A 288,358-nucleotide genomic window follows, 5' to 3' on the forward strand; every position below is an offset into this window, starting at 1 on the left:
GCCAGCGTATGCCTACAGCTTCCCTAGGGAGGATGTTGCATTAACCATGTGCATCAGCCTTCTCAGGAGGGCTTTATGCTGGGAATATATAGATTGTATTGGACAGGGGTGTCAAACTCATTCTGTGGAAGGGGTTAAATTCTGCTCATCTATGAACTGTGGGTTGAAATGTACTTTCAAGGCTACATACTCCTCTCAACCCAGATCTCCAATGGGAAATTTGCACAGACTTGTGTAATAATTTAACTTGTAAGGGTCTGATTTTGTGATGCTGAGGACCATGACTCCAGCCAAAGTCCTCAGAACCTGCAGGTGCTCAGCTTCTACAAATCCATTTAGGCCCTATGCTGTTATTTGCTATTGTCTCACCCACTGTCAATCTGTAGGAAAGCCCTCTCCCCTTTAGGTCCATCACTGCCCTTTGCTTTTCTTCCTTTATTATCCTGCTTTCTCTGTTTCTTCCTCCTTCCTATCTTTGTGATTTTCCTGCTTTTCTCCCTTCTATATTTCCATACCTGTAGCAACTCTGTTCTTCACTCCCATTCCCTTCCTCATCTCACCTGCTAACATGATCAACGGTGAAATAAAGTTGCCTTTTAAAGCATCTTCATTAGGCTTTAGAATTACAACCAGAAGGGCAGGTCTCTCAGAGCTATTGTTTTGAGCTGTTTGTTTGCAGGCTCTGGGGGACATCAGTGCATCAGTTCACATTTCGCCACAACCATGAGGTTTGGAAATGTAGTTTGGCTTTTAAATTAAAGCTTAGATTCTTCTATTGTGCAATGAGGGTTCAGGTTAGGGCAGGGCCAGCCACAATGTAGCCAGTGGGTGATGACTGTAATTGAGAATACAGACCTGATTCTTCCTGATTACAATGACTTCATCTGCTCTAGAGATGGGCATGACAGCAATGAGCTCGCTATTGTCAGCTGGAAATGTCCCAGTTTCCAAGCAGTGTATTTTTGTTCCCTTCAACACCGTTGTGAAATGTAGCCTTGCCTTTTACAGCATCAGTGGGTGCAGTTATAAATATTTCAGTCAAGTGCATACAATGCAGCAGACCTTTTTAATGTAATGAATGTAATTGCTGAAGCCATGATAAAAGCAGTTAGGTAATTAAGAGTATTTGTACAACTGTCATATGATTTTACTTGCTGCTTTAGAAATGCAAGGGACATCGTCTTACCACAGGGCCAATCATTTCCTTCTTGAATGCAGAAGCAAGCAAGAGGTTAGCCATTTACTCCTTTGGGTGGGGTTCCATGCCAGCCCAACTAATCCTGAGGGTGGTCAGACCTGGGAAGACTGGCTACTGACAAAAGTGGGAAGCGCCCACAAATTAACATTCCACCTGCTGACCAGGGTGATGACTTGTTTGGATCCTGTCCCAAACTTCCATTTCTGCAGAGCAATGGAGCAGCCTTGCAGGGGGACCAACCTGGGGAATAAATCTCTTCCCTTTTGGGTCAGGGTTTTAGTGAAGAGGCTTCAGAGGCCCTGCCCTCCAGCTGTGTTAATAAGTGGTGTGTCATCCTATAGACATCAATTGTAGTTCTTGCTCTGTAATTTAATTCCTGTCACCACACCCACAGATGCAGCAATTGCACGAGCATGTACAGACCTGGCTGTGAAAGGCATGATCCGTTCCTGACCTGGCTCACTGAATTGTCCCTGTGCCAGGGAGCTGCTTAGAGGGTTTGTTCCTCATGTGTCTCTCTATAATAATACAGTGCATCTCAGCCCACATAAAATGTACTATCTCATGTGTATGAGTTTAACATTTCCTTTCCATGAGCATGTCCATAGATTAAAAGATTTGGAGCCCAGAATCATCTAGTCTCCCCTGCTGCATGACATAGGTCACAGAACGTAACTCACTAATTTCCAGTAACTTCTATGTGAGCTACAGCAGATCTTTCAGAAGATATCCAGTCTTCATTTAAAGACTCCAAGTGATGGAGAATTCAGCACATCTCTAGGTAAGTCGTTTCAATGGTTAATTACCCTCACTGTTAAAAAATTGCTTCTTATTCCTAGTCTGAATTTGTCTAGCTTCAATTTCCAACCATTGGATTTCATTGTGTCTTTTTCTGATAACTAGATTAAAAATCTCTTCCCCATGTAAGTACTTGTAGAACATGATCTAGTCTCCTCTTAACGTACTCTTGGGTAAACTAAACTCACTTTTACATGTTTTCCAAAGCTCTAATCATCCTTCGTAAGTCAGTCATATTTTCCAGACCTCAAGTCATTCTTGTAACTCTTTTCTGAACCCTTTTCAATGTTTCAACATCGCTTTTGATGTGTGGACACCAAAACTGGACTCAGCATTCCAGTAATAGGCTTACTGATTGTACCTCGGGGAACACCCAGCACCCCCATGTTCATCCTTGTAAAATGATTGTGTGGTATCCAGTGCAAAGTTTGTCATGTTGGGTGTCTTCGGAAGGCTCATTATGCACTGAGCATTGTGGTTACAGTAATGTTATAGTAAGGTTATAGGTTATAATTTCATGTATGTAGTTATGAGGCTGAAAATGTATCCTCATGGCTTAAAATAAGCCCAGGTAAAAACACTCCAAGAGCTGAGAGGCAGTTCACACCTCATCAGGGCATGTATGGGACAAACCCAGCCCAAAGGAACAAAGGACGTTGGCCTAGACAGCAACAAAAGAATCCGTTGGACTCTCAAAGGAGTCACCCCCATTCCTTTGACCCCCAGTTGGGAGAGACATATGCCATGCTCTTCCTCTCTCTTCCACCTCCATCTACAGACATCACCATCAAGCAACTGAAGCACTGATCAAAGGGGAGAGCCTGGCTGAAGAGCAACCAGCCAGCCTGTGGTGAGAAGCATCTAAGTTTGTAAGGGCATTGAAAGTGTTAAGATCAGCTTAGAATGCATTTTGCTTTTATTTCATTTGACCAAATCTGACTTGTTATGCTTTTACTTATAAGCACTTAAAATCTAGTTAATAAATCTGTTTTTTTATTTTACCTGAAGCAGTGCATTTTGTTTGAAGTGTGTCAGAGACTCCCCTTGGGAGAACAAGCCTGGTACATATCTATTTCTTTGTTAAACTGACAAACTCATATAAGCTTGCAGCATCCAGCGGGCATAACGGGACACTGCAAGATGGAAGTTCCTAGGATTGTGTCTGGGACTGGAGATATTGGCTAGTGTCATTCTCTTGCAAGTAGCTAGGAGCAGCTTACATGCCAGAGGCTGTGTGTGAACAGCACAGGAGTGGGAGTTCTCATAGCAGAGCAGGGTAAGGCTGACTCCCAGAGTCAAGGATTGGAGTGACCTAGCAGATCACTGGTCCAGACAACACCAGAGGGGAATGTCACACTGTTGGTGTAGACAGAGGTAATACTACTTCAGTCTTCTGACTTGATATATCCCTGCTTAACTTTTGTAGTTGCTGTTTAACATCCTCCCATGTTACTGCTGGAATAGAAAATATTTCCTTTTCTCTGTAAGAAATGAATACATAGAATCATAGAATCATAGAATATCAGGGTTGGAAGGGACCCCAGAAGGTCATCTAGTCCAACCCCCTGCTCAAAGCAGGACCAAGTCCCAGTTAAATCATCCCAGCCAGGGCTTTGTCAAGCCTGACCTTAAAAACCTCTAAGGAAGGAGATTCTACCACCTCCCTAGGTAACGCATTCCAGTGTTTCACCACCCTCTTAGTGAAAAAGTTTTTCCTAATATCCAATCTAAACCTCCCCCATTGCAACTTGAGACCATTACTCCTCGTTCTGTCATCTGCTACCATTGAGAACAGTCTAGAGCCATCCTCTTTGAAACCCCCTTTCAGGTAGTTGAAAGCAGCTATCAAATCCCCCCTCATTCTTCTCTTCTGCAGACTAAACAATCCCAGCTCCCTCAGCCTCTCCTCATAAGTCATGTGCTCTAGACCCCTAATCATTTTCGTTGCCCTTCGTTGTACTCTTTCCAATTTATCCACATCCTTCCTGTAGTGTGGATCATCCTGTAGTGTGTAGCATCATCCAGCTTCTTTCTAAATAGAGAACAGAAATATGTAGTGAATACTTCTGTCATTTCTAAATCACGACTGGCAATTTTACTATCCTTATCTAAAATCAGACCCATACCATTGTTAGTTCACTTATTCCTGGCATATTTAAATAATTCTTTCTTATTGTCCTTATGCCTACTAGCTATAGATTTTTTTATTAATGTATTTGGTTTCCCTTATCAGTTGTCTGTATTTCCTGTCAATGTCCCCATTTTTCCATTTCTTATATATTGTTTTTAATTGCTACTTCCACTTCCCCTCTTAACCAGGATGGCTTTTTAAAATAAAGATACCTTCTTATGTGATTGTGAGGTTGCAGGGGTAGGTGAAATCTAATAAAGCATTTTGAACAATTCCCAATTAGCATCCACTTTTTATGTCTACATTTTTCAGTTCACTCAGTTTTGTTCATGACTTCTTTTCAGCATGAGAAAACGGACCCTTTTAAAGTACCAAATATTTGTGTTACTGCTCAGGCTGATAAACTGTTTGCACATAACAAATGAAATCAGGTTATGATCACTTGCACCTGGATAATTATCATATTTTAGGTCAGTGGTCAATTCATCCTTGTCCATCAGAAGGAAGTTTATTATAGAATTACCCTGAGTTCGTTGCAATTTTTCTGTTAGCAAGTTATCATCTCTACCTTTTAGAAATTCCACCTGTGGCAGCATGACACCTCCAGCATACGTCCCCAGATTGAAATGCTCAGGGTAATGCAATTTCTCTTTTTACCCATTATAGCTAGATGTGTAAGGAGCTGCTCATCCTGGTCTTTTGTCTGATTTGGTGGTCTATAGCTGTGTCCCAGCACTACCTCATCTTGGGATTTATCAGTTACCACATTAATCCGTAAGCATTCCAGGTCTTGTCCTTCTGAACTATCAGTAATTCTAAGGCAGGTAATGGTACCCTAGATGTACAGTGCTACCCTCTCCCTTTCTGCACACTCTGTCTTTCCTAAATAGGGCATATTCTATGATTTTAACATTCCAGTCATGTGAATTATCCTGGAAGGTTTTCAGTAATACCAGTTTTATCAAATTTATTTTCATAAATGCATTTCTAATTCCTTTTGTTTATTTCCCAGACTTCTAGAATTGGTATAAAGGCAATTGAAGAATTTCTTCTCCTTATACGTTGCCTTGATTCTTTATACTCAAGCTACCTTTCATCTGAGTTTTATGATTGAGCATATGTATGCATTTGCCCCCTTAGCAATCTTTCCTTTAGATGCTAGTTTAAAAGTTTAAAGCCCTCCTGACTTCTCTAGCAAGTTTGTCACTCAGAAGATTGGTTCTTCTACTACTGAGATGGACGGGGTTGAATTCATACACCCTCCTTTCCCTACATAAGATGGCCCAGTGTTCACTGATGCCAATACACTCTACATCACTCTCTGGTTTACCTCCAGTATCTTCTCTATTTTCTCTGACTCATAGAACAGGAGAGATCTTTGAGAAGATCACCTGTACTTTCCTCTCCTTCAGCTCCTTTCAAAGATCCCTGAAGCCTTGGATGAGCTGTGTAATCTCTTCAGAGGCAGTGTCATTTGTGCCAATATTTATTGCTAGCAACGGACCACCCCCTGCAGTCTTTGGAATTCCATCCAGTCTTTCAGTGATGTGTGTTTTCTTCACTCCTGGAGGACAGCACAGTGTTGCTATCCTTTTGTCCACTGCAGAATGATTTTGTCCATTCTTCTTAATATCAAATTCCTGATGAAGATTCTCTGGCTAGTCTGTTGCCTCCTTTTAGACATGGTTGACATTTTTCAGGTTTGGGCTGATCATCCATCCCCAGGTATGTCTTGTGGAGATCACTGTTCCTTCCTTCCAGTTGAATCTCCCAAGACTTCCTCTGCAGGTACTGCACTGAGTCCCTGAAAGCAACTAGGTACTTCTGTATGCATTGAATTTTTCCTGGTCCCCCTTCCTCTGGTCATCACAGACCATCCCACCTCCTCTGCTTTTGGCATGTAGAATGTCTTCTGCTTCTCTTTCTTTGCTCTGTCACAGACTGCCAGTCCTTGTCTGATTTCTGTTCTCTTTTGTTCCCTTGAAATCAATTCCTTCTCTGGCTGGATCTGAGGTGGTGCTACCCAAATCTGGCTGTCCAAATACTCTTCAGTCTCTCTGATGCTATGCAGGATCAATAGCGGCCCTTCAAGATCTAAAACCTTTTCTCCAATGCAGCCATCAATTTGCACTTCATTCATGGGAAGTCTATATCTTTGGGCAAGAAATAGATCATGACACAACCCTTGTGGGTTGCAATAACTGGTCTATCACTGCCCATCACAGCTGGGTAAGTAGATCTGTATCTAGGGACTAGCTCCTTCACTTCCTCAGAAACTCCTGTTGTCATCTTCTGTTTGTGTGAGTAGAACTCTGTTGCCTCAATATTTAGAGAAATTAAATACAAAAGGAGCATGAAACCAATTCATTTTCAAATTCAAGTGAATATTTGTGGACTATTTCATAGACCCAGCTCGAATATATTATTCTTATATTCATGATCATGTTATAATTAGATTATATCTGAACTGAACCTGCAGCTCTGCACCTGCAGCCCCAAGCTTTGAGAAAGCTCATTTCCACATCTTTGACTAGGCTTATCTCCAGTGTATTTCACTGTGTGAATTAATAAATGTGACTGAGAAAAACTGTTACCAAAACCCTGGTAGGCCTGGACTGTCCCTGCTGGCAGGAAGGAAAGTTCCAGGAATTCTACATGGATCCGTCTGAGACAGTTTAATTAGTTGGTGGTTAAGTCGGCTAGATCCTGAATACATCTGGTACTAATCAAAGCTTCCTGCAGAGGGACACTGTCTGTGTCTTTCCATTTTAGATTAGTTGAAGTTAGAGAAATGATTATTTGGCTTATTGTGGATGTAAGTCAGCGGTGAGGAACCTTTGTGGAGCAAGCTGAATTGCCCAGTGTAAATTCTAGGGTCAGATTCTTCCCATGGCTGTATATGGGTAGCTATCATTGAATTTGTTGGGAACGCGTGAAGAGAAGTATTAGCCCAGGAATTTTCTATGTAAGAGTCCCTCGCTCTAATCTCTTTACATTCATAATAGTCCTGAGAATCCAAGAAGTTCTAGCTTTGAAAACAAACACATGGCATTCTCTCTCATTATCTATGTACATGGAGTTGACTTTGCTCTCAGTAAGTCAGGAGTGACTCCATTGAGGTCAGAGGAGTTCCAACCCTGCAAAACTGATGTGAGTGAGGGCAAGATCTGGCCTCACATCTCTGCAGTTCAGATCTGTCCCTATGACTAATACAGGCTCATTTTTATCAGCTAGCATCATTTTTCATCTATTGATACTGATCTATTTTTTGGGTGGAACGTAAGAAAAGATTTAAATGAAAATGAAGTTTGTCCAGTCAGGGAAAAGGAGAAGCCTGGAAGCAAGCAATGAATAGGCTGTTATCCAGATAGCTGATCTTTTAGAAGATTATATCATTACTGATTAGAAATTATCTAAGGCACTGACTCAGGTCCCTTTCTGGTTCTACTGAAATGCTTAGTAAAAGGCATCAAAAACAAGCTCAGGGCTGGTCTTGCCTCACACATGTAACTAGCACACAAGGCAATAGGAGTTTTATGCACCTCAAGAGCCTGATCCAAATTCCAATAAAGTAAATGGAAGTTTTTCCATTGACTCAATGGCCTTTGGAGCAGGTCCAGAGATGGCACATTTGAGCCATGATTATACTATGCTCAACAGAGGCCATTCACAAGACTTGTTCTCTCTCTCTCCCCTTCCCCCCACCCCCATGTTAATCCAATGTTTTCTTTTTATCTTGTTACTTACCAAATATTTGTGCTACACGCACAAGGAGAAAGAGAGATATGAGCATTCACCAGAGGTGAAAGAAAGCAGGTACGCCCGGTATGGTGTACTGGCAAGAGCTGGTACACAGCTGACTGTACCAGCAGGGGACAGCTTTCCCAGGCCAGCGATTTAAAGGGCCCAGGGCTCCACTGCAGTAGCAGTGGCCGGAGCCCCAGGCCATTTAAATTGCTGTCCACGCCCCAGGGCTCCCAGCCACTACCGCAGCTACCACCATGGGGCTCCTGTGGTGATTTAAAGGGTCCGAGGCTCCCAGCCACCACTACCGCAGCTGGAGCCCAAGGCCCTTTAAATCTCACTTTAAAGGCCCCGTCTCTTTCGGCTGAGGCCCAGCCCCCCTGCTCAGGATTCCGGTGTACCAGTAAGTCCTTTAAGTTACTTTCACCCCTGGCATTCGCTATTGGAACAAGAGGATTTGGGAGACTGTGGTCATAAAAAATCTCACCTGTGCTGAAAGCAAGAGATCACAGAGTTTCCATTCACTGGGCTAAATCCTGCTGTCAGATTTTACTCTGCTTTTACGCACTTCTTCCTTAGCCACACTGCCTTCTCTTCAGTGGCAGTTTGCCTGCGTAAGTGCTGCAGGATTTGACTCCCAAGGTTCTTATAAAAACACAAAGACAAAAATACTTTTTGTGGAAAATGCAGTTAACGTGAACTCACCCCTGGATGCGTTTACTGAGTTGCTGAAACAGTGTGTGAAAGGATTCAACTGCCTTTAAGCCTTCTGATAATCACAGATCTTGAATCTCTCTTACTAGTGCTCATGTTGAATGATACAATTGGATAAAACATTCTGTGACACAATATTTCCATAGAATATAAAGCCATGGGAAATGTTCTGCATATGCTATTTGTTATATATTGTTTCTTAATCTCACAAATGTGCATGCATGCACATATAAAATCTCCTTCTATTTTTATGCAGGGCCTAATTCTGATCTCACTTACACAGATGTAAAGGAGGAGTAGCTGCACTGAAATCAAAGAAGTTACCCTAAAGTAAAGCTGTTCTGAGATCAAAATCCATCCCCCAATCTTTTGCCAATATAATCCAGCATTGACTTTATTGGAGATCCAAACGGGATCTGTGTGGAGTAGCTTGCAGGATTGGTGCTTCAAGGCTCCAGTTCTGATCTCTGACCAATTTTATACCAGTGTGATTGCCTTGAGATCAGTAGGCTTGCTCTAGCTTCACTCCAGCACATGTGAGATCAGAATCAAACCCTATAAGAAAGACATGTTCTCCGCTCCAAAAGGCTTTTGGTGTAGACAAGACAAAGATGTGGGTCAACTGGAAGGCAGAGTGAAGAGAATAAGGAAAGAATAAAGGGTTCCTGGCAGAAGAATGCTTTAAAGAGAATCTGAAGGAAACAGAGGGACGGACCTTGGGGCAGTGGGAGGCTGTTCCCATCACAACAATCAGCACGGCAAAAAGGCAAACAACGCTCCCTGATAAAGCAAGTAATATAAGATCCCCGCTCCTCCCCCAGGGAAATAAAATAAGTTAATAAAAATTGTTCCTAGCTCAGATGACTCATTTCACTATGTCACAAAGCCTCCCTAGCATCATGGCCAGAGCTGCACAATCTTGTGTGGGGCAGGGAGGGGAGAAGATGCTAGCGGGAAACTGAAGCTTGTTTTCCACAGTGGTTCCCAGGCACTTCCATGCATTATGCTGCAGACTATACAAAATCAGGCAAGTAGCTAAGGGCTTAAAGAGGAAGGCAAAGTGCTGTAGGAAGCTGAAGCTAAAGCCAGAGCACTTCTTTTTAAAACCCTTTGGGCCAGATCCTCCGCTGATGTGAATCAGTGTTGTTCCATTTGCTTCTATGAAGTTACACCCGTTTCCACCAGCTGTTGACCTGGCTATTTATTTTTCCCTGGAATAGCATGACCTTAGGTGGGTTAAGTTCAGTTCCTAGTGGACAAGTGTCCACTCCACACAAACCACCACTTGGTGGGTAATCTCAGGAGAGGAGAAGAGTAGTAATAACTCTTCAGTCCTGGTAGAAAGGACTCTACCTCTGGGTCAAGGCACATAGCTGATGTAGCATAAAGGACAAGTACTGCCTTTTCTCTGAATGCACAATTATTCTATTCTATTCTGTTCTATATAGGTTCTTATACCATGCTCTGTAGTAACTGAGTGCCTCCCAGACAGGCATCAAGCATCGTGACTAACAACTCTCACGTGTGGGGTCTGTTCTCTCATCCTCTCCCCAGGGGGAGAATTGTGTGTGCAGTAGAGTGTTTTGTTTTCATAGGTTTTTTTGGTTTTCTGATTAATATACATATTGCTATGTGTTCATGTTAGAGAGGGCAAGGCGAAGAAGTGCTCCTTGCACTTGGAGTGGAAGGTGGTGAGGTTTGTGATGGCTCACAGTTCCTGAGGGAGTTCGCTCCACAGTCTCGGACCAGCCCCTAAGAAAGCTCAACCTCCTGCATGGATTAACTTTACTCTTATTATTGGGAGTTCCATTGTGCCAGAGGAACAGAGTTGTTGACTACGGTCTTCACCCTGGCGCTTTAGTCAATCTTTTAGATACACTGGGCCCCAGCCATTGAGTACCTTGAAGATAAAGACAGAATCAAGTTCAAGTTCTCAATCTTCTATGGGGAGCCAGTGTAGCGAGCAGAGGACAGGTTTGACGTACTCATGGTAGGTGGTCTGTGTTGCTGAGGAGAAGTACTGTAGTTCTGAACTAATCAGAATTTCCTAAGATACTGAAAACTTCATGCCCAGGTGTTTTGCATTGCTATAGTCCTGCTGCAAGGTGACAAAGGCATGAATAACTGAGGTCAGCTCATCATGTGCAGTGATGTTACAGAGTCTCCTAGCCAAACGGGGACAATAGAAGGCATTACTAGTGGATGCTACTATGTTAGAGCTTAGCATCTGCGTGGAATCCAGCAGTGCCCCTAAACTCAGACTGACTTGATTAATTTTCAGTGTATGCTTTCAACCAGAGGAGACTGAATTGCAGCTGTGAACTTTTCAAAATGCTTTCCCCTGCCCACCAGTGTAACATCTGTCTTGCCCAGGTTCAGCTCAACCCACTGTTCTTCACGCATGGGCTGATCTACTCCAAGCACTGGGCCATCTTGGTATGACCTTATGTGGTGAAGAATAAGTAGACCTGTATGTCCTCCGCATATTGCTGGCACTTGAGTCTATGTCATCTGACCAGTTCATCTCGGGCAGGAGTGGGCAAACTTTTTGGCCTGAGGGCCACATCTGGGAATAGAAATTGTACAGCGGGCCATGAATGCTCACAAAATTGGGGTTGGGGTGCAGGAAGGCGTGAAGACTCTGGGGTGGGACTGGGGATGAGGAGTTTGGGGCGTAGGAGGGTGCTCTGGCTGGGAGCAAGGGGTTTGGAGGGTGGGAAGGGGATCAGGACAGGGGCAGGTGTGTGGGAAGGGGTGCAGATTCCTGTTGGGGGTGTGGGCTCTGGGATGGGGCTGGGGATGAGAGGTTTTGGGGTGCAGGAGAATGCTCGGGGCTGGGATCGAGGGGTTTGGAGGGTGGGAGGGGGATCAGGGCTGGGGCAGGGGGAGAGGCTCAGGGGGGGCAGGCTCTGACTGGCGCTTACCTCAAGTGGCTCCCGGAAGCAGTGGCATGTCCCTTCTCTGACTCCTATGCTGAGGCACAGCCAGGCAGTTCTACCCGCTGCCCCGTCTGCAGGCACCACCCCTGCAGCTTCCATTGGAGCACTGGAGGGGGCCATTGGAGGGCATAGGAGCCGGAGTGGGGCCATGCCGCAGCTTCCGGGAGCCGCTTGGTGCAGCCCCAGACCCTGCACCCTGGCTGGAGCGCTGGAGCAGGGCAAGCCCGATACCCTGCTCCCCAGCAAGAGCTCACTTGCCAGCTTAAAACGGCTGACGGGGCAGATCTGGCTCGCAGGCTGTAGTTTGCCCACCCCTGATCTAAGGGCTGTGTGTAAATGTTGAATAGGAGTAGATAGAATTGATCCTTGTGGGACTCCACAAGTGAGGGGTTTAGTGGTGGTCTCCAGGTCAAAATTCTCCAGGGCTTTCATTAGAGCTAAAAAAAAAAAACATAACAAATAAAGAAATATCACTATTAGGGTGACCAGATAGCAAGTGTAAAAAATCAGGATGGGGTTGGGGGGTAATAGGTGCCTATATAAGAAAAAGCCCCCAAAATCGGGACTGTCCCTATAATATTGGGACGCCTGTTCACCCTAATCACTACTCAGCCATGGCTTTCAGCAGATAAAACCTTTCTTCTCAGGGCAACAGGACAGCCTGATTTTCTGGTCACACTGTTGGATGATTGTACTGCAAATCTCTGGACTGGTGGGAGAGCACTGCTGGAATTATGGGAAGATACCACTCACAAAACCCATTTCTTTTTTGATCCCTTCTCAGTTTGATCTCCACACCAATGATGTCCCCTAATCAATTTGTGTTTGAATTGCTAGACTATTGTTTCATCTCTGTAATAAATTGGGTACATGAAACATATTCTGCTTTGTTGCACTGATGTAAATCCAGAGTAACTCCAATAGGGTTACACTGGTGTAAATCTAGAGTAAATGAGAGCATAATTTGGCCCTATGTCTTTGTCAAACATCATGTACCTTTACACAGCTCCTAATAACATATCATATCTGCAACTAGTCTGATAGGTTGCTTATTCCACATCTGACCTGTATGGCTGCAGCTGGTTCATGGAGAGAATAGAAGTCCTCATGAAAAAGAGAAGGACTTATCAAACAAATATAACACAAGCCCCCATGCATGTTTATATGGCGTCCTTCAAACAAAGCATTGTATAATCCTGCTCCCACTTCGCCCATGGGAGTTTTTTAGCCAGTTTCAGTGGGAGCTGGAGCGAGCCCTTAAATAAGAAGCAGGTTTCAGAGTAGCAGCCATGTTAGTCTGTATGCGCAGAAAGAACAGGAGTCTCTAAGGTGCCACAAGTACTAACAAATTTATTAGAGCATAAGCTTTCATGGGCTACAGCGGTATCTTAATGACTCGATCCAACTCCCATTTTAGTCACTGGAAAGACTCCCATTCATTTTAATGGTAGCTGGATCAGGTCATTAATTGCCTGTAGGGTCCTTTATGAGGTTACAGAGGATTAACCAATGGCTTGCAAGTTTATTAGTACATTCCAAAGAGGTGAAATGGAAAGAAACAGCTTAACACCACATGTTTTTTCTAAACAAAACTAAATGGACTTCCAATAGAGGTCACGATTTCTTTCAGCTCCAGCAGCAATTACAAATTCTTCTTCGCGATGTGTTGCTCATATTGACTCCAATTCGGTGTGCACACGCCACATGCACAGCTATCGGAAAGTTTTTCCCCTAGCAGCACCGGTCGGGTCAGCTGTGGAGTTCCCTGGAATGGTGCCTTCATGGTGCTCTGTATATGACCCTGCCAACCCAGGCACATCCTCAGTCCCTTCTTACCGCCGGTGACTGTCATTGAAACTGTAGCATCTTGCTCAGCAAGTTCTACCACATTTCCCTAGCTTCGTTTGTTTGCGTTCTCTGTACTTACGAGTTAGTTTTTAGTTGTTAGTTAGCAGTTGGGCTGCGGGGTTTACCCTCCATCCCGACCACTTTTTCTTGGGAGGGCTTTCATGCCCAAGTCCCAAGGGTTCAAATCCTGTAGCAAGCCCATGCCAACAGTCGACCCCCACGACGCTTGTCTGAAGTGTCTGGGGGAGGCTCATCAAGCCGATCGGTGCAGGAATTGTAAGGGGTTACGCCCCAGAACCAAAAAGGAGCAAGAATTTTGCCTCAAGCAGCTCCTTATGGAGGCAGCACTTAGACCTCAGCCTCTGCCGACACGACAAGACCCAGCCCCGAGTTCATCATGCATAGTGCCCCAGCGACAGTGGTGGAAGTGGCACTGCGGAAGGAGTCTGGCAGAGACCCACAGTACTGACGCTCCCCGGTGCTGAAAACAGCGGGATCAACCTGGCACCGCTCCCACTCTCTGGCACAGAAGCAGCACCAGAAGCAAGGGAGAAGTAGCTCTCTGTCCCAGAGGTCTACCCCTCTGGAGCCAGCCAATGGGGGGCGTTTTCAAGAGGAGCACCGTGTGCCCAAGTCTGCGGAGACAGCACCGTCGACTTCGTCCCCGCAAAGGGGACAGTCGAGTCTGGTGTCATTGGACTCCCCAGACCAGGTAATCGAGGAAGTGGAACTGCCATCCACCCCAGACACGTTTGAGGCCGCAAGGGACCTCATCACCATGACAGCGCTGAGGGCACCCACCCTTCACGCCAAGCCTCCGTTACTACATTGTGTGGCACCATCTCAAGGCAAACTGGCGATGCTCTGTCCCTCGGCACCGCTGATAGAATTGCGGCACCGCTCGGCGTCCCGGCACCACTTGGAGTTCCGGCACCACTCGCAATCACGGCATGCTCACAGGGTCATCAATCCCCGTCACACAGCAGGTCCCACTCCCAGCACCAGTCCCGGCGCCTCTCAGCCACCCCATGCAGCTCCAGATGGCAGTACCACTCCAAGTCATGGCACCACTCTCCAGCCTCATGGCACCGCTCTCCGGCATTACAACAGCTCCACTCAGTACCACCCTGGCCATCGCGGTCCTGATCAAGACCAGGTAGGAGTTTGGAGCCATAGTGGAGGAGGGCAAAGTGGTGGCACGGACCTCTTTACAGGCCTCACTGGATGCTGCGAATGTGGCAGCGCGCACCTTGTCCTCCGGTATCGCCATGAGGCGTAGCTCATGGCTGCAGACATCAGGCCTTCCACCTGAGGTTCAACAGATGATCAGGACCCGCCTTTTGATGGAGCAGGCCTGTTCGCGGAGCAGACTGACTCTCGGCTACATAGCCTAAAAGACTCAAGGGCTACTATGAAATCCTTGGGTATGCGCACCCCAGCAACCCAACGCAAACATTTCAAGCCCCAACAACAGCAGCAGCGCTCCTATCCTCAGCCAAGGCAGGACTTCTACAGGAGAAGGGGCAGGAACACCAGAAGGAAGCCTTCCAAACTCCACTTCTAGACAGGACCAAGGCCCAACTAAACCATCGTCAGGTTCCAAGCAGGCCTTTTGATGGGGGGAACCCAAGGATGGTGTACCAGCCTCGATTCTGGATCCTTCCCCGTCTTTTTTTAATCATCTGTCCCACTTCTACCGTGCTTGGTCCCAAATAATTTCAGACCGCTGGGTCTTCTGTACAGTGGAAGTGGGATATTCTCTCTGGTTCTGCTCCTACCCTCCCCATCCCTCTTCAGGGACCCCTCTCACAAGCAACTCCTTATCCAGGAGGTGCAGGCGCTCCTCACCATGGGAGCGGTGGAGGAGGTTCCTAAGGAGTTAAGGGGCAAGAGATTCTATTCCCAATACTTCCTAATCCCCAAGGCCAAGGGGGATCTCGGACCCATCCCGGACCTGCGTGGGCTCAACAAATTCATGGTAAAGTTGACATTCTGCATGGTCTCCCCAGGCACTATTATCCCCTCCCTGGATCCGAGAGACTAGTACACTGCCCTCAACATGAAGAAGGCGTACTTCCATATAGCTATTTGTCCTGTACACCAGTGCTTTCTATGCTTTGTGGTCACCCACAAGCATTACCAATTCACTGTTCTACCATTCGGTCTCTCAACAGCCCTCCAAGTATTCACCAAGTGCATGTCGGTAGTGGGTGCTTTCCTCCATCAACAGCAGGTGCAAGTATACCCCTATCTCGACAACTGGCTGCTCAGAGGCCGCACCAGGGGGCAGGTGCAGTCCCAAAGCAGGTACAGTCCCAAAGCCATTTGGTCAGGTGCACATTCGAGTGACTGGGTCTCCTCCTCAACTTGGGGAAGTCGACCTTGGAATAGAATTCACTGGGGCAGTGTTAGACTCGGTTCAGGCACGAGCTCTTTTGCCAGAGACCCAATTCCGAGCCATCATGGACATAATTCAAAGCTTCCAGCAATTCCCAACCACAACAGAAAGGGGATACGTGAGTCTCCTTGGCCACATGGCTGCTTGCACGTACTTGACCCAGCTTGCCAGGCTGCAGCTCAGACCTTTGCAGGCATGGCTCGCCTCGGCCTACGGCCTGGGGCACAACAGATTGAATTCAGTAGTCACGGTGCCAGGGCAGGTCCTCACTTCCCTCCACTGGTGGCTCACGTGGTGTGCAAAGGCATCCCCTTCCACAACCCTCAACCTTCCTTGTCCCTGGTTATGGATGCATCGGCTCTGGGACGGGGTGCGCATCTAGGGGACCTCCAGATACGGGGCCTGTGGTTGCAAGATGAGATATCCTTACATATCAACATCAAGGAGCTGAGAGCGGTGTACCTAGCCTGCCAGGCCTTCCAGGCCCGACTACAAGCCCAGTGCATAGCAGTTCTAATGGACAACGTCACCGCCATGTTTTACATGAACTAGCAGGGAGGAGCCCATTCCTCTCCCCTAAGTGGGAGTTCTGCACAGCCCACTCCATTCACCTGGAAGCATCCTTTCTACCAGGAGTTCAGAACATGCTGGCAGACCACCTCAGCAGGTCCTTTCGCACACACAAGTGCTCCATCCAGCCGGAGGTCATACATCTCATTTTCCAAAGGTGGGGGTTTCCCCAGGTTGACCTATTTGTCACCTGATGCAACAGGAAGTTCCCAGTGTTCTGCTCCTTCCAGGGTCACAGCCCCGGCTCACTCACGGACGCACTCCTGCTACCCTGGAGAGGTCGCCTGCTCTACGCCTTTCCCCCTTCTCTCTTGTGAAGAAGGTCCTGCTCAAGGTCCACAGGGAGTGGGCAAAGGTCATTCTGATAATTCCAGTGTGGCCTCGACAGCACTGGTACACCACACTACTGGAGCTGTCGGTGGATGGACCGGTCACGTTACCTCTCCTCCCCGACTTACTCACTCAGGACCATGGTCGCCTCCATCACCCCGACCTGCGGTCCCTCCACTTCACGGCATGGAAGCTTCATGGCTGAACCCCATGGAACGTCTGTGCTCAGAACAAGTAAAGGAAGTCCTCCTCAGCAGCAGGAAGCCCTCCACTAGAGCCACATATCTGGCAAAGTGGAAGAGATTCTTGTGCTGGTATGACCAGCATCATACACACACCCCTTCAGGCACCTGTATCCTCATTTTGGAGTACCTCCTACACCTGAAACTGCAAGGCCTGGCGGCATCCTCCATAAGGGTTAATCTTGTTGCTATCTCGGCCTTCCACCCAGGAGCATCTGGTAGATCCGTCTTTGCCAACCCTATGGTTTGGTCACTTCCTCAAAGGTCTGGACTGCCTACATCCCCAGATCCAGCAGCCTGTCCCTGTGTGGGACCTTAACCTGGTCCTCTCCAGGCTCATGGAGCCCCATTTGAACCATTGGCAACTTGCTCCCTCCTGTATCTGTCTTGGAAGGTAGATTTCCTGGTCGCCACTACGTCTGCAGGGAGGGTGTCTGAGCTAAAGGCCCTGACCTCTGATCTACCTTGCATGGTTTTCCACAAGGATAAGGTGCAACTCAGGCTACACCCAGCCTTTCTCCCCAAGGTGGTGTCACACTTCCACACTAGCCAGGACATTTTCCTGCCTGTCTTTTACCCTAAGCCTCATGCCAGTAACCGGGAGCAGAGGCTGTACTCCCTCGATGTTCGGTGAGCACTAGCTTTCTACATTGAGCACTCTAAGCCATTTAGAAAATTGAATCAGTTGTTCATAGCAGTGGGCTCATCTCATCCCAGTCTCATCTCAAAGAATATCCTCCTGGATCACGTCATGCAACCACACATGCTATGAGCTGGCCAAAGTACCGGCCCCGTCTCTTATGGCACACTCCACGAGGGCCCAGGTCTTGTCAGCAGCGTTCCTGGCCCAAGTCCTGATCCAAGAAATCTGCAGGGCAGCAACTTGGTCCTCGGTGCATACCTTCACCTCGTACTATGCCATCGTCTAGCATGCCAGAAATGACACAGCTTTCTGCAGAGCAGTGCTACAATCAGCGTTTCCTTAACTCCGACCCCTCCACCTAGGTAAGGCTTGGGAGTCACCTAATTGGAATCGATATGAGCAATCACTCAAAGAAGAAAAATCGGTTACTCACCTCTAATAACTTGTTCTTCAAGATGTGTTGCTCATATTCATTCCAAACCTGCCCTCCTTCCCATCAGAGTAACCAGCAAGAAGGAACTGAGGGGGCACCAGGTCGGCAGGGTCATATATTGAGTGCCATGAAGGCACCGTTCCAGGGGGCTCCACAGCCAACCCCAACAAGTGCTGCTAGGGGAAAAACTTTCCAACGAACATGCATGCGGCGCTCGCACACCTAATTGGAATGGACATGAGCAACTCATCTTGAAGAAGAACAGTTACAAGAGGTGAGTAACTTTTTTATTGAGATAGTCCCCCCAAAACAAACTTTACTTGCATATTGCTGTTCAATACCATTTTGTTTGTCCATTTGTAGTTTGCATGGCAAAATAACACCAACTTTAATGGGCGTATGACCCACCCCTTTAATAAATGATCTTTTTGTGACCACTGGTAATTGGGAGGCAGCTTGAGGCATGGGACAAGGCTCTTCTAGGTTCTCATCCAACTTCTGCTGCTGCTGTGTTGCATGACCTTCATCAAAGCACTTAAACGTTCTGTCCAAATTTCCAGGGAATAAAAATGCTTGATTCATGTTACTGTATGAGTGTGGTGGGACTGAATTAGTTAATGTTCCTATTATGCTTCGGAAATGCAAAATGTAATGCATTGTTAATATATATTGATTTTGAGTCAAATTCTCTGCCGATGTAAATTGTGCTGGAATCTTTGGAATTGCAACAGTTTGCCCTAGAAGAGAATATGGTTCTTTCCTTGGTTGAGGTTATGGAAAGCTAAAATGCCTTTATTGCCATGTGTACAGGGAAGAGCTGTGAATGAGTTAGATTCTCCCAGACATGTGGCACTGAAAGCTTGGCAAGACCCCACATCATCATGTCTTTTTATTTTCATGCTGTATGTGTCTTATTTCATTCATATTTTTCCTCTTTTGCAGTCTCCCTCTGCTTTTTCCTCTTTGGAGTGTACTAGTTACTATAGGAACAGTGATGTCATTGCTATGAGTGGGGCTTTTTAATGTCCAATTCTTATAATGGTTTGCAATCTATATTAGCATAGCTTGAATCATTGCACCATGGTCTGTGAAAACAAAGGAGTTTCTATGATTATCATGACCATATTATGTAGTGTGTTGTTGTGACGCTTCCCGTGTTTATATATTTATGCAATTTAATTTAACACAAACGAAAGTTAATCAGGGCTGAAGTGCAGTTCTCTCATTACACCCTAGAAGATTCCAGTAGAGCAAATATTTGTTTGTCATGCATTTGCCAACAATATTCAGGTTGTTAAAATGTTAGCCACTGCCTATGCAGCAACTCTTCCTTTTCACACAAATGTGTTCATTTCAGAGTGAATTTGATGATTTTTTGAAGGCCGCAGGCTCCAAACTCGTCGTTGTTGACTTTTCAGCACAATGGTGCGGACCTTGCAAAGCGATCAGTCCTGTCATTCATGTAAGTACAGTATTGCCATCCCAGGCCACTCCAGAATGGGGTGCTGGAGTTGACATTGCAGGGGGAAAAAGCCCACAGCTCAGAGTCTGATCTTTGTTACAATAATGTAAATCCAGAACAATTCTATTGAGGTCAATGGAGTTACACAAGATTTACACCTGTGTAGCAGAAACTCTAGTTCATAGAGTGTTCCTTTTACTTTTCTTTGCAGAAATGGCCAGGTGTTGAATTAGAAAGGAAGGCATTAGCCACTCCATTGCATCCTGGATATGTGATCTGCATCCATGGGAGGGGACACCTATATTATCCTTTGGACATAAAACACATGCTCCGAGTCAAGTAATTTTTATAAGGAGAAAAGGCACAACAACCTTGATTTCTGGAAGTAAAAAGATTGGCGCTCCTTCAAACTATGTCCTGTCAAACTTGGGCCATGGGGCTAGACCTGCTGCTATCCTCGCCATTTTCCCGGGTCCTCTCCATTTCTGAATTTGAACTAGAGTTACCTGTCTCCCACCTGACTTCATGGGGAGTTCTCTTCCTGTGAGCACTTAGGGACAGATTGTGCCTAGTTCTGCATAAGTGACACATGGGGAAAGAGTGCAGAATGAACCTGATTTCCCTTGTGCCCCTGCAGGGGGACAAAAGTCTCCAGCCTTGTGTTCCCACAGTGCAAGCAAGGACTAGGGAACTGAGTGCCTACAGCAGTGCTAGAAATCCCATAAGGGATCATGGGACAAAAGTAGACATGGGACAGCATTACCTGTCTCCCACCTGCTGTCCTGACCAGTGGAGCTGGGATGGCATGAGAAGGTAAAAGAGTGTAGCAGCAGCTACCACTGCTATGTGCCCCCTCCCTGAGGAGGGGTGCTACACCTCCTGCAGACACAAGCCTTCAGGAGCTGTGCACCTTTGCTCATGCCCTTCTGCACATTGTAGCTTATAGCCCTTAATATGAGAGAGGCGCAGACCTGGGAGGCAGGAAGTTGTGGGCCTGATGCAGGGTGGAATTGTATGGGCCATGCTATGCAGGAGGTCAGACTAGATCATCATGGTGACTTCTGGCCTTAAACTCTATGAACTCCTGAGTTCTACTTCCAGCTGAGACATGGACCCCCTCTCTGGCAAACAGGGAGCGATAGCTCAGTGGTTTGAGCATTAGCTTGCTAAACCCAGGGTTGTGAGTTCAATCCCTGAGGGGGCCATTTGGGGCAAAAATTGGGGATTGGTCCTGCTTTGAGCAGGGGGTTGGACTAGATGATCTCCTGAGGTCCCTTCCAACCCTGATATTCTATGATTCTATACTTGCCTCTCTCTCTGGGGTGCTGGGAGGATTAATTAACCAGACCTTACCAAGAACTCAGACAATGAAGTCCTAGATAGTAATATTATTCTAGTGACATTTACATTTCAGTGCTATACAATTGTTTTGATCCTATGCCCAGATTCTGCAAAAGGATCCGCAGAGGCAGACCCCTGTGCTTGTGCAGAGTCCCACTGACATCAACAGACTGGTTCAGGCGTCCTCTCACACAAATTTGATTGCAAGAACTTGGCCCTCACTTGTATCAATCTCTTGGTTTTAGCTGTGCAGTACTCTTATCACTTAGAGCAACTGGAAAGTGCATTAAGGACTCCAGGAACCCAAGGGCTCATAATAACCTACAGTGAAAATGTCTAATACTGGAAATCAGCAACACAGTTAGATGGAGAATGTTTCAATCTAATAGAGACAACAGGCTTTTAGCAAAACTCTTAAACTGACACCCTGCATGGAAACATCTTAATGAATCAAAATCAGGCCCCATTGGTGATTTTGCTGAAAGATGTGCTAATGTTTAAAAAACCAATGATATAAACAATTATGGGACTGAGAAGCATAAACTTTTCCAAAAGACAACCCTTCACTCTTTTGCACCTTGCCAGCCTGTGAGATGAAAATGAACAGAGGAATGCTCACTCTCAGGTCAACAGTTCAAATTTCAGCCAAGGGATCAGTCACTGATCTTTATTCCCATCTGCTGGTGCCCTGTGTGAAAGAGCTGAGAGTCTCAGTCCAGTTCTCAGTGAGAAGGCGTGCACCTTGCAAAACCCTCCCAGATGAGCATGCAGCTGTGTTGGGGCTCAGTGGACAGACAAAGGAGCCTCCAACCATGCTGCATTGCTGCTGTGTGTCAGGAGTATCACAACTGGGAAGCACAAAAACATCACTGTGCCAGTGCATGAAAAGGGGTCTTGAGCATCAACTTTTCCTTGCCAGCCTTCACAAAGATCATCACTGCATGTGCACCGTTATCTCTCAGAAGACAGGCGACGGACTGATTCAGCACAAAGACGGAACTACATAGGGAATGGACGATGGGTATGTCTACACAGCAGTTGGGAGGTGAGAGTCCAAGCTTATGTAGACATACACATTCCCTCTCTACTCAAGCTCACATACTGGCGGTGGCTAGCGGAAGGGGCTAGCTGCCCCAAGTCTGAGCCTTGCGGAGACCCTCTGCAAGTACTCAGGCAGCTAGCCCAAGCTGCTGCTTATGCCACCATGGCCACACTGCTGTGTTTAGGGGCTAGCTCAATGAAAGCTAATGTATGCATGTCTGTAGGAGTTGGGAATCTCACCACTCTGCAGCTGTGTGGACATGCCCGAAGACTGATGGCATGGGATTAGGGAAAATCTTACTGAACAAACTTGGGACAGTGAGATCTATCAAACTGTTGAATAGTCTCCAGCAAGGGCAATTATAAAAGCCCCATCACTTTGGTCTTTTAATACTAGTCTCAACAAAACACTGGGAAATGTACTAGAGTGAACAACTCTTCCTTTACTTTGTTTTCTCCAATGATAGCCTCTAAATGATCACCATAGTGTGCTGCAGGCCATTACTGCAGGATTCTGCAATACCTCCCTGTAAAGGAGTCCTGCATTGCCAGGGAAATGGACAGGATGATCTAATAAGGCTTTTCCCTCCTCTCTGATTCTGTGCTCTGCCCTCCAACCCTAGAAGTGGTCACTCAGGGCCATTGGTGAGTCAGAGTATACAAGCTTTCACTGCCCGTGCTGTACTTGTTCTGTAGATCAAAGGGGGTGATGAGAGTCTTTCCACTACTATCCCACTGTGCACTAGTTACTGCATAGGTGGCCAGTCTGGTCTATTTCCTGTATTCCACTGCACAGAGGTCAGGAACAAAACATCTTTTTCAGGTTAAGCATCCATGCCAGGACTGCTGCCAAGAGACTTGCTGTTGGGGACTGTGACGGGGTTAGGACTCACCACCACTGGCGCCTCCCGCTAGTTGCTCCAGGAATTAGCTCTGTCCAGTCATGGAGCATCTTTTTCACATGGTGCCTTGCCCTTCATCTGCTCTGCTGCTTCAGGGACCCTCATTGTTCCCCACTCAGCAGCATCCTCTTCAGGATGCTGCCCTCCAGTAGTGCCCACTGCTCCAGTCTCACCCCCTTCCAGGGATTTAGTGTTATCAGCAGTCCACAATCTACACTGTTGTAGTGGCCAGCTGCAGCCTCTAAGTCTAGCCCCTTATTGCAGGGACCCACCACAGCTTGGATCAGGCCACGCTCCTCTTCAGCCAGGTGTAGCACACAAGGAAGGGGGGTACCCAGGCCCACCCGCTACTCTAGGTCCCAACCCAGGGACACTCTAGCAGCAGCCTCTCTGCCCTCCTCTCCCCTTGCCCTGCTATTGTCCCTGGGCCACCTCCCCTTTGGCCCTATGCCCCTGCCTCACCTAGGCAGGCAGTCTGGGGTTTTTCTTGGTCAGAGCTCCCCAGCACTGCTCTGTCCAAGGTACTACCTTTCAGCCCAGGAGCAGTCCTCCTGTCTTGACCACCAGGGAGAGACTCCCTGCTCCCTTCCTGGGCAGCCTTTATATATGGCTGAGTCTGGCTCTGATTGGCTGTCTCTTACTCAGCCTCTGATTGGCTCCCTAGCAGGCCTTCTCTGATTGGCAACCCACCTGCACCACCTCCCTGGCCTGCTGAAGCCCCATCTAGGATAGGAGTGGGGCAGCCACCCCACTACAGGGACTATCAGCAATTGTCTAGTATAGCCAAGACTGAGGTCTGCCCAGGGAAGGCCAGGATATTTGTTTTGGATTCCACTTTTTCAGTATGCACAAGCCTGAGGACAAGATTTTACTCTTCAGTGAATACTGAAGAAAATGGATTCACCCGCGCGGCTAGCACAGGGATGTAAACAATGTTCTTTGGGGATTTCAATGGGGAATTCTTTGGAGAATGCTTTATCTCATGTCATCCCCTTGGAATTAAAATGCTGATGGATTCTGGTTTGTCAATGGGTCTATTCTGATCCTTATTCTCACTACGAATTGTCACATTGGCTTTACGGGGCCTGCTTGTGATGGGAAGGGCTACTCAGCGTGACTTGGTGTATCAGAGTCTGGCCCAAAATGAGTTGCAAACAGGTGGGAGCAGATTCACCCATGTGTTCTGGCTGCTTTGCACCAGTGCTTTTCAGTGATGCAAAGAAGTATAAATCTGGTTTACGCAGCTCACTGGCCCTTTATTAATTAGGATCCCTGACACCTGATCTCCCCTTCCCATGCAGGGTCAGGGATTTCCAGCTTCCCTAGAGCTGACTAGGGTAGCTGCAGAAGGTATTTTGAAACATTGGGGATTTTCTTGCTATCTTTCACCTTCACACAGCAATGATGTTGCTCCTGATTTTCCATAAAAGGGAAAGCAAAAGAGACATCTGCACAGCATTACAAACAACTGAGCGAGCAAGTGATATAGGCTTATGTTAAAATCAGTGTCAGGACTTGTTCCGATGACTCAGTGTCTTTCAAGTGAAAAACATAAGGACACTGCCTTGAAAGCTGCTCTCTGTGACCTGTCAGGCAGGATCACTGCCCGTGGAAGGAGGGTTGAAGAAGGATGAATCTGGTGGTGCCCACTAGGAAGACAGCGGGCTAATGTCACATGATGGAGAATTAAGCACACCCCCCCCCCCCACAACTGTTGTTCTAATTGGCTCCCTGTGGATAGGTGCTGTCTTGCAGCCATGCTCATTTGTTGCTCAGCAACTGTTTTAATCAGGCAGAGTCTAATGAGAGGCTTGACCCACAAGCTATTAGCATAGAATGAGTAGCTAATAACATGAGAGAATCCCTGAAGGGACTCTGTTTCCCTGGAACCTTCTAGTATTTCCTGGGAAATGGAGGGCCTGATGCAGCATTGCCTTACTCCAGCTTTTTGCAGGTCTCGCACTGTTGTTGGCAATAGAGCAAAGCTAGAGCCTACCACTCCTGTCAGAGGTCTAAAAAGACAGAAGAGGAGGGCGAGCCCATTGATTAGATGGTGCTCAGGAGATGTAAAGCACCATATGAATGCTAAGAGGCAAACACTGTTCTTCATCCCACTGTGCCTGGACTTCATGCCTCTGTTCTGGTTCCTCTGCACAGGGGAGAGGCAGGATCCCAGAAGTCTATGTAGTGGATTGCTCTACAGAGGATCCCTGTGTTCCCAGTGCAGCGGTTGGGTTTAGGGTGATAGGGGCTGAGCCAGGGAAGGGATGCAGATGTGACCAAAGGCTGTGTGACTTCATGGCCATACTGGACACTCCGACAGATGGAAGTGGGGGAGTGGGGCACAGCGGAAGTGACTGCAACCCTAACAACACACTAGTGGCTGAGGAGTGGCTCCAGAGCCTGGAGAAAAGTCCACGGTACATGGTGCTGGCTGTGTGCTGCTGGGCCAGGACTTGCCCCAATCCTGTCTCTGTTAATCTGCAGGACAGTGTACATCTCGTGTACAGATGGGCTCTTACTGGGGGTGTTTGGATCTGGACCTTTGTATAAAATTAGTGGCCAAATGTGACATTTAGATCTGGGAGCAAATCCCCAAAAGCCGGGGGTTTGGTTCTGGCTCCCCTTGAATCTCTTCCAGTATTTTCCCAGAATTTCTGGGTAAACGGTGGGCTGCTGACTTGAATCTAGTGCTCGTGAGAGAAGCCAGCCCTGGACCCCTGAACTTCCCTACCCCATAACAAGTACAGCACCAGCACCAGCACCAGCAGCTAAGGAAGCTTCCCAACGCTGCCCTGCCAATTTGCTTCAGCAATGGCCTGGAGGCATCACATCTGGAGGGATCTAGCGGTGCAAGCAGAGTTCAGTTCCCAGCCCAAAGCAGAAAATAAAACCAATTAGGGGCACCCAGTGAGTAATCTCAGCAGAATGCTCATTCCATCAGAACACACCATATCTGGAGAGAATCCCACAGCCCTTCTCTGGCTATTACTAGATCTGTGGTTTAATATGAAACTCCGGCTATTTTTAATAGTGTAGCTTTTGTATTGGAGATGTAACGCTGACATATTGTTTTCCTTATTAATGTTACTTCCACAAACAAGTGTATTTATTCCATTTAATCCTAAAGGACCTGGCTGTTCGGTATGACAATGTGATGTTCTGTAGTGTGGATATCGATCGGGCAGAGGTAAGCTATTGAAACCAGGTTAGTTGAAATCATGCTATTGAAATCATGTTCATGTATAATAATAATTTATAAATACCTGGCTTTTATGATCAGTAGCTCTCAAAACACTTCACTGTCTTTAATGTTAGACCTTGGTCTGTGCATTTAATAAGTAGCCCCTACGTGAGTAGTACTCACCTAAGAAGTCAGTGTCACTGACTGCAAGAGATTGCAAGATCTTACCTTCCATGTCCCTTTTTTAAAGAAAATCAGATAATATCAAAATTTCCATTTCCACAGAGGACGTTAGTAGCTAGTGATTTAATATAGATTAGAAATGGGCCAAAACAGTGTGAAATGGCTGCCTACTCCCCAAATGTTGATCATTCCTATAAAATGGAACCAGATTCAAATCACCTTTGGTTTTGATCGTTGCCAAATCAAAAACCTGATTGATCATGTTTTGAAAAGCCAACACCAAACTCAGCTTTGTCAAACGTAGCAGTACAAATAGTTCCTGGTTTTGGAAGGACATACCAGGCATTGACTTCAATGCAATTACTTCTTGTTTACACGGGTGTCATTTAGATCAGATTCAGGGCCAAATCCCTGATACAGATACTGTGAGTCACCCATACGGATATAGATAGTAAAGAGATAACAAGCTGCCTGCTTTTTGAATTTTCACCAATTTTTGTCCTGGGATTTTTAATTCTCAGTTGTGCTTAAATTTAGAGCAACCCCCTGTCATTTGCTCTGGATCGTGAAGTGTCATATCCTCAGCAGCTGTTGTTCAACATAGTTCCGCTGAACTTAATGGCACTATGCCAGTTTACACCAGCTGCAAATCTGGCGCTGTACAGCCAATAGGGTGACCATATAGCAAGTGTGAAAAATCAGGACGGGGTGTGAGTGAGAGGGGGAATTGGTGCCTATATAAGACAAAGCCTCAAATATCGGGACTGTACCTATAAAATCGGGACCTCTGGTCACCCTAACTGCCAAAGCAAACAAAGTCCATATCATTTTACTAAAAATAGCGCAGGCTCTCCAGCTAATAGCAGAGATACCAAGTAGCCATAAAGGATTAGCTGGACATTCCATTGCCTCTTTTTAAGGAGCTGACATTTTATTTACCATGCTGCAGCAATTTCTACCTGTGTCTACAGCTGTGCAATATGGACATTTTCACGTCAGCATATCAAAGAGCTAGAAAAATCTCAACAGCACCTTCAAGCTATTGTGCAATATATCAAGTGGGAAGGTAAAACTTTGAATAATGAAGTTCTTATAGAGGTTGTACAAGCAGCAGAGGAGTGGAAAAGCTCTCGCTGACTCAATTCGGCGCGAATGATGAGCACTGATGACACCTTGCCGAATGCTTTGTAAGGCATTCTCATGAGTAATAATGCTGTGTACTCTGTGTTATGATTTTATCTTGCCATATAATAGCTCGATGGTACTGTGCAAACAGCTTTTCTGGTTTTTATCTTACAGGTAAATTTCCTGTATTTCTCTTGACTCATTCTTTATAATTATTATAGCTATTTGCCTGAAAGCTGGCCCTTGGATCTTAATGAATGGTTCTAGCACTAGGATGGCAGGTGATTTTACAGACCTTTTTTTTCTCACTTTTCTAGGACGTGGCTAATTCTTGTAAAATTATCGCCATGCCGACATTCCAGATGTACAAGAAAACGGAAAAGGTATTGTATAGCTAGCGACATAAAATGGTAATTGTGGGTCTGTTTTATTCGTATGGCAGCAAAGGCTAATAACTTGCTGTATCCCTTCCTAAAGACAACTAGGCCTGGTTCAGAAGGCTTTCTCTGAAACTCCTGCTCACATCGCTGTGATGAGGTAGGAATGTTCTTAATGTTTTCTCTGAATACTGTGTGGGTGCCTCGGTTTCCCCTATGCATTTCTTAAGTATCTAGGTGGTGGGATAAGGGTGTGTGATTGTTGCAGAGCCCTAGAGGGCAGGTATGATGCAGTCTGCACAGAGAATGGCCGACACCCTGTCTCCTGGCAACTGATGGCTTGGGGCCCTCCTCTGCAAGGTGCCAACTGAAGGTGTTGGAGAACAAAGAGATCAGGTGGCCTCCTGGCCTGGGAAAGTTACAAAAGGCCAGAGGAGGGGCTGGAGAGAGTGCCAGTTGGGAGCTGGCTGGGGAAACGGAGGCAGGCCCAGAATCTGGGTCTGGGCTCCCTGGCCCCCAAGATAGACCTGACTGAGGGGTCCTGTTTTCTGACTTACAAGCTCTGTTTTAGACTGTGTTCCTGTTTTCTAATAAACCTTCTATTTTACTGGCTGGCTGAGAGTCACGGTGAATTGCAGGAAGTGGGGGGTGCAAGGCCCTGACTCCGCCACACTCCATGACAATTGCACTGAGTAAAAAGGCTTCTATTTTTTAAATATTTCAGGCTTTTGTGTGAAACAAGTGCCTAAGAAAATAAGACCTTTTGCAAAAGAAAAAACTCAGCTCTGGGATTTGAGCCACAAAATTTAAGTCTTGATCTGAATTTTCCCAAAAATCTGGGGATGTTGAGTTCCAGAGTTTTGATACAACCCATTAAGAGTTTGGATCTAGAACCAGACATCTGCAGATTTCAGAACCAGGTGGGGTTTTTATTCTGGGTCCATCTCTAGATCAGACCAGTGGGTCATTGTCACAGGATGACTGGTCCCTGTGAATGAAGTAGGTCTGTTCCCCTGTGCCAGAATAGATGCTCCCAATTTGGCCACTTAAAAGAACAGGGCAGCAGCTGGGAGAGTCTATAAAGGATCAAGGAGAGACCCAATAGGAGGGAGTCAGAGCAGTCGGATTCAGTCAGGGGTAGGCAAAAGCTGACAGACACTGGGAGCACTGGAGGAGGTCCCAGAAGGAAGCCAGAGGTACTTCCTGCAGGAAGGCTGAATGCAAAGAGAGCATCCCTAGGCCAGGGCTGGAGAGCTCAGAAGGCAGGGGAGCAGCAGAGGAGCTTATCTTCTGAGATCTCCAGGGCTGGAGAACTGGACCCAGAGGAACCAGAAGAGGGCCAGGGGGAAGTGAGGCTGCACCTCAAACAAGATTGCTCCCCAGCAGAGAGACTGTAGGGGGTTCTTGTTGGGAAGAGCGGGATTTAAATCCACTGTGGTGGCTGTCCTGGGACAAGGACAGGAGAGGATGGACAGAGACTCCAGGTGTGGATCAGAGGTGCCAGTTTGTGCTGTGTGGGGCATCGAGAGAGGAAATGCCTTAAGTTTTAATGACTACTTGCACTGGGCTGAGAAATAGACCTGAGATGGGAACTTGCTTGGGACCATTTGCATAATGGGACTGGTATATTATAAAGCAATCAGGGTATTATTGTATCACTTTGAGCCTAAAGTGAAGTGACTGGGGACTCTGAAAGGCTAACCTGAGACAGAGCACACATCATGTCAGCGTCTGCCATGGGAGGGCACTCCAAGTGGGACTGCCCTAGGACAGTCATCAAGTACTGTGGTCTGCCACTGCAGTCCTGGCCTTCAACATCCCCGTTTTGCTGGTCATGGGTCTCTCTCCAATTCAGAAGGCACTGTGAAGAATTGTGTTGAATTGTGTGGTGGTCTTATAGCCTCGAAAAATGTGCACAGGTCGAGGAGCTATAAGGAGAGCACAAAACTATGCAGATTTTGAGTCAGGCACTGAAGCCAGGTCAGTAGCAATGAGAGCTGTAGCGTGGGTTAAATCACTGCGCTACGCAGCCAAGTGGAAAGTTCACAAGCTGGCTTTCAATCCTGTTTGCTTAGGGCAGCCAAAACACTAGTGTTGGCATTGATAAAAGAAGATATGCTAGAGGTATTGAAAATAATGAAGAGTAGAGTGAAGGCTAATAGAGTGCTTCTCTTGCTCCAGTCATAAAATACAGGGTCAAGGGATCAATCAATGAAATAAAGTGCCAAACCTACCCTTTCCAATTGCACTCCAAATTTTGTGTGGACGGATGTTCAGTTACATGTGCACACTGCATTTTTGCACACAGGGTTGATCCAAAGGCCACTGAAGTCACTCGAAAGACTCCCATTGACTTCAGTGGGCTTTGGCTCATGAGACAGATGAGCAGTAGCTAGATATGCAACTATCCATTTTGTGAGACCAGTTGCAATTTGTACATGCAAATCTGAGGTGCAAGGATGAACATGGAAAAACTTGGTTGCAAAAAACTATGGGCATAATTTTGAGGCAGGTTTAGACAATTGGGCTAAAAAGGCAACACATCTGAAGTGTATAAAAGGGAATTATTTTTTCATCCTTTTAACCTGTCGAACACACTGCTGCCACAGGATATTATTGACGCAAATAGCATAGTGATATTCTCATGTGAATAAGCGACAATGATATCCTGACAATGCACAGCATAAACTGCTTACCAGAGAAATTGTATCTGTATCCGTGGTAAATTACTGCACAATTCGCTAGGTGAAATATGTGTGTGTGTGGGGAAGGGGGTGTTTACTTTCTTCTGAAACATTCAGTTCTATGATGACCATAAGAAACAGGATGCCCAACAAGATGGACCATTTTGTCCTTTCATCCTTCTGCATCATGCTCTGTCCTTGTATGGCAATTCTGACTGATCTGCTCCAAATGTCATAGTGCTATTCCGAGATGCTAGTGGTTGGATGTGGTGATTTGGGTGTGATCACAGGCGCGAGGACAGTCTGTAGGTGACTTGCAGGGAATGCACGGTACAGTTTGGGGATTCCAGTACACTTAGAGCTAAGTTTCTCACAGAAGATTACCCCAACGAGCTCTACCTCAGGGTCCCACTAAATACCAGGTGATATAACATATACATTATTTGCCTTGGGGGCTACAATGTACTATACTGTAGTACAAGTAATGCACAAAATAGTTCACATCCATTCACCCTTGTGTTCAACCAAGGTTTGGTCTATTTCTAATATCCCCATCACAATGGTTTGTCCTATTAGTAGTCTATGTAACATCCTTTTGTGTTGTGGACCCCTCTGTTAGAAGACTGAATGCTATTAAAAAAGAACCAAAATGATTTGCTTTACAGATGGCATTAAATACAGTCCACTTTTTAATCCACAGATCCCCTCCTACTCCCTTATTTCCCTTTCCCTTTAACTTTCTAAAAAGGGACATGGAACTAGTAAGTTGACTTGCTTAGTCAGCAAAACCTTATGTGATGGACTGTCACAGCTAGGTTGAAAATGGTTCTGAGAGCTCATATAAGTGTTCTTGTGAAAGGTAAAGCATCAGACTCATTGAATACTTATAAAATAACTTGGTTTATTTACAGATGACTGAAAAAATATAGATTATATAAACAGAGAGGTTCACTGATCAATGGACAGGCCTCCTTGAAGTGAAGACAAGGTAGTTTTGCTTTTAGGGACCTGATTCAGCAAAACATTTAAGGATATGCTTATTTTCCCTCAAAGTCAATGGGACTTAAGCAAGTGTTTAAAGTTAAGCACATGTTTAAATGCTTTGCTGAATCAGGGCGTAAAAGAAGGAGTCCCAAATATCTGTCTCTGTGTTAGAACAATCCTTGAATATGAATCTCCCCATGTGTAAGATTATGCAGGTGTGTAAGTGTTTGCAGAATCAGAGCTTTAGTGTGCAATTCTTATGAAATTTTATTCTTTACCCCAAACATTTTTTTTAAAAAGGAAGTTTCTAAATTGCAACTTACTGCTTTATCAAATCAGAAGTTTGTGCAAAAATAAACCTTTTTTTGTTGTTGTTTTGTTTTGTCAGTTTATTTGTAATTAGATTTGGGAAATTACTGGTACTGACACTGGGAAGTTGGAAGCAAAGATTGAAGAGCTAATGTAGTTCCTGCAGAAAGCAAAAACAGAAGTTCCAGTAAAATCCACCTTCTGTAGTCTCGCATGTGTCTATTTTCTTTCAACACAGTTATTCAGAAATGATGCATCAAAATGTATGAAGATTCTCATCTGTACAGGAAGGAGAATCTTGTGGTTAAGGCACAGGAATGGGACTCAGGAGATCTGGGTTCATTCTTGGCTCTGCCTATGGTTGCTTAGGGTTGCCCGGTGTCCTGCTGACCGGGCCGTTAAAAGTCCGGTTGCCGCTGTGGTGGCAGGCTCCCTACCCAACTCCACGCGGCTCCCAGAAGTGGCCAACATGTCCCTCCGGCTCCTAGGTGTAAGGGTGGTGAGGGAGCTCCGCATGCTACCCCGAGTGCTGACTCCACAGCTCCCATTGACCAGGAACCTGCGGCCAATGGGAACTGTGGGACAGCGCCTGCGGGCAGGAGCAGCACGTGACACGGAGCCCCCTGGCCACATCTCCACCTAGCAGCCAGAGGGACATGCTGGCCACTTCCAGGAGCCACCAGAAGTAAGCGCCACCTGGAGCCTGCACCCTTCACCCCCTCCCACACCCCAACCCCCTGCCCCAGCGCTAAGCCCCTTCCTGCACCCAAACTCCCTCCTGGAGCCCACACCCCACATCCACTCCTGCACCCCAACCTCATCCCTGAGCTTCCTCCAGAAGCCTGCACCCCCTCCCATGCCCCAACCTCCTGCCCCAGCCCTGAGCCCCCTCCTGCACTCAAAACCTCTTGGCCCCAGCCCTGAGCTCCCTCCTGCACCCCAAACCCTTCACCCCTGGCCCCACCCCAGAGCCCACACCCCCAGCTGGAGCCCTCACCACCACCCCCTGCACCCCAACCCTAGCCCTGAGCTCCCTCTCACACCCAAATTCCCACCCAGAGCCTGCATCCTGAACCCCCTCCCACATCCCAACCCCCTGCCCCAGCCCTGAGCCCCCTTGGCCCAGCGAAGAGCTCCCACCTGAACCCTAACCCTCAGCCCGGAGGCCCCTCCCGCATCCTGAACCCTTCATTTCTGGCCCCACCCTGGAGCCCACACGCCCAGCCCAGAGCCCATACCCCCTCCCACACCACAACCCTTACCCCAGCCCGGAGTCCCCTCCCACACTCCGAACCAGAGCCCTCACCGTCTCCTGCCCCAGCCCAGTGAAAATGAGTGAGCAACAAAGGGAGGGGGAGAGCGAGCGTTGCAGCATGGAGTGAGTGGGGGGCAGGGCCTTGGAGAAGGGGCAAGTCAGGGGTGGGGCCTCGGGGCAGGGGGTGAGGCAAGGGTGTTTGGTTTTCTGCAATCAGAAAGTTGGCAACCTTAGCTCTGCCACAGACTTTCTGCGTGAAATCCTGGCTCCCATTGACTTCAGTGGGGTGAGAATCCACCCTTTATGTAACCTGGGGCAGGTCACTTAGAGCCAGATTTTCTAAAGAGCTGGAGGGGCTAATTCGCAAGTGCTCCAAATTGGAGCCAGTTTTGCCAGTTTTGCAAAAAAGCACATTGGCTGCTGGCTACTTATTGACAATCTGGCGTAAATGGTGCCTAAATGGAAGCTGAGTTCTTTTGAAAACCTGGCCTTCAATTCAATCAGTTGGAAGAGGATGTCCCAGGAAGGAAACTGCAGCTCCCACTGTGATACCTAAGCAACACCTACTGTGCTGAACTCTTTGGAAAAGCAGCCATTTATTCCGGTGCCGAAATGGGAGTTTAAAAACCTGGCCTCAGCTCTGGGTATTGAGCACTTCTGTAAAAATCTGGCCCTTAATCCCCCAGTTTCTTCATCTGTACAAGGGGGTTAATAACACTTCAGTGCCTCTCGGGGGTACTGTGAGGGTCCCAGATTTTACAGTGAGAAGCACAAGATAGAAGCCTATAGGTAAAGTTTATGAATTAGCATGTTTTCTAGATAAGCAGCATTAGCAAGTCCCAAACAGACCTCCCCTCCCTGTGCTGCTATAAGACTGCTCGTGTAGCCGCTCTATGTCAATGGGAGAGAGCTCTCCCAGTGACATAGGTAAAACGAGCGGCAGTAGCTGTGTCAGTGGGAGACGGGGAGAGGCTGTTGAAAAGTGGTGTGAAACATAGTCAGAAGCCCATGGAAAGATGGGATAGAGAAAATTGCATCATGGGACGGGGAGCCCACCCCCCCGAGGCACTCCAATCCCTTCTCCTGAATACCCCATGTGGTGTATTCAGATGGTGGTGAGTTGCACAGTGGGATAGCTACCTACAGTGCACTGCTCTCTCTGTCGATGCAAGAGCACCAACTGTGGACAAGAAGCTATGTGTGGACGTGCAAAAACAGTTTCACTACAGTGGTGGATGATTGGTGATGTAACTGAAGTTGACTTAACTTTGTAGTGTAGACATAGTCAGTCTTGCCACTGCTGTTGTGAGACTTCTGCCATCTGGCTTTTCCAGTCTCTCTGCTTCATCAGCTCCCTCTGTTCAAATCTCACTTTAAACCTCATCTTTTTTCCCTTCCTGTGCCCCTCAGTAGTGTTCTCCCTTGGTTATTCTAAGGTGCCTGTATTGATGTATTCTCTACCTAGGGTTGCCAACTTTCTAATCACACAAACCTGAATACCCTTGCCCCACCCCTGCCCTGAGGCCTTGCTCTGCTCTGCCCCTTCTCCGAGCCCCTGCCCCCGTTCACTCCATCCCCCCTCCCTCCGTCACTCGCTCTTCCCAACCCTCACTCACTTCCACCGGGCTGGGGCAGGGAGTTGGGGTGCAGGAGGGGATGAGGGCTCCAGCTGGAGGTTCAGGCTCTGGGGTGGGGCCAGAAATGAGGGGTTCAGGGTGTGGCAGGGGGCTTCAGGCTGGGGCAGGGGGTTGGGGTGCATGAGGAGATGAGGGCTCTGGCTGGGGGTGCAGACTCTGGGGTGGGGCCAGGGATGAGGGGTTTGGGGTACAGGAGGGGTGTAAAGGAAGCCCCAAACTGTCTTCCTCCTCATGCGAAACTCCCTGACACACAAAAAGAAAAGAAAGAAATTGTGTGATACGTGCACATGTGATCTTGATGCCACGATTTTTTATTTGCAGTCAAATTCCCTTGGTTAAAGATGGTATCTTGAGCAGTGGATTGCAAAATGATAGTTTATCTTCTTCTATTTTCTAACTGTTAAAGATCCAAAATCAGAAAGGGGGGTTTTCCATTGACCTTAATGACCTTAACCTCAGATTGTGAGCGATTTATAATCTTTCATTCACCTCTCAAGACACAGATAAGGTCAGGAATCGGATCTTGTGTTTCTCCTGCAATTGTTGTGGATATCACAAGCACCAAAATCAGAGCAGGTAACTAATTGCACTGCTGACTTTGGATCTTCTCTTTTGGTTGATTTTTTTTCACCAGCTTAAATTATTTCCTGTATGTATTTATTATGAATAATGAAAAGTGGAGCATGAATCTTTGCATTTCTATCAGTTCCTATATTTATTGGCCTTCATCTGCTAGGAAAACACCAGGACTGTGAGGAGAACATAGACCCTTTGCTATGTGCAGTTCAACATTTATCCTTGCAACAGAGCTGCAACCACACAAGAGGAGTTCTGAGGGGTTTACCTGGAATGAAAATATGTGGTCTGAAGTCATATTGAAAAGGACATTAACGAGATACTAAAAAGTTGGAGTGGGCTGGCCATGTTCTCATACCTCCCATTGCTCTGGTTGTTGTCCTGATGCTTTGCAACCTAAAAGGTAGAGCGAGCCTGTCACTAAACTCCAGATCCAAAGTTATAGCTTGCGCCTGTCTTGAATGGGCTGAATCTGAGCGCCTGAAATTTAGAAAGATTTGGATTCAGAGCTGGGTTTGACTCCCTCCTCTCTGATTTGGATTCAGATCTAGATGTTGAGTCCCTCTTCTGTTGGTCTGGTCTGGTCATTAGCTTTTCTCAATATTTTGATACTTTCAGTGTTCATCATTGTAAAGATGACCTGAAGACCAAGCATTTCCTGGCAGTTAACAACAGACTGAAAGGACTGAGGCATAAAGCCAAGGGCTCCCACCCCCATCAGCCAGCTATTTACTGGCTGGAGATCCCCACCACATATGTCATGTATTGTATTAAAACCAGCTGCGGGGTAGAACTTGCAATGGCAAGTGTTTATATAGGAACTACACCACATCTGACATTGCAGAAGGTGCGTATAATACTCACTAAGTCAATCACACAACACTTACAATAGCAAGCAGTTTGCTTGTGAGCTGGGATAGTTCCAAATGAAGCTGACGATTCCAGCCGCCTGTTAATGAGTAACTGCTAAGGCTCAGGCAATCTTCAGTGTCCATTCGGAAACGGTGCATAAAATTGCGTAACCATAACTGACCATTCCAGTTAATATTAGTTGGGTGCAAAGAATGTAAACATTAACTTTGCTTGTAGATGATTACCCTGTTCAGTCTGTCTCAGTTTTGCACCTTTTTTTGAGGCCTTGTTTCTATAACCTGGCTGTCCAGAGAAACGATTTACAGTATTTATGAGGCATTATGACCTTGTGTATGCGTGAAGGTTAAAGGTGTGACATGACTGTGCACACAGCTGAGCCTAATTAGCCATTTGTGCAGCCTATCACCAGTTTGTGTTTACAGCTTCATAAATTGCAAGTGCAAATTAGCCAGGGCATTTGCATGCACATTTACCTGGCTAGCTTGTCTGAAAATCTGACCTTTGATTGTGTAAAAAACAAGATTTTACAAAGCCTGAGAGCAATAGAAATGCTTCAGTGATGTTTTTAGAGGAAAATGAAAACATATTTTTTTTAATAGAGAAACACCCCATGTAGCATTTTCAAACCTATCACTGCAGAACTGAGGGACAGATTTTTAAAGGTATTTATGCACCCAGAGATGCAGATACACGCCAAGTGGGATTTTCAAAAGCACCTCAGTGGCTAACTCCATTGAAATCCCATTAAATGCTTGATATCACTTTAACAGTAGATTTGATGGACCTGGTAGTAAGGGGAAGATTATGTAAATATGCCAGAGGGTGGATGTGATTGGCACAACATCAGTCGTGTAAAAACATACTTATGAGCTCTGCAAAACCTAGGGTCTGTACAGCTGTATTTAGGAATGTGTTAAAAGGAAGGTTGTGGATGCTGTTCAAAAGCTTTCTTTGATTTTTCTTGAGTTTTAAACAACAAAATAAACAAGCAACGCAGGGGAGAGGTCTAAAAATTATTATTATGTAGCATTGTGTTAAGTATGACAGGATGGAGAATTAAAAAGAGGAGACGAGAGTAAAGAGAATAGAAAAAAGTAAGAGAAGGCACATGGTACATGGGATTGGTACAGTGCTATTTACATTTAGTATTCACCTCAGCTTTATTTGTTCAAGAGTTTCAGTCATAGTTACATCTTTTCCGTCATTATTTAATTCCACAAACAGAGCCAATTTTCTTTTTTAAAACGAGTCTTGAGTTCCATGCACAAATATGTGCATCCATTTGCATGCTTACATTTGGTTATGTAATTACCACATTCCAGCATGCCCATTGGGTGACTATGCCTACGAAGAATTAGTTAGGCAGTCAACTAGCCCTGTGTGCGTGGAAGCTCCCATTTCCTGTCTCTTTTAGGATTTTGCATAGTGCTGATGATGACTATAGTATATGAGGCCTAAATGTTTCAGTATGGTTAGTGATCATCAGTTTTTGGGTGCTCAGCATGAGACACCTGAAAGGGTTTCCAGGCAGCTGGTGCTCAGTACTTTCTAAAAATCAGGCCCCTTTAAGGCATCTCAACTTGAGCACCCAAAAATTCAGGCACCTAATATCACAAGTCACTTTTGAAAATTTAGGCCTGAGCACTTTTGCAATGTATACGTACAGTCTCAATGACTGTGCACTCAAATGCACATGTGCTATAGCCTGCACCTTTTTTCTGCATGGATCATGAGCATGGACCATTTCTGTGCGGCCCTTTGTGGCTGGACCAAGTATTTGTGACTTAGCCTTTTCAAAAGCATTTGACGAGCATGGGCTGCATTTTTAAAACTTTTTAAATTAATTGAGGCTGAGATCCTCACCCCCACTCCAGCCTCTTTACACCATGTAAAAGGGCCGAAGCAGCTTCAAAGGGCCCCAAAAGTCCTGATTCTGGGCATAGAAGGGATGCTCGCGACATAGGCACTGCAGAGACAGCCATGAGGCTGCCTTTTAAGGGTCCCTTAATAAGCCCTGGCATAGGTGGCTTGCTGGGGGCCAGGCCACAAGATACAATACTGTGGAGATTCCAGGCAGCAGCACGGCCCATAGGGCAGTGCCAGGAGGTTTTAAATAGGTCCCCAGGGCTGTCTAAGTTATATTGGAGGGCCCAGAAAGCCCGGCTTCTGGACAGTGCAGAGGAACTTAAACCCATCTTAAAGCCTTCCTTCATCCTACAAGTTCTGAGCCACACCTCTTGAAGGTGAGCACAGAATCCTACCGTGTGTCTTTTTATTATCTGCAAGGCTGCCACTTCATTTAGTCTGTAGTTACCATAGCGCTAGCCCTAAGGCAGAATTCATCATTTTGCAACCACAATGGCACAAAACCCCCACAACTCCAGGAAGAATAGTGTATGAACTCAATCTCCGTTCTGATAAGATTCAGGGCTATCCATTCCGGTCTCAAGGTAAGATTTACATTGAATATTAACTCAACACTGCCAAATACATCACTTCAGAAGGTCACAATCTCTGGACAATCCCATAACATTCAAAAGAGTCCCTGATGCACCAGAATCTGTATCCTTTATCCCCACCTTCATGCAGAGAGGCAGGAGCCCACTTTGCAGGAAGGATCATGTTCTGTGGTGTTAATGAGAGGTGCTAGAAAGAAGTTTTACACATTTTGATCTATAGCATTCCACGTATTTCCAAGCAAAACAGGGAAGGAAAGTAGAGAGGAAAGGGGGAAAAAAACAAGGAGAAACTGAGGGAGGGGAACAAAGGGAGAGGAAGAGAAAAAGTGCAAGGAGAGACTGGCAGAGCAAGGTGGCCGTGCCAGAACAGATCATTTTCCGGCATTCAGGGGCAAAGGAGTTCATTTTTATGGATCTATGCTCTGAATGTGATGTAGCACAGAAAGAACAATAGATCTTCCCTAGATGAGCCCCATCTGTTACAATGCTGCTTCTGAGAAACTCCCACAAAGCACTCTGTCTATGTTCAGTCCCTCACTGTCGAAAGGGGAATGTCATTCAATTTGAGCAGCGTGCCAAAAGGCATTAGGCAAATAAGTGTTTGCATCCAGATCAGATGTTATTAAGATGTTTGAATGGCATTAGTCACAGAGCATTTTGAAACTGCATGTTGGGTGCTGTATTGTTTATGGTATTGGTCAAAAAAAAATTTCAGCTGCCCAAGATTTTAGTCCGCAGTCAAAAGCAGTGCCACATTTTTTAATGCCTGTACAGTACACTTTTATTTGTGGTATACCATTCTTTCCCTCTTTATGTACCAGAGAAGGAACTGGGCCAGAACCCTGTAACAAAAGACCCCAGAACTTTGGAGACGTTCCAGTCTGGATCTAGATCTAAATGAATGTAAGTCTCAGGCCTATCTCTAATATGTAAGGCATATTTAACAGAATTCTACTCTGTATGCTATTGAGCCCTCAGAGAAGAATGTTTTTATCTAATTGGTGCTTGAAGCTTCTTTACATTTGCTCGTAAAGTTAGAGGGCATGTTTGATCTCACACCAGCTTTAATACTGATGTGTTACTCCTGATTTACACCAAGCTAAGTGAGATTAAAACACATAGCTCCCATGCTTTATTATTGAAGAAAATGTAAACTGTCCTAAACTTAATGGGGCAGATTCTGCCAGTCTTATATTGAGTGGTACTTTCTCTGAGAATAGCCCTGTTGATTTCAGTGGGACTCCTTGCAGAGTAAAGGACTGCTCAGTGTAAATAAGGGAGGTCGAGTCTAGCTCTAAATATTTTTGTTATTTCCAGGTACTCACTTAGTTTTTGATAAGCTAGCTAAATTTTCAATTCATTTACACAGGGGTAACTCCGCTGAAGTCAGTGGAATTCTTCCAGATTCACACTCAGGGCAAGGTGATCAGAATTTGACCCAAAAGCCCAGCTTCCTGCCTGGATGGGAAAACCCCAAGCTTCCAAGCACTGGGAACGAATGTGTTTTGTATAAACACCAATACTTCCTGGAAGAGCATATCTAAAGAAAGCATGACCAAATACAACCTGCTCATATGGACTTCTATATGTATCTGCAAGCTAGGCACTTCACTGAAGCTATGCTCAGAGAGAAACAGTTATTTGTTCCTCCCTGAAAGAGGAGGCTTTTCAGAACAGCAAAACACTCAAGCACATTCTCTCTAAAATATACAATGGCCTGATAGAACTTTTCCTTCATTATCACATTGCCTTTAGCATGCCTCAGGAAGGAAATCCTCAAGATGTCCTTCACAGAGGAGCAGTGCACCAATGTCCTGACATACCTGCTCTCAGCAAACAAATACAAATGGAGGCAATATTTAATATTAATAATGTAATTTACATAGGTCACAAAGCACCCCATGACAATAAACTGTTATTGACTGGGCCTCTCGGCCTTTCTCCTCTTTTCTGGAGGAAAAATTCTGGAAAAAAGAGATGGCTTTACTAAGGAAAACATAGACCTAAGTACTAACTGTAATCTTGCCCCTCCATCTTACATGCTTATATGGTCTCCATTACCGTAATATGTTAGCACCTAATTTTTTTTAATGTATTTATCCTCACAACACCCCGGGAGGTAGGGCAGTGCTATTATCCCCATTTTAACACAAGAGGAACTGAGGAATAGAGAGACTAAATGACTTGCCCAGGGTCACAGAGGAAGCCTGTGGCAGAGCAGGGCATTGACCCTGGGTCTCATGTTAGCATCCTAATCACGGGATAACTGGGAATCCAAATCAAAAATCCCTGAAATCAGTGGGAGTCTTTCTATGGGGAGGAGTGAGTATTTAGGAGGCCCAAAAAACTCGATGCTGGTTGTGGGCAATCGAAGTCTATTCATTAGATAGATTGTGGCAGAAGAAGGAGGCTGGAGTACAATATTAGTAATACTGGACTCTTACATAGCACCTTTTTTCTACACCTTGCAAAGGTGGGTAAGTATCATTAGCTCTCTGTTTACTGATGAGAAAGTGTCAGCCACAATGTTTACCTACCTTTGAATGCTCAGAACACTGTATAAAACCTTGTAAGGCGGGAAGAATATTACTTTTAAAAAAATAAGTTTGTTATTCCTGGAGGGCACTCAAAGCATCCAGGCATGTACCACCTGACAACCTGCTTGGCCCCAGTCTATTCCTAGGAGGCTGTCACTGATTTAAGACCTTTGTGCTGAACAAGTATTAAAATCTGCAAAGCATAGTCCATAGCGGACTTCTTGGTAGGTTCTGTTCTTCACCTCTCCCAGCCTCTGAGAAGCTCTTTGAGGGTATTATTTTTCCTTTACACCCATCTCTCCTATGTTAGTGTTGCAAAGCTTTGGGAAATAGGAGTGTCTAGAAGTATGCTCTGAATATGGCCAGGTGTTAACTTAGTTTTATCTCCTACGCCAGCTCCTTCCAAAGTTGAGTGCCCTTGACTGACAATGCTTTCTTGCTGACTCATGAGATTCATATTAGGTCTAAGAAGCTGTATTGTCCCAGAAGAGTGCAGCTGTCTCAAGGAATAGTTAGATGGTAGTCTCTGAGGTAGCTGGGTCCTGCAGATTAAGAGCAAGGTCTTAAACATGGAACAGAAGTGAATCAGAGCCAAAGGACGATGTAGAGCACCATTTTTCTGTGCTCTCAGCAGCTCCAGTTTAAGAGGGGGCAAAGCCACGATTGTAAGGACATGTGCTGATCGAGCGCATTTCCTGGAGCTGGTTTCTTCTGGAGCTCCAGCTGGAATTTAAATCTGTTGTCTCCTACCTGAACCCATAAGGGAGTTGTGGGGAGGAGAGGGCATCATCCCATCCCTGGGATCAATGTCGCCCTTCAGCATAGTAAATGGCTTTAAGTGAAGCAGGTGTATATAGCACCCTCTTCCACTGCATGGGAGAGAATCTTGCCCAGAGATTCCAGGGAGAAAAAAGAGGCAAACCAGTAGAGCATCTAGGAAAGGAAAAGGCAGGTTGGAAAGAGTAAAACAAAACAAAACAAAGGGACCCAAGATAACAAAAGAAGAAAAAAGTTGCAGAGGGACCAAAACAAGAGAGAGGAAGATGGTGCAACAGGGCTAGTAAAGAGAGACAATCAAATCAACAATATTTTTTTATTTTTGTAGTGATGTAGTAAGCTACCCACAAATCCCCAATATAACATTTTAATAGATGTATGTTGGAGAACATAGGGATAGGTGAGGTATTATCATGTTTTGACTGTCCACATGAGAACATCAGGCAGAAGGATGAGGTGAGGCCAGAAACACAGAGGTGAGGAACTGGGTCCAAAACCTTTTTTTATTTGGCTGATGGAGGTGGAGGCAACAAGCTACCAGAACCCCAGACTGTCACATTCTGAGGTGCAGTCCAGACTAGTGAGTGGTTGTGTCACTGCCTACCCTGTAACCCTGAGTGCTTCAAAAGGTGCTGCGCGGCTGTGGTTCTCCTTTCAGGATGCTCCCAGCCAGTATACATGCCTGCACTGTGTGTGGGCTCAGCAGCTCTGATTCAGCAATTCTGATCCCAGCAGCCTGCTTGTTACCCCCCCAGCCACACTCTGCATACAGCAAGATGACCCCAACACACTCCTAGTGCTGAATTTTCCCAAAACTGTGTGCTCTGTGAAGCCCATCCCTCTTCTGGACCATTCAGGGAGAAACTTGGTTCATTTGCTCCTTAAAAGAGACAAAACCCAACAGCCTGCCACAATAACTGGAGTTAGCAGTACTTTAAAGCAAACACTGCAGTGCATTGGTTTACATTAAAAGTAAAACAAGTTGATTAACAAAATAACAATTACAGGAGCAGGCAGGTGATGTTCTGTGGCCTCTGATGTGCAGGAGATCAGACTAGATGATCATGATGGTCCTTCCTGCCCTTAACGTCTATGAGTCTAAAAGGAGGTAGGATTTTAAGTGAGTTCAAGTATAAAGGATAGAGTTAGAAGTTACAAGCAAATAAAAGTGAAAAACACTTTCTAGAGACTAAGGTTTAACAGAACAAGCTACAGCCTTCGTTCAAGGTAGATGTCTTACCATCTACCTTCCAGCATGATGCCTGACCAACCCCTTTAGTCAGGATCTCCCACAAAATCCAAAGTGCTCAGTTCCTTTGTCTTCTTGCCCCTGCCTTTATAGTCCAGTGAACTTTTGAAATGGATGATTACCCCACAAAGTAAAATTCATGCAAGCTGTGGGGGAAAGCAGCATGGAGTCTGCTGGTGAAGGAAATTCTGCTGGTTTCGTCCCCCACTTGGTGGTGATTGCTAAAATGCAAATTACTTAGTTCCTCCCCTCAATGCCCTGCAGTGTAATTGAATGAACATTAAACATGTGACTGAAACTCCTCCCCCTATCATGACAGTGTGAGGTTTTGCCTCTACCCCTTGTTAGCTCAATAGATCTGCTTATGCAATATGTAAATCCATTTTCATTGTCTTTCAAAAGTAACTCCCTGGTGGGGAAACCACATCCCTTTGTCTAGAGTAGAATAACTCCTGCTCAACTGGCAAACACAGTTTGAGAACCATAATTTTAGTTTATGTCTATAACTTTGCATCAGTTGCTTTCATCTACATTATATGATGATAATAATAACCGGTGAGTTATGAGCTTGTTATTGATATCTGGCATGATACATATCAGGTATGTTTCATGACATTAAAGAATTGGGGTACACTAGAACTTGGCAAGCCAGCTGAAACTCACTACCAGATACCAATGAGCCTCTTGCCCTCTTGGTTGGAGTGCTGTTACAGTAACAGACTGTGTTACTATATTAAAAGTTGTTAACCCTGTCAGTGCCGGATATCTTTGAAACTTTATTTGGGTTTCAGTTTTCATGTATTCTATAAGCAGGCTGTATGACTACCAGCGGCCTGATTCCCAGTTCTGTATGAAATCTGCACAGCACAGAGAGAGAGGAGATAGAGAGGCTTTATGCCACCTTTGTACTTCTTGGTATTCTGGGCCCCAAGAGTACTCTAATTTACAATCAACTGTCCATGGATACAAGGGTATGCTCTGGCAGTTGAGGGTAGCAGAACACAGCAGTGCTTTCTTCCTGGCTATGCCTCCATCACAGCCCTACCCCAGACATTAAGAAGGGGCATGTAGCACCATTATGCCAGTTATGCACCACCCAGAGAATCCCCTTACACAATTATCCACTCTCTGAAGCCTCTGGTTTTATGACCCTTTATGCTGTCAAAGTGGTGTAAAGTGGCCCTGGGCATATCGTTGGCATGTATGAGAGAGATATTGATCCTCTTCACAAAAGGAGAGGAATAAGTAAAGGGCAATAAAAGCGCACCGTAAAGACTACGCAGCATCTCCCAGGCAGAATAAATCACCTGGGAGCTTGGTACATGGTGAAAATCCTTTAAAGACACAAGGACAGCCTATGGAAATGAAATAATAAATTGACATCTTTTGCCGGAAAGAAGGTGTGTAACTAAGCAGTACAATAACTGTGAAGCCATCTGATAAAGAACCAGGGATTTCCCCTAAAGCTTGGTAAAAGGGGATATCTGTTTCTACTGGAACAAAAAGAAAGGGTCTATTATGAGTTAGAAATATTTTATCTTTACAGTCAAACATTTATCTGTTTGCCAGTTAAAATTGTTCTTATTTTTCTCATTAACAATCAATTTAACATTTTGTATTCCCTTTGGCTTGGGCTCCACCAACCTCTAAACCATGTATATTTTATAGGGTACAGATATTTATATCATCTGAGTGCAAAGGATCTGAAAATCTATTCATCTTGATAATCTGTCTACAATTATAGGGACACCAATAACCCCGGTATCTAGAGTGAAAAGACAATTTGCACAACTACTGAGTCACATTTTAAAATCACTCAACTTAATTCATTCCAGGATTTTAAAGCATGCAGCAAACACCGAAACACATGCAATGAGCCCCAAAATACACCCCTCTAAAATAATAAAACTCAGAATACACCAAAACCCAAAATACACTATAAAATGTTATTTGAAAAGTTCCATGCAGTTTGAAAGATTTTAATGGGATTGTCCATTTTAAAAATGAGAAATATTTTTGAACCCAGTAGAATCTTTCAAACTGGTGGAACTTTTTTAAGGGTATTCACTGTATCATTATTATTATTATAAATGTATAACCAGGTGTCATAAATATAAAGAGAAGAGTAACCACCTTTCTGTATACAGTGCTATAAAATCCCTCCTGGCCAGAAGCAAAACCCTTTCACCTGTAAAGTGTTAAGAAGCTAAGATAACCTTGCTGACACCTGACCAAAATGACCAACGAGGAGACAAGATACTTTCAAATCTGGAGGGGTGGGGGGAATAAAGGGTTTGTCTGTCTGTGTGATGCTTTTGCAGCTCAGAAATGTAGCCTTATACCTGTTAGTTAGTGAGTAAGTAATCTACCTAGAAATGTGTTAGATTTCCTTTTGTTTAATGGCTGGTAAAATAAGCTGTGCTGGATGGAATGTATATTCCTGTTTTTGTGTCTTTTTGTAATGTAAGGTTTTGCCTAGAGGGATTCTCTATGTTTCTGAATCTGATTACCCTGTAAGGTATTTACCATCCTGATTTTACAGAGGTGATTATTTTACCTTTTCTTTAATTAAAATTCTTCTTTTAAGAACCTGATTGATTTTTCATTGTTCTTAAGATCCAAGGGTTTGGGTCTGTGTTCACCTGTACAAATTGGTGAGGATTCTTATCAAGCCTTCCCCAGGAAAAGGGGTGTAGGGCTTGGGGGGATATTTTGGGGGGGAAAACATCTCCAAGTAGGCTCTTTTCCTAGTCTTTGTGTAAGATGCTTGGTGGTGGCAGCATACGGTTCAAGGATAAGGCAAAGTTTGTATCTTGAGGAAGCTTTTAACCTAAGCTGGTAAAAATAAGCTTAGGGGGTCTTTCATGCAGGTCCCCACATTTGTACCCTAGAGTTCAGAGTGGGGAAGGAACCTTGACACCAGGGCTAGTTTAATTTACGCATTACAAGTGACTACTTGAGATTTCATAATTTTAGGAAGTCTGTGGTCCACCACTGACTTGGCAACTCAGTAACCTCCCTGATTTCTCCTTCTGAAAACAAAAGAAGAGAAAACTTCATGGCAACTTGCAGGCTCTCAGAAAAACCGTAAATCATACAGAGTCGACTAAAACTACTTAAACAATGCACCCTGGCTGGATTTTTTCTAGTAATGTGAGCTGTAAATAGTGCTATGCTACAAACAGCAATATCAACAATGAACAGTGAGCAAGGAGTGAGGGAGGGAAAGCATATGACTTCTGAGTAGGGCCTGTGCATGTGAAATACTTCCTGGTCATCATTACACAGCAGTTTTTTCTGAAGTCACTGAGCTTTTAGCATAATGACAGGTTTCAGAGTAGCAGATGAAGTGAGCTGTAGCTCACGAAAGCGTATGCTCAAATGAATTTGTTAGTCTCTAAGGTGCCACAAGTACTCCTTTTCTTTTTGAGCTTTTAGCAGTCACTGAGAGCCATGAGCTATGTAAGGAAACGTAGGCCCGCCCTCAGCATGTTGCTGCGACTAATGCTGCATACAAGCATCTCTCACTGATCAAAAGTTGCTTCAACGCCAAAAATTCCACTAGCTACTGCCCTCCCTTTTTCGCCCAGGTGACAGAAAAGAGGCCCAGTTTAATTCCAGAGAAACAAACACATATAGGAAATATTTCCATCCATGTAATCATTTTTTATTTTCCATAATTAAAAAAAGAAAAACACCCTTTTATTTCTTAGCATCTGTTTTCAATTTCCTCAAAGACAAAATGCATTTGCACTATTACACTAAGCTTCTTCACCCAAACCTCAGCGTTCTTTTTTGCTTTATTTCTGCAAGCGCCCACCAAAGCACATCACCACCATTTTTAATTTGTACATTTTGAATGTATCCGTTTTGTATTTCTCTAATTTTTTTTTTTTTATCTGTAGCTTTCTGGTGTATTGTGTTTTCGTTTATATAGATAAATATGAATACATAAAAACCGCTTTCCTCAGAATATTTTAGTTGAAAATCTGCACGTCTTTAAACCAAAATATTCCAGGTGAAAAACCAAAACTATTCAGGATTTGAATTTCTACCCACAAATTGAAATTTGCTGTGAAATCCTCGCTTTTTTTTTTTTTTTTTAATATACTAGTTTTAGCGCCCTTTGTGGATTTGGAGGCTTTCATCTCCCTGGCCGTGATTTGGTTTGCAACACAGCTCACGCATTTTATTCCAAAAATTACCTCATTTAATGCTTGCCCCTAGGCATCCCTATTATTTCGGGGTAGGGGGACGTGCCTGCGCCCAGGTTAGCAATCGAAAGGGCAGCCGAGGGCATTGCGACCCGGTGTGCGGAGTTCCAGGGCCCCCCAGACTTGGCCCGGCTGTCACAGGAGAGGGGCGGCTAGGCCAAATCTGAGCTACTGGCTCTGTGAGCCCCACCTCACCGTGCCAGGAGGGGGGGAACTGGGGCAGGAGCAGCCACTGGGGGGTGAGGGTAGGCCAGGCTCACTCTCCTGCCCCCCTCCCGTGGGGCCTCCCCGCTGCAATTTGTTGGAAGAGCGGGGGCCTCGCTTGCAGATTTGGCCCGCCCCCCCCCCCAAAAAAAACACACTTGGTGCGGCCCTGCCCCAGGCAGGGGTTTGGCTGGCTTCGGCGAGGCCCTGTGTCGCTCCCAGGCTGAGGCAGGGGGCCTCTCTCCTTTGGGGCTGGGGGGGGGGGGAGGGCCAGTGGCCGCCGCCCCGCCTCACAGCTCAGCGGAGTCCCGCCGCCCAGCGAGCGAGCGAGCGCGCGCGCGGGGCGGGGGAGGGGGCGGGGGGGACACTAACCCGCGCCGCTCAGCGCGCGCCGAGCCGAGGGGGGGCGGGGGGGGGGAAACACGGACACCCGCGAGCACGACCTCCGCTACGTCAGCCGTTCGCGCGCAACCGCCTCCTCTGGAAAAAGGAGGGGCGGGGCGCGAAACGCGCGTGCGCCCTGAGGCCGGGAGGGAGGGGGGGGGGGCGCCTGGCCTCTATATAAGCAGGCAGAGCGGCGGCGCCACCCCACAGGCACTAGCGGTCCAAGTCTCAGTTCAGCGGCGTCTCGCGAGCGCAAGCCGGGCGGCAAAGATGGTGAAGACCGTGGGGAACCTGGTGAGCGGCTGTTAGTGGCGGGGCGGCCTTCGCCAGTGTCTCGGGGGCGGGGCTGGGGGTTCGGTGCTCGCGGGCTGCAGCCCCGCCTCGTGCCCGCGCCCTAGGGGTGAGTGGCCCCCGCTGCTGCTGGGGGGCGGCGGCGGCGTCCTCGGGGCCTGGGCCGCGTTGCAAGGCCGCCCCCACCCCATTGCTGCGGGGCGGGGCCTCGGGGAGCTGCTCTCCTGAGGCGCCTCTGGCTGAGCCGGCGGCCGGCCTGCGCGGGGGAGGGGATCCATTATCCCCCCCCCCCCCGCCCTCCGGCGGGCCCCCTTGTCGCGTGGGTGTGGAGTCCCCCCTCCCCCAGTTCCGGGTGGTTGGAGTGGCCCCGTTGCATGGCGCTGCTGCTCCTAGCTGCCAGTCAGTCACGCTGCAGCGAGGGTTGGCGCTGCCGGCCCAGCGGGCGCTGCCTCAGTTAATTTCAAAACAACTTCAGCAGAATCCGCTGTCGGGCACGCCCTGTGCTGTCAAAGTGTAGCTCCTGACCTGCCTCTGGCAGCGGCAGCCTTTTGAAGACCTTGATGAGGTCATGGCACTAATATTTTTGTCTACACTGTAAAGATGACTCTGATGAGTACGGCTTCGGTGTCATCGGTTGATTAGCTTGGCTGCTAGTGTAGTAGTGTAACAATTATAGGCAGCATGCAGATTCCCTTCGGGGGGGAGGGAAGGGGGGGAACATAGGTCACGAATGGTTCGCGTTCATCTGAGCAAGTATTTTGCCTAGCACTTGGGGAAGCGGAGTAAAAGGGGGACCCAGTGTTGACAATAAACCAGGTCACTTTACTAGTGGTCTTAAGTACTTGGCTTGTCACAAGATGGTGTTTCTAGAGAGGTTTCAGAGTAGCAGCCGTGTTAGTCTGTATTCGCAAAAAGAAAAGGAGGACTTGTGGCACCTTGGAGACTAACAAATATATTAGAGCATAAGCTTTCGTGAGCTACAGCTCACTTAAATGCATCCGATGAAGTGAGCTGTAGCTCACGAAAGCTTATGCTCTAATAAATTTTAGTCTCTCAGGTGCCACAAGTCCTCCTTTTCTTTTTGTTTCTAGAGAGCTATTCATGTGTATGCAAAGCTGCTGTGATTGTGTCCTCTTGATTTAAAACTTAAGATGTTAAATAAAAATTATTCTAGTATTGAATTGGGTCCTAGTTTCTTCGTGTAACCCAAAACTGGGTTTGCCAAGGTAGTCTTCAGCATAAAACTGAACCAGATCATACCCACTGGTCCCACCCTAGTGAATTCCATTGGCTTTAGGGCACTGGGCTGCAAGTTGATTCACCTGGTTTCCAGTTTTTGACACTGACCTCACACCTCTGCTTTTCCCCTTTGTTAAAATGGGGATATTTACCTGCCTTTTGTAAAGTGTTTTGAGATCTCTCATGGGTGAAAAGATTATTAAATGGGAATAAGCAAGTTTGTCTATTCTGATTATGAAACCATCTAATCGTAAAACGTGATAGTGTAGGATTTCCTCTGTGCTAATACCATTTTTGGTATTTCTAATGTCTAGGGGCCTATATAGCTTGAAAATAACTGTTGTCTTGCATGTTACTTGGGTACTCAAAGGAATGCATCATTTCCATTCATTTGGAGGAAGGGTAGGAAATATTCCTCTGTAAACTGGTTCAGTTTTAGCTTGGTCTTGCCGTATGTGCCACATGAAACAGGTTGTGCCTGAATTTTTCTGAGCAACAACTAAACACTGGAAATCTAGAACTACCATGCAATTAGAACTCTAATTTTGTCAGCACCTGAAACTGCTACATAGGGTCTTCGGCACTATTTTAGTTGGGTTGGAGAGCAGAAATCCTTTCCCTCCACAGTTGAAACCTAATTTAGTCTTGGAAAATGTACACCACAAAGGCTAACTCCATAAAATATCTTCAAAATAGGGAAGAAATTAGCTAGTGATCTCTGATCCAATCTCAAGAGTTAAAAACGCTAATAGGAACATGAAGCTGTGGTTGTGGTGTCTGTTATGTGAAAATATGATCAGTCTTTTTCTCTTGCTACATCATAGCTTCTGATCAGTGGAAACAAGTTATATTACATGATGTCTCGCTGAGAAATTCACATGGCTAAAGGCTCATGCCTGCTCTTATAAATAGAGTCAAGTAGTAGAATATAAATATCTATTCTACAGCTAATTGATAACTAGCATTGGTGAGTGTTTTTTGAGCTGGTAGAAAGCTGGGTAAGAAAGATGGCAAAAGGGCTGCTGATGCTGTTGGTTGGCTAGCTAAACTTGGTTCACCTGAGCGCTCACAATGTTATTTCACTGTAAATGAGACCATTTAATGCTCTCATCTTTATGTTAAGGTAAGCATTAATATTTTGGGAATTAAAGAATAAGTCACTTGGCTTGCAATCTAGGTATGTAGCCTCATAGCCTAAAACAGTCTGAACATCTATGTCCTTCCTTCCCAATGGTGTTCTTTTCTAAAGAAAAGGCAAACTGAACATTGGAACTCTTGACATGTCATGCAGACAAGCACTGAACCTTGCAAGAAAGCTTCCTTTTTATTGCAAAAGGCTGATCCATTTAAGTATGAAGACTAGAATTGGTTCTGTGGTGCAGTGTGGTTATCTTATACTTTGTTCAGAGACATGTAACTGAAGTGAGATGTGTAATTCCCATCTATCCATTTTGGATTGGGGGGAGATGCTATTTTGCTGTGAGAACAAAAGGTAGGGCTTTGATAATTATGGGCATAAGTCTACTGCTTTGGTGGTATTTAAGAGTAAAAGTTCTAAAATGTAGGATGGAAGAACTGGACAGACTTGACTGACTGCAGTTAAAATGGCATTTTCAGAACCAGTTGACTGGAAACAAATGTTTATATATAAGGAGAAGCGGTGTGTGTGTGTGTGTTTGTTTCTATCTGATTAGAATGATAATTCTAATAAAAGATACCCTCATGTATCAAACATACCAGAACACTGGTAGTCAGAAGCACCTGTTTCACTAGTTAGAGCAAGTATTTGATTAGAGCTCGACAAACTCTCTCCTTCACTCTTGCCTAACCTGCATGCCCAGTTTCTTTTTAATGCAAACTTAAAAAAAAAAAAAAATCCAGACTCAAGTAGTATTGCTTTGTTTGGCTTTGGGCCAGCTAGTACAACAAATCTGCTGCTACAACTTGGTGGGTAATTCCTACATGAGAACTTTTTCTGTTGCTGAAAAAGTAATAAGGTTACTGTAATAGCTTTTGGGTTGGTGTGGGAGACATTTTTTTTTTTTTGGACTCCTGCTAATGCATTAAAAATTCACTGATTCTAAAGAAAGTCTTGGTATGCAACACTGGCCATTAGGATTGAGCCACCAGAATATCCAGTCTGGAAACAGAGTATGAACTTCAAAAACAAGTTAGTCATAAAGAGAGGGGACTGATTAGAGCACACTTGCAAAAATAAAACTTGGTGTTGAATCTCTTCTCTCTACAGGAAGAATTTAAGTCTGAATTGAAATCTGCTGGTGATAAGCTTGTAGTTGTTGACTTCTCAGCCACATGGTGTGGACCATGCAAAGTGATCAAACCTTTTTTTCATGTAAGTAACAATTCCAAACTCAATACTCTGCTAGTTTTTACAGCTTAGGCATGACTAGTGCAATGCTATCTTACTATTAAAACTAGGTCACTATGGATGTTTGAACTGTCTTATGTTAGTTGATACTCATGCAGGAAGACTTGCAAGAAAACCTCAATTGTGACCTACGCGTGACTAACCAAAACAGTGATATTCCTAATATTGTCCAAACAATTCTTCACCACTCTTTTTAAAGCATTCTCCCTCCAAAAAAGTGAAATGCTCTTCACCACTTATTGTGGGGATCATAACAAACTGACCAAGGTCAAGAAGATTGAAATAAAATTCATTGTCTTTGCTGCCATAAGACAGCCTTGTCAAATGATTTTGAAGTCTAAATCTCAAATAACATTCTAACAATTGAAATGATAGAATAGGCTGAAATGATATTAACACTTATGACCCAAACTAGAAAAGTAAAGAACTGTAACCCTGCATGCGAACTCTGAATAGCCATCAGTGAAAACCAGTAATCATGATTCATTAGTGTAAAATGTGGCTGTATTCTATTACAAATGTGTAGCTGGGAAACTGTACTAATTTCCTGGTACACTAGATCCTCAGTTATGAACACTTCCAGAATGGAGGCTGTTTGTAATACGACCAAAACATTATGGTGGTTCTCTTAAAAGTTTTAAAACAGAACATTTACTGAATACAGCGTTGAAACTTTACTATGCGGAAGAAAAAGGCTGCTCCCCCTCCCCTTTTTTTTAGTTTAACACAGTACTGTACTGTTAGCTTTTTTTTGTCTCTGCTGCTGCCTGATTGCGTACTTCTGGTTCCAAATGAGGTGTGTGCTTGACTGGTCAGTTTGTAACTCTGAGGTTTTACTGTATCTGCTTATTTTATCAAGAGTAAACCTTTTTGATGAATGAACATACTTCACCTGTGACTCTCCAAAGTCTCAGCTCTATTAAAACTTTGTTCTAATTCTCTTGAGGAATTGAGTCAAACTTTCACAAATTATCAATTTTCTTCAGTCAAAAGAGAAACATTACAATCTTTTAAGCTATTAAAAAGGAATACATGTTTTGAGATACATGTACTCTTCCTTGAAATGAATCACTCTGTAGACCTGTAAATCTTACTCTTCAGCTGACTTGCAACTTGCTTAATGGTTTTAAAACTTAATTATTGTGGGTTAGGCACATGCAAATATAATTATCCTAGAGACAAATCTGTCATGTGACCTCATGGTTGAGGGAAATGCCTTAAGTTCCTAATAAAAGATCTTAGTAAAAAGCATTTGAAACTAAAACGTACTGCTAAAAATCTTAAAATGACTTCTATGGTACACGTAAGTGAACTCTTGACGCTCCAGCTAGTGACATCATTGCTCTATGGCAAATGAAACATCTACTTTTTAGTAAAAGATACTAACTGGTAAGATTTGTTTTTCCCCAAATGGGGCTCTTTTATATAAGACTATCCTAGAGCACTCTTAAACAAGGTTTATGTGAAATAAAAACTGCAATTTTAACACACTTTTTTTGGTGTTTTTAAAATTTTAGAGTCTTTGTGAGAAGTTCCCAGACATAGTGTTTCTTGAGGTTGATGTGGATGATGCTCAGGTAAGGTCCTCAAATAGACAGTATACTTGTTGGTGCACTGTGGCAGAATTGACAGTAAAGGTTGTTTGCCATGCAACGTAATACTGGGAAACTTGTCTCCTAAAAACTTGAGGTGGACTTTGCTCTCAAAATGAGTCAGTCTCTGCAACAGTGGTTACCTAGAGCAAGAAACTAGGGATTAATTATTTCTAAAGGGGATATTTTAGTCCCCCTGTTGGAGAAATGTTGAATTACTATCATGTACTTTAATTCCTAGAAAGAAAAGGAGTACTTGTGGCACCTTAGAGACTAACAAATTTATTGTTAGTCTCTAAGGTGCCACAAGTACTCCTTTTCTTTTTGCGAATACAGACTAACATGGCTGCTACTCTGAAACTTTTAATTCCTAGCAAACACTAATTTGACAAGCGATCGGTCTGATTGCTTAAGTGATCTTGATCCTGTACTCCTTGCATATCCAAAGCTCCTGTTGTCCTCAGTGCATGTGAATAACAAATTTGATAAATAGTCAAACTAGACTAAAATATCAATTTTAAAGTCTCATGTTAATATGGAGATTTCTCTAATATCTGGAATCAAGCCATCTTAAAGTGAAAACTTGAGTTCCTTTTCAGTTCTTCTAATGAAGCTAAGATCCTTTCAGGAGACTTCTTATGTTCCTAAAAGCTCATCAGGGTTTCAGCTGGCTATCTGTCAGTTAGGGATTGTCTCTTGCACCTCTATCTATTGTATTCTGGGTTTTTAATATCCTTTTAATATCCTTCCTCGGAAGCATTGGGGTGACCATTGCTGCAGATGGGACATTGGATGGTGAGGGACAGGGCTCTGAGGTGGTATCACTGTGCAGTCTCGGGTGCCTGGCTAGCTGGTTCTTGCTCACATGCTTGGGGTGTAACTGATTGCCATGTGTGGAGTTGGGAAGGAATTTTCCACCAGGTCAAATTGGCTGTGACCTTGATGGGATGGGAGGGGAAGGGTGTTGTCTTCCTTTGCAGCATGTGGATGCGGGTCAGTTGCCAGAATTATCTGGGTATATTGCACAGTCACTGCCATGCCATTGTAGGGGCCTTGGGAACAGATGCACCTTGATCCTTGCTTTTGTTGCTTGTGGCATAAGTCTAGTCTCTTGTGGGTTGTAATACTTTGGTCAAATTTCAGTTGTTGGGTGTATTGTGCAGGGATGGCCTACAACATACAGGAGGTCAGACTAAGTGGTCTGATCCCTTTTTGACCTTTAACTCTGATAACTGCTCAAAGGTTCCACTTGGCCCTCATATAAGTAATGCAACAAATGTTGCCTTCTAAAGTACTTATGCTGTAGGCTTGTCTGTGTATTGGCAGTATTGCTAGCTTGCCTGAAAATCTTGTTTAGAACCTGTGGTAATCTTTCACTTGGCTCCCATAGTTTCCTAATGTTATAGAGGGGAAAACTACCTACTTATGTATTTGTCTTCCTGTGCTCCTGCTGTGAAGGTACCTTGAATAGCATAAGCACTGCTCTCTGCAGGGGGTGTAGCCAATCTAAATTTCACTCCCCCTCTCCTTTTCCCCCCATCTTTCAGTTAGATAACTTAAACAACCTTTGATTAGATATCTGATCTATTACAGCTGATGCATCTCACCTGAAGCTATTCTGTGCTAGTGATAAACTCTTCTTGAGTGGTAATAAACAGCAGGAATGCTACTCATTGCTTAAAAGTACTTGTCCTTTTGTAATGAATGATAAATACTTCTAATTGGAATATCTTCATAAGCCTTTCCGATACAGGTTCTTACTTCCACCTGTTCCAATTAACATCAGACTGCAAACCTGGCTGACTAGTAGATGCTTTTGTATAACAAACTCATTAGGCAGACATTCAGCTGTGAAATTACCTTACAAATAAGGCATGATATGGGAGAAAGTTAGCTTCCTCTAGTATTGTGCTACTTTCTGCAGGAGTAATCGGTCTTGTTTCTGTTTAAACAAATCCAGCAAAGAGGATGAAACCACTGCTAGTTGTAAATCCAAAACAGGAAGACTATAGTATATCCACATAACTGACCGGTCTTAAACTGACCAGAGTGTAGCAAATTACTTGGTTCCCTTTCATTTTCTTTAGGTTACAAATCTAATGTCTGGTTAGTTATGTTTAATTTGTCAAGCTAAAATTGCAGTGAAACTTTTTTTTTAGGACATTGCTTCAGAGTGTGCAGTCCAGTGCATGCCAACATTCCACTTTTACAAGCAGGGCAAAAAGGTAGGTTTTCAACATTCTTAGTGAAAGTGTATAGAGGTGGGGTGGGGGGAATACTGGATGCTGAAACACTAAATAAATATGAATTAAAATAACTACATGTACGGGGTCAGAAAAAACATCCTAATGAGATTTAACTCGGAGCTGCTGGAAGTTATTCTAGGGAAAAATAGAACACTGGGGCAAGTGACACCACACAATAGCTAGCCATTTCCTGAACATGTCTCTGGAGAAGTGCGCCTTGTCAAGCTCTCACAATAGCTTGCATCTCAATTTACCTCCTGAGCAATATAGTTCACTTACACTCTTAGAGAGCACAAATAGTTTTAAGTAGCCTCAGAAACAAGGAAGTTCATATTGGCACCCAAAGAGCAGGATAATGCCTAGCCTACAGCAATGGGTCACTAATGTTAGAAACAGACTACTTCTTCTAAATGATCTAACTGCATGTAGCAAGTTCTGGCAACACTCTAGGTTTGTATTCCAGGTAAATCCTAATGTGAAGCTATGATCCAGACTTTGAGCCTCTCTCTTCAGAACTTAGTATGTCTGAAACCTGCTTTATGCACCTATCCCAGCTGAAGGCCAGCTGGACTTAATTTTAATTACTATTCCTATCTTTTTTGGACCCAATCATAACTAAATTCATAACTTTTTTCAAAAAAAGCAAACTAATCTATTTATATAGAGGTGTTTAATCTTCAGCTATATGGAAAGGCTAAAGTAACACATTCAATACTTCTGCACAATAACAATTGTAATTACTGTAAATTATGGTACAGCTGATGCTTAAGTCTAAACTCCAGGTGCTATAATAAAGAGAACTTGGGCAAGACTTCTCATGTTTTCTTTCAACCTAGAGGTGAGCTTCTGGTTGGAATATCTGATTTAGTAACCTCATTTGGCTGTCTGTTTTCCAAAATCGCTTAGTTATGAAATAATTGGATGGATGGCTGTGCTCTGATATAAAACAGGTCCTTCATACTGACTCATCTTCACTGTGGGCTAGTGTATAACCAGACTTGCAGGCACATTGCTCAAATTTCCTTCATTTTAGGAAGGGCCTTCTGGGGTGGGAGCTTGGCTTTCAAAAACTAAATTTGCCCATCAGAAAATATGCCTCAAATGTTGGGTGGATTGAGTAGGTGGTTTCTATGTCTAGTGTAGACAACTCTTATCTTCTAGAATCTCTAGTAACTTTCTCTTTAAAACTAAATCTTTTTTGTTTCTGAGTTTGTTCCTTGTCCACAAATCTAACCCAGCTGGAGAACGTTTTCAAAGTGTTACCTAAAGTTAATTCATCTGGATATGAAGTGGTGTCATAACTCCTTAGTGCAGTAGGTAAAAAGAAATTGTCTTGCACCTGGAGTTTAACTGAATAGTTTAACTTCTTGTGGATAATATGCAAGATTTTCAGTAAGAAAAGTTTTATTCTATACAACTTAATATTTTTGAGCCAAGATTGGCATGGGATGTATAGCTGGTTCATATGAAATCTGTAAAACTGTAAGTAAGACTAGAGTCAGTAAAAGGTGATTGGAGAACAATATAGTAGGGTCTGGTCCAAAGTGTGTAAAAATACTTTGGGATGCAGAGCTGCAGAATACAAAAATCTGGAAAGCAAAACAATACTTCAGACCTCCAACACTGGACCCCTATTATCCTCTGACATAATATAGTATGGGACTAAAATTGCCAATATCTTTCCAGATTATAAAACTATTTGTGCTAAAATCACTGTTTTAAATGGCTATACTTAAAAAACCAAATTCTTGTTACAGGTGCATGAATTCTCTGGAGCAAACAGAGAGAAGCTGGAAGAAAGCATTACCAAGCTACGCTGATCAAACACTGAACAGTTAATGTTGACTGTTTATATATAGCCTGTAACTTTTTCTACTTATGGAATCTAATCAAGGTAGCTAAATATGTATCCAAAAATGTTGTCCCTTCAGACTGTAAATGAGTACAATAAAATGTAAATTCTTCACTTACAAAGACTGCTGTCCAGTGTGTGAAACTAGGCAGCTTGCCTAATATATAGCTGTATTTCTCCTGGGGATGGATGGCTAGGTGGTAATGTGGTGGTCTACTGGATCAAATGCTAGATATTAAGTTAATCCCCCCTCAATCCCTCTGAAGTACTCCCCTAAAACTAGATGGCTATTCTCACTAGTATTGACCTGCTTTGTACAGCATGAGATCGCTAATTTCCAGCAGTTTGTCCTGTTTAAACAAAGTTCTCGGTGCAAATAGTTCACCATATCCCATCTTAATCCAAAACACATGTTTTCCAGTAATAGCTGATTTGTACATGTAATGTATCCATCTTATTCTGCTCAGGTTTGGAGGTGCCAGCACTATGTTGTCCTCCTAATGTCTGACTAGAGGTACCAAAACTATAGCTTTAATGGCTTTAGAAGGTCTCTGTTAGAAAAACACTTTAGGATTCCATATTCAAAATGCTTCGCTTGCCTGGCTCAGAAGTAATATAGTGAGAACTATTTAATGCAAAAACTTGAAATGAGGGTGGGGAAGAGGGGTCCAAACAACCTTAGCAAGGTTGGTATGTGTTATCTGCTGTCAATTGGCTTCATTGTCTGGATGACTTCAGGTTGAAGCTTTTCTTTCAATTTGAGTCCACAAAAAGGTCTTTGGTGCTGTTTGCCACAAGATCCAGGGTCTGGTCTATTCCCCACCCTGTATTCAGTCCCCTGGGAATGCCCAAGGACCCACACCATTCCACAGGGGGCAGGCTCCTGTTCTCTGAGGTCTTGGGGCAGTAGCAATACCTGTCTGTTTTTAGTTCCCTGTGGCAAAACTAGACAAGCAAGACTTGTACAGTACAAGGCTCCTGCTGCCCTTTAGGGCACAATGCACTGAGTATTTGCATCTGCCTTCTAGAGTTTTAAGTGTTAAGTCATTGGGGTTTGCCTTGTTTCTTTGATTCTCAATTGATATGGGTTGATTCCACTAAGTTCTTTAATGACCCATTGGTGACACCAACACCTCATGTCTCTAACTCCAAGAGATGTTAACCTTTTGCTCCTCTTGGATAGCAATCAAAAGCACAAAGGGAAAGTGAGGCAGACACAAGCTTCATAAATTAGAAAAGATTCCTGCTGTCTCACTGTTGAACTCAGCTGACTAGAGCTGGGAACTTAGTGCGACATTGTGCATTAATTCATCACACAGCAACCTTACAATACTAATAAGTTAGTGGCTAGGAGGTTTTACTGCATGGATCATCAAACTTAATAGTTTAGTACTACACTCCCTAGCACAAATCAGAATATAGGTAGAATTTACAGATCAAATTAAAAAACATGCAAAACCTGTCAAGGCTGACACATTTTTTAAAAGATGTGTCCTGGTCTCCCATTGTTCAGCAAGAAGGCTGAGATGTGTGAGTGGGCCAGGGTGTGCTTTCAGCCAGAACTACTTGCCATCTCTTCATCAAGAGCAGTGGAGCTGCAGGCTGTAATTCCCATTGACTATCAACAAAGTTGTGCTTGAGTCTTACTTTTCTGAGCTAACTCTTAGGCTCTCAAGCCTGTATTCCTTGGCAATAAGTTAGTTAACTGCCCTAACCTTCAGGCTGTTTGAAGTTAAGATAGTTGTAGTACACTGACAACTGGAAGGCTAAAGATGTATTCTTTATACCACATGATTAAGAATCTAACAGGGATGTTTGCTATTGCCTTAATCAGGCATAGGACACTTCAGGTTTTTGTTTTTATAAGATGTTGACTTTAGGTTCTGCATGGGCTCCAGGAAGCCCAATGGAGTCCAATCTGTCTTGGCAACATGGGCTGTTGCCTAATTTTAAGGTGCATTAGCTGCTGTAGCACTTAATACATTCAGTATTCATTTATCTGTGTGATAGCCTGTAGAGCTAATAATAAGCCCCCACTTGGATGATGTGAGCATACTGTGTGAACCTTTTAGTTGCCAGGTGAAAGGCATCAGGCAGTCTGTCTACACCTTCATTTTTTAGGGGCTCTGACCTCCCTGTTGTCTCCATAGTTTGCTGCTTCTATGTGCACCTGCAGATAGGGAGCTCTGATGTTGTTCAAGGTACTTACTACTACAAGCTCTACATTTTAGGCTATTTTCAATATCTTTGAGTTGAGCACTGTTTTGTCTATCTGGACCTCCCTTACCTCTTTCACAACACACAATCATCTTTAGGCACTTGGCTCACAGGAGGTAAAGGCATGTGAACACTAAGTTCCTGCAGAATTTCCTAGATGTGGATGGATACTTGTCCTAGTGAATATGAAGAGCTGTTTGAGTTAAAATAAGGAGTTATCCTCAAATTGGCATGGTGGGTGTGGTCTGAGGGAAGGAGGTGGTATGTAAAACAGATGGGAAAAAGATTCAAATTAAATTACAAAATTAGCAGATGTCAGTCTTTCCCAAATTAATCTGGAATGCATAGTCAGGTTATTTTATGCACAAAAACAGTCAAATATTGCCACTCCCTGTAGTCAGTTTGTCAAGAGAACCATTTTCTTTATCCATAAGATTACAACAGTAGTTGAATATTTGACCTCCATTTAATGAGTGATCTTTCTTTGCATGACAATACAATATTAGAACAGCTCTAAACTATTTCATCAGATTACTGCTGGGCCATATGTTGCTGTGACTGATGGGCATGTTGACTACAGAATAAAATCTACATTTTAAGGGGATCTAGTACAAATCTATTTAACTGTTTAGCAGATTGCAGTTGACTTCTGCTCTCTGCATGGACCTTAGTTCACATCAGGATGTCAAAGCAGCTCAGTTAAGGTTACCTGCATTTTTAAAAAAGTCAGATCCTCAGTATAAAGCCACATAGCAGCACTGACAGTTTGGCTGGCTGGCTTTTTTCAAAATGCCCCTGAAATTAGAGTAGCATATTCTTATAAGCCTCATGATCACATGTATCAGTGAGGACTGATTAAAGCAGTGATGAAGTGGATTAATTGCTTAGCTCCAAGAGCAATTTGTAGCATTGCATTATTTGAGGAAGCTTGTCTAATTTGAACATACTTTAGCCTATTAAAAGTTATTTAGTGAATTATGGCTGAGCATTTGGTGAAAAGATAGACAAGCTATTGATTGGTATGGCTTTCCTAATGGAATGAACCACATGCTCTTTATGCTTTTATTATGGCTTTTCCAAGATTTTCTCCCTTTAACATTCCTATGAAAGCTGCTGGCATTTTTTCAAATCCTTCAGTAACATGTTCTTCACACTTAATTTTCCCCTGTGCAAAGAAAAACAAAACTTTTTTCAACTTCTACTGTGCAGGTGGTCTAAACTGTAGCTAGATCACATCATCTGCTAGGAATTATGAGTTGAAGGGAACTGTAGTAGCTCAATGGAGCTGCACCTGTTTACATCAGCTAAAGAGCTCACCTTTTGAGAGTAAACAGTAATGTCTGTAGTGTGGGGTTTAAGTGACCTCTCACCATTAAATACTGCTCAGCAAATTATTTAAACATGGTTGCTGCTTTTGGTGGCCCATCTACCATTGTTCCTGTGACTGATGCCAAATTCCCTGTGGATCAGTTACTTCTGCAGAGACTAAGTCTTCAGGTGTGGAGCATTAAAATCCAGAAACAAGATTTCTCTTCCTCCCCTACTAAGGGCAGCATTGCCAACCCCAAGTGTTCAAAAGCTGTAATAGGCCCCACACCAACTTTGTGGTTTTGATGCTTATTGTCTTTAGGGCTCATTTTCAACCAAACTGAGGTGATAAATTCACAAGAATTGGCCATGCCTTAAGTGGAGGGGAAAGGAATAGAGCACGTACTTCAAATATTTGCCAGGGGGCAAAAAAGGCAGAGTTCAAAAGTAGTTGGACTAGTTTTGAAATGGGTCTTGTTAAGAGACTTGCATTTATGTTTAGGGATCTCCCTGGCCCCCTTCTCACTCATCAGCTGACTGACCTTACAGTGGAGATGAGCTGAGTTTGGTACCTTGCCCCTTCATTTTTGGCCATGCATAGTTTTGGCTGCTGCATGTGCTTTTTTCCAGTATTGTGTTCAGCATGGTTTGACACTGACTTCCCCACACACACACCTCCCCTGCTTGAGGGACATGTTGGGTGTGGAAGAGCAGTGTATGACAGCAGACTTGGCTCTTGTTAGTGTAGCCTTTTGTAAAGGAGGAAATAGCAGCACGAGTTCACATACTGTAGTCTGAGAAACTGTCCATCTCTTACCTCGACAACCCATCTTAACAGTATCTTCAGGGCCTCCTCACGCTTGTGATTCCACCGAGAGACGAGAAATCCTTCCATGTAAAGCTCATTGAAGATCATTGGAATCTGAACATAAGGTCCTGTTGGAAACGGTAACGTAAAAAACAGCAGTAATATTACTTTGTTTAAAACTAAACCAACGTGCAGTAACGAGAAGCTGAGATGCTGGTAAAGCCAAGCTAGTCAGTGTGTAGCAGCCCAAGGCTGCACTTCTTGACCAGATTGGGCCCTGCACAAAGTGGTGGTACAGACCACCCCCCCCTCATAGGTCAGTGGTTAGAGCACTGACCAAGGAACCTGGAATGTTACGCATTTCTAACACTGATTTTGATTCTCTTCTCCCTGCCTCCCCCCCGCCCTGCTCCCATTGACTTCAATTGAGTTGACAGTACTTAGTATCCATGCAAATCCCACCATAAAAGTAAAACCATCTAAAGCCCTAGGGGAAAGGACTTTTCCAGCTAGATGGCTGAACTGTGTAATCAGCTTTGCTGCAGAAATAGCATGTATCAGGCTGTTTTACCATTAAAAAACATTTGTTAGGTAAATGCCACCCTAAGAATGTTTGGAATTCTTGAAACAACCCAGCTCACCATTCTCTACTGCCCTCTAGTGGTGTGAGACTGTCAGTCTCATTTAAATCACATAAATCAACTGTCACCAGGTCTGTTGCAAAAAGAAAAGGAGTACTTGGGGCACCTTAGAGACTAACAAATTTATTAGAGCATAAGCTTTCATGAGCTACAGCTCACTTCATCGGATGCATGAAGTGAGCTGTAGCTCAGGAAAGCTTATGCTCTAATAAATTTGTTAGTCTCTAAGGTGCCCCAAGTACTCCTTTTCTTTTTGCGAGTACAGACTAACACGGCTGCTACTCTGAGGTCTGTTGCAGTGAGTTCTCTGGTTGTACTCTGCAAGGGATTCCTTTCTTGCTGCTATTTGTATTTTAGATGAGAGGTCCAGTCACTGCTTTTGCTGAAAATTAGTAATTTACACTTCTTGGACAGTTTATTTCTACAGTTGTTGCCCATCACTACTGTCTTCCCCGTTCCTGTTAAACCAATGTTCATTTCCCCAACATCTTGGTAGATGGACAATAGGACAATGAGATTTAACTATTTAATGTTAAATATCAAAGATCAGTTGTTGAAGTGAGGAGTTGTCCCATTTGAGAGACATCTCCATCTCCTGCCATACTCATTCCCATTTACTCAGATGCAGCTTTGACTACAATGAGCCTTGCTGTTTCTTTACCATTCCATGGTGGGAAAGGACCATGAATTAAATATTTTTGTTTAATTCTGGGCAAATACATTTGGTTTTTTTGAGGCACAGAATGCAAGATTGTGATTAACTTTGTCCTAAAAATGCAGCAGTTGGGATGCATTTGCTCAACAATATATATTTTAATTTTGAGGGTTTCACATTGAAGCAACATAAAAACCATTACAAGAATTCAAAGAGGAAAGTTGTTTTTTTTTCCCCCACCATAAAAACTGACCAAAAGACTCGTACCTTTCTGGGGCACTGTGTCATTGTATCCAGAGATAGCTCCGCACACAGCAATCCTCCCAAATTTCTTCATTTGATTCAGAACAATACTTGAAAACTCTCCACCCACCTAAAGTAGTCAGAACATAGATAAAGTGACAGATAAAACCCATACTGATCATTGGGGTCTGAACTTGTAAACATTTAAGCATGTAAATAACTTCTTGTGAGTTATCCCATTGAGCAGTGCAGATCTAATGTGTGGGGGGGGAGGGCGGTTAGTTGCTAGAGTTAAGTTACTCATAAGCTTAAGTGCTTGTAAGAGCAGGCCCTTATTTGGAAGTGTTTGACTCAGAAGTACTACTCTGGGCCCATCTCTGCTATATGTTATGCCACAGTTCCATAATATTGAGACTGAGGATCAGGGTCATCTTGGCATGCCATTTCCTATTTAGATAGCACCAGCTGTGTAAATACCATTTTAAAAACACATAAGAGGACATAGTGCCTGCCCTGAAATGTTCATCTAAATTAGATAAAGGACAGGGAAGAGATTGAATTTGAGAGCAGCAAGATGAACACCTTGGATCTAATTTAATATCAACCTGGAAAGGTGAGTGAGGTTAAACAGAGGCATGGTTAGCAGGTGAAGTCTAACTAGAAGCAGAGAGTTTTTAGGAAGGGCATGGGGGGAAGCAGCTGATCTAGGGAGAATGTGAAAAGGGGAGTGGACAAGAGGAAGGCTTTGATGGAGGTATAAGGAGCTGGCAGAGTGCAGGTACAAAGGGGCTTGGTAGACTAAGTGCTAAGAGGTAGACTGGGCAGGATCTTGAAAGCACCAAAATACCAAGCAAGAATTTCTGCTGCCAGTATATTTATAGTATATCCCATTAGGACTCCAGCACTGGAATGATCATATCTTCCAAAGGGCCTGCCTGGTGCAGGAGTGCTAATTATTTAAACCATTAGACAAACAGTAGTAAGCTACTGTTCCACAGCTTTCTCATAGGACTCTGTGCAAGAAGTATTTTGTAACATCCTCTCCTCAGCTTGATAAAGCTTCACTGTCAACATGCTTTTTCCATTTGCTTGGCAAAATATTGAATATTTTTCTGTGTGTTTCTAAGTGGAGATGTTTTTATTTGTGCACCAGCTGTGCTGATGTCAGCCCGCTTCTGGGAAAAGGCTATAAATCCTGCTCCCTAGCCAAGCTATTTCCAAAGGTCCTGCCTCAGCATTTTAGGAGAATATTAACACTGCGTTTCTTTCATCCTTACCACCCTCCCCACGTATATGGTCTCAGCTATTCACTTTCATTAAAACACTATGTCCATAGGGAGGCTACTTTTCCAAATGCTCACCCAACATCTGCAGGGCACCGGAGACTCTGTTGACAGGGATTTAAAGGTATGGTGTGAGATCATGTCAGATGGGAGCCTAGGCTTTACCTTAACCAGTTTGGATCTACTAAACAACAACTTGCCTTGACTAGAGCTTTTATTACATTGAGTGAAATCAGTCTAGCTCATGCAGTCTAACACCACTCCTAGTTGAGGCAAAGGCTGAACAGCTAGAATCTGCTAGAACTGAAACATGGTTGATGTAGTCATGGTACTGATGGCTATTTTCCCAACCTGCCACCCAAGGTGTGTGTCCAGGGCTCTATCACACCTAGGTAGACAGGTCCTCCGCTGCTGAAAGTCAGTGGAGTGCCATTGAATGGAATGCATCTACACCAACTTACATCAGCTGATCACGTAGCCCAGGGTGACTTTAAGTGTCTTCCATGATGAAGCCACACTTTATTATGAATAAGGGCATATGCTTGTCAAGAAAACCTATGAAGATAAGAGGTTTTTTTAATCTGTAATGACATTTGGGGACTTTTCCGTGTTGCTGGAAGGGAGAGGCAGGGGATGCATTGTGATGGTAACCATTGAACTATTTTTCCTGAAAATGTTGAGGGCTTCCAAATCAGGGCAGGAGGGATGATTAAATGAGCAAGAGCTCTTATCATCAGGGCCAATGGTTTGCCAGGGATTCCTTGACTGCTTTGATCTTTCTGTGAAAAAAAGTCAGAGCCGCTCGCTGGCTTAAGAATCGCTGTGTTGTGCTGCTTTTCCCACTGCCTTTGCAGAGGCTGAAGGGAGAAAGCTGTGGTGGTGAAGAGAGTCATGCTGGCCTTCCTGAGCCCGCGGGCAGGTGGAGGAGTTGTTTTAAACTATTAGTTACATGTTTTTAGTTTTATACAGTTTCGATAGTAAAACAAGGAGCATTTTGATTATAATGAGCCAGCATGCGTCTATTTTGTTTTTTTAAATTCATTGTAGCTTGTCCTATTAGTATTTTATATTCTAGTGCTACATATTAGATAATTGTGCCAGGTACCGTACAGACCTAGAGAGACAGTCCCTGCCCCCAAAACCTTACAATCTAAACAGAAGAGAGAGCCAAAGAGCAGAATAAAAGAACTGCTGTTGTATAGATGGAGAACTGAGGCACAAAGAGATCAAGAAATTTGCCCATTATCACACCTAGCTCTAAACCTAGATCTACCAAGTCACAGTCAAGTGGCTTAAATACATGACCATCCTTCCACTCTCTGAACCTCTCAGACCTACCACTGACAAGTCACCTTAGATTAATTTTACATATAACCAAAGTACAACTTTCCTCTCCCTATCTCCCAAACAGGGAAAGCAAGAACAATTGTGCAAATCAACTCCCAGTTTCATCATTCCTCCTTTCCAATGCTCCTGAACTGGAACTTCAGAATTTCATGAAAACACAGGCCAGCAGTTTTCGCTAGCAAATAGAATTTGAAAGGGAAAACTGAAACAGAGCGTGAGCCCTGACATTCTCTAATGGGGCTATTTCTCACAGGACGAGGCCACAACGTTCCAAGAGCACATGCACATCAGAAAGAAGTGGACATTTGCAACAAGCTGCACTCTTCCCAATCCCCGTTTGAACTCACGTTATCAAAGTAGCAGTTGTAGCCATCGGGTGAGGCCTTTCTCAGTGCTTCTTCCAAGGATCCTACAGTCTTATAGTTAAAGGCTTCATCAAAGCCAATCTGTTTCAGATAAGCAACCTTTTTATCTGAGCCGGCGCAGCCAACCACTTTGCAACCCTGGAGGAAAAGAAAATACGTCTTAACTCACAGGTGGTGTCATAAAAATAAAGGGAAGGGTGAACACCTTTAAAATCTCTCCTGTTCAGAGGAAAAATCCTTTCACCTGTAAAGGGTTAAGAAGCTAAGATAACCTCGCTGGCACCTGACCAAAATGACCAGTGAGGAAACAAGATACTTTTAAAAGCTGTGGGGAGAGCGAAACAAAGGGTTTGTCTGTCTGTGTGATGCTTTTGCCGGGGACAGAACAGGAATGGAGTTTTAGAACTTAGTAAGTAATCTAGCTAGATATGCGTTAGATTCTGATTTCTTTAAATGGCTGAGAAAATAAGCTGTGCTGAATAGAATGGATATTCCTGTCTTTGTGTCTTTTTGTAACTTAAGGTTTTGCATAGAAGGATTCTCTATATTTTGAATCTAATTACCCTGTAAGGTATTTACCATCCTGATTTTACAGAGGTGATTCTTTTTACCTTTTCCTATATTAAAATTCTTCTTGTAAGAAACTGAATGCTTTTTTCATTGTTCTTAAGATCCAAGGGTTTGTGTCTGTGGTCACCTATGCAAATTGAGGAGGATTTTTATCAAGCCTTCCCCAGGCAGGGGGGGTGCAAGGTTTTGGTGAGGATTTTTGGGGGGAAAGACATTTCCAAACAACTCTTTCCCAGTAACCAGTTAAACATTTGGTGGTGACAGCGAAAGTCCAAAGGGCAAAGGGTAAAATAGTTTGTACCTTGGGGAAGTTTTAACCTAAGCTGGTAAAAGTAAGCCTCGGAGGTTTTCATGCAGGTCCCCACATCAGTACCCTAGAGTTCAGGGTGGGGAAGGAACCTTGACAGGTGGTTTCAGTATAAAATACAAGATACAAATGAGATGCTACATGCCACCAGACAGCAGAGCCTGCAACTCATCTTTGCCTTCCCCTGCCCTGCACAGCTTTGGAATGCTGCAGGTTCCCTACATTCCCAGCTCCCACTGCCTTGAGTAGCCCTCTGAAAGCTGATCTCCCCTGCTTCTTTTTGCCCTGCACAGAAAGTAGCCATCAGGCCACATGGGACTTTGAACTGCTACACTAAGGTATTTTATAGATGTTCCGTTAGCCTCTGTGCTTTAGCTACAGGGATCCAAAAAAGGAAGATACCAAATACAATTTCAAGAATGTCATTTTCAAGGATCAATGACATGAATGGGTTAAATTTGACATATGACACAAACCACTTAGTCACATTTCAGACCACTTCTCTGTGTTAATGACAGAGAGAGAAAAATGTTTCTAGAAGTGTGTACATTCTTCCCCCCTTCCCCCCCAACATTTTAATCTCCTGTAAGGCAGGGGTTCTCAAACTTTTGAGTCCCCCTCATGCTATAAAAACTCCAGGGCCCACCTGTGCCACAACTGTTTTTCTGCATATAAAAGCCAGTGCCAGTGTTATGGGTTAGCAAGCAGGGCAATTACTCAGGGCCCCATAACCTGGGCCCCCCGCAAAACTAAGTTTTTTAGGCTTTGGCTTCAGCCCCAGGTGGTGGGGCCCCAAGCTTCAGCCCTGCATGGTGGGGCTATGGCTTTCTGCCCTGGGCCCCAGTGAGTCTAATACTGGCCCTGCTTGGCTGCCCCCTATAACCTGCTCGTACCTTTCCAGGGGACCCCAGGCCCCTGATTGAGAACTACTGCTGTAAGGTACATATATTGTATGTTGCTGACACGTGAAGACTGGTTTGTGGTGTAGTGGCAATGGAGTGATCCTCTACAGCTAAACACACGCTATGGGGTAGGGGCAGGCTGCCAACTCAGGGGCAGCTGGGGCCATTGACAAGGAATGTATGAGGAAAGCACGTGCTGTATCACTGGCTCCGGAGAGTGCTGATTGCAAGGTTTGCAGCAGCTGAATGATAAGTGCAGGCAGGAATTGGTCATGGCATATTTTATTTATTCCCTGGGGGCAATACTCTCTTTCTCATCTGGCTGTTCACTACTACACTACTAGATATGCATAGCTAACTGCATCTGTGATCCTGGTTCTTGCAGTAAGCCTGTCTGCTTTAGGGGATTATGGGGACACTATTGACAGGGAGAACAGATCAATGACACGTACACATTGCAAACTGCTAGCTATGCTCCTAGGCTCAATGGCCTGGTGCTCTTTTCAGGCCTAGCCATAGTCACATGGAGGCAATGGGGCTTCTCAACTGAGCGAGGCTTCACAGGGTGGGGCTAGCAGTCCCCAGGAGCAATAGTAATTGGAAACAACTGAATCATTTTAATTTAATTCTCCTACAAAAAGTGCCTTGCCAGAGTTAAACCACTGATCTTGGAGCAAGTCCCATCTAAGAGACACTCTGTCCCCCTTCCTCTTAAGCACTCAAATCCCTCCACTCCTCTCAGTCTCTGGTGTTCATATGAACAATTCAAGCCACTCACTCCGATTTTAGCAATCTGCCCCACCGCTGAACCCACAGCGCCAGCTGCTGCAGTCACCAGCACCGTGTCTCCTGGTCTAATCTTGCAGATCTCAAATAGGCCGAAGTATGCAGTGAGGCTGAAAGAGGAAGGAAATGATTAGTGGAGATTGGTGGAGACATTACAAACACAAGGTCGGTCATGTTTCATGTAGCTGCCCAGGGGAGGGGATCTCTCATCCCATTACAGATTCTTTTTCCTCATTCTATATGAAGTCCTAGGAATTATTTATAATGTGTACAAAATCCATTCAAGCTATTTGAATGTGGAAAGCTACACATCTTGCCCATTTTTAAAATAAATGTTAAGAAGCTTCTGTTCTGCACAGATCACAAATAGCAAGTGAAAGCTTTCCTTGGGGCTTGTCCTTCTACAAATATAGAGGTAAGAAAAGAAGCAAGTTAGGAGGAGCTAGGCAACAGAAAGCATGAGTGGAATGGAATTTCTTCTGTATTTAGGGCAGGGTCACCATGAACAGTAGCTCTGTTCAATAGGCATAGATATGCTTTTGATGCTACTATTTGACTGTAGAATTCTACAGCTGCATACGTTTCCATCTTTGTGCAAACTCTGGAAACACAGAGAAATCAGCGGAGCAAGATCAGCATTTTATGAACCCTGGCTAGTTACTACTGAAATCAAAAGGAGTCCCTTCCATCAACTCTAATGTCTGTTGGACTGGGCCCTTGGCCTGCTTTTTAATTCCATCAGGGGTGAAAGTAACTTAAAGGATTTACTGGTACGCCAGAGTCCTCAGCAGGGGGTGGGTCCTCAACCGGAAGAGGTGAGGCCTTTAGAGCCCCGGGCCCTTTAAATCAAGATTTAAAGGGCCCAGGCTCCTGCTGCAGTAGTGGCAGCTGGAAGCCCCAGACCCTTTAAATCTCCCCTGGAGCTACCAAATGGAGATATAGAGCTATAAGCCTCCCACCCACAGGATAGGTCAAAATTCAGTCCCTCTTCAGAGGGAAGAGCCTCTCAGAGCATGTGGGGCATGCACACAGATGGTTGGAAATCTCAATGCAGCAAAGTTTGGTTAGTCTTTATATAGCATGAGCTATGACTTACCCCGGCATGCCAATTGTCCCAAGAGCCAAAGATCTGGGAATCTTTTCCGGCCAAGGAGGAAGCAGCTGTAGATCTTTCCCATCAGAGATGAAGTGAGTTTTCCAGCCTGAATTAGCCACAACATAGGTCCCTACTGGGTAGGTGGGATTCTTGCTTTCCACAACTCTGAGAAGACAGACAAAAGCCACACTTTACAAACAGTTCCTTCTCCCTAGCTTTATTAAATATTTACATAGGGCTAACACACGGGGTTATGTGAGGGTTAGGAGGAAATGCTCCCTCTAGGCAGAGGGACACAAAACTAGCTACACTACACATTTACAGCACCTTTTTCTGGAACAGCTGGTACATGGCCACAGGAATTACCACACTGGATCAGACCTATGCTCCTAATATATGTTAGGGAGGATCCCAAGCCAAAACCCTGATTGAAACACCAGTTCAGTTTGAACCCTGAGTTGATCCCTGCAGCTGGGCCAGAAGGAGAGAGGAAGGTTGGGGAAATGGTATATCACAGGGACAGAGTAGAAGAGGCAGTTCCTTATTCAGTAAACCAGGTCCCTTTTCAAAGGCTGAAGACATTTCACCTTCTGAAGGCTGCTCCTCTTGTAGGACAGGTAGGGCTCTTTAAGAACAGCTTGAAAACTGTATTGGCTTGGGACCCTAATAATGAAGATATTCAAACAAAAATATCCTTTCGCACCAGATGCTGCAAATTCCTCAGCTCATTTCAAATGAAGTGTTACAACTATGGATGGTACCTGACCTCTCGCTCAGAAGATTAGGACTTAAATTTCCTCCCAACCTCTGGTTTCCCACACAGGACCACAAAGAAGTCTGATGATGATCGAGACAGTATAGCATTACTTGGCAAGGGTGAAGTCACCATACGCCTTATCAGCAAAAGGTGACTGAAGAGTACTCTCTGCTGGAATTGCTGACTGCATCGTTTCTGGGTGCACAATTACACAGCACGTCCTGCATACAAGAGGACACTTCAGGATATGACCACTTGTGCAATGTTAGCCTTTCCTGCCCTGTCTTGTAAGAACTCCCTTCAATGGCATTGCTCACGTGAGAAACACAAGTAAGGGTTGTTTCAAGGCCTCCGAACAAACTTTAAGTAGTACTAGAAGGCAGTACAGCTTCACAGGGTGTACTTGCTTTCTGACAGGTTACAGACTGATAAAGAAAGTAGTTGCCAAGAAATATGGGGCCACCCAGAGAAGTACTGACTACAAGGTGTAACCAGTTGCAATTCGTAATGAAAAATGTTTGCTACACCAAGTAACCAAACTTGGCCAAATTTACTGTCTAAAGACAAAACAACACAACACAAAAAGGAGATATACGTACCCTCCTTCCCGGAAGCAATACTTATCTCACAGCATGTCTTCCCTTATACAGAAGGTGTGCCTCAATGATACACCCCCAAAACCACTCATTTATATCATGGCCGATTACAAGTTAAAAAGCACCTTATACATCATCTAAGATCTAACCCCACAGTTCCTTAACTACTTTTTCCACACCTTTCTTTCTCTCTTTTGGATAGCACATTCCAAACAAGTTGGACATAGAGGTACATCCCAACCTCTGCTTGGACACATCATTTCAGTATCTTGTCTTTGACAGCTTTCCTAATGCCAATTTGCTGACTTCAGATTCGCGAAGTGTTGTGAGATACTTAACATGGGTGAACAGAATCGTGGGGAGACCATAAGGCATACCGTTAACATAACTTCTCAGCACTTTTTGTATATACTGTATATTACATTAGTATCGGGCACATAAAACATATTAATGTGGTACATTGGCTAACAGAAAGCCATATAGGCTGCATGCAATCGTCTCTTAAAAGTGATGTTGTACCTTCTCTAGTGCTTTGAGTCTCCTGCATGGAAAGATGATAGTGAGTTAGGAAAAAAGAAATCAAGCAACTAACGAAGACCTTACCTAGCCACTTGACTGCCTATCATGAGGTCTCCCTCTTTCATGATTCTCCCACTATAAGGTCTGAAACACACAAAATGGAGATAGAGCCTTAATTAAGTGCAAAATAGTCACAACAGATTATTGTCCATTTTCTGATTAAGACACAGTGCACCAAGGGTCTCACTGCTGACTCTGCCAGATATCTGCAGACAGATAGAGAGAGTTACGTTCTCATTTTAACAAAAATAAAATATGGTTCCAACCACTCATGAGTGGAGATACCCCTTGATCAACTACCATGCTGGAATAGTTTATTACAAAATGCTCATCCCCTGCCATTACGAGGTTACAGTTACAATTAGAGAACCTGGCTAGTACCTTCAAGATAAGGCGCGGGTCAGGGACTCTGAAGAATTGGGTTTAATTCCTGGCTCTACCACAGACTTTCTTTGTGATTTTAATCTCTCTGTGCCTCAGTTCCCCATCTATTAAATGGGGAGATAATAACATTTCCATTCTCATGCCCCTTGTCTGTCTATTTAGACTAAACGCTTCAGGGCAGGGAGTGTCTCTTGCTGAGTGTATGCACAGCACCTAGCACAGTGGAAGCCACTAGGTTCTGTTGGAATATAAATAGTAGTAATAATAATTAGGACTTGCAGCATAGATGAACAGAACTGCGTTTCAACTGAGTTTCTGAACGGTCCATTAAAATTTAGTAAAGCCCAGTGACATTCTATGGCCGTAGTATAGTTATTGCACAGTTCAGTCCGGTCTTCTCTGCATGACTGAACTGCGCTTTAGCCTTATGTTGTGGAAGTGGGGAGGATACTGTGTTGTAACTAGGGTCACCAATGTGGTAGTTGCTACAGCATCAAAGGGACTTTGGTGATGCCATAGGTGGGGCTTTGGTATTTGTATAGGGCAGGCAGCCCCTGAGAAGACCGTGGAAAGCCATATGCTCTAAATAAGCACTGCTTTTAGGATTCAAGTAGCAATTCAAAGTAGTAAACTAAACTAAAAAGGAAGAAAGAAAAGCGTACCTCATGTAAGGATCAACACTGAGAAACACAGCTTCAAACAGCACATCTGCAATAAAAAGGATTAGCAGTTACATTAGGACCTACAGTAAGTAAATATCAAATACTACAAGACAGTGCACTGACCTATCGCAGAGTGCTCTGGATTCCCTTCAGAGCTACTAAGCTAAAGTGACAGAGATCAAATCAAGTTTCTAGGCTTTGTCTAAGTTACTGCTACACTGTTAGCAGAGAAGGCAAACAGCTTTCTGTTTTGTTTTTGGGACTGTTGTGGAAGGAAGGTTTTTGGGACACACCTTTTTTTCTTAGCCTGTCTTCCTTTCCAGTATCCCAGGGATGGGCAACTGTGGGCCATGGGGCTGCATACAGCCAGCTAGATCATTTTATTTGGCCCACCATGGGTGTAGCCACAGGTGGGCCCAAGTGGACCATCAACCACCCAGTTAGACTCCAGGCCCTTCCAAATCAGAGCTTGAGAGGAGGTGGCTCTGCCTGGACCCAGAGGGAGGGAAGCAACAAGAGGCTCTGCTAGCCCCGAGCAGAGGATGCTGAAAGAGGGAGAGTGGCAGCTCTTCCCATCATCCGGAATAAGGGCCAGAGGAGGAGGCAGCTCCTTGAACACTTCGGGATCCCTCCAGGATGGCCCTGGTGGACAGTGCCTGGGGTTATTGAGCAGGGCTTGTGCATCCCAGGTGGCGGGGACTGGGGCAGAGGTGGTGTCCAGGGTCATGGGCTCATCCACATTCCTGGAGATTGCGGAGCTTAACATGGGCAGGCAGGTGTCTCTGCTGGTGGGCTCTTCTGCACACTGAAAAAAGGTCAGCCAGTGAAGGATGTGTGTTTAACCTGGGGCTTTGGGGGTGGGGGGTTATAGATAAAGGTTGTTCTTTAAGGAGCTTGTAATGGGGTGGCTGCTCCACTCCGAGGTAAAAGGGATTAAGGGCAGCTGAAGGAGGCTGGTGAGGTAGTTGGCGCCAGGTGTGGCTGTCTTAATCAGGCCACAGCTGGTCCGGATAAAAGGGCTGTGGGGCCACAAGACAAAGAAATCTCACTCTAGCCTTGGAGTGGGAAGGGCTAGCTGTCTGGGAGCAAGGTACCAAACCTGAGTGGTGCTGGGGAAAAGGGCAAGAGAAGCTGGGGAGCTCCAGACTGGTAAACCTGCAGGCCTCAGTGAAGGCCTACAAAGGTACTGGGGCTACAGAGGTACAGCCTGGGAATAGGCAGAGGCAGCTGGTCCTAACCTCTTGCCAGTGATGAGTGGCTATTACAGACTGCAGTCTGCACCAGTGAGCAGGGGCTAGATGATGACTGGCAGTAGCCATTGAGGCAAGGTGGGTTTAGAGGGCTGGGGTTCCCCTCGGAAGGGAGACCCAGAGAGTGGGGGTACTGTGGGGCAAAACCCTGAGGTAAAGGGCACTGGGGTCCAGGAAGGACACGGGGGGGCCTTAGACAGGTGAGACACCAGCCAGCAGAGGGCACTCTGGAGCTGGAGTGAGCCAATTTCCAGATGAGCAGCAGGAGGTGCTGCACCAGTGAGTCATCACTCTGTTGTTAAATTTAAGAACATTTCTTTTACATGGTTAATACACAGACAATTGTATGCTAACATGCTGTACTGTAGCAAACTTTTCTAAGCTTTGCAATATGTTGTCTCTACCAAAAAACAAAAACAAAAGAAAATATGGCCTGCCAAAAGGTTTCAGTGGATTCTGCAGCCCTTAGAATTGCCCATCCCTGCTATATCCTGTTCCTTTGTAAGAGGCTCAGAAGTACAGGCACCCACACAGAGAACTCTTACCTTTTAAAGACCATGCATAAAACCCTTTATTACCATTATTCAACCAACAGAGGGTTTAGACAGACCACATTCACCCACCCTTAGGCCCCAAGGCAGATTACTTTGGACATAAATAAATATTAATACCCCATTTACTTTTTCTCTCTTAAATCTCAAAGAGGGGATGTTGTTTGGTAATTTTGGACCAGTTTGGTTTGTTTAACGTAAGTGGCTTACAAGAGCTAATGGTATTAGAAAAGTTATCATTTAAAAGCAATGAATGCTGGGGCACGGGGTGCGAGATTGGGGTTGGAGGTGTCTGTATTAACAAACTCTTGCTGTCACTGATTACAACCCAGACATTACAGAACTGTGCAAATACATGAGAGCCAGAAAGTTAAACAGATTAATCTCTTTGCATTCAAAGCCAATTTAAGTAGGGGAAAATCTGCTTTAAAAAAAACCCCCAAAACATTTAACCTAAAGGTATCCCCACCCACACTTTAAAGATTTAAAGGGGAAGGGAAATAACTAAGTTTTCTTAAATATGCGCAGGAATGGAATTATATTTTTTAAGAGCCCCTGCAAACTGGTTTCTTCCTTTTTAATGGATGTACATTTCAAACCTGCCATCTGCAACCATATCCAGATGTTTTAACATCCTCTCTATGATGCTCTTAATCAGGTAACAGATATATTAGATAATGCTACATCATACCTTAATGCTCAGATGTATGGCTAGTGCGGAAGGCAAGGAAACACTTGTTGCAACTATTTATATATTCAGATTGTTTTAAAAACAAAAAACAAAGAAAAAAACCAATGAGAAATCCCAGGCACGTGTAGGTCCGTTCTATGCTGTCTCTCTGGGCAGGCAGTGTATTAAAAATCCTTGGATTTTTATAAATTCCATAGGAATGACTGCTGGAAATGGCCAGGTAGCATGGAATGGAGAGGGGTGAAATAGTGAGCATGACATGCATAGATCTTCACCAGAGACTGAAGAGGTAGGTCCATTTCTCCCCGGACAGTGTTGGGAGCAGCGCTTTAAAAACACAGAAATTCAGGCATATGACCTAGTCAATCAGGAGAACTTTTCTAATTTTGCCAAGTCTGCTGAGCTATGTATTATGGGTACAGTAAGCAGACTATTTCTATAGAGCCTTACAAACAGATTGGATAGACAGCCATAGGAGACACTGCTCCCTCTCTCTGGGTTCAAAGCACTTTCTACTATTGTAACCCCCTTAGGGTGTGTCTACACTGCAGTTAGACGCCTGCAGCTGGCCAGTGCCAGCTGACTCAGACTCCCAGGGCTTGGGCTAAATGGCTGTTTAACTGAGGTGCCAACTTATGGGATCAGGCTGAAGCCTGGGCTTTACGACACTGTGAGATTGGAGGTCCCAGAGCTCGCTAGCCGCAATTATACAGCCCCTTAGAGTCTGAGTCAGCTGGCACAGGCCAGACGTGGGCATCTAATTACAATGTAGACATGCCCCTAGGGTTTAGAGAGCATGGCCCGTGAGGCAGAGGAAGCACTGGCTGTTCCAGGGGAGGGCTGGAAAGAGGGAGCACGACAGGGCTGCGGGTGTCTCTGTAGCTCCAGCTCTCCTGAGAGGAACAAACCGGAGCTTGATCCAGTATCACTGCTGCCCAGAGCTGTATTGGGCTGTGAGTACTGGGGCTTGTGACCTTGCATTGGGAATAAGGAGAGAGAGGTTGTAGCTAGCTACGTGGGGAAGTTGTCATTCTGGATTGGTGTGCAGAGAACCGCAGAAGAGGCACCAGAGGGGTTTGTTGGGGAAAGTTTACTGGTGCTGAAGATGACCAGGAGCATCCAAGATTCACGGCTAGACTGGAACTCTGCCCAGCACTCCCAAACTCTTGGTCTAGATGCATTGGTCAGTGTCTGTCCCTGCATACTTGAGCCCATGGTTCCATGTGTTGAATGTAACTCTGTTTTACTGCTCCCCCTATATCCTCCTGTTTTTCTCCATTCATCCCCCTGTAAACAAATATTTCCCTTTCCTAAACTGCTATGCTATGCAGGGGAGAGGGGTGCACTTTTTTCTCCCTCCCCCCCCCACTGCAGGGGGTTTGGAGAAGTCATGACAACTGCACACTTTTTTTTTTAAATAAAAATCCAGACACAAGTGTTCCTGAATTAGGCCTGCCTTCTGGCTGGGAGCACAAGGCAAGCTTCACACTTTGCTGTGTCAATAATAAGGCTTGAAACGTCTGGCAGATCCCTACTGGCTGGAGAATTAAACCTATTAGCCAGAAAAGCGATTAAGGACAGGTTTGAAGTGAGGGCAAAAGGCACCAGTGGGGTCCAGGAGCCATGTCCTGGTAAAAGCCCAGGCCCCCAGCTACTGGTATTTCTACCATGATGCTGTCCCTGCACCCCGTTTAGGGCTTTCATCTTTCATGTCAATCTCTGGCTAGCAGGTGTTTCATACACTTGAAGTTCAAGCACCTTCTTGCTGCTGGAAGGGAAGAGTTTTCTGTATCTTTTCCCCAGTCCAGAGATGCCTGGTTAGTGTGCGGACAGTGTAGACTACTCTACTCCACTCTAGCCTTTTTTTTTTGGGGGGGGGGGGCAATTCTCTGGTGAATAACTTGAGCTTACGCACATTCGCCACTTTCCCAAGCAGCAGCACCAGCAGGAAAATGACATGATTTTCCATAATTTCTCTGCTGCCCACTGCTGACTAGAAGCAGTGAAAATGACCAGTCTTGTTAATTTAATTCCCCTTCCGTATGATCAATCTCTGCCTGTCTGCAGACTGAGGAAGAGAACACTATATCGATTCACGTTCGGAAGGTTATCTTTACAATGTGATGATATGATGGTGATGGCGTAACTTAAAAAAATAAATAAAACTTTGTTCCATAGACTTCCGTACCTTAGGCAATGCTGAGCACTGTAGAAAATCCCGCCCTAAATGTCTGCTCATCCACATGAGCACTGCTGAGCCAGGTATTCAGCACATGAACCTCAGGGGATTCTTTGTTGAGTCACATGACTCCATATCTTTGCCAGATCCCAGCCTGCTTGTACTTTTATAAAGCTCAGTTCACAGAAATGTATTAATTATTCTAGATTGACACACTGCGCTATGAGTAAAAAGACAAAATATAGTCCTAACAACATCTACATGAAGGCCCATTCTCCTTACCTCCATCCTTTAGCTTTGGAAGCTCTACCTCTTTCAGCTCAAAGTCGCTTGTTTTGGGGAAGCCCTCAAAATGCTTTCTCAGCGTCCAAGACTTGGCTCTCACCATCCTGTACCACCTGTATGAGAAGACAGCACAATCAAAATCAATAACTGGAATACAAATGGCTGCATGGCCATTCTGACCCCGCCCCCTGCTGCAAGATTAGTTATTGTCAGGCACCCATGCCTGAGCATCTCCATCTCTGTGTTTAACAATTTCAGGCTAAGCACTGGCCCCCAAAACATGATAAGAGTTTGTCAAGTCTTTTATACTTGCACTTACCAAGGCTGTTTTCTTTTGGTGGGGGGGGGGTTATGTGTGTGTGTGTGTGGTTTTGGGTTTTTTTTAGTACCTTTCCCTGCCTCAGTGAAGGATACCCAAGAGCTGTCTTAGTTACTCCAGGGACCTTTCTAGGCCTAGAGCAGCCCAGGAACGGGAGGGCATAAAGGCAGCTTAAAGTCATCTCAGCCTCCACTCCACTGGGCTGTGAATTCTGTGCCACCGTTCTTAAAGATACAGCACAAAATCTCATCCATATAGTCTAAAAGAAATCTAAAAAGGTGGCTGCCTGATTGGTTCTAATTCCTCAAAGGATTTTTCCTTACACCAGTTAAAACTACAAATTCAGCCTGGTTAAATGGACAGAGCTGAAAACCAATTGTTACCAGTTTTAGCCAAAGTTCAAATCATAGCTGCAAAGGAAGTAAAGCCTCTGTACATTTTAACACAGATACCGTGGCTAACCCTTCCCCACACTTCTGCCAATAGGTGGTACAAAACGGATTGATACACTTGATAAACACAGATTTTAATAACCAAATGTTTCAGACAATGACATTAGAGTTTCTCAAGTTTTAGAAGTACAGCACATTAAACTGAGAACAGCCTTTAAGTGGTGTTTTCCATAAGACAATCCTAGGGAACTTTTCCAGGTGAATCTTACAGGTGTTTATACACACATGCATAGCCTCTTTTATACCCTTAAAAAATTGGATGTATCCTCCCCTCAACAAAAGAAAAGGAGAAAAGTAGATACTTTGAACTCTCTTCAGCTCCTGCTGGTAAGGAACCAGGTGATAGTCTGCTGGCTGCTTTTTGTCAACAGGCTCAGCAGATCAGAGCAAAAGCCCAGTCAGAGACTGGAATAGCCAACCTTGGGATATGAAGGTTTCTTCTCTGCAAGGTGATCGGTGTCACGGATTCTGGAACCTCAGCCTTTCCTCGGGTGGGAAGCCAACAGCAAAGATCTCTGCTTTTATCCACAATGGATATGAATTTTCCTTGCTCCGCCCCTACAGTGCCTGTCTTCAAACCATTAGCAAATCAGGTTCACAAGTGATTTGACTTAGTCCAATCAAGTGTCATTTGTAGAAAACCCCAATTCAGCACACATTAACTCTTAAAAGGGTCCCCCGTGACTAAGCAACTCTAAATACATGAAACATTCACAGGTCACCCTGACTGCTGATCCAGGAGTCCTCCAAAAATATATATTGCCTTTCAGACAAGAGATTGTTTTGGGGGCAGCTGGCAAGAGTGTCTGCTGGTCACAAGTCCAAAGGAGATATCATCTCACTAGCTTTAATGGAAAGTCCAATACAAAAATCCAAAAATTAAAAAAAAACTAAAACTGGTCACTCAATGCATCCAACCATTAGCAAAACAAAAATGGGTACAAACATATGACACACCACTATTACCACTTTATCGTTTTTATTCTCAAAGCAGGCCTATGTTTTAATTTTTTTTTTTCAGACGAAGCAATTTCAGCAACTTTTCTATTTTAGAACTCGGTTCTGTTTTCACAAATTTTATTTTTGACCTATATCTTTTGGTCAAAATTTACTTTAAAGACCATCATAAAAAGAAAAAAAAACCCACCAACCCTATTTATCTTTAAACACATTTTTGTTTCCTGGGGCCCATGGGTAAAGTTTTCAAAAGCTCCAAAATGATTTAGGAGCCAAAGTAAATTTCAGTGAGTCTTAGGTTCTTAAGGCTTGGATCCTCAAAGATATTTAGGTGCCTAACTCCCATTGATTTCATGGAAGTTTAGGTGCCTAAATAACTGAGGATTTGGGTGTTTATTCCTTTTGAAAATAGGGCTTAAGCTTATAAACGTCATTTAGGCTCTCTGGAAATTTTGACCATATATACCTATATAGACTTGTTAGTTCTAACAATAGTCTTTGATTATCCACCTAGTACTGCCACTCTCCTTTAGCATTCAACAAGTTGTTAAATATTAATAAGCTTTGGCACTTCACCGCATTGTAGTGAATTGCATGGTGTGAGAGGGACTCTGAATAGACTTCACTATCTTGGGCTTTACGGAGGGGCCAATCGCTCTTTCCTATCACAATAACCACACCCACCAAATTCAAAGTCTATGCAGGATTCAACAAGGTGAGCGAATCAGCACAAAGCACCAGGCCTAACTACAAACAAGCCAAGACAGCAGTATTAGGAGTGGTGACTTTGCAGTTAAACACTTTGCACTGATTTCAGATACTAAGACACATGTGTGGGGTTTGTGGTAGGCCAATGGAGAATATACAAAAGGTGTACATTACTTTGGCCCACCTTTTAAAAAAAAAAAAAAAAAAAAAAAAAAAAACAACCCTGCCACAATCCCAGACATTCATTTGCATTCAGCAATGGTACATGTTGCACAAGTGCATTAACTGATTTCACAAATAACCAGCAATATTCATCTACCCACTGTGTCAAAGGTTAGAAGCAAGCTCCTTACATGCAATAAAGAGGATAAACCTATATGATACCATGAATTCCCATTCACTGTTTGTCTGCACCTGCTTTAGACACCCTAAATCCCAGCAAGAACATTACACCTTTTGCTTCAGGTTGTCTTTCCCACATAGCCCCTACGCATCTAAGGTTAATTAACAGAGCCACCTTAAAAACAGCTCCCCATAATCAATTATTGCATGATAAGGATTAGAGGAAAAGCCAGATGGTATTGTTATCTGTGGCAACGGGCATTCTGAATGCAAATAAAAGAGCAGGAACTGATTCGCCACTCTGGTATACACGTGATCTGTAAATACAAAATGACAGCCCTCACAGCTACACCAAAATGTCTTATAGAGTTATTGTACAAGTAGAACCTAAGGAAACGAGAGTCATTTCACCTGGTGATTTTTAAAAATCCAGTCAGCATGAAAACATCATTGGCCAAACTATGTCCTGACTTACCCCCCTGCATTTCACACAAGTCATATGTTTCATATAGCTCACAATCCTAGAGATCATTTGCAGTGTCAATTTCTTTTAAAAACACTTCAGCTCATCTATGAGCTGATTCATTAAGAGTGTCTATAACTGTGTTCAGATTATTATGTCCACTTTAGACTGGGAATGAAGCCCTTCAATCACAGATGCATTTGAAGCCCTTGGTTTTGCCTGAGGTTCACAGAATACTGAATATGACATGCTGCCTTATACTGGTTTATTGTTAAACTAAAGGAGTTCTCTTTAAACGTATAGAATAATTAGAATTCTCTACTGAATAGGTCTATAGATATTTCTGTAAGACTGCACAACAGAGATACGATTAGCAAAAGTACATTTAATGGCTATTAAGGCTGGACATACCCCATCCACCAAAAATCTTATAAGAACGGAAAAGACTTGTACAGTCCTTTCCACATACATATTGCCTGCAATGCTGTTGATAACATATTCCAACACTCCATAAGGTTTTTGCTTCCATATCCAATAGATACCCAAAAGCAATGTGTATCCTGATTTCATCTAAATCACACTGTGTAAAGCAAAGTTTTAAATGATCAAGTCTGCTTTTATGTCAATTGTATCAACAGATCAGCACATATGACTGTCCCACATTCAGGCATTTGGGAAGCTTTTCTGCCTTAACGTAGCTGAGATGATTTAAGGTTTCGTGTCAGAGTGCAAGCTTGTTTCATTCCTTTGTGAGTTAATACTGTTTCTCCCTGGATTCTTTATTTATTGTAAATTTTGAGTCAGACTCTGGTTTGGTTTTGCTGCCAATCTCAGTTCATTTGGCCGTACTGCTGCGTGTGATAGACCAAGGTCTGTTTTCTTCATATTCTCTCTGAAAAGACTTAGAGGCTTTCAGACATGCATGACTGAAATGAAAATGTTTATTCCTGAGCACAACATATCCACTGTGCAATAGTTCAGTGGAGGTTTTGTGTTGTGGGCAGACGCCCAGATTTAAAAAAAACTAGAGAAATTATTCAGGGAAACAATATCTTACCCTGTTACCTCTCTTCCTTACCTGGTCTACGCAGTTGTTTGACACTAACAATAACAACAACAGTACTTAACATTTTTGAAGCACCCGTCAATTAAACAACCTGAAGGACTTTATAAATACTAGGCTGTACAGGTTATAGTCTGGAGGTGACATCAGGGGACTGGACAGTATCAGACATTATGGGATCTACTCCTGGCTCCGTCAATGATTGGATAAGTGATCTTGGTTATGTCACTTAAGGATTGATATTTTTGAGCAACTGCAGGTCCCATTGAAGCCTATCTGCACTTCATATTCCTCATTGGCAATATGGGGATAATAATGCTTTCCTACCTTCATAAAGCACTTTCAGGTCCATGTGGGGAAATGTGCGCTATAAGTGCCAAGTCTGAATAATGAAATTATTTGCAGGACAAATTCCTGACCCTGCATTATGAAATCGGAATTGCTAAACTGTCATGACAATAACACTGCATTCTCAGTTCCTTCAGCACTGTTATCACAAACTGACAGGATATCACAGTGCAGAAATGCAAAGTCATTATGTGTCAGTGCTGCACTACAACCGAACATCAGGATGTTGCAAGGTCAAAATTCAATACTCTCCCTGCCTTACAGGGTAAACTCACAGGATGGAGGACAAGGCCAGTGTGAACCTGAGAAAACTGAGAACCTCCCGTGAATTGGAAAGGTGGAGTAACTCTACAGTACTAAAAAAAACATTAAAATCTATAATGTCTGGATGTATACAAAACTAAATTGTAAGACCGTGGGTAGCTTACAGCTCAGAATATTTCAGGATATTGGTGATTGACAGGCTAGACCAATAGTTTTCAATCTGAGGGTCAAGACCTCCAGGGGTCACCAATAGGTTTCAGAGGGCTTTACTAGATCTCTTTAAATTACGTTTCTAGCCCTTTTGGTCATGGAGAAAACTGCAAAACCATAAGCCAAGAGTCAACTACTTTAGAATGGGAATAATGCCCTGGCTAAAATCCACAGCCAACCAGAAACAATAGCTCTAAGAGGTATGAGCTGCTCTATAAGTCAGTTAAGGCCCGGTGGACTCTAGTTCTGCGGCATGGAATGTGGCATTTTTCCAACAAGCCACAGAATTCTCCATTTTGCTGCACCCAAGAGCCTGACATTTTGCTGCTTCTCCCTGTCCTAATGGGACCTGTATGCAGATGCCTCTTACTCTACAGCTTTCCCCTCAAAGGGAAAGGAATTGGATTACAGTTTACATGCCCCTGCTCTGTTCCAGGCAGCAGGGAAGTTGTGACCAGATGAAGGTATAAGATAATTAAACTACAGCTTAGGGCAGTGTACTTCACTATTTTTGAAGTGGGGGCCACTTTGGCAAAAAACCTTCAATGTGAGAGCCACATCAATCCAACACAGATGGTTGAACGAGTTCTTTGTTGATTGATATGGTAATATTGGTAATATTACCATAATTGGTAATATTACTTGGGATGCAGGAGAGGGTATGGGAGGCTGGCTCTGGGATGGGACTAGAGGCTAGAGCAGGGGCTTGGGGTTCAGGAGGGGGTGAGGGTGCAAGCTCTGGGAGGGAGTTTGGGTGCAGGAGGAGACTCCAGGCTGGGGCAGAGTGTTCGGATGCAGGAGGGGGAACGGGGTGCAGGAAGGGGTATTGGGGACTGGCTCTGGGAGGAGACCTGGGACAGGGGCTTGGGGTGCAGGAGGAGGTATTGGGGGCTGGCTCTGGGAAGAGGCTCAGGGCTGGGGCAGGGGTTTGGAGTACAGGAGGGGTTATGGGGGACTGACCCGGGAGGCTGCAGGTTGGTGGTGGAAGAGCTATTCAGAACCTGCCCATTGAAGGGGTGGCACTTACTTTGGGTGGCTCTGGCCTCACGCCACTACTGGAAGGGACCAACGCACCCCTGTACCTCTGTAGGGGCACATGGCTCTGCACGCTGCCCTCTCTGCAGGCATTGCCACCACAACTCCCATTGGCCACAGTTCCCTGTTTCCAGTCAGTGGGAGCTGTGGGGGTGGTGCTTGCAGGCAGGAGCAGTGGACAGAGACCTCTGCTCCCCCGCTTACCCCCCAAGGCCACGGGGGCGAGCTGGCTGCTTCAGGGAGCAGCGTAGGGCAAGGGCAGGCAGGGAGCCTGCCTTAGCTGTAGCCCCACTGCCGCTGGAGAGCGCGATCGACAGGGAGCTGCCTTAGAGTCCATGGGAGCCGCAACTGGCTCACAGGTCTTGCAGTGAAGAACACTGGCCTCGCAATATGAGGGGCCTCTAAAAAAAAAAAAAAAAAGAAAAAAACTGACAATTTTATCAAAATCTGTAGGTAAATAAAGGAGATCTGGGAAAAAAGATTTTTTACTTTACTTACATACGCAATTAGTTCAAAGAATTTGTCTAAAATTTATTTGTCATGAAGTCATCATTACAGAGAAGAGTGCTGAAAATGAGGATTATTTTTCTATTTTTAAAACATTGCCATTCTACATATGCAAATATAAAGCTTTCGTGTTTATATATTCAATGTCCTTTCTGTGAAAATACTAAATTGATTTTTTTTTTTAAATGGTACAGGGCCTCTTACGCTTGACATAGTTTAGGGCCTCAGAATATCATCATCCAGCCCTGCCTCCCTTTCTTACCCTTTTCCCCTTCTTTTATGGATCTGCCACTTGCAGACTGACTTTCCTCTCTTGGGGACCCAGGCCCAAGCATGCTTTGCTTCTCAGCTACTGTGATATTTCAAAGGCGTTTTCACGGCAGCCAGCAAAGGATTGAGGTTTCCTTATGACTATGGCTACGTTTTAGTCACGTGTATTTTCAGTAAAAGTCATGGGCAGTAAACAAAAATTGACGGCCCGTGACCCATCCATGACTTTTACTATACACCCCTGACTAAAACTTGGGGGGGGGGCTCAGCAGATGGCCCAGGGGTGCTGCGGGTGCTCGTGGGGGGGAGGGGAGGTGCAGGCCAGGGAGGTGCCCAAGGGGCAGGTGGGGGGCACCACGGGTGGAGGGTCGGCGGGGCTGGGGCAGGCTCCCTACACAGCTCCTCCTGAGCTCCCCGTGCTGCCTCCACTCCGCCCCAAGCCCCAGTTCTGCAGTTCATTGCCTGGGAACCATGGCCAATGGGAGCTGCGGGGACAGTGCCTGTCGGGCCGGCAGAGGCAGTACGTGAAGCTAGGAGCTGAGGGAGAGGAGCCCCCCAGGTAAGCACCAACCTGCACCCCAATCCCCAGCCTTGAGCCCCAACTCCCAAACTCCTGCTGCTGGGAGGCAGCGGCCCGAGGATGCCCCAGCCACAGCCGGTGCACCTGGCCTGGGGGCTGCCCAAGCTGTTCAGGCGGCCCCAGGGCCAGGCACACCAGCCGCTGCAGAAGTCACGGAGGTCCCGGAATCCATGACAAACATGGAGCCTTACTTATGACCATCAAAAGGAGGGAACACTGAGGCATATGGAGAGGAAGCAATCAGCTTCATGTAAGCAGGGGAATAGGCCTGCTATTGTGGGGAACTTTCCTGGCTTATACGCTACCCCGGTGAAATGGGCTAGCGAACGGATCTGAATCCTCACTCTCCCTTCCTTTACCCAGAGGCCTGTCTGACCTCGAGGGCTCCCCTTCCACTCTCCTGTGTGGCAGAGTCCCAGCAAGACTGGGCCCAGGATTCCTGGGGGGCTCGACCCCCAACCTTGTTGTGGTTACCTGGGGGGGGGGGGTGCTCCAGGATGCTCTCTCTGCACTGGATGCTTCCCTGACCCACTGATCATTACATACAGTTCAAGGCAAATACAATTTATTAAACAGGAATCGAAAAACAGGAAAGGTTAAAGGAAAACACACAACCCCAACCAGCATCTCTGTAAGAGCAGTTCACAGTCTGTTCCTCACAAGTCTCAGGCCCTGGCTGTGCCACAGGGATGCTGCGGGTTGGACACTTGCTCTGGCGGTGGCCACACGCCCTCACCTCTAGGTGGCAGGACCCTTCTTCCCACCACCGCCCCCACCCTGTCGGGATTACGATCCCTGTCCAAGTCTGGCCTGCAAGGCCTCTCAGCTGGGGGTGTCTCCCTGCACTGGGCCCACTGCTCAGGGTCCCCCTCGCTCTCCTTGGCCGTTCACCACACCCACCTCCGGACAGCTCCAGCTCCACTCTGTCTCAGCACTGCTGCTGCTCTGCCTCCAGCCTCCTAGGCTGCTTCCCTGGCCCCGCTGGCTCTGGTTGCTGCAGTTCTCCTCCCAGCACAGGTCTGCTCTCTGGGCTGCTTCTGTGGCTCTGCTCCCAGCCCTGGGCTGCTTCTCTGGCTTTTGTTGCTACAGCTCTGCTCCCAGCACGGATCTGCTCCTTGGGCTGCTTCTCTGGTTGGCACGGCTCTGCTCCCCAGCTCAGCTTGGGCCCCGGCTCTTTCCTTAGCTGGGCCCCACTCTGTCTGACCCAGGCAATTCCAGCTCACAGGGAGGACGGGACCTCCCTGGCCTCTTGACTCTGTCATAAGTCTGCCTCCCCTGTCAATCAGGCTGACCTGGAGCACTGGCCTCTTCCCCATTCCCCCTAGGTACTGTCAGTCTCTGGGTCCTGATTTCCCATGGACCCTTCCCCTTTCTTTTGTTACTGGGAGTTAGCCAACCAAAACACCTCCCCAATGAGTTTTAGTAAGGGGCCAACAGACCCCTTACATTCACTAAAGAAACCCATTAAATTCCTTGAGCAACAATGCATGGGTTGACAAAATTAGAAGCCTGATTTATTAAATGGCAATGCTGTAATCATGAAAACCCTGCATGCATCAGACTTGGGTTTGCAGTGAATACTAAAAGCTTCCAAGTCTCATATAATTGTGGAAACAATAATTACATTGTTAATGTTATGTTGGGATCTGCCAGTCAAGGCAAAGCAGTTCCCCTCTCCCATGACATAGTCAACTGATGAATTCACAATATGGCTTCCAGGGGTCAGTAGCACCTGTTCAGGAGAGCGACAGTTTCTCAACACAAGTGGGTGAAACTAGAGATGTCTTCTGCCCAACACGTAACATGAGTTCAATATAGGTAGGAAGGTTGCATACATGAGGACTCCCTGTATTGCTGTCCACTCAGGGCACGCTACAGGGTGGAGGTGGGAAAGCTTTGAAACTTTCCACCAATCAATTCTTGCAGCCAGGTTGGATTGGCATTGCTGTGTTGCTATTTGCACTGATTGTGCCCAAGCAACCACAGAAAAGACAGTGAACAGAATCCAGTCTATTGCACCCCAACCCATTTGGGCACATTGTTCAATTCCCTGGGAAGATTCAGCAGCTCACAGGATTCCAGTGGAGCTGAAAAGGGGACTTGATGAGGCTGTAAAAGTTCTGGGGTTATTTAATGCATGCCTCTTGGCTATTTTTTTGTGAGGAAATGAGCACTCAATACTAGCAGCTCTGAGGGTGATTGCCTTTCAAATAACAAAGATCTGAACTGCGTGTCTGAGCACAGAGAACGCATAAGGATTTTCCTGGCTGAATGCAGCTCTGCCATTGCTAAATAGGTCACGGACCAGTGCTGGCTTGCTCAGAGTACTTCTCTCCAGGGACTGGATAGAAGATGGGTTCTCCACCTCAGGGTTGCAACTACCCTACCCATATTATTAAGGGGGGGGGGGGATCCCAGCTACACAGACAAAGGCCCCATATCTATCCTGGTGTGAAAAATTAGGTGCCCACCGTGGAAAAGGTTGAGAACAGTGAGACAGACTATCATGCATTCCTAGTGTTGCTACACAGTATATAAAAATTTCAGGACAAAGGTTCAGCATATATAAAATTATGAAGAAAGAATACAACATATTTCAGAACATTAACTATGATCCCAATAACTGTGTCAGATTTTGCTTCCACTAAGGTCATTAGCAAAACTCCCACTGATTGACTCAGAGCAGAATCTGACTTTTACATTGTTAACACAGATTATTACTGTGGTTCTATCTTGCCTACCATCTCTGAAGTAGTTTTATACAAATACAGATTCTTAAGAGGCTGATAGCAAAGCATTTTTCAAAATTTTAAAATAAATTTTACTTGCTTGTTATCCCAGTCTGTAGGAAGCTTGAAAAACTTTCCACCAGGTTTAATTACTGGCATTTCCCACTTCCAATCCACTTAATTTAAGGCCAGGTTTTCAAGAGTCCAACTCCCATTCAAGCATCAAAATAAAAGGCCACAATGTGCTGAGTGCTTGTGGAAAAATCTTACCTTAGGGTACACTGAATCCCCCTTGCTCCATGGCAGCGAATCTCAGAGCCCAGGTCAACTGATTTGGGCTCGTAGGACTTGCACTATAGAAGCTGAAAATAGCAGTGTAGACATTCCTGCTCTAGCTGGAGCCCAGGCCCAGAGACCCACGCTCCTCACCAGGTCTCAGAACGTGGGTGGGAATATCTACACTGCTTGTTACTACAGGTCTCACTCAGGAGTTCTGGGCTGGGGTAACATGATTGGTTTTGTTTTTTGTTTTTTTCCCCCAAAAAATTTACCTGCCAGATTCAAGAAACATTCTCAAGTTAAAGCCTAATTTAAAACAAACAAACCACAACTTTCATAATCAGTTTGAGACTAATAAACTCTTACATTCATAAAACATTTTTTTTAAACTTTGAGGCCATCTACTGCTTTCTTTACACCAGTATAAACCCAGAGTAATTCCATAAACTTTAATATAGTGACATTAGTGAAATTAAGGTCAGAATTTGGCTTTTACAGCATTTCTCACCACTCATGTTTCTTTCCCGCTCTAAGCTCAATCTAGACAACGAAAATATACTTAGCTTCCCTTTTTTATAGTCAGTTTCACTCTCTGGTTCCCCTGCACTAGTCTGGTGTTTGGCTTACAAACACTGCCAGGGACTATCTAACTTAAGTTTTCACTGCAATTTATAATTTAAGGAAACATTTCTATTACTCTTAGATTTCTGGAAAATGCTGTTTATTACAAAAACCTAAATTTTGACCTATTCTGAGCAGCCATTTCTCTATCAGAATTGGTTTGAGATAAGACACAGAATTGGATCGACTTTGCAAATGTGTAAAAGCCTAGATAATGATGCCTTTTAATTATCATCAACTCAGTCCCAGTTACTACTGTTCATTCCTATCACCCATTACTAACCTGTGCAACAGTTAATGGATGCAGCTTTTTTGGACACTGAAGTTAGACTGCTCTGGTCTGCTTTCCCGCTCTTCTCGCTCCAGAAAGTAGGATTCACGCCACTATAATTATCTGTACTTCCTCTGATGCCACCTGCTGTGTCTTTGTATCACTACAACTAATAGCTCTCTAACAGCGCTGCAGAAAGGCTGAGTTCCTAGACTGAATGCTTTCTTAAAGGACTTTTATATTCTCCTGACTTCTGTCTCCCTTTTAAAATGGAAAATTATTCCTGCACCTAGAACACATCTGAGATGCTATCCACTTGCTTGTACTACAGAGGAAAAACCTGTTAACAACAGCACTGCTGGGTTTCGGTGTTGGAGAAACTGAATGAGAGGGCAATATGGGGATGGGGAAGACAGCTAAGGAGGTGGTAAACAAGAAAATGAGGAGGGAATGAAAGAAGGGAACAGTGATTTGCACCTGGCACTCTTTGGCTCACGCATATAACTTCAGGTCGCAGAAGGCAAGTAATAACAAAAAACAGAGGTTTGTCCTCTCCTGTTATAGAAAGTTATTAAACTAGTTCACTGTATTTCCTCCTACACAGAGTTTTAATTGCTGCAGTGTTCTGGATGGATCATCACTGCAGAAAATTGTACTGTGACTCTCAGTGCAGTCACCCCCAGAAACAAAACAAAACATGGACATTTCTAATCTGGGAAAGACCCTGGGTCAAATTCATCTTTAGTCTAACTCCAACTAAGTCAATGGAGTTACAGTAGGGATCAGCCACCTAGATATAATAGTCTGAAAATTAGAAGTTTTGAAAGAGGCGACTTGAACAAAACCCACGTTGGAATCTGACAGTTTCTGGTGCTTGTAGTACTTCCTTAGCAGTTAATACTACAGTATGTAGATTAACTTTATGACAAGGGACAAATGTGGTTTTGAGACCCTCTCCTTGTAAGGCTGAGGAAAAATTTGATCAGTTGGAATAGTGGCTGAATACCTCAATTTTTGGGTGCCCAAACTGAGACAGCTTAAGTGGACCCCTGATTTTTAGAATGGATGAACACTCATCCTCTAAAATTCAAGCCCCTTTATTATATGTCATGGTGGGCACCCAAAATTTGAGGCACTCAGAATCACTGCCCGTTTTTAAAAAATCTCGGTCCATACATTTTTAATTCTAAGCATCCACTTAGCTTTCTTACAATAAGGCTGCTCCAACTTTGCAATATTGAGACCTGCAGAGGCAGTTTGTCCGGTGCCCGTGGTCTGCATTTCATTATCTATACAGGTTTCAGAGTAGCAGCCGTGTTAGTCTGTATTCGCAAAAAGAAAATGAGTACTTGTGGCACCTTAGAGACTAACAAATTTATTTGAGCATATCCGATGAAGTGAGCTGTAGCTCACGAAAGCTTATGCTCAAATAAATTTGTTAGTCTCTAAGGTGCCACAAGTACTCCTTTTCTTTTTACTATCTATACATGTTGTGATTCATAGTAAACACACACAACCTAGATATTTCTTTGACCTTGCAGTTTCTCTGATAGAAGAAAAGAAGCTGCCAGTTGGCTGAATTTTCCAACAATAAAATGAAACATTTCACAAATGTTGGCCAACCAGGTGGCTTGGGATCATCTAGTGGGTAAGAATAAAAGGGGTGAGGAGCGGGGGAAGCACTCAAATCCTGTTTCTCAGATATTTATGCAATTCTCTCATCATCACTCAGTCTCCAGCAGAATCCTCCAGGAGCAAGTCAGGTACTGAGTTCAGAGAACCAGCTAGGTGCTCCCGGTAACGCATATTTCCTTGACAGAGCTGGCGCTAGGCATAAACAGACTAAGCAATTGCTTAGGGCCCTGAGAAGCTCAAGGGAGCACCACCATTCGTTTTTTATTATGTGTTGTGAAGGGGAGGGCAAAAATATTTTTGCTTAAGGCCCCCAGAGGGCTAGCACCACCTCTGTTCCAGAGCCACACGTGCAGTCACTGACTCTGGCACCGACTTTCGTACTATTGAGGCTGACTCCATTGCCAGGCCATCTACAGAGTTGACTTTTCTCTTGCATCCTGCTATCTACCAGACGTTCTCTGTGCTGACAATACCAGAAGTGTCCACAGTGGCCAAGGATCTCCTCTGCCTTTCAGTGCCAGACTCTCCACTCCTGCCCAGATGTCTTGGCATTGTCTTCTTCAATGCAAGCGCCGGTACCCACTACGTCCTCAGCACTCGCCCATTCAACACTGGCTTATACGGAGCAGCCCTCAGAGCAGTCTTCAGAACACCTCCAAATCAGATGATCGCTACTGTCAGCAGGCAAGTCCCCAGTGCTTCACCCACATCTACTGCTTCTCCTCATCCATCCCACTTGCCAACTCCTTTTACAACACCTGGTACCAGGGCTCCATGGCCACTGGATTTCTCCTACTCCTCTTTGGAGTTGAAGGTAGGATCTTGCATATCCATGTCTGATTATGGCAGGGTTCAAAATTTGCTCCCACCCTCCTCATGGAGATCCAGATCTCAACACTGATGTTCTCATAGGAGCAGGTTTAGGGACAGCACGCCATGGGGTACTTATAACTGGGGCCTGATGTCTTATCAGTAGCTGTTTTGGAACCGATGGGACATGCCTCTAGCTTCACAAACTCCTCTGGTGCCTCGTGCATCTAAGTCTCCTCCAAGGCAACAAGAAATGCTCAGTGTCAACACTATCCCCTCCAGCAGCATGATTGAGAGCTACTTTGGGAGTCTCTGTGCATTTGGTGGAGCCCTGACAGCTAGTACATCACCCCCAGTGAAGACAACAGTCTGATAACCTGGTCTTTGCCAGCAATCACATACATAGATTCATAGATTCATAGATACTAAGGTCAGAAGGGACCATTCTGATCATCTAGTCCGACCTCCTGCACAGCGCAGGCCACAGAATCTCACCCACCCACTCCTATGAAAAACCTCACCCATGTCTGAGCTATTGAAGTCCCTAAATCATGGTTCAAAGACTTCAAGGAGCAGAGAAGCCTCCCTCAAGTCAACCATGCCCCATGCTACAGAGGAAGGCGAAAAACCTCCAGGGCCTCTCCAATCTGCCCTGGAGGAAAATTCCTTCCCAACCCCAAATATGGCAATCAGCTAAACCCTGAGCATATGGGCAAGATTCACCAGCCAGATACCCAGGAAAGAATTTTCTATAGTAACTCAGATCCCATCCATCTAATATCCCATCTCAGGGGATTTGGCCTATTTACCCTGAATATTTAAAGATCAATTACTTACCAAAATCCCATTATCCCATCATACCATCTCCTCCATAAACTTATCGAGTAGAATCTTAAAGCCAGATAGATCTTTTGCCCCCACTGCTTCCCTTGGAAGGCTATTCCAAAACTTCACTCCTCTGATGGTTAAAAACCTTCGTCTGATTTCAAGTCTAAACTTCCTGGTGGCCAGTTTATACCCATTTGTTCTTGTGTCCACATTGGTGCTGAGCTGAAATAATTCCTCTCCCTCTCCTGTATTTATCCCTCTGATATATTTATAGAGAGCAATCATATCTCCCCTCAACCTTCTTTTAGTTAGGCTAAACAAGCCAAGCTCCTTGAGTCTCCTTTCATAAGACAAGTTTTCCATTCCTCGGATCATCCTAGTAGCCCTTCTCTGTACCTGCTCCAGTTTGAATTCATCCTTTTTAAACATGGGAGACCAGAACTGCACACAGTATTCTAGGTGAGGTCTCACCAGTGCCTTGTATAACGGTACTAAAACCTCCTTATCCCTACTGGAAATGCCTCTCCTGATGCATCCCAAAACCGCATTAGCTTTTTTCACAGCCATATCACATTGGCAGCTCATAGTCATCCTATGATCAACCAATACTCCAAGGTCCTTCTCCTCTTCCATTACTTCTAATTGATGCGTCCCCAACTTATAGCTAAAATTCTTGTTATTAATCCCTAAATGCATAACCTTACACTTCTCACTATTAAATTTCATCCTATTACTATTACTCCAGTTTACAAGGTCATCCAGATCCTCCTGTATAATATCCCGATCCTTCTCCGAATTCGCAATACCTCCCAGCTTTGTATCATCTGCAAACTTTATTAGCACACTCCCACTTTTTGTGCCAAGGTCAGTAATAAAAAGATTAAATAAGATTGGTCCCAAAACCGATCCCTGAGGAACTCCACTGGTAACCTCCCTCCAACCTGACAGTTCGCCTTTCAGTAGGACCCGTTGCAGTCTCCCCTTTAACCAATTCCTTATCCACCTTTTGATGTTCATATTGATCCCCATCTTCTCCAATTTAACTAATAATTCCCCATGTGGCACGGTATCAAATGCCTTACTGAAATCTAGGTAAATTAAATCCACTGCATTTCCTTTATCTAAAAAATCTGTTACTTTTTCAAAAAAGGAGATTAGGTTGGTTTGGCACGATCTACCTTTTGTAAAACCATGTTGTATTTTGTCCCATTTACCATTGACTTCAATGTCCTTAACTAATTTCTCCTTCAAAATTTTTTCCAGGACCTTGCATACTACAGATGTCAAACTAACTGGCCTGTAGTTACCCGGATCACTTTTTTTTCCTTTCTTAAAAATAGGAACTATATTAGCAATTCTCCAATCATTCGGTAAAATCTTACATACACAGACATACACAAATCTTTGGCAAATTTGGTGGCATTCAACCTATGCACTAGGGTGGAAAACGTTTCCATGCAGTTTAGCAGCAGTGGTAACTTGCACTTCAATTGGATGTAAGTGAGCAGCACCTAGACATGCCTCTCCAAACACAGCACTAAGAACACATCAGCAACATACCATTTTCACCTGACAAGTCAGGAAACTGAGTTCCACCTGTAATGTCGGAGACAGAATGCATTGAACATCCACCACCCAGCATCCCAAGTGCAAATACTTGCCATTGAGTGGACTGGCGTTCCTTGGAGAACAACCAGCTAGTCAAGTGGGCAGTCCCATTCTGCCCATTTGCTCTCATGCTCCAGGAGCTTATCCCATTGAGAGTCACAGGGTGCACTCCAGCAGCTTGTTCCATTAAGAGTCCATAGCCGTCAGTTGGAGGAAATTCTACACTTTCACCTTGCAGAAGCAGCCCAAAATATAAAGAGCACAGACACGATCACAGTTTGGGCAGTATCCACACTTATCCTACTCAAATTTCTGATGTGTTAGAGCTTTAAATAACAGATAATCAAACTATGCATACAAACCACTTCACCCACTACTGAAATACGACCACCTCTGGGGTAGAATGTAGCAGCTGCTTAACCCCTACATAGCTATGCAAGTTGCAACTCCCATTAAGACAAATAAAAAATTCCACAGCTCTATGGAGCTGGAGATAGCTGAGCCCCTATCCTCAACCTCACCGCACCTACAGAATTTGGGACAGCTCCCTTACAGCCTTATGTGACCTGACAGGTGTCAGTTTAAGGCTCCAAGTTGCTTTGTGAAGTTGGGAGACTCACTGGTGAGTGAGGTTACGTAGGAAAGCTAACCTAGTGGGGACCAGGTGATGGGCAGGCCTTGGGGGCACTTTCAGAGCCCAAGGTCACATACTGCTAGCATAGCGCATAAGTGTTAAGCAGAATTTGATGTGATATCTTAAGGAATGAAGATCAAAAAGAACATAGGCTGCTATGTGCAGAGAGACAGAGGCTTGGACTCCTGGATAGAAACTCCATCCAGACTGCTTGTTTCAGACTTTGTTGAATTTGAAGGATGGTCAGTTGGCTTCTGTCAGCACTTTAACATGGCTGTATAGTCGCGTCTCCAGTGCTGGGGGAGAGCTCTCCCAGCGCTGTAATAAAACCACCTCCACGAGGGGAATAGGTACCAGAACTGTCTACACTGCCACTGTACAGTGCTGAAAATTGCATCGCACAGGGGTGTGTTTTTTCACACCTGTGATAAATGAAGGGGGGTAGCTCCCTTTTGTGGACACCCAGCCAGTCAGTAGCTATAAAATCCCTCTTAGTAGCTGTTCTCTACTTGCTGTACCTGTAAAGGGTTAAAAGTCACTGGGATGCATAGGTAAAAAGAGTGAGTGAGCATCTGGCCAAAAGAGCCCGTGGGAAGGGCTAAACTTTTTTAAAATTGAAACAAGATTCCCCTTTTGTCCGTCTGTTTGTTCTCCTGGAGGGAGGGGACAGGGCAGAACTATGCTGTAAGAAGCTTGGGGCCAGGTATGAAAAATTATCAGGATTGTGATAAATAAAGTTGGGGGATAGCTCCCTTTGATGGACACCCAGCCAGCCAGTTAGCTGTAAGAAAAGGAGTACTTGTGGCACCTTAGAGACTAACAAATTTATTTGAGCATAAGCTTTCGTGAGCTACAGCTCACTTCATCGGATGCATTTGGTGGAAAAAAAACCAGTTAGCTGTATGATCCTTCTTGGTAGCTGTTCTTTACTTGCTTTACCTGTAAAGGGTTAAAATGTCTTCCAGGTAAAGAAAAAAAAGTGGGCACCTGACCAAAAGAGCCAATGGAAAGGCTAGAACTTTTTAAAAGAGGAAAGAAACTTTCCCTTTGTCAAAAGAAAAGGAGTACTTGTGGCACCTTAGAGACTAACAAATTTATTAGAGCATAAGCTTTCGTGAGCTACAGCTCACTTCATCGGATGCATTTGGTGGAAAAAACAGAGGAGAGATTTATATACACACACACAGAGAACATGAAACAATGGGTTTATCATACACACTGTAAGGAGAGTGATCACTTAAGATAAGCCATCACCCACAGCAGGGGGGGGAAAGGAGGAAAACCTTCCATGGTGACAAGCAGGTAGGCTAATTCCAGCAGTTAACAAGAATATCAGAGGAACAGTGGGGGGTGGGGTGGGGGGGAGAAATACCATGGGGAAATAGTTTTACTTTGTGTAATGACTCATCCATTCCCAGTCTCTATTCAAGCCTAAGTTAATTGTATCCAGTTTGCAAATTAATTCCAATTCAGCAGTCTCTCGTTGGAGTCTGTTTTTGAAGCTTTTTTGTTGAAGTATAGCCACTCTTAGGTCTGTGATCGAGTGACCAGAGAGATTGAAGTGTTCTCCAACTGGTTTTTGAATGTTATAATTCTTGACATCTGATTTGTGTCCATTCATTCTTTTACGTAGAGACTGTCCAGTTTGGCCAATGTACATGGCAGAGGGGCATTGCTGGCACATGATGGCATATATCACATTGGTAGATGCGCAGGTGAACGAGCCTCTGATAGTGTGGCTGATGTGATTAGGCCCTATGATGGTATCCCCTGAATAGATATGTGGACAGAGTTGGCAACGGGCTTTGTTGCAAGGATAGGTTCCTGGGTTAGTGGTTCTGTTGTGTGGTGTGTGGTTGCTGGTGAGTATTTGCTTCAGATTGGGGGGCTGTCTGTAAGCAAGGACTGGTCTATCTCCCAAGATCTGAGAGAGTGATGGCTCGTCCTTCAGGATAGGTTGTAGATCCTTGATGATGCGTTGGAGAGGTTTTAGTTGGGGGCTGAAGGTGATGGCTAGTGGCGTTCTGTTGTTTTCTTTGTTGGGCCTGTCCTGTAGTAGGTGACTTCTGGGTACTCTTCTGGCTCTGTCAATTGCATTGTCATTGTCAATGGCATTGGCACCCTGACAGCAGGATTGTCTGGCTATGTAGACTCCCTCCTCAGGCCCTTCGTTACCAGCACTCCCAGCTATCTTCGAGACACCACCGATTTCCTGAGGAAACTACAGTCCATTGGTGATCTTCCTAAAACACCATCCTAGCCACTATGGATGTAGAAGCCCTCTACACCAACATTCCACACAAAGATGGACTACAAGCCGTCAGGAACAGTATCCCCGATACTGTCACGGCTAACCTGGTGGCAGAACTTTGTGACTTTGTCCTGACCCATAACTATTTCACATTTGGTGACAATGTATACCTTCAAATCAGCGGCACTGCGATGGGTACCCGCATGGCCCCACAGTATGCCAACATTTTTATGGCTGACTTAGAACAACGCTTCCTCAGCTCTCGTCCCCTAATGCCCCTACTCTACTTGCGCTACATTGATGACATCTTCATCATCTGGACCCATGGAAAAGAAGCTCTTGAGGAATTCCACCATGATTTCAACAATTTCCATCCCACCATCAACCTCAGCCTGGACCAGTCCACACAAGAGATCCACTTCCTGGACACTACGGTGCTAATAAGCGATGGTCACATAAACACCACCCTATATCGGAAACCTACTGACCGCTATTCCTACCTACATGCCTCTAGCTTTCATCCAGATCATACCACTCGATCCATTGTCTACAGCCAAGCGCTACGATATAACCGCATTTGCTCCAACCCCTCAGACAGAGACAAACACCTACAAGATCTCTATCATGCATTCCTACAACTACAATACCCACCTGCTGAAGTGAAGAAACAGATTGACAGAGCCAGAAGAGTACCCAGAAGTCACCTACTACAGGACAGGCCCAACAAAGAAAACAACAGAACGCCACTAGCCATCACCTTCAGCCCCCAACTAAAACCTCTCCAACGCATCATCAAGGATCTACAACCTATCCTGAAGGACGAGCCATCGCTCTCTCAGATCTTGGGAGATAGACCAGTCCTTGCTTACAGACAGCCCCCCAATCTGAAGCAAATACTCACCAGCAACCACACACCACACAACAGAACCACTAACCCAGGAACCTATCCTTGCAACAAAGCCCATTGCCAACTCTGTCCACATATCTATTCAGGGGATACCATCATAGGGCCTAATCACATCAGCCACACTATCAGAGGCTCGTTCACCTGCGCATCTACCAATGTGATATATGCCATCATGTGCCAGCAATGCCCCTCTGCCATGTACATTGGCCAAACTGGACAGTCTCTACGTAAAAGAATGAATGGACACAAATCAGACGTCAAGAATTATAACATTCAAAAACCAGTTGGAGAACACTTCAATCTCTCTGGTCACTCGATCACAGACCTAAGAGTGGCTATACTTCAACAAAAAAGCTTCAAAAACAGACTCCAACGAGAGACTGCTGAATTGGAATTAATTTGCAAACTGGATACAATTAACTTAGGCTTGAATAGAGACTGGGAATGGATGAGTCATTACACAAAGTAAAACTATTTCCCCATGGTATTTCTCCCCCCCACCCCACCCCCCACTGTTCCTCTGATATTCTTGTTAACTGCTGGAATTAGCCTACCTGCTTGTCACCATGGAAGGTTTTCCTCCTTTCCCCCCCCTGCTGTGGGTGATGGCTTATCTTAAGTGATCACTCTCCTTACAGTGTGTATGATAAACCCATTGTTTCATGTTCTCTGTGTGTGTGTATATAAATCTCTCCTCTGTTTTTTCCACCAAATGCATCCGATGAAGTGAGCTGTAGCTCATGAAAGCTTATGCTCTAATAAATTTGTTAGTCTCTAAGGTGCCACAAGTACTCCTTTTCTTTTTGCGAATACAGACTAACACGGCTGCTACTCTGAAACCTTTCCCTTTGTCTGCTCTCTCTGGGTTGAGGGACAGAGCAGCAATGCTGTAAGCAGCTTAAGCCAGGTATGATCATAACTCATCAGATCATGCCTAGAACTATTTATCTGAACTCCAAATGTGTAAGTAGATCAGAATGTTTAGCTGGACGCAATCAGGTTTATTTCTTATGTTGGCTTGTGGATCTTCTCTGTGCTAACCCCAGATACTTTTGTTTTGCTTAAAGAAAAGGAGGACTTGTGGCACCTTAGAGACTAACAAATTTATTAGAGCATAAGCTTTCGTGAGCTACAGCTCACTTCATCGGATGTATCCGATGAAGTGAGCTGTAGCTCACGAAAGCTTATGCTCTCCGATGAAGTGAGCTGTAGCTCACGAAAGCTTATGCTCTAATAAATTTGTTAGTCTCTAAGGTGCCACAAGTACTCCTTTTCTTTTTGCGAATACAGACTAACACGGCTGCTACTCTGAAATTTGTTTTGCTTGTAACCTTTAAACTGGAAAAGTTATTCTTGATGATTAATCCTTGTGTTTTTTCTTAAATCTAGTAATAGCCTGAGTTTCCAGATGTATTTTCTTTTCTTTTGTTTTTAATAAAATTTACCTTTTTAAGAACAGGATTGGGTTTCTCTGTCCTAAGATGTTTGTGCACAATTAGCTGGTGACAACAGCTGATTTCCTTTGTTTTCTTTCTCAGCTCTTCCCCAGAGGGGGGTATGTGAAAGGGCTTGAGGGTACCCCACAGGAAGGAATTCCCAAGTGTGCCTTCCTGAGTTTTCAAAGAGGTTTTGCACTTAAGTGGTGGCAACATCTACCTATCCAAGGTCAGAGAAAAGCTGTAACCTTGGAAGTTTAATACAAGTCTGGAGTGGCAAGTATTAATTTTTAGAGTCCTTGCAGGCCCCCACCTTCTGCACTTGAAGTGCTAGAGTGGAGAATTAGCCTTGACAACACCCCTGAGCAAAGAAAGTTTCAACTGTAGACAAAGCCTGAGGAGGCAGGGAATCGGATCACAGAGGAGGCCAGAGAGCTAGACTGTGGTCAGGAACACCAGCACCACAGAGCTCTTATAAGATTAGGCTTTCCCTCTTGGAAGAAGAAATAGAAGGGTTACTGAATCCTATTTGTTATGTTTAATCAGGTTAAATAAAAGCTTAGAATTAATTGGTCTGACACGTTACAGTGGATGGTGCAACAGGGAGCCACAAAGTCTCCATGAGTTGAGATGACCAGGAAGTATGTGACTAGGGAGGTGATTAAATTCATACATAATTAAGGGGAGGCTGGAGATTTCTCAGTTCAGCATATCTTATTGGCACCCAAGTTATTCATGGAGGATGGGGTACATGTATCCCACAGGGGAGCAGATATATTTTGTCCTTAATATATTATATTAAGGAAGGAATCGGTAAATATCTGGGAAACTGTCAGAGGATTGGGGGGAAGCCAAGTTATGTTGCTGGCATCTCCTTGTGGCAGATGTCCAGTGCAGGTACTCATTAAGGAGCCATCTTACTCCCTGAAGAGTCTGCAAACATCTACCCTACAAGCTGCTATGAGGGAAGAGGCAGTATTTATGGTGGTTCCTTTTCCCAGCTCATTCCTAATTGGTTATGAGGAGATAGGAACCTTGCCTCATCCTCTCTACAAGGCTCCTGGCCCCAGGTCCCTGAAGATACAGTGAAAGGATTTCCTCCCAAGCATCATTCATTCCCAAGTCCGCTTCTTCTCTCGCCATATCACCCATAGGTTCTTATATTGGACCTTTCAAACCCTTCCAGGGTCATGCCATGAGGCAAGATGGGCTGACCACCAGGTGCTACTGCCTTTAAGCGGCAAACTACCGTATTACAATGATCTTACGCTTTTGCTCTACATGTAGGCCTACTTACATAACCCATTTGAATTTGAAAATATACTCCTGCCCCCATGCAACCCAATATCCCCCACTGACAGCCGGTGACATCAGTCACCTGAGGAAAAAATGACCCTTGGTAGTATGCATGGGGTTCTTTATGAAACCATCACGATTTCAATAACTCTATGGCTGTTTAAAGTTTCAACTGGTTCATTGCTAGTTCTGTACCGAAGTATTTTGAATTGCAAGAAAAAAATCTTTTATTAAACAAACCAGCCAGTAAATATGTGCCAATATAAATGTGAAATTTTTGTAGCTCTATAATTATATGTTAATGATAGATTGTTTAAAATTAGATCAAACAGTTGCAGTTAATAAGCAACCAACAATTCCAGACCTGTGCAATATAGACCTACTTGTGAAAATAAAGCTACTTTATCACTTCCTTTCATACAAAGTACAAATAGAGCCTCACTATATTCCATTGTAGGGAAATGGGAAAGTTAAACAATCCATTTTGATTAAAAAAGCCAATTTAGATTGTAGCATAGAACCCATGAACTAGGGTTCTCTACAAAACCAAAACAACAAAAACTATTTGAAATGATTCCAGTAGTAAAATATTTCACATCTGTATCAAGACCTAAACAGAGCCTTTTTAGCCCCATTTCTTCTTAGACTGTATGGAAATACTATATAAAGAGGCCTCCACTACTTCTTTTACTACCAACAACAATAGTAATTATACAAAACAATTTATTATACAGGTCTTACAATATAAAAAGTTGTTTTAAACTGGGTTTTGAAAGATTTTTTTTCTGTCATGGCTCTGGGTTATATAGGCCTAAGAATTATTTTTACTCTCCCTTCACTTTGGGAATAAGTGGTTCTGGATATTTCTAACCTATAATATGCTGATTTCTTGACTAAAATGGGTAATTAAAGTTTTAGTGGTAATTTTTTTTTTTTTTAGGTTTTTCTTTTTGGGGGGGCAGTATTCTATTATTCTCACTTAGTTGTATTATGTGCAATAATTTTGTTCTCTGTGCAGCATCGGAATTGAGTGTTCCAGGTGGTTTTATTAATAATTGATCCCTTTATTGGCTGGAACAGGCAGTTAAAGGTAGTTTTGGCCCATTTTTCCATAAGTAGAATGTTGCTCACACTTAGCTTTATTAGCAAAACAGCCTGTAACACTCAGTTCCAAAGTGGCACACAGGATGAAATTGATACATCTAATACAACTATTTATTGCCTTGTCCGGTTAAAGGTCAGTTTAGACATTTTTCTGTAGTATTGCCTTATTCTGTTAGTTTTATATCTCATTTTTGTCCTCCATGCCACTTCAGAACCCAGCATTCTCAGGGGGTTTTTGTAGTGAAGCTATTTATTGCCTGGAATGGCCAGTTAAAGATAGATTCAGACAGGTTTTTCATTAGTATTATGTTCCCACCTATTTGTATTATATGTGTAATTTTCATCATCTCTGCAACTTTGGAAACAACCATTTGGGTCCTTTTTGAGCCAGAGGGGTTAATGACAGTGTGCTATTAATTGATCCTCTTGTTCTCAAGGTTGCTGAACTATTTTGATTGTTTTTAAAGTAAGTTTTATTTATTAAAATGCCATTCTGGGCTATTCCAGATTTTACCCAATCCCAAATTTACCTACACTTTTTGTGATTTTTTTTTTCCTTCTTCATGAAATAGAGCAGTTAATCTGCACTTTACTCAGTATTTTGAACCTATAGCATGCATGTTATATTGCAGGGGTAGGCAACCTATGTCACACATGCTAAAGGTGGCACGCGAGCTGATTTTCAGTGGCACTCATACTGCCCGGGTCCTGGCCACCATCCGGGGGGCTCTGCATTTTAATTTAATTTTAAATGAAGCTTCTTAAACATTTTAAAAACCTTATTTACATACAACAATAGTTTAGTTATATATTAAAGACTTATAGAAAGAGACCTTCTAAAAACATTAAAATGTATTACTGGCATGCAAAACCTTAAATTAGAGTGAATAAATGAAGAGTTGGCACACCACTTCTGAAAGGTTGCTGACCCCTGTTATATTGCATTTCTTTGTCTGGTCTCTGCTACTTCACACTGATATCCTTTTATTGTGTTCCTTTTCTTGATACTGCATTTTTAAATACATAAAGACTAATTTTTTTAAGCAGTGCCATCAAAACATACCACAAAGCCTCAAACTAATTCTGACTGTTCATGGTCTATGTCTGATGACAGCAATACAAAAAGATAAGTAAATGTTACAATATTGGAACCCTTGTATATAAATCTAAGCAACAATGCATTGTGAATTGTTGAGACTGACTGACAAGGCAAGTGGACAACTGAGGTTTGGTTATGTGATGGGTGAATGAACCCACTTAGGTAGTTTAGACTGTTCAAAGATGTTATTTCATATTCATCTGCTGCCATCTTATTATTCATGATTAGGAAAGAATAAAATGACAAGTGGCAAGGGAAATACACAGTAGAATGCAAGGTGTCCTGACAGATTGTATACAAAGATTTTAAATAGGTGAGCAGTCTGGGAATTGTGATTTATTTTTTTAGCAATTTAAAGCCATGGTTACAAGAATTACCCTACAGAAAGTAATGGTAGGACTAGCTGTAGTTTATACTGGCTTCTTTAAAGCATATAGCTGTTGATGTGACCTGTCAATTATCTATCATTTGGCCTACAGAATTTTGATAGCTCTGTTCTATTACAAGGAAAGTATAGTTCTTGCTCACATATACAATTAAAAGACTACTGGTTCTATATAACTCAGAAGTGTCTTAAGAAGAATGGACTGATATATGGATATCCCTTTCCCCTCAAAGACACCTGAAGGAATCCACACGGTAAAGAAATACTACTACAGTGTTAATGTGAAATTGCTGTTTTTTGTGATATGGATGTTAATGACATGATAAAATACCATGGATCAGGCACTAAATAATTTGATCATGACAATAGACGGCATCTTAGTAATTAAGATTGGCTAACATATTAAGTATCAGATACTAATGCACAGATTAAAGATTGACATGTTGTTTCAAGATACTGTTTACTTGGAGGAGTATTTAATTAAATGCACATATAGAAGTTTGAAGATACTGAGCAATTTATTCTTCAAGTGATTTATTTAGTATACATGCAGCTGGCCTGATTAATACATACAGAGAATGAGTCTACCACTCTTGGACAAGGAACCACTAACCATTAAAAATGACATACATCAAATCTTACAGCTACTACAGATATTGTCTTTTGTCTGCAAGCATGGATGTACCCCAAAAAATTATGCCAAGTTCATCAGGAAAGATAAAACCCTTCAGACTCCTCAGTACTGAAACACACCTCTCTCACAAAATTCCACCCAGCAGGTGTGAAGCATCTGTTTAACTCTCTCAGGAGCATGCAGTAGTTGTGAAGCAGTCACACTTTGCACAGTCTAACATCTTTATGCTCAATATATTTAATCATGTAGAGGACAGATCATACAATATAAGACATAATGCAATATCTCTCACTAGCTCACCCTTTCCTGGGAGACCTTGGAGGATCATCTGTGCTCTGTCAGTGAGGCAGGGTCCCTTATGCACCTTGCCTACCCTACCCCTGCAGCAGCTGCCCCCATCTTAACCTGGTACAAAACAGTTCTCTTCCCGTTTACCTGAGACTCCCTTCATAGACTCCTGCTTCTTTTGTTCTGCCTTTCAGTAACTTTCCACAGCTCTCAAACCCACCCATCCCCTTCATACAAGAGGAAATGTCTTCTCCCAGCTAGAGCAAACTTATTGTTCCAGACTGTTTTACTTTGAATAGATGATCTTGAGTGCTGACCACTCACCACTGAGACCCTGCTAACTCATGGGGGATCCACATACATACAGGCTTTCCAAGACACAGTAATGTTGTTATACCATTTCATAAAATCATCCCCAATTCAGAAGCAGTAGAGATAGAACCCTTGTTTTATCACAGCAACATATTTTGTTTTTACCCTTTTTGAACTAATTCTTCTGAACTTTGATTTTTCTATGTGATAGTTTCACTTATTGCAGCTTTCCAAAACTAAGTACTCTGGGTCACATCTAACTGTAGTTTTTGCTTGCATTGTTTTGTACTGTATTGTAAATATGATTCTCTCAAATCTATTTAAATGCATTTCTCTTCAGAGACAAAAAGTTAAATAAAAATATTTTATTAAGATACTAAGTTGAATGCCATGACTACAGATTTCAGAATAGCAGCCGTATTAGTCTGTATTCGCAAAAAGAAAAGGAGTACTTGTGGCACCTTAGAGACTAACACATTTATTTGAGCATAAGCTTTCGTGCATCCGATGAAGTGAGCTGTAGCTCACGAAAGCTTATGCTCAAATAAATGTGTTAGTCTCTAAGGTGCCACAAGTACTCCTTTTCTTTTTATGACTACAGATAAAGTCTTTTAATAGAATGCTAATCACGTACCCACTTTCTCTATCACTGCTTGTTTTTAGCTGATCATTCAAAGTCTTGTCAATAACCACTTTCAGACAACCTTGCAAACCCATTCCATAATTTGTTTTCAGAAGTATCAGAACAGATCATGTGGGTGGGGGAGTGGCACTATATGTGAAAGAAAGAGAAGAATTAAATGAAATAAAAATCTTAAATGAACGAAACTGTACCATGGAATCTCTATGGATAGTAATTCCATGCTCTAATAATAATATAGCAGTACAAATATATGGTGATAGTGAGTGTGAAATGCTCAGGGACATCAGAGAGACTGTTAAAATAAATTCAATAATAATACGGGATTTCAACTATCCCCATATTGACTGGGTACACGTCACCTCAGGCTGGGATGCAGAGATAAAGCTTCTTGACACCCAGATGACTGCTTCTTGGGGCAGCTAGTCCTGGAACCCACAAGAAGAGCAAAAAGAAAAGGAGTACTTGTGGCACCTTAGAGACTAACAAATTTATTAGAGCATAAGCTTTCCGATGAAGTGAGCTGTAGCTCACGAAAGCTTATGCTCTAATAAATTTGTTAGTCTCTAAGGTGCCACAAGTACTCCTTTTCTTTTTGCGAATACAGATTAACACGGCTGCTACTCTGAAACAAGAAGAGCAGTAATTCTTGATTTAGTCCTAAATGGAGCACAGGATCTGGTCCAAAAGGTGAATATAGCTGGACCACTTGGTAATACTGACCACTATTACTTACTCTACAACAAGGGAGATTTAGGTTAGATATTAAGAAAAAGTTAAGCTTCGGAACACACTTTCAAGAGAGATTGTGGATCCCCATCCCTGAAGGTTTTAAAGAACAGGTTGGACAAACCCTTGTGAGGGGCAATCTAGGTTTACTTAGTTCTGCCTCAGCAGAGGGGGCTGGACCTGATGATCTCAAGGCCCCTTCCAGCCCTACATTTTTGATTCTATGATCCTGCTATTCCCCTGCATAATGACAGGTTTCAGAGTAGCAGCCGTGTTAGTCTGTATTCGCAAAAAGAAAAGGAGTACTTGTGGCACCTTAGAGACTAACAAATTTATCAGAGCATAAGCTTTCGTGAGCTACAGCTCACTTCATCGGATGCATTCGGTGGAAAATGCATTACACCGAATGCATCCGATGAAGTGAGCTGTAGCTCACGAAAGCTTATGCTCTAATAAATTTGTTAGTCTCTAAGGTGCCACAAGTCCTCCTTTTCTTTTTGCTATTCCCCTGGGACACTATTGACACAAGGGGCGAGAGATAGCTCAGTGGTTTGAGCATGGGCCTGCTAAACCCAGGGTCGTGAGTTCAATCCTTGAGGGGGACGTTTGGAGGTTGGTCCTGCTTTGAGCAGGGGGTTAGACTAGATTGGGCCTCCTGAGATCTATGGGCACCTGCGTGCCCGGGAACTAGAGGGTGGAGGAGAATAATCCCAGACTGATCGAAGCAATGGAGACCTCCCCCTCCCCCGCACACTTCCCTCCGCTCCTCCCAGGAACAGGGACACCCACACCGCAGGCACAGCTGCCCCCACGGGGGGGGGAGGCGAACTCGCGCGTGCGCACATGCCCCTTTCTTGGCTTTAATCTACTGCCCCCACCCGGAAGGAACAGGGGCTCGCCCTGCTGCAGACCCGCGCTCCCCTCTGTGACCCCCTCCCCGCAAGAAATAGGGAGCAAAGGCTCGCGCTGTTATACCCCGGCCCCGACTCATGCGCACTCGCAGCAGCAGGCGGGCGCGCGGAAGAAGCCCCCAATCTCCATCTCCACCTATCAGGTTGCGGGGGGGGGGGGGGAGGTCCGGGTCCTCTCTTGACCGCGTCTGTCCACGGCAGACGCCGGAATCAATACGTTCTCCGCTTCAAACAGCCTTCTCCCGCGGCGCCGTGGGGCTCTATGGCGCACTCTCCTTCGCGCCCCGCTCGTCCCCACCCGGGAGCGCTGCGTCGCGTGCAGGTTAGATGAGCTCAGGCGAGGCCAGGTCAGTCAGGCAGCCGCAGGGCTCCCGCCAGTACTTGCGCGCCAAAATTCAAGTTAAGCGGAAGGGCGCCGGGAGCGGCCGGGTGCCGGGATTCTAGAGCCCGCGGCTAACGGTCCGTCCCCGCGCGCGACCCTCCTCCCCGCCCCTCGGCAGGTGAGAGGCGGCGGGGGCGGCCGCGCAGGGACGCAACCAGGGAGGGGGGGCCCAGCCTCACCGCCCGTGGCCGGTCTCGGTCTCCCGGCAGAAGGACGTGGCCGGTCCCGTCCCGGTTTCTCGCCGGGGGAGCGGAGAGGGCTCAGGGGATGCACCACGGGTACAGGGGGTGGGGGGATCCTTGAGGAATAGGTATCCCTCCCAGCTACGCTTGCTGGGGCCTAGGGGGCGGGGGATCCTGATCCCTGCCGCCCCCCCCACCCACCCACCCACCCATCTTCTTTGGGCTGTGGGTGTCCCCAGAAGGGCCTTGGTCAGTAGTGGGGGGGGGGGTTGGGCTGCTACCAGTGAGGGAGCGAAGGGCCCCGCATGCCTGCCCTGTGGGCACAAGCCCTCTCCCCACACACGCTCCCCCCAGGGGGGCCAAACTTGGTCAATGTCAACCTAGTCACTGAGCTACAGCAGCCCCAGGCCTGTGCCTGCCCCCCAGTCCCTGCCTTTGCAAGCCCCTGTTCTTACTAATGTTTGTCTTTTCTTTTTTCTGGGTGACCCGAACCACAGAGGACAAGGACTGTGTCCAGGAGCTGTCAAATTTTCAAAGTCACACAGTAAAACTGGCTATAAACAAAGTGCTGCCAGGTGTACAGAATAAGGAGACATTTCTCTCTAATCTCAGTTTGGGATAATCTGAAAATCCCGTTTGTAAAAATAGCAGACAGTACTGGGATTTTTTTTTTTTTTTATAGTTTAACAATTTGACATAAAGAAGCAACTGGGTTTTTTATCTACCTATATTTTTCCTATGAAGTTCTCAACTATTTTAACACAATTTTAAGCCCAACGTAAAGTCACATTCAGCCCTGGATACAAATAACAGTCCACAAGGTACTTCAGCACTGCCCTTTTACATTTCTTTCTCTCTCCTTTCTTCAAAAAGACTTTAGTCTTGTCTTTTTGCCCCCTACTAGTCTTGTAATTTTTTTTTTCTTGATAAGAAACCTATTTTGTTCTACAGTAGAACTTCTATTTGAATAGCATGAGGCATATTGAATAAATTCATGTAATCAAGGGACTCTTCAATGTGAGTAATATTTGCTGGGAGACTCAATTATCCCTCCTTTGGGTAACTGAGATTCAGATAACTGAGGTTGTACTGTTGTGGCAAAAAAAAAAAATCTTATCACATTCCTGCATGTGGGACCAAATACTATTGTCCGTGCTAGAGTGTTGTTCTATTCTTTTCCATTTGTTTCATACTTTGGTTTATATTAGGGCTGCCCTCTGATTTTAGTAAGTCTGTTGTTTTAAAACACACAGGACTATAAATCTGAGATCTTTCTTCATACCCCTGGGAGACGGGGTTGTACAGGTCCTCCAGAGAGACAGAAAAGATGCATATCAAGTCAATCATTCTTGAAGGATTCAAGTCCTATGCCCAGAGGACAGAGGTCAACGGCTTCGACCCACTGTTCAATGCTATCACTGGCTTAAATGGCAGTGGCAAGTCCAACATCCTGGACTCTATTTGTTTCCTGTTGGGCATCTCCAACCTATCTCAGGTAAAAAGGAAGGAGAAAGACTGCAGTTAGGAAGAGTCAATGAGCAACTTCTCTCTGTGCTGAATAGCATCCTTGTGCAACAAACCTAAGGTTAATCTTCGCAAAATGTTGTGGAGACTGGTGTTACTTTTTAACCAAAATGAGACAGACTGACATTTTCTATGCTACTTTCTGGCTAGGTTCAAATTGTCCAATAAAAATGATTTTATTGATAGTTAAATATGAATTTGTAATTACCACTGACTCTTATTCTCAAAATTGACTTACAATCATATCTACTGTGTCGAAACTCTTTTACATAGGACTATTACAAATACTAGGGAATTATTTTCAAACACTTTGTAGAAGACTATAAATATATTAGCTTTGTATAGCAGTAATAATCATACATTGATACAAACTATGCAGCCCAGAACCACAGGGGAAAAAATGCCAAGTTTGGAAGTTGTAGGTTGGAACTGCAGACTTTTGGTAGGTAAAAGTACAATCACTGAATATAACACAAACTTAGTTCTCTATAATAAACTTGGGCATATCTGGAGCTGGTCTGAAAACCCTGTTAGCTGACTCATCAGAAAAACAGAAAGCAGGTTTTGTTGAAATGATTTGTATTTAAAAGACACTGGCGTATACTGCTACTTATATGAAAAGTGTGCATTTTGAAACAAATGTGGATCCCAGTCTTTAAACAATGCTGCTCTAGAATTCTAGGGAAATCCAGCAAAATTGCAAGCAAATCCTATTGTGCTACCTTTACAATCACACACATATTGCATCATGAAATCAAATACTTTACCTAAAGGCACTTATGTATTAACTGACCTTGTCATCGTGCTTCTAAATCTAAGTATTTAATTTTTCTCATGTATCTGGTTTAAAAAAAAAAAAAACTTACTGTATGTTAGTTTACCATGCAATCATCTTGCACATTTTCTCCATGCTCTGTTTTATACCTGTGATCTACTAGAGTATCTAAACATACAGTATTCCTATTTTTCAAATATTTCATACATTTTTCCTCAAATTCTAGCAATTAATAATAGTGCACGGTGTGAAGCAATGCAATGGCTTTCTGTTAATAAATGTATTCCTCTTCCACGTTTTCAGGTGCGAGCATCCAATTTGCAAGATTTGGTTTACAAAAATGGTCAGGCTGGAATTATTAAAGCGACTGTATCAATCACCTTTGATAATTCTGACAAGAAACAGAGTCCATTGGGATTTGAGGCTCATGATGAGATCACAGTCACCAGACAGGTGAGTGTTTGTGTTTGTTCACAAAAACGTATTTCCACCATTCTCAGTGGAAAATAACTATACTAAGATAAAAGGCAGATGGTATAGAATTCAATGTTGTAGGGTTTTTTTTAATGCTCTCCACCCTTACGTCTCAACTTATTTTGCATAATCAAGATTTCTTCAGGTAAAGTTCTAAAGAACACTTGGTTTCTTTTACTTGATTTTGCACTAATTCTTTTTTAAATATGCTCTCTTGAAAACTTCATGAACTTGTGCTATGAAAGCAATGTTTTCAGAGTGAACTCAATAGCAAACTATATAAGATTTGAGCTAAGCAACTAAATAAGGATATAACAACAAGTTGCCTTTTCACAGTTCATACTCCAAATTTTGTAGTATTCCATATACCATAAACAATGACTCTACTCCCTTTAAATGGAAACACACCTAGTCATGAGACAACATTCCTGGAGCAAGCTATATTGTCCCATACAGAAAATAGTTTGCTTCCCTTTTCTGCCTTTCTCCTTGCCTTTTGTCCACTTGCGATACTGAATTCATTTATTCACAGAACAGATGTGGTACAGACAGGAGCACTGGAAGCTTTCCCACACAGTCTCAGAGTGTGCTTTGACTTGACACGAAGGGACCACCTCTAGAAGTAATTGGTTCCCATGACCCATATTAACCATAACTAAGGCTGTGAGTTTGTCACGGAAGTCTCAGGAAGTTTGTCTCAGGAAGCTCAGGCAGCCCTAGGCCAGTCATACTGGCCACTGCTCGGGCAGTCTTAGGCCACCACCTCCCTCCCACCCCCCCACCAGCAGCAGGAGGAGTTTGGGGGGGCAGCTCAGGGCTGGGGGTTGTGGCGTGGAAGTGGGTTAGGGCTCTGGGTGGCGCTTATCGCTTCCAGGGAGCCCCCCCAAGGTAACATGTCCCTCAGCTCCAAGCATGGCCCCCGCTCACAGGCTCCACCCTCACAGCTCCCATTGGCTGGCAGTGCTAGGAGCTTAGGGAGGGATAGGTCATCGCTTCCCAGCAGCCGGATAGAGAGCCTGCAAGCCCCGCCCACCACCCCCCATCTGTCCATGACCTGTCCATGATTTTTACTAAAAATACCAGTGACTAAAACATAGCCTTAACCATAACCTTTCTGATGAAACTGATAACAAGATTGCTAGTTGTGGTGGTGGTATTTTTTTTTTTTTTTTCCTGGTCTGACACTGAACTGAGAGACTTATTCCTGACTGCCAAGAAATTGCCAAAGGTACTTGCCCTAGGGGTTTAGCTCACATTTTTGCAGTTGGGGTAGAGGATTTTAAAAACGGTACTTCAAACTGATGAGAGGGTTTGTTTGATCTGTGTATTTTGTAATTTTGTTAATTCCCTCTGGACACATTGAAACTGTTTTCCATTTGTTGTTTGCTTAGATTCCTACATCTAAGAATTCCATTAATTTGTATTCTCAAACAGTAAAAGCCATTTTTAGTTAATTTTGAGTATCCCATTTTTCTTTTTCTCAAGGTAGTCATTGGTGGTAGAAATAAGTATCTAATCAATGGTGTGAATGCAAACAACACAAGAGTGCAGGATCTCTTCTGTTCTGTTGGGCTCAATGTCAACAACCCTCACTTTCTCATTATGCAGGTATTTTTTATATATATATTTCTAAAAACTTACTTCCTTTGTTGCTGGATTTGGGAATTTTGTTTTGCATTAGCTCTATACGTTGTTTCTATTACCACAGAGGCTTCCACATACTGACATCAAATCTCTCAAAAGCCAATCTGTGACTAAGAATTTAATCAAAATCAGTCAGTCAGTAAGAGCTTCCGAACAGGGAATGAAAGCAATGTGCCTGATCAGTGTAACTATGTATAGCGGAACACAGCATAAGCAAAGTTATAAAGTATAGCACATAATACTTACCAGCTGACTGTAATGAGACACAAGCAGTTTCAGATTTGAATCTGAACTTTCAAGAATGAGATAACTGAAGCAAAACCAGGTTTGTTCTTTTTGACAGAATAAATTTAATCTTTAAAAAATTATTATACTACCTGATAAAGTTTTGATTGAGAATTTAATATATAAAAATCTTACACTTTATATGACAGTGTAGTGCATTTTGAGTTTAAGGGCCATAATCATTTTTGCCTCTATTTCCAGGGACGAATTACCAAGGTTCTAAACATGAAACCTCCAGAGGTGAGAACACAGCTGATGTTTCCTTTCTTTCTCTTGATATCCTTTATACGTGTAAAATTTTGAGTTGACTGTTTGCTCAGGACTGTTGGAATGGTATTTTGAAGAAAGGTGGGGAGGGAAAATTTTTTGTTTAACACTGGTGATTTTGAAGCAATTTCATAAGATTGGTGGGTGGGGTTTTTTTTTTTTGTTTTTGTTTTTTTCAGATTTTAGCTATGATTGAAGAAGCAGCTGGTACAAGGATGTATGAGTGCAAGAAAATAGCTGCCCAGAAAACTATAGAGAAAAAAGAGGCAAAACTGAAAGAAATTCAAACGGTACTATGTATTTGCAATTGTGTGGCTTTTTAATGCTTACATAAATTGAATAACCATCAATGACAGCAGATGTAAGGTGACTTGAATGAGTCAATTGGCTGTTGTGTAGCCTTAGAAAGAACAAAAGCTTCTCTGCCACAATAGAAGAGGCTGTACTTGACCCATTTGCACCACCATGGTCCCTTCTCTTTCCCCTGCCCCCATTTGTTGTATATTTATGGTTTGTGGAAAGTTTGCTTTCTCTACCTAAGGCTATGAGCATGTGGTCAGAGCAGAAGGATTTGTGAGAGTTTTCAGATTTAAGAATCTGAAAATATATTCTGTTTTTTTGTGTTTCAGATTCTAGAGGAAGAAATCACTCCAACCTTACAGAAACTGAAAGAGGTACTGACCATTAGACCAGAAATACATTTTTGGCTTTTAAACAGACTTAGTGTTCTACTGGGTGAAATTACACTAGGGGCCAATTTTTAAAATATTGGAAAATAGCATGACTAACTCGGATAATCTCTTCAATGATTCATTTTTTTGAAACAAAATGCTCTTTTAGACTCTAAAACATCTATACACATTTCTAGTCTGAATATCTTTTTAATGTGGAAAACATGGTTTATAGAGATGATATTTTATTTTCAAATGTCTAATTATTATGGTAACATTGGACATTCAGGACCTGCAAGAAATTATGGAGAAAAAAACTCAGACAATTGAAAGATGAAGTTTTAACTTGGTTCATAAAAGGATATCCAAGTGTTGATGCTAATACAACAGCCTGTACTGTGCAGACATTTGCTAACATTTTGCTAAGTAGGCATGTGTATGTATAATGCATCTGATGCTTCAGAGGAAGGCAAAAGTGTAATGCGTATAGCCAGTTGGGTACTACTGTATGTAGGAAAGGAGAATCCTTCCTTGCTTTCTCATCCCTCTAGGGGAATTGACATATATCCTTTGAAGCATGAGATTTAATTACTCGTCTTGGCTTGTATAGCTACAAATATTGATCATAAAGTTATACAGAACTTTTTAGAAATACCATGGGCGTATTACAAAAAAACTTTTAATGATGGCTTATTTTTATTGGTGGCCCTTTCTTTCAGGAACGATCATCCTATTTAGAGTACCAAAAGGTAATGCGAGAGATAGAACACTTAAGCCGTCTCTATGTTGCGTATCAATTTGTCTTGGCTGAAGAGACGAAGGTACGTTCTGCTGATGAGTTAAAGGAAATGCAGGCTAACATAGTGAAACTTCAGGAAACAATGGCTGAGAATGAGAAAAAGGTGAAGGAACTTAACAAAGAAATAGCAGAGATGGAAAAGAAGAGAGATCAGGTAAGTGAGAACACAAATACGTTTATGTTGATGTATATATTAACACAAGGGATTAAATCGGAAAGGAATAACTTCATTTCTCTGAATTAAAATATATAGAGAGAGAATCAGTGTTCCCTGTAATTTTTTACATTCATGCGCGGAATGAATTTTGTTGTGTGACACATTATCTTCATATTGGTGCATAGAACAAAATTAATGTGGTGGGGATGGGGCCGAGGGGTTCGGGCTGCGGGAGGGGGCTCAGGGGCTGGGGCAGAGGGTTCGGGCTCTGGGTTGGGGCCAGGGATGAGGGGTTTGGGGTGTGAAAGGGGGCTCAAGGCATAGGGTTGAGGTGCAGGTGGTCTGTGGGCTCTGGGGTGGGGCCGGGGATGAGGGGCTTGGGGTGCAGGCTGCCTCAGGGCTGTGGTGGGGAGAGGAGGACTCCCCCCAGCCCTCTCTCACCACAGCAGCTCGGGTCTGAGGGAGGGGCGCCTCTCCCCACTGCAGCCCTGAGCCCCTGCATGGGACTTAATAGGTGGCTGCGCAGCTTAGAAGGAATTTAGGAGAAAACTATTTATTTCCTTTGGGTTTTATATGCTTATGTTTATACGTTACGTACTGTAATTCTTAGCCATTATGTGAAAGACACACTGTTGATTTAATAATTATACTTCCATCTAAAATATTTTACATCCTATCATTACAAGTAATACCTAAGATAACTGAAAGATTAGAAATACTGTCTTTTCAGGCTTTTTATTTTTACTTTTTTCATTTGATAGTTATTTGTGTTTAGTTGGCTTGTGACAAAATAGCATTAAAAAAAAGAAAATAAGACTATACACTACAAAAGTTGGCAGAGGGATTTTGTAGTTCTTGAGCATCTTTTTGTGATTGAGTAGATTTCTATTTGGCGGCATCCATTAATAAAGAATAAGAATGATATTTTATTATGATATAAACACGGATATTTTATAGTTCACTTAACACCAGATTATGTGGTTATCTTAATGGCATTATAACTGTAGAAGAACTAAGCCAAGTGCAGTCATATTCTCACAATTTATATTTTCCATGCCAGTGGAAATAGGAACATAGTTTAGCATACTTAGGCCCTGATTCTGTGTATATTTATGCATGTGAGTAGCTCGTCTCATGTGAAATAAATATTTGTGGAAGTAGATCTTTGCTTGGTGTGGAAGGTTCACGTTCAGATGTTCTAAAACTCAGAAAACCCTGTCATTTTGAGAATGAACATTCTTGTATCTTTGAAAGAGGGGGAGATGTCCAATCAGAGAGAAGATACCTGAAAGGCAACTTATTTACTCAAAGAGAAATAAATGCCACAGTTCAGAATAAATGATTGAAAATCCTTCTAGATCCATTGGAAAAAACATTCATTCGCTGATGCCTCCCATCCATTCTCTTTAATGTAAAATGACAAAAATGTTATTTGTGTACTTTATATTGTGGTTAAGATACTTCAAGTCAAATTGGGCTCAAAATTCAGCTTTTATAAAAATAAGCATTCATGCAAGATAATGGAAATGTTTCTACCATATTTTCCAGTGCCAGTGAAACGATTCTTAAACGTAGGCTTTTCAAACGTTGCCCTGTATTATTTAAACCCAAATATAGCAGCACCCTGCTACCAAATCCGAACTTGGAAGTCAAGCTTACTTGAAACTGATTTTTTTTTTTTTAAATGAAACTGTTTGCTCTGTGTGTTCATTGCACAGAGATTTGCATCAAGTGAACCGCATAAATAGTGAAAAATAAACTTGATTTATAATTAGGGCCCTACCAAATTCACGGCTGTGAAAAACACGTCATGAACCGTGAAATCTGGTCTTTTTTGTACTTTTACCCTATACTATACAGATTTCACGAGGGGAGACCAGCGTTTCCCAAACTGGGGGTCCCAATCCAAAAGGAGGTTGTGGGGGAGGTTGCAAGGTTATTGTTGGGAGGGGTTGCTGTATTGCCACCCTTCTGCACTGCTGCCTTCAGAGCTAGGCAGGCAGAGAGTGGCGTCTGTTGGATGGGAAACCAGCATTGGAGGCAGCACCGCTGCCAGCAGCAGTGCAGAAATAACAGTGGCAATACTGCGAACCCCCCCACCCTGCAATAATCTTGTGCTCCCCCCCAACTCCCTTTTGGGTCAGGACTCCTTCAGTAGTATCATCATGAAATTTCAGATTTAAAAAATGTGATTTTTAAAATCCTATGACCGTGAAATTAACCAAAGTGGGGCTGTGAATTTGGTAGGTCCCTATTTGTAATTATGATTAAAACTAAAAGAATTTTAAATGACAGTAGTAAGGAAATTTGGTTTTAACCTCTTTTTTTCTTTTTTTTTTCCAATGCAGCTGAATAGAATGTACAATATTGTATGATTATTATACAGGTTTCTTTTAGTATGAATTACATTTTTTTTGTCTTGGTTATAGGAAGTTGGTGGTGTACTCCGTTCACTGGAAGATGTTCTTGCAGAAACTCAGAGAGTTGATACAAAAGCACAAAGTGCTCTTGATCTCAAGAAGCAAAACTTTAAAAGTGAAGAGAAGAAATGTAAAGAATTAGTAAAAAGCATGGAGGAGGTAAACAGTAAGGCCCTTGTTTTTAAAACTTCAGGAAAATATTTAAACTGGTGCACTACAAACATCTTCAGTAATATATAATAGCTGTATGTTGTGATTTTATTTATTACTTTTCTGTAATGTATGCCCAAGAGGGATAAGAGCGCTGGGACAAATGTATGGCATAAACATGCAAGGGCACCATAAGGATAGAATCATAGAAGATTAGGGTTGGAAGATGCCTCAGGAGGTCCTCTAGTCCAACCCCCTGCAGGACCAACCCCAAATAAATCATCCCAGCCAGGGCTTTGTCAAGCTGGGCCTTAAAAACCTCTAAGGAAGGAGATTCCCCCACCTCCCTAGGTAACCCATTCCAGTCCTTCACCACCCTCCTCATGAAATAGTTTTTCCTAATATCCAACCTAAACTTTCCCCACTAAAATGTGAGACTGTTGCTCCTTGTTCTGTCATTTGCCACCACTGAGAACAGCCGAGCTCCATCCTTTTTGGAACCCCCCCCCTTCAGGTAGTTGAAGGCTGCTATCAAATCCCCCCTCATTCTTCTGCAGACTAAACAAGCCCAGTTCCCTCAGCCTCTTCTCGTAAGTCATGTACCCCAGCCCCCTGATCATTTTCATTGCCCTTCGCTGGACTCTCCAATTTGTCTGCATCCTTTCTGTGGTGGGGGGCCCAAAATCACACAATACTCCGGATATGGCCTCACTAGTGCCGAATAGAGGGGAATAATCACTTCCCTCGATCTGCTGGCAATGCTTCTACTAATGCAGCCCAATATGCCGTTAGCCTTGGCAACAAGGGAACACTGCTGACTCACATCCAGCTTCTCATCCACTGTAATCCCCAGGTTCTTTTCTGCAGAACTGCCGCTTAGCCAGTCGGTTCCCAGCCTGTAGCAATGCATGGGATTCTTCCATCCTAAGTGCAGGACTCTGCACTTGTCCCTGTTGAACCTCATCAGATTTCTTTTGGCCCAATCCTCCAATTAGTCTTGGTCACTCTGGACCCTATCCCTACCCTCCAGCATATCTACCTCTCCCTCCATCTTAGTGTCACCTGCAAATTTGCTGAGGGTGCAATCCATCCCATCATCCAGATTATTAATGAAGATGTTGAACAAAACCGGCCCTAGGACCGACCCATGGTGCACGCCTCTTGATATCGGCTGCCAACTAGACATTGAGCTGTTGATGACTACCTGTTGAGCCCGACGAGCTAGCCAGCTTTCTATCCACCTTATAGTTCATTCATCCAATCCATACTTCTTTAATTTGCTGGCAAGAATACTGTGAGAGACCGTATCAAAAGCTTTGCTAAAGTCAAGGTATATCACATCTACTGCTTTCCCCATGTCCACAGAGCCAGTTATCTCATCATAGAAGTCAGTTAGGTTGGTCAGGCATGACTTGCCCTTGGTGAATCCATGTTGACTGTTCCTGATCACCTTCCTCTCTTCCAAGTGCTTCAAAATGGATTCCTTGAGGACCTGCTCCATGATTTTTCTGGGGACTTAAATGAGGCTAACTGGTCTGTAGTTCCCTGGATTCTTCTTCCCTTTTTTAAAGATGGGCACTATATTTGCCTTTTTCCAATTGTCCAGGACCTCCCCTGATTGCCACGAGTTTTCAAAGATAGTGGCCAATGGCTCTGCAATCATATCAGCCAACTCCCTCAGCACCCTCGGATGCATTGCATCCGGCTCCATGGATTTGTGTATGTCCAACTCTTCTAAATAGTCCTTAACCTGTTCTTTCACCACTCAGGGCTGCTTACCTCCTCCCCTTACTGTGCTTCCCAGCGCAGCAGTCTGGGAGCTGACCATGTCTGTGAAGACCGAGGCAAAAAAAGCATTGAGTACTTCAGCTTTTTCCACATCATCCATCACTAGGTTGCTTCCCCCATTCAGTAAGGGTCCCACACTTTCCCTGACCACCACCTTGTTGGTAATATAGCTGGAGAAACTCTTCTCGTTACCCTTCACATTCCTTGCTAGCTGCAACTCCAGTTGTGCTTTGGCCTTCCTGATTACATCCCTGCATGCTCGAGCAATATTTTTATACTCCTCCCATGTCATCTGTCCAAGTTTCCACTTCTTGTAAGCTTCCTTTTTGTGTTTAAGCTCACAGAATATTTCTCTGTTAAACCAAGCTGGTTGCCTGCCATATTTGCTATTCTTTCTGCACATCGGGGTGGTTTGTTACTGCACCCTCAATAAGGCTTCCTTAAAATACAGCCAGCTCTCCTGGACTCCTTTCCCTCTCGTATTAGCCTCCCAAGGGATTCTGCCCATCAGTTCCCTAAGGGAGTCAGTCTGCTTTTCTGAAGTCCAGGATCTGTATTCTGTAGAGATAAAGAATAAGCGGCATTGCCTTTTTACAATATCATACATTATATAAAGTAGTCTAAACTTGCCCTTTAATAAGGATTTGATTTCCCCCTTCAGTATCACCTGAGAGACAGATTTTGTTTTAAACTTGGTGTTCATGTGTAGACTGATATTAAAGAATATATTCCCATTAGGAATTAGGTGTGTGCATGAACAGAATAGGCCCCCTCAGCTAGTATTTTTTCTTTTTTTATGAAGTTCCGAGAGGATCACAATAGCTTTAAAGTATGTGATTTATGAGAATATGGATGGTCTGAAGATTAAATGAGTGTCAAGGTTCACGTTTCTGTCATTGGTAACAGAAATAGGTAAAAAGATATAATACTTAAAAAAAACTTTTCCCCTCTCATCTGTATCAGTTACAGTAATTTATTTTTCCAGTGTATTTTGTGCAACACTTCGTATTTGCCCTGTTTGTGTGGCTCTTTCATGCAAGAATAAGGGCAAGAAAACATTTAAATAATATAAATATGTGATTGTACAACCACAAAGACTGGCAAGGGGGCTTGGGAACTAGTACCTTAAACCATTTGTAACTTATTTTTCAATACTGTTTAGATTTCAAGTTGATGTTACTCTCTCAAATGAATCTGATTGATCCGATTTGTTTTGCTAAAGGATTCTAAGGCTTTAGTAGCCAAGGAGAAGGAAATAAAGAAGATAAAAGATGGGCTCAATGCTCTGCAGGAGGCAAGTGATAAAGATACAAATGCTCTGGTTGCTGCACAGCAACATTTTAATGCTGTATCTGCTGGTCTGTCCAGCAACGAAGATGGTGAAGAAGCAACTCTTGCTGGACAGATGATGACGTGCAAGAATGACATTAGTAAAGCAGAAACAGAGGCTAAGCAGGTAAGAACAGAAGCTAACCATATCCCAAACAAGCACTGATGTTTTTATGAACTTTGTCTTGAAAAGCTTGCACAGCAACATTCCATTTGCTTATCAAAAAATGCTTTACAGGGATGTTCTGTAACAGGCAGTACATAATAGCATATTGTATTAACATACGTTGGGAAAAGCTATGGCACTGACGTGAGAAAAAATACAAAAATTAGAATTTTAGATCTTAAAAAAGAAAGTCATGGTACTCGGTGCTTTTAATTTTAACATCAATGTCCTGTAATTTATTTTTTGATATTTACATTAATTGTTTAAATTTAACCAGTTCAAGCTATATTAAAGCCCTAAATTCCACTGTATATATGAAAACCAGACTTATAAAAATTCATTGATCAGTCTTGCTCAGTAGATGGCTACTTGTTCTCTTTGTCACTCAGTGTTTTTAATGAGGCAGGGAAAGCTCTGAAAGTCCTGATTTTGGTCATGGTAGTCATGAAAAGATTAATCTTAATTTTAAATCATGCAGATCTGTGGCAAGGTGTGTTGGTATTTGTTCTAATTTATGCCAGATCTAGACTAAAAAGTTAGGTTGACGGAACTATGTCTCTCGAGGTGTGAAAAATTCGCATCCCCTAAGTGATGTAGTTAAGGTGACCTAACCACCCCACCCCTCAGTGTAGACAGCACAAGGGCGAAGGAAGAAGTCTTCTTTTGACTTGCGTGCCACCTCTCAGGGAGATGGATCAACTACACCAATGGGAGAACCCTTCCTGTTGCTGTAATGAGTGTCTACACTGAAGTGCTACAGTGGCACTGTTGCAGCATTTCTAATGAAAATATAGCCTTAGTAATAGTCATTTGGTACATTCATACTAAACCAAGGGTGGCCAACCTGAGCCTGAGAAAGGGCCAGAATTTACCAATGTACATTGCCAAAGAGCCACAGTAATATGTCCGCAGCCCCCCATAAGCTCCACCCACCAGCAGCGCCCCCGATCAGCGTCCTGCCCTCCCTCCCCGTACCTCCTGATCAGCAGTTTCTGATGTGCAGGAGACTCTGGAGGGGATGGGGAGGAAGGAGGGCATGGCAGACTACGGGGAGGGGATGGGAAGGGGTGGAGTGGGGGCAGGGCCTGTGGCAGAGCCAGGGGTTGAGCAGTGAGCATCCCCAGCCCATTGGAAAGTTGATGCCTGTAGCTCCAGCCCCAAAGTCTGTGCCTATACAAGGAGCTGCATATTAATGCACTGTTTTAAATTAAAACTTCAAACTTAATATATGCTTAGTCCTTAGTGAGGAATGTGGTCAATGATTCATCTGAAGAAATGTGGTTTTGAAAAACCCTAAAGGGGGGCCTGCTCTTTTTCATTCATTTAGTAACCCTATTCATTACCCTCTCTGAAACCTTCCCCCATCCTGCCTTTTAATATATGACCTAAAATAACAGAGAGATGCACAATATAATACTTCTATTTTTATTTCCAAACTCTCTCCCCCATCTACTATTGCACTACGTTTTTAAATGCTAAGGATGCTATTTGACACTACTGTAAGTGATAAGGATCCTGAATGATAACCCAAGCACCCTGATAATGTAGACATTCTAAATCTATATAACATACTATTTGAAAACCTCCAGGTTCTGTATTTGTCCTATATTTCACTATAGGCTCAAATGAAGTTGAAACATGCTCAACAAGAATTAAAGACAAAACAAGCGGAAGTAAAAAAGATGGATGGTGGCTACAAGAAAGATCAAGAAGCATTTGAAGCTGTCAAAAAGCTGAAAGAAAAACTAGAAAATGAAATGAAAAAGTTAAACTATGAAGGTTTGTGGTACTGACTTACTGGTAGAATAGCAATTTTGGGATTGATGGGTGGAAGTCTAGGACGATCTAGAAGAACCTGGTGTGAAGAAAGAGCCTGAAAATATAGGAAAAGAACTCTGAAGAAATTAATATTTCTGCCATTTTAATGAATGGTTACTAATATAGTGGAGCTAGCACAATAGAATTAGATGGGAAATATGCAGCTTTCTTACTTGCAGCAGGAAAGAGTTCATAGATCACTGGGCTGCAGGTTGAGGCTGTATGATTGCCTGTTGAAGGTAAAAGCATACTAGTTTAAATTTATAGGCCAAGACATACAACTCTGGGTATTTAAATTGAGACACCAGACTAAAACTTTTCCCAAACCTCTTCCCAGTAAAGGGCAATGACGCATTTTCATTAAGGCACCTTCACACCACTCTGTCAACATAAGCGTAACTCACATCCAATTTGAGGCCCCTTTACAGTTGAGCAAATGCAGAGCCAGAGTGTACAGGGGCTCTACTGTAAATGAAAATCCAGCCCAAAGTCAATAGCAAATGCCAGTGTTTGCCATTTCTGAAAATCTAACCAGTTTAAATGCCTTAGTTTAGGCACCTAAGTTGGAAAATGTTGTCCTAAGCAAGGTAAAGTGTCTTGGAATTTTTTGTGTATATCCTCACTGCAAAAAGTGCATTTATTTAGCTAAAAATACCAATTATTGTTTTTCTATAAATCTCATTGAAGCTTGCAAGATTTCAAGTTTCTGATTTATGTCTGTTTTGGAATATTTGGGTGCCAATATTTTGCTTAAATTATAGCTGTAAGAATCTTGGAAGAAGGAAGGACTTCTCATTATGCCTTGGGCTACTTGCTGTGTACCTGCTTCTAAACTGCTTCATATCTAAATCTGCAAAGAGCATGACTAAAAAGTTCAGTGATATGTTTGTTTGGCTCTTTTAGACAAAAAAGAAGAAACTCTTTTAGCAAAACGGAAAGAGCTGTCTCGTGACGTCTATCAGTTGAGAGAGTTGTATGAAACCTTAATGGCCAAGTTTCCCAGTCTACGTTTTGAATATAAGTAAGGCCTCAGAATTGTACTCTAATGTTCGCTAAACATCTATTTTAAAAAAAAAAAAAGTCCTCTAGAAACTTATATAAAATTGTGTGAACTCGGGAGGACGACAATTCAGGAAGTCATTGTTTTGCTATTGGTATATAAATAGTTTGCTTCCCTTTCCATTACTGACTTTGTTATGGCATGATTAATCTGCCTGGGTATTTAGGACAATAATATATTACCTGGTACTTACATGGCTCTTTTTACACCTGGATGTCTAAGCACTTTACAAAGGGGGTAAATATCACTATCTACTTTTTACAGATGGGGAAATTGGGGTATGAAGAAGTAACATGACTTGCCCAAGGTCCATCCTGCCAGTGGCAGAGCTAGGTCTCCTGAGCCACAGTCTGGTGCACTATCCACTGGGACAAATAAAAGTGAAACAGCAGATGCATTTATTATATGCTTGCAAATGTTAATGTTACCTGCTAATTTCTGATGATGATAATCAAAACTATTAGTTATCCTTTTCCCATAGAAATATTATAGCAGCTAATTACTTATCAGTTTTATACTGTCACTGTTGAGAAATGCAGTTTTCTTTAAATGTCCGTAGGTATTAGTATTTTCAGTTAGAGAAACTTGTTGTATCTTTTTGTCTGAAGTTTGCTATGATCCATTATTATATTATTAAATTTTGTATGTGTACCTCTTTAAATAGTGCCTTTGACAAGTTCATCCAAATCTAAAAGGCTAGTTATAACATGTAAACGATAAAAATTCAATAACTTCTTAACATTCAAGAAAAAAATAATTTCATGAACTTCATCATGTCTCCAAACCTTTCACGTAACTATATAAAAAACTACTTTAATGAAAGCTTTATACTTCGTACTTAATGAATAGACTTGCTTCATGAACTTTAATTTAACGCCAAAATATGTCCGTCAATTAGAAATATTAGCAATGCTCCCAAATTTCATTAATTTATTAATAAAGTCAGTTCGGCATAACTGTTTGTAGTGCCAAGTTTTATGAACAACTTGAGGCAATGTTGAAGGCAGGATTCTTCTATTTATTCCACAGCTGACAGTTTACTTGGAAAACCTTATTTGTTATGAAGTTTTAAAATAATTTTAGCTGTCTGTGGCTTCAGAATATTATATCTCTATACATTGTGGAATTTTTATATTAATATATGTGGGTTCAGAGTTTGTCCTAAGCTGTTTTCATCATAGCATACAAATTGTTTCGTATCATATAGTTTTAATTTATTTTAAGGGATCCAGAAAAAAATTGGAACCCAACCCATATAAAAGGGCTTGTTGCCTCTCTAATCACCGTGAAAGAGATCTCCACAGCAACAGCTCTAGAAGTGGTAGCTGGGGGAAAACTCTATAACATTGTGGTGGACACAGAGGTATGTTTCTTAACATATAACTTTTGAGTACATCCCTTTGGCTGTATTCAGCCCAGTGATTTAGTCATGCAACTTCTATATACACTCCTGGGAGATGTGTAGTTAAAACTTTGTGCATTAAGGCCCAGATTTTCAAAAGCAATTAGTGACTTGGGGTCTCAACCTCAGAGACTTTTTAAAAGGGTGCAGGTTTTCAGAAAGTGCTGAGCACCTGAACTCTGAAAATCAGGCCCCTTTAAGGTATCTCCAGTTGGTCCCCACCCCCAGATTGAGGCTCCTCAAATCCCTAGTCACCACTAAAAATCTTGGCCCATACCAATAGGATATCCTTCAGCAGATACCTTAGCAAGTAGTGAATTTACCTTTAGTGAGTGTGAATTAATATAGGTCAATGGAGTCATGCCTCCTTAGGCCAAATGTTAAACTCTCCAATATGTGTATCATTCCTGTAAGAAATTTTTTTAGTTGTCTTAGTTTTCACAATTTGACATGTGTTTTAATATCCTTATGTAAAAAATTTTTTCTAAATTTTAGGTAGTTGGTAAAAAACTGCTAGAAAAAGGTGAACTGAAGCGTCGATACACCATAATTCCACTAAATAAAATTTCATCACAGTCTATTAGGCAAGAAACTGTGATGGCAGCAAAACGCTTGGTATGTCTTTAGATGCATTATTTTGCTGTGTATGGTTTTTCTTTATTTTATTTTGTTTTGTTACTTAAAATTAACATGCTTTGTTAGCGGTTAACAATTCTGCAAAAGCACAATGGGCTGAGCGGGAGTGGGGCAAAGAACTGAGCTGGCTCTTAAATAGTGGAAGGAGAAGCTGAGCAGACCAATAGTTTTGTGTTGCTAGTCACAAAGAAGGGAGTGAGCCAAATAATGTCTGGGAGAGATGCATTGCTGAACTCATTTGATTGTGCTGCCTGTTAGTACTCTGACTGTAGAGATTGAGTCAGAGTTTTTACCTACAGTCAAGTAGTTCAAAGGCACTTTCTGCTGGTGTATTAGTACATGGTATTGAGGAATTCTAATATGTTACAAAACCTTATAAGGGGAGCAAGAAACTGGATTTAAAAACTCTTTATCTAATTATTGTGGAACGCTAATACCATTTCCTTTGACTGTTAGGTTGGTGCTGATAATGTGCATTTGGCCCTCTCTCTGATTGGATATGAATCTGAACTGCAGAAGGCAATGGAATATGTCTTTGGAACAACACTGGTTTGTGATAACATGAATAATGCCAAGAAAGTGACTTTTGACAAAACTATAATGAAAAGAACTGTCACTCTTGGAGGAGATACCTTTGACCCTCAGGGGACTCTGAGTGGAGGTAATCGTTGTTGGTTTTTTTTCCCCTACAATATCATCTCTGCTGACTATTGTAATGCTTTAAATGTTTTAACAAATGCCAACAGTAAAATTGTATTTAGAATACACTGGATAACTTTGAAATCTATTTGACTGAAGATGTATTCTACTTAAAGTCAAATCCCAGTTAGTCGCTGACCATTCAAAGAATTCTGCAAGACATAAATGAAAACACTGGAACAAAACTATTAACTTTTAATTAAAACAATTTAAATAAAGCAATGACTGTATTGTGTTCCCTGTGCACGTGAAATGTGCTGGATAATCCGTTTACAAATGTAACAGACAAATATCAGTCAGATGGATCAGTCAGAGGATTTCCAATCCAGGAAAAATAAACCAGCTTTTGTTTGCTATCAGAACAACATATGTCATAAGCTTTAACCAGGAGGGGGAGTCCATCTAACAGGGAAAAAATATCTTCAATTAAGTATTTTAGTTAAACCCACAAATGTATTAATTACATAATTAAATAATCCAGTAAAACTGGTACAGTACCTTCTCACTTAATGTCGTCCCGGTTAATGTTGTTTCATTGTTATGTCGCTGATCAATTAGGGAACATGCTCGTTTAAAGTTGCGCAATGTTCCCTTATAACGTTGTTTGGCAGCCGCCTGCTTTGTCCACTGTTTGCAGGAAGAGCAACCCATTGGAGCTGGTGGGGGCTTGGAACCAGGGGTGGGCCAGCAGCCCCCCATCTGCTCCCCTAAGTTCCCTGTGCAGCAGCCGCCTGGCAGACTATCAATTGCTGGGCAGTTCAAGTGTCCTTCCCCGCACTGTCATGTGCTGCTCCTGCCCCCTGCCTTGGAGCCTCCTGCTTGCTGTGCGGGGGGCGGGGAGGGGGGGGAAGAGGTTGCTGATGTCAGGATGTTCCCCTCCCCCTGTTTCTGCCCTCCATCTCCACAGAGCAGGGGGACACACGACAGGGCTCAGGACTGTGGGAGCTTGCTGGCAGCAGCTGCTGTCTCAACTTGTTGATCTACTGAAAAAGGCAGTGTACTTAGAGTGGAGTCAGCATACTTAAAGGGGCAATGCGTGTCACGCTCGCGCTCTCTCACACTCATGCATGCTACATGTCTCACACACACGGTGTGTCTCTTTCTCTCTCACACTCGGTGTGTGTCTGTCTTTCGCACACATGCACTTACCCCTCCCCCGGCACTTTGGAAAGTAGAGGGAGTGGTGCACCCCAGTGGGATAGTGTTGGTTCATCAGCGTGGGTTCAGTTTCTACAGGGAATGTTTGCAGCCACTGCCATGCATCTATTGTGTCTCCTCCGTCTATTTGTGCTGCCTTGTAGAGTGTGAGGCTACATTAACAACAATGTATTAACCCTTAAGGGCTCATCTGAGTGCTAGTTCATCATTTAGCAGCAAGGCATTCCCTGGGAAATATCCCACCTTCTGACTTCACCACCGCAAGTAAGCTTCATAATCATCATTGCTGTGTACAGTATTAAATTCTTTGTTTAAAACTTATACTGTATGTGTTTTATATATAGTAGCATTTTTCAGGAACATAACTACAACATTAAGTGAGGAGTTACTGTACCCTACTTTTGCCCCACTCGTTAAATTATAGCATAAAAACTTGGATTGAGTTCCATTGAGAGCTTCCAGTCTAGTAATACTAGATTCCAGTAATACTTCTATTCCAGGAAATCTAGAAAAATAGTTGTAAATAAACATGCTTTAGTTCCAGAGTCAGAAAATAGTCTCTAACTGTGTGAGAACTATTATATTGTCAATCTTTGCTCTTCTTAGCAACTCCAGTTTTGTTCTCTCATGTCTGCAGTGTGAATAGCCCAATTTTTAAACACATCCTTTAGTTTAAGAAATTAATGGTAGACAATCAACCATCTCAGCTTTCTGTTTTCTTTCACTAATCAGGTGCACGTTCACAGTCTACACCTGTTTTGTCCAAGCTTCTGGAAATGAAAGATATTCAAGAAAAATTAAAAACAAAGGAGTCTGAGCTAGACACAGTAGAAAAGGAGCTGGCAAGCTTAAAGAACATTGCTGAAAAGTAAGGGTTAAAATATAAACGCTTGTATAAGTTCTTTTTCTCTTTTATTTATATTTATATAATACTGTAGAAGCACAGAGGATCAGATCAGGTTTTGTATGAAAGCCAGAATAGTGTGGCCACTTCACTACACAATTTCATGGGGAGGCAAGGAGATTTCTGGACAACATATGCAGGAAAATAGTAGCAATAAAAGCTTATATTGTTGCTATGCTTGGGAAAATAGCATTTTAGTACACACTGGTGCTTTCCTGAAATCTGTATTCAGTTTTCTGCTTTTCCTATTCACTGAAGAGCCAAATGATTTTCCTGTGGTCCTATTCTGTAACTCCTATCCAGAATTTCAGCTTCTAGAGAATAAAATCAGAGTAGGTGAGGGTTATAAAAACACTGAAATTACAACAGTATCCCCCCAAATATTTGCTATTTGGGAATTTAAATTAGATCTTCTTACTTAGAAAATATTTCTGTGTGAATTTCAATTAAAAATAATTGTGGAAACTTTCTTTTTATTTAAAGGTCTTCTATGAAATATACGTAGGCAAATAAGAGTCCTTAAATAAAGTACACTTTGCACATGTTGTACTTATTTTTCAAACCCCGTTTCAACCATTTTAATGATTTTTCCCAAAGCACAAATAAACGGAGCAAACCAGTTTCAAATTTTAGTTTTTAATGTTTCTATGTCACTTTCATCTAGAATCTGATCTTGTACAGTTAAAAAGATTAGTTGTCATTTAGACATCTTCATTTATTTGCTTTTTGACAAATAGTGCAGTTGCTGCATGTCCACTAAGAGGAGTCAGTTTAATTAAGCCACTGATAAGTAGCTCTAGTAAGGTTTATGTTCTTATTAATGTGTTTGAACAAACATTTTCCATTATCTGAAAATCCTAGTTATCCACAGCCATAGTGTGTCCCCAGTGTAGCCTTTGGATAATCAGACATTCATATACATGAGCATGCTATTTTAAGGTGCAGTTTCAATTTCATACCAGTCCCCAAGGCTGGAAGAGAGAAAAGAAGGAGTTGGGAAGTTGCTGCAGAAGACAGGAGCCTCATGGGAAGTGCTCAAGCAACACTAGGCACTCTCAGCCCCCAGCTCTACAACCACCAGTACAAATAGCAAGGGCTGTGCTTAGCTCCTTCCCCTGCCCTCTGCAGCTACTCCTTTTCTTCCGCTCCTTTTCTTCCCTGTTTCCTCCGTCCTCAGGAACTGGCATCACTTCAGGATGAAAATATGAAACTCCAGTTTAAAATAACGCTTGCATTTATCCGAGTGTCCAGTTATCCAAATGTTTTAGATGTCTTCTAGGCCATTCAGATAAAAGGAATTCTACCATAATTGGTGAAACTATACAGGATTTATCATTGCAGATGTGTAAATGTTCGTCATGTTATCCTAAAGGATATGGCGTGAGGTTTGAAGGCAGAAACTCCCAGTTCATGGCTGATCCTCAGCCTCAATTCTCCTCATTGTAAAATGGAAATATAAATACTTGTTGATTTATCTCATGTATAGCTTGAAAATATAAAGCCCTATGTACCCTACATAAGTGGTATGCCTGTAATTTATCACGCGACTACATCTGATTATGTCTACTATAATCTGCTAAGATATCGCCAACTGAAACAGCAGTGGGAGATGAAATCAGAAGAAGCAGAGCTATTGCAAACCAAACTTCAGCAAAGTGCCTATCACAAACAGCAAGAGGAGCTGGACACCCTTAAGAAAACCATTGGTGAGATAGCAAGTTGCTGAAAATGTGAAGGACATTATTTGGCTATTCATAACGGAATCCTTTTATTTGCTTTTGAGATTATATAAAGCTAAAAGCTTTTAGATTCCATTAAAAACCTGAAACTTGTTTTTAGGGATTTTTGTTTAACAAATACAAAAGATGTTACAAATTAAAATAACAATAGACCGACTAAAAAGGGGATACAGTTAAGGTTGCTAATTTTTTGTATTTAGGATTTGCACTATACATAGTTTGAATCCTGAGTTATTATTTCAAAAATATTAGTTTTCACACAGATAAAGATTTGGAAAGAAGGAATAGCAAAAGCATACGGGTTCAAGAGGAAGAAATAGGCAGATGTAGTGGGAGTGTCTCAAACACTGTCAGGAGTGAAGGAATTGATAGGATACCAAAGATTGGTAGACTACCATTCAGTGAATTAATTTGTTCATCTTGTGGTATATAAAATGTATATTTATCTGGTATATAAAGGGAGAGCTTATTTATTTTGTTTAACTTAATGAACGAATTTCAATCTTGCTGTATCCTCCCATATATTTTATTTGTGCTGTTAGTATTTGGGCAACATTTACACTGACCCATGAACAAGGGAACACTGAAATTGCTGATCTCATAACTTAGTAAAAATTCTTATTAGCCTTTTTTTTTTGTACTAAGCCTTTGTTAAAATTGATTTGACACCTGAGTTATAAGTATGTGTGTAGAAGTTTAGTCGGACTGGAAGAACTCCCAGGTTCAATACTATACTTTTCGATTCAGAGGAAAGTGAAGAGACACTAAAGAAAACCAAGGAAATCCAAAAAAAGGCAGAAGAAAAATATAAAGTGCTGGAGAACAAAATGAAAAATGCTGAAGTAGAGCGTGAGAGAGAATTGAAAGATGCCCAGCAGAAGCTAGATGGTGCCAAAAAAAAGGCAGATGCTTCCAGCAAAAAAATGAAAGAAAAGCAGCAGGTAAAGCAGCAGAAAAGCAGCACTGTTGGTAGCAAGTTTAACAATCCTGAAAAATGGCCACAATGGAGCAGAAGTGTATGTGGAGGTTTATGATTCTCTTAAACCTTATCAGTTTCAGTACATGGATATTATTTTGTAGTCATTGACATACATAGAAATTGGTGATACATGATTTGTTCTAAAATCATAAATATGCTCCATCCTCCTTTTGCGAGGCTGTCTGATTATAATACTATAGTTGTGGTTGTGGTGCCATTGACTTTCAACCTTTCTTCTGCAGCCTTTACTCAGAAGCAAGCTGAATATTAAATCTTTCTATTCAAGTATAGTCCTTAATACATGTTCAACATGTCATCTGTTTAGGAAGTTGAAGCATTAGTTCTGGAATTAGAAGAACTAAAGCGAGAACAGGCCTCCTATAAACAACAGATTGAGGCTGTGAATGAAGCTATCAAATCCTACCAGGATCAGATTGATGCTATGGCATCTGAGGTGTCCAAGACAAAGGTAGGTCTGGCAAAACTGGAGGTACTTTCGATACCAAAGACAACTTGGTTCTGATATTTTTCCATCCGTGTATAGCTGGGAAGGAAGACTATTAAACCTCATACTATAATTATTTATTCAATTTGATATGGATTTTTCTCCCACCACACAAGAGGTACATAGCCTTCAGGACCTTTCTGCAGCCTTTTTATCCTTTGACTGAATTTCACCCTCAAAGAAATTCTGTATTTTCCCCTTTTTTCCTGCCAGTCATTTTCCTTGATTCATAATAAGGGTATAATATAAATTGGTTAAAAAAGAGAAGTGATTGTCTCCTTTGTTTTCCAGGCATCTGTAAAGAAAGCTCAGGAGGAGCTGGCTAAGCAAAAGGAAGTAATCACAGCTCAGGATAAAGAAATTAAAGACAAATCTGCAGAGGCTGTAAAATATAAAGAACAAAATAATGAATCACAGCTTAAGGTTAAAGAGCTAGAACATAACATAAACAAACACAAGCGAGAAACTACTGATGCTGCTGCCAAGGTATCCCAGAACTCTACCCTTCTTTGCCTCTGTAACCAGAGGTGGTTATTTCAGTCACCATGGGCCACGGAAATATTCTCCTTTATCTAATAAGCATTGTTATATTGGTACATCCTGAACTCTGAGAAACATCTCAGAGGAGGGAAAAGTCACAAGTGTTTATCCATACATTGTCCCATAGGCAAACAGAGCATGTCATTATGGGAGACAACCAATGAAGCAGATGTTGTCATATCTGTCAGACAAACCAAGTACCTATTAAAGAAGGTTGACTTGGAGACACAGTGGCAGAGCATTGTGTTGCCATTTGGGAAATCTAAGTTCAAGTCACAAGGTCAAAAACTTTCCTCATGTTTTGACCTTCCTGACTTTTTTTCTTCAGCACTTGATACAAGTCAGTGTTCTTTTGATGCTCAGCAAAGCTGCATTTTGTATACTGAGGTTTAATGTTGTAGAACAACTTAGGATGCTGATATTTTTCATGTAAATGCTCTCAACATGTGTACTTTTGTGCATGTTTCCAGGTGGCTAAACTGCTGAAAGACTATGAGTGGATAGCTTCAGAGAAACAACTTTTTGGCCAGCCTAACACAGCGTATGATTTTAAAACTAACAATCCTAAAGAAGCAGGCCAAAGGCTGCAGAAACTACAGGAAAAAAAAGAGAAGTTGGGAAGAAATGTCAATATGAGAGCTATGAACATGCTTTCAGAGGCAGAAGAAAGGGTAAAAAATTTCTTGCTTTAAGAGTCTGGACAATTTGTGGCATATCTTTGTTTAGGGCAGTGTAATTTCTATCACCTGCACAGTACTACTCAATGCCCCACAGAAGTAAAGTGATCTGCTTAAGCTTTACACACTGTCTAATTCAGAAGTCAATAGCATGACCCATTTTATTTATTCTTGGATGCTAATACATTTTTAACTGACTGTGCATCAGCAATTGATATTTGGGAAAATCCTGACTTTCAGTGACAAAAGGTTAGTTTCCTTCTAAAAAGTTCCATTCTAAGTCTGAGTATATCAGTCCAGCATTACTATGTCTACTGCAATGCTTGATTGAGTATTAAATCAAAATGAAAACCTTGCCAAAAATATGGGCTGTAGTCCACGGTGTTTCAGGAAGAATTGGCCAATTGACATTTTAGTATCACTGTAGTTGGCTAGGGTTGGTGCATTTTTCACGATTAGGAGAAATTATTCTTTTGTACCAATTAATAAGTAAAAATGACAGTGAACCACTATTCACATGAGGGAGAGAAGTGTCCCTCAGGGTTTAGTTTCACCCTTTTGTTAATCGTTGTAGCAAATTTCTAGAATATATTTTAGAATAAAGTACTGAAAGCCTTGATTCTGCAAGAAGTTCTTAAGTAAACACATTCTTAAGTTTACTCTTGTAAGTAGGCCTAGTCACATGCTTAAAATTAAGCATCTGAGTATTTACAGGATTACAGCCAAACATGTCAAGTACAAAGTTAATTGAGACCAATTTTCTCTTCTAATTGAACCAGTATAATGACTTAATGAAGAGAAAAAGAATTGTAGAGAATGACAAGTCTAAAATACTTGCAACTATTGAAGAGCTTGACCAAAAGAAAAATGAAGCTTTGAACATTGCCTGGCAAAAGGTATGTTATTTCAGATTTAGCTTTCACATTTTAGTGTTTTTTCTAAACATGGAGGATCAACTTTATTCCTTTTTTTAGGGCTGTCAAGCGATTAAAAAAAATAATTGCGATTAATTGCACTGTTAAACAATAATAGAATACCATTTATTTAAATATTTTTGGATGTAACACAGAGTACAAAGTGTAACGTGCTCACTTTATATTTATTTTTGATTACAGGTATTTGCACTATAAAAAAACAAAAGAAATATTGTTTTTCAATTCACCTAAATACAAGTATCATAGGAGTAGCCGTGTTAGTGTGCATCTGCAAAAACGAGGAGTCTGGTGCCACCTCCTCGTTGTTTTTGCTAATACAAGTTGTCAAGGTTCCTTCCCCACTTTGAACTCTAGGGTACAGATGTGGGGATCTGCATGAAAACCCCCTAAGCTTATTTTTACCAGCTTAGGTTAAAACTTCCCAAAAAGGTACAAACTATTTTACCTTTTGCCCTTGGACTTTATTGCTGCCACCACCAAGCGTCTAACAGTTATATAACAGGGAAAGAGCCCACTTGGAAACATCTTTCCCTGCCAAAATCCTCCCCAAACCCTACACCCCCTTTCCTGGGGAAGGCTTGATAAAAATCCTCACCAATTGCATAGGTGAACACAGACCCAAACCCTTGAATCTTAAGAACAATGAAAAAGCAATCAGGTTCTTAAAAAAAGAATTTTAATTGAAGAAAAAAAGTAAAAGAATCACCTCTGTAAAATCAAGATGGTAAATACCTTACAGGGTAATCGGATTCAAAACATAGAGAATCCCTCTAGGCAAAACCTTAAGTTACAAAAAGACACAAAAACAGGAATATACATTCCATTCAGCACAGCTATTTTATCAGCCATTTAAACAAAACAGAATCTAACGCATATCTAGCTAGATTACTTACTAAGTTCTAAGACTCCATTCCTTTTCTGTTCCCGGCAAAAGCATCACCAGACAGAGAGGGCCTTTGTTTCTCCCCCCCCCCCCCCCTCCAGCTTTGAAAATATCTTGTCTCTTCATTGATCATTTTGGTCAGGTGCCAGCAAGGTTATCCTAGCTTCTTAACCTTTATAGGTGAAAGGGTTTTTCCTCTGGCCAGGAGGGATTTTAAAGGTGTTTACCTTTCCCTTTGTATTTATGACACAAGTACTGTGGTGGACTGTTTTTATCATGAAATTGAACTTACAAATGTAGAATTATGAACAAAAAAACCTGCATTCAAAAACAAAACAATGCAAAATTTTAGAGCCTGCAAGTCCACTCAGTCCTACTTCTTGTTTGTCTGAGTGATTGGCTGAACAAGCGTGTTTACATTTGCAGGAGATAATGATGCCTGCTTCTTGTTTACAATGTCACCTGAAAGTGAGAACAGGTGTTCTCATGGCACTATTGTAGCCGGCATTGCAAGATATTTACGTGCCCGATGCGCTAAAGTTTCATATGTCCCTTCATGCTTCAACCACCGTTCCCGGGGACGTGCTGGTGACGGGTTCTTCTCGATAACAATCCAAAGCAGTGCAGACCCCGATGCATGTTCATTTTCATTATTTGAGTCAGATGCCGGCAGCAGAATGTTGATTTTCTTTTTGGTGGTTTTGGTTCTATAGTTTCTGCATTGGAATGTTGCTCTTTTAATATTTCTGAAAGCATGCTCCACACCTTGTACCTCTCAAATTTTGGAAGGCACCTCAGATTCTTAAACCGTGAGTCGAATGCTGTAGCTATCTTTAGAAATCTCACATTGGTACCTTCTTTGTGTTTTGTCAAATCCTCTGTGAAAGTGTTCTTAAAATGAACATGTTCTGGGTCACCATCTGAGACTGCTATAACATGACATATATGGCAGAATGTGAGTAAAATAGAGCAGGGGACATACAATTCTGCCCCATGGAGTTCAGTCACAAATGTAATTAACACATTTATTTTTTTAACAAGAGTCATCAGCTCGGACGCATGTCCTGTATAATGGTGGTCGAGGCATGAAGGGGCATACGAATGTTTGGCATATCTGGCACATAAATATCTTGCAGTGCTGGCTACAAAAGTGCCATGCAAATGCCAGTTCTCACTTTCAGGTGACATTGTAAATAAGTAGGCAGCATTATCTCCCGTCAATGTAAACAAACTTGTTTGTCTTAGCAAGTGGCTGAACAAGAAGTAGGACTGAGTGGCCTTGTAGGCTCTGAAGTTTTACATTGTTTTGTTTTTGAATGCAGTTATGTTTAAAAAAAAAAATCTACATTTGTAAGTTGCACTTTCACGACAGAGAGATTGCACCACAGTACCTGTATGAGGTGAACTGAAAAATACTATTTCTTTTGTTCATCATTTTTACAGTGCAAATATTTGTAAGCAAAAATAATATGCACTTTGATTTCAATTACAGAATACAATATATGTGAAAATGTAGAAAAACATCCAAATATTTAATGCATTTCAACTGGTATTCTATTGTTTGACAGTGTGATTAAAACTGCAATTAATCACGATTAATTTTTTGAGTTAATTGTGTGAGTTTACGGCAGTTAATCGACATCCCTAATTTTTTTGCATATGCAATACACTTATGTCCATGTAGACATAATTGTGCCCTTTCTTACTACAAACCTCTATATTGCCCACTTGCTAGATTTTTCAAATAAGCACCCTTTCAAATAAGTACCTTTTTTGTGCTTTCTCCTATGCTGCTTCTTGCACCTGAGTGTCTTATCCCCCATAAACATCCATTAAAAGTTACTTGTCCTTCAGATCTCTCCTTAAAACTCCTTTGCTGTGATGCCTACAGAAAACTTGACAACAGTTAGGCTGCTGGCCTACTATGATGCCAGTCAATATTGTGTCAGTTCCCTTGTATTCCTCCAATGGTCAGTCTGTTTATATCCATCTGTTGTCTCCTGGCTTCTGTTTATATTGTAAACTTCCTGGGTAGAGACCATCTTTTTGTTCTGTGTTTGTACAGTGCCCAGCACAGCAGGGTCTTGGTCATGACTGAGGCTCCTAGGTGCTACAATAATACAAATAAAGAAATTGAAAAGATTAAAAGTAAAACCAGTTATTGCTTTTTTCCATTAATTTGTACTTTAAGGCATTTTCTGTTTACCTATGATCAGCAGAGCCAGGGCTGGGAGTGAGCCCTGGACAGGAGTATGGGGGCTGAGGCTGGGCACAGCTGGGGGCAGGGGCCGAAGCTGGGCCAGGAGCAGAGCTGGGTGGCACTCCCACGTTGCCCCCTGTGGGGGCTAACCCTGGTCCCAGCTGCATCCCCCTCCAAAACAGTCCTTTGTGCCCCCTGGGGCATGCCCCACAGTTTGGGGACCTCTGATCTAGACCGTGTTTCTGTCTTGAATTATGGAACAAAGAGGATTCTGTACAGTCTGTCTTCTCACCATCTAGCACATGCTAATCTTCTGTTGGACATCCAATTCCATCAGGTTAAAAGAAACTGACTCAAGTGGGCAGAAATGAAGTGTTTGTTTATAATGCTATTTGTTTAAGTATACAGCAATAGTTCATAATTCAAAGGCCTTTAGAAAATATTTGTGGTGGTCTGATTTGTAGGTGAACAAAGACTTTGGTTCAATATTCTCAACTCTTCTACCTGGGGCCAATGCTATGCTGGCAGCCCCTGAGGGGCAAACTGTCCTAGATGGTTTGGAATTCAAGGTTGCCTTAGGAAATACCTGGAAGGAAAATTTAACAGAACTTAGTGGAGGTCAAAGGTTGGTGTGACTTTTTTTTCCCCTTATGCTTTTGTTTTCCTTTCCATCTTGCAGGGTGTCCTGATGATATAGGCCACGCAGGTTTGGTCCTCTTTTTTTTTTTTCCCCAGAGGTAGAGGGTTTTGCTTTCCTTAAACAAAATACAGATGTATTTACCAATTCACATTTTAACATCCAGAGCATGTAACATGCTGAGCTAACCTTTATGTATCTACATAATGGAAACATTCAAGAACAAAGAGACATTTAAATAATAGTACACTGCTTTTCACAGCTATTAAGATAAACTGTGCTCCTGCAGAGAAGTGGCATAAGTGAAACTAATTACAAGAGAGTTGCAATAACTCTAAAAATAATGGATAGTACTGAGGAATTGATAATACTATTCCCATGTTTGATTTGTAGTCTCTGGCTCCTAGATATAATGTGTTCCTCTCCTGGTTCAAAAGATGTACCACCATGGCACTGAAAGCTCTGTACTCCTCTAGCATATTAAAATGGGGAGTAAGTTGCTGTGGAGAGAATACCATTCTCTGCCAGAAGCTAAGCTGTGTCTTTAAAGGTAGATCTGGCAATTGGAGGACTAGAAGAATGTTGGTGGGAACATGGTGAAGGAAGCGGAGGACCCTCTTGAGGGAAGGGAGAGAATCATCCAGAATAGCTACTGGCTAACATAGCAACAATGTAGACCAATGAGAATGTAGCAAAACTCACAATTGGAAATGGGTAAAACAGCATGAATTTCAAAGTAACAATTCAACCAGTCAGATGTTGAAAGGTTATTTTATATCTTTCATTAAGTTTTGGGCAGAAATCTGAGTTTCAGTTTACCAAACCATGGTATTAGCTATCTGGCCTACTGCTCCAGAGCTTCTAGTATCTATCTACATTCACAGAATGTCCTTGCTGCAGCAAAACTGTCCTTTGATGGAGCAGCCAAAGGGGGGAGAGAATATTTTTTCCCCCTGTAACTTATAAAGAATTAACTGTCTTTGGTCTGTTTTTAGATCTTTGGTGGCTTTGTCCCTGATCTTAGCCATGCTTCTCTTCAAACCTGCTCCAATTTACATCTTAGATGAAGTGGATGCAGCACTTGATCTTTCTCACACACAGAACATTGGACAGATGCTTCGCACTCACTTCAGACATTCCCAGGTATGATCTTGCAAATATCAATATGTGGTAGTCTGCTGTGTAGTTCATTAGTCTCCGAGAGAGTGTGAGTATGCAACTAGGGAAGTATAAGGTGCTTAGATATTCTGTATTCATGAGGCCTAAAACATGGAGGTCACAGTGAAGGTTCTGCAAACTGTGAAACACTTTTATGGAGTCCTGTTCTAGTCTTCTTCTCACCTTCTAGTGTAAAACTTATTCCTTTCTTCGTGTTGTTTTTCTTTGTAACTAATTGCTGTAACCAACAGAGCTGGTACGTAGCAGCAAATGGGAAGGGTTCTGTCCGTGAATTAATCCATCTATTAAGATAAGGTCCACTTTAAAAAAAAAAAAAAAAAAAAGAGGTTTGAGGATTCCTGCTTTAAAAGTATAGCTTCTGTTCTTCTATTTTGGGCCCTTATGAAGCGTGCCAGGAATCAGTGGAGAGAATCTTCATATCATTCCAACTTAGGCAGGAAAACGTATAGCGCTGGAGGAGTTTGTTCTTCTGGTGATCCTGTGTTCATGTGGTCCATGAAGGATCCTTTATAGGAAAACCACACACAATCTGAAACAGAATCAGTATGGGTTTTTGACATACCTCTCACCTCACCCCAATTCCCCAGTCTGGTCTCCGTCTTCTGCCTGTTGTTGAGACTAGATTCTCACCTGCACCGTTGGAGAGCTCTGAACATGCTACTTGTAGTAGCTGTATCCGTGAAGTGTTTTTTGCCTAGGTCTAAGCAAAGTGCTGCTGTGAAACCCACCCATGCAAAGCGGGAAGGACTGAAGTAGAGAGGAACTATCTTCTGGCTGTCACAAGGGAGAGTTAAGTGCCCTTCCCAACTACGAGGCAGGAGGCTAACCTCATATCTGTTAGTGATGGGTTGTTTGTTCATGGTTTGATCTGAAACGAAAGGGCCTTGTTCAGCATCAAGGACTTAATTTGGGATGGCCTAATACATGGGGCTTACCTTATTTTTTTGCCCAATCAAAAGATCCCAACTCCAGAACTGGCCTTGTATCTTGTTTCTCTGTTTTGGGCAGGGGAGGTTTCTATTTTGCTATGGTTTCAGGTGACATTTTCAGAACATTCCTGGAGAGCTACTGCTCAGGACAGTAGCTAATTAGCATAAATGGAGCAATGTATCTCAACTGTTGCTTTTAGACTATTTCCATACCTGTATGACTTTCATAATCTTTATTTTAAAATCTCTATTGTCCTTTTACATTCAGATATGGTGTTCATGCTGTGGAAACATTTTTTTCTTTCTTTAGTTCATTGTGGTATCATTGAAGGATGGGATGTTCAACAATGCAAATGTCCTCTACAAGACCAAGTTTGTAGATGGTGTATCCACCGTGGCAAGATATACTCAGGCACAGAATGGAAGTAATGTATCTACACAGCAAAAAGCTGACAAGGCAAAACAGAAGAATAGACCCAGACCTTATGTGGATGCTTGAAGAGCAAACTTCCACCTGCAGCACTTTCTGTTGGAATGTCCTGTGTTTCTTGTCTTTATGTTGAAGAGACTGGAAATGTCATCATAAAACACATTACTAAATGGCCAACTTAAAAAAAACAAAACAAAAAAAACAAACCTGAAGTGAGCATGAGGGAGTCGGTGAATACTCTGGCCAGTTTTATTCTATATATTCTCTAATTGTAATTCATATTTAAAATTCTCATTATACTTGGTTTTCTAAAGAGAAATCTGGACTGAATATCCACTCACTTTTGCCTTTCCACTTGTTCATTTCTAGACACTTCCTCTGTTTTATCCTACGTACCTTCCTTTTTTGTTTCATACGTGAAATTCTAACTCTATCCTCTACTCAGACAAAGCACTGCCATTGTACTGGCTGAAGCCAGGCTGACCATGAACAGTTGCTACTTCTGTATGTGTCCTACTCACAATTCAGTGTTTTCCTCCATTTTTAAAATCTGCTTTTTTCTTTCTATCATGATTCCTTAAAAACGAGAAACAGGTTCTTGTATTCTGACATCCTGTAAGTGTGTGTGTGAAATTTCAGTAAGGTAGGAGAATAGGGACTGCTTAATGGAGTTCTTAAATCTTGTATCAAAAAGCAATTGAAAATACTTATGAGTGAAGCTTGAATGCTAAAGAATACAACATAAAAATGAAATGCTAATGTTTATACTGCTTACTTTTTAAAAAAGCAAAACGGGAAAGGTAACTTATCCTTCTAAGCCATGACTTCGTTATAGTTGCTAAAATTGCCCTGTTAATATTTTAATTTGTTTGTGTTGTTAATAAATGATTTTAGCTCAAACATGAAGCCTACCTTCACTTTTGGTTTCTCTTCTCACCTTGTAGGTAACCTCTTAAAGGAATGGCATGTGACTATGATTGGGCAAGTTTATTTAAAACTTGAACTATGTTACTCTGACTCGTCTTGGGGTTAGTTATGTAGTTCATAAAATCAGTGTCTAACGCATTGACTTAAGCAAGAACAGAGGGAAAAAGATACTCTGCAGGAATCGTTTGATTCTGGATCAAACAATCTTGCTGACTTTCATCAGAATTCTTCAGATTGCAAACTACTGCTCAAAAGAGGTGTTCCCTCCATCAAAACTTACCTGGAGCTTTGCCAGGGAGGCATAAGACCTTATGCTCAAATAAATGTTAGTCTCTAAGGTGCCACAAGTACTCCTGTTCTTTTTGTGGATACAGACTAACACCGCTGCTACTCTGAAAACTGGTTTTCTTCTAAGTCCCTTGAAGTTGTTTCTGGAGCTTTCAGCTTTTTGTGTAGATGCTGGATCTGGAAAGGAGATCAGTAGATTTGTTCCCTTGCAGTGGACAAATTCTCTTGTTACATCAGAAACAGAACAGCGAAAAACCAGATGCTTCATTGCATCAGTCCCAGCAGTGATTCCTTTTAATTGGATATGCTGGTCAATGCATCTTCAACAGTGCAGTACCTAGCTGGAACAAGTTTTGAACTTTTTTTCATTTGCTCTTCTTGAAATCCTAGTCCACCTCTTGTTGGGCCCTAATCTGGCTTTCCAATAGTTCCATTTTACTGATCATTGTGGTGGTTAGTGAGTGGAGTTTTAGAAATCCATTGTGGCTTGGGTGGGGGAAAACCATGCAAATCTGCCTATGATTTGCTTCCTTGCCATAGCAGCTATCTAGGCTCATAACAATGTGTCCTAGTTGCCTGTCTGGAACACCTGAGGGCAAAGGTGGCAATTTGGCTGTGTGTTTACCAAGTTATTAATGGAACTTAGTCATCTCGCATTATGAACTGAAAATGATCGGTTCCTCAGAAATGAAATGAGTAGCTCCCAGTTACATGCATATAGAAAAAGACCCTCACCTGCATCTATTAGGCCTGTTTCTGGCCAGATCAATGTGCACTAGCTCAGTTCTATAGCAGGGCTTTCTTAATTTTTTTTTTGGTATGGTACAAACCATTGCTATCCTCAGCTACCTCATCTCCCTTAAACCAATCCTTCATTTGCCATAATACAGATTTCCTCCCACTCTTTAACGTTTTTGATGTTAGGTGCAGTGTGGAGGGTAACAAGTAAGGGATACAAACAATTCCTTTCTGTAATGCTTAAAGAGCTAGAACTAGAAGTTGATTGAAATTGAACAAAGATCACCCATCTACTATATGGCAAAGGAAGCAGGTGATGCCTCATTGCTTGTATCATTGAAGACAATAAGCAGCCCTCTGGAGCAAGTAAGGAGTAATTCTGCACTAGCTGACACAGTAAGAAGATCTGTCATCTTGTTTCTTTGAAAGTTAGAAATCTGAGAACCAGCTACCAAGCAGCAATTTAGGTGCTGTGATACTTCACATTGCAACACCTAAAGTTTTAGGTACCTAGGAAAACACAGGAACAATGCTATGATCCACATAGCTGTGTTAAAGGACAAGGTTCCCTATATAGTGAACTGTGACACAGGTGCCTTAGAATGCATGGAGCTGCCAAAGCTACTGTGAGATGCTGATGATGGGGTGTGTCCTAAATCAATCCAGGTTGTAGGAAGTTGTTTAGTGAGCCACAACCCACCCTCTGAAATCAGGTCAATGAGGTGCTGCTGGCTTAAGTTTTAGCCTAGGGGTTAGAACACTTGCTGGAGATGAGGGAGACCCAGGTTCAATTCCCCCTATTTGAAGAGGGTGGCTCTCACCTTACAGCAGTGTGGGCCAATCCCTGAGCTATAGGACTATCGGATGTAGGGCTCCCTCACCCTCTCCTGTTGAAGCAGTGTCATTCTGGGTCCCTTTTTAACTAAATACCAGTTCAGTTTGCCATACTGGTTTTTCAAACAGTAGAGCGCTTTAGAACTTGTCACACACAAATTGTATGTTACTGTAATGAGTGATAAATTACTAGGGCTTTCAAGCAATTAAATAAGTTTATTGCAATTAATCAAGTGATTAAATGATTAATTGCACTTAAACAGTAATAGAATACAATTAAAATATTTGATTTGTTTTCAAATATTGATTTCAATTAAACACAATATGAAGTGTTATAAAAAAAAAGTGAGCACTGTACACATTTACACTGTAAAAAACAAAAGATAGTTATAAAGTACTATAGTGCAATCTCTTTATTGTGAAAGTTGAACTTGCAAATGTAGAATTATGTACAAAACCCCCTGCATTTAAAGATGTAAAATTTTAGACCCTGCAAGTCCAATCAGTCCTACTTCTTGTTCAGTCAATCACTCAGAAACAAGCTTGTTCACATTTGCAGGAGAGAATGCTGCCTGCTGCTTGTTTACAATCTCACCTGAAAGTGAGACGAGGTGTTTGAATGGCACTGTTGTAGCTGGCATCACAAGATATGTGCCAGATGCACTAACGATTCATATGTCCCTTGAGGCTACAACCACCATTCCAGGGGACATGCATCCATGCTGATAATGATCCAAAGCAGTGCAGATTGATGCATGTTCATTTTCATTATCTGAGTCAGGTGCCACCAGCAGAAGGTTGATTTTTTCCTTTTTGGTGGTTCCGGTTCTGTAGTTTCCACGTCTGAGTATTTCTCTTTTAAGACGCCTGAAAGCATGCGCCACGCCTCATCCCTTTCAGATTTTGGAAGGCCCCCTCAGATTCTTAAACTGTGAGTCGAGTGCTGTCACTATCTTTAGAAATCTCTCACTGGTACCTTCTTGTTTTGTCAACTCTGCATGAAAGTGTTCTTAAAATGAACATGTGGTAGGTCATCATCCAAGACTGCTAAAACAGGAAACATGGCAGAATGTGGGAAATATATAGCAGAGCAGAGGACATACAATTCTCCCCCAAGGAGTTCAGTCAGAAATTCAATTAACACTTTTTTTAAATGAGTGTCATCAGCATGGAAACATGTCAGGGGCCTATGAATGTTTAGCATCTCTGGCATGTAAATACCTTGCAATGCTAGCTACAAAAGTGCCATGCAAATACCTGGTCTAACTTTCAGGTGACATTGTAAACAAGAAGCCAGCAGCATTATCTCCAGTCAATGTAAACAAATGTTTGTCTCGGTGATTGGCTGAACGAGACATAGGACTGAGTGGACTTGTAGGCTCTGAAGTTTTACACTGTTTTGTTTTTGAGTGCAGTTATGTAACAAAAAAAAAAATCTACATTTGTAAGTTGCACTTTCACGATAAAGAGATTGTACCACAGTACTTGTCTGAGGTGAATAGAAAAATACTATTTCTTATTTTTACTGTGCAAATATTTAAGCAAAAATTATACACTGATTTTAGTTAAACACAGAATACAATATATATGAAAATGTAGACCATCCAACATATTTAATAAATTTCAATCAGTCTTAACTGCAAGTGTGATTAATCAGGATTCATTTTTTTGAGTAATTGTGAGTTAACTGTGATTGACAGTCCTAATAATTACTGCAACACCACACTCACTGTGCATGTAGGTATTGATTATAGTTTATTTGTATAAGGTGCAGTTGTGTGTGCAGTGTACTTTATTTCATAAGAAAAACACACCCCAACGAGGCCTTAGTGAACTCTTGCTATTCCTTATGGTTTCTCCACTTTACCAAAGCTCGGGCAGTGAGCTGCCCAGCATAGTACACTAGATTTTCAGGGAGGGTTTCCTGTGCACTTTGGTGGCTTTGATAAATAGCTCAAGAGGTGAGATTTTTGAACACTGTTTATTATGTAACTTTCAGCCTCACAGCCCAGTCCTGCCTTTGCTGACATTCATGCAACTCTGCTGACCCCACCAGGCCAGAAATGGCCATCAATGCAGTCTATACTAACTGGCAGTAACCCAGCTCAAGGGGCCATGGCTTGGAGCAAAGCCACTATTTGAAATAAAACCTTTTTATATTCTCTGGGAGTAGCTGAAAGATGACAGTGGCTTGAACTGCTCCTTGGGGTTGGGGATGGAGGACACCAGTCATATATGACTAGTGCATAACATTAATGCTAACTTTGAAGGTTAGAAAGTGCTGGATAGTTGAAATTTTGACACAGCAATAGGGAAAAAATTACCAGTTGCTTCCAAGAACAGGTCATGCACCTTTATTTAATGTTACCTTTTTGGTAAGTGTGAGGGTTTCCTTTCAATCAGTCCATTTACATACTTCAACATCCAAGTACAGATCGCAATGAATTCGATGGAGACCTTGCAACATTAGAAAACTTTTCTTAATATACATCCATTTAAGCAAGAGCTTGCAGGTTAGAACGAGTGCTAGTGTCAGACTTGCACACCTCACTCTTGGTATACAAAGCAGCATTCAGCAGCACAAGAAATGCCCACCTCAGACAAAGTACAGTGTGGTTTACATAGTGCAATCACTTTCAGAGGAAAAACTCTAGGAAGGCCACATCTGTTTGTTTGTTTTTTTTCCTGTCAAGTTTATAAATGAAAAGGGGGTTAGAAATCAGGCCTCAGACCTTGGTTTAAATTCATATCAACTTCTGTGCAGGTAGGTTCTGTATATAGGCACATGCTTTAGAAGAATTCTGAATCCGTACTTTTAATCGTTAAAAACATATTGCTTTATGAGTCAGAGATTCAAATACTCTATCTCCAGCTTCCCCATAATCCTGGCCCCAGCTGTCAATAGAATTTCTAGAACCTGTTGTTCTATGAACTATACACCCCTAGCAGAATATGGCAGCTAGCCCAGTTGCTCTACCTCTAGCTACATAACAATCTTAGGTACTGCCTCAATACACATGTCCCTGCTGAAATCAAGGGCTCAGAGACTGGGAGCACTTGGTTTACCGTAACTGTCTGTTGCTTTGAACTATCTGAAAAAGAACAAGTCAGACAAACAACTGCGACAGCAAAGCAACAAGGGGAATTCTCATTCCTACAAAAATGAGCTCTTGTGAAAAGATTTCATAGGCCAGTTGTTTAAATGGTACCATCTTATGCAAGTGATTTGCCCAGTAAGCTTTTAAAACTTACAGATGTGCTTGGTAATCCAAACAATGTAAACAAACAGCAGCTCCCTGTCACTAAGTCATAGATCAAATGTTTAAGCACCAGCTCTCAGCACTGAGGGATTGCCTAATATGTGCTAACAGGAGATGCGTTAGCGCTTGCTGAGGTTTCAGATACAGAAGTGCCATAAGATGAAGAGGCTTACCCCACCGTTGGCTGAAATTTTCTGATCAGATGGGTATGGACTGCACTGCCCCTTCCCCTAGGTACCACATCAGACTAATACAGTAGCAAAACCATTGAACGTGAACTAGCACAGACCTGAGGGAAAGGCAGGTACTGAACACTCAATCCTGACTGTGCCAGCAATCCGGAACAATGATTGTTGGCAAGGTTATTTGCAAGATTCTCTGCCCCTGTAGATTAAGTCAGAAAGGGACTGGAAGGAATCCCTAAGAAAACGACAAGACTTTCTCTGCTGAAATCCATGGCTGTGAGGTTGCCAACACTCATGATTTTATTTCATAATCAGCACAGCAATGCCCTACCCACGCTAAGGTTACAGTGATCATTTTACATTTCTAAAGCCTGTCATCACAGCATCCAGGTTTATGCCTTTTGTCTGAGAAGAGAAAGAGCGGGGGACAGGGTAGCATGGCCATTTAATCAAATAGAATTTTTACTCCATGTTAATGCAGATATGGTCTCTCTTATTAAGTGCAAATTAAATTATTTTCTAGAAACCAGTGTGAGCTGGCAACTGACAGATGATATAGATTATTCAGTTTGTTACAAACATTGAGAAGTCTAAATTGTTACAACTTTCCAAAGCAAGAACAGAGTCACAAACATGAAAATAAACAAACAAACAAAAAAACTACTACTATAAAAATTTTCATCATGGCAAACTGAACACTCTGGAAAAACATTTTCTAGAAAAAGTTTGGGGGTGGGGAGAGTGTCATTTTTTGCTGCAGTTAAGGAGTGTCATGCAAAACAACTTTGAGAAGAGCAGTGTTCCCTATCTGTCCTGTCTTACCACCTCAGCCCCAGATAACTCATTAAAGTGCTCTTTCATGTGCATTCTTTTGGAGAAAATCATTGTTGTTTAAAATGTGGGAGGCAGGGATCCATTAGCTATGAAGGGGGGCATGGATTTGCTAAATCCACTCTGAAGTCAGAGATGGTGGAAATAAGTCAACAATATTCTGCCTTTCACATTTCACAAAGGGTGGGAGCGTGTGCCAGGGAGGACCAGACTGGGCTAGCCGTGAGCTGGGAGTTCTGGGATGAAATTTTGCCCCCAGTGAAGTCAATGGGAATTCATCCCTTGTTAATGGAGGCAGGATTTCAACCCTTGTTAATACAAATATTAGTTGCCCCCGATCTCCTGGAGAGACTTAAAGAATCACTATTTGGGCACCAAGTATTAAAACCTCCACATGCAAGGTACAGTAAAAAGAAAATAAGCATTTAAACTTTCCAGAGCTGTTGGTTCTTCAGCCACCTTCAACAATTCTTTACAGGGGCATTTTGGATCTAGAGTAAATTAAGTTACATCCTTTGCCTATTTTAAGAATCAGATGCTTCTTCCCCTTAATACTTCTTTTAGGTTACACATCTATAAGTCTTTTAGGGCAGATCATTAGAGGTATTTACTGATACAACTATTTTTTTCCACAACTTAAAAGTTGTTTACTAACCAGCTGCTTAAAACAGTAAAAATACAGTTAATGGGTAACAGAATTTAAGGCATTTTTTTATTTTGGCCAAGGAATGATGCATGCTACAGATTCATCTTCATTTTCCCCCACTTGGTTTTCAGATCACACTGCACTTGTTTTTGTTTTACATGGCACTTTGCTCTTGGTGTTTTACAATTTAGTCAAGGTTTTCAAGGGTTTTCTTCAAAAAAGATGCTTTCTCTTGCAGCTCAGGTCTGCTGTCCAATACCATGGTAGTAAGGGAGCCAATGAGGAGCTCTCTGCTTTCCAGTGGCAGGCTGTCCCATTGGTTAGACTCTGCGTGGATAAAAGAAGACAAGCGGCTGCATTTTCAAATGAATACCAGAATGATGCAAAGTAACTAGGCCCCCGGACATTGTAAAACAGGAACCGCTTCGAGTTCTACGTATGATCCAAATCGCTATTCAGGGAGGAGATCCTGCAGGATTATCAACCATATGGGGCAAATTCAGCCTGCCTTACACAGATGCAAGTCCCATCGACTTCAACAGGAGCTGTGCCTACCAAGGCCTGGCTAAATGTGGTTCACAGTGCTCAGCATGAGGGAAAGAAGGGCTTGGGGAGCATTTCTTTCTCACTTCATGGTTGCTCCAAGTGAATCACAGAGAAGCCAGAAGAGCGGCAGGAAAAAGGAATACACAGCCCTCTTCCACTAAAGGAGACACATGGAGCTAGAGCAGGAACCTAAAGGCTCACAGGAGAAAGTTAAAGAGCAATTGCAGCCATGTAGGACACTTGAAGGAACACACCTGTTTAGGCCTTAAAGGGGATGGAACCCCAAACTGAGAGGCTAAATTCAGCACAGGTGCTAAAAGAGGAGGAGAAGCACTTCCTGCATCAGCAAAGCCTCCTCCATCCCTCCAGGGGGCAGGCAGCATTTCCACCAACGCCAGCCATGGAGCAGCACAGAAGGGCCAGAGCACAATGCAAAATCTGGCACCTTGAGTCTGAGACAGAGCTGGAGAAAGAACCTCAATACCCTGACGCCCAGGCCTGTGCTTTCTCCACCTAACTCTCCGTCTTGAAGGCTTCTCACACCGAACGGGGTGTACCTTGTATTCCCAACCTTGGATTCAGCCACAGCTTCTCCAACCATAACTCAGAATTTCTCCCTCCCACTTTTCCTGCCTCCATCCCATGTCAGTGCTGCGCTGTCCTTCCAGGTGAGAAGGGCTACATGCAGCAGGTCAACATTGCTCCTAAATCACCCAGCAGAGTAAATGCAGAGAAACAAAATGCATCACCTTCTCTGCCCTTCCAGGCCTTGGGGCCACACACTGAGCTAGAATCTCAGACTCGGATCTTCCACATGATAAGCAGACAAAGAACCTCACCTTTAAGTCTGGTGAGCAGCAGTTCTATCACAGACAACGCTTCTGTTCTGATGGAGGTGTAGCTCCTATTTTCTATGGAGAAAGAATGCATCCAACTTTCAAAGCGGAGTATACATCAGTGGCACAAATACAGCTTTAGCCATTTGTTGCCACAAAGTACTTTAGCTTTTGTAGCTCCAAACACTTCTGTCCATCATATGGCCATCTCAGAAATCCCCACAGAGAGTCAGGTGTATTAATAGCAGAGAGTCTGCAAATACACAGACTCCCCCACCATGTTAGAAAAGCATCATGCACAGCCTTCTGGTACAGTACCCACAGTGCAACCGTTCCACGTGTTAAAGAGGAATTGGAGGCTAACAAAGCTGGTGAAATTTTAGTACAGTCATATTCCTACATCAGAGCCCTTGAGAAACAACAACTCTTTATGTAGAGGAATCTCCTGTCAATAAACTTGTGGCTTGGCAATGCTTAAAATAACCATCCAGGTATTTCCTAAACCAATAGGATATTAGGTTAGGTTATATGGGCTTTCACCCAAAGTCACCAGAGACCAGGTTGTTTTCCTGTGACCATAACTTGCACAAGCACTTCCATGGTCCTCTGCCCCTGGGGTGACATCCTTATCCCCCCCACCAGTCCCTTTGAGCCACATAAAAGGACGGAAGTGGCATAAAGGGGCCCTAAGAGCCCTATATCTGCCCAGGGAACGATTCCCTAACACAGGCACTGCAGACAGCCTTAGGGCTCCTTCCTTGGCCATGGGGTTGGGTGCAGGAGAGGCGTGTTGGGAGCATAGCAGGACTGGGAGGGCACAAACATGGCCTCTCTTAAAAGGTGCACCACAGACTTGCATCTCTGGTTTCTTTTTGCTGCACATCATCTCCCACCATTCTGAGAGGTCTGGGAAGGGGCTGCTCCCCTTCACTCCGCAGGTCCTGGAGGTGCTTCACGGCTGGGATGCCCCCTCCTCCCACTTGCTGCCAGATCTCCTACCTCTGCAGCAGTGAAGTGACAGTTCATTTGCTCCCGTCTCTTTATTGTTTACTGCCCTTTCCAGGCAGCTGTGAGCCTTTTCTCTGATCTCAAGCCTCCCTCCTTCTTCCTTGGTGGGGGTCTGTGCAGCTCCAGCCCCTGGAGCCTCCACTGCAATGCCTTCCTGCTGAGCTCCTTTGCCCCCTTCTGGCATGGCACAGCAGCTGCACAAATGCCAGGTGAGATCCGAATGGTGCTCTGCCCATGAGGGAGCCTTCCCAGGATCAGCAGAGGGCAAATTATGCCCAGCCTCCTCCCATGCAACCAACCCTAGAGCCTGCATGGGCGTGAGGCTTTGAGTCAGACAGGCAAGTTGGGACCTCTCCCCACGACTCCACCCCAAAAAGCCTGACCAGGAGACCCAGGGCAGAACAGGGAGAGGCTCTGAGGAGGACTTCATCCAGATGACCCGGGGTAAATCTGGGAATGGGCCTTGAGCACCCTCAGGGCTTATATCCAGCCTTCCCGCCACCTGCAGTTCGAGTCAGAAAATGGAGATAACACGATCCCATCTCCTGCTCAAGAAGAATGGGATCCTGAAGGAGCACACAGCCAGGGAGAAATTTCTCCAGGCTCCGCACAAAGCAAGCCACATCTGGGTTGCACTCTGGTCACCATCTCCAGCAAATCTCGCCAAAAAGTCAAAAAAGTCCAAAAGGAATAAAAAGTGAGAGGAAAAAGAACAAAATAATCCAGAAGAGACACCTCCTCCAAGTCAGACTGTTCCTCCTCATACTGAGAATTCCTGCCTCATACTGAGAATGAGGGGCGATCAACAGGTGATCTCAAGTGCTTATATACAAATGCACAAAGCCTTGGAAACAAGCAGGGAGAACTGGAGGTCCTGGTGATGTCAAGGAATTATGACGTGATTGGAATAACAGAGACTTGGTGGGATAACTCACATGACTGGAGTACAGTCATGGATGGTTATAAACTGTTCAGGAAGGACAGGCAGGGCAGAAAAGGTGGGGGAGTAGCACTGTATGTAAGGGAGCAGTATGACTGCTCAGAGCTCCGGTACGAAACTGTGGAAAAACCTGAGTGTCTCTGGATTAAGTTTAGAAGTGTGTGCAACAAGAGTGATGTCATGGTGGGAGTCTGCTATAGACCACCGGACCAGGGGGATGAGGTGGATGAGGCTTTCTTCCGGCAACTCACGGAAGCTACTAGATCGCATGCCCTGATTCTCATGGGTGACTTTAATTTTCCTGATATCTGCTGGGAGAGCAATACAGCGGTGCATAGACAATCCAGGAAGTTTTTGGAAAGCGTAGGGGACAATTTCCTGGTGCAAGTGCTAGGGGAGCCAACTAGGGGGAGCGCTTTTCTTGACCTGCTGCTCACAAACCGGGTAGAATTAGTGGGGGAAGCAAAAGTGGATGGGAATCTGGGAGGCAGTGACCATGAGTTGGTTGAGTTCAGGATCCTGACGCAGGGAAGAAAGGTAAGCAGCAGGATACGGACCCTGGACTTCAGGAAAGCAGACTTTGACTCCCTCAGGGAACAGATGGCCAGGATCCCCTGGGGGACTAACATGAAAGGGAAGGGAGTCCAGGAGAGCTGGCTGTATTTCAAGGAATCCCTGTTGAGGTTACAGGGACAAACCATCCCGATGAGTCGAAAGAATAGTAAATATGGCAGGCGACCAGCTTGGCTTAATGGTGAAATCCTAGCGGATCTTAAACATAAAAAAGAAGCTTACAAGAAGTGGAAGGTTGGACATATGACCAGGGAAGAGTATAAAAATATTGCTCGGTCATGTAGGAAAGATATCAGGAGGGCCAAATCGCACCTGGAGCTGCAGCTAGCAAGAGATGTCAAGAGTAACAAGAAGGGTTTCTTCAGGTATGTTGGCAACAAGAAGAAAGCCAAGGAAAGTGTGGGCCCCTTACTGAATGAGGGAGGCAAGCTAGTGACAGAGGATGTGGAAAAAGCTAATGTACTCAATGCTTTTTTTGCCTCTGTTTTCACTAACAAGGTCAGCTCCCAGACTGCTGTGCTGGGCATCACAAAATGGGGAAGAGATGGCCAGCCCTCTGTAGAGATAGAGGTGGTTAGGGACTATTTAGAAAAGCTGGACGTGCACAAGTCCATGGGGCCGGACGAATTGCATCCGAGAGTGCTGAGGGAATTGGCGGCTGTGATTGCAGAGCCCTTGGCCATTATCTTTGAAAACTCGTGGCGAACAGGGGAAGTCCCGGATGACTGGAAAAAGGCTAATGTAGTGCCCATCTTTAAAAAAGGGAAGAAGGAGGATCCTGGGAACTACAGGCCGGTCAGCCTCACCTCAGTCCCTGGAAAAATCATGGAGCAGGTCCTCAAAGAATCAATCCTGAAGCACTTAGAGGAGAGGAAAGTGATCAGGAACAGTCAGCATGGATTCACCAAGGGAAGGTCATGCCTGACTGATCTAATCGCCTTTTATGATGAGATTACTGGTTCTGTGGATGAAGGGAAAGCAGTGGATGTATTGTTTCTTGACTTTAGCAAAGCTTTTGACACGGTCTCCCACAGCATTCTTGTCAGCAAGTTAAGGAAGTATGGGCTGGATGAATGCACTATAAGGTGGGTAGAAAGCTGGCTAGATTGTCGGGCTCAACGGGTAGTGATCAATGGCTCCATGTCTAGTTGGCAGCCGGTGTCAAGTGGAGTGCCCCAGGGGTCGGTCCTGGGGCCCGTTTTGTTCAATATCTTCATAAATGATCTGGAGGATGGTGTGGATTGCACTCTCAGCAAATTTGCGGATGATACTAAACTGGGAGGAGTGGTAGATACGCTGGAGGGGAGGGATAGGATACAGAAGGACCTAGACAAATTGGAGGATTGGGCCAAAAGAAATCTAATGAGGTTCAATAAGGATAAGTGCAGGGTCCTGCACTTAGGATGGAAGAATCCAATGCACCGCTACAGACTAGGGACCGAATGGCTCGGCAGCAGTTCTGCGGAAAAGGACCTAGGGGTGACAGTGGACGAGAAGCTGGATATGAGTCAGCAGTGTGCCCTTGTTGCCAAGAAGGCCAATGGCATTTTGGGATGTATAAGTAGGGGCATAGCGAGCAGATCGAGGGACGTGATCGTTCCCCTCTATTCGACACTGGTGAGGCCTCATCTGGAGTACTGTGTCCAGTTTTGGGCCCCACACTACAAGAAGGATGTGGATAAATTGGAAAGAGTACAGCGAAGGGCAACAAAAATGATTAGGGGTCTAGAGCACATGACTTATGAGGAGAGGCTGAGGGAGCTGGGATTGTTTAGTCTGCAGAAGAGAAGAATGAGGGGGGATTTGATAGCTGCTTTCAACTACCTGAAAGGGGGTTTCAAAGAGGATGGCTCTAGACTGTTCTCAATGGTAGCAGATGACAGAACGAGGAGTAATGGTCTCAAGTTGCAATGGGGGAGGTTTAGATTGGATATTAGGAAAAACTTTTTCACTAAGAGGGTGGTGAAACACTGGAATGCGTTACCTAGGGAGGTGGTAGAATCTCCTTCCTTAGAGGTTTTTAAGGTCAGGCTTGACAAAGCCCTGGCTAGGATGATTTAACTGGGACTTGGTCCTGCTTTGAGCAGGGGGTTGGACTAGATGACCTTCTGGGGTCCCTTCCAACCCTGATATTCTATGATTCTATGATTCTATGATTCCTCTGCGAGGAAGGAGAGCTTCGGGCTCCAAATCTGCGCAAGACTTGGAAAAAATGCAACAATTTTTTTTTCCCCTCTGAGGCCATGTGCAAAAAAGGTTGTGGCCACAGTCCAGATCAAACCTGAGCAGGCTTCTGAGGATGAGCCTAAAAGCAAATACCTTCCCTCCAAATCCTCCCCCGAGGCAGCAAGTCCCCTGCGCTCCTTCTTCAGAAGGCATAATTGGGGACAAGTCTGACCAGGTTAAATGTAGCAGTGATCACGACCTTCGGTTCTATTAGCTGCAAGAACCAGAGAATGCTCTCACTGAAGCCCAAAAGACCCAATGCCACAGTAACCTCCCTAGCGAGGGACATGGTTATTCCTAAAGAAGGGGAATTCTTCCCTAAGGACCTAACGGACAGGAGAATGGAAGCCATAATTTTTAGTGCTTGACTTTTAAGCTTAACTTCATAACTTTGACATGAAAAATCCCGAACTGAATAAACACAGTGGATTTATGGCTTATTACATCTATAACCCACTAAACTACCCCACTCTCTAGCTTCTTCCCCGCCCCCTTATGACTGGAGAAGTGCGTTAATGGGCCACTTTTCCTTGAATGGTCCCTTGAAATATGTATTAACTCCTGCTAAACAATCAGTTCTGCCTTGTATTTAGCTGTGATATTTCCCAGACCTGAAAAAGAGCTCTGTGTAAGCTCAAAAACTTGTCTCTCACCAACAGAAATTGGTCCAATAAAAGATATTACCTCATCCACCTGGGCTCTCTAATATCCTGGGACCAACAAGGCTAAACAACACTGCATGTGACTTTTTATACAGCTTTGAAATGACTCATCTGATGGCCAGCACACATTGCACTGCAGCTTTGAACTGCCTCCAGGAACTGCAGAGTGCAGAGGAGCAACCCAGACATATTAGAATTATGGGAGACACTGCTAGCAGAAAGGAAATTCTTGGGTAAAAAATTTTCCATCCATGATCATTGTCTAGGATATATAGGGCCAAAATAGTCTCTGGTACAACTCCATGGACTTTGAGGGAACTACACCAGAGATAAATATGGGCTATTGTTTCAGGTGTGAACTTGGCAGAGCTATAAAAAGTCTGAATTAAGAGACTGGGAAAATTACGTTTCATTCAGTTTTCCAGTCCTACGTGACTCATCTTCTGCAAGGAGAACTCTTAAGGCGGAAGTTATGGAATCGTAGAAAGTACAGTCCTGGAGGAGCCACACAGAAATCTACCACCTCCAAAATCAAAGTATTTACTAGTGGAGAGGAAAGGGTGTTCCTGCTCTAAAGGAGTCTGACACTTCCGGTCAAAGCGTCATGGGCAATACTGTCTTCAACAGCCAATCCAAGGGAGGGAGATTAAAGGGAACTCAAGGTTGTGGGCGATAATGCTACAGATTACACTTCACTGAACGTGTCCAGAGAGAGAGATTCAAATACATCCACCAGCCACTCCCAGAAGACAAGCATTTAAACAAGCTGTTCATCACCAGCCACCTGCTGGGAAAAATATATTTACCTAACGAGTGTGTAATAGATGAGCAGGTTTCCAACAGGATTTCTGTCAAAGCCCCGGGGTCTGAGTGCGCCTCTTCAAAGAGCATTAACCTAGCAAATTTAAAAGCAGTGTGAGACTCGTTGTGCCGAAGGAAGCAAGCCACTCTACGGATCTGCTTGGCTGACTCTGAGGAATCATTACAGCCAACGTAATAGTGCATTTGTCACAATTTCATGAAAAGGACTGAAATGCCTGAGCAAAGGCAGGAAATAAAAGTGAAGTACAAGCAGGAAAATTACCCTTGAAAATAGGCGTTCATGGCCTGTAGCACTCCAAGCTGCACTTTCCACGTACTGAGTTTCAGACGCTCACACATTAATTTGCACAGCTCTTGCCAATAGCAGCCTGAAAACAACAAATTAGGGTGGCATTACATTAATAAAGGGAAGGCAGACGTGAACTTTCCCTACTTCACACTAATATCGCTGTCTATGCCCATGCTCCACATTAGATCAGTCACTGCAAGGAGCTCAGAACATCCTCCTCCCACAAAGGACCCTGAAACCCTGGTTGATCCTGACAGGGCAACACTGTCATACATGGAGGCTTAATCACAGGCAACTAAATCCACATTCTGTCATCTCACTAAAAAAGGGCCTGATCATTCAGAGATGCTGAGCCCCCGAAGTTCCTATTGACATTAGTGGAAACAGTGCGTGCTCAGCATCTGGGAAAACCAGACCACTTATTTAGGTGTCTTGCTTCAGGCACCCCCAGTTAGAAAACATTGGCCTACACGTCCCATCACATCACTCTATGCCTTCAAAACAGCTTGGTGTATGGCACTGAGTGCACTTGTAAGGACTCTTCAGGGGTCTGCCTGGGCAAAGACAGACTATGCAGTGTACATTTGTTGGACTGCAAAAGACAGAGCATCTTCCCCAGTTACCATAAATTACTGCCAGGATTGCATCAACTGACCCCACTGCTCAAGCAATTGGCCCTTGAAAGCCCATTCCTCCGCATCCCTCAACGTGCTTTCTAGTTGAGTCCCTTTTTTAAGCAAATGCTCTTTGATCCACACACTGCCAGCTTTACTAATTATTTGTCTGATCCAACTTACGCTGCGTCTCCAGATTCCTAGGCCAGGCCTTGCCCAAACTCTCAAAGGCACAGAGCAGAGATTCCATCTGAAGCTCCTTTTCTTTTTCGTTCTCGTCATCATTCTTTGGTGAACCGGCTCCTACGCTCTCATGAGAATTCTGGAGAGGTAACAATAACGGGGGGAAGGATATTACGCTTTGTTTATTCCACAGGACGCTTTCCTAACAAACAGCCCTGGTATCTAGTCATTATATAATCCACCCACACCACACAGTTAGAGAACCTCAATTCACTGACGTTCTGTTTCCATCAGGAAAAGCTACAGAAATGTTATTAATTTCTATGCAGTCTTTCCTCCAGAAGGACCCCAAAGCGCTTTAACAACACAGGGCCTAATTTTCAGAGGTGCAGCATGTTTGTAGTTCCCATTGACTTCAGCCCAACCTGCAGATACTCAGCACTTGGGGGGGGGGGGGGGAAAATCACACTTCAGGATTCAGATGGGGGAGTGCAACCAGCAGACATCGCACTGCGCAACAGTGGGTTTGGAGGAGAAACGCTATGAAAACACAGTGGGCAAATCCCTGTGGTTTGAGACAGTGTCATGGGATCTTTAGTTTCCACCAGAGCAGCCAGGGACTTGGGCTTTAACGTCTTTCTGGAGAAGCACCACACCGTACGCTGGAAACCACACAGAACTCCGTTTTAGCCCCTTGCCCTTCCAGTGAAACTAAGTCTAGACAAATCAAAAAAGTGGGGATAAGGAAAACCTTGTGAGATTACAAGTGGGAGACGTTCACACCTGTACTGGACCGGTCTGAATGGGGAGAGCTTTTTAAACCATCAGCCCTGAGGAGAAAGAGCCCCATGGACATGACTTCACCTGGGCAGGCCTACCACCACCAGCTGGTTTTCAAAACAAAGTAAATCAAAAAGCTGAAGCGTCACCTTCTTTATCATCGGAAAGACGATGTCCGCCAGCTCCTGGAACCGGTCTTCCTTTGTCGCTTTCAGCACGTCTGCCATACATCTGAGAGCTACCATCTTGTACTTGAGGTTCTCTTTGCGACACTCTTTCAGGACAGCCTGGACAACATCATTGATGCTGGGCTGATTAGGCACAGACATCTGCAACTCTGCACTGAAACACCAGAAGCACATGGAAGGTCAAACACAAGTTACACCCCTCCGAGGCTGTTTGTTAAGTAAGTAGCTCCGACACCTCGAACCCAGGACCCCACATCCTTTACTGACACAATTCACAGACTTTCCATCCTTTTTATTTTAATACAGATTAAATAAAATGGATTACACACACACACACACACACACACACACACACACACACACACAGAGTCTTACTGGTGCCAATGAAGAACTCAGAGCCTGATTGGGCCCTTTTCTAGGCCTAAGGGGCATGGCTGGTTCACAGTGCTCTAGACAAGATCTTCTGGCCATCCCCAAAAATATCCAGTAATTTGACAGAAGAAGATGCGGCCCTTGGAGGTGCGTCCTAATGGCACTCTCCTCTGGGAAGTTTTTCTCAAAGAGGGAGGGGTTCCTTGTCATTTGGTGGAGTCTAGGGCATTTGCAAATAGGAAAAATGTGAACGAAAGTAAGCCTGTTAGCTCCAGAGTGTGCAAATCTCCACCAGAGGCAGGGAAATCCTTCTCCCAGCATTCACCAGCATACATACACCTCCATTCTAAGGGCAATGTTTCACTCTCTGTGGCTTCATTCGCTCTCCCTTCCTTCCCATAAGTACATTTCTGTTCCTGAGCTCTTCCTCAGTCTTGCAGTATCTGTTGTTCCCTCTTCCCTTCTTCTTCCTCACACTTTTCCCACTTCCTGTGTTCTTCCTCCTCACACTTTCAATACAACCCTCATGTCATTTCCTCCTCCATCCCCCCTCCGTCTTTCCCACCCCTGTAATCCACTCGCCCATCCATTCCCCACCTTCACCATCCCACTTCTCCCATCCTGTCCCTACATCCACTGAGGAGCTCTGCTGCCAACTCCGGCTTCTGCCCAACAGCCCCCAGCCTGAGATCAGAGGGGAGAGGAGATAGAGAGTCTATGTCCGGGGAAGATTAGGGTGGCATCCAGTTCCTATGACCTCCTACTTCTCCCTGGAAAGAGCAGGGGGCAATGAATTCTCCTCTCAGGACAGGAAAAGGCAGTGGCCATGCATAAAAAGGTGCAGGGAATCTGTTTGAACAATGCCTTCGCTATAGCGACGGTTACCTGCATGCAGAGACAACGCTGGCGATAGCTTTCAGCAGCTCCTCCTGTGAGCATTAAAACAAAAGCGAGACGTGCTCATGAGAACAACTTCACAGTGAGACAGTGCTTTCCTCCTGCACAGTTTTCATTGGTATCCCTAACTCTGTGGCTCAGACTCAGATGCTGCAGAAGCATCCAAATGCCACTCACCTCTAAAGGGGGCACATTCTTTCCATCACGCCACTATAAACTGCACTGTTTTAGTCTCATCCTCCCCAATCACTCATTCTTCCCACGGAAAACTAGCTGACTAGATGCCTACATTCCAAAAACATGACACGGCCGGGTTCTCACTCACACTGTCCTGGCTGCGAAGCCGGCCTTATAGCGTGTCTAAATGCGCGCTGCCAGAGGAATAGAAAGTAGTCTGAAGAACCAGATTCTCATTTACATTAAGCTTTGTTTTGTTTTTTTTAACTCTATGTGCTTACATATGCTACTTGGTGCACTTATTTCCATTACCGACTGGGCATAGATAGAGTTTTCCCATTTCCACCACCTTTAGTTACTCTGGTTCCATGCCTCATCATTTAAAAACATGCACAAGTCCCTCTCACTCTAAATCAAACAGGAAACAACGCAGTTCCACCAAATGCATCCGATGAAGTGAGCTGTAGCTCACGAAAGCTTATGCTCTAATAAATTTGTTAGTCTCTAAGGTGCCACAAATACTGCTTTTCTTAAAGCAGTTTGGGTATCTTATCTATTAAACAGCCACATACCTGGGCCAGAAAACCTCAATGCCCCTCTTTGTATCACAGGAACACACAGGACAGGAAGTGTCTATCAACCAAAGCAAGATACATTTGGAATCACACTCCCTGCAGGAATGGGAATGTTTATGGCTTGCTATGTTCCATTTCTGGGCTAAGGGACTGATCACCTGAGCCTCTCTCAATCCACTTGGCCCCACTTGTTTCTTTACCTTTCCTGTCCATGTTCTTCCCGACAGACCTTGCAACAATGCACCAACCACCATTCCCAGATGGGGCGGCACCAGGGAACCAGTTTGTTTGGCAATAGATGCCATGGCAGCCGCTCCCTGGGCTTTCATCTTCCAAGACGGGGACTGCAGAGCCTTCTGGGTAATGGCGATCAACTCCTGCATATACAATCTAATGCCACCGTAAGTGCCTGTGTATCAAACACAGAGAAAAGCTGTAATTTTAGGACATCAAAGGAACAAAAAGCTGATCCTCAAGCAGTAAAAGGATTCTCTTCTTCTGGCTGTGAGCTGAGTCACCACAGTAACCTCCAGATGACTTATCATATGGCCAAGTAACTGGGAGTCATTTCAGCTCTTCCTCACCATGTTTGCTAAATCCTTCAGAACTGATTTAAGAGGGTCTTTAATACACAATTGAACAGGAGAGCCAATCTCCATCCCTTGACCTTGTGAGGATTGGGGTATTTCTCTTGTCAATTTCCAGGGACATTTTATTTTTCTTCAAAAACCATATCCCTTACTAAGTTTGATGGCTGCAGTGCCTCAGGTCCTGGGGAAGAGGTCTGCAACAGTAACCTACTGACTGGTTGGGACTTTTGAAACCAGATCACTAAACAGCAGAGAAAGAGCTAGCAAGTCACTCACAAGGGGGCAAATTACACAGCTGCATCGACCTTCATCCCAGGACATAAAGCTGTTGAAACTGGTATCTAGAGCCCTCCTATTGGGTAACACCCACTCTTTGGAGTTAATACTCTGAGCACCACCTACTAGACCCCAAACCAAAAGAGATCTCCAATTTCAATCAGGCTAGCACAGGCACTGGGCATCAGTCTTAATACCCCTCCCTACATCAGTACCTCCAGAGAGAGCAAATTTCATTCCATGAAGCTTTTGAATGCTGGGGCTGAGATTTTCAAAAGTATCTAAGGTATCCCCCATTGCAATAGCATCCAGCACCTCACAACCTGTAATTCATGTATATCTATCACATGTTGTCCTTGCATATGAGAAACTGAGGCACAAAAAAGCTAAGTGACTTGCCCAAGGTCACACAGGTTTTGTGTGGGAGAGAGCAGGGAACTAAACAGGCATCTTCCAGACCCGAGGCTACAGCCGTAATCATTGCGTCATCCTTCTTGATAAAAAGGTGATAGATAGCCTACATCCTGATTTAAGCACCTAAATAAGCGGCTTGAATTTTTTTTATTTTATTTATTTTTAAAACAAGCATTGGCACCTAGCAACTCCCACTGAAGCCATCTTGTCACCCAACCCTCCCTACAATATCTGGAAAGTGCAAAAGGTGGGCAGAGTCTCTGATAGGAAAGGAAGATTTGGTTTTAAAATAAAAAAAGTTAAATTAAAAAAGCATAGTTAGGGTGACCAGCAAATCCTATTAAAAACTGGCCCCTAAAGATACAATATTAGTGTTTTCATGCATTTGATATCAACTGGTTAAAAATAACCCTGCAAATTTTCCCACACTTTTCACAAATTTTCTGCAGAAAAGACAGTTACCTTTTTCCGAAACTGGTGTTCAAGATGTGTTGCTCAAGTCCATTCCACATGAGGTGTGTGTGCTTGCCACATACTGGTGCCGGAAGTTTTTCCCTCAGTGGTATCCGCAGTGGACAGCTCTGGCACCCCCTGGAGCGGCACACACGACGTGGTATAAGGGATGCCGCCAGCTCTCCCAACTCTCAGTTCCTTCTTGCTGGAAACTCCAACCGTGGGGAAGGAGGGCAGGTTGTGGAATGGACACGAGCAACACATCTCGAAGAACACCAGTTACAGAAAAAGGTAACGAAGTGAGCTGTAGCTCACGAAAGCTTATGCTCAAATAAATTTGTTAGTCTCTAAGGTGCCACAAGTACTCCTTTTCCTTTTTGCAAATACAGACTAACACGGCTGCTACTCTGAAACCAGTTACGGAAAACGTAACTGTCTTTTCTTCTTCGAGTGCTTGCTCAGGTCCATTCCACGTTAGGTGACTCCCAAGCAGTGCCAACAGAGGCACCGGGTAGGAGTTCACGGACGAGTAGATTGCAACATAGCCCTGCCGAACCAAGCATCATCCCTGGCCTGCTGAGTGATGGCATAATGCACCGTGAACGTGTGAACCAAAGACCACGTCACGGTCCTGGAAATGTCCTGGATGGGAACGTGTGCCAGGAAGGCTGCCGAGGATGCCTGAGCTCTGGTCAAGTGGGTCCTCATAATCAGCAGCAGGAGTGTGCCAGCTCGTAACAGTCTGGATGCAAGAGGTGATCCAGTTGGAAATCCTCTGTGAGGACACCAGAAGGCCCTTTACCCGTCTGCTGTCGCGATGAAGAGCTGGGTCAACCTGCGGAAAAGCTTGGTATGCTCCAGGTAAAACGCCAGGGAACTTCTGACGTCCAGCCTCCTTTTCTCGCTAACCGTGTGTGGCTTGGGACAAAACACTGGGAGGAATATGTCTGCCTTCCATGTTAATCAGGACACCACCTTTGGCAGAAAGGCCAGATGGGGTTACAGCTGGACTTTGTCCTTGTAGAATACCGTATATGGCGGCTCCGATGTCAGGGTTTTAAGCTCTGACACTCGCCTCGTGGATGTTATGGCCACAAGGAATGCATCCTTCCATGACTGGTGGGAGAGGGAGCAGGAGCCGATAGGTTCAAAGGGCTGGCCTGTGAGCCTAGAAAGAGCCAAGTTAAGGTTCCACTGTGGGACAGGCGCCTGCGTCGGTGGGAAGAGTCTCTCGAGGCCTCTCAGGAACTGGACAGACATGTCTTGTGAGAACACTATCTGACCTTGGATCAGCGGGTGAAAAGCGGAGATATCGGCAAGATGCACTCTGATGGAAGAGAGAGGGCCAGCCCCTGGTTCTTAAAATGGAGCAGGTAATTAAGATAAATTGTAAGAAGGAGCACGACAGGGAGATGCTAAGCTCAAATGCCCAGTGGGAGAACCTCGTCCACTTAGCCGGGTAGGTTGCTCTAGTGGAAGGCTTCCTGCTTTCCAGGAGGACGTGCTGGATCACGTTAGAGCAGGTCTGCTCCTCCGAGTTCAACCACGCAACATCCATGCTGTAAGGTGGAGGGGGGCGAGGCTGGGGTGCAGGAGATGCCAGTGATCCTGGTAGAACAGATGTGGTCAGTCGGGAAGGGACCAGGGAGTGGCCACCACCAGGTCCATCAGTGTGCTGAACCAATGCTGGCCACGCCGGGGTGACCATGATGACTTCGGCCTTGTCTCTCTTGACCTTTGACAGGACTCTGCTGATGAGTGGGATCAGAGGGAACGTGTACATCAGTTTCCTCCGACCATGACAGGAGGAAGGTGTCAGAGAGGCAGCATTTGCCCAGGCCCTGCGGGGAACAGAAGAGATGACATTTCCTGTTCTGTCTGGTGGTGAACAGGTCCACTCAGGGAGTTCCCCACCTCTGGAACAGTGTCTGGGCTACCTCTAGATGGAGCAACCACTCATAGCAAAAGAAAGGACCTGCTGAGGCGATCTGCCAGCATGTTCCTGACACCGGGAAGGTGATAGGCTTCTAGGTGGATCGTGTGGTCAATGCAGAAATCCCACAATCTGAGAGCCTCTTGGCAGAGCACCAAAGAGCGTGCTTCCCCCTGCCTGTTGATGTAGAACATCAAGGCTGTATTGTCCTTCAACACTCTCACCACCTTGCCCGCCAGGTGCGATAGAAAGACTCCGCAGGCCAAGTGTACTGCTCTGAGCTCTTTGACGATTATGTGCAATGTCCTCTGGGGACCACATGCCCTGGATCTGGAGGCCCCCGAGATGCACTCCCCAGCCGAAGTCCAAGGCGTTCGATATCAACTCAATTATGTGAGAAGGGCTGTCAAATGGAACTCCTTCCAGGATCGCCCTGGGGTTGGTTCACCATTGTAGCGAGGTAAGTATCATCAGTGTGATGGTAACGACCTTTTCGAAGTGATCTCTGGACTGGGAATAGACTGTCGCCAGTCACTGCTGTAAGGGCCGCATCCGGAGCCTGGCATGGGGGACAACGTAGGTGCAGGCTGCCATGTGGCCCAACAGGTTCAGGCAAACCCTGGCCGTGGTCAGGGGAATGCGGAGACTCCCGCGATGAGGTTCACCAATGCTTGGAAGCTCTCCTGCGGCAGGAACACTCTGGCACAGGTAGAGTTGAGCACCACTCCAATGAATTCCATCCTCTGAACCAGAACTAACGTCCATTTTTTGTCATTTACCAGCAGGACCAGGGATCGGCACATGGCCTGCAGCACCGCAACATCCCTTTGGACTTGGGTCTTCGAGCTGCCTTTGATGAGCCAGTTGTTGAGGTACAGGTAGATCTGGACACCTCGACGTCTGAGGTAAGTGCCTATTACCGACATGCACTTGGAGAACACCCTCGGTGCTGTCGCGAGACTGAATGGGAGGAATGCAAACTGATAGTGGTCGGATCCCACTGTGAAACGTAGTAAGCGTCTGTGACCTTGAAAGATCGCTATGTGGAAATATGCGTCCTTCAATTCGAGGGTGGCATACCAGTCTCACAGATCCAGGGACAGGATGATTGAGGCCAGGGAGACCACGCAGAACTTCAGCTTCTTCAGGTACTTGTTTTGCAGGTTCAGGTTCAGGTACAGGTTTTGCAGGTTCAGGATGGGCCGTAGACCACCCTTGGCCTTCGGGATTAAAAAAACCGGGAATAGAACCCTTTGTTCCTCTACTCACGAGGAATCTTTTCCACCGCACCCAACTGCGGCAACCCTTCTACCTCCTGTGCAAGAAGACTCTTGTGAGAGGTGTCCCTGAAGAGGGATGGGGAAGGGGGGGTTAGAAAGAAACTGGAGGATATAACCCTGTACCACAGTATTGAGGATCCAACAGTTCGAAGTTATAGAGGTCCATGCGGGGAGGAAAAAAGAAAAGGTGGTTGGAGAACAGCAGGAAAGAGATCTGGGGTATAGTCTGGTAGGTTGCCTTCGGACACACCCTGAAAATGCCCACTTGCCCCCCTGCTTATTGCGGGTCGAGCCCAATTGGGCAAAGGGTGGAGGTGGATGGCTCAGGCAGCGTTTGTAGCCCCTGCTCTTTTTGTGGGGTGGCTCCTGCCGCGGTGGGCTCTCTTGACCCTAAGACGGCTGTGGTTTGAACCACTTACAGGCTGGACCAGGGACGTACAGCCCTGGAGTTTTCAGGGTAGTGCGGGTGTCTTTCCATCCATGCAGCTTTGGTCCATCTGCTCTGCAAACAGGGCCTGGCCGTCGAAGGGGAGGTCCTGCATCAACTGCTGAGCCTCAGTTGACAGGACCTGAGAGGAGCAGCCAGGATGCCCTCTGCACGGAGAGGGCCATGGTGCAAGCCATCGAGTCCGCTGCGTCCGAAGCTGCCTGGAGGGCTGCTCTGGCCACAGCCATGCCCTCCTCAAGGATCACCTGGAATTCCTTCCTGGACTCTTCGGGCAGAGAAACCTTGGATATGGCCATGGCCTGCCACATGTTGTAGTCGCAGCGGCTAAGGAGGGCTTGGTGGTTGGCCGCTCTCAACTGAAGGCTGGAAGACAAATCAAGTTTTCGCCCAAACAGACCCAGTCTCTTCGAGTCTTTATTCTTGGGCATAGCCCTGGGTTGACCCTGCCTCTCCCTCTGGTTAACTGCCTCAACTATGAGGGTGTATGGGGCCGGATGAGTATAGAGATACTCGTGGCCTTTAGCTGTCACAAAATATTTGTGCTCAGCTCTTTTTGAAATGAGTGCCAGAGAGGAGGGGGTTTGCCATAGGGTATTAATAATTTTCGATACCTCCTCATACAGGGGTAAAGCCACCCTGGCAGCAGTGTGCCCTCTAATTTTTCCCATCCATGTGTGGACTGAATTTTGTTACGTGCACCAATATGGAGGTAATGTGTGACACTCTGGCTGGGAGTGTGGGCTCTAGGGTGGGGCTGGGGATGAGAAGCTCAGGGCTGGCATGCAGGGTGGAGATAGGGGGGAAGTGAGGGTTCTGGCTGGGGTGGGGTGTGGCTGGGGATGAGGGGTTTGGGGTGCAGGACTTCCCCCAACTCTCTCTCCCCACAGCAGCACTTGGGCTGTGGGGCGGGGGGGGGAGGGGGCGGAAGAGGCGCTTCTTCCCGGTCCTGGCAGGTCAGGGGGCAGCCCCGAACTGAGCCACCCCACTCAACCAAAATCGGTCGTGTGATCAGTGCCAAGGCATTGGAGACACGAAGGGTCAGTCTCAACACTCATTCCACGGAGTGCGTGCCTCTGAAGGTCTGTGCCAGGTCACTGGCAAGCTGCAGCTTGAATCCTGCTGTCGGTGCCCAGGGTCTGGAGACCGAAGATGGCTTCTCTGAGCCTGCCTCCCTCCTTCCGAGGCATGATGGCTCTGTGCGGGCGAGTGCTGGCAGGACGTCCCCCACGATGGGGAGTGGAGCCGCAGAGGCGGGGACATGCCGAATGGTCCCAAGGTGGGTTTAGCCTTGGGCTTGGGTACCACCAGAGCCAGTGTGGGCGGCACTGGTAGCGTCAGGATCTCCTGCGCTGCCTGCGGGTCCTTGGGCGTCGATGGGACTTGGAGTTGATAAGAAAAAGACCCAAAAATGGGGACTGTCCCTATAAAAATCAGGTCACCCTAACTAACACTAAGGGTAACTATTAACTATATACAACTGTTTTACAGGAAAAAATGTTTGTGAGACACACTGAACAAAGCAAAAAGCTAGCCAAAGCAGCAGACGTTCCAGCACCATCACTGGTGGCAAAAAGGAACTGAGGGTGGGGGGGAGCTGGTGGCGCCCCTTATACCGCATGTGCGCACCGCTCCAGGGGGCGCCAGAGCTGGTCCACGACCGATACCACTGAGGGAAAAACTTCTGGCACTGGTGCATGTGGCGAGCACACACACACACACACCTAACATGGAATGGACATGAGCAAGCACTCGAATTAGAATTAAAGGTTAAATTTTTTGCATATCTTATGGATGATGTTTCATCTAGTTTCCCAGCAACAAGCAAGTGTCTACCGATCTCCCGGTCAACTTACCAGGTACATTTTCCTGCCACACTTCAGTCCACAGATTAGAATCATCCTTCTCTCCTTTCTCTTCATCTGGGACCTCATGCATGCCCAGAAATGCCAGAGACAAGACCTGTTTGGCATGGTTCTTCAACACATCCGGGCTGTAGCGCCCGATGGCATGAACAGTTAAAGCACAGCCTATCCTATAGATCGGTTCTGAAGGACAAGGGGAGAAAACAATGACACAGTTTGGTCATTTGGAGCCAGAGAGACTTCTCTCCCTCGCTGGTGAGAATCCAGAGTGACTCCACGGAAGCAGGGGAAGCAGGAGTCACACGGGTATATAGGAGAGTAGCAGCATCACGTTTTCCATTAGTTATTCATTTAGTAAATTTACACATTAGTGCACTGCATGAATGGGGATGAATAATACTAGAACATGCCTTCACCAGCATCTCCCACACCCAGGAGCTGGTTCCCTGCATCATATGGTAAGCCTGAAATACCACCAAAAATCACATACCTTCCTTCTCCATGTACCAGCTGTTGAGCTTTTGCAGTAGTTTCTCAGTGCTACTATCCCGGGAGGTCTTTAAAAAAAAAAAAGTCAGAGAGAGACTCAAATCATTTAAAAACACGTAACTATACCCCTCCCCAAAAAACCAATATAATAAATACAATTAAGAGACACCAGCTCACCCGAACTAGATGCCCCATAGCAAATGCAAAAGACTTCTGCACCACACTGTTGCGATCAGTCAGCCCACTGAGTAAAGCACTCATGAGTTTGCCTGTTTGAAAAGAGACAGGATTGATTCTGCTAACGCAAACTTAGACTAGTACTGCTATGGGTTAGAGTGCCTGAATTTTATTACATCATTTCTGTTTCTGCATCAGTCGCTTTCTTTAGTTTGTTAATTATGCATGAAAAAGTGTCCTTTAACAGGATGATAAAACTCCATCTGGCCCCATGTAAACACGCAAAATTGAAACCGGTTAGAACAGCTGTCGCTGGAGGGTAGCCAGGAGGACAATATTGCTGTTCTGCATGCGCATAGCCATAGCTGATCTACAGGGGCCTCTGGTTTCAGCACCATTGTCCCCCAACCCATTCAACTGTAATTCCTTCTCGTAACATAGACTAGACCTGCCCAAGGCTCCCAAATCGCGATAAAGCCTTGGATGCTCCAACAGTAGCTGTGTCCCTCATTAGGTTGCCAGTAGGGGCTGAACACAAGACTTACAGGTCTAACAGCATGAGCCACTACTTCCTGAGCTGAAGAAGCAACTCCATCAGCTTGAAGGCAGTAGCAGACTCATAAGCGCGAGCGAGTCCCTACAGCAGAACAAAGACACTGCTGGGCAGTGCATTAAACAAGATTTTCGCACAGTTGGGCAGCACTGCTGAAGTCCCATTCCAGGGCGGAAACATGCTCTAGCTGTGTCAGGGGGACAGCCCTGTTATACCCTTAACCCCCGGTCATGCTGGTGAAGGAAAATGTGATCGCAACTGCAGTTAAAAACACAGCTATCGCTAGTCTGCGTCAGACATGGCAGGGAGAGGCCCTAGGCCCATTCCTGAGCCACTCCCACAACCCCTTTTAGGGCTTATCCTACAACCCTTTTCCACGTGAAGCAGCTCCGAGGGAGGGCCGGGGAACACAAAGAGCACTCTGTGCTGGCAGCAAATAGCGACAGTGGAAACAAGGCTATTCAGAAAAAAAGAGTCTAAACGCATCTGAAAGCAAACCTTACCTGAGTATGGCGTTAAGTCCTGGGGACACTGAGTGGTTAGTGACACAATGACGCTAGCACAGCCTCCCTGAAAGGTTGCAAGAGAAAAATCAATGTTATTAGCTTATACAATAGAATCCACCAGCTGCACAACAAAGGTGAGTTTATTAGTACACAAGTAGAGAAACAAGAAATGTGGGTGGACTGGAATCCCAATTGGAAATGAGCAGGTTTCAGCTATTGCAAGCACATCATAAGGTTGGCATTGCAGCATTTTGCCTCCCCCACTGCCCAAGGTTTAGTAATGCTGCACACATACCTTAGTGCCCAGGCCTATCCCACTTCTGATCAGCTCACACAGCCTAGGAACCAGCTCACCCAGGACGGACACATCCAGATACTGCAAGCACTATGGAAAGGGAAGGGATGAAAGAGTAAATCTAGAGGAGAAGACACTGAAGCCAGGTCTGTGCCATAAACAGAGAAGATGCAATCTGCTTGTACTTCATTGCACTTGGGAGCTTACCGTAGTGTGCAGCACTCATTTTAAAGGGACACTGTCTGGCCCCAAATACAGATTAGCAGCCTGATTCATCACTCAGTTACACCCATTGTACGCTGGGGCGACCCTACTGAAACCAACGGTTGCCCCGTTGTAGAGCTGGTGCATCAAAGTGCTGAATTGGGCCCTTTGTATTTTTAAGAAGATATAAAATAAAACCGCTACCAAGTAAATACATTTGTGGGTGTAAATTTTGGCGGGGACATAAACATTCCCCAGCAGCCATGTGAAACCTCAACACCGCAGCACTAACGCATCAGAACCAGATAATGCTGAGATTATTTCCAACCTCAGTCATCTAAGATGTTAATAGCAAATGGAAGGAAATTTCTCTTCTAAAAAAACATGATTTATTAAACGATCATGTCTCTGGAACACCAGAAACCCCATCAAAAGCATAGCACTTTCCTCCATTTCCTTCCTAGGGTTTCTATAGATTTAAGTCAGTAATAAAAAAAGAAGCATTCCCATTCCAAGTTACATTGCTCATGGAGTTATGCTGACAGTACAGAAACCCTCAGATTATTAGGACATTTGGCAACATTGTCACCAAAGGTAAAACTGAGCCATTAGGTGGAGCCCAAGTGTGGTGCATCAGCTGGAGGCCTTGTGTCTCAAGGACAGCCCTCCAAGGCCAATACCATCCTGTGAGCAATTTGCTATTGCTCTTTACCAGGGTGTCTGCTTCTTCGAGCCACATGAAACTGCGTCCACATGAGCAGGACATGCAAAGACGACAAGATGGCTTCGTTTCCCTTTACACCAGATGGCTTTGCTGTGAGCAGAGCCTGTCTTTTAGGGGCCTGTGCCTGAGTACTGCAGCGAGTACTGCGGTCTCAGTGAGACCCAGAGAGCACCCACGGCAGGAGGCAGCACGGTCATCAGCTGTGAGGAGGTGGGAAGACACCAGCAGCAGCCGCCTCTTCTCTTCCAACCGGGGGAGAGAGCAGCAGCCGCTGAAGTCTTTAGGGCACCAGCACATACACTGTCACATACAGCCTTTTATCCACAGGTGCTTTAGAGACCACATCACTGAGCAAACAGTGGCACGGAACAGCCCCAGCACCTCGCACAACGGAGGGGAGGTTTTATTAAGAACAACTGGGACAGCCCCCAGCGCCAGTGTTTATATTCCTGTCTGCCTTCATGTCACAGGCTGGGTAAAGAGTGGCGGTGACAGCTCCATCCCTTCTGAAAACAACCATAGAGTTCAAACTGAAGAAGAGGCCACAGCTGTACTTTTCACTCAGACGGCAGCTCCTCCAGCAGAACAGCATCCCGTGACAGCGTGCCTGGGCACCAGTGAAGGCTGAACTCAGGAAAAACAGCTGTGGAATACTGAATAACCCACACCATTTCCAACAGCAGCTGGATTTTCCCCAAAGGTTTCCCACTGAAGTACTGTCCTGGCCCAGATCTAAATGTCTAAAGCACTAAAAACCACTGGTAGGACAGGAGAAAGGGAAAAATAACAGAGCTCTGAGCCAGTCTCCAAGAGCAATTACCTCACGCTGCCTCCTGTGGACCCAAGCTGGGAACAAAATTAGGAGTGCAGATCCTCGGGCAAGTGGAGACAAGGCTAACTACAGAGGAGAAGCATTTGGACTCAAAGAAGTGGAGGAGTCCCTCCATGCTAGCATTCAGCATCCCCCTGAAATTGTTGGGTCTCCCACGGAGCAGCATTAGTTGTCACCCTTAAGAACAAAACAAACACTCCTATGCTCTTCACCACATCATGGGCAGCTCCTCAGCTGGTGCCAACTGTCACAACTCTACTGACCTCAATGGAACCATGATAATGGACATCAGATGAGGATCTCCCCATGTGTCCGCATGGCAGTTGCTATGAAGCAGAAGGAAGGCCAGTAGCCTCCTGTATGAGGTACTGGGTGGGGGAAGGGGGGAGAGAAGGCATTAATCAAATGAAGAGGTGGACAAGAGCCCATACCTGTGGAACTCTGACAGTCAAATGAATGGTTGTCTGATAAAACCTGAAGAGAAGTTCCCCATCATGTTACCACTTTGATCATTACCCACCCTCCCACAAGCCTACTTTAGGACCTTTCCTAAATCAAATACCTACCATATTAATTGTTTCCATCATGGGAGAGGATTTAGCAGCACTAAGTCTTGCACTATCCATTGCAGCCTAAAGGAAACCGAACAAACAAAACAGACTTAATCTGAAGGCAGTGGAAAAAGCCACCAAATCTCAGCATCAAATGGAACGGGTTTCCCCACAAACTCTGAGAGGAATGTTTTCAGATAAATACAGGCAAGTAGAAGATGTCAGCAATGGGGCCTTGGGAGATCACAGTAGTCTAATACCCCTCTCTATTAGGAAAGCCCAGGGTTTAATGACAGTGCTGAAAACTGTCTGATCTACACTGGAGTTTACACTATAATTAGCAACAGTGCTTCAGAGGTAGCATTTCTGCGAAACAGGTGCCAGGTTTGCTAGTGTAGATGCAGTCTACATACTTAGAGATCTCTGGCTATTCCAGAACTTTTTACTCAGGGCTGAAGTCAGATTTACTAACAGTTATTGTCAGGATTGCTTTTTTCCCTTTATGAAAGATTGGGGTCACGCAGGGCATTTAAAAAAATCCTCCAGTAACTCCATGGTTCTCTGTGTCATATACAAACAACAGTAACAGTTCAACAGATACATTAGCTAATTCCCTTAACACCCTGGGATGCCTCTCATGGAGAGTTGCTGCTTTGTTTTGTTTTTGTCTGTGGGAGTCTTGAAGCTCTAAATCCTTGTGAAACAGCTGTGAAAACATCCTTCATGGTTGTTACACTTACTTTCTCCTGATCCGTAGCACGGAGACTCAAATAATTGAGAACCTGGGGTTCCAACACGCTTAAGGACTCCAACAAAGCTGGAATGAGCTTTGGTGCATGAGGCTTCAACATAACACCAGCACTTTTACTGATCTTCACAAGAGTGTTAACGCTGGAAAAAAATTGAAGCTCATGTCATCACAGAGCCTGTACAACTCTAATCATTTACAAAAGCCCCTTCCCCAGGGGTAGCTGGTATCTGTGGTAACTCTGTTCTGACACACCACCAGATTCAGATCTACTGCCTCGGTAGGAATCTGGAGTAGGTCTGTGAATTTAATTTTCCTGTGTCTTTTCTATTTAACAGAGACCAGAATCTTGCCTAGAGTCTCTACTGATACTCACACATTGTTCAGACTATTTTATCCTCTTGCCCAGATTGCCTGGCATATCCAGTGTGTTGCAAAGATAATATTATTTAGACACATTTGAACACAGAAACAGGAAGCAGCTAAATTGTTAGATTAAGAGACATTATGTAAAATCAGCTCAAGGACTTCACTCATCTCTGTACAAGTGAAACCCACACCGTTTAAAACAGTATGTTCAACCGCATCACTCCATTCAACACCGGCTGCTTCTCTCACACACACATTCCATTTGTTATACCCTCCCTCAAACAATTATTGGCTCAAGGCCTGTGCTCATGGACTGTCACTTGAAAAATCAGGAAGGCAACAAAGTACTTTCAGACTCTCACAAGGAAGAAAACAATTCATGAGAGTTTTGTTATGGTTTGTTGTTTTCTAATCTTGCTGGATAATAATTGTGATAGACCCAGGCCAGTTGGGTACAGCAGAGTAGTAGAAGGCAGATATACTGGAGAAGCAGTTTTCCGTTCCCTGACTGACCAGAGCAGGGGCTGCTCCGGGCTAGAGTGGTCATATGACTCCAATTAACCTGCAAAGAGTCAGGTAAGGCTATTAAGCTAATTTGAACACCTGACTCTAATTAAGGCCCTCCGATAGTATAAAAGGGCTTACTCCAGTCAGGCTGAAGAGAGCCAGGGAGTCAAAGGAGAGGAAGTGCGGCTGAAGGGCTGGATAATGAAGACACCCTCAAACCACTGGAAAGGGAGCCCCAAGGTAAGGGTGAAGAAGGCGTTAAGAGAGAGAAGCGGGGGAGCTGTGGGGAAGTGGCCCAGGGAAGTAGCAACTCTGGCGGTGAAAAGTCGGCTGCCAACAGCTGCTGCCATTAAGGTCCCTGGGCCAGAACCCAGAGTAGAGGGCGGGCCTGGGTTACCCTCAACCCACCACTACAGAAACACCTTCTGAAAGGGGAAGACAGGCCCCTGTCAGGACAGGAGGCTAAACTGTTCTTCAATAAGCCCGTAGGGACAACAGAGACTATGGGAGTTCTCTCACCAACCTCCTTGCTGGCTTATGATGAAAACAGCTCAGTAGACTGTACCCTGGCCCTAGAGAGAGAAGAGCTACTTGGAGGGTCGCATTGAGCCTCTGTGGCTAGCATAAACCGCCTGGAAGCACGGGACCCACAGGGACAAGGTCAGAGCTCTGCAACTTAATATTAATGGGATCATATTATTTCAGACCACTTCACTTTAGCTTTTAGCTAACTTCAGAACCTTGATTACTGCTTCATTTACTTCACTAGCTGAAGGATTACAAAATAATAAATCAATGGCAATATGTGCCATTCTTTCATCTCAAAGGATCCTAAAGGGATACAGAAAGTAAAATATACGCATTCAGTACCACTGAAATGCAGCCACCTCTGGAGTGTGCACAACCAGCACAAAGAATGCTGAAAAATAGCAATGAAGAAATGGAGAAATGTTGGTCAAGGAGACACAAGGGTAAATACCTTTTCATGAGCACTTTACATGTGCACACAGAGCAGACACATCATCAGCTTGTGAAGACCCATAGAAGAGTCTCGCATACTACAAACTACAGGAGGGTCAGTTTATTTGCTGCAGAAAGATAGAAAGCTGTATTGACTCCTGCTGAGATGTGAACCTGTGCAACTGCAGAGAGTCTTTAATTTGTTGTCCCCAGATTTTACTTGAGCCCTGGACCCAGTAGCTCCTCTCCTTAGGCCAAAGGGGAGGGGCCTTTGGATGCCCCCAAGAACTCAATAGGTGCAGAGAGGCTAGATATTCTGAATTTGATACTTACATCATTGTTCCAGCCATCTGTTTAGTTAAAGAAATTGCACTGTAGGAAACAACTAGAATTCTCTGAGCTGCTGTTTTAACTGGATGAAAGCAGGGGGAGGTGAAAGGGTTGTTTTTTCTGGGGATGAGGAGAGGGGATTAAAATGGGAACTGATTATTGGATACGCTGCAGTTCAGGTGAATAAACTGAATCCCCTTGGAACAAACACAAGCCCAATCCCAAGGGAATTCACAGGATGTAAAACAAACCTCAGAGCCCGAACTTCAGTCACGGTGCTCATCATCCCTTTGTCCAGCAGGCAGGGCAGCAACACCGCTATAGTTCTCTGGCCTGCTGCGCCTTTGGAAGGGTCACACATCTTCACACACACCTAAGGATAAATAGAGTCGACGTCACAAACTGCTAAATCTTTTCCTCTTTTAACCCAGAGCCTTCCTGAATGCAACGGGAAAAGTTACGGAGGAACCAGAGCCAAGAGACTGGGTCACATTCAGACTTGGTGTACGTGGGTGCAGTCTACTGAGGTCAATGTAGTTGTGCCTGATCATGTCGGGTCTGGGTTTGCCTGTTATAGCACCATTATTTTTGTATGGGAGATTACACTCTCAGCCAAATTCCAGCTCAGTGCTATCCCGATATTTGCTCCTGAACGGGGGACGTGGAGACACGAACTGTGCCGTCCTCCAAACCTAGGCACGGCATCACCCTGGCCCTCAACAATTGGATCTAGTAACGGTCAGGACGGAAATACAGCTGCTGTGCAGGTTATTTCAGCCAGATTGGTTCAAATGGTCAATGGCCGCAACAGCAGGTACCAAATTAGGAGAGTCTCAAACATCAGGAAAGGCAGCTAAACCCTATTTAGTCAGCTCCATTTCTATGTGCACTATATACTGTACATAACACCACTCTTTACCCTCTAGAAAAAGAAGGGCACACAGGGAAGCAGATTTCTGATGTCTTCCTCCAATGTGTCACATTAATTTCAACAGGGGTTATCAGTGTGTATGGGATGCAGGATCACACTTATATTTATCTCCACTGGGCTATAACGTAACACTGCACCTTAGTACCAGGGTAGTTTATATGAGAGTAATTTATAATCAAAGGTCATTCTTGGACAGGTGAAAATGAACTATTATACACCACCACGTACAACACACCCACCGCATACACAGTCTGCAATGAAGTTCAATTTTACCTTACTTAAAGTTTTCAAGGCTAGTTCTGCTGCTTTTCGTACAGACTCCTACAGAAGAAGTTAAAATTCCATTAATATTTTATTTAAACTTTTTTACTTTATCATTACTGACCTGTCTGGAAAGTCCAAACAAGTATTGACTAATCTGATTCATAACCTGTACGTTATGTTTAAAAGATCTGTTTGTGTATGGTCAACCTCTTATCACTATTAGTGTATTTACTTTGTTCAGATTCCAAAAAAATGGGAACCATGCTCTATGAAATCAATTTGATCCTGATTTATGGCTGGCTGTCATTTTTTCATTTGAAGGAATTCCCATGCTTTGTTACCCGTGCCACTAATGTTGGAGGATCTGTCCTTTTCCAAAAAGGAAGCATAAAATCTCTCCTGTATGCTTTATTCTCTCCTCAGAAGTATTGCTGAGAAATTCAGTTATATACTGTTTTTACCAACATCATATTTAGGATTGGTTTTATTTTGCCTTTCACTACACAGCAAAAACGATGCAGTTCCAGCTGAGTTTGTGAAAGCGACAAGGCCTAACCTCCACACCTTCAATCACAGCACAATTTCAGATGCAAAGAAGCTTTAGCCCTGCTTGAACAGGCAAAGCTGGATGTTAGGAAATAAAAGGATTGATCCTGGAGGATGCTGAACACACTGGCCTGCAGAACACTTACGTGTGTGCTTCACTTTCACAGGTGAGCAATCCCAGTTGGACTACTCATGTGCTTGAAGTTAAGCATTCGCTTAAGTGTTGGGCTGGGTCAGGGCCAGACGGCTCAGCACTTTGTAAGACTGAGCATAGCAGAAATAGAAAACAGAGTGTGCTGTATCCGCACCCCCAAACCTACTGGCTCTCCCAGAACTGCACAAGGTGCTCTGGATAAGCCGAGTGGAAAAGCTCTCAGAAGGAATCCCAACACTATAAGGAAACCATATGAAGAATTTCCCAAGCATTTTACTCACTGGGACCTGAACAGTGGTGAGCACTATGACTTCCATTGGCTTCAGTGAGAGCGGGGGATGCTCTCAGGACCAGCCCCTAGCTAGTAACTGATTCTTCGCAGAGATACTTTTCTAAACTTGCAGCAGATGGGATATTCCCTCCATATTTGATAATTACACTTTTTGTAAGAGCTGACAATTTAACAGGAAGCTCTATTACCTTAATATCATCTTGCACTCGGAATAGGGTTTCCCAGATTTCTGGAAGTTTGTCAATAACGTCATCCAGTGGTCGGCCTCTTAATAAGTCATTCAGTGCTAGACAGCTGAAAACGCAGTTTTGTTTCAGACAGGGATACAATACAATACAGGAATAAAATACTAAAAGCCAAAACACCACAAAAAATCCCACCAAACATTATTCTCATCTAAACTTACTTCCAAAGGCAGGCCGTCATTGGCAGGAAAGACCTCTGGGTCTGACTCTCATTTACGTTAAAGCCACTTTGCATCATTTTGGCAGTGTAAAGGGGCCTGAGAGTCAATGAAAATGTAACACACACCTAATAAAAATCCCCTTTACACTGCCAGAAAGATGCAAAGTGACCTTTGTGTAGATGAGAATCAGGCCTCTCTGTCTCCAGAATAAAGCAGTAGGCTCATGAAGCTCCATCTCCTTCAACAGATACCTTTATTATATTTCCCGGCCCTGATTCACCACTGCTTTTCTCCAGCTTGACTACATTTGATTTTGGAGGAGTGACACTGGCATAAAACTAGATTAAGGGAGTGGTGAATCACACCTGACAACTGCTACTCACCACCTTCTCTGACAAGCCTGCTTCCTCATTCGGTACGGATCTGCTTCATTGCACATTTAAAAAAATATGTATACACCAAAGTACAACACAAAAGCCCACACACTGCAACCTGCTTCCCTTTACAACACAGGCAGATGGTAATTAAAGAAACTACCATAAATGCAATCTGGTTTCAAATCCTTGTAACTCACCTGGATCAAAACCAGTTTTCACCCAGACACCAATGGTACTTTATATGCTGCAATAAAAAAACCCCACAGCACCAAGTCTCGGAATCTGGGTCAGCTGATCCAGGCTTCATCCTCCTCGCAGGGTGTCGGAGCCCAGGCTTCAGGCCAAGCCTGAATGTCTAACCTGCCGTTTTACAGCCTGAACTCCAGAGCCCGAGTCAGCTGACCCAGACCAGCCACAGACGGGTCTCTGAACTTTCACTGCAGGGGAGACACTGCTCCTTATGAGAGGTCTGAGTGTCCACATGAGGCAGCACTAACACTCTTCACATAAAGATGTGAATCTTTTTTCCGTAAACAATAAGGATAGCATTTTATTCTCCCCACTCCTGTATTTCTCCAGAACTGCTGAACTAGTCTGGGTCCAACTTTTAACAACAATAAGAATGCAGCCTTTGGCAGAGACCAGTCCTGGAAAACTTCAGCCAGAAAAGTGAAAACTGGAGAACATTATGAGCAACTGAAAAAGATGGTTTATAACGGAAACACTTAAGCAACCTTAATTACAGCTGCTGTAATCCAGCTCTAGGTTTATTTTCTAGCCAGAGTATGATAGTCTAATGATTCCATCTAAGTCTGGGTGGGGAGATGGAATGGAGGCATTTGATGGATCAGGTTTGGAGCACAGATTAGATATTTATGCTGGTTTACTGATGAACTATATCAAAAAATGTTTAACTAATAGCAGCTCATTATCAGAGCTGTATCTAACTGCACCCACCTATCACCAAGTCCTTATACTACACACTGATAAATGGATTGTCCATAGACTCTGACCATGACACAAGATACGTCCACACTTCAAAACCCAAACACACATACCACACACAGTGTGTGTCTCAGAGCCCAGGTCAACAGGGCTCATGCTACGGAGCTTAAAAAAAAAAAAAAAAAAAGCAGTGCAGACCTTTCTGCTTGGGCTGGAGCCTGGGCTCGGAGTTGCTCCCTGCTCGCCATGTTTCAGAGCCTGGGCTCCAGCCAGAGCATGTACACGGCTGTTTTTAGCCCTGCAACACAAGCCCGAGTCAGCTGAGCCTCACTGCCGCAGGTTTTAGTTTGCAGTATAGACCTACCCTGAAACTTTTCAGGCTCTAGGACCCCCAAAAACTTTGCAATCAGAAGACCATTTTCTTCAGAGCCTTTAGCCCAGTATTGCAGCAGGGCTGAATGGGATCCAACACTGAAACACAAGGCGTTGCGGTACATCCTACCGCAGCACGACTCTATTTTGGTGCTGGGTTCCGTTCTGCCGCTATCTCCTCCCCACCCCTCGGCCCTTTTCCTTTCTAAATCCACTAGAATTTCTAAAGACGTCCTGCCAATTTTGTTTAAAGAGGAAGAGGTCACTGTTCAGCTATACCTGGATTCTCTGATCCTCCACATGTTGCTGGTCAGATTGTTGAGCAGATCATCCAGAATCTCCTTCATGTATTTATCAACCTGGTGGAAGAAAAGAAAAAAAAAAAAAAAAATCAGACAAGGAGCAGTCTGCAGCTTCCCACCAAGGCTCTGGCCTTGCAACTGGATCCACATACAAGGGTGTGACTGCATGATTGGGACAGTAGCAAGCAGAAGTCCAGGTCTTTAGCTAGTACCTGCCAAGATTTTCCACCTTTCTAAGTAAGGTCTTTGTGGACGAGAGACAGTGCCCCCAGAGATACCAGCCAAAGTACAGCAAATTCTGATCAACTGTGAAAGGTCAGAGCTGACCTTGCATGAGCCTGTTCTGCTTGGGCTGGCTCTCTTGCTCCAGTTTGGAAGGCACTTCCCCTCTGCTGGTTCAGAGCCCAAGGCTGAGGGGAGCCACATTAGCCACATGGAGGAGGGAAAGTCTAGAGCCCTCCAGCCCTTTTGTTATGGGGAGGTTTGGAAGCAGAAATAAACAGGTCTCTAGAGCCTCTGAATCTGCTTATGCAGTTTCTTATGGGGAGAGATAGGATTGGGACTGCTAAGAAGAAAACTCACTAATCTATTCCAGAGTTTCAGGTGCCTAGCACTGAGCTCTCCTACCTCCTGTAGCTTGGGGACAGCTTCTTCCACTGAGTTAGCATCTGCCTCTTCCAATGAGCAACCTCCTCGCCACTTCAGGGAAGCTGATCAGCTGATCTTTGGCTGCCACAACCCCAGAGCCCTCTTCAGCCACTGATGGGTGAACTGTACCCTCACAAAGCAGCAGGGGCCCCTTGGGGCTTCTCATAAAAAAGGCAGGAAGTGCTGCAACCCCCTACTTTATGGGGTATCAGAGGTTGAATGTGGCCCTTGCAGATGAGCTCAGGAAGGTCCTTCCATGCATAACAGGCAGCGTGGAGACTTCTGTGCATCTTCCATTTCTCCCAATAAATTCCACATCCCAGTTCTACTTGGCTATGTTAGGACCTACTCTACATAGTGACGGGTTTCCTCTTCCTCATACAGCACAAATAAGTGCCTTTCACAAAATGCTCCTAGCTACTTCTTGCAGAGAATCCCGTTGAGATGCTCAAGCACGTAGCTTTGCACTCCAACACCCTACAGACCCAAATGGGACATGAGAACTCACGCTCACTCACCGCAGATTTGTCGGTGACAAGCGCGTTCCAAATGCTGGTCATAGCCTGTCGAATGCCCATGTTGGGATCAAACTGGTAACGATAGAGACGGGGGACCAGCTGGGGCAAAAACGGAGCTAGCTGCTCACCAGCCTTTGTAGCTATCACATTGAAACCAAACGCTGCTCCCTAAAAGGAGGAAGAATGGATGTATTTAATTCACTTCAGAAGACAAGTGCATCTATATTACTTGTTTAGGGCCCATTCCTGAGCCCACTGAAGTCAACGGCAAAGCTTCCACAGAGATAAGCAATGTAGGATCAGATCCCGGTTGCACCCCTGATTTGTTATTGCTCAGTTACATTTTCTATGTTATCTGGTTAGTATAAAAGTGAAGCCAAATATTGACCTTAAGGACCAATCCCACAGCTTTGAGCCACACCGTCAGCCTCCCAACAGGTAATGCAGTGCATGTGCAGTGAAGGGAAGATAACTTAATAACATATCACATTCTCTCTCCCTCACTCCTTTTCATTTTGAGGCATCTCCTCAGCCCTCCGATCTAGAGATGGCGAGTGAGGGGTGTATACATCTGTGCAGCAGTGAGCATTACAAGCAGCAGCAGATTTTCCAAAGAAAATGTGTTCCCAAAAGGAATTGGCCAGGTCGGAGTTTTCCCTGCACACACACTGTGTTGCATTTATAAAAACAGGGATTTTAAAAAAAAATTAAAAAAACACAAAACTCAGGTTATAAGGAGAGAGAGAAAGAGCGCGCGAGCGAGCACTTCTCTGCATTTCTTTAAGATGCTTGGGATTACTGCTTTGTATTCATCAGGGTTTAGAGGAACTCAAATGGCACTACTTCATCAGCCCTACTGCAGTCAGAAAGAGGGACTGCCAACCCTTAGGCTGAAGTGTAGCTATTCACCCAAGTAGTCCCAGTAACATCAGCGTAACCGAGCAAGATAACGGCTCAACAGTTGAAGTAAGAGGTTCAGAGTCTAGCCCACAGTGATGATTGTTTGCATTGCTACAGTCCGTACTGTATCATAGCTGCCATTTAACTACAGAGAGAATACTGTGTCACAATTTTTTTTAAAAAGCATGGCAAGTAAATACAAAGAAACTCAGTCTTCATTTCCCCTACTGTGGCAGGGATCTAAGATCAGTGGCAAACCATAAGGCTACTGTAACAGGGTGGCAGAATCTATGACCCCACTGAGGATGGAGTGCTCTTCTATTAGCAGACATTAGAATCCAGCATAAAGTTGCTGTGTAAATTCTGCTGACTCATTACAGCAGGTGCAGCTTGTTAACTCCACCAGGCTATAAGAGAAAGGTGTGAACCTCTGGTTATAGGAATCGAAGGGCAGAGATAGGGAGGTCCTGCAGGAAACACTGGGACTAGTCAAGCTCTGGAAGAAAGTTTAGGCAGAGGCTTACGGTCTGCTTAAAGTGGAGTTTCTAATAAAGCCAAATCACAGCAAGGGAGCAAGTGGTGAACCTGTGCAGAACAGACAGGGTATTTGAAGCATACAGGAGCACTCCCTGCTTGGTTATTAAAACAGCTTATTTTGTATTTCAAATGGGCTAATGAAAAAGGATATCACATTAATAAAAATCTTAATTTAGAAATGTTAAAATAAACAAAATATTTTTTTAAATTAGTTAGAATGAATAGGAATTATGGTTATTTGACTTCAGGAAGCATGACAAGTCACATTTTGGCTTCGATAAAGGGTATAATGGCTAAAGAATGTGAGTAGTTGATCTTTTGGTAAATAAAATTAAGAGCATTATTTCGAAGACAGTGATTAAAAAACAGCTGGTGTGCTGTGACCAGTGCTTATCACAATCGTCTCACTTCTACCTTGTGCTCCACCATCCTTTTTTGTCAAGTCCACTTGTTTTTTGCCTTAAATTTAGGATTTGAGCTCTTCTTGTTAAATATTTGTACAGTAGCTACCACATTGGCCCCAGCCCCTATTTGTTACCACAGTATAAATAATAATATTAACTATAATTAATTACAGAGTGGAATGTGGATTCAAGCAATATAAATAGTATTAAGATTTGTTGCAATAATTTGAAGAAATATGTAATTCACCACTTCACATGCTGGTAGAGTCACACTAGAACACAGTATCTATGGCCAAAAATTGCACACCAATTGTTAGAGGAATAATGTAATTACTGGGTTTTTTGAGGTTTTGTGGGTTTTTTTTGTTTGTTTGTTTTTTTAATATAACTCACATAGGTATTTGCATTGTTGTATTAAGTTACCTTGCGCGAGTTCCACATGGCATGGTGGTTGGCCAGATTCATGAATTTGTACACCAGGTCTGGTTGGCTGAGGTCACTAGCCAGTGAACAAAGCTCCTTGTAGGTAGAGAGACCCTGACTTGGGAAGGCAGGAAGGAAAAATTAGTGTAGCTTTTCAGACAGCACCATGATACCTATAACTCCCACCGAATCAAGTCATACCCTGGAGCAGAATTTAGTAAGTAATTCAGCAACGATATAAACGTGTGTCCAATCAGTACCACAGAGAAAAAGCTACAATAACCATTAGAGAGGTAACAAGAGTAACGCAATCAAAATTCTAGACAAATAAAATCCCAGAAAGGGAGGATTTACAAGAGGAGTATATAGCTCTAACAGGAGTTCGGCGCAGAATTGCACCAGTCTCATGGGAAGTCATCACTAAACCTACCCATCTGGGGTTTTGCCGAGGGCTCCCTGGAACACCACTGTTTCTCCAGTCACTTCGTGTTTGACCCTGGTGGTAAAACAGGCCCAGCATTAGCTTTTCCGTGCACTTTCTGGGAACAGGCTATCATTCACACGCTGTACGTTCAAATACCAATGAATTTGTTTCACTATATTTGCCTAGTAAATTCTTGTTAGTTGGGTCCCGATCATGCAGACTTCTGCGCACGCTTAACCTCATACACTGCAAGTCCCGCTGACAACTATAAACTGCTTTTTACTTCTAACTGTATCTGTTCCCATTCACTGGGGCCAAGGATCCAAAAAACACTTATTTAGACAAGGTCTCTATCCCATTCCAAAGGGCAAAATACAATCCCCATCTGCCTCTTAGTCCCAGCAACCACTGGAATTTTCCCTGTATTGACCCACTCTCCTAATTTATGGTCCTCTGAAGTTAGTGGCAACACTCCCATTGATTTCTGTGGGACTTTTTCTAACCTTTGTCTAACCTAACTGCTTCTCCTCTCAGCAGGAAAGCTATCCACTCTACCGCAGAACCATCAATACTTGCTATGTGGTCATTTTGGCTATAATCAAACATTTTTTAAAATATCAAAAATATTAGAAATATAACAGCAAAATTTAATTTCCAGCCATTATTCCTAGCACCAGGCAAGCAAGGGAACTCCCCTGCAGAGAACTGCTGGGACTGTAAATAACCCAAAGCAGAAAGGACATTGGACTCTTTTGCACAAAAAAGAAATAGTTCTTTGTTAAAACTTGATCAGCACAAGATACATTTGACCCACAAGGCAAACCCCAAAACACCTTTTTAACATTTCAACCATTCAGCATAGCTCAATAGGCTAGAGTTCGTTGTACTTAGTTATCACACATTGTCAAACACGTGGGGAGTAGGTGAAAGTTGACTTCCACCATTCTGATCCTAAGAAACCTCTCTCTCACTCACACACACACACACACACACACACACACACACTTTCAGAGTGGTTATACACACTGGAAGTTCTGTGCTCATCATACCTTTTCCCAGTCATAAGCGTATCAACAAGCGTGGTGACCAGCTCCTGTTGATCTTGTTCACTACCTAGTTCATACACTAGCCCAAGGCCTTTTGAAGCAACATCTTGGCTAAGTTCTGCAACAGATTTCATACAATAAAAGCCAAGTGTGTAAGTAGTAAGAAAAATACCAATGAAGAGAGAATTAAAATAGGAGCTAAAAAAAATGGGATCTATGACATGGTTAAGTGACATCAAAGGTGCTTGGGCCTAATCCAAAGCCCAGAGAAATCAACAGAAGGAACCCCCCCCTACTGATTTCCGTGGGCTTTTGTTTAGCTCCTTAGGCACCATTTCTTCAACTGGACCTATGCAGGTGGACTCCTGTGCGGATTTAAATGGGGGCACAGCCAAAGGTCTTGTCCATGCGGATTCAACTGCAGGGCTGGAGCCCTGGTACACAAACCAAACAGGGGAGCCTCATTGGCCTCCACGACACTATAATCCCAGAAGATGGGGAAAGCCTGCCTTCCAATGGAAATGTTGATGCAAACAGGTTAAGGGAGAGAGAAATGTTTCATTTGACATTTCTGCAAACAACATGCAAATGTGTCCATTTTCCAGTAAAAATTATATTTCTACAAACATCTCGCAGGGCTGAACAATAAATGTTTAGATGGTTTTATGTAACTACATTGAATAGCAAAGATTCTCTCCCCTCTGTTAAGAAACTGTTTGTTCAAAGACAAAGCACATAGATATGGTATTACTTACCATCATTATCAGAAAGAACTGAAACAAATGCACTTTGAATCTCCTTGAGATGAGACTGAAAGATGAAAGAAGAACATGTCTTTTTTTATTCTTGGTTTTTACCTCCATTCAATTTCATCTAGCAGGGTCTAACAGATACATTCAGACTATTTTACTGCTGTCACAATCGTAGTTCAAACAGACATTACAAGAACTGTACTCATTTCCTGAGAAATTGAAAACAGGCCATCTGAAGTTTTGAAATTATAATTCTTTGCATTCATCCAACATCTTGCCTCCAACCTCAAAGCAATTTACTAAGTAACATAAGTGTTACTCCCTTTTTTTAGGTTTCAGAGTAGCAGCCGTGTTAGTCTGTATTCGCAAAAAGAAAAGGAGGACTTGTGGCACCTTAGAGACTAACAAATTTATTTGAGCATAAGCTTTCGTGAGCTACAGCTCACTTCATCGGATGCATTCACTGGAAAAATACAGTGGGGACATTTTATATAATCACACACACTGTAAGGAGAGTGATAACTTAAGATGAGCTATTACCAGCAGGAAGGGGTGGGGGAAGGAGGAAAACCTTTTGTGGTGATAATCAAGGTGAGCCATTTCCAGCAGTTAACAAGAACATCTGAGGAACAGTGGGGGGTGGGGTGGGGGGGAGAAATAACATGGGGAAATAGTTTTACTTTGTGTAATGACCCATCCACTCCCAGTCTCTATTCAAGCCTAAGTTAATTGTATCCAGTTTGAAAATTAATTCCAATTCAGCAGTCTCTCATTGGAGTCTGTTTTTGAAGTTTTTTTGTTGAAGGATAGCCACTCTCAGGTGTGTAATTGAAAAGAAAGGATTTTTTGCGGGGGGCAGGGAGAGAGGGAGTGTCAAGTAACTTGTCCAAGGCTACAAAGTGATTAAGTCAGAAAGAGAACCCATATCTCTGAACTTCTAGCCCGTCCTCATCAGAAGATCGTACTGCCTCCTTGAAGACCCATTATTTAGATGAGAACTCTGCAAAAATAACTTGATGTGGCACAACTGTGTGAGTTTGAAATTTAGTAATAGTTTAAACCTATCTGGCATCTTTCATCCCAAAGCATTTTGTCAACTATGTACAGGCACATTGCTGCTGAAATTCAGCACCTTGGGTTGGAAGGTGGCAGTCAACTGGATCATCATTGCCTATTGCATCAGAGTGGTGGGGAGAGGCAATTTTGGCCAAAACCACTGGGGTAAACTCCTGTACTTAGGCAGAGGACCAGGGGATCTTTAGTGGTCATACAGAGTGGATAGGCCCTCAGTTTTAAGGTCTCGTCCAAAAGATCCCAAATACAATATTAGCTTATCTGCCTTGGAAGGGCAGAACTGACCCTGCTGGGATTTGAACCTGTGGTTCCAAGTAGTCTGGAAATTCCAAACCCGATTTATTCTTAGAGATTTAGTGTTCTGCAAAGAGAAATCCTTTAAAATGCCAGTGACACCAACCCCCTTCGCCTAAGGGAACAGGTCTTTGGGGCCGTATCCTGCAGTCCTTATGAAAACAAAACCCACACTGACTTCACTGGAAGTTAAGAGGCCTATTAAGGCTGTAAGAGCCGTGTCATCACACAGGGCATGCAGGGGTCACATGAAGATCTCAGCGAGTCCATAAGGAAGGAAAGAGGCAAGAGCGGCGAGGAGAGAGAAAGAAGGCAGCAAAGCAAGGCAGAAGCAGGTTTTCACCTTAATTTCTTTGTGCGTGCTCAGCTTCTTCACCAGCGACAAAAGCCAGATGCAGGCTGCCTGCCTGACGTGGGGGTTAGGGCTGACAATGTGCTTATTCAAAACGAGGTCCAAAACCCAGGGAACCACATCGTTCACTTTCACAGCTGTTTGGATGGAAGAAGATAAGGAACATTACATCGACACTGAAATACACACATGCTTATCGTCACTTAATGCAGTCAATCAACTCATTGATAGCTCTTCACTATAGTGTAAGCACTCACACTGCACCGTCAGACTGCTTACTCAGGAAAAGCCCTGCGGAAGTCAATGGGAGTTTTGAATGAGTAAGGAGTGTTGAATAGGCACCTCTTGGCCCAGTCTTAAAATATCCTTGGCCAAGACTCTGAACATCCGGTACAGGTTTGAAAAACCCACAACAGTCCTTGGACTAATAGGAATGGTGCAGACTATGCCTGAACGTTTTAGGGTTTTCTTAGTACCCAAATTCCCCAGAGGGACTCAAGCTAGCTTCTACCTGATCCTGCAAACACATATACATGTGCTTAACACTAGGCACAATTGAGATCAACAGGACTACTCATGCCTATAAAGTTAAGCACGACTGTGAGCGTTTGCAGGAATGGGGCCCAAGATTGAAGCTATGGTTTTTGTAGGCAGCATTTTTCGTGCTCACTTTCTTCCATATCCAAAAATCCGACTAGCGAACAAAATGTGCACTTGGGCGCATAAAATTGGTTCGATATACAAGTCCATGCACACGCAAATGCAGTTTGTTCATAGCAATCCAAGCATTTGTGTACAAAACCTCTGGCAAGGAAAACCAAAGATTCCGTTTTAAAGTCTGCTTTGGGAAATTTGGCTCTAACTGTTTTAAAGGATTTATACATATTAGATATGAAATGAGCATGGGAGAGCATAATAAATGATCAAAGCAAACAGCAGTTAATTGTATATTAGTAAGAAGCAGATTTCGAAGCACACACTTCGAAAATCTTTTTATTGTCTCTCGATATTTTTCAGATTGGTCAAACGGGGGTGGGAAAAGCCACTAAATAGTAAAAAAAAAAAACAGGCAAACGGATTGGTGAAGGGACCAAACCTGCAAAGTACTGAGCTTGGGAACTGCTAAGAGCCTCTAACTCCCACTAATTAGAATCAGTGTCCCAGAAGTGCTCAGCTCCATGCAGGACAGGACCCTCAGGTTCTTCATTCCACCTCCAAATCTCCCACATCAACAATGTATACCTGCAGGAGGAGTATACTCTTCCTCGGTGACCATCCAAGCATCACGGGCAGCCACTGAGCTGGTTCCTATTGCAGCACTGGTAATGGCTTCACCAACGGTGAACTGAAGTTCTATTTGCTTGGCCTGAAAAATACAATAGGTACTTGCTAAATAATCACCTTGTTAATGACCAACCCCGACAATTCTCATCCCAGTTCCGAGTAGACCAGCACAGTCAAGTGGCATTTGAAGAGATTTTCAAAGCTCCCTAGTTTGGATGCTCAGCCACCATTAAAATTGATGGCAATTCAAGTTATAAACCCCCAGGGCAACTTTGAAAACCTCAGGCCTTTACTTTTACAAAATGCTTTATGGATTATTTTTCAGCCTGCTATAAAGTGTTCCTGGAAGTCATTACAACTGTTCTGCATTTGTCCAAACCAGGGAACAAAGGTGATGCAGCATCCTTGACTGAACAACAAAAGGTTTATTCCCTTTATTCAGCTCTCACAGTCAGTGTAAAAAGAAAAGGAGTACTTGTGGCACCTTAGAGACTTCATTAGTGTGAAACATTGAGGTTTTATTGTACTAGGCAGAAGTAAAAGATTCCCCTACCCACCACTTCAGGGAACAAACTGCTGTTAAATGTTCTATCCAGACACACTGAAAAGCTGAGCAGCACAATCTAACTTGAAGAGATGGAAAGAAATTATTTGCCCCTCACAAGGGACACGCAAGTAAGATTTAGCTTTGTTCTGTGTCCCTCTACCACTTCCTCTCTATTGCTTTTACCTGCATCAGGAGCGGAGCAGGCACTGAACTTTGCTACTAGTTTAATTTATATATACATAATTTTTTACTATTACCTGTAGCCCTAAGGCCTAATTTTCGAAGCTGCTGAGCACCTACAGTTCCCATTGGACTTCAATTAAAGCAACAGCGTCTCAGTTCTTAGCAGAATCAGTCCCTCAGCTTACAGTCTTTCAAAATTAGTTTCCTGCAAGCTCAGATAAATCCTTGTGCTCAAGTAAACATTTTGTACAGGAAGCTCTCCAGTCCTCGGAGAAGTTCTAGGAAGAGAAGCGCTGCCTTTTGAAAGACCCACTTTGAAGATACAAATGTCATTTTTGTTGCTTTTATGATCATGTCATATTACAGGGCTTGGCCACGGCAGCAGATCTGATATTCACTAATCACCCCTGAATTTTCTAACTGCTAAATGCGATTATGATCAACTGAGAAAGAGAAAACCAACCTGCAACACTACCCTAATGTGGAAGGAGTTTTTCATTCTTCCTTCCAGCATCTTATTCAGTAAATTAGCAATTCTGAAATACTGTGCAGAATGGAACAAAATACATTTCCAATATAGAGCAGAGTTCCAGGATTAACAAAAAAAAAATATTGCTGATTTTTTCTAAAACGCTTAATTCAATCGAGCTACACCACTCAACGTCTTTCCAATACAATTTCTGTCCTTTGTTTAAAATTTGTCACAGGACCAAGATATTTTGACATTCAACGTATATATTTAGTACATTTTAAAAGACCAGATTTTCAGAAGTGGCCTCTAAAAGGGCCCGTTAACACAAGCACTTACACCTGTGCTTAACTTTATAGACATAAGCAGTCCCATGGACAATATGTCTGTAAGTGTGTACGAGACTTGGAGCTAAAACTGAGGCCACAGGTTTTTACATGCACAAAACTTCTCTTCACCCTCTACCAGCCTGCTTTGCAAACAGAAAGAACAGATCTGAAAAATGGAATGAGTCACTTCAAAGAGCAGCTCCCATTTCCCTTTGTAAATGTGGCCCAAAGTATTCAGAAGGCTAATACAAATTGGAACACTCACTGAACTGTAAGGGATAACGTAAGGATAACTGCCTTACCTCCACAGAATCCATTAGTCCTTGCAGCAGTAGTTTCTGGTGGGGAAAGTCTCCATCTCCCACTGGAAAGTAACCCAGCGTTTGTATTGCTCGCTCTTTCATCTTAAAAATAGAATCACAAGATTTTACTCATAAACCCAGCAGGCACTTTTTCAACATAGATGCCTCCTAATTTGAAACCCAGAGCTTTTATTATTACTCTTTCACACCTTCCCACTGAGTTTAATCAATCACCAGTGGTCATAGATTCCTAGAAATCAGGGATGGGGAAAACCTACTAGATCATGCAGTACATCCTCCTGCTAATGCATAACTTTTCCCTACAGCACAGCACGAGCTGGACAAAAAAGCCCTCTGGAAAACGTCTCAAGTGGTGGCGTTTCCCCTCATTCCATTTGAGGTCTAGTCCAGGGCCCAGTCCCTTTTACGCAGTACTGTTAGAGAAGTTCTTCCTGATTCTCAGCCACAATATCCTATTTTCTTAGTTTCATCCCAAGAAGATAAAAACCACAACAATTATTATTTATTCAAGGGATTTTCTAACAGCCTTTGGCCTAACTTTCCTACACTGAAGCCCAGGGTAAAACTCCTATTGCTCAGTGGGACAAGAGTTAAACCAAGGCTGAGTGCTTTTTGAAAATGTCATCACCAAGGCTGTAAGGGTGACGTCTCTTAGCTTGATAGGTAATCACGTTAGCCTCAGTTTAACCCGAAACAAACAAGAACAAACACGGAGAGAAAATATGCCAGAAACAAAATTAACAAACCAACAAATCTTGCCTTATTTGTTTCCTTGCCAGAAGGGATTCTGGTCAATAAACTTTCAACAAGATGCAGCTTTGTAAACCCGGTGCCTTCGCTGGGAATTGGCAAAGGGCCGTTCCTGCCAATTTCCCCCAGTGCTGTACAAGCAGCAACTGCCAGGAGCGGAGAGGTGCTGTCCAAAAAGGAACCTACAGAGAACCAACAGGATGACTTGGTTTTTGTCCCTACAACCTGAGTGCAGTCAGAAGTATAATTTTTTTTTTTTTTTTTTTTTTTTTTTTTTTTAAACAGGAGGCCAGCTTTTGCTCTCCTGTATAACAGAGAGAATCAGGAATGAAGTCAGAGTTACAAAGAAGTAAAACCAATTTAAATGAGAGAAGAATATACCACAAAGGTACATCTGTGTGCATCTGCTCGTCTCTCACATGGGAGTCTATTTCTTAAATTAATATTGGAGTAGTGAGCATCGTTTACATCTGATCAGACAACAGTGATGGATTTGCCAGTCTTTAAGAATGTCTCCATCAGACAGGTGTTACTCAGCATCAAGGCCACTATCAGTAGATGCAGCCAACCTGAGACATATCCTGAACCAGTCGGGACTGGAAACTATGCTTACATAGATTCTCATGTCAAGAACCAACAGTGCCAAGGTGCAATACAATAACCAAGAGTGACGTTACCTATTGTTTCTGTTGTGGTCTTTATGAGCTGGTCTTGTTCTGGCATGACAACGATATTTGGCTCTTCAATGTCATGCATCTCCATCATCCTGGTTTTCCTTTTGGCCAGGTACCTTCCTACAGTGAATCCCAAAGCCAACAAGGATCCATGTTGGATCTCCGGGTTCTACAGACAATACCAACATGATAGGAAATCTACATAGACACAATCATGTGTTTTACATAAAGTGTACATGAAAAGACAGATGTATAGGAAGGCCTGCTGGAAAGGTACAGCACGAAAATTCTGAGCTATTGCCAACCCTATGGGGTTCTCCTTAGGTTGTCGATACCGTTAATGTTTTTTGCACAATTTAGGCTTCCAGGGGAGATTTTCAATAGCTAAGGGATTGGGGAGCACAAGACCCACAGAAAGTCACTCTGCTTCTAAATTGCTTAGGATTTTTTGAAAGCCTCTCCCTCAAGTTACCAGGAAAAAAAAAAGCCATTTGTAATCCTTTAGTTTATAAATATATCCTTCTGCATGTGAGCAGTGCTGTCTTCCCCACACACAAGAGACTGAAACAAGGGGACATGTTCTGCTCTTGCTTACTGCAGATAAAATCCCTTCAATTTAGTGGAGTTACTCAAAATTCACAAGTGAGTGCACAATCTGGTCCAGTCATTCTAGATGAGGTTAAAGCAAGAACGTTAATTATTTCAGTGTTGATCTTTGAATTAGAAATGTCTAGCTAATGTGTTTATCCAGTAGTCTGGATTAATTTGAAAGGATACTCTGCAGGAATACGGCTTCAGGATTTAAAAGATGCAGACAACAGAATTGCTTTTTTTTTTTTATTAAATGTTTTTGTTTGATCCTCAACATATTACTCTAAGAAGGAAGGGAAAAAGTAGATCTAGGGGGGACTGGAAGATCCCAAAGAGGGAATGAAAGTTCTCGCAAAAAGAATTTCTTTTAAGAGAAGACTGAGTCAAATAAAGACTATTTTGTTTCTAATGACTCAGCTTAGCTTTAAACATGAGAGTAGTCCCATTTGACTTCAAAAAGAACATAGCATTAAGGTACTAGTAAAATAGCAGATTACTGAGATCTATGTAGGGATTAAAATCAAATTAGTTCTTTGGGGAAACATATCTTGGGGATCTAATTCTTTCCTTAGACTGCAGTAGGTGAGTCGCATCAAGAAAATTATTTGCCTGGTTTCTTTAAGGAGGGGAGGGAGAGTTTGAATTCCTCATTGTTTGCAATCCTATTAGTCAAGGAACTCAGACAAGCTCCAGTGACATGAATAATGAGAGGAGGAGAGGGGCTCAGAGGGAGGGAAAGAAGCCCCATCCAGTTATGATAACAGTCATAGAAGGTGAAGGCTGTGGACCCTTAAAACCATGTCCTACCTAGCAAAGGCTCCTGGGTAGGAGAAGCTTTCACTGGCCTGCGGTGAAAGGAGTGAGCTATGGCTTAGCCAGGGGAAGGGCAATGGGTGACCAGCTAAATACTTTCTAAAATCTGTGCTTACCTTTAATTGCTCATCAATAAAAACAAAAACTTATAACTGCCTGAGGTAGCTGGTGCAACCCATCATCATGCAATAGGAGAACGACTATTTAACTGACTAAACTTCTTAATAATGGTTCCTAATGGTCTTGGTTGTGCTTAGGAGAAATGTCAAATACTGACTGAGTATAGTTTCAATTATGTATTTACTTAGAAAAGTTGTTCTGCTCAAATATAGCAACATTTTTTCCTACCTCCAACAAGTAACTGACTAATTCAACGGTGCTTTTCCATATTTAAAAAAAAAAATCATTAAGTAATAAATTCTGGACTGCTATAAGATTAACATCTTCAATTAAAATGTTACAATTAAAAATAATACAATAAATGGATAGAGAATGTAATTACATGATTGTCTTTTGCTGTCTTGATCAGTTGCTGTACAGAGGACTTCAGTTCATTTCCAGACATTGTAGACAACACTACAGAATACAACAGTGCTGCCAGCTCACGCATCTCTTCCTTGTTTGTATTCATCAGACTCTGTATGTTTAAAAAAAATAAATAAAAACAGAACAACAAAGATGGAACATACTTCACTGATGGTCTAGCTTTAATACATTAGCACACCGTTCAGATGCAACTACCCACCTACACTCCATATTTTACTCCAACATCTTTTTTACCCTTGGAGTATAATTATCATCACTAAGTAACTTGCTTAGGACCCAGTTCAGCAAAGCACTCATGTGCTTAGATTTAAGCATGAATAGTCCTATTGACCTCAAGGGGGCTACTTACATGTTTACAGTTAGTGTGGTGCTTAAATGCTTTGCTGAATCAGGTATTTAAAAAAGAAATTTAATGTTCCCCAGCCACGGGGAGCTAAAAACTCCATGGAATTGTACAAGACAAAATTCCTTTCTTGTACAATTCCATAGTGCCACAGAGTACATTTTCCTTTTGTTTGCTCTTTCCTCTTCACTTGATAAAAGGAAAAAAAGCTGAAGAGATTAAACCTACTTAATGCGAAGGCTGCAAATGTATCAGACACAGAAGTCAAGAAATGGAAAAGTCACAGTTCTCTCAGCAACATTAATTCACCCATGTTGTTTGTATGGAGTATTTTTTTTTTTTTTTATTACCTAGACTGTTAAAAAGGTCTGGTTATTATGGCAGTGTTAGCATAACAAACATAATATAAACATTTGTTTCCTAACTTGTGTTTTTAAGTTTATAACCTCACTCTTTGCATTTAATTTTACACACACGCTTGTGTGTGCGCGCAGAGAGCGATAAATGCAAAAAGTAGGGTTATAAACTTGAACAACATTCTCAAGTCACCAGAACCCTTCTGTTTGAATTGTGTGCGTGTGTATATATACACACTTCAAACTGAAGGATTCAGGTGACCAGAGATCATCAAAATACATAAATAAATAAATAAATAATAAGGGTTATCACCACCAGAATACTGCCAATGGAGTTATATAGCTTGATTCAAAACTTACATCAGTATATTAGACTGCCCTCCACCCACCCACCTCAAGAGAGCTGCCAGAGCTCCTCTCACTGGTAGATTCTTAGAGGGGGAAGTCCTCCTACACATGAACTACCAAAGAATGGAACTGCTCTGACTGATACAAGTGAAAGATCTAGCCTTTAGGGTGTCTATACTGCACTAAGACACCGGCAGCTGGCCCATGTTAGGTGACTTGGGCTTGCAGGGCTCTGGCTATGGGGCTGTTTAATTGCAGTGTAGATGTCTGGCTTGGGCTTTAGGCTGGGATTTGGAACCCATGAGTGGGGAAGGTCCCAGAGCCTGGGTTCCAGTGCGAGCCTAAAATGTCTACACTGCAGTTAAACAACCATGTAGCCCAAGTCTGAGTCAGCGGTCACAGGCGAGCCATAGCCGTTTAACTGCTGTGTAGACATACCCCTCAGAGTCGACCAATGTGAGGGAATATAGGGTATGTCTACACTGCAGCTGGGAACATGCTCCCTGTTGTAGGAGCAGCAGTGATCTGTATGATCTGTATAACCTGTATGTTCAAGAGTTTCCCCCCCCCCTTTTTTTCCCTCCTCTCCCTCTTTGAATACCTGTGAAATGGCTTTCCCCTTCCCCCTCCCTCCTGGAATGCTTGTGGGATGAATGGGCTGGTTGAACAGCTGGAAGATCGGAAGAGCTCCCAGGTAGACAAGGTGTCTGGGATTCTGATTAGGCAGCGATCACACACCCAATGCATGGACACTGCCCGAAGTGGAGTGTGACCAACCAGACGCAGCCAAGTCATCTCTAGTTGCAGGCCATGAGGAGCAGGTCCTTAAAAGGGGAAGCGGCCAGGTGCACAGGAGTGCATTCACAAGCTTGTACCTCCCGTGAAGCCCTTCGCCGGACCTCCTGGCCAGTGGTTCGCCGCATTGCATTCCATTGTGCCTCAGGAAGACTTACCTTCATCGCACCATCCATCACTGCGCTGTAGGACACTTACCTTGAAGGATCCCGACATCGCCAGTGCTGTGCCTGTCCTGGGAGCGCGAGTATACAAGTGTGAGCGTGACCCCCGCCCTTCTTTTGAGCTGAGCTATCAGTATAATAAACGTGATGCTTTCTGCCAAACTCTGGTGGGTCTTCCCTACGCTTACTAGCTGGCCCAATTTTGGGTAACACTCCCCAGCACAAGTAGACAGACAGGCGCTACCTCTGCTTGGGCTAGCGCACTAAAAATAGCCATGTAGCTGGGGATAGCATGGGCATCAGCTTGGGCTAGTTCCCTGGGTAATGTACTTGAGTGGCTAACCTGAGCCACCACCAGTGCTATCCCCAGCTACAATGCTAATTTTACCATGCTAGCTCAAGCAGAGCGACCACGAGACTATCAGCCCACGCAGGGAAGCACGCTCCCCGCTGCAGTTGCACTTAGTAGCATCAGTCTAAAACTATGATCTAACAAACATATACCAGATCACAGAGTAATGAACTGAAAGAGAGAGAACAGTGCGAACTAAACCCGCAACAGACTTAGAAAATAAAAATGCTGCAAAAAAGAATCTTTCACTCCTCAAGATTACTGATCAGCTAATCAGCTATCTGGAAAATTATTAGGTCTTGAAATGCCAGATTTTGCGAAGTTGAACAGAAAAAAAAAAAATCCATGTGTGCGCAACGTACCTTTATCCAATCTATTTTGTCTGCAAATCTGGTAGCTAGTTTTTCTGGATACACCGAAACAACTTCTAGAAGACAGTACATAACTGGCAAACCTAAAGAGTAATTAAAGAATCAAGTTACGGAAAATGAAATGCAATTTTTTCTATTTACAACTAATAGTAAAAACAGGCAAATGATACCACATCAAGCAGTTTAATGCAAACTTAAAGATCCTAGATAATACAGAAAGTCAAAGTCATAACTTTATTTCTGAGTACTCTCTCTCTTATGGATGTCAGACAGGCAAACATGCGCATTTCTAGTAAACTGCTTTAAAGGTACACAAGTAGTTTGTGATGAAACTTTAAATTGCCTCAGATATCTGATGAAGAGTGTCATTCCACAAGAGCACAGGCATGGACTTTTGTTTTTGCCCATGGGTGTTGGCTCCTCTCCCTTCCCATGTGAGTGGGGCCTCAGAGAGAAGAGGCAGGGCAGGAGTACGTGCAGGGCCTCGGGGGGACGGGGCCACAGTGCCCTGGGGCAAACAAAAGATTAAATCCGGCCCTGTGGGTGATGAGCACCTTCTACTTTTTTCAGTGAGTACTTGAGCCCCAGAGCACCCACGGAGTTGGCATCTATGTACAAGGGAACTGTTCAGGTTTGCAAAGACTGTAATAAACACTGACAATGGCCTGAAAATTCTGACACCCCAATCTAACAGATAATGTTGTGGCACTCTCTCTCCTTAATCCCTTTCACAATTGTGTGCGAGGGAATAACTTTAAACGACAAACTGGCCTAAGACAGTTTGGATTAGTTCTCATTACAACCTATGGTCACTGAAGCAAAGTTCAGGGTATTGAGTATGCTTGGCCAATGCTCATTCGGAAGTTATAGAAAGATCTTTTCTTTCCTCAGCACCATGGCCTATGGTTCCTCACCTCCAACACCAGACAACAGCTGCTGAAGAAGGCCAATATAGATTTGCACTGGGTTGGTTTCTCCACTTTTTGAGGAAGATGAAGATGACGAGGAAGATATGAAGTTGCCAGACAGGAGGTTCCTGATATAACGGCCAATTGCCGGAGCATGGTCTTGCATGTCAGCTAAGCTCTGAGAGGCTGGCACCACACCTGCACTATGAGCAAGACACATTCGCAGGTACAAGACTATCTAAACAGAGACGAGAACAAGATAGGGTTAAGGTATTTCACAGGGAAACAAGAGTCAGATCCAGCAGGCTCCCCATTCGTCAGTCCTCTGGGCGGGGGTGCAACCAAAAATTGTAACTCAGTTGTAACTCAAAGGGTGTGCTCAGCTCAAAAAAGTTTGAAAACTGCTGGATTAAGTCATATGGGTCAAATAAAAAGGTGCTTCTAAACTGGTGTAACCTGCATCTTTTCTCAGCATGTAAGTTACACCAATTTAGCATCCCTTAGCCCACATTGTGTAAGTAACACATCACCTCTGAATTTGGTTCATTGAGTCTAAAGCTCATTGACATCAGGACCACCCTACCTGCTACCAAGCTAGAAGAGCAATGTCTCAGGGGTGCAGTGTCTTCTGTCTTTGATTTCCCACAGCTGGGGGAGACCGTCAGTGCCTTCTCTTGTGAGGTTAGGATGCTAGGCGTGTTTAAGGAGGCACTGTCAATATATCCTCCTCAGAAACCCATCCCTTGCCAGTGACACACCAACTACCGAGCTAACTCAAATCTCCCTTTTTAGGGAAGATTATAGAGGAGGTTGTGGCAAAGTCAGTCAGGTAAAGTCCCCAGAATTCATTAAAGAACTGAACCCAGATTTCCCAAGTCCCAGATTCGTGCCTTACATCCTATCACCACTGTTCTCCCAGTTTCCCATAGGTTAAACAACAACATGTAAGAATGTATCGTTATTGCCGTGAGACAGACACAATTACCTCTCCAAATGTAGCAGGATTGAAAGGCAGGACTGCAGTTCCGGTCATGTATTTAGCAGGAGTTTTCATTCGGTGAGAGGCCTAAACAACAAACACATACATTTAGCAGGGGTACACTCCAGACTCTAAATGGTATATACTCAGTAATAATATTTTCTACTGCAACTAATTGTACCACTATCTTCCATTCAGCAAATGTAATTATAAACACCACACTGCATTTGCATAATGCATTTAACCAGAAGATCTCAAAAGTGCTTTAGAATAATTAATTAAGCCTCACAACTGGAGCTGGAATTTTCTTCCTAGAAATTTCAAACCAAATTATTCAAAAAACACCATTTAAATTTCAAAAATTTCAAACCAAATTCCAAAAAGTCTTCCGAGACTGCCAGCTCAGGCTGGCAAGAAGCCAGGAAGCTTAGGAGCCAGCAGGAAACCTGCCTGGTTTCCCATGGAAACTCATCAAAATCAACACATTTCCACAGAATGTTTCAATTCCAACAATTCAACATCTTCCAAGAGTAAAAGGTTCTGTCAGACAGCTTCCAACCAGCCCTACTTTCAACACCCCCGTAAGGTAAGCAGATATTAGTTTATCAGCATGTACGATGGCTCTAGGCCAGGATTTAACAATTGTGGAGTCAATTATGTCCTCAAATTCTTTGCTTAATTGGGGCCCTAATGAGGCACAGACAGCTTAAGCAAGCGTCCAAAATCAAATGAGTGAATGAGTGGAAGACTTTGGATCAGAGTACATGACTCAAGACTCTCAAAACACTGGATCTTACTCCTCCTTTAAATTTAGTTCTCTAGATTTTGAAGACAAATCATTTTGCATACTGATCCTGGCCGTAAAGTGTTCCTTACATGGACCAGCTCCAGCACACATTTATTATTCACCATTTGTATATGAAAAAAAAAAAAAAATTAAAGGTGTCTCAAAGGGGAAAAATTGGCCTTGATGCTTCTGTTAAAGACAGACCTGAATAATGATGGGGGTGTGGACAGGGGGTTCTCCCGTTTGTTTTTCACACTAGAAACTCAGGTTGTGTCTAAGCTGAAGGACTCTGCGATCCCGAGTGAACTAGTGACATCACAAGAGCCATGAGAACAAAAAAGTGAACTGAAAGGGATTTTTAGTCACATTGATAAAAATTCTGGGTTTTTTTGTTTTGTTTTTTTAAAAACCTATTTAACCTGAACAACTCCTATTTTGGATACAGGAAGTTCTTGCTAGAAATTCAACACCGTCTCCCCTCAGTTCAATGACATTTGCTGATGACACAAAGTTGGGGGGGTATTATCCATACACAGGTGGATCGTAATATTATACAGCAGGACCTTGAAGACTGGAGAAACAGAAATGGGATGAAATTCAATAGCACTAAGTGCTTAGTGTCTAATATGAACCACCAGCTTGTAGCAGAAATTCTTCAGTTGGAAATGACAGAGGAGGAGAATGACCTAGGTGTACTGGTCAATTACAGGATGACTATGTGCAACCAATGTGATGCAGTTATGAAAAAGGCAAATGGGATTATAGGATGTATCAGGAGAGGCATTTCCAGCGGGGATAGGGAAGCATTAATGCCATTGTACAAGGCACTGGTAGTACCCCATTTGGAACACAGGGTACAATTTTGTTCACCCATGTTCAAGAAAGATGAATTCAAACTGGAGCAGGTGCAGAGAAGAGCAAGTAGAATGATCAAGGCCAATGAAGGACCTAACTTATGAGATGAGACTGGAAGAGTTTGGCTTGTTTAGCTTAGCAAACAGTGCTGAGACGGGATATGACTGCTCTCTACAAATACATCAGGGAGAGTGAAGAGCTATTTAAGTTAAAGGACAATGCTGATACAAGAACAAATGTGTATAAACTAGCCATGAATTTATCTTATGTGCCTAAATCTCATGCTTCAGGACTTCTGCCAGTCACCTGCAGGGGGTCAGGAAGGAATTTTCCCTCAATGCATTCTGGGTTTATTTTAATCTCCCTCCTCTGAAGCATCAGAGTTGGCCAGGGTTGGAGATGGGACACTGGACAGGATGGGCCAGGGCTCTGAGGTGGCACCGAGCTCTCTCTCTCTCAGGTACTTGGCTAACTGGTTCTTGCTTACACGCTCAGGATCTGATCACCATCTGTGGGGTCAGGAAGGAATTTTCCCCAGGTTGAACTGGCAGTGACCTTAGGGGTTTTTGCCTTCTTCTACCGCAGGTCACTTGCGGGGATTATCTGGATACATCTCAATTGTTTCCCTGCCATTACAGGGACCTTGGGCACTAGCACACCTCAGTCCCTCCCATGCGCTGCCTGGGGCACATAATATAGATTAGTTTCCTGTGGGCTGCAATACTTTTGTCTAATTCCATTCGCTGGGTTTAGCGTGCTGGCGGTTGGTAACCAGTGGTATACAGAAGCTCAGACTAGATGACCTGGTGATCCCTTCTGGCCTTAAACTCTATGACTACGACATTGAAGTAAAAAGAAAAGGAGTACTTGTGGCACCTTAGAGACTAACAAATTTATTAGAGCATAAGCTTTCGTAAGATACAACTCACTTCATCAGATGCATTTGGTGGAAAAAACAGAGGAGAGATTTACACACACACACACACACAACATGAAACAATGGGTTTATCATACACACTGTAAGGAGAGTGATCACTTAAGATAAGCCATCACCAGCAGCAGGAGGGGGAAAGGAGGAAAACCTTTCCTGGTGACAAGCAAGATAGGCTAATTCCAGCAGTTAACAAGAATATCAGAGGAACAGTGGGGGGTGGGGTGGAAGAGAGAAATATCATGGGGAAATAGTTTTACTTTGTGTAATGACTCATCCATTCCCAGTCTCTATTCAAGCCTAAGTTAATTGTATCCAGTTTGCAAATTAATTCCAATTCAGCAGTCTCTCGTTGGAGTCTGTTTTTGAAGCTTTTTTGTTGAAGTATAGCCACTCTTAGGTCTGTGATCGAGTGACCAGAGAGATTGAAGTGTTCTCCAACTGGTTTTTGAATGTTATAATTCTTGACGTCTGATTTGTGTCCATTCATTCTTTTACGTAGAGACTGTCCAGTTTGGCCAATGTACATGGCAGAGGGGCATTGCTGGCACATGATGGCATATATCACATTGGTAGATGCGCAGGTGAACGAGCCTCTGATAGTGTGGCTGATGTGATTAGGCCCTATGATGGTATCCCCTGAATAGATATGTGGACAGAGTTGGCAACGGGCTTTGTTGCAAGGATAGGTTCCTGGGTTAGTGGTTCTGTTGTGTGGTGTGTGGTTGCTGGTGAGTATTTGCTTCAGATTGGGGGGCTGTCTGTAAGCAAGGACTGGTCTGTCTCCGAAGATCTGTGAGAGTGATGGGTCGTCCTTGATTGGCTGCTACTCTGAAACCTGACATTGAAGTATCAGCTGTCACAAAAAACATCCCTGAGACCTCCTAGAGGTCCTGCTGGAAAGGCAGTTAAGTTCCAATTTGACATCTCTGATATTCCTAAGGAAGAAAAAAAAAAACATGCAAAAAAAAAAACCCCTTTTAAAACAAAAGTCATTTCAGACTTTATACTTCATAAGAAAAGCAAAGAAAGGCACAAGCCCATTATTTAAATCCATACAGGTCACCTTTAAGTGCACACGGAGGGGAACAAACTGCTAGAGCAGTATGTCACATCAGGGGTGTCACATCAGTATGTCACCTGGGGTATCTCACGCTATAGGACTCACACAATGTCATTTTCATTTTTCCACTGAGTTAGTATGAAGATGAGTAATTAATCCTTCGAGTTAATAGGAACCTCCTTCATTTGTTCCATTTTCTCTCTCCATACATTGTAATGCTTTTACATGCTATACAATATATTCCTCCCTTTCTCTGGACCAGACAATACATGGTCTTTGTTTCTTTAAGAATTGTTTGTGTGAAGTAACTACTTGTGTAAGGTGCTGAATGACCGGCCCTGGAGATTGAACTCTCCCCACATAACTGATTCAGCACAAGCAGCAGCAGTTCAAGCTTTCCCCACTGACCTAAAGCAGTTATTTCAAAGGATCAGTTTCCATAGCCCTGTTTAACCTTTAGTTTCTTTGCCAACTGACTGAGAGGGAGGTTCTTGCAATCTCAAATCTGCTCTTTACTTGAACTTCAGCTAACACCCCTGCCTTGGAGGTAAAAAAGCCTGCAATCATTACAAGCCTTGCCGCCATAATCACCCGTGCTGCGGTAATGTACCTTGTCTTGAATGTAATGGACCATTTCTGGGAAGGAAGGCATCTGTTTACCAGCACTTTCCTTCTCATTTTTACCAGGAAACATTCTCAGTACACGCTGGGCTTCTCCATGCACCTCCTCCCGTCTTTCAAGGGGAAAAATGAGAAAGGAAAGTCATTTGCACATGAGCCCAGAATGAATGTTATTTAACAAACAACAAGTGGATTTCTTGGGGAAAGAGAGGGCTTTTAAGGAAAGAAGCTTTTTTAAACACTGCAGAGAATCAGGTGCAGGTTACAGAAAATAAACAGCCTTTTGATTCTGGAAGAAAGGAGATTGGATGATAAAAGACTTTCTTGGCTTACATATCACAGTGTTCTCAAGCTTACCAGGCTAGCATCTTAACCAACCTATACAAACTGCCTTCAGTTTCCGGTCTTTCTACTCTCCCACCATAGAAGTTTTGTTTTCCCTCTCTTCACCTCTTCTTTTTCCCCATTTTATGCCCTGCCCTTAGCTGACCCATTGCCAGTCCTCTCACAAAGTACTTATCTGAACCAGCAGTTCCCCAGGCATCAGTAACCCAGTGCCGTGCAAGACATGCTAGCTGCAACGGATTTACTTAGCTTGATTTAATTACGAGATGGGTTGGTAAATCAAAGCTTGAGCACTTCAAGTTTTGACACTGTCAGTCCATCCTTACCATGGTTAAAGTGTTGTTTTCCCATCCTTCACCCCACATTGTTTTTGTGGTTTAAACTAAAAAAGACAAAAGTACCCTGTGAAAGATTTTGATTTCTCTTCTTCCTCCCTAGTTTGCCAAGATAAGGCAGAGCTACAGGTCTCTGCAAGTCCGTCATTACTGATACAACACAATGGCCAATTTCCAAACAACTGCATTGAAATGTATTTATTTAATTTTAACCCAGATGCAAAGTTAACACCTCCTGAAACTTACGGATCTCCTGCAGCTAAAAGCAGTAAGTATCTGGAAGGAATGTGATCTGAAGGGAACACCGTGCTTGCAAATTTCACGGCCACCTGACGTACTTGGACTTCAGGCTTAAAAAAATAAAATAAATAAAAATCATTAGCCCATCACAACAGAAAGCTTTTTAAACGAAGGCAATTGCATGAAAGAAAAACCTTAAGATGAACCTAAATAGTTGTTTCAACAATAAAAAAAAGTTTACTTCATTTGGAAAAGGAAATAATTGTTTTGCCACTACAAGTTATGGATCCAGACAAATTAGACGTATGTGCCTACACAGTATCTGCCACAGTGGGTCTTGATCTTGGTTGGGACCTCTAGTTTCTATTATAATGCAAACAATAATTTGCAGCCAAAAACAAAGGATTTCCATATGGTATGCATGCAAACAGATATCTAAACCATCTTCACTTTAGCTCTGATCCAATTAAGCCAAAAGTAATTATGGAGGTGCAAGGAAACATGGAAGTGCATTTGAAACATATCAAGTCACAGCATCCACTGTAAATGTAGTTAGCAACATTCTTTTCCATAGACATTTTGTGACAATTCCTATGAAAAACAGTGGCTGTGGTGGGGATTTAAACATTTTCTTCAAGATCAGAAGAGATCATAATTCTTCCTTCTATTATGTTACACACCATTCTGTGTTACTTCTGCCCCAGAGGAACACACACAGTCCTGTGAAGGTTCCAATCCTAAACTGTTACTGAAGTGAAAAGAACACAACACTGAAGTAGCTACTCAAATTAATACTGAAAAGGTTATTGTACTTGAAATTGACCAGCCTTAACAGTATTCTTATCTGGTACACTACTGTGTCTCAACGCCTACTTCGACAATTCAAGGCCACCTCTCTAAACCAATTCTTGGTGTAGCAAGACACAGAAAAACCACCACCAGTTTTGCAGTAAGCACACTGTGAAGTGTAATTACACACACACACACACACACACACACTCTCTCTCTCATTCTCTTACTATTAGGAATCATGGGCCACGATCAAACCCTTAAATCATCTAAGCAGTTATAAAACAAGAATTTGCAGGATTAGACCATAATAAATAGAACTGCAAATAGGATCACAGTAGCCAGAGATGAACAAAAGAACTATTAGCTCAGTGAGTCCCAGCCTCTCTACAAGGTCTGGATAGCATCTCCAGATGTAGGACAGATTCTTTCTTAAAAGAATACTGTCTTGAGGCTCAGATATCTAGAATTGCAAGGGCAAAACTGTCATGTATTTGTACACCTAGTTTTGCACAGGTAAATGTGTATATCACAGGAAATGCATGCACAACTATCCATAAAATTGCAGAACCTCCAGGTACATATTAACTCCACAACTACAAGCAATTCTGAAACGACAGGCCTGGACAGGGAAAATTTTTGGGGGGGGGGGAAAAAGGTGCACTGATATCATGATTCCAGTCACTAGAACATTTTCAAATTGTTTCACTTCATTACATGGAAAGCCTCTGCATAGATGTAACAGTACAAGAAAAATGGAAGAGCGAACCTCTCTAACAAAACACAGTGGAGACAGTGTTTAGAGGTTAGAACTGAGTGAATCACTGATTTATTTTTTTTTGGTTAGTTTCAAGCCGAAAACAGAATTTGGTTGGGGGGGGGGGGAGGGGTGTAGAAGGTTTCCTTGAAAGAATTTAAAAAACACACAAAAACAAAGTATTTGGATCAAATGAAATGTTTCAAATGCCAACTTGAAATGACCTCATTTTCTAAACAAAATGTTTCAGCGCTTCTGGAAAAAAAAAAAAACAAACAAAAAAGCCACTTTTTTTCTGGCCAAAACTATTCCCCGACTCACAAATGGATTCAGAGTCCTGAAAAATGCTTTTTTAGTGAAAATGTCTATTAACTGAAAAATATTTTCTTCGCTCTACAGGAGATACCACACGGATCTCTCTTCTTTAAAAAGAGATAGTTATCCCTAATAAAATACCTTTATTAGGTATGAAGCCACAAGAGCCTCCATAAGAGTACGCTGTGCTCCTTCCAAACTACTGTATGCTCCAACCATCATAGACAAGGCCTCCTGAATAGCAAGCCTGGTATCGGGCTCTTCCTGCAATATGAAAACAAGAGGATTCATTACTCTCCAGTGTGTCCCCCAAACATTAAACCTTCTCACAAACCCACATGATCACCTACCTTGCACAAAGCTTCAAAAAACTGCTGGACAAGAGCTATGTCCTTGGTAAACAGCTGAGGCATTCGACTGAAATAGAATCATTTGAGAAGGTTTTTTAAAAAGAATTTGAGAGCAAAGCCATATCCATACTCTGCATTTCACTTCCCTCATCTCTTTACAACTCACCTCTACCTCCAAGCATCATCTCATGTTCTAAATTATCCACCTCCACCACTGGGCAATTATTCCCATTAGCAACCACTCAGCTTGGCTCAGAGATCAAGACATTCTATGAAACAGTCAATTTATAGCCAGTTTGGAAGTCCACTTTTGAACACACAGCTCACAGAGTTCATGCATGCTAACCTCTGCTAAAAGTCATAAATGAACAAACCTGCAGCAATCTAGAGAAGCGAACCATTTTTAGATCCTCTCTGCATGCTTCCACAAACTACCATCAGTCATTCCTAGCATAACGATCAACCACCAACATGCTTCATTTTACAGATGCAGAGATGACACAAGACAGTGCTTCTCCACACGCTGTGCTCTGTTGCAAATGGCCATGTGGCACGACACTAATGCGCTGGCCTGCTGACAGAGTTACAAATTGCTTTGGAAAAAATATCTGACATCCCATTACTTAAAATACACTTTAGTTACCTGGAGAGTTTTCCAACAGCTGAATAGGCCATTGACAGCAGTTTGGGGTCCTTGAATTATAAAACAATAAAAAGCCCAGTCAGCAGAGAGCTAGGAGAGAGAGAGAGAGAAACACACATACCTATCCCTTACAATTATGCCTTTACTTTATATCCTGTCTCCTAACCTTTGAAACATGTTCTGGAGACATCGAGCCCCAGAAAATCATCAAATCCCAGAGCTAAGCACCTTGTAAATGAAGAACAGATGCGTTACGTTCTTCCCACAGAAACGGAAAATTATGCCAAAAAAGTTGCCTTGATCTTTTAAGAAAGAAAAGCTGCTGGGATTTAATAGGTCTGTGAAATGGCCAGCAAGTGACAGACACCTTTCACTGAGCCCAACCACCTTGCCACAGAGCCTCTCACCCGTCACACAACAGGTTTCGGGTCTCCGGGCGAACAATTATTTAAACCCTTGGCTCCAGTAGCACCCATCCAACCATTTCTTAAATGCATTTCTTAAATGTTCTAAAACCATTTCTTAAATGCACACCCACCACACCCTTCGTAAAGAAAGGAAAGGCCCATCCCTCCTCCTATCGGTACACCTTGCCCAACAGCCTTATTGGAGTCACTGGGACTAGGAAGGGGTTTGCATGATCAGGCACTGGTAACATGCTTTAGAAAAACCACAAGTTTGCTTTATGAAATGACACTGGGAAAACCTGCATTGTGTTTTGGGCCAGAGTATGACACCCTTAGTTATGGCTGGTAGTACCTGTTGAAATGATACCATCCCTACCCCACCTTGGGTCCCACTGACTTCACATGGAGGAAGGCATTACTCAGGGAAGGTCTAGAGGAACATCTAGTGCATGGCAAGCTGGGGTGTCAATCGAACTTGCCTGCTCCACAGTAACTGGCCGTGTAGACCCTGCCACTGCGCACAAAAGAACTTTTAGTGTGCGGCAGCAGGACCCACGTGGCCAGTTAGCATGCAGCAGGCTAGCGTGAGGTAGATTTGCACCCATCTGCCGCGCACTGAGTGTTCACCTACCTACCCACCCAAGCCCTCAGCCTGAATTAGGGTATCGCAATCAGGCCCGTGCAGCGCCTAGCACAAAGGGGTCTAGGTCCATGACTTCGGCTCCCAGGTCCTATCACAATACCAGGAGTGAACAATTGCTGCAAGGTTACCCTGGCCCATCACCACTGACTGGAACTGCAGCACTATGGTCCACTAAAGACTCCAGAAACACTATCAATGCACCTGACACAAGAGAGAGAGATTTTAAATTATACACCCAGCATTTTACTAGCACCCTTCTCACCCGTTTCCCCTCCTTGCTTTCTTTACGTAATGTGCATCTAATGCTGTTCTCCTTTGTTTACCAAACTCCCTCATGTCTCAGAAACATTTACATTCCTACATCCCCTCACCTACTCCTCTCGCTGTCTCCCTGCCCTACTCCCCTGTTATTTTCCTGTCCTCACCACCACCACCACCCCCGCCTCCATCTGTGAGGCTTTTGGTGTTTAAATTGGTAGTTAACAAAAACACCCCTGAATCAGAAGGTTATTAAACGTGTCTGGTTCAGCTTCGCTTGTTACAGCCTCAGCTTTCCCTTTGCAAGCTCAACCCAGAGAGGAGTGACATGCTCCTGATGCACAATGGAGATGCATCCGGAGGACCTGATAAAAGTGGTTTCCGCTCCCTCCGTTGGCAAGAGATGGACATACCCTTGCAACGTGGTCTACAATCTAAGTTTGGCCCATTAGCTGCGCCTGGGAGGTAAGCTACAATTGTGGCTACGTGCAGTCTTCTGCCTTTGTTAGGGTAGAAAGTTGGACCTTATCCCCTCCGATGCAGATTGCACACACTAACCAATGCGTTGTATTAAGCGATTGTATACTTCTGTATTAAACAACTGCAGTGCACCCTGCTTGGGACGATGCCTGAAGACCACTACATGGAAGTTTCATCAGGCAGTGAATGAAACCAAGGTCATACTTAAAGTTATACATGGGCTTAAGTACCTCCCTGGATCTGGGCATGAGAGACTAAAGTCCCAGTCCTGCACACACAGTTACACATGTGCTAACTTCAAGTACGTGAACAGTCCCATTGAAGTCTTGCAATCAACATGACTACTCACGTGCATGTGCATAAGTGTTTGCAAGACTGGGAGCCAAATGACTTGCCAAAGGTCATACAGGAAATTTATGGAAGAGCGGGGAATTTAGTCCAGGCTTCTTGGGTCACAGTTCAGTACCACGAGATCACCTTTCCTCTCTCTGACCTATCTGCTGAAAATATTTCCTTATCCTTTCTTTTAAAATAAAGATCATGCAAGAGTAATTAGGTACAAGAATCAGATCAGTTCAAATCAGACCAATCATTTTTTTCTTTTTTTATAAATCTAAACAAATCAATCCTTGCAGTGTTGTTGTAGCCATGATGGTCCCAGGATATTAGAGAGACATGGTGGGTGAGATAAGAGCCATCCCTTGGGTAGGGCAAACCGCCCCAGGGCCTGCGCTTCAAGAGTCCCAGCGCTTTGATAAAATCAGGACTGTCACAATATTTAGCCTGTGTCCTGACCGATTTAAGATCGGGATGCCATTTGTCCTGATATTCAGCTAAGGAGGCGGGAGGGAGGTGAGGCGGGAGGGCAAGCGGGGCGAGGAGGCAACCAGCAGGCAGGAAGGTGGGAGATGAGGAGGCAAGTGGTCGCCGGGTGGGTGGGCAGACTGCGAGGAGACTAGCAGGGAGGCCGATTTGTCCCGGGCCCCGCACCACCCTAGGGACAGCCCTGGGTGAGGCAATACCTTCAGCAAAAGTTGTCCAATAAAAAGATATTTCCTCACCACCTTCTCTCTCTAAATAAATAAATAAATAAATAAATAAATGTGATTCTACAACAAAGAACCTTTCAACTCACCTCTTTGTATTCATTAATCAATTTTGTAAGTCCATTTAAAAGCATTGGGCCTAGTGGCTTTATTTTACTTTCTGGACAACTGGAATTTAAAAGAAAACATATTAAAATATATTCTTTTACTACCAAAAACCAATTGCTTTCTATAACTGCCATCATCATCATCATCATCTCTGTTCTGCCAGTATTACAGCTTAGCATACAAAAAAAGTTATACAATATTTTAAAAAACCCCATGTGCAATAGAATTAAATATTCTTTGCCTTCAGCACAACAGCATATTTACCATACAAAGCTGTCTCCGTAAACTGCTTGAAATAGTTTTGCATCTATTACCATAAACCATGTAAGTTGCTTACCTTATACAAATATGATGTACAAACTGCAGGGACAGAGTTCTCAGTTTTGTGTTTGTATTTGCACCAAAAAGCCCATCATACACCACCTGGTGGGAAGCACGAGAAGATTTGATACAGTGACTGGTTTAATTTTTGAATATTATTTGCACTCCCTTCCTTCCCTAGCTATCACATGCAGTAGTTAAGTTTCAGCTTTTTTCTAGGCACTGGAGGAATGATACAAATAGTAGATGTGTTATGAATAGCTGCTGTGGAGTGAAGGCGTTACCTGAATATTAGCTGGGAATGTTTCTGCAGCTTGTCTGGAACGCAGAAGATGAGGAACAATCTTTAATTTAACCCGGGTGCTGACTGGATCTCGTTTCAGTTCTGGCTTCAGAACAACTCCCTGTCAGGTACAAGGTGAAAGATATTTCTTTGGATGTGGCTACTACTATTTGACTGCCAGCTACTGTTAATAATTCACAAAAAAGTGTGTATTTTTTTCAAAAAAGAAAAAAAAATATTTACTCAACAGCAACTGTCCAGCAAAAACACAGATGAAAGGAAGTGACAAACTAAAAATGGATGCTTTGTCCAGCAAAGCAATCAAGACAAATAAAATAAGATCCTCATGAATAAAGCAGGAACACAGCACTGGACGCAAGTCTTACCTCTTTAGTTTTCAGTGGTATATCCCCGAGGTACACTTTGTACATTTTGTTGACGATAATAGGATTATTCCAGTCAATTAAGCTAAAGAATTGTTAAAGCAACATGTTAAAATTATGACTTAATTATTTACAAATATATTTTACAGCACTGTGTAATGTTTTGAAAAAAAAAAAAAAAAACCTAAATCTAATTAGCTTCAAGTGCAGCCTAATTTCACCCTCACCCCACATATAATCTGCAGTCATGAGATAAAGAATTACAAGAAATTACAAGTAAGTCCTCACAACCATGTACTTCACAGATGAATTTTTGCTTCCCAAATAAGAGGTGAAAAAACCCACAGTTGGTTCCTTCTCTTCCTTTCCCACTGAAGTGTGGGGGATGTGAATTTAGTGCGGGAGAAATCACTTTCAGCCCAAGTGACTGCCCTGGAAAACAAAGACCTCTACTTATCCACAAAACTGGTCAGGCATGGGCACCAGGGACCACAAGCTTATTACCACTGCACCTTGACTCTGACCTGGCTGGGACACTCCTACAAGGGAGAAGATATTTCAAGCTCCAGGCCCATTCATCCTTGGCTTCTCCAATGAGACCGTCAACCAGGAGGGCAATCACTATGGTGGTTTTAGCAATAGGGACCCTTGTGAGCTAGGAAATGGATTTAGTCCAAAATCGTTTAACACAGGCCAACAAACAGCCAGCTGATCAGAGCAACTTGGTCACTATAGACCTGAGCTGGGCTTGAATCACTGACCTAGGACCTTTCACCCCAGTGTCCTATGTTGTTCTTTGAACAATAGTGTCCACAGTCAAGTGAGCCAAAAAAATAACTGGTGGGGGGGGGGCACAGAGTAATCAAGAAGGAGGGCACAAACATTTTTGCCTACAACAACTGAGCCCTAAACATGGGGTTAACGTATTGGACATCTAGCAGCTGCATACATAATGCAAGATGTGTTTAAACAAATGTGTTTTATGCCGAGGTAGTTCTTAGGACTCACAATACAACCAAAAGGGGAGTGAACAACCAGGCTCTAAAGAAGAGAGAGTCATTTCCTCAACCAAATTATTCAAATGAATTAAAATAATCTCTCTGGCCATGACTGAGGTGCACTGGAGAAGGCGTCAGGTCACTGGTTTATGCTGTGCTTTGCTCAAACCAACACTATTTAGCCCCACACTATCAGCAGTACAGAATTCACCCACACATTCAAAAGACTGGCCAATCCAGCTCCAATAATAAGGAAGTCAGTTTGTGTATGCTCCAACCACAAGCTGCGTGAACACCAGGCCACCTCCTGTGTGAACGGAGTAGCCTCTGCTTAGTAAGTGACTCAGCAAATAGCAATAGCAACTACATCTGCTGGCCTAAGGCAAAAATCGCAGATTTTCCTCCAGGAGGAGCATTATTTCCAGCCAGCACTGGCTGGGGAGGAGACAGTCATCCTACAAGAAACCTTGCTGCTGTGGTCGTGGAAGAGGACAGCATAGGACAATGTTGAAGTGATTAACCAGCGGGATAAATGTGCATTGTCAGAAAGCAGTATGGCTTTCCCATTTGATAAGCTATGCTGGGTCCCACTAAAAAAGTATTCATAGAATATCAGGGTTGGAAGGGACCTCAAGAGGTCATCTAGTGCAACTCCCTGCTCAAAGCAGGACCAAATCCCCAATTTTTGCCTCAGATCCCTAAATGGCCCCCTCAAGGATTGAACTCACAACCCTGGATTTAGCAGGCCAATACTCAAATCACCAAGCTATCCCTCCCCGCATATGAATGAGCTAAGAGGACAGCAGCATAACCACTCAGAGGAGTTGCTGTCCCCTCTCAGCGTGTAACCTTTCTGGATCACTACATCAATTGCAATTATTATTATTATTAGAAATGCCAGTGCCCAGTTCTTAAACAGAAGCCATTACCTTTGTTTGCTTTTCAGTTCCAGGTCTGCTGCAGTTGCTACACTGTGTCGTGTGTCGCTGGAGGCTATTACCAAGTGTATAACAGCTTCAAGCTCTGGTACCTGCTCAGCTTCAATGAACTTTACTATTCCCAGTTTACACTGCTCAGCAACGTAGAAGAGAAAGTAAAAATTACTGACCAGATGACGTGCTACATTAATGTCAAGGTTTAGCAGACTGAAATCTGGGCTTTTTGTAATCCTAAAGAGGGAAACTCTCACTCTTTCCATCTCTTCAACTGAGAAGCTAAGCTTTCTAGGTGGCAAAAAGTTCATTTGCAGTGGAGGTTTAACATAACTGAGAAAAGAGTTCAGAAACTCTATTACATCAAAGAGAAAGACACAAGCAAGGACAGAGCTCAGCTGTGCATTTACTGGCAAGTTCTGAAAATATGTTTTAAGGTTAGATGGAAAAATTGTTGACAGATCAACAGTGGCAGCCTTAGACCTCCGTCTCACTCTAATCATGTGTAGGTGCCTTAATGCATGAAGTGCAGGTTTCAAAATAATGTGCACCTAGACTACAGAGACCTACTCAGGCATTGTGTGCTTTACATACAAGCTGGGCAAGCCATTTTTTGGAGTGAATTCTTCATTTACTTCCACACTGTGCATTCCTTGCATGTTGCAGCCATTGTACCCATCAAGTCGTTTTACTGAAGTTCCCATTTCATACCCTGCATAGCCCAAGCGATTTGCATTACCTGTTCCAGCTGTTCAGGTGTCCATGGGCTATCTCCAATTACACGTTTGGCTGCGTAAAAGCTCATCCCTGGAGGAGGTTGAGGGATCCCTGAACTTCCAGCACTACTGGATGCAGAAGAGCCCTGTGCCGATGGCACGTTTTGACGACTCTGGGATTCATTCAGTACATATCTGGAAGGAAAAAAGGAACACTTGCGTGGACTTATTAAACTACCCTATGAACTGAAGTCAATTCCTCATTACAGGCACTGAAGAGATCAAAATAAATATCTCTCCTCCCTCCCCCTCAAATATTATTTTTTGACCATATTGTGACAGGTTCGGTCACAGGGACTCCCTTGGGACTGTCACGTGATGTGCTGAGCCCGTCTTCCCTGCCAGCTTGGGACTTCAGAGTAATATTTCTAGCTTCAAATACAAGAATGATACATTCATACAACTAGGATGATCACACTCAGTAGATTACAAGCTTTGTAATACCTTACAAGAGACCTTTTGCATGAAGCATATTCCAGTTGTGTCATATTCACACTATAAACATATTTCCATAAAACATATGGAGTGCAACATCACATACACACACACACACATATATATATATATGTAAGACTATTTAAACACACTGCAGAGCCTTGACAAGTTGCATTAGTGACAGGGAGACCCATTGCAAGTTAGCCTGTAAGCGAACACAACAGTGCGTCACAAAATGTAGTTTGTTTATTGAGCGAGTAGCTCAGATGATACTTCTCAGCATAACAATTGGTCTGCTACCGTAAATGCTACAAAAGGAACAAAGGACCAGTAACTCCAGGCTTCCCGATAATGCTCGGCTATTAAATGTTTGTTGAGAGAGGAGAAGGATGGCAGGGCTTTTTGGTGAGTGTTAGCAGGTTAGTGGTTCGGTAAATTAAGAATTAATGAGGTTCTGCTGTGTTAGAAATCAAAACACATTAAACACTGTATTCGATAAATTCTTATACAAATACTAACTGGAGCCTGTATGAGGGGCGCTGGACTAGATGACCTCCTCAGGTCTCTTCCAACCTATGATTCTGTGATTCCCTCAATCTCAAAGAGGAGTCTGGGATGCATGAAAATACAGAGAAGGCAGCAAAGCAGGCCCCTTTCTGCTCAGGGGGCAACCCCGGGATGTGAAGGGAGGGGAGAGCTGTGATAAAAAAAAAAAAAAAAAAAAAAACAACAAATACCCCTTGAAAACAGCCCATCTCTGCAGTGTTGATAGTGGAGACAGGCAACAGAATTGAAATTCTCAGGCATACAGCGTTTGGGGGCTCAGGCGCTGGTCTTCATAGGGTACATCGATACTGGAACTGGAGGTTTCGTTTCCAGCGTGGGTAGGTGTACCGACGCTAGCTCGGGTAAACATTCCTGCACTAGCTCTGATGGAGCTTGCATGCTAACAATAGCAGCATAGCTGGCCACCGACTACACTCACACCCAGGACCTAGGTACTCATTCGTGCGGTTAGCCCATCCCATCGCCTGCGCTGCCATGGCTGCTCTGCTATTTGTATCATGCTAGCTCCATCAGTTAGCACACGTACATCTACCTGCCCTGGAAGTTACACCTCCAGCTCCAGTGTTCACGTATCCTCAGAAAGTGACCAGCTAAGCTTTTCTGTGAGCACCCACACACACGCCTAGGGTCCAGAGTAACAGCCACTCTCCCCTGTGCTGCGGAGCCAGCTAAACCCATCAGAACATGAGAACTGTGGCACAGAGACCAATCTGAGCAATTTACTCTTGCTCTGAACAATGTGTGTTCAGCATACAGACCACAGAGGCAGAAAATCTCAGCAATGCAAGCAAATGCTCATCCCAACTCTAGAGAATGATCTTTCACGCACAGAGTTTAAACAACTGTGAGATTTGGGCTTTTAAACCCTTCTTTAAAATCTTTCTTGGAGACTCCAGCTTACAGCAAGATTTAGCACTAAAATTTAAGGAGACAAAACAATCAAGCAACTATGCAGTAGGCTACTGGGAACAGAGATCAGACCTGGTAATTCACTTCAAGGTTCAGTTCCAGCAGAAGTTCAAATCAGAATATAATAAAGGAAACAGCTTGTAACAAAATATCACCTACAGAACAGGAATACAGATCCTTCTACGGCCTGATCAACAGCATAGCCTTATACTAGGATACTCCTTCCCCCTCCAGGCGGTACCACTAAATACAACAGAACGTAATCAGGTTCTATTTAGAGAGCACTCATTCCTGATAGATTTATCAGCATCACAGCTTCAGTACATGTGGACCAAATCCGACGCGTGAAGCATAATCACAGAGCAAGTTCCACCGAGCAATTTTATGTCAAGAAGGGTAAATCAAAGTTACAACAGATTATGCATGGTTTCCACACAGAGGCCAAGGTTTTCAAAGATGGCCAGTGATTCTGGATGCTCATATGGAGATGCCCTCTTAGCACTTTCCAAAAATCAGGTCTCTTAAAGATGTCTCAAGTCAGGCACCCAAAATCACTGGTCACTTTTGAAAATCTTGGCCAGAGCTCTCTGGCACTTTTGAAAATCCTACCCAAAGTGCATCAGGAGCACTAGTCTCACTGTAATACAAAAGGGCATGTCCTCCTAACTCACGCAGGTGTATTAGAATATCCCAGCTTTCACCTGCAGCCAAGTGACAGTGAAGGGGGACAATGGGGGAGGAGTCCTGCTTTTAAAATAATTTCCAGTGTCCTTCCAAGTGAATGCTTCTGGAACAATATAAAAGGAGTGGCAAACACAGAGTCAAATGGGAAGTGGCTTTTGAAAAGTATTGATTAAATATGCAAAAGAGCAAGATCAGTAAAACCCAATGGCACTATAAATAATGAGTGTACACAAACTTGCTCTGGGAGCTGATGCACACATCGACACCAGCTGTTAATCAAGATTACGACATCTGTAATGAGCAGAAAGTCGCAACATAAATCTCATGTCATTACGGGGCCGATCTTGTGAGATATGAGCCCTCATTGCCCATTTCGATCTAGTGCAGTTGAGAGTGCTCAGAACCTTGGGTGATGGGGCCCCAACAGACCCAGCACAGAAATGGGGAGGTGCAGGGGGGAAGATGATAAAGCAATTTGATGTTTGTTTTATTGTAAAAGCATGATTATTTAAAACCACAGTTTACCTCTCTAAGGGCTTGATCCTGCTCCCAACGGAAGTTAATGAGAGATTTGTAAGACAGATTCAATAAAGCACTTAAGCCCTTTGCTGAATAGGGATGGGATTACTCACAAGCTTAAAATAAGGTTCCTGTTTAAGTACCTTCCTGAACCAGGGCCTCATCAACTTTATTGGGAAAAAGAGGTAAAGGAGCACACTTTAAAGAAGTCTCTTTTGTGCACACTTCTGATCATCCATCATATACAGGATACTCCAAGTGCTACAGGATTTTGCTGCAGCTCACCCTGACTTACCCATAAGGCATGAGGAGCACATCCAACATAAAGTCCAAGAGCAGCTGTACAGTCTTTGGTTTTTCAGCAAGATTAAATGGAGAAGCTGCTTTCGATGGTTCCACAGGATATTTCATGTGAAAAAGGGCTGGTATTAGAAGATGCATTAGGCTGAAAAACAATTACGTTTAGTGCAACTATTTACAAAAACACCTTTTGATTCTTAGCATTCAACAGACAAACTGTACAGCAGAGATTTAAGCAAGGTTTGTTTGTTTGTTTTTTTTTTAAGTGAAAATCAACCAAGTCTTATTCTGACAGCTTTCATTTGATTCCCATTGTTAGGCATGTTGGGTGGCTGGGAGCAAATTGGGGGGCTGTGTTTAAACAAAACAAAATACAATACAAACCCACAACCAAGGATAAGAATTAATTATCTATGTCCACATTTTTAAGAACATTACTACATTTTACTTATGTGAATTCATTTAAACATACATACACACACACGCACAGAAAGAAAATCTAGCTTCAGAAACTGCAACCAAAGAGACTCACAGAGAACACCTCTTGTTCAAAACTTGGGCTCTGATCCTGCACAGGGCTGAGCATCCTCAAAGTCCCATTGAAATTAACTGGAGTAGAGGGAGATTAGCACCTCATGGAATCAGACCCAGAGTTATAAAGCATACATACACCATGTCTATTTTCTGTAGATGTACAGCCAGATTTCCAAAAGGCCTCAGCACCCAACAGTGCCCACTTACACACCTATGTTGAAATCCTGGCTCCACTGTAATTAACCAGAGTTTTGCCATGGACTTCAACAAGGCCAATATTTTACCCTGATTCTCGTTGATAACTAAACCACTTTGTACCACTCTGGTAGCACAAAGGCACCTTCAAGTAAGTGAAAATGTCATTTATACTCATTTTAGGGCCCCATTACACTGCCAGAAATGCTTGGCACACAGCAGCTCCTATACCTGGCCTGTAATTGTCAGTATCTTATCTATTATGATAGATTTCCAAATGTGACATGAGTTTGGATGCCTCCATTTTTGGGTGCCCAACGTGACACTTTAAAAGGGCCCAGTTCTCAGAGGGCCAGTGCTCTGCACTCTGTGAAGGTCAGGTTTCTTTAAGGTGTCTCAAGTCGGGAACCCCAAATCACCGCTTTTGAAAGTTTAGACATAACTGTACTATAGTGCCACCTAGATACCCTGCACCCCCATCAAATTGAGGCCCTGGTGTGCTGGGCATTATACAGATTCAATAAATGAGACAATCCCTGCCCTGATGCGTCCTCCATACTAACTAATGGTCAGGAAGCAAAGCTGGATTTCTGCATATATAATCCAACGTGCAAGTCTTGCTAGGTAATCAAACGATCACCAAGAAAAAGTGCATTTCATTTTATTCTTACAATATAAGCTTCTTTCATTCCAACTGTACATAATCATACCTATCTTGCTGTGGTTGCGGTTTCCCTTCCATTGCAGTGAGGAGGGTAGGCGCCAACTCACATTGTTTTTCCACAGGCAAACGAGGGTAACCCATCTTAACATAAATTATTGTAAAATTCTGCAAAGGTAAAATATATATATATGTAGCATCAATAGAAAAGAAAAATCAATTTTGTTAAACTAGCCCCATATGGTACGTTTCTGACGTTGTATATAACAACATTTAAAAGACCAAGCAATTATTTCCAGGGCTAATGATGATTAACTGACAGTTTTCTACTGGCAGGTTCAGCACCTATTCCGCTCTCATTCACTGCTGACTTCAATGGTAGTAAGGCACTGTGATGGAGTGTACTCCCCACATTGGCCCTGAGAGAGTAAATTAGGCACCATTAACCCATAGGTGGCACTCTGAGGAGGAGCCAGGGAGCAGGGATTGATCAATCAGACATGAAGCTCAGCTGGACAGGAACAGGAGGGTCCTACATAAAGTCAGATAGCTGGCAACAGAAGGGGGCTGCAGTTACTCCCTAGGAGGAGAGAGGTACGTTCAGGACTACAGAGGGTAGTCCACGGTCACTCCCTGGGAGAAGGGAGTTGGGAGGCTGGCAAACTGGGGGCCAGGGAGGTAGGAGAAGGCTCAGGAGAAGAGCAGCAAGGAATAGGAGACCAGACTTGGTTGCTGAAGAGAGGGCCCCTGGGCTGGAACCCAAAGTAGAGGGCAGGCCCGGGTTCCCCTACCAGTCACTGGGGACACGGCACATACCAGGCAGAGGACAGTGGACCACCTGGAACTATTTGTTGCAGGACAGACTTTATTCCACCCCCAAGAAGGAGAACCATGTAGTGACCCAGCCAGAGGGCCAAGTCACAAAGACGACACTGCAGTTCCTGGGTCCACAGGCTGACGAAAGAGACAGCACCAGAGGATGGCGTAATGCCTCGCCAGAGCTAATCTCCAGTGCAACCAAGGAGAGGCATCACCTGCGGTGAGTGCACCCCAAGACAGGCACTTAGGAGGATGCCCCTCTCTCTCTCTCTCTCACTCACTTTCTCAGGTCCCTATTTCTGAAAGGAAATAAAACTGAACTATTGGGTAACTATGGATTTCTGCAACATAACCAAGAGGTCCTTTGAAAACATTTCTAAATCCTCCTTGTTAAAAGCTGCAAATAAAATTAAAAATACAGAGCTGCGGGATAGGACAGCACAAGCGGCTGATAATGGGAGAGGAACCCCTTGCACTGCTAAAATGCTGGTTCAAATCCAACTCAGGTTTGTAGTGATGTAGAATGGTTACCTGCTGGCTGTTCAATAACTTAATGGTTAAAACATTTATGTTCGGGGGCAGGAGTCAATCCAATTCCCAGTGCACAAGTACCCAAAGAGCCAGGCATGGCCTGGCCCCCACTCCCATCCGACCCTTGGCTTCTCATCCCCAGACGACCCCCCGGGGACCCCTGCCCCATCCAACCCTCGCTGTTTCCTGATGGCCCCCCAGAGACCCCTGCCCCATCCAACCCCTGCTCTTAGTCCCCTGACTGCCCCCGGACCCTCTGCCCCTAACTGCCCCCCCCACCCCATCCAACCCCTCCTCTCCTTCCTGACTGCCCCCCTGACTGCCCCCCGGGACCCCTGCCCCCATTCAACCTCCCTGTTCCCCACCCTCTGACTGCCTCGACCCCTATCCACGCCCCGACCACTCCCTGAACTCCCCTGCCCTCTATCCAACCACCCCCAGCTCCCTGCCCCCTTACCGCGCTGCCTGGAGCACCGGTGGCTGGGGGGCAGCTGCACCAGGACAGGCAGCCATGCAGCGCAGCTCCGAGCACTGGGTCAGGCCGGGCTCTGCAGCTGCGCTGCCCCAGGAGCTCACAGTCCCGCCGCCCAGAGCATTATGCTGGCGGTGTGGCAAAGTGAGGCTGTGGGGGAGGGCGAACAGCGGGGGAGGGGCCAGGGTTGAGCCTCCCGGACCAAGAGCTCAGGGGCCAGGCAGGATGGTCCCGCGGGCCGGATATGGCCCGCGGGCCTTAGTTTGCCCACCTCTGCTCTAGCGTGTAGAGGTAGTCATTCAAAGTCAAAGCTTGGCTGTAATGGCTGGGTAATGCAGGATTAGTACATTTGATCTGTGGATAAATAAGGACTCTATCTGTGTGAACAGGAATTTTGAGCCCTGGCTGAAGATTCGTTGAGCCAAGTATGTTTTTATGACAAAATGTAGCTAAAAACTAAGTCCAGGTGTCTGATAAAAATTTGAAGGCTTTGTTATACGTATCAACAATTATCTAACCATGTTACTCCAACTGGATTAAGTTAAGCACGGACCTACTAAATTACTATCATCTTCTGAAATGGTTACAGTTCTCAAATTTGCACACCCACATGACCGTGACTAGTTTAATCTGATTAATAGTTTTTTTAAAAGATCAAACGATTGTGTGAAGTTAGCAAAAGACCATTCTGAGGTGACCTCTGTGGTATTTATTGCAAATTTTCAGTAACGAAATATAAGCAGTGATTTGCAATGGAAAGGAAGCAGCACTGTGAAGCAGACCAACACAATGCAGAGGGGAGCTGTGCTATGTTTCTTTGTAGGCACGGTATTTATTAAAACATTGCAAAACTGACTACACTGCAAGAAACAGCATGTATCACTTCAGTATAGGATTGTCAGCAGATTTTTGCCATAGACAACAACAATGGCACACAAAGCTGCTTTTCAAGTTTACCTTCACACAAGATATTTTTCTCAGTGTTCTACAAAATATGAACGTCTTGTAAATCCTTGGCCTCATCCAAGGAAAAGCTCATGTACAATTTCTCCCATTGTTAGCTCTTGCTTTTGGACAATCAGCTGGTTCCAGGGCTCCAGCGGAAGTGAATTCTACTTAATGAGTTTAACTGTCACTCTAAACATTTCCATCTCTGCTCCCACAGTGTTATTTTCCATTAAGAACATGCATGAGTTAGCAGCAGAGCAATGAGAGGGAAGACAGGTCTTTTCCAATGTTCTGAAGTCTTTTCCATGAAATCGGCATCGGTATTTCTAATACACACACTACAGTTCAGCTAAGAATTGTCTTCACTAGTTTCACAAAGTGGTTAGTAGTTTTTGGTCTTTAAAAAAAAACAAAACACCAAATTAATCAATCTGATAAAAAGTTTCCCTTTTGAAAAATGGGGATATTATTCGCTTTCTCCTGCTTTGTCTCATCTATTAAGGCCCTGATCCTGAAAACTCTTACACATACTATTCATGCGCATAAAGGCAAACACATGTTTGTATATTTGCAGGATCAGGGCTCTAAATTGTAACCTCTTCAAGGCAGGGACTCACTCAGTAGGTGCTGGTTCTGCACCTGGCACAATGGGGCCTCTACGTGCGACTAATACAAACAAATCTGTCAATTCAAGTATTCATGGAAGTTGGACAATAACTGAAGTGGTCTCACAAAAAGTTGTCAGTAATTTAGTGGTTTCATAAAACTACTACTTTCACCTATGCTGGTGGCATATAGTTGTTTATTTTTAAGTCACTTTAAAGCATCTCTCTCATCACAATAATATGCATCCGATGAAGTGAGCTGTAGCTCACGAAAGCTTATGCTCTAATAAATTTGTTAGTCTCTAAGGTGCCACAAGTACTCCTTTTCTTTTTGCGAATACAGACTAACACGGCTGCTACTCTGAAATCACAATAATATGTTTCTGAAGGGAACTGACAGATAAGCACCACAAGGAGCCTCTAAAGAATAGAAAGAGCTCACCTTTGTACAAATCAGGTAATGTTCTTGGAAGAACAGTACTTACGGTGACAAAGGAAACTGCAGCAGGATCTTGGTATTGGACTAATAAAGTCTCTACTGGAAGTTGAATTTTTGGACGACTTTTGATGCGTTTATTCAAGTGAACTAGGAGCTCCATGACCTGGGAGGGAGAAAAAACCATTAACCTCAGCTCTGGGTTCAATATGTTCCCAACATACAATATGGTCCATTAAACACAGAACAGGCCAAAGAGTTCTGCAGGACTTAGTTCCCAACTCTTTGACAAGATGGCTGCCATCATTTATCATATTATCCATTAGCTTGCATGAAATGCATTGGTGGTCTCCAGACACTTTCTAGCAGACTGTCATCCACATCACAAAACCATCCACCACAAGCAGTGCCCTTGTTAGCAGTATTGGAAGAGATGTCAAGAAAGGAATGATTATGGAGAGTTAACTTGTCTCTCTATATAGTTGGCTGCTGCATCTCAAGATGGAGGAATGCTGGCAGAGGGATGTGGGGAAGGTTGCAATGCGTGATCAGTGCTGTACCCTGTGGACAGAGGATGATTCTAGTACTGAAAATCTAGCACTTGTGCAAGTTGCCAAATCAGTCTGAGAAAAGAAAAAAGGTCCACATTAAATGACACAGTAATTAAATTGAGCTAGAACATTTGTATTCAGGGATGTCCCTAGGAGGGTGCGGGGCCTAGGGTGGAAGTGACTGATTCCTCTCTTCCGGGATTGACCGCATCAACAAATTGTGTTGGGCCTGGGGCGGAAGTGTCTCTTCTGGGACCAACTGTGCCAGCCAATCGCACCGGCCCACGGGGCCCCCCAAAGCGCGGGGCTCAGAGCGGTCACCCCAATTCACCCTACCCAAGGGACGGTTTTGTTTGTATACCGCCTCCTCCCCTGCCAAGTTCCTCATCTGGTCCAGCATGGTCAAACGCTCCAGACTGCACACAGTCAACTCTGTTCCTGAAGCACCTGGGCACGATCTACCCAATATACGCTATGAGTCTTCCTGGCGTCTAGCTGAGACTGGGCTTTGGATGAGAGTTAGGTAGCTGAAGCTCAGCATGGAGAACACAGAGCCAGTGTCAGCAGGCTAGGGGAAAATGACTGGAGGAAATAGCAGAGATGACCCGTGCTATCTCAGCCGGAAGCGTCTGCACATCTTTTGTTACCCAAGTTAGAAACTTGGATAACTTGTTAAAATCTCTGATACATCTGAAGCTGCAGATAGCAGCAGTGGCCATGAGTGCTTTTTCTCCCATCTAGCCTGGCATGAAAGTTGCAACCCTTTTCTTTTTGATGTGGAGCTCACCCTGGTTACCCGCACCTTCGTTACCACCAGAGGGGATTACTGCAATGTGCTGTATTTGGGGCTACTCCTGAAGACATAACAGATATTTCAGCTGTCTGCCTGTATGCTTTCTGTGAGAAATACTAATATACCTATGCTCTAGAGACTGCACTGGCTAGCTGAGTACCCCCAAAGATCCACAGAAGTCAGCTGGAGCTGAGGACAATTAGCACTTCAGTTTATTTCTAGGTGCAATTCAAGCTGCTGATTTTGATCTAACTTAGCCTCTCATGTATGGGCTTGTAGGGATAAAAATCTAAGCCACAATTCAGCAAGCACTTAGGCATGTGCTTAAAGTTAAGCTTGTGCTTAGCTCCCATTGACTTTAAATGCGTTTAAGTGCTTCGCTGAACAGGGAGGCCAATGTTCCTTGCTGAATCAGAGCCAACGTTAGCACGCCATTCGGTATATTTTGAAAAGTTGTCAGTGTCTGAAAACATGTCATATTTCTCAGTCTCTTGTGGTAGTTTAGGAGTGAGACTAAAGTGAGGCAGCCGAATGAAAAGCAAGGCTCTGAAGTAAAAGTATCAAAAGCAGAGCTTGTGTTGAACAGGTTTCTCTGCACAAATGCATAATGCATATTAGATCTTTGCTGAGGCTTATGAGAGGTCAATTAATTTTTTAATCACCTTTGATTGGCTGCTAAACACTTAATTTAGAACATTTTCCTGTATATATGTTGAAGATTAGAACCGTAAACATGATTAAAAACCAACAGAATAATCCATAAATCGGGATTTAAAATAATTTTCAAACCAAAAATACTGGAAGAGTCAATTCCTCCCCCACCACCTTTTGTCAAGAACAACATTCAGGATTCTGTATTTTCCTGCTGAGAGCAGACTTTACAAACACTTGGGAGCACAGGAAAATGACAGATTATGTTCATGATAGCTTTTGCATAGAAAATATCAAACTTTGGTCTAGACAGGAAAGTAAAGCGGTTTACAATTTAATGTTAAGCCCATACTGAAATAAAAATATTCATTTGTCATTTTAAAAGGTTTCTTCCTTAAATTACATAAGATTTTTAATTTTTAACAATTGCAGTTTTTGGCCTTTTCCTACCAAGATTCAGATGAATCTGGTTAACAAATTCCAACTTGAAAGAAGAAAACACATCACATACCCAGACCAGCTAGCCGGATGCTTTCTCCGACAACAGTAAGTGTACCAGAGCTGTGTGTATTTGACCCTACACACCCTGTTGTGTCAAATGTTTGTCCTTCAACATGTTGACAATACACATCTAGTGCCAGATTTTCAAGTGTTCAGCACCCACAATGGGGCCAGGTTTTGGTACTTAAATGGGAGCTGAGCTCTTTTGAAACTCTGGCCCCGAATGTAGGTGTTGAACTTTTTAGAAAACTTGGGTCATAGTGGCACAATAGTTTCCCCACTTGTACAAGATTTATAACATTGAGGTAGGGATGGGGGAGATTGGCAGATTCAAAAAAAAAAAAAAAAAAAAAAAAACACACCTTTGAAACTCCACAATAGCAACTGAGAGATGGGCTATTCCTATTCTAGTGCATCCTGTAACAGATATGGCAGTTTCCTGCAATATCTTTGGGAGATTTTAATTAAATTTAAAGCATCTTTGGAGTCCGTTGTATTAATGCAAAGATTATGTATTATTGGGGGCCTTGATGATCAACAGACTATAACGCACAATGTGGTAAATAAGTATCAACTTTTGGGACAATACATGTGAAGTGGATTTCCCAGGAAATATCTAGGAGGGAGATGAATGCAAATTACCCACCCGCAATTATGCAAAAAAAAAAAAAAAAAACAGCCCTTTGCCCTGAAGGAGGGTGACTGTCCCCCAAGATCAAAGGCCCAAACTATATAAAGGAGTGACTTTATAAAAAGATACTTGGGAGAGCCTATTCTGAGCGACCAGCTGTTAGGAACTTGTAACCACAGAAGAATCCCTCACCTTAAGTGATCACTCTCGTCACAGTGTGTATGGTAACACCCATTGTTTCATATTCTCTATGTATATAAATCTCCCCACTGTATTTTCCACTGCATGCATCTGATGAAGTGAGCTGTAGCTCACGAAAGCTTATGCTCAAATAAATGTTAGTCTCTAAGGTGCCACAAGTCCTCCTTTTCTTTTTCCGAATACAGACTAACACGGCTGCTACTCTGAAACCTGTCATTATGCAAGGCACTGAATTTAGCCGTATGGAGTGGAAATCTATCAACTTCATGAAAAAACTCATACAGATACAGACAGACATCATCTTCCTTTCCAAATGCAAACAGATGGACATCATACCAAAAGGACTGAAGGTGAAAAATCCATTACAATCTACATACCACGCACACTATGCTGACCGCTTGTGCCACATGCTCTCAAAGAAACTGTGAAACCACCTGATCAATATCCTCTACAGCAAACAGGGAAAGATTAAGAATGAGCTCTCAAAACTGGATACTCTCATAAAAAAAAACAACCTTCCACACAAACTTTCTCGTGGCTGGACTTTACAAAAACTAGACAAGCCATTTACAACACACACTTTGCTTCTCTACAAAAGAAAAAGGACACTAAGCTATCTAAACTACTACATGCCACAAGGGGCCACAACAGTGGTTCCCTTAACCCACCCAGCAATATTGTTCATCTATCCAACTATACTCTTAGCCCAGCAGAAGAATATGTCCTATCTCGGGCCTCTCCTTCTGCCCCTCCACCCCCACAAACATGATACAGTTCTGTGGTGACCTAGAATCCTATTTTCAATGTCTCCGACTCAAGGAATATTTCCAACACACCTCTGAACAACATACTAACCCACAGAGACCTTCCTACCAAGACTACAAAAAGAAGGATTCTGGGTGGACTCCTCCTGAAGGTTGAAACAGCAGCCTGGATTTCTACATAGAGTGCTTCCGCCGACATGCACAGGCTGAAATTGTGGAAAAGCAGCATCACTTGCCCATAACCTCAGCCGTGCAGAACACAGTGCCATCCAAAGCCTCAGAAACAACTCTGACATCATAATCAAAAAGGCTGACAAAGGAGGTGCTGTTGTCATCATGAATAGGCCGGAATATGAACACGAGGCTGCTAGGCAGCTCTCCAACACCACTTTCTACAAGCCATTACCCTCTGACCCCACTGAGGGTTACCAAAAGAAACTACACCATTTGCTCAAGAAACTCCCTGAAAAAGCACAAGAACAAATCCGCACAGACACACCCCTGGATCCCCAACCTGGGGTATTTTATCGGCTACCCAAGATCCATAGACCTGGAAATCCTGGACACCCCATCATCTCAGGCATTGGCACCCTGGCAGCTGGATTGTCTGGTTATGTAGACTCCCTCCTCAGGCCCTATGCTACCAGCACCCCCAGCTATCTTCGAAACACCACTGACTTCCTGAGGAAACTACAATCCATTGGTGATCTTCCTAAAAACATCATCCTGGCCACTATGGATGTAGAAGCCCTCTACACCAACATTCCACACAAACAGTATCCCCGATAACGTCACGGCAAACCTGGTGGCTGAACTTTGTGACTTTGTCCTGACCCATAACTTTTGGGGACAATGTATACTTTCAAATCAGAGGCACTGCTATGGATACCCGCATGGCCCCACAGTATGCCAACATTTTTACGGCTGACTTAGAACAACGCTTCCTCAGCTCTCATCCCCTAATGCCCCCACTCTACTTGCGCTACATTCATGACATCATCATCATCTGGACCCATGGAAAAGAAGCCCTTGAGGAATTCCACCATGATTTCAACAATTTCCATCCCACCATCAACCTCAGCCTGGACCAGTCCACACAAGAGATCCACTTCCTGGACACTACGGTGCTAATAAGCGATGGTCACATAAACACCACTCTATACCGGAAACCTACTGACCGCTATTCCTACCTACATGCCTCCAGCTTTCATCAGACCACATGACACGATCCATTGTCTACAGCCAAGCGCTACGATATAACCGCATTTGCTCCAACCCCTCAGACAGAGGCAAACACCTACAAGATCTCTATCAAGCATTCTTACAACTACAATACCCACCTGCTGAAGTGAATAAACGATTGACAGAGCCAGAAGAGTACCCAGAAGTCACTTACTACAGGACAGGCCCAACAAAGAAAATAACAGAACGCCACTAGCCATCACCTTCAGACCTCAACTAAAACCTTTCCAACGCATCATCAAGGATCTACAACCTATCCTGAAGGACAATCCATCACACTCACAGATCTTGGGAGACAGGCCAATCCTTGCTTACAGACAGTCCCCCAACCTGAAGCAAATACTCAGCAGTAACCACACAACAGAACCACTAACCCAGGAACCTATCCTTGCATCAAGGTCCGTTGCCAACTGTGTCCACATATCTATTCAGGGGACACCATCATAGGGCCTAATCACATCAGCCACACTATCAGAGGCTCCTTCACCTGCACCCATGTGATATACGACATCATGTGCCAGCAATACCCCTCTGCCATGTACATTGCTCAAACTGGACAGTCTCTACGTAAAAGAATAAATGGACACAAATCAGATGTCAAGAATTATAACATTCAAAAACCAGTCGGAGAACACTTCAATCTCTCCAGTCACTCAATTACAGACCTTAGAGTGGCTATTCTTCAACAAAAAAAACTTCAAAAACAGACTCCAATGAGAGACTGCTGAATTGGAATTAATTTGCAAACTGGATACAGTTAACTTAGGCTTGAATAAAGACTTGGAGTGGATGAGTCATTACACAAAGTAAAACTATTTCCCCATGTTTGTTCCCTCCCCCTCCCCATTGTTCCTCAGAAGTTCTTATCAACTGCTGGAAATGGCCCACCTTGATTATCACTACAAAAGGTTTCCCTCCCCCTGCTCTCCTGCTGGTAATAGCTCACCTTAAGCGATCACTCTGGTTACAGTGTGTATGGTAAAACCCATTGTTTCATGTTCTCTATGTATATAAATCTCCCACTATATTTTCCACTGAATGCATCCGATGAAGTGAGCTGTAGCTCACGAAAGCCTATGCTCAAATAAGTTCGTTAGTCTCTAAGGTGCCACTAGTACTCATTTTCTTTTTGAGTCCTACCGGTGCCCTTGTTGGAGTTGCGAGTGATTTCCAGTAAGCTTATTAGCATAGGTGCAGCTTCTTTTGTTTTTAATGTTTTCTTTGTATTGCTTTCATCTGAAGAACAAACGTGCTTACTTAGAAAGGGCTGTGTGATGTAACTGGGGGCAATTACACTAGGTATAGCCTCCAAGGAGAAAGCAAAGTGTAGGCGCAGGCCATTAAAGCCATTAGACTTACTGGGACACTCACAGTGTAAGGCAGGGAGTTGTGCAGCCTGGAAAAACCCCATTCAGGAGGGGAGAGACGTGGGTTTCTGCTTACGAGACGTGACAGCTGAGGATCCGGGAGCCTATGAGCGGGGGCCCTTGCTGGACCACCAAGGGGGGAAATACAGGTGCAGTTGCCCTGAACTGACACACAACCAGTTAAGTGAATGATAGCAATGACTACTGCAAATAGTGACTCTATACATCACGGTAACATTGCATGAACATTCTCTACATCACATTAACATTTCACAGAATATTTTCTCTTGTGGAAAGCAGCTAGTAACACTAAATCATTGATACATCATGGATGTCTACATTTCCAGTGACTGGAAATTCTACAACAATTGCTCCCTTACCTTTTTACGCACTCCTTCCTGCGTGCTGGACAGTTTCAGCAGGACAGGGGGTAGGAATTTGGATATAATATTCTGTAACTGCTCATCTGTTTCTGCATGGCCAAGACGTAAGAATACACGTTCAAGCTGATCTGTAGTTTAAAAAATATAAATAGTTAATTTGGAGTTAGAAACCCAAACAGCAGACAAATCTTTTCCTACCCGTATGGGTTTGTAATACAGCAGCTGGGATGAAAGTATGGTAAGGATCGAGCATCTTCAATCAAAGCTCTCAACAAAGTATGTTCTTTATTTTTAAAACTGCATGCACACTTTCCATTGCTGAAAGATGCTGGATTGATGGCCTTCAACCCTCAATTATCCACAGATCAGGTTCAGCATGGACAGAAGTAGTACAAACTTCCACACACTGCCCCACTTATGGGCCTCAGCCCTAATCTAGACCACCACCACAGCTGAGACAGTACTTCAGCCTCCGTATCTAGTAATCCTTTGGCCTCGCTGCTCTGACTGCCAATTGAAGTGTCAATTGTGGTGGTCATTTTTGAGATACAGACTGTCTGCTGGACTCTGGACTAAGACCATAACAAAGGCCTCCAGACAGTCATTGAATGCAACAACTTTTGCTCTATTATTATTTATATTGTTGTCATGAACTAGGACCCCCTTGTGCTATACATGGTACAAACAGAAGGTCCCCACACCAAGAGCTTACAGTGTAACAAGGGATGGATTTGATCCAGCAACCTAGAGAGGAAAGGCACTATGCTCTGTTACCAATCCACTGAGCCACCCCATTAGAAAAACATTTATGAAGCTGAACGAACTATCTGGATTTGCTATTATTTGTTAACCCAATTTTCAAGCGAGACTGTCAATCACCAATAGGAATTAAATGGGGGTGTCAGAAAAGTAATGATATTTTGACATAACTTAAAATGCAAAAGACTGTGAAGGTCCTATCACCCACATGAACGTGTTGGAGTGTTCTGACAATCTCATTTCTCTATCCCTCTCACCGCCTCTCAGTACCACCGAACCCAGAAAGGAGTATAAAATAACAGTATGAATGTCAGTAAGGACATAGGAGTTGTAAATGATACAAGAGATAAAAAAAACATGCATCTGTTCCCTGTATGAACTAGGAAAGGATCCTTTCAGGAACATCAACAAGACCAAAATCCTTTGTCGGCAACTCAAGCAATTGGCTTAAAGACCACCTGCCTTTAGGCTAATAAATGGGGAAGTCACTGTTTTAATCACTAGGATCTAGCTGACCTGATGGCTAAACTAGAAGAAAAGCAGACTGCCACATGGGTGGCAAGACACCTCAACAGCACTTTCACAGTTTGGGATGGGGGCAGGATGGTTCTGATACACAAGGGCAGGAGTGTTCCCTTCTCTTCTCCGTAGCTTCACTATGCACACCTGATCTACAATGGATTGCTAACAGGGTCAATGCAATTGGGAGATTACAGGGAAAAAGGCTGCCTAAAACAAGGGGAAGCTAAAACCCTTACAGATCCAATATGTACTGCCCCACAATGCTTTGCTCTTAACTTAAATGGAGGGAAAATGTCCTTTGCCCTGTCCCTAATCTGTGATGCTTGTGGGACAAAAGTACGTTGGTGGGGGCTCTAGGACGCTCCGATACAAGAGAAGAAAAAATCCCTTGTTAGAATGACCCATACTGCTCATTAAAGGATGAGACAGAGTGTACTCCCTGGAGACACAGGTAGAGTCAAGAGCCAGTCCTCCATCAGCTCTACAGAGTTATGATCCACATGCAGTTGGTCTTGACAATCTATCAAGCCCTGCTGCTACACATCAGAGGAAGCAGCAACAAAGAGGGGCCAGTCTAATACAGTCAAAAAGGAGGAAGCAGCACTCTTCTGCTTGAAACACCCAAAAGGAGAAAATGTTTGTTTTAACTTTGGTTATACCGTAAAAGAAGAGGAGGACTTTGATGGGTTGAGGGATGGGCTGCTCAGACTTGGGAGAGGCCCTCCTGTCACAAAGGTTTAACCCTGTATTCCTTGGGAACCCAAAGCTCCCACGGAAATCAATGAATTTTGGATAGATATACAAGAGATGGAGGGAATCAGTCCCTCGACGGGCAACATGGACGTTTAAGTACAAATACTGTACCCGCAGATTTCAAGTGACTTCTGAACACTCACTATTCAGATACGAAGGCCTTTGGAAATGATGCTCTGCCGTCTCAACTTTTCCCATCCCGTTGTTAAAGCCCTCACAGGGCTTGTCTATGCTTGCAGTGCTGCAGCAGCATAGCTGTGCACTTAGCACTTATTGAAGATGCCGATGGGGAAGGTCTCCTGTCAGCATAGGTACTCCACCACCCCGGAGCGACGTAGGCATACTGACATAAGGTAGTAGTGTAGACCTCTTAGCCACAGTATCATCTCTCTGCAGGCAGCAGACCGAGCATACACACATCCCTCCCAACACTTTGTTTCTGGTTGAACTAAACAGGGTAAGCAGTTGAAAAGACAAAATGACTATAAAATTTTAATGCCAGCTGAATTACAAGTCAAAATTCAGCAGTTCCTCCAATGCATATTGTACTTGTCAGTGAATCTCTCGTCTTATGGGGATTTTTCTTGTTTTCTCAGGCTATCAGCTGCCACAGGGAACCAAGATACATTTCTTCCCACCTAATTTTTAAAAAGCTTTTCTCATGTCCTGCCTTTTTCTGTCATATTTCATTTCCCTAAAGTATCTGTCTTCTGAGAACTCTCCGATGCTTCACAAATTGAGCAGCAGGGGGTAACGAGAGCCTGATCCTGAGAGCCATTGGGCACACACAACTCTGACTGCGTTCTGTAACCTTAACAGAGCCGTCAACAATGCCTGCAGTGTCTGTGCTCACCACTGGCTGCAGTGCACCCAAACTCCACATCTGGGAGACCTTCCCAGTGTCATTGTGGTAGAGAATAGGACTTGATTGCAGTGAATGCAAAGAAGATAAGTTTATTTATTGTAACCTTCAGCTAAAGATATATATTTTCAAAAGCACACAGATATAGAGTAGAGGCCACAGGAAATATAAGAATTCTGTGAAGCAGCAGTCAAGCAAAAGGTATGTTAAAGGGGAAGGGTCAACAAAAAAAAAAGTATACTGCTTTTCCAATTTTTTCCTCTGCTAATGGCATAAGTAGCACCCAAGACTACTATAAGATGAAAGAGAGTGGAGAAAGAGAACAATTTCCTCTCTGTCCAATGGATTTACTTTCTGTGTTTGGCATGTACATTATTTTCACAGTTTCCTCTGTATGGTCAGTGAAGTTCCAGTCTCGCAAATGCTGACTCAGTTGCTTAACTTTAAACCTGGAGTAATCCCATTGATTGCAATGGAACTACTTACATGCTTGAAGTTAAGCACATAGGTGTTTACAGGATTATGGCTTGAGTCAGTTTCCTCTGTTGTTGGTGTGGGCTTGTCACATGGCAACAGGGAAGATGAAAAACATTTTATTAAAAACAAGTGTCATTGTAAAGCCACAAACCCTGACAGCTGTATCACCTGAAACTACTTTTAATTATCTAAATTGACCATTTCTCAAGTTGTTTGCTGCATTGGTGTAGCCATGTTGGTCCCAGGGTATTAGACAGACACAGTGGTGAGGTAATATCTTTTGTTGGACCAACTGCTGTTGGTGAAACCAATTCCACACTCAAGCCAAGTCTAAAACATCACTTTCCTCAGCCCACTGATTTCTCCCATGGATCAGGATCACAGTTCCTCCAGCTGGGTTATACATCACGTTGTTATTAATTCATCAAGGTTGTTTGAAAACTAGTTTTGTTATATCTCAGGAGATGCAGCAACAAGACAAGAAAACACTCCCTTAACATTTTATACTATTTCTTTTGGGTTTTTACAGTGCAAATACTTGTAATCAAAAATAAATATATAAAGTGAGCACTGTATACTTTGTATTCTGCATTGTAACTGAAATCAATATATTTGAAAAATATAGAAGACATCCAAAAATATTTAAATAAATGGTAGTCTGTTATTAACAGTGTGATTAAAAAAAATTAATTATGATTAATCATGCGATTAAAAAAATTGTGATTAATCGTCTGACAGCCCTAGTAATAAGATCCATTTTGGATTAGCCCTGGCAGTTCCATACTGCTGTGATCTGCTCCACAAAGTGTCTTCTCACAACTGGGCCTTAAGAGTAGCTAATTAAAAACAAAAAGCCCACCAGCCAAAAATAAATAAATAAATAAATAAAAAGTAAACACCTTTGGCGTGCAATCTGTGCCTCTGCTAACCAAGACTAAAGCTTTTAATTCAATCTATTGACATGTATGCTTTCTGTAAACTTATTTTGATGGGTCAGTTAACTCACTGTTTTATTAGTATTAATTTGTAAAGCATTTTGCAATCCTTTGATGAAGATTACAATGTTGGTATGGAAGTTAATTAAGCATCATTTCATCTATCACTGAAATGCAAGTTACATCTGGAGAACTGTTCTGAGATTCTATACCTGACTATTTCCGAGATCTCAAATCCAGGCTCACATTCCGGATTTAGGATCATAAAATAGGCTGCTCCCTTAGCCCCATGTTTGCAACTATAACACACATTATACAAGCTGGTTAACATAAAGGACCGACTTGTGTACTCAGTATGTCTAATGTCTCTAATTCTTTGGTACACATAGTGACATTGGAAAGAGAATGTTGATCGAGATCTGGGATTAAATTTAACTCGACCAAATGACTAAAATGAACTGTCCTTTTCAAGAGGGTAATATGGTCTTTTTTTTAAAAAAAGGAGGGGGTGGGGGGAGAGGAAACAAAAGAGGGATTCATAGGAGATGCAGCTAGAATTGCTTAACGGAGCCAGATCCTGTATTAAGTCAGTCCGAGAAATAACTTTTCTCTTCTATAGCTTTTAACCATCCTCAAATACAAGTCTGCCCAGTCTATTAAGTAAGTTACTCCAGGTCTCTAGGTTCACTCCATGGCTATGACCCACACTGTGGCCATGATCCCTGTTTGGAGTGAAGTGACAAGAGATCTCCTGCACAAGAGCGGTCTGTTTGGCTGGCAGGGGACTCCACCACCATTCCTCTTTGATAAGATTGGGCCTTCCCTCTCCAGGGGCCATCTCTTCCCTGTCTTCAGGTGGGCTGGAGTCCATCCTAGAGAAGGGATGTCTCAGCCCCACCCCTCCTGAACAAAGGTGTGTGTGTGTGTGTGTGTGTGTGTGTGTGTGTGTGTGGCTCTGCCAACACCACCCATTGTGGCGAGGGGACACACACAATCCTCTGCTGGGGTGGTATCAGCTGGGCCTCTCCCAGCAGTTGGTTTCAGAATTAACAGCCCACTAGGATTAATGACGCAGTTCACCAATCAGAGTTATTGTTTAGGATGCTCGGCAGACATCACAGCATTAGTTACCCTTAGGACACTTTTTTCAAGCTTTTCTTCCCAACCATGAGGACTAGAAACAGTTTGTTTTTTCAAATGAAATCTAGTCACCATGTAATCCAGAAGTTGGGCCCAATGTGTGTAACCTTTTCCAATTGTGCTCCAGTTAACGATAACCACTGGCTATTTATCAAGAATAAATTAAAAACACAAGCATAAACAGTAGCATGACAAGATTAAAACAGGCTTGATTATTTAAAGCAGTAAAAACCAGAATCATTACATGAACTGTTAATTTTCAAAAAAATGAGTCTGCAAATGTTTTACCTGTTACTATAAGAAATTGTGTACACAATTGTCTCTCTTATTGCAATTTGTATACTGTGTGCAATTAACATAGCTTTTTATAGTCAGTTCTACTCTGTCCTCCAGTATAGTAAGTTAGGTCTCAATGCCGCAAACACTCACGCATAACTCAATGGAGGTATTGATGTTTGTAGGTGTTTGCAAGATTGCGGCTTTGTTTTTTCCTACTACTGTAGGGTCTTTCGCTCAGTAACAGGGGGAGAGTTTTAAGAAAATGTGTTTGTAAAACCACGAAGATTGGGTGGGGGACTTGGGAGCAGGTACAATATCTGAAACTACTTTAGAACTAATTTTACAAAACTGATCAGATTTCAGGTGTCCTTTCATATTCATTCATTTTGCACTAAGGAATCAAGAAAGTAGAGAAGCCGAAGAAATCTTTGGACCGTTGCTTACAGCACCAGGGTCAATTTGTGTATATAGCTAGATGATATTTTTAGAAGCAGAAATAATTTTTCTTGCAAGTAGGTAACAGCATTTCCATGGTAACTTAAGGATTTCTAATGCCATTTCTAACCCCTTCTGGTTCTTTTCCAATCTATACGATAAAAGTATGTGAAAGAAATATTGGTTTCAGAACTGATGTAAATACTACATCTCGCCAGGAGAAAGAACAATCTTTCAAATTGCAGATACTACATATTGTATAAAACCACAAGTATTGTCTCTCTTTTTAAACCATCAAGGGAGTATAAACATTTTTTTTATAGCAAAGCCAGATTAATGGCAAGGCCCTGAACCGCAAACTGTAAGTGATTAGGGAAGTTATGGGAGCTCCTTCACTGGGGGTTTCAAAAGGAGGCTGGATAGCCATCTGTCTCGGATAGTTTAGACACAACAAATCTTGGCAGGGAGTTAGACTAGAGGACCCTTGCAGTCCCTTCTAACCCTATGATTCTATGACCTCCAGTCTCCCATATGTACCACAGTGATCTCTGATCAGACTTTACATCATGCTGTTTAGTAGCCCCCTAAATCTCTGTAGCCTTAGAGCTGGACCCTTCAGTCACTGAAGTTAATAGCAAAAATCCAATAGGAGATTGATTTGATCTTTGCTCTGGTTCTGTTATATGGCCATTTGCCATAAGAAATAGTGGAAAGGGAGGGGCAGGGAAGATTTTTTTTTTTAAAAGTTTACTATACTGCACCTTTAAAAAAAAAAGAGACAGTTTTGCCACCCATCTCTTATTTCTTCAATTAAAACAACAAAATAAACCCTTCTGGATGTTCGGCCTCATCATTGTAGCTCATTGTTTATCCATCTGTTCAAAGAAGTCAGCTCTCAGTTCAAATGCTACTTTTTGTGCGTCCAGTTTCTCCTCCCTTCCTCTTATACTAAAGAATTATTTCCCAGTGGCATTTATAGCCATTGTAAACAGCATGTCAGCTGTTCTTTACATAACTCTGATGTGTATTTGTGTAAGAAGAGAATATCAAGCATGAAGTGCATACTTCTGTTTATGAAAGTGGATTTGAGGGACTATTAAGGCTGGGACATGTCAAACGAGATGTACTTCACAACTGATCTAGTTAGCACAACAGTATCCTAGGAACCCCGCCACACAGTCTGAGTCTGGAACACAACAGAACTCCAGGAGTTGTGACAGAACTTTCTGTGAGAGGATGCAGGCAGCTACCTTCTTCATCTTCCCCAACCTAAACTCCATTTTATGGCAAGAGCACTATGATCTCAATATTCAAGCCATTCCAGAGGACGTACACATCCTAAAAACAGCTTACTGTTACTGCACTAAGACCGTTTTATAGAAGTTATTTTGTGCACATATCCTGGAATTTTCCTCCAAAAGGCTCCATGTCAAATAAGTGCTTACTTCTACCTGGATACAGTCAGTCAACTTCATTCCCAGGATGATTCAGGGGAAAGAAGGGGAGACTGAGGCAAACATTAAAAGAACAGAAAGCAAAATGAGGTGTTCATTTCTCCAGAAGCTAAACAACAGATATTGCACCACTCTGCACTGGAAGAGCAAGATACCCAGTTTGGGAGTCCAACTCTGATCTACTTGAATTATGCTTCCATTAAAACAACAGGCAAATTCTTGCTGGAATTGTATTAGGCCTTGGGGAACATGCATCTCGAGTGGTTATAGCAGCAGACTGGGAGTCAGGGTTTGGTGGTACTGTTCATGGCTCTACCGCAATCTCAAATGACTTTAAGGGAGCACCACAAGGGACCAGTCCTAGTCACTACTTAAGTTTATAAAAAATGATCTTTTACTGTGGGAATGTATTTTTGTGTTTTCATCATATTTCTCCATAACAGAGAAAAGTTTAGATACAGATTTGAAATGCCAAAATTTGGATTTCCACGTGCACTGTGTCCGGTTTAGACGCCCTTCAGATTACTACCCATTCTCTTTGAAAATGGCTTTTCTTTCTTTCTGAACACACACAGCTCTAGGCCCAATGTACTGATTTTAAATTAGGCGTCAAGCTATCACTGTTTAAATTATTCATCCACCAAATGATAAGCATCCTCAGAAAAAGTTTAAGCAAGCACTCTTTTCTCAACAACAACAAAAAGGAGTAACAGCTCATCTATTTGCATGCTGCTACAGATCAAAGTTTCTTATGCTTACAAAACAGAGACAAATTGGTTTTCTGATCTAAAAGAAAAATTTGGTTACTCCTTCAGGAGGCTCATTATACTGCAGATCAGGTTCCTTTCAAAATACAATTTGATGCATTTACTTTTAGCCTCTCACACACTTCTACCTGAGAAGTCTGCCCAATTTTCCCACTCTGAATTTCTTATGCTTCCTGTTAAAGTTCACCTTTGACTGTACACTCTTCCATTTATTCATAGAGGCAGCATTGGAAAATCACCATCCTCCCTCTCCACAAAAAAACCCACCACCCTCAAGTCAGAAGGGTGGTACTATACACTCTCTAGTGGTACAGTTGACCGGTAAGTCATAGTGTACATAATTTGAGACATCTGATGAGGGTGACATCAAACTGCTAAACTGGACTGTACCCTGCAAGACATTCTTCTTTCCCCTCTTCCGAGCTTGGATTAAATGCAAATGTGACTGCAAACCCAGTGACAACATAGCCACAGGACACCTTGCCAAAAACAGGCAACATCTATATTCAGTTTGTAGGTGGGGGAAACTAGCACTCTCTAGAGTGAATAAAGCTGTGTCTGCAAGCAGGAACTCTTCCACTGAGGGCATGTCTACGCTAGATTTAAATTGACCTATGTTAGGTCAACTTGCAGTCATTGCAGTAATTACTGCAGTAGCTGATGTCCACACTACCCGCCTTCTGTCGGTGGTGCACGTCCTCACCAGGAGCGCTTCTGCCGACTGGAGAGGAGCAGCGTAGGGGACAGAGAGCCAAGGCTCTCAGCTCCGCTCTGCTCCCCATTCCCTGCTGGGGCCAGACACCTGAGGTTCTCACCTCCCTGAGCAGGGAGCCAGGCAAGAGCAGCCCAGCTGGGAGCGGGGAGCCCGGTGGACGCAGCCTGGCTGGGTTTGGGGACCCAGTGGCAGCCAGACTCTAGTTGCCCAGCTTTCTTGTCAATTTCAGGGCTCCAGCATAGAACCCTGAAATTGACAAGACAACCAACAGCTGAAGTAAGTAATACAGTGTCTGAGACTGCATCACCCTAACGACATTAACATAAGCCCTAAGCCTCTCGTGGAAGTGGAGTTATTATGTGTATGCATCCGATAAAGTGGGTATTCACGCACGAAAGCTTATGCTCCAATACGTCTGTCAGTCTATAAGGTGCCACAGGACTCTTTGCCGCTTATGCGTAGTAGGGCACTTACATCAGTGGGACAAGGCTGTACTGTGTACACGGATATAATTAGGTCTACATAAGCTGCCTTACATCAACCTAACTATGTAGTGTAGACCAGGGCCTGAGTAGTTTTATGAAGTCTGCAAGTGAAGGGAACACGGGTGATGTATAGTTGACTGTATAGGAAGAATTTCATGGCTGATGGTGATCATGGAGTCTGATCAATTTTTCTTGACTGCAGTGGTCATGACAATGATTCATCCCAACTGTCACTGGAAGAAGTATGTTGAGATTTGTCTCAGACCTTAGAATCAGTGAATTCTGTAGGTTTCTCTTATTCCTACATGAAATGATGGTTCTTTGGTGGCATCAGGGCACCACCAGTATTTTGGTGTTCTGTAGTCTATTCACCTCATCCAATAGTTGAGTGGGTTCTCAAACTGTGGGTCAGGACCCCATTAAAATGGGGTCGCCAAGGCTGGTTTAGACTTGCTGGGGCCCGGGGCCCAAGGACTTCAGCTCTGGGCAGCAAGGCTCAGGTTGGGCTTTGACTTTAGTCCCCTGGCCCGAGGAGGTGGGGCTCGGGCTTTGGCTCCCCCACCTGGGGCAGCAGGGCTTCGGCAGGCTCAGGCTTTGGTCCCCCCTCCTGGGGTTGTGTAGTAAATTTTATTGTCAGAAGGGGGTCACAGTCCAATGAAGTTTGAGAACTGCTGCAATAGTTTGTAGAAACTAAGCAAGCTAAAGGGGGTTTCTCCAAAGAGAGGACGGAAGAATCAAGTGAAACATCAAGCAGTAATGCATGGTTTAAATCTGACAGCCTGGAGCTTGAAAGTCTGCATTAAAACCTTTCTTCCTTCTGCTGAGTTCCTGGTGGTGAAATCAATTCCACAGCCAAGCCAAGTCTAAAACACCACTTTCCTCAGCCCACTGATTTCTCCCACGGATCAGGATCACAGTTCCTCCAGCTGGGTTATACATCATGTTGTTATTAATTCATCAAGGTTGTCTGAAAACTAGTTTTGTTATATCTCAGGAGATGCAGCAACAAGACAAGAAAATACTCCCTTAACATTTTATACTTCTTCAGAGATAGATCTATCATTTACTGCACCAAATTCAGCAATAGATTTGAAGTTTAAAAAACACCCACAACTGGGTGTCCTTTTCCCTCCAAATAAGAATATCTAAATTTGAACTCAGTCACTCAGATTCTGACTACCATCCTGATCAGCACTGAGAAGTGCACGGGCACAGGATCTGCCATGGAGTTCTTAATGCTGGATCAGGGGCATCATTTGCAGAAGAGAAGAAAACTGAAACGGATAAAATGTATTTTCCAGCATATTTTATTCTGATACTAGATTCCAACTTTAAATTCACACAAACCATATCAAGCTCTGGAAGGGGAGAGCTTGTATTACGCACTTATGATTACAAGAAAAAAAAATATGAAACGAGCGAAGGATTATTCATATCCATCAGACACTACTCTGGAGATAAATATAAACGACCAGAACTTTAAAATACCTTGCACCTCTGTTGCACTTCTGATCCAAGCACCTTCACACACTCTGCAAACATTAAGCTTCACAATACCCTAGTCTGATAAGGGAGCATAACTAATCGCCGTTCACAGATGGAGAAACTGAGTCACGGAGCCAGGAAGGGACTTGCCCAAGGTCACACAGCGAGCCGGTTGGAGAGATGAGCCAGAGACGCCCGGTAATCACCGAGCAGGGACGGCATCTGCTCTAACCACTGAGCCAGCCTCGGCTGACGCCCACCAGCCGCTTGCTAGGCCTCAGAACTACGTTTCCCAGCCGGCACCCGGGACACGGGCTGCGGACAATTCCTGCTCCGGGCCCCGGGCCCAGAAACTCACCCCGCCCCGCAGCAGGGCCCAGGCCCCTTGCAGGGACAGCGACCCCGGTGGGGGGCATTAAACGGGGGTGAGGGCGGGGGCACCCCACAGCGGGGGCTCAGCCTGCCCCACCCTCCCCGCGGGGCCAAGGCCGGCCCTGCTGCTGCTGCTGCGGGGGGGAGCGCTCCCCCCCGGTCTCCAGTGGGGGCTGGAAAGCAGAGTCACTGCGGCCTGCCCGGCTTGGGGCCCATCCCGGGGGGGGGGGGGGGATCCAGCCCCTGCCCCCAGGCGCCGCTGGCTGAGGCTGGTGTCCCCAGCAGGCCCGGCCTGGCAGAGCCTCTCACGGGGACCCTGCCCCGGGGGGCTGCGGGCGGAGATTGGCCCCTCGCCGTGGTTTCCATGTCACACCGTGACTGCGCACAGCCGAGGCCTGGCCCCCCCCGGGGCGAAGAAACCAGCTCCCCGCCCCCTCAGAGAGAGGGGACCCGGCCCCGCCCCAAGGACAGACACACGCCCGGGGGGAGGGGTCCTGTCAACCCAGAGCCCCCCCCCCCATAAACTCCCCCCGCCGGGCCTGTGTCTGTATCACTTACTCAGCTCGTCCTGGGCAGCCGAGGCGGCCGCAGCCATGTTGCCAGCCGCCGCGGGGGGGGGAGAGGAGGGGCGGGGGCGGCGGAGCAATCCCGTCAGCCGGGGTGGGGTGGGGTCTCTCCCCGCGCCCCCTCGGCCCGGCTGCGGGGCAGGGGCCCTGCCTGGCGTCGCCGCTCCCCAGCGCCGCGCCGCGCCCAGCCTGCGCTCGCTTCACTTCAGTTTTATATTTAGAAAGCGCTGAGCCATCGCCCCCGCCCCGCGCTCCCTCGTCCGCTTCCCCCTCCCCGGCCTCAGCCCCGCCCCGGCCCGCTCCTGAGACCCCCCCGGCCCGGCCCGGCCCGCTCCTGAGACCCCCCCGGCCCGCTCCTGAGATGCCCCGCCCCGCCCCGCCCCGCCCCGGCCCGGCCCGCTCCTGAGACCCCCCCCCCCCCACCACGCCCCGGCCCGCTCCTGAGACCCCCGCCCCGGCCCGCTCCTGAGACGCCCCGCCCCGGCCCGGCCCGGCCCGGCCCGCTCCGCTCCTGAGATCCCCCCCACCACGCCCCGGCCCGCTCCTGAGACCCCCCCGCCCCGCTCCTGAGATCCCCCCCCCCGCCCCGGCCCGGCCCGGCCCGCTCCTGAGACCCCCGCCCCGCCCCGGCCCGCTCCTGAGACCCGCCCCGCCCCGCCCCGCCTCGCCTAAAGGGGCGACCCCCGGCCCAGCGGCCCTCGCCGGCTGCCCATGTGCTCAGCGACACCGGGCTCCTTCCCCCTCCGTCCGCCGCTGCACCCAGCCTCCCGCAGGGGAGGGAACTGACCCGAGTCCAGGCTGACCTCCATGGCCGAGGAGGCGCTTCGCTTCGCAGGGGGTCGGGGCGGTGGAGGGGAACGGGTCAATCAGCCGCGAAACGGCTGCCTTTCTCCCCCTATCTGTGGTGGGTGCTTGCAGCAGGCTGGAGGGTTTCCGACTGGCGAAGGGGCTGCCTGGGGCTTGGAGCCAATGCTGGTCAGGTACAGCTTTAGAGGACGTGGGAACCCCCCCCCCGAGGGGGTGCCCCTTCCTCCCACTGCGACTAAGCTCCTGTCCGTACCCTCAAACAGCTCCAGGAGGCATGTTCCGCCCTTGCTCCAGTGTCTCTTTACAATCTAACTTAGGGAGGGAAAAAGAAAAGGAGGACTTGTGGCACCTGAGAGACGAACACATTTATTTGAAAAAAGAAAAGGAGGACTTGTGGCACCTTTGTCAGTCTCTAAGGAGCCACAAGTCCTCCTTTTCTTTTGGCAGATACAGACTAACACAGCTGCTACTCTGAAACCTGACATTTATTTGAGCTGTTTTCAGAGTAGCAGCTGTGTTAGTCTGTATCTGCCAAAAGAAAAGGAGGACTTGTGGCACCTTAGAGAGGAACACATTTATTTGAGCATAAGCTTTCGTGAGCTACAGCTCACTTCAGCGGATGCATACACGAAAGCTTACACTCAATGAAGTGAGCTGTAGCTCAGGAAGCTTATGCTCAAATAAATGTGTTAGTCTCTAAGGTGCCACAAGTCCTCCTTTTCTTTTGGCGGATACAGACTAACACGGCTGCTACTCTGAAAACAGCTCAAATAAATGTGTTCGTCTCTAAGGTGCCACAAGTCCTCCTTTTCTTTTGGCGGATACAGACTAACACGGCTGCTACTCTGAAACCACACATGGACTGAATCAGGAATAGTTAGGCAGCTTTAAATTCACATCCTACCATATTCCAGATTACTTTTCAGGTGTGGACATTCGTATTCCAGAATAAGAGTACCTTATTCCAAATTAGTGTATTCCAGTGTGTTTAACTATAGGGAATAAAGCACTCTCCATAAGGCTTCCACTCCTCTCAGTAAAAGGAAAAGGAGTACTTGTGGCCCCTTAGAGACTAACAAATTTATTTGAGCATAAGCTTTTGTGACAGTGAGCTGTAGCTCACAAAAGCTTATGCTCAAATAAATTTGTGAGTCTCTAAGGGGTCACAAGTACTCCTTTTCTTTTTGCGAATACAGACTAACACGGCGCTACTCTGAATTCCTCTCAGTGCTTCTAATTTATAAATACTTCTTTAAAGAAAGACATTATCGCCACTCCTTATTTAGTGCTTTGGCCCTGAATGGGTATCAGCATCATGGTGTGTCAGGTATAACTGCACCACAAGAATCCTCCAAGGAATAACTCTGTCTCCAACCCTCCTGCGGCCATATTTTAAAAAACTGCAAATAAATATTTGGGAAGGAATTGAAATTTCATAATGAAAACTTTTTTTTAGCATGAGGTTATTCTCACTGAGATATTATTTTCAAACTCTGTTAATAGAGGAGGCAAATGTTAATTCTAAGCAAATTTAAATGTAAGGTTGAATTGCAGTAATAGGAAACCAAAGACCTAGCAAAAATATTAGCCTTCCATGCTTCTCCAAACACTCTTCCCCCACCTAACTTAGTCACCTGACAGGATGGTATTGACCGAGGATTCCAAAAAATGGAGCAATACCTTTTGTATCTCTCTCCAAAGCATAACTTACAGCAGTGCCCAATTGTCAGCTTTTTAAAATAATAATAGCTGCAGCTTGTCTGATTCTTGAAAGTTGGATCAGCTGTTTCCTTACTGACTGGGGAATAAATGGATTGGAAATATCCTGGCATTGACCCATTACCTATCAACTTGTTCTGCTTTTCTTTGTCAGGGTTGCCGGTGTTAGCAGAAGTTGCAGTTTGCTCTACGTGAGTCCATTTGGGAGTGGAGAGTAGGTGGCTGAAACACCAAATACTGATCCCATAGTTAGTGGGGTGGGTTAGTGAGTGTGTGTGCACGATCAGTTGGCCTGCTGCCACCAAGAAGACAACATGGACACCATACAGCTTCAAGCCCTAATCGGAATGGCTACAGGACAGGAGTTAAAACTGAGGTTAGGTGAAACCCATTCACAATGCCAACAGTAATTTCCTCCTGCACAAAGTGACTAAAGGCGATAAAGAACTGAAGGAGAAGATTCCAGCTAGGATTGGAAAAGCCAAATGACAAGTGAGCTATTTTGTTTTTGTCACGAGGTGCAACAAACCAAACAAATGAAACATCATCACCCTGCAGTGAGAGTCAAGTCTATCAAAGAATGGGCTGAAAAGAGCTGGTTGTGTTCATCTACCAAGAAAAGGATTTAAGGATATGGGAAGAAGCAAGAAAGAGTATCTGCTAATGCAGAAAGGAGACAAAGAAATCTGTAGGAAGCCTAAGTGAGAAAAACCATGGTGGGACTACAATTTCAGTGGACGAAAGCATCATAGCTCAAATGAATATGGAGGGTATTTTTATGACATAATTTCCTGCACAGGGTGATTAGATCCCAATTTACTGGAAATGACCTGATTTTGAGAAAAAGCCCCTGCCAATTCTATTAAAATCAAGAGTTAGTCTCTGTATCAATTTAAATCTACTTGGTGGCAAACCCCTTTGCTCTAATACACAGTGGATTTTAAAGGGCTATAAATCCCACAAGACCAGGTGTATATCAGGGATAATTTAAAGAGGCCTTATGTTGCAAAGAGAGTAGTGAATAGGTGGAATAGAATTAATGAGGAGAAGACATAGACAAAAAGTATTCCCGCATTACATATTTTTCAGAAATTCAAGAAGATAAAGGAATATTAACCAGTTTAATGCTTGGAAACAGCTGACCACTCTTTCTGGGGATCAGGAGGACATTTTTCACTGATCAGGCGTTTTTTAAATTCCAGATCAACACTAGTATGTGGAATTTGGAGGGTTTTTTTTTTTTAATTTTAAATGATTTTTTTCACACCAGTGTTTTGGCCGTGTTCTGACACCACAAGTTTTCTAAAACGTTTTGAGGGTTCAGAGCTTTAAGGAATCAGAAAAGCAGATTGGAAATGAAAGGATGTGCTCTAGCCTTGCCTCAGTTTCATTAGCAAACAAAATACATAAACCACACAACTGAAAGCGACAGGACAGTTTACCTAAGTGACTGGACAGTGAAACTACAAAGAAAGCAAGCCTAAGGGTGGAGTCTTTCTCCATCCTAGTCAATTAGGTGAGCATGTGTGGCAGAGGTGCGTCTACCCCTAGTGGAGACTAGAGAAAATAGCAGGGAAGTGAAAACTGACAAGATCCTAGGGAGCCAAGCTGCAAAAACGGAAAAGGAGGGGTGGGAGGGAATAGCAGATTTGTTGGCTGGGGCTGATGTGCAAGTAGCTGGAATTGGGAGATTAAGAACTGCAGCAAAGAAAAAAAGTGGAAAGCCAGCTGTCACTATTCCTGAGGCCTTCATGGCCTCCTCGAGGCACCCTCCCTCGGGCCTCTTAGCCATCATCTTTCTTGGGGCAGTAACCTGTGTTTTCCCCTTCTACACCAAGGATTTTAGGCGGCAATTTCTTCCTAAAACTCATTGTGATCACCTTAGCAAGTCTGTTTTTAGTTCAGCACCTGCCATACTGTTCTCTCCCGGGGCCTATGACAGGGTTTACCAGTGACCACCCAGCCTTCATAAGGCAAAGTATTTATTTAGAACAAAACCATTGCAGAGATAACATACCTTGAAAACAATAAACAGTTTATACACATGACTGTCTTGCCAGGTGTCACACATCTTCCACATGGAGACCCTGGTAGGGTTCAAAGTCCTTCAAACCCTTTCTGCAGGGTCTGGCTCTCTCAGTCACAGTGTCATTTCAGTTCTTCATCATCTCAGGCATTGGCACCCTGACAGCAGGATTGTCTGGCTATGTAGACTCCCTCCTCAGGCCCTTCGTTACCAGCACTCCCAGCTATCTTCGAGACACCACCGATTTCCTGAGGAAACTACAGTCCATTGGTGATCTTCCTAAAAACACCATCCTAGCCACTATGGATGTAGAAGCCCTCTACACCAACATTCCACACAAAGATGGACTACAAGCCGTCAGGAACAGTATCCCCGATACTGTCACGGCTAACCTGGTGGCAGAACTTTGTGACTTTGTCCTGACCCATAACTATTTCACATTTGGTGACAATGTATACCTTCAAATCAGCGGCACTGCGATGGGTACCCGCATGGCCCCACAGTATGCCAACATTTTTATGGCTGACTTAGAACAACGCTTCCTCAGCTCTCGTCCCCTAATGCCCCTACTCTACTTGCGCTACATTGATGACATCTTCATCATCTGGACCCATGGAAAAGAAGCTCTTGAGGAATTCCACCATGATTTCAACAATTTCCATCCCACCATCAACCTCAGCCTGGACCAGTCCACACAAGAGATCCACTTCCTGGACACTATGGTGCTAATAAGCGATGGTCACATAAACACCACCCTATATCGGAAACCTACTGACCGCTATTCCTACCTACATGCCTCTAGCTTTCATCCAGATCATACCACTCGATCCATTCTCTACAGCCAAGTGCTACGATATAACCGCATTTGCCCAACCCCTCAGACAGAGACAAACACCTACAAGATCTCTATCATGCATTCCTACAACTACAATACCCACCTGCTGAAGTGAAGAAACAGATTGACAGAGCCAGAAGAGTACCCAGAAGTCACCTACTACAGGACAGGCCCAACAAAGAAAACAACAGAACGCCACTAGCCATCACCTTCAGCCCCCAACTAAAACCTCTCCAACGCATCATCAAGGATCTACAACCTATCCTGAAGGACGAGCCATCGCTCTCTCAGATCTTCGGAGACAGACCAGTCCTTGCTTACAGACAGCCCCCCAATCTGAAGCAAATACTCACCAGCAACCACACACTACACAACAGAACCACTAACCCAGGAACCTATCCTTGCAACAAAGCCCGTTGCCAACTCTGTCCACATATCTATTCAGGGGATACCATCATAGGGCCTAATCACATCAGCCACACTATCAGAGGCTCGTTCACCTGCGCATCTACCAATGTGATATATGCCATCATGTGCCAGCAATGCCCCTCTGCCATGTACATTGGCCAAACTGGACAGTCTCTACGTAAAAGAATGAATGGACACAAATCAGACGTCAAGAATTATAACATTCAAAAACCAGTTGGAGAACACTTCAATCTCTCTGGTCACTCGATCACAGACCTAAGAGTGGCTATACTTCAACAAAAAAGCTTCAAAAACAGACTCCAACGAGAGACTGCTGAATTGGAATTAATTTGCAAACTGGATACAATTAACTTAGGCTTGAATAGAGACTGGGAATGGATGAGTCATTACACAAAGTAAAACTATTTCCCCATGGTATTTCTCCCTCCCACCCCACCCCCCACTGTTCCTCTGATATTCTTGTTAACTGCTGGAATTAGCCTACCTGCTTGTCACCATGAAAGGTTTTCCTCCTTCCCCCCCCTGCTGTTGGTGATGGCTTATCTTAAGTGATCACTCTCCTTACAGTGTGTATGATAAACCCATTGTTTCATGTTCTCTGTGTGTGTGTATATAAATCTCTCCTCTGTTTTTTCCACCAAATGCATCCGATGAAGTGAGCTGTAGCTCACGAAAGCTTATGCTCTAATAAATTTGTTAGTCTCTAAAGTGCCACAAGTACTCCATTTCAGTTCTTGCATCTAGTGAGAGTGACACGCCCTCACATCCTATTTATATCAGGCTGGACTCTTTAAACAATTCTTAGGTCATTGTTTGCTGGGCTTCTTGAACCCTGTCAAAACCAGTACACACAATTTCCCCCAAGGAAGTGATACTTCTACAGACAGAATGCATCCGATGAAGTGAGCTGTAGCTCACGAAAGCTTATGCTCTAATAAATTTGTTAGTCTCTAAGGTGCCACAAGTACTCCTTTTCTTTTTGCGAATACAGACTAACACGGCTGCTACTCTGAAACCTGTGATTCTACAGACTTGTATATCTGTCTAGGGAATTGCATCAATTCCCCCCCCCCCCCACCCCAGTAATTTTAGGTTTTTATTGTTCATTCACACTTAGCGACTTCCCCCTGTCACTTCATTGCTTGCTGTGTTCCAAGAAAGAAATTAACCTCTTTACACCCAGCAGGTAACAACAATACCAGGTGAGAGGGAAAACTGAGTCACACATATATTCAGAAGTTTCCCAGTTCTCCACACCAGGTTAATCCAAATCAAGGAAGTGTGTTCTTCAGATCTCTAGTATGGAAAATGAGTGTAGGTGTTAGCATTACCCCCCATACAACCAATAGATCAGAATCATTAGGATTTTAAATCATAACAGATTTTAAAGTGAAATTTCCATTGCTTTGAATTCAGAAAGAGTACGAAGGACTGAAAATTAATTTCAGACCCCTAAAGAAAACCAACAATTGACACAACAGCCCAGCAAGGTCCTTGCTGTCATGAAGAATGAAATAAACCATCTTCTTAATCAGGAGGTGTTTATTAAAGAAAACAACTATTATTACAAAAAATTACATTGCATCCGATGAAGTGAGCTGTAGCTCACGAAAGCTTATGCTCTAATAAATTTGTTAGTCTCTAAGGTGCCATAAGTACTCCTTTTATTATTACAAAGAAACAATGGGTTTCTACACAGTTTGAGCACCCACTTTGTTACCCTTGTATACAAGGGACCATACCCTGGCTGGAACTCTATATAACATGAGACATCTAGTGGCTGAATAATATATTTCAACTAAAGATGTTGTAATTCCTGCCTTTCCCTCCCATCATGACTGTTAGGTTGGGCACAAAGGCTCTACAGACATCTAAGAGCTACAGTTCAATTTGGTTTTTCTTTATCATGCCCCTCCCCTCTATTCCACTCGGTATATCACATTTCTTAAAGGCAGGGAGGAGGGGCTACTTACTGCCATCTTTCAATCAGAAGCTTTCTTATAAATTCTGCTGCGTCTTGCATCTAACTGTGGCTGTGGCTGTCTCTAAAGGACGCCCTTGTAATTTGCTCATCTCTGTGCATTCCAACTTTCTGATTTATGGTTCCAAGTGTCTCAACATAATCCTAATCCAACAGCAATGCCAAACAAGAACAGACTGCCCCAGGGAAGGTTAACGTAGTATGGTAGCAAAGACTTCCTCTCATTCCTCTCCCTGGGGACTATTGCTTCTGAACCCTCCTCCCAGAAATTAAACTCTCCCACACAATACCAATGACAAGCTTTCCAGCCCTGACAGTTCTCCCAACTCTTAACCCCCTCAGGCAATCCCCAGCTGCCAAATAAAAAGGTCCTGCACACTATCAGAAGCCCCTCTTGCTTTCAAGTCCTGCCCCAGTGACAATATTAAAAATGGTTCCCTGTATTTTTTCTTTTTTTAAATATTTTTGTTACTAAAAGAGTTGTCAAGCGATTAAAAAAATTAATCACGATTAATCGCACTGTTAAACAATAGAATACCATTTATTTAAATATTTTTGGATGTTTTCTACATTTTCAAATATATTGATTTTAATTACAACACAGAATACAAAGTGTACAGTGCTCACTTTATATTTATTTTTGATTACAAGTATTTGCACTGTAAAAAAACCAAAAGAAATAGTATTTTTCAACTCACCTAATACAAATACTGTAGTGCAATCTCTTTATCATGAAGGTTGAACTTACAAATGTAGAATGATGTAGAAAAAAACTGCATTAAAAATAAAACAATGTCAAATTTTAGAGCCTACAAGTCCACTCAGTCCTACTTCTTGTTCAGCCAATCGCTCAGACAAACAAGTTTGTTTATATTTGGAGGAGATAATGCTGCCTGCTTCTTATTTACGTCACCTGAAAGCGAGAACAGGTGTTCGCATGGCACTGTTGTAGCTGGCGTCACAAGATATTTATGTGCCCAATGTGCTAAAGATTTATATGTCCCTTCATGCTTCAACCACCATTCCAGGGGACACGCGTCCATGCTGATGACAGGTTTTAATTGATAACAATCAAAGCAGTGTGGACCAGCATGTGTTCATTTTCATCATCTAAGTCAGATCCCACCAGCAGAAGGTTGATTTTCTTTTTTGGTGGTTCAGGTTCTATAGTTCCTGCACTGGAGTGTTGCTCTTTTAAGACTTCTGAAAGTATGCTCCACACCTCATCCCTCTCAGATTTTGGAAGGCACTTTAGATTCTTAAACCTAGGATCAGTTAAGAAATATCACACCGATTCCTTCTTTGCATTTTGTGAAATTTACGTCAAAAGTGTCCTTAAAATTAACATGTGCTGTATCATCATCCGAGACTGCTATAACATGAAATATATGGCCAAATGCGGGTAAATCAGAGCAGGGGACATACTACTCTCCCCAAGGAATTTAAATTTAAAGCATGTCATCAGCATGGAAGCATGTCCTCTGGAATGGTGGCCAAAGCATGAAGGGACATATGAATGTTTAGCATATCTGACACATAAATACCTTGCAATACCAGCTACAAAACTGCCATCCAAATGCCTGTTCTCACTTTCTGGTGACAATGTAAATAAGAAGAGGGCACCATTATCTCCTGTAAATGTAAACAAACTTGTTTGTCTTAGTGATAGGCTGAACAAGAAGTAGGACTGAGTGGCCTTGTAGGCTCTGAAGTTTTGCATTGTTTTGTTTTTGAGTGCAGTTATGTAACAAAAAAATCTAAATTTGTAAGTTGTACTTTCATGACAAAGAGATTGCACCACAGTACCTGTATGAGGTGAATTGAAAAATACTTTTTTTTAATCATTTTACAGTGCAAATATTAATAATCAAAAAATAACACACTTCGATTTCAATTACAACACAGAATACAATTAATATGAAAATGTAGAAAAACATCCAAAATATTTAATAAATTTCAATTGGTATTCTATTGTTTAAAAGTTCAATTAAAACTGTAATTGATCATGATTACTTTTTTAATCGTGATTAATTTTTGAGTTAATCGCGCGAGTTAACTGCGATTAATTGACAGCCCTAGTTACTAATTTTCCAACACCAGTATAACAACTATAGAGTAAGGGCAAAAATCAAACCAGACCATACTTTTGTTGGGTTTGTACAACACCTAAAATGATGGTGTCTTAGTCCAGGGGTTCTGAACCTTTTTCCCGAGGCCCCCCTCAACATGCTATAGAAACTGCAGGGCCCAGTGGGGTGAGGGAGTGGGGGACTCGGGGCTCTGGGCCAGTGAGGTGGGAGACTTGGGCATAGGCGTAGTTTGACTTTTATTTGGGAGGAGGGGGGCAAGGGCTGGTGGGGCTCAGGCCAGCTCCACAGCGTGGGGTCCAGGAAGGGAGCATCACCTCCACCCCGTGACTCACCTCAGCAGGCCACCCAGGGGGGATGTAACCAAAAATTATAACTCAAAGGGGGAGGCTTGGTTCAAAAAGTTTGAAAACTGCTCGGTGCAGGGAGGGGGTTAGCTAAGGATTGTGTGCAGGCAGTGGGTAGTTGGGGCTGTGTGTGGGCAGGAGGTAGCTCAGAGTGCAGGGAGGGGGTAACTAAGGTCTGTGTGCGGGCAGGCAAGGGGGTAGCTCACAATGCAGGGAGGGGGTGGCTAGGGGCTGTGTACGGGAAGGGGGTTGCTAGGGGCTGTGCGCAGGCAGGAGGTAGCTCAGAGTGCAGGGAGGGGGTAGCTAAGGGCTGTGTGTGGGCAGGGGGTAGCTCAGGGTGCAGGCAGGCGGTGGCTAGGGGCTGTGTGCGGGCGGGCAAGGGGGTAGCTCAGACTGTAGGGAGGGGGTTGCTAGGGGCTGGGTGCAGGCAGGGGGTAGCTCAGGGTGCAGGAAGGGGGTGGATAGGGGCTGTGTGCGGGCAGGAGGTAGCTCAGGGTGCGGGAAGGGGGTTGCTAGGGGCTGTGTGCGGGCAGGAGGTAGCTCAGGGTGCGGGAAGGGGGTTGCTAGGGGCTGTGTGCGGGCAGGAGGTAGCTCAGGGTGCGGGAAGGGGGTTGCTAGGGGCTGTGTGCAGGCGGGTAAGGGGATAGCTCAGAATTCAGGGAGGTGGTGGCTAGGGGCTGTGTGCTGGGAGGGCTCCCCTTGCAGTGGCTGCTCCCTGCAGGCTCTGCAGCCCCGGAGCTGGGACCCCCCACCTAGGCAGCCTTTACCAGCTACATGAGCAGTCAAAGGGGGCTGGGAGCTGAGGAGCAGCCGCAACCCTGGTTTAAACCAAATCCATCCTGCCACTCCCACTGCTTCCTGAGCAAGGAAGGCAGAAGCTTCACTTTTTCTGCCTCTGTTCCATCTCTCTCACAGCAGCTATCGCTCTTTTTTCCGCAGGGAGAGAGGCTGCGCTGTCTCCTGCAAACTCCGGTCTTGTATCCTGCCTCCCCGCTCTGCTCCCTGGAGTTCTGGGCTCCTGGAGCTGCTCCTCCCATCCCCATATTTGAACAGCTTTACTCGGCAGTCATCCCGGTCCCTGCTAGGATCTCTAAAAATGATGTCTGCAGCGTTCCCTCATAGGAACACAGAATAGCTCACTCTGTGGCCCCCAAGATTTTATGTTAAAAGGTTCCTGACAAGGTGAGGGTCAGGTTTATAGCAGCACTGTCCAGTGGCAAAGCAATTCTTTTGAAGTTAACATATGCAAATTAAATTGTTAATGGGTCCGAATTTAGACTCATTAACAAGTTTACACTTCACAGGAGGGACTTTTAAAAGTGGTCTTCAATGGATTTTAAACCACAACCATTTTATTGTTTTATGATGTGTAAAGGCAAAAAAAATCAAGTTGTTCCCCTTTACTCCACACCATTTTTTAACCTTTGAAATATCAAGCGTGATCTTCCCTGGTTCTCCTGGCAAGACCTGCTATATGTCTTAGAGTTGCATCATAATTGAAGTTTGGATGATGCTAAAGCTGGAACAAAGTTCAATTCTCCAAAATACTGGACAGCTATTGGAGTTAAATAGCTATTAGCAGAATTTACCAGTTTGAGACTCCACCCTCCAATAGTTCAGCTTTCACTCCTGCCCTCAATCTGTCATTTCACTAGCTCTCCAGCCATCCAAAGCCTCAACCGCATGAGAAAATTTTGAAGTCCCCAACGGATGCCACCAGCTGTTCAGCTGAACAGACACTGGTGTAAGTGGGAGCCATAGCATACACGTGACTAACAACATCTGTTCTGTGCACTGTATTAAATGGTGGAAGCAACCTGAGCCTTGACTACACTAGGTCTTTCCACAAGTAAGGTTCCTTAATGGAGATATGGCCACAGAACCTTCCCAAGCAGATAAGAGATGAAAAATTCTCCCATGCCTTCTTCATAAGTGAGAAGTAAAAGGGAAACATATCCCATTTTTTCACTTCATAGATGACTTGTGAAGTAGCTCCGTTCAAGAGAGTCAGACAAGAGCTAAAGAGAGTATTTTATTTATAAATTTTAATTTGGTTTTAGAATTTGAAATGGATTGGGTTGTAATATAATAAACTATTTTTTTTATTTACATAAGGCATCAAATTGCCCCTTTTAAACAAAAGGATTAGCTTCCCTTATACCAATACTATGGTGCATGTAACTTGTCACATTTAATATAATACTGGTACACTTGTTTCAAACAAGTATCTACAGATTAGTGTACAAAGATTAAAACCCAAACCTAAGATTCTAGCAAAATCTGCTTAATGTATCATTCTGCAGAACAAAGACAAAAATTAAGGCCTGTTTGTGTCACATTGCTGAACAATCATGCCTCAGAATGAATAAAGACTACAATTCCAACTGGACAGGGCGTGGAAAAAAGCATATATAAGCCCAGGGGTGGCCAACCTGAGCCTGAGAAGGAGCCAGAATTTACCAATGTACACTGCCAAAGAGCCACAGTAATATGACAGCAACCCCCCACATCAGCTCCCCACCCCCCACTGCCTCCCAGCAACCAGCAGCCCCACCAATCAGCGCCTCCCCCTCCCTCCCCATACCTCCTGATCAGCTGTTTTGTGGCATGCAGGAGGCTCAGGAGGGGGAAGGAGGAGTGAGTGCATGGCAGGCTATAGGGAGGAGGCAGGAAGGGGTGGAATGGGGTCAGGGCCTGTGGCAGAGTCGGGGTTGAGCAGTGAGCACCCCCCAGCACACTGGAAAGTTGGCACCTGTAGCTCCAGCCGTGGAGTCGGTGCCTATACAAGGAGCCGCATATAAACTTCTGAAGAGCCGCATATGGCTCCGGCATCACCCCTGTATAAGCCCATAATGCTTAGTCTGCATCAAATATACTATTTGGCAAGATCACTCAGATTTTGGAAGCTTTTGGGTGGGGATAGAGAGGAAAAATAGATAAAGAGCCATAAAATTGCCCTGCCTATAGAATTTTACATGAGTGTTTACACACCCCAAACGACCAAATATACAAACCTGATGGTTTTAAAGAGGGGACAAAACAAGAATACAGTTAGACTTCATCAAGAAATTTTTGGAAGGGTGTAAGGTATAGTTGGGTTGGTATTTGTTCTTACAGATTTCACGTGAAACCACTTCTTTAAACAGCGAACTCCAGCTTCACAAGCAAGTAGAACATAAACAATGAACTAAGTCTCTGTTTAACAGATGCATTTTTATTTATAAAAAATGGTAAACTTATACTAATTTTCTGCCTGATGAAATTATTCCTGAGTTTTAGATCACTGCCGAGGCACAGCAGATAAAACTCTGAAAATTTAGCTACGAAAATTTTTTGCAAGTCAGGTTTATCAGTACTATACATTGTTCAGCAGCCTTCAGTCATCAATAAACGTTAATCTTCCAGGTCCTTCATTCCTCATCCACCGCCTATATCTCTTCCATCGGGGGTCCATAGCCATTTTCTTCTTTAGCTCTTCCTCTTGTTCTTGCTTGTAGACCTGGATAGGAGGAAGAAAAAGTGACTTTAAATAAAGCCCAAGAAAAAAAGTCAGCCCTCAAGGAGAGCCTCATACTAGAGGCAAGAACTATTTCAGCTATTACAATGAATCAAACTGCAGCCTTTTTAATTATTATTAAACCACACACTCCAGGTTTCTACACAGAGTCAGATCAGTCTCAGATGGCTGGTGGGATGCAGAATTTGGCCCAAAGCTCCATTAACTTCAGTTGAGGGTCTATGGTGGTGTAAGAGCAGAATTTGGCTTTATCTCGAATTTATTAAGCAATTACAAGAATGCATTGTAAAACACACAGGAACTTCAGCTAAAAGCTGCATGCTTGTGCAGGAGACAATACTATTCACAGCAACAAAGATAGGCAATACTCAGGACACTAAGCAAACCCTTTACTGTATAGGAAATATTAAATGTAGTAGCTAGATTCACCGGCTTAAGTGTTTCCTCTAGTTGTTTTCATAGTTGTGTCCTTCTGTAGTCAAGACTAATTAGACAAATTTTGGAATGTGGTTAAATCTGATGATTTTTTTTATTTTTTATCTGTCTAGCTGTGGAAGTAAATGCTTTTATCACCATATTTGATGCATTAGGATTAGAATTATAACTGGATATTTTAATTGCCAGGAAATTCCAAATGCTGATAGCTATTTTGGGTGGGGGGGGAGTAGGAAGCACCAGTTCAACACTCTAATCTTTAAAATATAATATCCTCAGGGGACTCAACAGTACTAAACACACAAGTTTCAAAGGATCAGTAAATGTTGGCTCTAGACTACAAATTTTCCCTCCATTACTTTATGAGAATTCCACATGGCATGGTGGCTGTTACCTGTACAATTAATTTCCCCATTATCAAGACTTCAAACTTTTTCAAGCCTGTTTATCTAGGTTTGAAATTTGGCAACACTGTTACTGTGATTCTTTCAGTTCCTAGCCTCTTTCTAGTAATACAGTCAATAGGGTTGATCTCCAACAGTGGATAATTGCATGGTGTCTCAATGGCAACTTAAGTTTTTCTGCACAAGAGATTTGAAGAACTCTGCATCCTAGACTGGCTAATTGTAGATACTATGTGGCACACGGTATTACAAAATACCAGGTACTGCTCTCAATAGTCATAAGATCACCACAGCAACACAATAAGGCAGAAAACTTTTAAATACAGATTTACTGTGCTAAAGAACTATAAGGGCTCCTAATGTGTTCTCACTTACAAATTCCTTGGGACAAGGATAATCCTTCACTTGCGTCTTGTACAACAACGACAGTCAGTACTTAAATCAAAGTAATAGGCTCTGGAACATCCCCAGGACCAGAGCACAGAGCTTGTGTATTCTGTGGAGTCTCTGATCTGGAGCAATGGAGCTCCATACTTGAATAAAACAGCCACTGCCGAGCAAGTAGTATGTCAGACCCTGGATTACCAAAAGTCAGAGGAACTACTGAAGGATAAAGAGGGCAGAGTCAGGAACTAGCTGAATTGGTAGAGTGATTAAAACAAACAAACAAACAAAAAAACAATCTCAAACAGTTACTTTGGAGCAGGGATTCTCAAACTGGAGATTGGGACCCCTCCGGGGGTCAGGAGGTTATTTTATGGGGAGTCGCAAACTGTCAGCCTCCACCCCCATCCCCAATTTGCCTTCAGCATTTATAATGGTGGTGTTAAAAAAGTGTTTTTAATTTATAAGAGGGGGTTGGCTTGCCTTGTGAAAGCAGTCATCAGTACAAAAGTTTAAGAACCACTGCTTTGGAGGGTTTATGGGAGCATTTCCAGGTGCACTGTTTGAAAGATCCAATCTCACCACTCTGCTGTGCTATTCTAGCACATTAATAGATGAGCAAAGACTGTCTTTGGTCAGAAAACCTGAATCTCATTGCCAAAAATCTCCATCTTAATGAGTGATACTTAGAAATGAGTCATAGCCTTACATGCAGTACAATCACAATAGACACCATGGGAGAACACCAGATTTTTAGGCTGGGTAAACTGGGCATTTAACATTCATTTTCACAACATGCCACAACTACTCACCTCATAGTTCTCTCTTATCCATAGCTGCCGTTCCAGAAAAGTCTCTTTCTGATTATCTTCCAGACTGTCAAACTGAGCCTGTGACATTTTCATGTATCTGCGTATGATATACAGCTTCTCTTCCTCACCATATTCTTGCCCTTTAATATTAAAACAGTAAATCCACCAACAATACCAAGCTATATTCTTGCACAAGTAAAAAGGAGCTAAGAGGATTTGGAATAGGAGGATATCATATATTTTAGGCTTCTGATAGCCGCCTTTTATATCTATTTTATTTTTGATAATGTCTTTGATTATTTCTTCCTCTTCCTCACGGATTTCTTCCTTAGACCGTCTGTTTTTGCCTTTTTCTTTAGCCCTGTTCAGCAGGCCTTGCTGCCTGGCAATCTCAGATGCTTGTATACGATATTTTGGCACTGTAGCTAGGTAGTTGATGGCCTCGTTGTAGCTACTCCACCAGCTGAAGAACTAGAATATAAAATAGTAATAGATTGTTAAAGCTACTGCTGGAACTAACAAAGAAAACAGAACATAAGAAAATCCACTACCTCTGGTACATAATAATCATATTTAGTAAAAGAGGTAATACCCCCAGTTTATAGATGCAGAGGGGTGAACTGACTTGCCCAAGGTCTTACAGCAAGTCAGTAGCAACACCAGTGTAAAAACATCACTGCCCTGAAAGGGTTGTCTGTGGGGATTGAAAAGACTTAAGTGTGATTTTCCTGCCTAAGCTAAAGGACCAGGTCCTCTTGGCTTAACACCAGTTGCAGACACAAACCTTTTTGTGGGCCAGCTACTGGATGGGGAACAAATGCCACAATGTGTTAGCATTGTTAAACCCAGATTAGAACTTGGGCTCCAACCCTGAGCTCATTCCGCTAAAGAAAACATATTTCACAATCTAAAATGAACAAGGAAAAGAAGAATCTGATAACATTTCATTTCATTCTTTTTAATGAGACAGGTAGAGTGAGTTTATGACAGTTCTAAGATAGTGCAGGATTAATTTGCATAATCATGTATTGTATCAGATGGAAGTTATTTTCATACTGAAGGATTATCCTGTGGATTACATTAGCAACCTTTCCTGCTGATTTTCTCTGTCTCAGTGACAGGTTTTTGACCCCACGTTATTAATGAAACCCAATATACTAGCAACTGTTATGTTTATTCTTATAGAGATACAAAGAAATTACAGAGCAACGAGGGAAAGCCTGTAGGACATATTCTAGAAACTAATTTACCAGAAGCATCATGTCTTGCTACAGAATATGACAATAGTTAAGAAAATGCTTCTCTTCCATACTAAAGCACTGTGGGGCTCAGCTGCTTATACATTTGTTTGATTAATGTGCAGAATTTCTTTACTCGTTACATTCTGCCACAAGCAATGATGGCACAATAAGGAATATATTTTGAGTTTGCTGCTTGACAGAAATTCTATACTTGTCCAGTACAACAGAACTCTATTATGGTGAGATCATTTCTCCCACATATGAACATCACTATCAGCAGAAGTTTGATACAAATGGAATTATGGTCTTCAAACTTCAATGCATTAAATAATTTGGGACCTTAATTCTAATTCTCCAGTTCAGTATCAGAAGATTTCCCCACAGTAGCTTGTCCACATTAAACAGTAACTTATAGTCCTGTAATACCATAGATTGGCACACAATACATCTTAGCTTAAAATGTCATGTTAAACTTTTTCACTGTTTTCTACTGGACAAAAATGTTCTTAACGATTTTTAATTATCTTGGATTTGCAACTAAAGCAGTAGTACAGTACATCGTAAGTGGCACTAACCATTTTAAATGGTTAATTAAACAATTTATGTAGGGCAATCTTATTAGCTTAACAGGATTTGCTTTACGAGACTCAATCCCCCTCCATCTCTTGCTTCATTCTGGAGTTAGGAGGGGACAACAGACAAAACAAGGATAGAAAGATGAGAAAAAAACAGCCTTTTCTTTGCCTAATTCACCCAAATAGTTACCAAAGTCTTACTGGGGCAACACTTTCTTAGTGAAAGATGTGAAGTGCAACTTATGGAAAGATCAACTCTTGCATTAAGGCAATAGCTATAGCAGAGGCAGTAGAGAGCAAAAGAAAGCCAAATGGATTTAAACTTCAGATTTTACTATTTCCAGTTTAGAAAATTTCAGGCAAAAACTAATCTCCCCATTTATACCCAAGGAAAAGAAGGAGAGACAGGTGCAATTTTGCCATCAGAACCAAGTGGGCTTGAGGAGAAGTAAGATATGCATAAGCCTTTAGGGATCTACCAGTTCAAGTGAACACGGCTTGGAGGGCGAGAACTCTAGGACAGCTACTGATCTGCAGATGGTGCCATAAGCATAAAGGAATCAAAAGCTCCTAGTTGGGTTATTTTGGGAAAATGCTTTGACACACATCTGGACCATTAGATAGCAAGGTTCACTCATTTCTTCAGCTACAGCATATTAACTATCGGACATTTTATCTTTTATACAAGTCTTGAACAAGTAACTCCAATATATGTAATGTTAAGTGTTTAAGAAAAGAGTTAAGAAATTTATTCTATTTAAACAATTGTTCAAAGATGTATACCAAGTTATTACCTTATCCAAAACACAATATTTACAAATTTCCATACAGCAAAATACATGCATTTTAAGAGCAAGACTTCACTGATCGAAGCTAATTCTTATTTTAATGGCTAATATGAAATCAGGAGCATGATGATTGTTTTAAATACATCAGTCATTATGAACATTCTTTCAAGAGGAATTTCAAAATTAGCTTCTTAAAACACCGATATAAAAATGAGAAATTGACTCAGTCTAACACTGACAAATAATCTAGCTCCTAATGTGGGGATGGACTGTTCAGCCTTTACTTTTCTGAACCAAGGAACTAGATTATTTCTCCAGCAGTACAAGATTCTTATCCTTTAAATATATAGTACCAAAAAATCCCCGAACAAACAAGTTAGTACCACTAACTGCCTGGCCTTGGTCCAGGATATAGATTTATATGTCTGGACGAATATCTGTCTAGTATACCAACGACAGTAGACAACACTTAAATAGAAACAGTGGAGCCTTCTAATTGTACAATTAAAGAAAAAAACTCAGTAACTGACTAATGGTAAAGGAATCTAGATTTCAGATTTTACTATTCTCCAGTTTAGAAATTCAATATAAGAATAGTCATAATAAGCATAAATATTTTACCTGAAACACAGAGATAGCACATACAGTGACTAGAATCACTATTCTAACATCCACTTTAGGTGCCAATCTCCTGCTGTAATAGTGATAATAATGGCTGTAATACTCTTCAGGATGATCCAACATATAGTCATAATCTTTACGTGTTTCTTCATCCTGGAAAGAAAACAGTTAAAATAAAATTTTGTAGGTTCGTATCCTTAAGCTTTTAATCAGTAAAAAGAAAAGGAGTACTTGTGGCACCTTAGAGACTAACAAATTTATTAGAGCATAAGCTTTCGTGAGCTACAGCTCACTTCATCGGATGCATCTGATGAAGTCAGCTGTAGCTCACGAAAGCTTATGCTCTAATAAATTTGTTAGTCTCTAGGTGCCACAAGTCCTCCTTTTCTTTTTGCGAATACAGACTAACACGGCTGCTACTCTGAAACCTTTTAATCAGCGTCACAGAACATTTCATAAGATGGCTTGGTACTGAAGTGATTTTATTTACCAAAATTACTTTAGTGTTACATCATTAACCACAAAACTGTTGTCAAATCTGTATTAGCCTGATTTCTATATGGAAGATAGAGAAACTTTTTTAAAAATTCAATTTTTAATATTCAGTAATAAGTTTCTGCTTTCCAGGCATTATGAACATTCTTCAGATCTTTTCCTATACTCTGGTAACCTAAACGGATTTATTCTAAAACATATATGTAACCCTGACTGAATAATGCATATTTGGCCTTGTCTGAAGAAATTTCATTTTGAAACAGTTAAGCATTTGACAGTCACATACTAAGCACACAGTATCAGACCGATGGTATTCATTGGTTCTAATCCATGTCATAGTAAATGCAAGGTGCGGTTTTTTGTTCTGTTTTGAAATACACACTCTTAAAATACAGAGTATGTTTTCCAGTTTTTTGGGGGCAGTCTAATATTAAATGCTGGGCTGCTACCATTTCCTTTGGGAGATTTCCATGGCCTAACGGATCTCACTTTTAGCCTAAGCAACTCATTTCTTAATTGCATTTAGTCTTAGTTATACCCGTTGTGCCATCCCGCATAATTCTCTTCTTTCTCCCATAAAATACCTGTAGATTACACTCCTTATCCCTTAGCTGTGGCTAAGCCCAGCTACACCTATTTGGCCATTACAATCTTTCCCTCACAAATCCCTTCAGCCATTCTGATCCTGCATTCAATACTTTTTTCACTCTCATTTTAAGGGAATATGCTTAACTTGAAAAGTCTGGAACATTACTTTTAAAAGTTGTTGGGTTATTTCATATACTATGCTTGTCCTCCCCAACTCCCGCTACTAATTTATGAATGATTACATTTTAAACCCCCCCCCTTTTTTTTTTTGTTTAAAACTATCTTCCTCGTCCCTACTGCTGGGTAATAAAGCCAAACAGGGAGAAGCAGTGCTGATTCTGCAGTGTTTCCAAAAGCACAAAGTAAACAATCTGTAAAAGTAGATTTTTTCTCTCATCTTTCTTCCAGCTATAAGAATCTCAGACACTACTTGTAACGTTAGTATTAAAAAAAAAATTCAGAGCTGTGATTTTTAAATTGAGAGGATACCTGGAGGAACATACCAAATGCAACGATCTAAGCTTCTGGAAGTTGGGCACAGGGGATTAATTTAATTGACTCTAGTGAATATAGTTTGCTACAATTAGAGATGGAGTATTTCCAGATAAAATACAAGATGTTTATATACCCTTTAGAGCTCTTATACATTTTACTCTACATTGTTCATATTTTTTTTCCTTCAGCAGCAACCTTTTACCTTGCCACCCAGTTAGTAGCTTAAAAACCTTAAAGTTAATGATATATAACTCAAATATTGATATAGCAAATGTGTCCACGATAGATCTAGGGATTAGTACATTATAGGAGTTACTGGAAGTTTCAACTGAAAGACAATACAGTAGAACCTCAGTTATGGACACCTCAGGAACAGAGGTTGTCCGTAACTCTGAAGAGGTTACAGACTTCAGGCACACAGGGAGTAGGGGCTGCATCTGCAGGGAGGGGGTCATCAGGGGTGGGGAGGGAGGGCTTCTGACCCTCAGGGCTTCAGCAGGGGGGTGGGGGAGGTAGGTGGCACCAGGGCTTGGGGCTTAAACTACAGGGGGAACGCCACTGCTGAAACCAGCGCTCCCCACGTTGATAAAGGCCAGAGGCCCAGCACCCCCGAGGGGCTGAAGATCTGAGCCCCTGCCCCCCCACAATCTAAAGCCCTGAGCCCCGGTGCTCCTGATGGTCAGAAGACCCAAGCGCGTGTGTGCGCACACACGCACACCCACCCCCCACTCTGCCCGGAGCCCTGACACGCCCTCCCCCACAGCTGCAGCCCCAACCACCTGTGTGGCTGAAGCCCTGAGCCACAGGGCTACAGTCCCGAGGCAGTACAGTATTTGCTGTTTATTTGGTTTTTTGGTCTATGCTGCTGCCCAATTGATGACTTCTGGTTCCACAGGGTGTGCGGTTGATCAGTAAATCTGTAACTCTGGTGTTCATATCTTAAAGGTTCTACTGTAGTTTATTTGCAAAACCAGAGCTACCAGTCTGAATATGCCTCATTTTATTTGGTAATGGAATGAAGAAGACTTCCAAAGGGAAAAAAAAGTGTGGAAGAGACTGTACAGTTTGCATGCAGGCCTCAAGTAGCACTATTTTTGAGAGAACACATTGCTTTTGCAAGCAAAGGTCCTTGAATTTCTCTCAGCAATGGACTCTTCACAAAAAAATAATCCATCTGATGCTTGCTTATTTGGATACCCTTCTGTAGTCTGCAGTGTCAATATTGGCATGAATAAACAAAAACAAAAATTACCAAGTACAGTTTCAGTTACAATTGAAAGGGCACTTCCGTTCTACCCTCCTGTTTCTGGTTTGTTTCATTTTTGGAACAGTTCCCCTTTGGACTGAAATTTTGTATAGTCAGTTTCTTACAGAATACTTAAAAAATATTTCATTAAGTGTATAGAACAAGGAAATGAAGTTAAACTACATTGATTTTCCTGATGCTTGTTCATAGAGTTATGGTTGTATCACAATTTTAACTCTGTACTGCTGAATGGTAGCATTCTGTGAGGATTATTATATAGTCATATAGCATATGGCAAAGTGACAATCTGGAAAATACAGTGGAAACAAAGGGCATTTTTACATAAGAATGGCCATACTGGGTCAGACCTATGCTCCAGCTACCTCGGTATCCTGTCTTCCAACAGCGGCCAGTGCCAGATGCTTCAGAAGGAACAAACAGTTTATCAAGCAATCCATTCCTTGTCGGCCAGTCCCTGCTTCTAGCAGCCAGAGGTTTAGCGACACTCAGAACACAGGGTTGCATGCCTGACTGTTTTGGATAATAGCCATATCGTCTATGAATTAATCTAATTTTTTTTTTAACCCAGTTCTACTTTTGGCCTTCACAACATCCTCTGGCAACAAGTCCCACAGGTTCACTGTGAGTTGTGTGTGTAGTTCTTCCTTATGTTTTAAATCTGCTGCCCATTAATTTCACTGGGTGACCCGTGGGTCTTCTATTATGTGAAGGGGTAAACAGCACTTCCTTATTCACTTTCTCCACACCATTCATGATTTTATAGACCTCTATCTTATCTCTCCCCAGCCCCCTATTTGTCTCTTTTCCAAGATGAACAGTCCCAGTCTCTTTACTCTCTCCTCATATAAAAGCTGTTCCATTACCCTAATAATGTACTTTTTCCAATTCTAATATATATTTTTTGAGATGGAGCAATCAAAACTGCACACAGTATTCAAGGGGTAGGCATGCCACAGATTTATATAGTGGCATTATGATGTTTTCTGTCTTATCTATCCCTTTTCCTAATTGTTTTTTGACTGCTGCTGCATATTTAGCAGAGAACTACCCACAATCACCCCAAGATCACTTTCTTGAGTAGTAACAGCTAATTTAGACCCCATCATTTTGATGTATAGTTGGGATTATGTTTTCCAATATGCATTACTTTGCATTTATCAACATTCAACTTCATCTTCTACTTTGTCACCCAGTTTTGTGAGGTCCTTTTTAACTCTTCACAGACTTAGCTGTCTTGAGTAATTTTGTATCATCTGCAAATTTTGCCACCTCACCGTTTACCCTTTTTCCAGATCGTTTATGAATATGAACAGCAGCACTGGTCCCAGTACAGATCCTTGAGGAACCCCACTGTTCACCTCTCTCCTCTGTGAAAACTGACCATTTACTCCAACCCTTTGTCTTCTATCTTTTAACCAGTTACTGATCCATGAGAGGACCTTCACTCTTATCTTATGACTCCTTACTTTGCTTAAGAACCTTTGGTGAGGGACCCTGTCAAAGGCTTTCTGAAAGTGCAAGTATACTACATCCACCGGATTACTCTTGTGCATACATTTGCTGAACCTTCAAAGAATTCCAGTAGATTGGTGAGGCAGGATTTCCCTTTTACAAAAAGCAGTGTTGACTCTTTCCCAACATACTGTGTTCACCTGCGTGTCTGATACTCTATTCTTTGCTATAGTTCAGGGATCCGCAACCTTTGGCACGTGACCCATCAGGGTAAGCCCCTGGCGGGCCGAGACGGTTTGTTTACCTGCCGCATCCGCAGGTTCAGCCAATTGCAGCTCCCACTGGCCGCGGTACGCCGCTCCAGGCCAATGGGGACCACGGGAAGTGGTGCGGGCCAAGGGACGTTCTGGCTGCCCTTCCTGCAACACCCATCGGCCTAGAACAGCGAACCGCGGCCAGTGGGAGCTGCGATCGGCCGAACCTGCGGATGCAGCAGGTAAACAAACCGGCCCAGCCCGCCAGGGGCTTACCCTGACAGGCCACGTGCCAAAGGTTAGCAATCCCTGCTATAGTTTCAACCAATTTGCCTGGTACTGCAGTTAGGTTTAGCGCCTTTTACCCAGCATTGCCTCTGGAGCCTTTTATAAAAAAAAATTGGCATCACATTAGCTATCTGCTAGTCATCTGGTACAGAGGCTGATTTAAGTGATAGGTTACATACCACAGTTAGTAGTTGTGCATTTTCATATCAGCTCCTTCAGAAATCTTGGGTGAATTCCATCTGGTCTTGGGGACTTATTACTGTTTAATCTATCCATTTGTTACAAAACCTCCTCTTATTGACATCTCAAACTGGGACAGTTCCTCAGATGTGTTACCTAAAAAGAATGTCTCAGATGTGGGAATCTCCCTCACATCCTCTGCAGTGAAGACCAAAGCAATCATTTAGCGTCTCCCCAATGATCTTGTCTTCTCTGAGTGCTCCTTTAGCACCTTGATCATCCAGTGGCCCCACTGATTGTTTGGCAGACTACCTGCTTCCAATGGATTTAAAAAATTGTTACTGTCAGGTTTTGTCTTTCACTAGCTGCTCTTCAAATTCTTTTTTGGGCTGCCCAATTATACTTTTACACATCACGTGCCAGAGTTTATACTCCATTCTATTTTCCTCAGATGGATTTGACTTCCAATTTTTAAAGCATGTCTTTTGTCTCTAACTACCTCTTTTACTCTGTTGTTTAGCGATGTTGGCATTTTTTGGTCCTCTTCCTTTTTTTCTTCCCTATTTGTGGTACATATATAGCTTGAACATCCATTACGGTATTTTTAAAAAGCTTCCATGCAACTTGCAGGTATTTCACTCCTGACTGATCCTTTTAATTTCTATTTAACTAGCCTCCTCATTTTTGTGTAGTTGCCCTTTTTGAAGTTAAATGCTACTGTGGCAGGTTTCTTTGATATTTCTCTCCCACTCCACACACAAGGATGTTAAATTTAATTTTTCTCTCCAGTGTTCCTCCAGTAAGATTATAAAATGACAGCTATATTGGAATGTCTAAAATGCACTTTTTTCTATAGCCTTCACACACAAAATGTTATACTTCGCACTATAGCGCAACCCCATTTATCCAAAGTGTTTAGGGGTCATCCAAATAGATTGTTACTTATTTGGTCTTTTGTGGTGAGTTTATATGGGCTGGGGGGAAAGAGAAAATGGAGAGAGTCTCCATTCCCAGCTGCACAGATTAATCATTTATTGAGAAAGCAAAGAATGTACAAATACTTATGATGAATCTCCTATTACAAGAAATTATATTGATAGACTGCTGCAAATAAGATCCAGACAAATCAGCACAAATCATATCCTAAGAAAAAAATACCACAATGCATTCTTCACACATGTACCCTTTCATCCACTAGGTGAGAATATCCTGCCCAGGAAAGAGGAAAAGCATAACTTCTGTAGGAGCTGTACTTCTAGGGATTTCTTCTACTATAGCTGTCACACAGGTAAAAAGAAAAGGAGTACTTGTGGCACCTTAGAGACTAACAAATTTATTTGAGCATAAGCTTTCATGAGTGAGCTGTAGCTCACGAAAGCTTATGCTCAAATAAATGTTAGTCTCTAAGGTGCCACAAGTACTCCTTTTCTTTTTGCAGATACAGACTAAAAACAGCTGCTACTCTGACACAGAAAAAAGATAGTCATGTATGCAGTTTTCTTCTGTAGATTTTTTTGGGGGGGAAGGGGGAAATCTGGATTAATGGAGTTGGCTCCTTCCCCCTAACCCCTCATACTCTGCAGAAGCCAAAATGGGAACCCTACAGAGTGGGGAAGGAGAAGCAGCACTCATCTTGTATCTACCCATCCCGAAGGCTCTCATCAGCCCAGAGATGTGGAGCAGAGCATGAGGCTTTAAACGTACCCTACAACTAGAAACTAGCCTCCTATGAGACCTTGTCATCTAGGAAGTAATATCTGCACCAAACATGCGCCTGCCTCCTTATTTTACACCCTAAGTTTAATATACACCACAAAAGTGTGGGTCCCACTTTTTCATCACTGTAAGTTAGTTATGTGTGAAATGCTGAATTGTAAGATGCATGTTTTGAAAAGAGTTAGGATGCAAGTGATCTTTATTTTACACAGTTGTGATGTGGTCCCCATGCTAACAGCTATTTCAAAAGCACGATTAATATTAACAAAATGATTCCTCTCTTATTTTACCTTACCTACACTTACTTTTCTCATGTTTCCTTCCAGCCCAGCCCCACCCTTTACATCAATTTTACTCTTCTATCCACAAAACAGGGCAGCTGCTCTGTCTGCTTCCACCATGTTGCCCCACCAGCTTCTCAGCCCTGACCTGCTGTGACCACGGCTAGTGGACAGTGGCTCATCCCCTCTCTGCTGAGGGTGCCAACAAAGATGCGAGTTACTGCCCATTGCAGAGGCTGGATTTCGATACCTGGCCACTGCCCCGGGACCAGACAGGCCTGCTGATGGGAACAGGATCCCAGCCGCAACCAACCTGGGCCAGACCCCAGCTGTGAGCCACGTCCCAGAGCCACCCGGTCACCATCCCCATACACCTCACTGCGACCCCTGGCATCACCCCGGCCCCTGACCTGGGGTGCTCCCCTCCAGCCTGGGACGCAGCCCACCTCCCGCACCACCATCTGCTGCCTCCCTCTTATTGCTCTCCTCTCCCCCAGCCCAGGCCCCTACTCCCTCAGTCGGGGGCACCCCCAAGCCCCCCAGCAAGTGTCCACCCCTTCCCACCACCTAGCCCTTCTCCCTCAGCTTTCCCCAGCCTGACCCCTCGGCCCCTGGAGGCCCCCAGGTCCCCCCGCCAGAGGACTCCCCCCCCCCCGCTCGCCCCCCGCGGTGTCTCTTACCGGAGCGGCTCCGGCCGGGGCAGCGGTCCCGCTCTCTCACCTTGAGGGTCTCGTAGGCGGTGGCGATGAGCAGGAACTTCTCGTGCGCCGTCTGCAGGGTCTCGCCGCCGGGCCCGGCCGGCTCCCCGCGGTGCCGGTCCGGGTGGTACTGGCGGGCGAGCTGCCGGTAGGCGCGGGCGATCTCGGCCTTGCCCGCGGCCCGGCTCACGCCCAGCACGTCGTAGCACACCTGCCGCCCGCAGTACAGGCCCTCGATCAGGGCCCGGGCCGGCCGCGGGGCCAGCGCCGCCGCCAGCAGCCACCACAGCAGCCAGCGCCGGCCCCGCGCGCCGCCCCACCGCGCCCGCGCCGCCGCCGCCATGTCCGCCCGAGCCAGCCGCCGCGGGCCAGCGCCGCGCACGCGCACTGCCCCTGGGCGGGGCCAAGCCAACGAACGTGGCCATGGGGAGGAGCCGCAGGCCGGAGGGGCTGGCCCGGGGCCAGCGCATGAGGGGAGGGGCCAGGGAAGCAAAGGGGCGGGGTTTGATGCGGAGGGGCGGAGCCAGAAGGCGGACCCGGCCTGAGGCAGGGGGAAGGAGGAACACAGGGAAGGTTGTAGGCGGAGCCCGATAGGGGCGGGGCTATCAGAGGGAGGCCCTATTGGCTACTGGGAAGGGGGCGGGCGGAAGCGAGCGCTGGGAGCAGAACCAAGCGAGGGGGTGGAGCCAGGGGGCGTGGCTTCCCTATGTAGAGACACGCCCCGCCTCCCCTCTGACGCCTTCGCCGCGGCCAGGTGCCCAGGGGGGCAAAATTCTTCCTCCAGCCCCACCGGGAACTAGGAAGCCCGGTTCCATTCAAGGATCGTAAGGGGCAGCCCACAAAGCACGCAACACATTTTGGGGTGATTTGCAAGATCCAGCCGGCCACCCTTTGTAACACTTCCTAACACGGAAAGAAAACACACAGAATTAGGGACCCACACAGATACTGCCTTATGTAATTCATGGGCAGCCCCCCGAAGAGAATTTTTGGGGAAATAGGGGACAGCGCCCCACAAGGCACTAGTTCTGTACAGTCGTACATTTTTATTACAGCATAGGAGCCCTGTCGGCATTATTGCCTGAAAATAATGTTTTTTAGCAGAACAGATGCTTCTTAATACCCTTATATTGGATATATATAAGAGACATTGGGTACTTCATAAAGGAAACAGGAGGAGTGTTTACCCTCCTGGACAATTTTGTTAAAGTGACAGTGTCTTACAGCCTGTACTCTCATGAAAGGAAAGTAAATCTCTGACAAGTGGAACAGCCCTTCACAGGAGTCGGCGCAGGAAAAATGTACACAAGCAGTTTCAGAAGCTGTGCCCAAATCCAAACACATCCACCAAACCTGAATTCTTTCTAGTAGATGGTATTTTGCTGGTGAACGGTTCTGTCATCCTGGATATATCTGCCCTGCAGAGTTAGCTTGAGTCAGAGCAGCCACACTGCAAAATTACACTCAAGTTGCACAGAGTGAGCTGATCAGCAGCACCAAGTGGCTGCATTTCCACTTCATTATTAGTTTGACTGTCAGCGGCACTCAAGCTTCCACCCACACCCCCTGATGGGCCTGCTAGCTAGAGTTTAAAGCACTAACTAACTTAAGCTAGAGACTTTTATGTGTGGACAGGAATCAGAGTAAGGGCCACACTCAAATTATACCACCAGCTAACACGGCAGTGAAAGTGAGCCCTAAGACTATGTCTGCACTTCCACGGTAAGTCGACCTAAGCTACGCAACTCCAGCTATCGTATTCACGTAGCCAGAGTCGATGTAGCTTAGGTTGACTTACCGCGGGGTCCACACTATGCTGAGTCTATGGGAGATACTCTCCTGTTGACTTACCTTACTCTTCTCATTTGGGGAGCAATCTGCGGTCAATTTGGCAGGTCTTCACTAGTCCCGCTAAATCAACCCTGGTGCATCGATCCCTGGAGCGTAGACATAGTCTAAGAGTTAGTAAGATGGTTATTGTGCAAGGTGCTTTCCAAACACAGAGGAAAACAGTCATTGGCCTAAAAAGCAGACAGCCTTAGGCTATGTCTACACTACAGAGTTTTGTTGATAAAAGTTATTCCACTTTAATTAAATTGCTTTATTTAAATCACTGTTGCTTGTCCACACTATGCTCCTTGTGTTGGCAGAGCACATCCACACTAGCAGCTCTTGCATCAACACAGAGAGCAGTGCACTGTGAGTAGCTATCCCACTGTGCAACTGGCTGCAGGGTGCTATGGGAAGAGTTTGCAATGCCTCATGGGGCAGGTACAGCATCACATGATGCAGGTTTCTCAATCCCATATGCCATGGGCATCATACTAGATTGCCAGCTGTTTTTCAATTGAAGGAGGTGGGGGAGGCGAGAGTGTGTGACAGGGAGTGTGTGTGTGGGGGGGAGTGAGACAAAGACTAGTGTGTGTTGGGGGAGTGTGTGTATGTGAGAGAGAGTGTGTGTTGGGGAAGAGTTAGTGTGTCGGCAGCATGCTGTCTCTTTAAGTTCAGACAGTGGCCAGAAGCAACCAGTCCTGAGGCAGAGGGACACCCCCCTATCAGCCATCGCCTCCCTCCCTGACTATAAAGGGGTTCAAAAGAGAGAGAGATAGATTCATGGAAGATAGATCCATCAATGGCTATTAGCCAGGATGGGCAGGAATGGTGTCCCTAGCCTCTGTTTGTCAGAAGCTGGGATTGGGTGACAGGGCATGGATCACTTGATGATAACCTCAGGTTTCAGAGTAGCAGCCGTGTTAGTCTGTATTCGCAAAAAGAAAAGGAGTACTTGTGGCACCTTAGAGACTAACAAATTTATTAGAGCATAAGCTTTCGTGAGCTCCGATGAAGTGAGCTGTAGCTCACGAAAGCTTATGCTCTAATAAATTTGTTAGTCTCTAAGGTGCCACAAGTACTCCTTTTCTTTTTGATGATAACCTGTCTGTTCATTCCCTCTGGGGCACCTGGCATTGGCTACTGTCAGAGGACAGGATCCTGGGCTTGATGGATCTTTGATCTGACCCAGTATGGCCATTCGTATGGCTCTCCACAGAACAGCGGTCCTTCCGCGCCCCCCTACCTCCACTCCCCAGCAGCAGCGTGCCTGCTGCTGTGTTCCTATTGCCCGGGGAGAGCAGGATTTCAGGTTAATGATTTGCTGTTTTGCAACCACATGCTCAGGTGTCAGAATTTCCTGGAACTTTGAAAGGGGAGGGGCGCATGCATAGCTGTATGCAGTGCAGCCAAGTTCAAAGCAGTGAGCAGAGCAATAACGGTGGACACTGTGGGATACTGGGGGAGGCCAGTTATGGCAACATAACGAAATGGCAGTGTCTACACCGACGCTTTGTCGCTTTAACTTCATCGCAAAAAGCTCTATGCCTCTCGTTAAGGTGGTTTTATTTTGTTGGCAAAATAGGAGAATTTGGGTGACAAAAGTAGCATTATTGTGTATACACCTCCACTATATTGTCAGCAAAAGTTGCCTTTTTCCAACAAAACAGTGTCGTGTAGGCCAGGCTTTAGGCTGGGTCTACACTAGAAACACTACAGCAGCACCCCTGCTGCTGTGCCACTGTAGTGTAGACACTCACCACAGCAATATAAGTTTCTTCTGTCACTGTGGTAAATCCACCTCTGCGAGAGGCGGTACCTAGTTTGATGAAAGAATTCTTCTATTGCCCTAGTGGTGTCTCCACTGCACCAGAGTTTAGTGTGACTTAATTACATTATACAGGGCATGACATTTCTATGTGCTGAGCAATGTAGTTAAGCTGGCTAATTTTCTTGTGTAGACCAAGTGTAAGTCTCTGATCCTGCATTTGGATCAGTGTAGACAGATGCTTTCACTTGACTTCAGTGGGGTTCTGAACGGACACCAGTGTCTATGCATGTGGATCCAGGCCTAAACACGGATAGTAGTGCGGAATTGGATGCCTTTCAGGGGGTTGATTTTTCTTCATATGTTCAGTCTATTTAGCCTCAGGATAGTTTGCAACTTTTGAGCACTAGTACCTGCAAGAACTTTCAAGTTCTATCTGCAGGTGACAATTTCTAACTGCTGTGTGGCTAGGGTTTTTTATGATGTTTATTAATCTTAAGACTCTGCAGGTTTGGGCCAATATTTACATTTTTGTTTAGCTGTTATCTGGAGAATTTAGCTAAGTCTACTGGTTGCAGTACAACTGTTCTACCCCAAACATACACATTTAAGCCCAGATCCTGAAAAGATCCACGTGAGCAAACTGTGAGGTCAGTGCTACCCAGTCAAAAAAATGTAATCCAAAACCCTGAAGCAAAAAGAAAAGGAGGACTTGTGTCACCTTAGAGACTAACAAATTTATTAGAGCATAAGCTTTCGTGAGCTACAGCTCACTTCATCGGATGCATTTGGAGCTGTAGCTCAGGAAAGCTTGTGCTCTAATAAATTTGTTAATCTCCCAGGTGCCACAAGTCCTCCTTTTCTTTTTGCGAATACAGACTAACACGGCTGCTACTCTGAAACCCTGAAGCTAACTCAAAAACTCCTACTGACTTTAAACAGCTTTCAGTCAATGTCAAAAAGAAAAGGAGGACTTGTGGCACCTTAGAGACTAACAAATTTATTAGAGCACAAGCTTTCGTGAGCTACAGCTCACTTCATCGGATGCATTTGGTGGAAAAAACAGAGGGGAGATTGATATACACACCCAGAGAACATGAAACAATGGGTTTATCATACACACTGTAAGGAGAAAAAAGAAAAGGAGGACTTGTGGCACCTTAGAGACTAACGAATTTATTAGAGCATAAGCTTTCGTGAGCTCCAGCTCACTTCCATCGGATGCATTTGGTGGAAAAAACAGAGGGGAGATTGATATACACACCCAGAGAACATGAAACGATGGGTTTATCATACACACTGTAAGGAGAAAAAAGAAAAGGAGGACTTGTGGCACCTTAGAGACTAACAAATTTATTAGAGCATAAGCTTTCGTGAGCTCCAGCTCACTCCGTCGGATGCATTTGGTGGAAAAAAAAAAACTGTAAGGAGAGTGATTCACATAAACAACAAGGCGCCCGGCGGCCCCTTAAAGACTCAAGAGCCACACGTGTGGCTGGACCCCTTTACGGGCCTAAGGATTGAAGCTGTACGATCTTCAGGCCGGGGCCGCTGGTTTCATTTTAACCAGTTCCATGAGCACTATTGGGGCACAGCAAATACGGAGCCCGTTTACCCCCCGTGGGCAGGAACACGGGCAAGTGCAGCGGCAGCTCGCGAGCGCAAAAGGAATCGTACCCACGCCTCCAACAAGCCGCGGCGCCGCTCTGCCCCGGACGGGCCCGCGGGCGGCGGGGCCCCCGGCCTCCCGCCTGTGCAGGCCGCTAGAGCAGAGAGGAGCCTCCCACGATCGGGGCGTTGATTACTTCAGGAAGCCTTTTGTTTCCCCTTCCCCAAGAGCCGCCCGCCTGCGACGCCGAGGCGTCTGGCGCAGCAGGGGGGGCTGCCCCCGCCGTGCAATCTGAAGCTGTCCGGTGACTTGGCAAGCACGGCCCCCAACCCACCCGGGAGGGGGGGGGGCAGTTACGAGCCGAACTGCGGGGCCAGCGGCGACCCCGCGGGTGGCCACGCACCAGCAGGGGCACGCGTGGCTCCGCGGGATCGGGCCCCGTCTCGGCGGCCTCTAGAGGGGGCTCTGGGCAGCGCCTGCCGCTCGGCCCGGGGCTGCCTCCTCCCCCTCTGAGCTCAGTTCCTGCTGCCCCTGCGGGGCTCGCCCGGGTGCCGAGCTCGCCGCCAGCATGTCTTCCAGCGCCAGCCTGAGCAGCATGCAGCGGCTGGTGGAGCAGCTCAAGCTGGAGGCGGCGGTGGAGAGGATCAAGGTGAGCGCCCCCCGGCAAGGGGGGCTTGCCTGCTGCCCGGCTGGGCTCTGCCGGCCCGCTGCGAAGCCCGGGGGCGAGCGGGCGAGCAGCGTGGCTCTGGTTGGGGGGGGGGCTCAGTCCCCTTTTGGGGCGGGGAGCGAGCGAGGGTAAAAGCACTTGGCTGGGGGGGGGGGTCCAGCCACTCACCCACCCACCCCTCTACTAGCTCCCACAAAGCAGCCTAGGGTGGCCAGCGGTCCCCACATTAGGGGCTTTGTCTTGTATAAGAATCTGTACCCTCCCCCTCCCGGAAAAGAAGCGTCCCGATTTTTTTTTTTTTCCCCACACTTGCCATCTGCTCACCCTATGCCAGTCTCCCACAGCCGCGGCCCGTGCACCCAGAGGCGAGGAAAGGGCGTTGACGACCAACTCCGCAGAGCTCCGGGGGACCCAGGGGTGCTGTTGGTCTCGGTCTACGGTTCTAGGTTCTGTTCTGCGACGGGCTCGGCTCCTTTGGGCAGCACCAACTCAGCAGCTCCTCTGTTCAGCTGACAGGGGCATGTGGGGGAAGAGATCCCTGCTCCCCAGCCTTGCTGCACTGCAAGGATCAGTAGGTTGGGACAGGGCTGGAGCTTTGTGATCAGGCTTTCATCACCTGGCTGGGTCAAAAAAGGGTCTTCTTACAGCCATTGTCGGTTCTGCAAGGGGGGGGGGGAGCTAGCTGCTTCTGGGCACAACGTGGTTCCCAGGTGGGTGGGCTCATCTGAGGTGGGAGCCTTCTGATCTGGGATCCGGAGAAATACCTTCAGGTCTGGTGGCTTCTGTTTATGTTACAAGGAGAAGGTAGCAAACAGCTGGCATCATCAAACCGATGGCCCAGTAGCCCCCCAGATCTGTGGTGGTTTGCAAGGGGAAAAAAAGCCATCAGTTGATTGCGCTTTTTAACATGGGCTTATTTTCTGTTGTTCCGAAGAGTTTGGTGTTAAATAAAATGAGCTGCCCCGTCCTGAGCTAGCTCAGTAGGACAGAAGTAGGCAAGGACTTGGCCAAGCCCCAGGCTGGTGGGAAGAGCAAACTTGGAGAAAGCTATGGGGCGGAGAGGTCCTTCAGCAGTCTGTGCCAGCTTACCTTTGTTTATCTGCATAGGGTAGAGGGGGTTAATTTTCTTCAGTTTGTGGTATTTTGATAAACGACTGGGAGAGAGTGACTGAATGATGTACTTTTGGGGACAGGTTCTGAGCCTTGGAGGCAGCATGCAGGGTGCCTGCCAATCCAACTCATCAGTGTGGCAGGAGAGCATTTCCCAGGAAAAAAGGCTATAATGAATAATATAGCAGAACCTCATTAATTCTTGTTGCTGATCCACAAACATGATAATCTAGACTCCAAACCTGATGATCTCACCCACTTCCAATTAGACTTGAATAGAGAGAATAGAGAGAATGATGCCTGCCAATTCCTAGATGTGTGTATATGTTTTTATCATTATTTCTTTTATAAAATCCTGCCAATAAAGAGCCTTGTTTTATGGCTGGTGATCATTTTAGAATTCCATGTTCCACAATTGCTTTGATAAAGCAACTCTTTCAAGCTATGTGCAAAGTCCAGCCCTGTTTCAGGCTGTAAAACAATGAAAGTCAAATTAATTTGCATCCAGCCATTTCTTCCTCTCTCATCACCCCAGGTGTGCACACAACCTTACTCTCCCAGTTCATAAAACACAGGCTTATCTTGAAATATGATTTGAATACAGCTTCAATACTTTAAACTGTAGCTGTTTAGCCAGCTATTTTATAAATAAGAAACAGCTGAGACTAGATTTTTCTAATTTATGGTCATCTGCTTCGCAGTGAAAGTGGCAAGCGTATAACTCCCTGACCTGTACAATTACATGATGAAAGTAAGATGGTATTTTAACATCAATGCACCATTCTCTCTAATACATTTACTAATATAACCAAGAAGGCTTATCAGTAATTAAAACTAAACAATAGTAGTTTTAAAATGACAAAGTACATGTAGACTGATTCAGTAACAGGGATCGTAGTTTATCATTTGTTTGCTTGCATGTTCATTCATTACATTTGGGAATCTGCAATGAATAGCCTAGTCAACTGAACAAATGTGCCCAGTTCTTCTGTATTGTAGCAGTGCAGTATTGTCTATTACTGTTGAGGGTGCCTAAGCATTTCCATTCCAGTGTTCTGTTTTCAACTCTCGAAACCATTAACCCATCGGGCAGAAATTTCCAGCCTTGTTCGTTGTTGGAAGGTGTTTGGTTTGTTTATTGGGCTCTCTGGTTTTATTTTTTGGGCTTCTTTTAAAAAAAAAAATCAGATTAATTTTCTCTTAGCAAGATAATTTGATCACAAAGCAGTAAAATAGGCACAAAAAGAGGAAACACCAAGGAAGAGAATATAATGATGAAACAACGTGCAGGGGGATTTTAAAAGATGCTGAGCTGGATGCTGTGTGGGAGAAAAGAGAGCTCTCTTTTGGCTGTTCAGAGTATGTGATGAATTATCAGAGGGAAATCCACCCCCACAATTGCATGCTCTGGTAGGGTTTTTGCCCCCCTCTCCAGATCAGTGCCCAGGGAGCAAGACTTTCCCAAAGGAGGAGCCTGGTCAGAAAGTGATACCTACGCACAGGGACGCGCACAAGGGGGGCGGCTGGGCTGAGCACACTTATTGCCATCTGTTGAAATGTGATAGATTAGGGAGTGAGGGGGGAAAATGTACATTTGGCTTGCATTGAGAACGCACAAGCAATAGTGACAGATGGCCCTGCTACTGAACACTACAAACCTGTGTCACATAGACTGCTACTGCACAGTTGCCACACGCAAGGTGTGCGCCTCCTTCAGACATAGTTATCAACAGCAGTGGGATATACATGGCTCCTTGCTCATCGGCTGGCTGCAAAGTTTGCCTGTGTCTGGAAAGGTAGGCAGAAGAGGGCTGCGGAGTGGTGCTGAGCACTGTACAACATGGCATATGCAGGACACACTCTGCTAATTACTCCATTGTAGAGCACTGTGTAGCCCTGCCCTTATCTTCCGCACTTTGGTATTGACATAGGGCATTGAAACTGTTAAAGATCCATTCAAGTGGTAATGAAGCCATTTAACAGGCATTTGCCAGGTATAGACTGTCCGATCCTGAATTTCCTGACCAAAACAGTTGTGCATTACTGTAATATTTACTCAGAACATGTTAGTCTACAGGACCTTAGTTTAAAATTTGCTTTAAAAATATTTCATTAGCGTGTTGCTGAAGATTATGAAATCACATCTCTAAAAAATCCTGGCCTAGATTTTTTAGATGTACAATCCAAGGATTCATCTTTAGCCTTAAGTGCTTGGGTCTGCAGATATACAGTTTTTTAAATAAATCCTTCAAAAGACCCCCTGCATCTAAAATACACATGCGAGCCCGGGCTGCCATCAGGCATAGGGGCACCAGTTTAATAATACTGCATAGAGCCCCCTAAGGATGGCCCTGTGGATGTGGGTCACTATCCCAATCCCGCAAGTAAACCCCTCCAGTCCCTCTTGTTGGAGCACTGGGGCGCCACAGAGGGAGCGAGAACTATATTCCCTGAGTTCAGAAAAAGGCCTCGTGTGTAGCTTCAAGTGAGGACGTCGCACTTGGTGATTCCAGTTAGCGTTCTCCAATACCGCCCTTTGGCGGACTAAAATCCTACCAGGCTGGCTGGCAGAAAGACACCCCATCCTTAAACGTTTCCTGGATCTACGCTGCTGTCTGCATCCTCGCCAATTGATTTTTGAATCTCTGTCCAGCTCCAAAAGTTGCGCAGGCTAACCAGCCTGTCGTCTAAGAGGGGAGCATGGATGCCTCAGGCTCCTCGATACCTTCTGTCTCCTGAGCTTGCTTCAGACCTATCAGGCCACTCCTCTTCAGGTGCCTATATCTAGATTTAGGAGATTAACTTTAGACATCCAAGCTTGATCATTTTAACCTAAATAACATTTTTTTAAGGGAGGTTCAAATTTTAAGCCCTTCACTCTGCCCCTGCTGCTGTCCTATGTCTTGCCTGATTTGTCTTCTCTTATTTAGCGTGTAAGCTCTTTGGGATGGGAACGATGTTTTCCATGGTGGGAAGCGCTGTGTACGTTGCTAGATGACTATTTTGTAATAAAGTACACCAGAAAATTGAATTGAAAATTGTGTGGCACGATGGAACTTGAATTCTGTGGCACCCACACCTACGTTCCACACGCTGCTGTGGCTCAGAATTGAAAATACTCATTGATGTAAAACGTAGCGTCTGTCTTGTCAGAGCTTTGCGCGTTTGAATCTGCGTTATTTTAATCAGCACTTTTCGCTTTGGGAGCTGGCTTGGCTGCTTTCCCACTCTGTGTGATAATGGTTACTAAAAAGAGGAACTATGTAGTAGATGTCAGGGAATGAACTGGTTTCTCCTCTGTATGAGGGTATTTCTCTTTTCTTGTACAGGTCTCTCAGGCAGCCGCAGAACTTCAGCAGTATTGTATGCAGAACGCCTGCAAAGATGCCCTGCTCATAGGAGTTCCTGCTGGGAGCAATCCTTTCCGGGAGCCTAGATCCTGTGCTTTACTCTGAAGTCAGGTATGGTAACGACAGAAGTCGTATATGCTATCTGCTGTAAACTCAAAGCCCTAGAAATGACAAGTTTTCATTAGGTTGTCTTCCTGTCTCTGACATGCATACCAATAATACCTCTTCTCTAGCAAAGTGCTTACTTTTTTTCTACTCTGCCCTTCTGGGCACTGGAGTTAAAACATGTTTCTCCCTCTGGACGTCCCTCCTCTCTTCTTTTGCTTGTTGGCCGATATGGTGTCTGTAGCTATTTTTAAAACGAGTCTTCAGCAACAGCAGGATGTTGGGTGCATAATCGATTTGATACTCTGCACTTCAGATAAGACCCTCCTTCATTTTGGAGTCTGGGAAGGGTTTAGAGGTCAAAGGCAGCAGGCGTCGATGGCACACTTCCAAGTTAGCTTTTATCTTCTCCCGCTGTAACTGTCGATTGTTTCTACTCAGCGGTGCTCACAATCCCCATTCCTCCATTGGCAGAAAAGACAGTAGGAAACTGTCTCTCCAGAGGAGCATGGCGTACTACCAAAATGGCCAGTAAGGGACCCAGTTCCCCTTCCCCAAAGTTGAGTCATCTCCCTATGGGAGATGGCCTTCACATTACATTCACAGTGGTTTAGGAATGAATATTGTCTAGGAAGTGATTTCAGGGGGTGCTTTCTTCCAGCAGATATTGCATTGATGATGAGGTACCATTTTAGAAGATCAGTTATCTCAGGAAAGGAAGGAAATTTAGAGGAAGGATTGACTGTGCAGTAAACTTAAGCATAAATGGTTGATTCTGTTGACCCAATAATAGAGCATCCAGTTTCTAATTAACTTAAGCACAGCATTTAACATGTTCCATGCCATTTGCAGTCTTTTTTACAAAGCATTTCAAACATACCGTTTTTCCTGTTACTTCAAACCCTTTAACTCTCTTCAGCTTTTGATGATTGACCTGGTAGTGCATCTGTCAAGGTTCCTTCCCCACTCTGAACTCTAGGGTACAGATGTGGGGACCTGCATGAAAACCTCCTAAGCTTACTTTTACCAGCTTAGGTTAAAACTTCCCCAAGGTACAAAGTATTTTACCCTTGGACTTCCACTGCCACCACCAAACGTCCGGGTTTATTTTTTTGAGAAAGAATTGTTTGGAAACGTCTTTCCCCCCAAAATCCTCACCAAAACCTTGCACCCCCCTGCCTGGGCAAGGCTTGATAAAAATCCTCACCAATTTGCATAGGTGACCACAGACCCAAGCCCTTGGATCTTAAGAACAATGAAAAAAAGCATTCAGTTTCTTACAAGAAGAATTTTAATATAAGAAAAGGTAAAAAGAATCACCTCGTAAAATCCGGATGGTAAATACCTTACAGGGTAATTAGATTCAAAATATAGAGAATCTCTCTAGGCAAAACATTAAGTTACAAGAAAGACACAAAGACAAGAATATTCATTCTATTCAGCACAGTCTAATTTCTCAGCCATTTAAAGAAATCATAATCTAACGCATATGTAGCTAGATTATTTACTAAGTTCTAAGACTCCATTCCTGTTCTGTCCCCGGCAAGAGCATCACACACACAGACACCCCTTTGTTTCTCCCTCCCTCCAGCTTTGAAAGTATCTTGTCTCCTCATTGGTCATTGTGGTCAGGTGCCAGCGAGCTTATCCTAGCTTCTTAACCCTTTACAGGTGAATGGGTTTTTTCTCTAGCCAGGAGGGATTTTAAAGGTGTTTACCCTTCCCTTTATATTTATCACAGCATCAAATGGAACTGCATTCTTGATTAGTTTCTTTGTTAACTAACACAGTCCCAAAAGAGGCTGCACGCAGCTTGAAAGAAACAAATGAAGTTGCAGCATTTGCACTGATTTAAATAACTCTCCGCATATTACAACACTTTTCAACTTGCATGCTGTATTGCAGTTCACTTAGGCTTTGTCTACACTAGGCTTTTTCCCACCATCGTTACAGCTGGCGCAGCTCCTTGAGAGATGGCAGCAATGGAGGGCTTAGTGTAGACTGGTAACCACTGTCATCGTTGACCTGCTCTGAGCAAGTCTAAACAATGTGATTCACTCACCAGCAGCCACCTGCTATCTACACTAGTGCTCCCTGCATTGCCAGTCCTGCTGGTAGTAACAGTGGGAATATTAAGAAAAAAATTGAGTGTAGACAAATCATTAGGGTCCAATCCTGCAAAGGCATTCTCACCTATGTGTTTATTCCTATCCGTAGTCATATGGACAGCCCTGGTACTTCAAGGGTGTGAGTAATTCTTTGTAGGATCCAGCCCCTGTGTCTTACTTAAAATCTTACATAGCACAGTCGTCATGTTTAATGTAGGAGCAGCCATCCTCATAATTCTTTAAAAGTGACACATAAGGTGGTAACTCCTAGTAGGGAGGGTAAATAAATTACCACGACAGGAGGACTGATGAGAGTCCCATTTACTTCCTCTTTGTTAGAGGACACTGTCAACTTGAAATCTATTTGGTTTAATTGGTACTTTTGTCCCTCTGCCAAATTTTGTGCTTTTAAAAATCACATTTTCCTATTTTTTTAAATGTTTGTTTTCTCCACTGGAGCTGTGTCAAAGTAAAAGCTTCTGGAGCTAATGGCTCATCGGGCTGACATGATTAAGGCACATCCGTTTCATAGCCAGTGGTACACAAGGGAGTCGTGTGGTCAGCATCATGTCTGACCACCTTTGGCTACTCTAACCCTATGGATCAGGCACCATTTTGCAGGTGGGTGAACTAGAGGTGGCCTTTCAGTGTGAGATTCAAACCTGCGACCTTCACCATTCAGCCAACCCACCTCTGTGGATCTGGATGAAAGAGGGGAAATTGACTGGGGGAAAAGTGCAACTGATGGCTCAAAATGCTATCAAATGCACAAACAGAAAAATATTTTTTCGTTTCTCTCTTTGTTACAATAATCTTAGGTGTCCTGGCAAATGTGATATTTAGGATGACAGTGACTCTTCTATTTTTCTATTCCTTTTATGAAGCTGCCATTCTACTTGTGTATATGTGTTTCTAGGACTTGACTCCATCCAAGTTAAGAAATAAAGTATCATATGGTTATATTGGCCTGTCAAGATACAGGATTTTTTTCCTGTTTGAGGAATAAGAGCCCAATAGATGATTTATTGCAAGCATTCCAGAAGTACATAAATGGGTACTGGGTTTTATGTCTTTCTTCTTTTGCTAATAGACCAGTATTTCATAGCACTTTTGTTACTGCTTCATGAGGTTAAAATGGTGGGGACAAATTTTACAGTATTCCAGGAAGCTAGCACCCAACAGTGGCTCATTTAACCTAACTCACAATGAAGAGGCTTCTGTGTTACAGCTTGTGAGAAGAATTTATTAAAGAAGAAAAGCAAAGACAGCCTTTAATAAAACTTTTTCCTTTTGTAGGAAACGTCGGTGGAGAGTTCTGTTCAAGCATGAAAAGAATAACAGCTGCCTTTCCTTCTCAAGAAAACACTATCTCTGTGCCCTACTTCTCCCGTGGCCAAAACAAGCTCCTAGATATTTATCAATCCATTCTGGTGTATCAGTAGTTCACGAGATCTTTTGCTAATATGTGTAAAGTATTTTATATGAGAAAGCACTCTTAATAACTGAGTTAACATTGTTTCCATAGTTACTACACAAGGTTATTTAATGATGAGGTTGTTTACATTTTAGAAAGGAAAAATATTTTAATTTTACCAAATAACTTCCCCCCCGCCCCCCTTAATAATTGTGATGCCTGGATAAAAGATTTTTCTACACACTTAAATTTCATTTTCCTCTTACCCACGCTTGGTATTTACATTTTCTAAACAGAGACCCACAAAGTGCATGTTGAAATCCACAAGAACCCGGTTTTACCAGAACCAGTGTTGCCAAATGGAAAGGGGTTTTTTTTTTGTTTTGTTTTTTTTAAAATTTTTAAGACTTGGGAGCTAACTCAGACTGCTTTGCAGCTGCCTTTAAATCAGTATGTGATGTCTTTTATAGAAATTGCCAGACAGTATGTAGCACAGACTTGATTCTTATGACACATTCACTACACAATGTCCAACCTGTTTACTCTTTCTTATTTGTGCTTCTCAAGATATTGCTTTGTTGGAATTTTCTTAACAAATGTTTAAAATGTGATTAACAATATTCACAGAACACTAGAAAAACATGAAGGGCAAATTGAGTTCACACTCAGAATTATCAAGGCTTGAAATACACAACTCATTAAGCCTCTATGAGTGTATAATGTTGTTGGTTGTGTGCCTTTGGTTTTTAACAAAGCACTTTTACAAGACCCTGCTTTTTTTTTTTTAAATAGTTTTTCATTTTGTTTACTCTCCAGTGTTTGTATTAATCTTTTAAAAGCTTGGAAATAAAATTCTTTTCCCTACTGCCTTTAACCTTTGTTTTATTATAAGAGGAGGATTTTCTGATTTAGATATGGGAAGGAGGGCTCATGAATTATGTGGCATTTAGGGCTGCACAGGTTAGTGCAGGAATCCAGAAAAGTTTGTCTCCTGTTAATAGAAAAGCAGTAGTTATAGATGTTTAACTTCTTTGTGTGAATAAGGGAAGGCATCATAACCCAATTTATAAGAAGAAATGTGCACGGAACATTTCGTATGAAAGGTGCATATAATTCCTTAGACTGAAATTTTCGAAGGGGACTAAAGGATTTGAACACTCACTTCCAATTAATGTCACTGGGAACGGGGCATCCAAATCCCATAGGCAGCTTTGAAAATCTCACCCTGAATCTTTCAAATACCTTCATTCTGGTGAGGTGCAGAAGAGGAGTTTACTAGTTTAGTGCCTATGTATATGCCCTGCCAATGTGAACTCTGCTTCCTTCCACAGGAAAGAATTTATGCACTTATTTCCACTCCCAGCGACGATGCTCCATTCTGTTCTTATCTATCTTGGGTCACCTGAACATCTCACAGTTGTTAGTTTCTGTACCTCACAATGCTGCTGCAATGCAGGGAAATCCTATGATCCCCATTGTGCAGACGGATATCTGAAGCCCAGAGGGAAAAAGTGACTTGCTCAAATTTAGGTAGTTTGTGACAGAGCAGGACCCTCACAAGACCATTCTTCCTCATCAGTGTGTTATACCAAAAAAACAAAAAACAGCAGGATCTTAAAGGGAATAAGGCAAAATGCCACATTTATTGTGAATACAGAAAGAATCATAGTAAATAGTTATAGCTATAACATGCCATTCAATTTCATATTTATTCACACATTCATTCATACACACACACTGGGAATGGATGAGTCATTACACAAAGTAAAACTATTTCCCCATGGTATTTCTCCCTCCCACCCCACCCCCCACTGTTCCTCTGATATTCTTAAAAAGAAAAGGAGTACTTGTGGCACCTTAGAGACTAACAAATTTATTAGAGCATAAGCTTTAGTGAGCTACAGCTCACTTCATCGGATGCATTTGGTGGAAAAAACAGAGGAGAGATTTATATACACACACACAGAGAGAACATGAAACAATGGGTTTATCATACACACTGTAAGGAGAGTGATCACTTAAGATAAGCCATCACCAACAGCGGGGGGGGGGGGAGGAAAACCTTTCATGGTGACAAATTTATTAGAGCATAAGCTTTCGTGAGCTACAGCTCTGAGCTGTAGCTCACGAAAGCTTATGCTCTAATAAATTTGTTAGTCTCTAAGGTGCCACAAGTACTCCTTTTCTTTTTGCGAATACAGACTAACACGGCTGCTACTCTGAAACCTTTCATGGTGACAAGCAGGTAGGCTAATTCCAGCAGTTAACAAGAATATCAGAGGAACAGTGGGGGGTAGGGTGGGAGGGAGAAATACCATGGGGAAATAGTTTTACTTTGTGTAATGACTCATCAATTGGAATTAATTTGCAAACTGGATACAATTAACTTATGCTTGAATAGAGACTGGGAATGGATGAGTCATTACACAAAGTAAAACTATTTCCCCATGAAGAAAAGGAGTACTTGTGGCACCTTAGAGACTAACAAATTTATTAGAGCATAAGCTTTCGTGAGCTACAGCTCACTTCATCGGATGCTCTGTTTTTTCCACCAAATGCATCCGATGAAGTGAGCTGTAGCTCACGAAAGCTTATGCTCTAATAAATTTGTTAGTCTCTAAGGTGCCACAAGTACTCCTTTTCTTTTTGAGAATACAGACTAACACGGCTGCTACTCTGAAACCTATTTCCCCATGGTATTTCTCCCTCCCACCCTACCCCCCACTGTTCCTCTGATATTCTTGTTAACTGCTGGAATTAGCCTACCTGCTTGTCACCATGAAAGGTTTTCCTCTCTCCCCCCCCCCCCCCGCTGTTGGTGATGGCTTATCTTAAGTGATCACTCTCCTTACAGTGTGTATGATAAACCCATTGTTTCATGTTCTCTGTGTGTGTGTATATAAATCTCTCCTCTGTTTTTTCCACCAAATGCATCCAATGAAGTGAGCTGTAGCTCACGAAAGCTTATGCTCTAATAAATTTGTTAGTCTCTAAGGTGCCACAAGTACTCCTTTTCTTTTTGCGAATACAGACTAACACGGCTGCTACTCTGAAACACACACACACAGGTTCTGCAAGGTTATCATTGTTACCAGCCTTAGAATTGCTTGTGCCAAGCCACTGGCTGGGTGGCCTGGACACGAGGAGAGAGCAGGGCCTTGTCAGATGCACATCTGATGCTCCTGGAAGTTGGTTTACAGAATCAGACCCCAAAAGTTCTCACTTTCTAGAGACCATTTTTATAGGAATTTATTCCTATGCCAGTCTATGGAAATTGCTTCATCATACTGTTGCAGAATCAGTCAGAAGATGACACATTCCTGACAGCTCTGTGCTGCCAGATATTATCTTGTTCTTGGGTTCTCCCATTCTTGAGGCTGTTGGGTGGATTCCAGTCTGCCTCTGGGGTTCCTCTGGTTGTTTCCACTTGATGCCTTCTTCAGCCGATTGACACTGGATTCTTAGTCTGGCACCTCCCTGATCATTCATTTATTATCCACACCAAGCATCCATCCACATACATCCTCTATCTCTATTTTAATCACACTTGTTAAAGTGAGATAAATACAACAAAAGGGCAGGGAGTCTGTGTGCTGTTTCTGTCCTGACAAAGTATCGCTCTGAGTCTCTCTCTCTCTCTCTCTCTCTCTCTCTCTCTCTGTGAGTAGTTGTTGTTACAAAGTATTGCTTTGAGAACAGACTCTTAGGATGTACTAACACAATTAGCAGCTTGCAAATTTCACACGAGAGGGAGAGAAACAGTAAAAATGAGACCAAAACCCAAGAGACCTCTTAATTAGTAATTCCCCATAATTTAAATTCCAGGGTATCACACTCATTTGTGATTTTAATACAGAACTTCTTTAATATGATCCAACAAGTGCCTCCCCTTTGTATGATACAACCCAATAGCCTATAGAAAGATAGGAAATTTGCCAGTCCTCAGGTGTATTCCACCTTAGAAGTAAGCAAATTACAAATAACTTGGGTCTATCATTGATCTGTGACCATTCGATGTGGTTGAGGGTTGGTGGTATTGACTGCAAGATGACGGGCTCAGAGAAAAAGATGCAGTGTGGTGCCTTGAGGTAGGTGTTTTCTGCACAAGTGGAAGAAAAATAGGGACAGAGTCATCAAGGATGAGTTGGGCAACATGGGTTGCCCAAAAAAAATCACTAGTGAATTCTGTGTTAACATTCTGGGATTTAAAAAAAAAAAAAAACCCACCACATCTCTTTTAGAAGCTAAAAGCATTTAATATTTCTTAATATTAAATTCATGGGGAAAGTCTTCTTTTTTGAGAAATACTTCGTCTGTGTGGGCATTTGTGTGTGGGGGAGATAGAGCCAAAGACAAATAGTTTAGCACGGGGTGTTGGGGTTTTTTCTTTTTATTTAAGATGTTGCAGCAGCTAGCTTTGCAATTCCCTTTATTCTGGACTAGCATAAAGTGAATACAGACAGCAAGTTACGCTCCCTTTGCAACTAGCCTACTGAAGGCAGTGTATACCTGTATCTGTTTTTAAAGTTATCCACTGTAGGTTCTCCGTCAATGTTCTGTACAGTCTGACTTTTCTTGTATGTGTGAAAGAACAAATACAGGCTAGGGAGTAGAAGCTGTATTTTTCCCCTCCTTGTGGTTATCTACGACAGTTTTTGCAGAGCAGTAGTCTTACACTGAAGCAACAGATTCCTGAGTTTAGCAGTTTGGGGGAGAGTTTTCAAAAACACTATCAAATCTATGATGCAAATAGAAAGGGCTTTGGTCAAGTGACCACAAAAATGGGCTAGAAATAGCAAATGGACTGCAATGTCTATTTAAATCCACCTCCTGTTCTGGGTAAAGTGGGGGAGAGGTGGTTTGTTTTGCAGTTCTACAGAAGATAATGATTTTGAATATTGCATATGAAAGATCTTTTCTAAACCCTCCTTCCCAGGCAACTTGCATAACAAAACAATTTCGGATCCCACTTTAAGTTAAAAGCTGCTGGTAGCATTGTCACTGTTGAGGCAGGACTTTTGCAAGAGGAAATCGTTCAGCATATTTACTTCTAGGAATTCTCGCTTTAGAGCCAGGATCTCATTTTCCTTTTGAAAACAAAACTGCTGTCTCTGGTGATCTATTTATTTTGCTCAGATACAGAATATGTACTCGGTGAAAGCTTAAGGTCAAGGTGACTTTAAGCTGCAAGTATAAGCATCCTGCTACATCGGTTCCTCACCCCCAGGTATTACATTAAACTTTAAATATTTTAGGGTCTGAAAAATTAAATCAAAACCAGAGGCTACAGAACAAACACTCCTCTGCAAACCATATATTGCTACACCCGTTCCTGCAGAAGGGAATTATATCCCACAGCCTGTTCCATATGTCTCTCCAGCATTATAGCAGTTTTAACCACCAAGTGTTCACAGAGGACAACTTTTCAGATGAAGAATGGGGGCCAGGTCTCTTAGTCATCTTCTGCTGGAGCCAACAATGGCAGCTAGTGCCTCTGCTGGAAACCTCTCTCCTCACCCACAAATGTATTCCGAGGCCAGAAAGGTCTGTATTCTACAGGCTTCCTGTAGAATCCAAGGCAGATAACTCCCCTGCCCACCCGCCCCAATAATTCCTGTTTGAACTGCAACGGATTTTTTTTAGAGAAACAACCAGTCTTGATTTAAAAATTGCCAGTGCTGGAGAATCCACCAAGAGCCACTCAAAATATTAGGTTTCAGAGTAGCAGCCGTGTTAGTCTGTATTCGCAAAAAGAAAAGGAGGACTTGTGGCACCTGGGAGATTAACAAATTTATTTGAGCATAAGCTTTTGTGAGCTACAGTTCACTTCATTGGATGCATTTGGTGAAAAATACAGTGGGGAGATTTACACACACACACACACACACACACACACACACACACACAGAACATGAAACAATGGGTTTTATCGTACACACTGTAAGGAGAGAGATCACTTAAAATGAGCCATCGCCGGTGGGGGGGAGGAGGAAAACTTTTCATGGTGACAAGCAAGGTGGGCCATTTCCAGCTTTTAACAAGAACATCTGAGGAACTGTGGGGTGGGGGAGGGGGGAGAAATAACATGGGGAAATAGTTTTACTTTGTGTAATGACTCATCCACTCCCAGTGGCATTGCTGGCACATGATGGCATAGATCACATTGGTAGATACGCAGGTGAACGAGCCTCTGATAGTGTGGCTGATGTGATTAGGCCCTATGATGGTGTCCCCTGAATAGATATGTGGACAGAGTTGGCAACGGGCTTTGTTGCAAGGATAGGTTCCTGGGTTAGTGGTTCTGTTGTGTGGTGTGTAGTTGCTGGTGAGTATTTGCTTCAGGTTGGGGAACTGTCTCCCAAGATCTGTGAGACTGATGGGTCGTCCTTCAGGATAGGTTGTAGATCCTTCATGATGCATTGGAGAGGTTTTAGTTGGGGGCTGAAGGTGATGGCTAGTGGCGTTCTGTTGTTTTCTTTGTTGGGCCTGTCCTCTAGTAGGTGACTTCTGGGTACTCTTCTGGCTCTGTCAATCTGTTTCTTCACTTCAGCAGGTGGGTACTGTAGTTGTAAGAATGCATGATAGAGATCTTGCAGGTGTTTGTCTGACGGGTTGGAGCAAATGCGGTTATATCGTAGCGCTTGGCTGTAGACAATGGATCGTGTGGTGTGATCTGGATGAAAGCTAGAGGCATGTAGGTAGGAATAGCGGTCAGTAGGTTTCCGATATAGGGTGGTGTTTATGTGACCGTCGCTTATTAGCACCGTAGTGCTAATGCCCCTCTGCCATGTACATTGGTCAAACTGGACAGCCTCTCTACGTAAAAGAATGAATGGACACAAATCAGACATCAAGAATTATAACATTCAAAAACCAGTTAGAGAACACTTCAATCTCTCCGGTCACTCGATTACAGACCTGAGAGTGGCTTTCAAAAACAGACTCCAACGAGAGACTGCTGAATTGGAATTAATTTGCAAACTGGATACAATTAATTTAGGCTTGAATAGAGACTGGGAATGGATGAGTCATTACACAAAGTAAAACTATTTCCCCATGTTATTTCTCCCCCCCACCCCACAGTTCCTCAGATGTTCTTGTTAACTGCTGGAAATGGCCCACCTTGCTTGTCACCATGAAAAGTTTTCCTCCTCCCTGCCCCCTTCCTGGTGATGGCTCATATTAAGTGATCACTCTCCTTACAGTGTGTATGATAAAACACATTGTTTCATTGTGTGTGTGTGTGTGTGTGTGTGTGTGTGTGTGTGTGTGTGTGTGTGTGTGTAAGTAAATTTCCCCACTGTATTTTCCACCGAATCCATCCGATGAAGTGAACTGTAGCTCATGAAAGCTTATGCTCAAATAAATTTGTTTGTCTCTAAGGTGCCACAAGTACTCCTTTTTTCAAAATATTAGGGATGCTTAAGGATCTCAGTGGCTGTCAAAGACTAAGGATAACTTTAAGGAAAAAGCTTTCATTGCTGGCAGTTGCTTTACATTTTGATGATTCTTTCCAAAATGAAAACTGGGATTAGCCTTGACAAGAAAAGTAATAAGATGTTTGTTAAATTTCACAGCTTAATCACTTGCTTTTTGTCTATCTATCTTCATTTCATAATTTGTTAATCATCCACTTAGATTTGTAATTCCTTGGGACAGGGACCTCTGTCTTCCATCTTACTTATATAGCACTTGAGGGCACATTTGATATAATATTTTTACTATTTGTTTAGCAGTGAAATTAGGCTGAGCGCTTAAGAGTCCACAAAAATAAAGGCAGTCCTTGTTCCAGAGTATCTTTAGTGTAAAAGACTGACAAGTGAAAGACCTGGCATAGTGGGACATACAGCACTAGGAAAAAGGGAGGTTTCAGAGTAGCAGCCGTGTTAGTCTGTATTCGCAAAAAGAAAAGGAGTACTTGTGGCACCTTAGAGACTAACAAATTTATTTGAGCATAAGCTTTTGTGAGCTACAGCTCACTTCATCGGGAAAATTACTTACCTTATAATTCTGCACTGGATGTCTTGCAGGATTCTGACTCTTGAGTTTCAAGTCTCTAGTACAGGGGTGGGCAAACTTTTTGGCCCAAGGGCCATATCGGGGTTGCAAAACGGTATGGAGGGCTAGGTAGGGAGGCTTTGCCTCCCCAAACAGCCTGGCCCTCACCCCTTATCTGCCCCCCTCAGAATCCCAGACCCATCCAACCCGCCCCTGCTTCTTGTCCCCTGACCGCCCCCTCTCAGGACCCTGTGCCCCAACCACCTCCCTCGGGACCCCACACCCTATCCAACCCCCCCCCCCCCGTCTGCCCCAACCCCATCCACACCCCCGGGACCCCACCACCTATCCACCCCCCCCGCTCCCTCTCCCTCCTGACCCCCTACCCAACCCTGTTGGATCATATTAAAGTAGTCCTGTATTAAAAATCACAAATGAGTTTGGTTCCCCATAGTTTAAATTCCAGGGTATTACTAATTAAGAGGTCTCTTGGTTTTTGGTACTGTTTCTCTCCCTCTGTGTGTGAAACTTGCAAGCTGCTAATTGTGTTAGTACATTCTAAGACAGTCTGTTCTCAAAGCAATTCTTTGTAACAACAACAACTGCTCACACAGAGAGAGACTCAAAGCAATACTCTGTAATAATAGAAACAGCACCCAGAGACTCCCCACCCTTTTGTTGTTTTCATCTCGCTTTGTTAACAATTGTGATTAAAATAGAGATAGAGGATGTATGTGGATGGATGTTTGGTGTGGATAATAACTGAATGATCAGGGAGGTGCCAGCCTAAGAATCCAGTATCCATGGGCTGAAGAAGGCATCAAGTGGAAATAACCAGAGGACCCCCGGAGGGCAGACTGGAATCCACCCAACAGCCTCAAGGATGGGAGAACCCAAGAACAAGATAACATCTGGCAGCACGGAGCCATCAGGAATGTGTCATCTGCTGATTGATTCTGCAACAGCATGATGAAACAATTCCCATAGACTGGCATAGGAAGAAATTCCTATAAAAATGGACTCTAGAAAGTGAGAACTTTGGGGTCTGATTCTGCAAACCAACTTCCAGGAGCATCAGATGTGCATCTGACAAGGCCCTGCTCCCTCCTTATGTCTAGGCCACCTGGCCAGTGGCTTGGCATGAGCAACTCTACGGCTGGTAACTATGATAACAACCTTGCAGAACCTCTGTGTGTGTGTGAATAAATATGAGATTGAATGGAATGTTATAGCTATAATTAACTGCTTACTATGATTC

At 43.7% G+C, this 288,358-nt stretch overlaps 7 protein-coding genes and 1 long non-coding RNA gene across 26 annotated transcripts; 4 read left to right on the forward strand and 4 right to left on the reverse strand.

The window, feature by feature from the left end:
* Positions 1–9,588: 9,588 nt before the first annotated feature.
* On the forward strand, positions 9,589–31,887 carry LOC119856244 (thioredoxin-like). The gene is made up of 5 exons (XM_038403568.2): positions 9,589–9,612; positions 19,346–19,450; positions 25,865–25,924; positions 27,544–27,609; positions 31,675–31,887. Exons 1-5 carry the CDS (start codon positions 9,589–9,591, stop codon positions 31,735–31,737), a joined length of 318 nt encoding a protein of 105 aa, XP_038259496.2. The 3' UTR covers positions 31,738–31,887.
* A 5,035-nt stretch (positions 31,888–36,922) lies between these two features.
* Positions 36,923–105,245, reverse strand: PTGR1 (prostaglandin reductase 1). 7 transcript variants are annotated; one of them, XM_043514153.1, is made up of 12 exons: positions 105,096–105,225; positions 94,169–94,347; positions 77,814–77,929; positions 72,861–72,906; positions 71,839–71,898; positions 69,883–70,047; positions 68,779–68,896; positions 66,204–66,359; positions 63,251–63,356; positions 61,697–61,815; positions 40,914–42,792; positions 36,923–40,027 (listed from the first exon to the last, which is right to left on the reverse strand). In XM_043514153.1, the coding sequence occupies exons 2-11, from the start codon at positions 94,300–94,302 to the stop codon at positions 42,778–42,780; spliced, it is 1,035 nt and encodes a 344-aa protein (XP_043370088.1). In that variant the 5' UTR covers positions 94,303–94,347; positions 105,096–105,225; the 3' UTR covers positions 36,923–40,027; positions 40,914–42,777. The 7 variants fall into 7 exon arrangements, with proteins under 7 accessions (XP_043370088.1, XP_043370086.1, XP_043370087.1 ...); XM_043514151.1 differs by lacking the exons at positions 36,923–40,027; positions 40,914–42,792 and adding an exon at positions 58,695–59,836; XM_043514150.1 differs by lacking the exons at positions 36,923–40,027; positions 40,914–42,792 and adding an exon at positions 60,019–60,736.
* Positions 47,883–57,684, forward strand: TXN (thioredoxin). Of its 3 annotated transcripts, none has more exons than XM_043514155.1 (5): positions 47,883–48,039; positions 51,524–51,628; positions 53,182–53,241; positions 55,416–55,507; positions 57,675–57,684. In XM_043514155.1, the coding sequence occupies exons 1-4, from the start codon at positions 48,016–48,018 to the stop codon at positions 55,500–55,502; spliced, it is 276 nt and encodes a 91-aa protein (XP_043370090.1). In that variant the 5' UTR covers positions 47,883–48,015; the 3' UTR covers positions 55,503–55,507; positions 57,675–57,684. The 3 variants fall into 3 exon arrangements, with proteins under 3 accessions (XP_043370090.1, XP_043370091.1, XP_038257508.1); XM_043514156.1 differs by lacking the exon at positions 57,675–57,684 and adding an exon at positions 56,259–56,795 and having other exon boundaries at positions 55,416–55,481; XM_038401580.2 differs by lacking the exon at positions 57,675–57,684 and adding an exon at positions 57,260–57,472 and having other exon boundaries at positions 47,884–48,039; positions 55,416–55,481.
* Positions 51,523–53,965, reverse strand: LOC122460120. Its single transcript, XR_006281210.1, has 2 exons — positions 53,618–53,965; positions 51,523–53,484 (listed from the first exon to the last, which is right to left on the reverse strand). It is a non-coding gene; the product is annotated as an uncharacterized LOC122460120 (long non-coding RNA).
* Positions 105,246–106,852: 1,607 nt separating the features above from the next.
* Positions 106,853–139,964, forward strand: SMC2 (structural maintenance of chromosomes 2). Of its 7 annotated transcripts, none has more exons than XM_038403197.2 (26): positions 106,853–107,088; positions 107,803–108,126; positions 108,559–108,800; positions 109,908–110,057; positions 111,564–111,686; positions 112,209–112,247; positions 112,454–112,564; positions 112,904–112,948; positions 113,665–113,898; positions 116,331–116,480; positions 119,482–119,715; positions 121,374–121,533; positions 122,476–122,593; positions 123,857–123,995; positions 124,530–124,649; positions 125,127–125,331; positions 127,260–127,395; positions 129,013–129,137; positions 129,918–130,111; positions 130,475–130,618; positions 130,946–131,140; positions 131,665–131,865; positions 132,651–132,767; positions 136,354–136,514; positions 137,522–137,669; positions 138,945–139,964. In XM_038403197.2, the coding sequence occupies exons 3-26, from the start codon at positions 108,633–108,635 to the stop codon at positions 139,131–139,133; spliced, it is 3,606 nt and encodes a 1,201-aa protein (XP_038259125.1). In that variant the 5' UTR covers positions 106,853–107,088; positions 107,803–108,126; positions 108,559–108,632; the 3' UTR covers positions 139,134–139,964. The 7 variants fall into 7 exon arrangements, with proteins under 7 accessions (XP_038259125.1, XP_038259129.1, XP_038259127.1 ...); XM_038403201.2 differs by having other exon boundaries at positions 106,884–107,088; positions 108,597–108,800; XM_038403198.2 differs by lacking the exon at positions 106,853–107,088 and adding an exon at positions 107,136–107,241.
* A 4,225-nt stretch (positions 139,965–144,189) lies between these two features.
* ECPAS (Ecm29 proteasome adaptor and scaffold) lies at positions 144,190–239,414 on the reverse strand. 5 transcript variants are annotated; one of them, XM_038403192.2, is made up of 49 exons: positions 239,207–239,414; positions 226,411–226,541; positions 219,379–219,495; positions 215,568–215,686; positions 214,124–214,273; positions 210,678–210,849; positions 209,936–210,075; positions 208,012–208,093; positions 207,627–207,746; positions 207,359–207,444; positions 207,003–207,081; positions 204,080–204,129; positions 203,437–203,503; positions 203,228–203,350; positions 201,232–201,335; positions 200,295–200,418; positions 196,055–196,135; positions 195,076–195,307; positions 194,153–194,244; positions 191,389–191,523; positions 189,486–189,651; positions 188,818–188,990; positions 188,038–188,139; positions 186,166–186,289; positions 184,915–185,060; positions 183,207–183,261; positions 182,455–182,569; positions 181,412–181,477; positions 180,982–181,099; positions 178,718–178,885; positions 177,529–177,608; positions 175,338–175,443; positions 174,167–174,214; positions 173,214–173,335; positions 170,789–170,939; positions 170,064–170,129; positions 167,738–167,827; positions 167,440–167,506; positions 166,384–166,475; positions 166,208–166,274; positions 165,709–165,900; positions 158,662–158,870; positions 157,698–157,741; positions 156,402–156,594; positions 155,473–155,611; positions 154,649–154,754; positions 154,371–154,459; positions 148,159–148,230; positions 144,190–147,100 (listed from the first exon to the last, which is right to left on the reverse strand). In XM_038403192.2, the coding sequence occupies exons 1-49, from the start codon at positions 239,226–239,228 to the stop codon at positions 146,961–146,963; spliced, it is 5,532 nt and encodes a 1,843-aa protein (XP_038259120.1). In that variant the 5' UTR covers positions 239,229–239,414; the 3' UTR covers positions 144,190–146,960. The 5 variants fall into 5 exon arrangements, with proteins under 5 accessions (XP_038259120.1, XP_038259119.1, XP_038259121.1 ...); XM_038403191.2 differs by lacking the exon at positions 239,207–239,414 and adding an exon at positions 238,412–238,590; XM_038403193.2 differs by lacking the exons at positions 226,411–226,541; positions 239,207–239,414 and having other exon boundaries at positions 219,336–219,447.
* Positions 239,415–251,842: 12,428 nt separating this feature from the next.
* On the reverse strand, positions 251,843–265,499 carry DNAJC25 (DnaJ heat shock protein family (Hsp40) member C25). Its single transcript, XM_038403855.2, has 4 exons — positions 265,164–265,499; positions 257,428–257,580; positions 254,203–254,673; positions 251,843–252,149 (listed from the first exon to the last, which is right to left on the reverse strand). The coding sequence occupies exons 1-4, from the start codon at positions 265,482–265,484 to the stop codon at positions 252,027–252,029; spliced, it is 1,068 nt and encodes a 355-aa protein (XP_038259783.1). The 5' UTR covers positions 265,485–265,499; the 3' UTR covers positions 251,843–252,026.
* A 5,148-nt stretch (positions 265,500–270,647) lies between these two features.
* Positions 270,648–279,971, forward strand: GNG10 (G protein subunit gamma 10). The gene is made up of 3 exons (XM_038403254.2): positions 270,648–270,997; positions 275,455–275,586; positions 278,985–279,971. The coding sequence occupies exons 1-2, from the start codon at positions 270,917–270,919 to the stop codon at positions 275,578–275,580; spliced, it is 207 nt and encodes a 68-aa protein (XP_038259182.1). The 5' UTR covers positions 270,648–270,916; the 3' UTR covers positions 275,581–275,586; positions 278,985–279,971.
* Positions 279,972–288,358: the final 8,387 nt, after the last annotated feature.

This window comes from Dermochelys coriacea, chromosome 5, assembly GCF_009764565.3.
Source record: "Dermochelys coriacea isolate rDerCor1 chromosome 5, rDerCor1.pri.v4, whole genome shotgun sequence".
In the NCBI taxonomy this organism is placed as follows: domain Eukaryota; kingdom Metazoa; phylum Chordata; order Testudines; family Dermochelyidae; genus Dermochelys; species Dermochelys coriacea.

Bases quoted from the DNA above. Each gene is read 5' to 3' on its own strand.
- LOC119856244 (XM_038403568.2), top strand. From the start codon at position 9,589: ATGCTGCAGACTATACAAAATCAG. The intron at 9,613-19,345 runs GCAAGTAGCTAA...TGTTCATTTCAG, and splicing joins TGCAGACTATACAAAATCAG to AGTGAATTTGATGATTTTTT. The intron at 27,610-31,674 runs GTATTGTATAGC...ATTTGTAATTAG, and splicing joins TGTACAAGAAAACGGAAAAG to ATTTGGGAAATTACTGGTAC.
- TXN (XM_038401580.2), top strand. From the start codon at position 48,016: ATGGTGAAGACCGTGGGGAACCTG. The intron at 48,040-51,523 runs GTGAGCGGCTGT...TTCTCTCTACAG, and splicing joins TGAAGACCGTGGGGAACCTG to GAAGAATTTAAGTCTGAATT. The intron at 51,629-53,181 runs GTAAGTAACAAT...TTAAAATTTTAG, and splicing joins TGATCAAACCTTTTTTTCAT to AGTCTTTGTGAGAAGTTCCC.
- PTGR1 (XM_043514150.1), bottom strand. From the start codon at position 94,302: ATGGAACAAGCTGCTGGAGTGCACCCTGTGACTCTCAATGGGATAAGC. The intron at 72,907-77,813 runs GTAAGGAGAATG...TTTTTATTGCAG, and splicing joins TCCAAAGCTAAAGGATGGAG to ATGTGCTGTTTGAAGCTGTG. The intron at 68,897-69,882 runs GTAAGTCATAGC...TTCCTCTTTCAG, and splicing joins GGGACAATTGGCATGCCGGG to CCTCACTGCATACTTCGGCC.
- SMC2 (XM_038403197.2), top strand. From the start codon at position 108,633: ATGCATATCAAGTCAATCATTCTTGAAGGATTCAAGTCCTATGCCCAG. The intron at 130,112-130,474 runs GTAAAGCAGCAG...TCATCTGTTTAG, and splicing joins AAATGAAAGAAAAGCAGCAG to GAAGTTGAAGCATTAGTTCT. The intron at 136,515-137,521 runs GTTGGTGTGACT...GTCTGTTTTTAG, and splicing joins GAACTTAGTGGAGGTCAAAG to ATCTTTGGTGGCTTTGTCCC.
- ECPAS (XM_038403191.2), bottom strand. From the start codon at position 238,448: ATGGCTGCGGCCGCCTCGGCTGCCCAGGACGAGCTGA. The intron at 188,140-188,817 runs GCAAGATTTGTT...TCTATTTTTAAG, and splicing joins CTGGCAAGGAAACAAATAAG to ATGAAAGAGCGAGCAATACA. The intron at 167,507-167,737 runs GTATGTGTGCAG...GCAACCTTTCAG, and splicing joins GGATAGGCCTGGGCACTAAG to GGAGGCTGTGCTAGCGTCAT.
- DNAJC25 (XM_038403855.2), bottom strand. From the start codon at position 265,484: ATGGCGGCGGCGGCGCGGGCGCGGTGGGGCGGCGCGCGGGGCCGGCGC. The intron at 254,674-257,427 runs GTAAAATATTTA...TTTATATTCTAG, and splicing joins GTGCTATCTCTGTGTTTCAG to TTCTTCAGCTGGTGGAGTAG. The intron at 252,150-254,202 runs GTGAGTAGTTGT...CCTCCTATCCAG, and splicing joins GGATAAGAGAGAACTATGAG to GTCTACAAGCAAGAACAAGA.
- GNG10 (XM_038403254.2), top strand. From the start codon at position 270,917: ATGTCTTCCAGCGCCAGCCTGAGCAGCATGCAGCGGCTGGTGGAGCAG. The intron at 270,998-275,454 runs GTGAGCGCCCCC...TTTCTTGTACAG, and splicing joins CGGCGGTGGAGAGGATCAAG to GTCTCTCAGGCAGCCGCAGA.